General features: G+C 37.3%; 2 protein-coding genes, 2 long non-coding RNA genes and 1 pseudogene across 9 annotated transcripts; 2 read left to right on the top strand and 3 right to left on the bottom strand.

The window, feature by feature from the left end:
- Positions 1-40,908: 40,908 nt before the first annotated feature.
- On the bottom strand, positions 40,909-45,022 carry LOC109501099 (annotated as a pseudogene).
- Positions 45,023-104,366: 59,344 nt separating this feature from the next.
- TEX9 (testis expressed 9) lies at positions 104,367-185,294 on the top strand. Of its 5 annotated transcripts, none has more exons than XM_045059270.1 (13): positions 104,375-104,708; positions 116,089-116,175; positions 123,640-123,731; positions 133,494-133,557; positions 135,216-135,295; positions 140,710-140,755; positions 141,529-141,611; positions 143,434-143,612; positions 146,332-146,414; positions 146,831-147,004; positions 165,905-166,039; positions 184,143-184,277; positions 184,902-185,294. In XM_045059270.1, exons 1-13 carry the CDS (start codon positions 104,694-104,696, stop codon positions 184,974-184,976), a joined length of 1,248 nt encoding a protein of 415 aa, XP_044915205.1. In that variant the 5' UTR covers positions 104,375-104,693; the 3' UTR covers positions 184,977-185,294. The 5 variants fall into 5 exon arrangements, with proteins under 5 accessions (XP_044915207.1, XP_044915205.1, XP_044915206.1 ...); XM_019832374.3 differs by lacking the exons at positions 104,375-104,708; positions 116,089-116,175 and adding exons at positions 123,509-123,535; positions 133,173-133,333; XM_045059272.1 differs by lacking the exon at positions 165,905-166,039 and having other exon boundaries at positions 104,367-104,708.
- MNS1 (meiosis specific nuclear structural 1) lies at positions 184,742-238,831 on the bottom strand. Of its 2 annotated transcripts, none has more exons than XM_023255319.2 (10): positions 238,676-238,831; positions 237,464-237,685; positions 220,350-220,477; positions 212,172-212,274; positions 203,320-203,549; positions 202,514-202,730; positions 202,308-202,415; positions 193,949-194,206; positions 187,439-187,564; positions 184,742-185,810 (listed from the first exon to the last, which is right to left on the bottom strand). In XM_023255319.2, exons 1-10 carry the CDS (start codon positions 238,676-238,678, stop codon positions 185,718-185,720), a joined length of 1,488 nt encoding a protein of 495 aa, XP_023111087.1. In that variant the 5' UTR covers positions 238,679-238,831; the 3' UTR covers positions 184,742-185,717. The 2 variants fall into 2 exon arrangements, with proteins under 2 accessions (XP_023111087.1, XP_023111088.1); XM_023255320.2 differs by lacking the exon at positions 238,676-238,831 and adding an exon at positions 238,455-238,618.
- A 53-nt stretch (positions 238,832-238,884) lies between these two features.
- Positions 238,885-245,426, top strand: LOC123385922. Its single transcript, XR_006599207.1, has 2 exons — positions 238,885-239,000; positions 245,191-245,426. It is a non-coding gene; the product is annotated as an uncharacterized LOC123385922 (long non-coding RNA).
- Positions 245,427-261,408: 15,982 nt separating this feature from the next.
- On the bottom strand, positions 261,409-287,874 carry LOC109500662. Its single transcript, XR_002742921.2, has 6 exons — positions 285,362-287,874; positions 277,907-278,042; positions 273,411-273,470; positions 270,888-271,007; positions 262,614-262,737; positions 261,409-261,595 (listed from the first exon to the last, which is right to left on the bottom strand). It is a non-coding gene; the product is annotated as an uncharacterized LOC109500662 (long non-coding RNA).
- Between the last annotated feature and the right edge of the window lie 484 nt (positions 287,875-288,358).

Below are 288,358 nucleotides of genomic sequence, written 5' to 3'. Positions count from 1 at the left end.
CTGACAGCTCAGAGCCTGGAGACTGCTTTGTATTCTGTGTCTCCCTCTCTCTCTGCTTCTCCCCTACTCACTCTCTGTCTCTTAAAAATAAATAAACACTGCAAAAAATTAAAAAAAAGAAATTTCATTAGAATTTCCAAAAAGAATAGAATTAATGTGATTTTATTGAAGACTAAGTACAGGAAAAAAATGCAAGTAAGGTTTTTCAGGAGAAAATATCACAAGCTAATGCCTAAAAGGTAGCTGAGAATTACCAAGATAAAGGAGAGGCATAAAGGGCTTGAAGCACATGAGGGTATTCTTTCTATCTAAGAGAAATTCCTCAGTAAGACCAAGAAACAGGAGGAAGCACTTGATGGCTGAGGAAGTAAAGGAAATTCAGTATGCCTGTTAGTGTGTGTAGGATTTGATGCAATTCCAGACAAAACATCAATGGAATATTTTGGAACTTTACAAGTTATTTTATAGTTCTTTCTGGATATGGAGTGTACTACTATTATGAAAAGGGAAGGGGAAAAACAAGTTTGAGAACTGAATGTGTAGTATGAACCAATTTATGTAAAAATTGGGGGTGAGGTAATAGACATTATGTAGGTTCTCATAAATATATACATGGACAATTTCCAGAAGAATACAAACAAAAAGTGTTAATAGTGGCACTTGTTGAAGGGGACATAGGGCATGGGGGTAGAGGAGTTCTGTTTGCTTTATACCCTTCAATACCGTTTGCATTATTTCTATGACCATGTTGTGCTGTTATAATTTTTAAAAGTTCTTTATATCAGTGTTTTAAACATAATTAGCAAATAATCCTCACCAAAAATATTTCTAGAAGAAAAACAATTATATCTTTGAAAATCATCTGGTGAGTATTAAAGCGTATTATAACACACAATTATAAACACCTTTAAATAGTATGGAAAGAAACTGTTAGTGGCACAAAATATTCCAGAAATAAATTTAAATACAATATGAAATCAATACAAAGGATACATCACTAATCAATGGAAAAATAAGTAGTTATTCAATTAACTATGTTGGAGCAATTGTTTAACAGTTTGGAAAAAGTTATGTAGATTCTCACCTCACATCAAACATCAAGATAAATTCCTGATGGCTTGAGTTAAACATATAAAAACAAATCAAAACATAGAAAAACATAGAAGGGAATATTTATCAAACTCTTGGAAGGTAACAACTGAAAAGCAATGGAAAAAACTAGGGAGACATTTAACTATGTCAACAGTTAAAATTTCTATTCATTCCCACAGAAAAACCACAACTACAATTAAGAGACAAACATAGGGGTGCCTGGATGTCTCAATGGGTTAAGTGTCTGACTTCAGCTCAGGTCGATTTTGCAGTTCATGAGTTTGAGCTCCATGTCGGGCTCTGTGACAGAGCCTGGAACCTGCTTTGGATTCTGTGTCTCCCTCTCTCTCTGGCCCTCCCCCGCTCATTCTTCCTTCCTCTCTCTCTCAAAAATAAACATTAAAAAAAAGAGACAATCATAAACCTAGAAGGAAAAAAATCACAATTTTATAGCACTGTTACAAATTTGGTAAAATACCAAGGCCTCAATTGATACTTACCTGAAACCACAGATAGTACTGAACTCTATATATACTATGTTTTTACCTATGTATACATATGATAAAATTTAATTTACAAATTAGGCACAACAAGAGATTAACAATAACTAGGGACACCTGGGTGGCTCGGTCAGTTAAGCATTCGACTCTTGATCTCAGCTCATGTCTTGATCTCAGAGTCATGAATTTAAGCCCTGTGTTGGGCTGTCCACTAGGTGTGGAGCTTACTTAAAACAAAACAAAACAAAACAAAACAATAATAACAAAATAGAACACTTACTGCAATATACTATAATAAAAGTTATGGGAATGTAGTCTCTTTCTCTCAATATATCTTATTGTACTGTACTTAACCTTCTTGCAATGATATGAGGTGATAAATACCTACATGGTAAGATGAAGTGAGGTGAATGACATAGGCATTGTGATGTAACTGTAGGCTATGACTGACCTTCTGATACTTCAGGAGGCAGATCATCTGCTTCCAGACCACATTTGACTGCGGGTACCTGAAACCTTGGAAAGTGAGACTGTGGATAAAGTGGGGGCTGCTGTATAAAGGATCATAAGAAACGACAACAGACAAGTAAAAGCCAGCAAACTGGACAACGAAGAAAAAAATGAATAAACTAGAAATATAGAAGACTGAATCATGAAGAAATAGGAAATCTGAACAGGTCAATAACTAGTAAAGAGACTGAATCAGTAATCAAAAGTCTCTCAGCAAAGAAAGGCCCAGGACCAGACTGCTTCAGTGATGAGTTCTACCAAACATTTACCAAAGAATTTACGCCAATCCTTCTCACTCTTCTAAAATGTTGAAGAGGAATGAACATTCTCAAACTCATTTTACAAGGCCAGCATTACACTGACACCAAAGCTAGGTAAGGATACTACAAGAATAGAACATTATAGGCTAATATCTCTGATTAATATAGATACATAAATTCTCAATAAAATACTAGCAAACTGAATTCAGTAACAAATCGTATATGGAAGGAATACCTCAACATAATAAAGGCCATATTTGACAAGTGCACAGCTAACATCATGCTCAATGGTGAGAATTTAAAAGCTTTTCCTCAAAGATCAGGAATAAGACAAGAATACTCAATTTCATCACTCCCATTCCACATAGTATGGAAAGTCCAGCCAGAGAAATTAAGCAAGAAAAAGAAATAAAAAGCATCCAAGTCAAAAGGAATAAGTAAAATTGTCTCTGTCTTTACATGACATGACCTTACATATAGAAAACCCTAAAGATGCTATCAAAAAACTGTTAGATCTAATCACCAAATTCAGGGAAGTTCCATTATACAAAATCAATATACAAATATCAGTTATGTTTCTATACCCTAACAATGAACTGCAAAAGAAATAAAGACAACAATCTCATTTATAATAGCATCAAAACAATAAAATACTTAGTAATAAATTTAATAAAGAAGAGTTAAACAAATTTAACCAAGAGTCTGTACACTGAAAGTTATGAGACATAGATGAAAAAAATTGAAGGAGACATATGTAAACGGGAAGATATTCAGTGTTCATAGAGCAGAAGAATTCTGTTAAAATGCCTGTACTACCCAGAGAAATCTACAGATTCAGTTCAATCCCTATCAACAATCTCTGTCAAAATTCCAATGGCATTTTTTTCACAAAACAGAAAAAAATTACAAAATTCATATGGAATCATAATAGACTCTGAATAACCAAAGTAATCATGAGAAGGAAGAACAAAGTTGGAGGCATCAACTACCTGATTTCAAACCATATTATAAAACTATAATAATGAAAATGGTGTACCACTGGCATAAAAATAGACATGTAGACCAATGGATCAGACCCAAGAACCCAGAAATAAACCATGCATACATAATCAACTATTAATTTCACAAAGGAGTCAAGAATGTTCCATGGGGAATGGATAATCTTTTCAAAAAATAATGTTGGAAAACTGGATATTCACATGCAAACAAATGAAATTGGACCCCAATCTTAAACCACTTACAAAAAGTTACTCAAAATGGATTAAATACCTAAATGTAAGACCAGAAACCATAAATCTTTTAGAAGAAAATATAGGAAATTTGAGGGGCTAAGATGACAGAGTAGTAGAAGGATCTTAGTCTTCCCTCATCCCTTGACCACAGCTAGATAAATACTGAATCATTCTGAATACCCAAGAAATTGATCTGAGTTTGAGGCCACATTGCAGAAAGTGGGAGCAGCAGAGACGTAGTTTGGGGGAGAAACAGATCAAGTGTGCTGCAGAGGGAAGAGAGCCTGGGTTGTGGAGAGGCGAGAGAGAGAGAGAGCCAGAGGGAGAGAGAGAGAGCCAGAGACAGAGAGACACAGAGAGAGAGGAGCTCACAGGGGATCACACAAGGAAAACACTTTCCCAAAGCCATTGACAGGGAAAACAAGAGGGGCTGATTTTCATGAGCTTTTTCAACCAGCAGGGCTCGAAGACTGGAGATTTAGAGGTTTGTGCTGAGGCTGGTATAGACCCCTGTGGACACTGCAGTGCTCCTGTAGAGAAGGCAGGCCGGTGACCCGGGGTGCAGCACTATCTGATAATCTCCTGAGACACACTGGAGAGATGGTTTCCCTTTCTTGGAGTGCATCTGACAGAGGTGGCATTGCCTCCCCTGGGGACAAAGGAGCCTGCAGGTGATGTTTCCCTCCTCTGACCCTCAGCATAGGCACAGAGACACTTACTAAGGCTAACCTAGACACTGGCTGCTTAGTGTGCTTTACTCCAAATTCCATGCTCATGAGCTCTGGTGCAACTGCCCTTCTGGGCCAAACCTGCATTAATCCCGGTGCAGCAAGACCCTCCTCTAGAAGACCACTGCAGGTGCCTGCCACACCAGGTCCCTAAAGTTTGAAGTTTTAAAACTCAGCCTCACTGGAATAGAGCCCAAGGTGCACTGTGCTTCACCAGGTGGGCAAGCAACCCAGACAGTGTGTAAACAGTGATCTGAGGAACACCTGGGATGCACGAGGGGAATCTATTCACTCTTCTGGAAGGGCTTCCCTGATAGCAGCAAGCATGAACTCTCCTCTCCGGGGACAAAGAAGCTGGCTGGTGCCATTTCTCTCCCTTGCCCCTCAGCATAAACTAACTTCAGTAAACAGCTCAGCACCAACACTGGCTGCCCAAATAGTTTACAACAAGCCCTACCCCACTGTGGTCTGCTGGTAATGCTTTCCTTGGACAAGTTTCCCTGAGAACCAGTGCTGTGGGCCTCTCCCTCAGGAGACCAGAAGATCAGCACAAACCCCCACATACACCACGTCTACTGATCATAAAGTTCTGCAAAGCTTTAGCTCTAGTGGAAATAGCATCAAGTCTCTTTTAACAAGCAGACTAGAGCATACCTAGTTAAAACTTGCTGCACTCCACACATGCCAAAGGTCCAAATATTCCCCACTCCTGGCAATGAGAAGTTCTGTAGAGGACTGACCTGGGAGATAGAGCAGCCATAACACAGCAGCAGAGTGCACACAGCATACACCAGCGACAATTCCTGAAGTTCCAGGCCCTGGACATGATACGACCTCTTCTTGATAAAGCCATTACTCTCAGGAAACATAACATGTTTTCCTAACACACATAGGAAGACAGACCTAGACAAAGTGCCAAACTGGAGGAATTCACCCCCAAAGAAAGAACAAGAAAAGGTCACAGCCAGAGATATAATCAAAACACATACAAGAAATATGCCTGATCCAGAATTTAAAGCAACAATCATAAGGATCCTAGCTGGGCTTGAGAAAAGCATAGAAGACACCAGGGATTCCCTTACCACAGAAATAAAGAGCTTAAAACCAATCAGGTTAAAATGAAAAATGCAATAACTGAGATTCAAAACTGATGGATATAATGACCACAAGGATGGAGGAAACAGAGGAGTGAATAAGTGTTACAGAAGAGAGATTTATGGAAAATAAGGAAGCTGATAAAAAGAGGGAAAGAAAAATCTTGGATCATGAAAGTAGACTTAGGGAACTCAGTGCTTCTATGAAATGTGATAGCATTTGTGTCATAGGAGTCCCAGAAGAAGAAGAAGAGAAAAGAGGACAGAAGGTTTACTTGAGGAAATTATAGCTTAAACTTACCTGATCTGGAGAAGGAAACAGACATCCGAATCCAGGAGGCACAGGGAATTCCCATCAAAATCAGCAAAAGCAGGCCAACACCAAGACCTATTGTAGTTAAATTCACAAAATATAAATATAAAGAAAAAAATCCTAAAAGCAGCAAGACAAAAGAAGTCCCTAACTTACAAAGGAAGGCAAATAAGGCTGGCAGCAGATCTTTCCACAGAAGTTTGGCAGGCCAGAAGGGTGTGGCATTATATATTCAATGTGCTGAATGGGAACAATCTGCGGTCAAGAATATTCTATCCACCAAGGCTATCATTCAAAATAGAAGGAGAGATAAAGAGTTTCCCAGACAAACAAAAACTAAAGGAGTTTGCGACCACTAAACCAGCCCTGTAGGAAATATTGAAGGGAGCTCTTTAAGTAGGAAAGAAAGACCAAAAGTGACAAAGAGTAGACAGGAACTGAGAAAATCTCCAGAAACAATGACAAAACAAGAAATAAAATGGCAATAAATTCATATATATCAATAATTACTCTGAATGTAAATGAACTAAATGCTCCAATCAAAAGAGTTCAGAATGGTTTAAAAACAAGGTCCATCTGTATACTGCTTACAAGAGACTGATTTTAGACCTAAAGACACCTGCAGATTGAAAATGAGGGGCTTGAGAAACATTTATCATGCAAATGAAAGTAAAAAGAAAGCCAGAGTATCAACACTTACAATCAGGCAAATTAGATTTTAAACCAAAGATGTAACAAGAAATGAAGAAGGGCACTATATCATAATAAAAGGGTTCATCCAACAAAAAGATCTAACATTTGTAAATATTTATGCCCCCAACTTGAAACACCCAAATATACAAAACAATAACAAACACAAAGGAACTCATTGATAATAATACAATAATAGTAGGGACTTTAAGACCCCACAGACATCAATGAACAGATCATCTAAGCAGAAAGTCAACAAAGAAGTAATGGCTTTGAATGACACACTGGACCATGTGGACTTAACAGGTATATTCAGAACATTTCATCCTAAAGTAGCAGAATACACATTCTTTTCAAGTGCACATGGGACATTCTCCAGAATAGATCACATATTGGTCACAAATCAGGCCTCAACAAATACAAAAAGACTGAGATCATACTATGCATATTTTCTGACCACAGCACTATGAAACTTGAAGTTAACCACAAGAAAAAATTTGGAAAGACCACAAATACATGGAGGTTAAAGAACATCCTACTAAAGATTGAATGGGTTAACCAGGAAATTAAAGAAGAAATTAAAAAATACACAGAAACAAGTGAAAATGAAAACACAATGGTCCAAAACCTCTGGGATCCAGCAAAAGTGGTCATAAGAGGTAAGTGTATATCTATACAGGCCTACCTCAAGCAAGAAAAATCTCGAATACAAAACCTAACCTTATACCCAAAGGATCTAGAACAACAACAAATGAAGCCTACAGCTAGCAGAAGGGTAATAACACAGATTAGAGCAGAAATAAATGATATAGAAACAAACAAACAAAAAACCAGTAGAACAGATCAATGAAGCCAGGAGCTGGCTTTTTGAAAAATATTAATAAAATTGATAAGCTTCTACCCAGACTTATCAAAAAGAAACAAGAGAGGACCTAAATAAATAAAATCATGAATGAAAGAGGAGAGATCACAACCAACACCACAGAAATACAATTATAAGAGAATATTATGAAAAATTATATGCCAAAAAATTGGGTAATCTGGAAGAAATGGATAAATTCCTAGAAACATGTAAACTACCAAACTGAAACAGGAAGAAATAAAAAACTTGAATAGATTAATAACCAACAAAGAAATTGAATCAGTAATCAAATTCTCCCAGAAAGCAAAAGTCCAGGGACAGATGGCTTCCCAGGGGAATTCTACCAGACATCTAAAGAGAAGTTTATATGTATTCTTCTCAAACTACTCCAAAAAATAGAAATAGAAATAGAAGGAAAACTTGCAAACTCATTCTACAAGGACAGCATTACCTCGATTCCAAATCCAGACAAAGACCCCACTGAAAAAGAGAACTATAAACCAATATCCTTGTTGAATAATTGAATCCAACAGTACATTAAAAAGAGTCATTTACCATGATCAAGTGGGATTTATTTCTGGGTTGCAAGGGTGGTTCAATACTCACAAACCAATCAATGTGATACATTAATAAAAGAAAGGATAATAACCTCTTAATAGATGCAGAAAAAGCATTCAACAAAGTACATCATCCATTTGTGATTAAAAAACCCTCAACAAAGTAGGGACAAAGGGAGCATACCTCAATATCATTAAGGCTATATACAAAAAACCCACAGCTAATATTATCCTCAATGGGAAAAAACTGAGAGCTTTTCCTCTATGCTCAGGAACAAGACAGAGGTGTCCACTCTCACCACTGTTTTTTAACATAGTACTGGAAGTCCTAGCCTCAGCAATCAGACAACAAAATAAATACAAGGCATCAAAATTGGCAAGGAAGAAGTCACAGTTTCACTATTTGGAGACAACATGCTATTCTATGTAGAAAACCTGAAAGTCTTCACCAAGAAATTGCTAGAACTGATACACGAATTCAGTAAAGTCACAGGATACAAAATCAATGTACAGAAATCTGTTGGATTTCCAACAGATTTCTGTACATCAATGATGAAGCAGCACAAAGAGAAATCAAGGAGTCAATCCCATTTACAACTACAACAAAAACCAGAAGATACCTAGGAATAAACCTGACCAAAGAGGTAAGATCTGTACTCTGAAAACTGTAAACACTATGAAAGAAATTGATGAGGACACAAAGAAATGGAAAAACATTCCATGCTCATGGATTGGAAGAACAAATATTTTAAAATGTCTATGCTACCCAAAGCAATTGACACATTCAATGCAATCCCATCAAAATAACACCAGCATTCTTTATAGAACTAGAACAAATAATCTTAAAATTTGTATGGAACCACAAAAGACCCTGAATAACCAAAGCAATCTTGAAAAAGAAAAGCAAAGCTTTTCTGGACTTCATGTTATATTACAAAGCTGTAGTGATCAAGATAGTGTGGTACTGGCAAAAACAAAAAACAAAAAACAAAAAACAAAAACAAACAAACAAACAAAAAAAACAGACACAGACATCAATAGAATAGAATAGAACACCCAGAAATGAACCCACAACTATATGGTCAATTAATCTTCAACAAAACAGGAAAGAATATCCAGTGGAATAAAGACAGTCTCTTCAACAAACGGTGTTGAGAAAATGGATAGCAACATGCATAAGAATGAAACTGGGCCCTTTGCTTATACTACACACAAAAATAAGTTCAAAATGGATGAAAAACCTAAGTGTGAGACAGGAAACCATCAAAATCCTAGAAGAGAACACAGGCAGTAACCTCTTTGACACTGGCCATAGCAATTTCTTTCTAGATATGTCTCCTTAGGCAAGTGAAACAAAAGCAAAAATGAACTATTGGAACATCATCAAGATAAAAAGCTTCTGCACAGTGAAGGAACAATCAATAAAACTAAAAGGCAACCTTCAGGATGGGAGATATTTGCAAATGACATATCTGATGAAGGGTTATTATCCAAAATATAAAAAGAACTTGTAAAACTCAACACCAAAAAAACATAATCCAGTTGAAAAATGGACAAAAGATATGAATTGACATTTTCCCAAAGAAAACATGCAGATAGATGGCTAACAGACACACGAAAAGATGCTCAATATCACTCATCATCAGGGAAATGCAAATCAAATCTATAATGAGGTATCACTGCACACCTGTCAGAATGACTAAAATTAACAACACAGGAAATGAGATGTTGGCAAAGATGTGGAGAAAGGGGAACCCTCTTACATTGTTGGGGGGAGTGCAAAATGATACAGTCACTCTGGAAGAGTATGGAGTTTGCTTAAAAAGATAAAAATAGCACTACCCTATGATCTAGCAATTGCACTACTTGGTATTTTCCCAAAGGATACAAAAATACTGATTCAAAAGATACATGCACCCCAATGTTTGTAGCAACATTATCAGTAATAGCCAAATTATAGAAAACACTCAAATGTCCATTGACTGATGAATGGATAAAGAATATGTGGTGTGTGTGTGTGTGTGTGTGTGTGTGTGTGTGTTGTGTAGAATACAATATTCCTCAGCCATAAAAAAGAATGAAATCTTGCTATTTACAATGATGTGGATGGAGCTAGAGAGTATTATGCTAAGCAAAATAAGTCAGTCAGAGAAAGACAAATAGCATATGACTTTACTCATATGTGGAATTCACGAAATGTGACAGATAAACATAGGGAGAAAAAAGAGAGAACCCATAAAACAGCTTCTTAACTATAGAGAACACACTGAGGATTGCTGGAGAGGAGGTGGGCAGCGGGATGGATTAAATGGATGGGTATTAAGAAGGACACATGTTGGGATGAGCAATGGGTATTGTACGTAAGTGATGAATCACTAAATCATATACCTGAAACTAACATTACACTGTATATTAACTGACTGGAATTTAAATTAAAACATGGAAGAAACGTTTTTTAATTTTTTTTTCAACGTTTATTTATTTTTGGGACAGAGAGAGACAGAGCATGAACGGGGGAGGGGCAGAGAGAGAGGGAGACACAGAATCGGAAACAGGCTCCAGGCTCTGAGCCATCAGCCCAGAGCCCGACGCGGGGCTCGAACTCACGGACCGCGAGATCGTGACCTGGCTGAAGTCGGACGCTTAACCGACTGCGCCACCCAGGCGCCCCAGAAGAAACGTTTTTTAAAAATTTTTAATTAAAAATAAACAAAATATAGGGAAAAATTCTTGACCTTGGTCTTGGTAATGGTTTTTTGGATATGACACCATAAGCTGAGGCAACAAAATAAAAAAGAAACAAGTAGGATTACATCAAACTAAAAATCATCTGCACAGCAGAATAAACAATCAATGAAATGGAAAGGCAACCTACAGAAAGGGAGAAAATATGTGCAAGCATACATATATCCAAAATACATAAGGAACCCATAAAACTCAATAACAAAAGAAAAATAATGCAATTTAAAAATGGCCAAAGTAGGGGCGCCTGGGTGGCGCAGTCGGTTGAGCGTCCGACTTCAGCCAGGTCACGATCTCGCGGTCCGTGAGTTCGAGCCCCGCGTCGGGCTCTGGGCTGATGGCTCAGAGCCTGGAGCCTGTTTCCGATTCTGTGTCTCCCTCTCTCTCTGCCCCTCCCCCGTTCATGCTCTGTCTCTCTCTGTCCCAAAAATAAAATAAAAAACGTTGAAAAAAAAATAAAAAAAATAAAAATGGCCAAAGTACCTGAATAGATATACAAATGACCAATAGGTACATCAAAAGGTTCTTGACATCAGTAGTCAATAGGGAAATGTAAATCAAAACTACAATAAGATATCCCTTCATACCTGTTAGGATGGCTACTATCAAAAAGACAGGAAATAAGAAGTGTGGGCAAGGGTGTGGAAAAAAGGGAAGCTTTGTGCTGTTGGTGGGAACATAAATTGGTATAGCCATTATGGAAAATAGTGTGGAGGTTCCTCAAAAAATTAAAAATAGAACTGCCATATAATTTAGCAATCTGACTTCTGGATATATATCCAAAGGAAATGAAATCACTGTCTCAGAGATATCTCACTGTTTCAGAGATGTCTTCACTCCCACGTTCACTGAGACATTATTCACAATAGCCAAGACATGGAAACAACCTAAGTGTCTGTCAATGGACAAATGGATAAAGAATATGAGATAGATAGATAGATAGATAGATAGATAGATAGATAGATAGATAGATAGATAGACAGACATGAGTGGGTATTATATATTATTATGATTATGATTATTATAATTATTCAGCCATTAAAAATAGGAATTCCTGCCATTTGCAACAACATGGATGAATTCCTGCCTTTTTGCAGCAACATGGACATTATGTCAAGTGAAATAAGTCAGAGAATGACAAATGCTGTATGCTGTTACTTAGATGTGGAATCTAAAAATATTGAACTCATAGAAACAGAGTAGAGTGGTGGTTACCAGGGGCTGATGGATGGGGAGAGAGGGGAAATGTTAGTTTAAGGGTACAGACTTTAAGTCATAAGATGAATAAGTTTGGGGGATCTAATATACAGCATGGTGACTACAGTTCAAAATGCTGTTATATTTTTTGGATGTTGCTAAAAGAGTAGATCTTTTTTTTAAATTTATTTTTTTTTCATTTTTTAAATATGAAATTTATTGTCAAATTGGTTTCCATAAAACACCCAGTGCTCATCCCAAAAGGTGCCCTCCTTAATACCCATCACCCACCCTCATCTCCCTCCCTCCCCCCATCAACCTTCAGCTTGTTCTCAGTTTTTAAGAGTCTCTTATGCTTTGGCTCCCTCCCTCTCTAACCTCTTTTTTTTTTCTTCCCCTCCCCCATGGACTTCTGTTAAGTTTCTCAGGATCCACATAGGAGTGAAAACATATGGTATCTGTCTTTCTCTGTATGACTTATTTCACTTAGCATAACACTCTCCAGTTCCATCCACGTTGCTACAAAAGGCCATATTCCATTCTTTCTCATTGCCACGTAGTATTCCATTGTGTGGATCTTAAATGTTCTCACCATGCGTGTGCGCGCACACACACACAGACAATTGTGTGAAGTGATGAATATTTTGATTAAAAAAATTTTTTAATGTTAATAATAGCAGAAACCAGGTGGGGAGAGAGAAGATTAAGGGGGTATATGGGAAGTCTCTGTACTTTCCACTTCAGTTTTCTGTAAACCGAAAACTACTAAAAACAAAATCTATTAACAAAATTCTCTATATAATTTTAATCATGTTAGAGTCATTGAGACTTGCTTTATAGCCCAATTTTTTAATAATATTTCATGTGTGCTTGAAAAATATGTGTGTATTTTATAGTAATTATTTAGATCAATTTAATTTTATTCAAATCTTACATGTATTTATTTTTTGTCTGCCTATTATATAAATTATTGACAGGTGCATTAAGAAATGTCTCATTATGTTTGTGATTTTTGAAAAAATTTTGGTTTAAACATTTTGAGGCCATATTATTATGATTATACAAATTTAAAATGCTTATGTCTTCCTGGCCAACTACACCTTTTCATTACGAAATGATCTTAATTTCTAGTAATGCTTTCTGTATTTGCATTTATTTGTTTGATATTAATACAGCAATAGCTACACTAACTTTTTTATTTGAATCTTAATGTTTTAAATGTGTTTCTTGTAAATATCATATATTATATTGTGTTATTTTACCCAGGTTGAATCTATATGTCTTTTTCCTAGAGCATTAAATCTATGTCAATTCCTGACATTTAGTTTTAAATTTATCATCTCATTCTGTGATTTCCACTTGTCTCACATTTTCCGTTTATTTTTCTCTCCTTTCTTGACTTATTTGGACTGCTTAATCTTTTTATATTTATGCCTTTTCTAGAGTGGAAGTTACACATTAGGTTTCTCTTTTTTTAGTGGTGACACTAGAAACAAAATTTTATACCTGTTTATCAAAATGTAATCAATACCTTTACTCTCCTCCAACATAATACCAATTTCTTAGAACACATTAACTTCATTTTCCCATCTCCACTTGTATGCTTTGAATTTTAAAATTCTATGTTGTAATTTTCTTTTCTGTCACAAGATGTTATTGTCTCTTTTTTATTAAGTCATTGTTCATTTAGATTTACCCAAGTGTGTTCTTTATTCCTTCTTGTGTCTCAGACCTTCCATTTGAGATTACTTTCCTCTTGTCTGAAGTATATGACCTGAAGTATGTCAGTCTCAAAAATGTTTTTTCTTGAGGCGCCTGGGTGGTGCAGTCGGTTAAGCGTCCGACTTCAGCCAGGTCACGATCTCGCGGTCCGTGAGTTCGAGCCCCGCGTTGGGCTCTGGGCTGATGGCTCAGAGCCTGGAGCCTGTTTCCGATTCTGTGTCTCCCTCTCTCTCTGCCCCTCCCCCGTTCATGCTCTGTCTCTCTCTGTCCCAAAAATAAATAAACGTTGAAAAAAAAATGTTTTTTCTTGGTACATGGAATTCTAGTTTAGCAATTCTTTCTTCAATTATTAATTATTTAACTAAGAAATTCAAGATATTCTACTGTTTTCTGGCTTCCATTAAACTATTTAAAAATAAGTCATAAGTATAAAAGTTCTTTTGAAGGTAAACTTTTACATCTGGTTTCCTTAAAGACGGTCTTTGGTGTTCTGCATTTCACCATGAAGTACATAATTGTGATTTCTTTTTATTTATCTTATTTTATTTGAATCTGTGGATTGCTGTATTTCATCAGTTCTGGAAAATTCTGAGCCATGGTCTTTTAAAATATTGGCTGTGTTTGTTCTTTTTTTTCCTTCTGGAATTCAGGTAAACAAATATTAGACCTTGTCACTCTATCCTCATGTTTTTAATGTTGCTTTCATGTTTTTAAGTCTTTTTGTGTTATATACTGTATTTCTTCTAATTTATTTTTTGATTCATTTATTCTTTCTAAAGCTGGCTATAATCTGCTGATAAACACATCCATTGCATTTTTAATTATGATATTTTACTTTTTCTTTCTAGAGGTTTCCAATTGGTCATCTGGGGTCTGTTTTATAATCTCTACAGAAATATTCAAATTAGCTTTCATTTCTTCAAACACACTATGTAGAGAGGGTTTTTATATTTATGTCTGATAATTCTTGTATCTGAATACTTTCTGCATGTATTTGTTGTTTTGTTTCTGCTAGTTTTTATTTATTGTATCTTGCATTTTTCTATGCTAGGTATTTTGAATGTGTGGAGCTCATTGTTCTTGAAAATTATTGGTGAGAATTCTTTAAGACTTATAATGAAGGTACCTGTATAAATTACCTATTGCTGCTGTAACAACCACAAACTTAATGGCCTAAAATGGCACCTTTATTCTCTTACACTTCTGCAGTCTAAAATCAAGGTGTCAGCAGGGCTGCATTCCTTCCATAGACTCTAGGGAAGAACCTTTCCTTGCCTTTTTTTTTTTTTTTTTTTTTTTTTTTAGCTACTACGGGCTGCCTGCATTCTTTGGTTCATAGCCCTTTGCATTACTTCAATTTCTGCTTCTGTCATCACATCTCTTCTGACTCTGACCCTTCTGACTCCTTATAAGAACCCTTGTGATTACATTGGGCTCGCCTGGATAATCCAGGCGAATCTCCTATTTCAAGATTCTTAATTTAATCACATATGCACTGTCCCTTTTGCCAAGTAGGGTAACATATTCACAGGTGCTAGGGATTAGAACGTGAACCCCTTTTGTTTTGAAAGGAGGGGGCATTATTCAGTCCACTAGAGTACTTTCCTCAGGGAGTATTTATGTTTCTTTTTCCAGGCTCTAATCCAGGACCATCTTAGAACAAGTTCATAGTTTGAGGTTTTCTGGACCGCCGGGTGATATAAATCCAGGCAACATATCTATGGGAGAATACACTGTATAGTCACAAATTCTCATGAAAGGTTTGGGATATTTAGATGGCTCAGTCGGTTAAGCATCTGACATTGGCTCTGGTCATGACTGTGTGGTTCATGGGTTCAACCCCCACATCAGGCTCTGTGCTATGTGGCCTGGAGCCTGCTTCAGATTCTGTGCCTCTTTGTGCCTCTTCCCCACTCATGCTCTATCTCTCAAAAATAAAAAATAAAACATTAAAGAAAATTCTCATGGAAGGTTTAATCTCTTTCTTTTTCTTTTCCTTGTTAGTCCCAAAGTAATGTTCTTTGCCATCTGTTGGAAGTGGGACTTAGCACAGATTTGCTTGTTTTTTTTTTCTTTTTTAAAGTTTTTAGTTTAAATTTCAGTTAGTTAACACACAATGTAATATTAGTTTCAGGTGTACAACATAGTGATTAAACACTTCCATACATCACCCAGCACTCATCACAACAAGTGCATTCCTTAATCCCCATCACCTATTTAACCCATCCTCCCACCCACCTCCCTTCTGGTAAGCATCAATTTGTTCTCTATAGTTAAGGGTCTATTTCTTGGTTTGCCTCTCTATTTTTCTCCCCTATAATTGTTTGTTTTATTTCTTAAATTCCACATATGAGTGAACTCATATAGTATTTGTTTTTCTCTGACTTATTTCGCTTAGCATAATACTTTCTATCTCCATCCACATTGTTGCTAATGGCAAAATTTCATTCTTTTCATTCTTTTTATGGCTGAGTCCACATCTTTATCCATTCATCAGTCAATAGATATTTGGACTGTTTCCATAATTTGACTATTGTAGATAATGCTGCTGTAAACATGTGGTACATGTATCCCTTCAAATTAGTATTTTTGTATTCTTAGGGAAAACACCTAGTAGTGCAGTTGCTGGATCATGGGGTAGTTCTATTTTTAACTTTTTGCGTAACCTCCATACTGTTTTCTAGAGTTTTCCAGACTGCACCAGTTTGCATTGCCATCAACAGTACAAGAGGGTTCCTCTTTCTCTACATCCTCACCAACACCAAACCTGTTGTTCCTTGTTTTATTGATTTTAGCCATTTTGACATGTGTCCCCACCTCCCACCTGGGGTTCAATATCTGTTACCCACCATACTGTAAGCTCGCCAAATCCAAATTCAAGTTTTTCAGTTAGGACAAAAGCCCTCATGCCAAAAGTGGTTTTGGTGTTGTGACTTCTCTCTCTGGGTTTCAGCTTTCCTTTGGGTTTTGGCCTGGCAGTTCCTTTTGACCATGTCAGTTCTTCACTGCTCTTAACTTAAAAAATATGTGTTTTATGCAGTATTTTTGGTGTTTTTACTAAAAGCATTAACTCAAATACTTACCTGCCATGACACCAAATGAAGTCCCCAAACAAATTCTTTTTTTTTTTAATTTTTTTTTCAGCATTTATTTATTTTTGGGACAGAGAGAGACAGAGCATGAACGGGGGAGGGGCAGAAAGAGAGGAAGACACAGAATCGGAAACAAGCTCCAGGCTCTGAGCCATCAGCCCAGAGCCCGAGGCGGGGCTCGAACTCACGGACCGTGAGATCGTGACCTGGCTGAAGTTGGACGCTTAACCGACTGCGCCACCCAGGCGCCCCACAAATTCTTTATAATGAACGCATATTAGTTTTGTAATTAAAAAAGATATGGATGTGGTGCCTGAGTGACTTAGTCGGTTAAGCTTCTGACTCTTGATTTTGGCTTCGGTCAAGATTTAAGGGTCATGAGATCAAGCCCCACCTCTGCTGGACTCCCCACTGGGCATGGAGGCTGCTTAGGATTCTCTCTCTCTCCCTCTCCCTCTGCCCCTCCCCCCATGCGTGCCCTCCTGCATGCACTCACTCCTGCGCGCACTCTCTCAAAAACAATAACATGGGCAAAGACTTCAGGATATTTGAAGAGCAAGATGAGTCACAAGATAATACATAATTATTAGCCCCCCCAAATGAAAATAGTGATTCTCATTTTCTGTGACTTCAGAAGAAAGTTAATTCACCATAGTTCGAAACAGGTTGACAGTTTAACAAAATAGTTTAATGGCAGAAGTGTGATTTAAAGTGCAAGATAAGGGGCGCCTGCATGGCTCAGTCGGTTGAGCAACCGACTTCGGCTCAGGTCATGATCTCACAGTTTGAGTTCAAGCCCTGCGTCAGGCTCTATGCTGACAGCTCTGAGCCTGGAGCCTGCTTTGGATTCTGTGTCTCCTCTCTCTGCCCCTCCCCCACTCATGCTGTGTCTCTGTCTCAGAAATAAACATTAAAAAAAATTTAAAAATATTCTATATATATAGAATATATATTATATTCTATACATATATAGAATATATATTATATTCTATACATATATAGAATATATATTATATTCTATACATATATAGAATATATATTATATTCTATAATATAGAACATTATATAAATATGCATACATGTGTGTGTATATATATACATATATATACATATATACATATATATGTACATACATGCATATATGTATATATATGTGCATACATACATATATATGTGTGTGTGTGTGTGTGTGTGTGTGTGTGTGTATATATATATATATAACCTTCTTTATCCATTCATCTATTGATGGAAACTTTGGAAACAGTTTGCTTTCATATCTCGGTTATTGAAAATTATGCTGCAATCAACATAGGGATGCATATATCTTTTTGAATTAGTGTTTTCTTTTTCTTTGGTTAAATAACCAGTAGTGGAATTATGGAATTGTATGGTATTTCATTTTTAATTTTTTGAGGAACCTCCATACTGTTTTCCATAGTGGCTGTACCAATTACTTAGCCATTAAAAAACAGAAGAGATCAGGGTGCCTGGGTGGTTCAGTTGGTTAAGCGTCTGACTTCGGCTCAGGTCATGATCTCACAGTTTGTGAGTTCGAGCCCGGTATAGGGCTCTGTGCTGACAGCTTAGAGCCTGGAGCCTGCTTCGAATTCTGTGTCTCCCTCGCTCTCTGCTCCTCCCCCGCTCATGCTATCTCTCTCTCCTTCAAAAATAAATAAAAACATTTTAAAAAAAAGAAGAGATCTTGCCATTTGCAACAATATGGATGGACCTACAGGGTATTATGCTAAGAGAAATAAGTCAAAGACAAATACCATACAATACAAATACCATATGATTTCACTTATATGTGGAATCTGCAAAACAAAATAAATGAATAAATAAACACAAAGCAGAATCAGACCTATAAATATAGAGAATAAACTTATGGTTGCCAGAGAGGAGGAAGGCAGGGTGATGGGCAAAATGGGTGAAGAGGAGTGAGAGACACAGGCTTCCAGTTATGGAATGAATAAAAGGAATATAGGGAATTTTCAGCATAGAGAATACAGTCAATGGTATTGTAATAACATTATGTGGTGACAGATGGTAGTTATACTTGTGGTGAACACTGCATAGTATATAAGGTTGTTGAATCATTATATTGTATACATGTAACTAATGTAACATGTGTCAACTATTCAAATAAATAAAGAAACCATGCAATTTTATTGGCTACTTAAAAACTAAAAGAAAAATTACAGCTGAATATTCATATGGTATTTGGTTCAATTCTATGTAACCTGCCACCCCCCCCCAAAAAAAATCCAGCACTAAACATCTGTCACTCTTGAATTAACTGAATAGATTCTTAAGATTGTGGTGGTGTGTGTGTGTGTGTGTGTGTGTGTGTATGCAAGATAGACCAAAGGATTTTGATGCAACAGAATAAAAAATATCTCATTAATTTTTATGGATTCATTTTAACTCATCCCATGATCAAATCTGTGTGGCTGGAAGCTATTTTGAGATATGAATCTACAGAGTGTTTCATCCCTGTATTTCCCGTGTCCTTACCTCCCATTCAAGCATGTAGCTCTGTGATTATTGCCTCCAAGGGGGTATGCAGCAGAATGGAAAACAGAAATAACCCACAAGTCTCCTTGGCTTTTGCATTCCAAAAATGTAAGACCTTAGAGAAACTTAAAGGGGGAGTTAGAAGAAAGGGAGAATTAAATTCCCAGGTATAAATGGCATGTCTCAGAAGAAACATGAAAGAACAAAGATCTACCTCAGACTAAAATGACATTCTCTTAGACTGAGGGTAGGAGATAAGGAGATCTGCAGGGTCCAGAGCTTAGACACGGGGATACTGCTTTCAGCTAGTGCTATCAGGGAGATAGTAGAGAGAAAGAAAGTAGTTACAGAGAAATAGCTCTTGAAGCATCCAGAAAGACAGAACATAGGCAGTCTAAAAATGATTCCCAGGCGCTAAATTGACACAAAAGCAACAGAGAGCTAAAATGGAGGGACCATGAAGACAGGACAGCGAACTCCCAGTGGTAACAATACTGGTTCTCCTTGCACTGGCACTGTATTAAACCCTAAAATTACAGTACTATCCAAGGAGAAAAGCATCCCCCAGAATGGCTGAGCATGATTTTCCTGTCAGTCCCGTGGAACAGAGTCAGAGGATAAGTCAGGATCAGAAAGTAACCTGAGTGGTAGAAAAAAAAAATAACTGGTATATCTTAGCCAAGTTTGTGACTGACATTCAAATTACTTCATCTTTATCTAGCTCTGACATTTTCTCAAGCTCCATGAAAGTGCTTAATGAAAATTTTGAGATGGGTGTTCCACTATCACCTCAAATTTGGTATATTCGTAACCATATTACTAATATTGCCACTGAAGCAGAGCTAGCTGAGACAATTACCCCTATACTATCCTTCTCGTAATCGGGAGAAACCAAAGAATAGGGAAAAGCAATTTGAGCACTGTCCTTTATTGTGTCTTCATGTTAGAATGCTTTGTATGTAGCCCAATTCAAGGACGATGTTATGTTCTTTGAACACGAAGCCTAAGTTTGTAATAAATAAAATCAAAGTTTTACCCCAGAAGATATATGAATCTTTTGTGTAGAGAAATGTGTTAAAGAAAACTAAATTTCAAGGTGGATGGGTGTTTGATTATGACTACTTAGAAGAATCCCAGCCACAGCGAGAGTGGAAACTTCCTAGTCCTGTTCTTTCTCCACTTTTCATGGGACAAATGTGTTAAGGGCAGTGAAGGATCTGAGATTGAACCCTACTTGCATGCCACAAGTTAGGCTGACACAGTTTCAGGGATGTTGGCAGAAGACACAAGACGCCTGGGTCAGAGACATGGTACAGGAGATAGCCTGTCGTCCCCTTTGTCGTCCAAGTCCCACGAGGGTGATGCACAGGTGGAATCAGATAGATTTTGCACATGCAGTAAACATGTGTCAGGACCCAAGAAGGGGTTAGGAGTTGGTGAGTGCTGTAGGGACGGGTGACAGATCCCAAGGAAGTGGGGAGGCATACACTACAAAATGTGCAGATGGAAATAGAGTAGGTTAAAGGAAGAGAACTTTTCAGAGTGAAGGAGAGAAAGAGAACTTTAAAGAAAAAAATTTTAAGTTTATTTATTTTAAGAGAGAGAGAGAGATTGTGAGCAGGGGTGCGGTGGAGAGATGGGGAGAGAGAGAAAGAATCCCAATCTGAGCTGACAGCTCAGAGCCCAACATGGGGCTAAAACTCACAAACCGTGAGATCATGACCTGAGCTGAAATGAAGAGTCAGATGCTTAATTGACTGAGCCGCCCACGGTGCCCCAAGAAAGAGAACTTTGAACTAACCCCTGAAGATCTAGAGAGTAAAACCTCATGTAAAAAAGAGAGCACATTTCAAAGACCAAAGATTTAATGCCTCACTTTTTACCAATGCCAAACGCTTCACCAGAATTTCAGTAAAATAGCTACAGTCTTTATTTGTTTTGGGGAAGGTGGGTGCTGCAGACTGGGTCCTCTAGGAAGCAGACTTCCAGAGTGCAAGATGTTGAGTACAGAATGTCCTCGGGGTTAGTGGGGGAAAGAAACGCAGATTGGGGCAGAGAGAAAAGACAGGTTGCAATGCAGGCCTGATGACATTTCGCCAATGCCAGCACCAGCTATGGAGCTAAATTAGCCTGTCAGGGTTGGTTTTTTGGGGTGGAAATGGTGAAACCTTTATGTTAGTGTCAATGAGTCACTGCATGTGTGCCATTTGGAAGGGGTGTGTCCTTGGGCGAAGGACTTTTCTGCAGGCAATCCTGGAGGGAGCTGAGAGCTGGCTCTAGAAAACCCAGTGACTGGACAGCAAGTCCTTCTTTGGATGAGGGTCTGGATATCACAGTTTCATGTCTACCACTATCTTATCCACTCTGTGTCGCTTAAAATCTACTTCTTAAAATACGTTCAGAGAGTTCAGCTAGGATTCTGGTTGGCCTCCCCTACTGGGGAAAACTTCGAAGAGGAGTGTTAATGAAGTGGACTATAGCTTCCATAATTGCAACTCGTTTAGATGTCTCTCATCCTTAGCTGGCACCTCTGCTGGTTTTGGACATAACTCCTGTATGAGAAAGGGACACTGCTCTTCAGGATACTGCATTCATCTTAAAGTGATATCCAATAGTCCTCTGAAATGTTTGGATAGTCCCCTTTGTCCAGTATGTATGTATCTGCATAAATGGCCGTAGGTCCCACTGGGGAATGATTTTACCATGTACATTTGTTCTGCTGTTTTACAGCTATCTCTTCTTTCTGAAAAACAGCATCCTCTGGGTCCAAAAACGGGGGTGGGGGAGGTTAAATTCTGAAAACAGCAAAAGATCATGAAGTTTTACTGGAACAACTACCCTCAGCCTCCTATTTAGCCATCCTTAATTTCTTCTAAGGGTACAAGTTAAATAATACAAATTCATATTTTCCTAACTATCTCCATAACTCTCTGTGGGTCAGTCCCCTTGGCCACCAGTCTGAACTTGCCACTCATTACAATAATTGCATCTACCTAGTGTCTAAGTGCTACCATGTGGTCTCCATCTTTTGAGGATCTTATTATCCCTGCTACCATAAGTGAGCCCGGTACTGTAACCGACTCTTTTGCTGTCAACCCTGGCAAACAAAAGAGAACTAACACTGAATTTTTAGTGATGCTTGTCTTCCTTCTCCCAGCACATCCCTATGGTCTTGCTAAATTGTGTATCCTTCAGGTCTTCCCGTGGAACATAATCATTTAGAGGGTATTTTTGTCTGATATAGTATATCTACTCCAGCATGCTCATTTTTGTGTATCTTTCAATTTCCTTTTCCATCTGTCACAGGAATTCTGGCATTTTGACCTCTCTTATTATGGGCCATTATTTTTTTTTTCCCAGCTGCTAGGTGTTACCCAGTTAGTGAGTTAACAGAGATCACAGAGAGTTCACAGAGATCCCTTCTCTTGGGATCCTTGTTATAGGTGTTAAATCCTGTATCTCAGGGCTTAATAAAAAACACTTTTTCCAATCTCTTGTTCTAATCTCCTTGATCAAGCGCTCAAAGAACACAGCCCCAGGCATACTTCCAGCTCTTTCCAGCACATGCCGTCAGTGTCCTGCATCTCCTTTCTGTCCTCTTTCATGTCCCAACATGTCCCCAGCTTGGTTATATGCTATGACCCCTTCAAAATCTTCCCCAACTACCTACTTCACAGATGCTGAGAGGAGCACATATTGTCTTACAGGAGGTAGAAATCTGTATTTTCTTAAAGCAAGAGGAAGTGGTAGCTCTGAATAGGGAGAGTTGGGCTACTTTGGTAGGTTCATAACTCAGGGAAATCTGAGAATCCAATATTTTCAGGGGTATCAATCCGAATGTCCCCACTCCAAGTGTTAAGGTCCAATTCTTTCTCAGAATCTAGACCTTAGTATAGCAGACTTATGTTGTTTGAAAGTTGAACTTTTTTGGAAAGTACCTACTCTGACAATTAAGTGCTGGGTCTGATCCTAAGTTTTCTCTGCCTCCCTGCTACAGATAGCCACTTTACATGTTGCTAAAGGGCCCCCAGGTTTTCCACCTGACTATTTCCAATTACCTATTAATTGCTCTTAACCTTTTATCTTTTTCTAGAGCATCAATCCAATTTGGCATTATCTATGGAATTCCATTGTTCTTGTAGTTACTACTGTATCTGTATTTTTCAAATGTCTGATACATCAAATCAGCTAAGGTATTTCTTTTCACTACTATGCCATTCCAGCTCACTACTAGCGGAAATTTGAACAATTGGATGGCTCCCTGCAGCCAGAGGCTGTTGTTACTGCATTTACTATCAGTGATGACATCTTCTTCACCAAGCTGGTAGTGAATGAACTAGCTCTAAATCCCCTTCTTAACTGTTTTCTGAGACTTCTCCTGGCACCAATTATTGCAGATTGGATTTTCTGGGAAGCACAGTGGATTGGAGTTTAGGGTGCAACATGATATTAGGGAGTACCATTGTGATCAAAGAGACAGGATTAGGCAGATGGAGAAGTTGAGCTGTGATGCAGGCTCTAATGACAGCCTTGATTGAACCCATAGAAAAGCTTGGCTCATCATAGTTTTCCTATGTTGGACACAAATGGCAGGAACTTTATACTCCCTTGTTAATGAGTCATTCTAATCTAATGTTAGAAACAAAAATTGTTGGTGAGGATGTGGAGAAAAAGGAACACTTGTGCACTGTTGGTAGGAATGTTAACTAGTATATCCACTGTGGAAAACAGTATGGAGGTTCCTCAAAAAATAAAAATAGAAATACCATATGATCCAGTAATTCTACTATTGGGTACTTAACTTACCCAGAGAAATTGAAAACACTAACTTGAAAAGATAAATGCACTCCTATGTTTATTGCAGCATTATTTACAATAGCCAAGACATGGAAGCAACCTAAGTGTCCATCAAGAGACAAATAGATAAGGAAAATGTGGTATATATATACAATGGAATATTACACACCCAAAAAAAGGATGAGATCATGCCATTTGAGACAACATGGATGGACTTAGAGAATACTATGCTAAGGGAAATAAATTAGACTGAAAAAGACAAATACCATATGATTCTGCTCATAAATGGAATCTAAAAAGTTAATAAACAAACAAAAAGCAGATTCAAACCTGTAAATACAGAGAACAAACTGATGGTTGCTAGAGGAGACAGGGGTGAAGGATGAACAAAATGGGTGAAGAGGGGTAGGAGATACAAATCTCCAGTTATAGAATAGATATGTCATAGGAATAAAAAGCAGAACATAAGGAGTACAGTCAATGATATTATAATAATAACATAATGGGACAGTTGGTAGGTATACTTGTGGTGAACATAGAGTAATGTCTAAACTTGTCAAATCACTAAGTTGTACACCTAAAACTAATGTAACATTATGTGTCAATGATACCTTAAAAAACAGAAAGAAAACCTAATGTTGAACCCATAACCTCCCTGCCATATAAGGGGTGATTGCCACATAGTTTCCTCCTAAATAAGCTCCCTAATTAATTTTCATCTTTCAATTAATGGTGGCATAAATACCCAACCAAACATACTTTATCTATCTATCTATCTATCTATCTATCTATCTATCTATCTATCATCTATCTTAAGCAGGCTTTATGCTCAGCACAGAGCCTGAGGCAAATCTCAATCCCATGACCCTAGGATCGTGACCTAAGCTGAAATCAAGAGTCAGAAGCTCAACTGACTGAGTCACCCAGATGCCCCCACCAATAAACCATACTATAAATGACAGTATCATGGCTTACCCTTTCTCCCTAACACTTCTAGTCAATTAGCAAGCCCTGTGATTTTTGTTTTGTGTGTGTGTGTGTGTGTGTGTGTGTGTGTGTGCTGTGTGGTAAAATACATATATTATAAAATTTTCCATTTTGACCATTTGAAAATATACAGTTCAGTGGCATTTATAGTAGTATATCGTCATTATCACTATCTAGTTCCAGAACATTTCCAAAATCATGAAAAGAAACCCTGTACTCATTAAATAGTCAGTCCCCATCATCCCCTTTCCCCAGTCCTTGGCAACCATTAATTTGCTTTTTGTCTCTATAGATTTGCCTATTCTGGATATTTCAAATAAATGGAATCATACAATATTGGTACTTTTTTTGTATAGCTATTTTTTTTTTAAGTTTATTTACTTATTTCAAGAGGGAGTGTGTGTGTACGAGTAGGAGAGGGTGAGAAAAAGAGGGAGAGAGAGACTCCCAAGCAGGTTCCACACTAGAAACAGAGCTGGGCTCCATCTAAAGACAGTGAGGTCATGACCTGAGCTGAAATCAAGAGTTGGATGCTTAACTGACAGAGCCACCCAGGCCCCCATATATGGCTTACTTCATAATGCCTACAAGATTCATCTATGTTGTAGCATGTATCATTACTTCATTCCTTTTATTTGACAAATAAGATTTCATCATACGAATATACCGCATTTTATTTATTCTTTCATTATTTGAACACTTGAGTTGGCTACATGTTTTTGGTTATCAGAGTAGTGCTACTATGAACACATGTGTACAGGTTTTTGTTTGAATACCTGTTTTCAATTTTTTTGAGAATATACCTAGGGGTGGAATTGCTGGATCATATGATAAATCTATATTTAATGTTTCAGGAACAGCCAAACAAGCCCTGTGTTTTTAAATGGGTTTCCTGTGTATCCATTATTTCCATTTTTGCTACCATCAATATGAGTGTTTATTCTTTCATGATTGAATTACTTCAAAATTCCTTACTGGTATTAGTTCTCCTAATAGTTCTGCTTAATGCCTTCACACATATTCCCAAAATAAAGTTTTGATAACATCAGTTCACTTCCTAAACACCATCTAGAACTTCTGTTTAGAATAATATCCTAATTCTTAGGACACTAATTCTTAGCTTGGCATGTAAATCCTCCACATTTCCATTCCAGATATAAGTCTTATGTCTCAGTCTCCAAACCCTCCAAATAAACAGTTCACTCATCCTCTGAATACATCTTGAGTTTTTCCAGTTCTTCTTGTTTTCTTGAAACACATTTCCTCATTCCATCTCATGCATGAATAGGTTACAACCTATCCATGATTTAATTACAAAGCCATTTCTCTTTCCAGTTTGTCCCACCTCTGAACTTCCAGAGCTTGTACATCAGGTTGAAATTTTATTTTGTCTTTTTGATTAGAGAGTGTTTCAAACTCTTGGAACAAAGAATCCATTTTTCAGAAAATATTATGCAATTTTAAAGAGGACAGGATTTCTGGAGGGAAATGATGTTATGTGAAAAGTGTGAAGAAAACAACAAAATCAAATTAATGATAGTGGCAAAAATAACTTGAGTTTGGACTTTTTTATAGACTCTAATGAAGAGAGAGATTTCTAAAGATACATGCCAGCCCTGAGGAAAAATTCTTCTCTCAAAAGGTAGATAATGCAGTAATGGGAAATACAACTATGAATTTAAATCTCACTAACAAAGAGCTGAAGATAATGTGTGATTGGAATCTCTGAAGAGGAGGCCATGTTCTTTCTGGTTCCACTGGCTTTGGACCTGAAAATGGGGTTGTCCCAGTCAGAAATTTATTTTACTTTAAATACAGAAAAATGAGTTATGGTACTCGGTCTAGGATATCTGTAAAGGAATATGGTTTAAAAAATATGAGATTCTTATGTATATGAAATTATCACTATTCATTGGGAAAGTGAGGTAACCTGCACATAAGGAAACGAAATTAACTATAGAAGGAACTTTGTGATAAACTCAGTTTTTGAAGTGATCTTTAAATTGTTTTTAATGGGGGCGCCTGGGTGGCTCAGTCGGTTGAGCGTCCGACTTCGGCCCAGGTCATGATCTCATGTCCGTGAGTTCAAGCCCCGCGTCGGGCTCTGTGCTGACAGCTCGGAGCCTGGAGCCTGTTTCAGATTCTGTGTCTCCCTCTCTCTCTGACCCTCCCGCATTCATGCTCTGTCTCTTGCTGTCTCAAAAATAAATAAATGTTAAAAAAAAATAAAAAAAAATAAATTGTTTTTAATGTTTATTTGTTTTTGAGAGACAGAGAGACCGTGAGCAGGGGAGGGGCAGAGGGAGACAGACAGACAGACAGAATATGAAGCGAGCTCCAGGCTCTGAGCTGTTGGCACAGAGCCTGACGTGGGGCTCGAACTCATTAGCCATGAGATCATGACCCTAGCCGACATCAGATGCTTACCCAACTGAGCCACCCAGGCGCCGCTTGAGATGATCTTTAAAAAATGGAGGGGATGGCACATAAACAGCAAAATGTGGCATGAATCTTTAAAACTGGAAAGCTGGAATGCCAATGGATAAGAAATGCAAAAATTAAGAAAAGTGCCCCCTCTACTTCTTTTTTTAAATTGGAGTATAGTTGACACATAATGTTACATTATTTTCAGGTGTATTCTACTTTCCTTTAAGATATTTAAATTATTGGATTAAAATAATTGAAAAGGCACATTTAGCTGTTTTCGGCAAGACAAGCGATATTTACTAAAGAAGACAGGACTGTAACTCTTATTTTCCTTCCATTTTATACAACAAATAGCATTCAAAGGTAAAACTAACTTTAGGGAGCCTGGGTGGTTTCGTTGGTTAAGCGTCTGACTCTTGGTTTTGGCTCAGGTCATGATCTCAGGATTCGTGAGTTTGAGCCCCGTGTTAGGTTCTGTGCTGTCAATGAGGGACCGGCTTGGGATTTTCTCTCCCCCTCTCTGCCCCTCTCCCACTCTCTCTCAAAAAATAAACTTTAAAAATATATTTTAAAAATTAAAAAAGATAAGCTAACTTTAAAGTGGAAATAGAAGCCTCTGGTAAGTGAGGAACTGGTCTTAATGCACCTCGATGCTTTGGATAAATTTAGAATTCTTCATTTATACAGATTGTACTATAGATAAGGACGCTTTTCTAAACACATTTGTGAAGGATCTCCTGGTCAGAAATGTTGCAACCTGAGCAGGGGAAGAGGGGTACTATTGACCTTGACAATGACCATGGAGTTTGGTTCTGAACTAAAGGGCCAAAATGTTTGTTTTTTGCTTGGGAGAGTTGAAAGGAGCATTTGCCCTCCATTGAGAAGACCATTTGGTTTCCTTGCCATCATTTGGTGGCAAGTTGCTTACACGAGATAATGTCCATCTTTGAAAGAACAAACATTCATTTTTACTGTTGTGGTTCTGGGTATGGGTGTGTTTTTCTTATCCACAGAGTCTAACTCTACTTACTCTTTGATGGTTCACAGACTGATTTACTAGGAGCTATCAACCTGATAATATGGTAGAATGGCTGGGGGGTTTGTTTAATTTTTTTTAATGTTTATTTTTTAGAGAGAGACAGTGAATCAGGGAAGGGCCAGAAAGACAGAGAGACACAGAATCTGAAGCAGGCTCCAGGCGCTGAGCTGTCAGCACAGAGCCCGACGCGGGGCTCAAACCCATGAACCACAAGATCATGACATGAGCTGAAGTTGGATGCTTACCCGACTAAGGCACCCAGGGGCCCTTCTTTGTTTTTTAATTAGAGTATAGTTAACACACGTTGTTGCATTAGTTTCAGGTATACAGCATAGTTATTTGACAAATTTATACATTATGCTATGCTCACCACAAATGTGGCTACCATCTGTTGCCATGCAATGCTATCACGATACCACTGACCATAAATATTATGTTATGCTATATCTTCTATCCCTGTGACTTACTTATTCATTCCATAACTGGAAGCCTGTTATCTCCCACTCCTTTTCACCTATTTTGTCCATCACCCCACCTCCCTCCCCTCTGGCAACCATCATTTTGTTCTCTGTATTTATAGGTCTGATTCTGCTTTTTGTTTATTAATTTTTTTTAGATGTCACATATGAGTGAAATCATATAGTATTTACATTTCTCAGTCTGATTTTTTCACTTAGCGTGATACCCTCTAAGTCCATCCGTATTGTCTCAAATGGCATGATCTCATCCTTTTTATAGCTGTGTAATACTCCATGTGCCATATATATACGTATGTATATATATATACACATATGTATATGTATATATATACACATATATATACATATACATATATATACGTATATACATATACATACGTATATATATATGTATTGCACATTTTCATTATCTATTCTTCTGTCATTGGATACTTAGGCTGCTTCCATATCTTGGCTATTGTAAATAATGCTGCAGTCAACATAGGGGTGTGTATATCTTTTCAAATTGGTGTTTTTGTTTTCTTTGGCAATTCCCTGAAGTGGAATTACTGGATCATATAGTATTTGTAGTTTTAATTTTTGAGTTATTTTCATACTTTCTATACAGAACTTTCATACTTTTTATACAGTTTTATACAGTGGATATTGCAATTTACATTCCCACTTACAGTGTATGAAGTTTCCTTTTTTCTCAACATTCTCATCAACACTTGTTGTTTCTTTTTTTTTTTTTTATCTTAGCCATTCTTACAGGGGTAAAGGGATATCTCATTGGGGTATTGATTTGCATTTCCCTGATGATTAGTAATGTTGAGGATTTTTCATGCATCTATTGACCATCTGCATGTCTTCTTTGGAAAATGTCCAGTCAGGACCTCTGCCCATTTTTTAATTGGATTGTTTGGGGTTTTTTGGTTTGAGTTGTATAAGTTCTTATATATTTTAGTTTAGTTTAGTTCTTATATATTTCAGATATTAACCCCTTATTGGTTAATATTTCTTTTGCAAATATCTTCTACCATTCAATAGATTGCCTTTTTGCTTTATTGATGTATTTATTGATGTATTTTTACTGTGCAAAAGCTTTTTATTTTGATGAAGTGTTCTAATAGTTAATTTTTGCTTTTGTTTCCCTTGCCTTAGGGGACATATCTAGAAAAATGTCACTACAGCCATGTCAGAGAAATTACCACCTGTGTTCTCTTCTAGGATTTTTATGGTTTGGGGTCTCACATTGAGGTCCTTAATCAGTTTTGAGTTTATTTTTACATATGGGGTTAGGAAGTTGTCCAATTTCATTCTGTTGCATGTAATTGTCCAATTTTCCCATTGAAGAGACTGTCTTTTCCCCGTTGTATTTTCTTGTCTCCTTTGTTATAGATTAATTGATTATGTAATCGTGGGTTTATTTCTGGGCTTTCTATTCTGTCCCATGGGTTTATGTGTCTGTTTTTGTGCTAATATAATATTATTTTGATTTCTACAGCTTTGTATTATATCTTGAAATCTGAAATTGTGATAACTTTTATCTTTTTTCTTCTTTCTCAAGATGTCTTGGGCTATTGGGCGCATTTGTGGTTCCATACAAATTTTAGGATTGTTTGTTCTAGTTCTGTGGAGAATGCTATTGGTATTTTGATAGGGATTTCATTGAATCTATAGATTGCTTTGGGTAATATGGACATTTTAACAATATTAATCTTTCCATTCCATGAGCATGGAACATCTTTCCATTTGTGTCGTTATCAATTGGAATGGTTTTTTCAAAGTTTCTGCTGAGGTGCTAGAATTAGAGATGATTCTCATGTGAGAAAGGGGCACTATTCTTCAGAATGGTGTATACATCTCAAAGGAATGAATATTATATGGTGCTATATCCCCAGAAGTTAGAGTACATCAGTTCAGTATCCCCAGTCAACATCACTCCCAATGACCCACTCGGAGAATTTGTTTTCTTGTCCTTGCAGCTTTAGGATCTGTGGATTGAAAGGTCTGAATTTCTATTGCAGTGGGGGTCTTTGCCCCAAGAAACATAGAGTACCTCTAAACTTAAAGCTATAGCTACTTTCTGGTCACTTTGCATTTCTTGTCCCTTTAATAGCAGCTGATAAGCAAAGAAAGTAATTACCACACTGGCAGGGGTAACTGAACTTCATCATTTAAATAGGTATATTGATACATAAAAGAGAAGAAATTCAGATGCTTTGTGGCATCTCTTGGTACTCCCTGCCTGATTCTAACTATAAATTGACAAACAGCAACCAGAGCTTCAGAAGGGTCTTGCTGCTGTTTCCACTGAGGGTCTGGGCTATTCCACCACACAAACCTAGACCAGTGGAAATGCTTGTCAATGGGTAGAATATTTAAGAATAAAAAGTAGAGGAGGGACATGATGAGTATCTGGCCTTGTGATCAAATAAAGCAGCAAGGGGCAGAAGTCCATCCCATTGACCCTCCTTTTGTAACTTTCCCCCCAAATTGTGATCAACCAGAATCCTGGAGAAGCTGTGACTGGGTATAGTGAACTGTGACAGGCAAGCTGATCTGAGCAAGTGCAAGCGTGGAGTATAATAAATGTTATTGGTGGCCCACCCATCCTCCCCCTTTTCCATGTCAGTGCATCTATCTTTGAGCTGTTGCCAGTGTGGCTGATTGATACTGGCTTACAGCTGCACCAAACTTTGGAGAACTGCCTTGGGCCACTAGTTGCAGCTTCATCCAGAAATGCCTGAGAAATAATGCCCCACCCCCACTGGTGGCCGACAGCCAATGGCTGACATGATATGAGGGTACAAAACGCCTTCTCAAGGTAGGTCAGTTCTGAGGTGCAATCATTCATGCCCAAGAGCTTTTGGTGGAATTAGGTTATGACTAGACTTCAGCTGAAACTATTTCTTCTACTTAATATCTTCCCCTGTCCTGTAGTGCTTCACTCACATCCTGATAGCTTTCTCCTGGGAACACTCCTTCAGCAAATCGCATAAGAATCTTGTCTCAAGCTCTGCTTCTGGGGATCCTAAGACAGTTCCTTTTCCTCTATCTCCAAAAAGGAAATTCCTGACGAAGAATTTGATTGGCCCGGTATGTAGTAAAGAATTAACCTTACCCAAAGGGAGGTCTCCCTTTACCCCAAACTAAGAGGAGGTGATCTCTAGGCCCCTGGAATGTCTTGCTGATAGGAATATTTTTGCCTGGGGGATTTGACCCATGCAGTATCAGTCTAAAAATGTGATTTATGATGGGGGCTTTGGGTCACTCAGTGTCAGTTTTGCCTCCAGAAGGGCTTGGAGACTAAAGATATCAGCCCAACCTCTAAGCCGGTCTGGAGACTACAGTTCAGCCACATAGGTGGTATGTAATGGAGTTCCAATAAAACTCTAAATATCAAAGATGGGGTGAGCTTCCTCTGCTGGCTGTGCATATCTTCACACATTGTGGCTAGAAGGAGTTAACTCTGTCCATGACTCCATGTTGAGAGAACACGAAGCTCCTCATTTGGCCCCCTCCTGGACTCAGCTCTATGTATCTTTTCTCTTGGCCAATTTTAATCCCTGTAATAGCCCACAACTGTGGCTATAGCAGTTTTTAGTTTTAGTTCTGAGTCCTTCTAGCAAATGATCAAAACTGAGGGTGGTTTGGGGAACTGCCCAGATATGTAGTTGGCGTCATAAGTGAGGGTGGTCTTGTGTGGACACTGCTCCTCTAGCTATATGGTTGGCTAAACCATCACAACTGGCTTGCATCTCTTCTCCTTGTTTGGAGCCATCATTAAGGTCACATAAGTGGAGCACAGTCTGGTAGTAAATTTGGAGATAGGAGATGGGAGCTGGTGGGATGGACTGACAAAAAGATGTTTAATTGCCACCAGCATTTTCTAGGACCTCGAATCTGCCCTACCTTGATGAAAGTCTGCTTCTTTACTCCAATTACTGTGAATGCCACTACTTTTTTTTTCTTCCCTTCCCTGCATCAGGGAACATTCCCCTCCCATCCCTAACCCTGGCCTTCATTTTCCCCTCAGATGCTCAATTTACACTTCTGATTTGACACATCTGACATTATTTTGCTTGGAAATCAGTGAAATGTTAGTATTGCCTCCTTCTTTATGTGATGCAAATATTTAGATATTATAACTATACTATTTTTATCTCTGGAAACTGATCTCTACTTAATATTATGTGTTAATTATAAATGTTCCTTTATAATGAAACTTCTTGGTGAATAGATGTAGCTTGGCCTCCATAGCATCTACTTTATAATTTTAAAGAGTCTGTGGCCATTTTCTTTAAAATGTTTATTATCCATAAAAGATACAAATGAAATAAATTTTTATTATCCTTGCTAACAATATTAACCTCATTCCTTAGCTTGTCCTGTCATCAGGTGTTAGTTGATGTCAATTGCTTGAGAGTGGCTGGGAGGAGGCTCCATAGTAATGTTTGGGTGTTATCTGAAGTCATGTAGGAAACTTAAGTTGGAATTTAAATACCAGCAGATTTTAAACAAAAGTTCCATTTCACTTAGGATTAGCATAGAAACTGGGGTAATGTATCTGTAGACCAACTGGTGGAGTAAAAAGGCAGGCACTAAGAAAACCCAGGCAGAGCCTGAGAACAGTAGACATGTAAACATTTCACTAATATCTGAATGAGAAAGGACCAGTAAGCATTAGAACATCAGAGTAGTAAAGCTTGTATTTCATTATCACTTTTTTGTATGTGTATAAATACATTAAAGTAAGCTTGACTATATGTCTAATCTGGTTTTTGTTTTTTGGGTTTTTGTGGTTGTTGTTTGTTTTTGCTTAAGTTAACTGATTCTATAATATAAGCCTATTTCTTCTCAACTGTTTTGCTGGAACTAGACTCAGTTGTAAGCTGAGTAGCTGGGGATCATTTGCTGTATCTCTCTTAGTTTCCCTGTCTATAAAATAGTGATAATAGTCTAACTGCCTTTGTTAGTGATCAAAGTAGTGATAATAGTCTAACAACCTTCTAGAATGCTTGGCCCAATAGAGGTGCTCAGTAAATGTATCTATTATTATTGGCTCTGTTAACATTTTGGGTTGAAAAAATTAGTTCATTAAGTATCCTTCAGGAGGTACCACTTTTGTGTCCTCACTGGGTGTATCAGTTAAGTAGCACCTTCTTTTGAATGTTTCCAAGTACAAACCATTCCTTTTTAGGATTCTTTTGCTTCTGTATCATGAATAACTTTTTTGAGGATGAGGCCCTTACTGGTTTTTGCCTTCACTGGTCATGCTCTTTTTAAGGCACAGATATCCTCAGTCTGACATTTAGCCTCACCACCTTCCTGACTCCATGCAGCCATTGCTTTGATCATAGTACGTAAGAGGCAATATTTTATCAGACTCAAACCAGAGCCATTGGAGTGTGGGATTAATCTCACTGCTTTAAGTCTGGGTTTTGTGTGCCTAGGGAGAACCTTGGCTTCTTACATGCCCCCAAACTACAGCCTCTGTTCATCGCTCTGTGTTATTCCAGGCCATTTGACTGGATTTCTGCCTCAGTTAACTCTTCAGAATTCAAGCTCCCCCTTGGATCAGGAACACTGAACCAAATCCATGTGAAAGGGATCCTAACAGCCTGCTCTTGAGCAGCTGAATTCTGTGCTCCATAAATCCAAGGCTTCGTTAGACTTCTGCTCCTGAAATCCAAAACCACTGCCTCCCCTGACTTCATTATTTTCTACTTTCTGTACCCTTTCCAACTGGAATGGACCAAATTTCGATGCCAGTCTGAGTCCGTGGTGAATTTGTCATTTGAACACTAGCTTGCTGCCCCATGACCCAACTCTATGACTGGCTCTGTTTTTCCTCCTGTCCCATCCTCGATTCAGGGCCTCAGTTATACCTGAGGGTCAAGCTTATACAAGTGTCAGCACTGCCAAATGCATTCAGGTATTATCTTTTTAAAAGAATCACATAAATTGCATTCACATAATTGCATAGGTAGAACTACCTATTCTCTACTGCATTACATGTGTGATACTTTTAAAATCTTTTAATTAGCTAATTTTCTGACAGTCATTCTAGTTTGTTACTGAGTTTCAAATTCTATTTTGTTTTAGAGCCCTAGGAAAATTGCACACATTGCTTTAATTAGTACCATTTTGGTTGTCAAATTTTCAAGATGAAGCCATTGTGTTTCAGCATTATTTAAAGCTAGGGCATTAAAATTAGCTGGGAATTTTTCAAGAATCCCTCATTATAACCCAATTTTAAAGTTATTTTAAATATAACATTTAAAAGAGTTACTCTCTTTGGGATACAATATTGCAAAAGTTATATAAAAAGCTAATTGCTAGCCAAAGGTATCACTTTTCACTGAGTAAAAAATAATGTCAACTAAATTGTCTGTATCAGGAGAAGCAGAAATTGAGTAATCCAAAAGTAATTTATATTTGTCTTTGGGATGCTTTTGCCCTTAAACTTGAATATGGGTGAGTCTGATGTCTAGGGAATTCATGTCAAAGTAATGAAGCTATATAATGAAGATCTCAAATGAGGAAGCTGATGAGTTCAGTTATTCTGCCTTTTTTTTTTTTCTTGCTCTCCCAGGTTGAAAGAAGCAAGTTAAGCTGAGCCCCAGTCTTCTTTGGTAGATTAAAATATTGAATACAGATGTTAAATCATGGGTCTGGGAAGAATTCAGTAGCGATTAGAAGACGCTGAAATAAGGAGTTTCAGATCTCTATTGCTTTATGTGATTAGAGATAAAAAAAAAAAAAAGAAAGAAAGAAATGGAGAGAGCAACAAAAAAAAAAAAGAAGATAATGTCATAGGAAAAAAAATTTAGAGAAAACACTGCAGAATTTCTGTAAAGAGAACAGGGAATGACATGTAGCCAAGTGTTAGCCTGCCCTGAAATATAACCGATCAAGTTCTGCATATTGCATGCCATGGGGGTTGAAGTAAATTAGAGAAGGAAATGAAACAATAGGCTAAATAAGTAAAAACTAGTATCTTTGAAAATTAGGGCATTTCTTATATCATGGTATGTAAGAAATGCATATAAACATGATATTTTAAAACCAACACTCTTTTGTATCATTTGAATCATTCTTTTTTACTATATGCATCTTTTATCTACTACTCAACAGCTACAAACTTGAAAACAAGCACCTAGAATTTGAAAATACATAGAATTTGATGGTAACAGCAAATGTTTCTTCTAATGATAAATACCTAACACTCTACCTAGCTAGTTTAGTTTTACACAAAATTTCTAAGTTGAAAGACAGCATGCTTTGTTTATCTTTTGCAACTAGACCGTACATGCCTTAAGGCCAATTACTGTGTCATAGTTGTTTATATCGATCACAGGCTCTAAGGAGAACACCTCATACGTAGTAGGTGCATATTTTTTGAATGAAGGCATGGATACTGAGTGCATGAATATCTCTGGCTAGGTCTGGATGCCCCATATAATAAGAACATGGCAATCTGATCACTTCAGACATTTTTATCCCCCACCAATTGCTTCTGCCATGTTCATTATGTGATCTGCAAGGAAAAATTAGAGCTATTATAATTTATTTCATTTATATTCCACCTTGTTTATAAAAAAATATTTAGATGGCACCAAAATTGCTCTATTAACTGTACCATCCTGCTTTTTTTTTTTAATTTCTTTTAAGTCCTAACCATTTTCTTTTTTTTTTTTTTTCAACGTTTATTTATTTTTGGGACAGAGAGAGACAGAGCATGAACGGGGAGGGGCAGAGAGAGAGGGAGACACAGAATCGGAAACAGGCTCCAGGCTCTGAGCCATCAGCCCAGAGCCTGACGCGGGGCTCGAACTCACGGTCCGCGAGATCGTGACCTGGCTGAAGTCGGACGCCTAACCGACTGCGCCACCCAGGCGCCCCAGTCCTAACCATTTTCAACATGCTGTGCCACGTATGTCTAGTTTTTCTTTCTTAGTGGTTCATGTTTTGGTAAAAACCTTCTTTGCCTCTGCAGATGGATTGATCTCTCTTAACATGTTACACCATCTTTTTTGTAAAAATATAAGTCAGAAGGCATAGTCCTTAATATTTTTAATTTTATTTTAATAAAGGGAATTGGTTTCCTGGCGTGTAGCTAGCCAGGTCTTCTATAGATGACTCTTTTATTCTCCATTTCTTAACAATCATATAAATGACCTTTCAGAAAAACTAATATTTAGCAATAATAGCTAACCTTCATTCATGCTTACTGTCTTCCTGGCACTGTGCCTGACTCTTTCTTATGACCTTGTCGTATTTATTTTTCATTTAAAAATGTAAATATATGCACATATAATTTTATATAAATTTATAAGTATGATGATACCATACATGGTGGGAAGAGTGTGAAGGTACAGGTGCTTCCCCTTCAGCTGAAGGCAAGAGAGAGGAACTTAGGGAAACCACCTAAAGAGCTTAATATGTGTCTCGCACAGTTTGGGAGACACAAGACTGGTGTCAGAATTATTCCTGAAAAATTTAAATAAAGGACTGAGAGCTTAGAGGAAGCGGTCAATGGCTATAGTTTGGGAAGTAGCTGCCATTTTAGAGTCTGTCACGGTGCAAGAGTTTTCATGGTTCCCAAGGATCAGGTCTAGGTGGATAACGTGACAAAAGTCAACCTGAGTGGTCTTAGTTCCTGTCCAAGTGGAAACCTCAGGAACAGAAGGCCCAAAGTGGATACCTCAGGGTATGGAAGAAGTCACAAATGACTAGCTGGAATAGAAATGGATTTGAGATCCCCGCAGTGGTGGTGACAGGGTTTGCAAGAAACCCAGACACCTTCCAGGAGAGAAAAAAACCAGACTGACAAGTCTTCCAAGTCTAAAAGGAGCCAGCGGCAGCCAGCATCAGCATCAGTTAAGTGAGAATTTTTCTGCCCTGCTTTCCTCTCCTTGCTCTCTGCATGCCAGCCTTGGAGAGCTATAACGCTGTGGGAGGAGCAGTAGAAGGGTAACGGAAGGGAGAGAAGAAGTAATTCATACTCCCTTTCCTGACTTGTGGCTTCTCTGCCTGCAGGCTGCCATGGGTGCAGCAGATCTGAGCCAAACGTGGGGAGGAGAACCTAAAATGCAAATGAAGTCCATAATTTTGATTATTATATGGGAATGGAATGGATTGTTATATGGGAATGGAATGCAATTTTTTTTGTTTGCTCCTTTACATTTTTAAATTTTTATTCTTAAAATTGAGATATAATTGGCATATAACATTGTTAGTTTCAGGTGTACAACATAATGATTCAATATATGTATACACTGCAAAAAAAATCACCACAGTAAGTCTAGTTAACATCTACCACCACACATAGTTAGGAACTTTTTTTCTTGTGATTAGATCTACTTCTTTTTTTTTTTTTTTTTCAACGTTTATTTATTTTGGGGACAGAGAGAGACGGAGCATGAACGGGGGAGGGGCAGAGAGAGAGGGAGACACAGAATCGGAAACAGGCTCCAGGCTCTGAGCCATCAGCCCAGAGCCTGACGCGGGGCTCGAACTCACGGACCGCGACCTGGCTCACTTCGTGACCTGGCTGAAGTCGAATGCTTAACCGACTGCGCCACCCAGGCGCCCCAGATCTACTTCTGTCAACAAAAGTTTATTGTTGTCAACAAGCAAAATAGTGTCTAAGTAGTACCAAATGGCTTCAGTTACTTCCATACGTTTCCTTCAAATTAAACATCTGCCATAAAAGAAAAGTCACTTTTTGTCCTTTCCTTCTTTGTCTTTATTTTTTTAATGTTTATTCATTTTTGTATTAAAAAATTTTTAATATTTATTTATTTTTGAGAGAGAGACAGACAGACACAGAAAGACAGAGACAGAGTGCAAGCCGGGGAGGGGCAGAGAGAGAGGGAGACACAGAATCCGAAGCAGGCTCCAGGCTCCGAGCTGTCAGCACAGAGCCTGACATGGGGCTTGAACCCATGGACCACAAGATCATGACTGAGCTGAAGTTAAGTTAGACACTCAACCAACCGAGCCACCCAGGTGTCCCTAATATTTATTCATTTTTGATGAAGAGCACACAAGCGGGGGGAAAGGCAGAGAAAGGGAGACAGAAGATCCGAAGTGGGCTCTGCGCTGACAGCAGTTAAGGGCTCCAACTCAGAAACCTGTGAGATCATGACCTGAGCCAAGGTTGGATACTCAAATGACTGAGCCACCCAAGTGCCCCTTTCTTTAACTTTAATAGAAATATACTTTGATTAGTTAGAAATCTAAATTGTATACCAGCTTTTAAATAATTCATTATTCAAGTTTCTTTGATAGGAATTGACACAGAAAATGTAGCTTTGTAGTTTGTTTATTTTTATGTAAAGATCATAAATCATTTTATTTTATTTTCCTGTTATACTTCTCTGTATACTTCTCTGTATACTCCTGTATACTTCTCTGTAGTTCTTCCAAACTATCTACGTTGGGCACGTATTAAATAATCAGAGAGGGGCGCCTGGGTGGCGCAGTCGGTTAAGCGTCCGACTTCAGCCAGGTCACGATCTCGCGGTCCGTGAGTTCGAGCCCCGCGTCAGGCTCTGGGCTGATGGCTCAGAGCCTGGAGCCTGTTTCCGATTCTGTGTCTCCCTCTCTCTCTGCCCCTCCCCTGTTCATGCTCTGTCTCTCTCTGTCCCAAAAATAAATAAATGTCAAAAAAAAAAAATTTAAATAATCAGAGAAATGAGTTACTATAATTTTTTTTGCCTTGCCTCTTCCTCAAGCTATCTCATCTGTTCTTCCTTTTACTGCTAGACTTGGAAAAGGAGTCCACACCTTTACTTTTACTTTTTCACTACATACTCACTGTAATCCTTCCAATTCTGGTTCACCTCTCTAATGAAACTGCTTTTCAAAGGCCACTGTTATCCAGTTGTAAGATTCAAAGGCTCTCTCTTAGGCTTTATTTCTGGATCACATTTGTGACAGTGCTTAATTCACAGTGCCCAGTAAACAATCGGTTCTGAATATGTTTTAGTTCTATTCCCACAAGGATTTGTTTAATGGTATTAATTAAATTAATAAATATATAATATTCTTTATCTGCATAAAAGATTGCATTGAATGAAGACTTAAGCAGTCCAATTATATCTGTTTACCTATAAACAGATTGTGTTACCTGTATTGCGAATATAGCACAATAAATTGCCACTGTGTTTTTCACTTATACTCGGGATAGGGGGCTCGATATTGTAGAAATTCAACTGTCATTTGTTGTTCTTTATTTCCATGCCTAGTAATATAATTATTTATTTAAAACATAAGATAAATAAGTTCTGGGGATGTAATATACATCTTTGAGACTATAGTTAACACATTATACTTTTGGAAGTTGCCAAGAGAGCAGACCTTGAAAGTTCTCATCACAAGAAAAAAAAAATTCTAACTATATGAAGTCATAGTTGTTAACTAAACTTATTGCGGTGATCATTTCACAATATATACATGTATCAAACCATCATGTCATACACCTAAAAGGAATAGTTATATGTCAACTACATCTCAATGAAACAGGAAAAGATCCTGGCAGTAAAATGACTGAATCAACTTGAGTATAAGCAGTGGGATCCCTGTCCTTGTTCTATGAGAAATCAAGCGGGCAGACAAATGAAACTCAGGGAGGGGGATAGAAGAAGCTGTTTGCTGAATTAAGTTGCCTTCAGATCCCAAACCTCTGGTCTCTTGTCTCAAGTTCTATTTTCCACCTTTCCCCTTAGTTTATTGACTAGAATGGCCTCTGTTGAGAGAATCTGCATCTGTTTCCTAATTTTGGATTCCCTTTTCTTTACCAGCTCCTCCTCCCAGTCCAACAACCTGGACAGCTATTTCCAATTTCCTTCACTGGAAGCCCTCAGGCACTCCCACCTGATGCTGCAGAAGGGGACAAAAGTTGTTAAACCCTGGGCAGGAAATAGCCTCAGCTCTGTTATCTGAATTTAGGCTGATGGGAATGAAATCAACAATATTTATTAAATACCTACTGTGTACCGGACATTTGAAAAATAACAGCTTGATTGAGATATAATTCAGATGCCATAAAATTCACACTTATCTTATTTTGATTTGTGCTACTTATTTATTTATTTGCTTGCAATTTGTTTATGATAGATATTCCACATCTGTGATCCTCTCCAGTTAGAAGTTCTTTGAAACGATGCTGTGGGCCTTGCCTGGTAGGAGGATAGAGTCATCTGACTCCCCCATCCTGCCAATGGCCCCACAGATAGCATAGGTTTTAAACTGGCTGTTGAACCTGTCACCCTGTCAACTTCTGCCACCATCTGAGTGGCTGTGTGGTCCTTGGCACCAATGATGAGGTTTTTGGCAGAGCATTTTCAACCCCATGTACAGGCCCATCAACTCAACAGCGTTGTTCTATAAAGTCAAGGATGTGCCTGCTCTCACAGCAAATTCACCCTTTTAAAGTGTCTAATTCTCTAGGGTTTATATTCCTAGAATTGTGCAGTCATCACCATGATCCAATTTTAGAACATTTCATCCCCCCAAAAAGAAACCTCATACTCACTGGCATATACTTACCATTCTTCTCTCTCTGTAAACCAACTACCCCAATTTCTGTTTCTATGAATTTGCCTATTCTGGACATTTCATGTAAAGGGAGTGATACACAGCTTTTGGGTCTGGCTTCTTTAACTTAGCCTAGTATTTCTAATGTTCATCTGTTGTGTGTATCAGTAATTCATTTATTTTTATAGCCTAGTAATATTCTATTGTGTAGATATATCACATTTGTGTATCTGTTCATCAGTTGATGAGGAATTGGGTTGTTTCCACTTTTTAGCTATTATGATTACTGCTACTCTGAACATTTGTATACAAATTCTTCTGTGGACATGAGTTTTCAATTCTCTTCAGTATACATCTAGGAATGAAAATACTGGGTCATATGGTAACTCTATGTTTAGCCAAACTGTTTTCTAAGGTGGCTACACCATTTTACATTCTACCAACAGGGTATGAGGGTTCCAATTTTTCATATCCTTGCCAATACTTATTATGGTCCATCTTTTTTATTATAGCCATCCTAGTGAGTGGTTTTGATTTGCATTTGCTGATGACTAATGATACTGAACGTCTCTTTTTGTCCTGGTTTACCATTTGTCTTCTTTGAAGAAACGTCCATTCAAGTCCTTGGCCCATTCCTTAATTGGGTTGTCTATCTTTTTGTTGTTGAGTGGTAAATGTTCTTTACATACTTTGGATACTAGGCCTTTGTTAGATACATGATTTGTAAATATTTTCTCCCATTCTTTGGGTTGTGTTTTCATTTTCATTAAAAAAATTTTTTTCAATTTATACTCTAGTTAGTTAATATACAGTGCAATATTGTTTTCAGAAGTACAGTTCAGTGATTCATCACTTACATACAACACCCAGTGCTCATCACAACAAGCACCATTCTTTTTTTTTAAGTTTATTTATTTCTTTTGAGAGACAGAGATAGTGTGAGTGGCAGAGGGGCAGAGAGAGAGGGAGGGAGAGAATCCCAAGCAGGCTCCATGCTCTTAGCACAGAGCCTGATATGGGGCTTGAACTCATGAAACCGTGGGATCATGACCTCTTGAAACCAAGAGTCAGATGCTTAACCAACTGAGGCACCCAGGTGCCTCACAACAAGTGTTCTTCTTTAAAGAAATTTTTTTTCTAATTTTTATTTATTTTTGACAGAATGCAAGTGAGCATGCAAATAGGGAAGGAGCTGAGAGAGAGGGAGAGAGAGGATCTGAAGCAGGCTCCATGCTGACAGCAGAGAGCCGGGTGCAGGACTCCAACCAATGAACTGCGAGGTCATGACCTGCCTGAGCTGAAGTTGGACGCTCAACCAACTGAGCCAGGCAGGCACCCAAGTGCCCTCCTTAGTACCCATCACCCATCTAGCCCATCTCCCACCCACCTGTGTCCATCAACCATCAGTTTGTTCTCTATCATTAAGAATCTCTTGTAGTTTGTTTCCCTCTCTTCTCTCCCCCTCTTCCCATATGTTCATCTTTTTGTTTCTTAAATTCCACATATGAGTCAAATGCACAAGATTTTCTATTTCTAGAGTGAAGTATACTGGATTTTGAACCTCCAGGGACATCACCTAAGATGATATTATAGGTGTGAGTACAGGGGGTAATATTCTTCAGGTCCATCATAACTGTCAGAATGAAAACAACTTGCATATGATTAAATAATAATGCTTACTTATGGCCATTGCTTAGCTAAGGCTGGGGTTATGAAAGCCTCATAATTTTGTCTGGTCGGGGGACCCATTTTCAATTCTGACTGTGACCAGGAAGTGATACTTTCAACTCGGGGGAATGTTGTCTCTAACATGTTGTCTATAACTAGTGTAGGGTTACCCGATATGTAACGCTTCAACCTCAAACGCTCTTCTCCCTCCCACCTGCCATGTTCTGGTACTCTCAGTAGGGGCACGTGACCTATTTCTGAATACCACGACCTTCTCATATTTCAGAAATCAGACCAGAAGGACTGAGGTTCTGCAAGAAAAACCTCTGTGCCCAGGACAGGGAAGAAGGTAAAGGCCAGGACTCCTGTCACTGAGAAGCAGCAATTGGCTTAGTTGTTCATTTCTTTCTGCATGGTGGGAAAGATGATACAAAAGAGCCAGCTAGGATAAGCCTTGTAGGGATAAAAAAGGAGAGAGAATTCATGTTGCACGTGTGTGCATTCATGTGTACATGCATGTGTGTGTGTGTGTGTGTGTGTGTGTGTGTGTCTAACCCTTAATGAATGATATGATGGTTCTGTGCACTGTGGCAGGACTCCTAGAATTTAGCCAATCAGTCTTTTCATGGAGTAGGGAGACTAAAGAAGCATGGCTCTCCTGAGAGGCCTTCTCCCAAGCTGTTCAATCAATGTTTTATCTTTTATTTACTTTTTGTGTTAGATATCCTGAGTGAACATAAAGTGCTTCTCCTCCTCAGGAGTTTGTTGCATAAACTTGAGAATGATAAACACAGATGCCTTCCTAGAAATACAAAGCCATAAAATTACACCGTTGGAGGAAACCTCTGATAACTTCTAATGAAAGCCAACGCTCTCATTCATGTCTGGAGATAAGGAACCTCAGGCCCAGAGAAGTTACATTTTTTTCACAAGGGCATCCAGATACTTAATGTTCGGAACAAGTGTGGGTTTGCTGTAACAGAAGTAGAGATGCCTACCACTCAGTATTTTATTACAAATAAGAACTATATAAGCCAATCACACCCTAGCTCACCTGGCACATAAATGCAGTATCAAGAGGGAATAAACTAAACCAAAAGTCAACCGAAACAAAAACATTCTCAAATGGCACTGCAGAACCAGTCTATTTTCTTATACATGACATAGCTCTCCCATCTTTATCTGAAATGATATTTAACTTGCAAAACTGCCTCTATGTTATCCTCAGAAGTATAGAATTACCAAGGGCTTCTATAATGTGCAACATGCCTAGGGAGAAATAAGCTATGTTAAGAGAGCATTTTGTTAACGATTTATCTGTTTATCTGTTTTTTTTTTCTACCCCAGATATTGGAATCGTTATTGTAAAACTCAGGTTTTATTTACCTGTGAAGGTTTATTTAACACAGGTGTTTTTTTAATGTTTATTTACTTTTGAGAGAGAGAGAGCACAAATTGGGGAGGGGCTGAGAGGGACACCCAGAATCTGAAGCAGGCTCCAGGCTCTGAGCTGTCAGCATAGAGCCCAATGCGGGGCTTGAACTCATGAACTGTGAGATCACGACCTGAGCCAAAGTTGGATGCTTAACCAATTGAGACACCCAGGGGGCCCTGACTGAGGATTTTGTGAAACTAGTGGTAGATGTGTTGAAAATGACTAAATAGAATGATGCTGGAATAACAACCTTTTAACATATTTTAAAACATTTAAAACTGGAAACACCTAAAGCAATGGTTCTTAACTTTTTGGACCTTTTTGAGAATCTGATGAAAACTATGGATAGGTCTTCCAGAAAATTTTATATGTACAAGAAGTTTCAGTTATACTTCCCAGAAGTGACATAGACCCCACCGTCTCTCAATGAACGGACCTCTGCTGTATACTTACTCCTGTTAGAATCTTTCAGTGCGTCCTTCAGCTACTTTGGTTAAGGAATCGGTCTCTGTTCTGGTCTGATCTGCATGGCTTCCTGCATCTCCTTCTTGCATGACCACATTCTTTTGTGACAACGCTCCCTAGTTTCAGGGGCCTTAAAATTTCTGATTAGTCTCTATATCTGTGAAAACTCAAACTCCCTCCTAAGAACTGCCATTATGGGTGTGTTGCTTCCACTCCAAGAGGTATTACAAAATTCTGTCTGCCAATTTTATTTGGCAATACTAAGAATAATTTTAATTTCTTTCTTTGACCCTATGCCCTTCTCTTGTTCTGTCTGATTTCTAATGGCTCCATATTCCCTCCCAATGGGGAGGGGGGAAATTATATGTTGTGCATATATGCTATATATAACTAAGGTAGTCATATAATTTGTAATCAAAATTGTTACACTTTGAGAGTAAAAAAAGTGCTATCAGTAACTATACCGGGACACACAGCATTGTCCTGCCAAACGAGGCCATATGGCACTACTAGTCTGAAACTAAAGTGCTGCTTGGTTTTCCATTGCCCTTATTATTTGGGTGTGTATCTCCCTCAAGAGTCTTGTGAGGAGTGGCCAGGAGTAGGAAATGAAGAGGTGTCCAAGGTGAATTTAGAGCTAGAACCCAGTGTAGCCCTTCTAAAATGCACAGGACAAAGCCTAAGCATATTTGTGACTCATGAATAGTTATTGAAGCTACTTTGCAATCAGCCTGCCTGATGTTAACCCCTAGGGTTGATGCTGCAGGTGCAGCAGGCACAGGAACCAACCTGTGAACTTTTTTGTTGTCCCTACTTCTTATTTCCTACTCCTGGGAAATTCAATTTCACTATGTAATTCATAGGCCAGGGTTCTCCATGGGTGCAAATGATTAGTGGATATGAAATGGTCAAACAGGAATACCCCACGGCTGCAGTAACCAGGCTGTATGTTGGACGTTAGCACTTAAACCCTCAGTACCAGGGCACAACCAAAACACACATGTGGCAAACCAGAGAGCTAACTGCAGAGTACAAAGCACTTAGGTTAAGAAGGAACTACTGCCTGAGCCAGGGAGCACAGACGCAGTGGAGGACTCAGATGGAAAGAGACAGGGGGATGAAGAAAATTTTTGTGGACATCATTAGCAATTCAGTGACAATGATGCTGTGCTTAAAAGACACTTTGGGCATTTGTAAATTCAAGAGAAAAACCATAACCTATATTATGAATATTACATGAAGAAGTAACTGTATGAGGGGCAAAAACAGATCTGATGAAGGAAATTAGCAGAATCCTGACAAAATAGGAGAGGAAGAATCTGGGCTAAGCCAGACCAGGACAGAAATTATTCTCCTAACCACTCCAGCTAAGGTATTGCCCGGAGATTCTATATCACATTTCCACAAAAGCTCATGTATAATTTATTAACTATGTCCATAGTTAACACACTTTCAGTCATGCTCTACCAATTATTTTGCTATCAAGTACAGATTTGAATAATGCCTGCAGATATCAGGACTAGCTGGACCTTGAATAATGGTTACACTCAAAATAACTAGAGCTAGAGCTGGAGATCAAGGGCTAGAGACAGAGATCAAGATAGAGATAAAGAGCAGCTAAGTGATTACAGGAATTGAGGGAGGGTGGGAGAAGAGGTTGACTATGAAGCAGCTGAATAAGGGAATTTGGGGAGTGCTTTATATCTTTATTATTGGGGTGAATATGTAACTTTATGCATATATATCAAAATTCATAGAAGACTACATCACAAAGAATGAATTTTACTGTACATAACTTTTAAAATAAATAAGAGATTTAAAAGTAAAAGAATCCAGGACTTTATAGGTGAAACCAAATAAACAATCTCTCCTCTGACATCCTCCTTGTCATTCTAAATTGTTGCTTTAACAAGTTTATATCTTTCTGTTAGGTACAAAGATATATTTGTCTTTCCATATGCAGACCTGTTGTTGGCCCAAAGACACAGTCGGGATAGAACAGGGAATAGTTACATGGAATAACTTGAAGCATTAAAAATTCCATTACACAGTAATAAATAGAACCTCAAGTACTGACATTTCTTGACATTTGGACTAATGGTATATGAGGACAGGCATGGTGGTAGAGGAAGGTGGACATGTGAACACAGTCTTGAAACAAGTGAGAAAGGAAACCATGTCAAACTCATAGGAAGGGTGTTCCAGTCAGAGGGAATAGCAAGTTGAGAAGTGGTGGGCACATTCTATAGGTTTGATAACTGGCAGTAACACCAGTGTGGATAGAGAGGAGTAGCCAGAGGTGGGGAGCAGCCAGATTGTATGGAGTCTGGTAGGCCTTAATAAGAAGTGGTTTTAGTTTAAGTATGGCTGGAAGCCATTGAGGGTAAACAGGGGAATTATCTAGTCTGATTGCTCCCACTGCTGGTGGGAAAACAGTATGAAAGTGCCTTAAAAAATTAAAAATACAACTACCCTATGACACAGCCATTGCACTACTAGATATTTATCCAAAGGATACAAAAATGCTGAGTTGAAGGAGCACATGCACCCCAATTTTTATAGCAGCAATATCAACAGCCAAAGTATGGAAAGAGCCCAAATGACCATCGACTGATGAATGGATGAAGAGGATATGGTATATAACTCTCTTATACCTACACAAAAATAAACTCAAAATGGATGAAAGACCCAAATGTGAGGCAGGAAACCATCAAAACCCTAGAGGAGAAAGCTGGAAAAAACCTCTTTGACCTCAGCTGCAGCAATTTCTTGCTCAACACATATCCAAAGGCAAGGGAAATAAAAGCAACAATGAACTATTGGTAGCTCATCAAGATAAAAAGCTTCTGCACTGCAAAGGAAACAATCAACAAAACTAAAAGGCATCCAGCAGAATGGGAAAAGATATTTGCAAATGACATATCAGATAAAGGGTTAGTATCCAAAAAGAATAAAGATCTTCTCAAACTCAGCACCCAAAAAACAAATAATCCAGTGAGGAAATGGGCAGAAGACATGAGTAGACACTTTTCCAAAGAAGACATCCAGAAGACACATGAAGAGATGCTCAAAGATCACTCCTCATCAGGGAAATACAAACTAAAACCACATTGAGATACCATCTCATACCGGTCAGAGTGGCTAAAATTAACAACTCAGGAAACAACAGATGCTGTCAAGGATGTGGAGAAACAGGGACCCTCTTGCACTCTTGGTGGGAATGCAAACTGATGCAGTCACTGTAGAAAACAGTGTGGAGGTTCCTCAAAAAATTAAAAATAGAACTACCCTATGACCCAGAAATAGCACTACTAGGAATTTATCCAAAGGATACAGGAGTGCTGATTCATAGGGGCACATGTATCCCAATGTTTATAGCAGCACTTTCAACAATAACCAAATTATGGAAAGAGCCTAAATTTCCACCAACTGATGAAGATGGGGATAAAGAAGATGTGGGGTTTTTTTATGTATATACAATGCAATACTACTTGGCAATGAGAAAGAATGAAATCCTGCCATTTGCAGCAACGTGGATGAAACTGGAGGGTATTACGCTAAGTCAAATAAGTCAGTCAGAGAAAGACAGATAACATGTTTTCATTCATGTGTGGAACTTGAGAAACTTAACAGGAGACCATGGGGGAAAGGAAGGGGAAAAAATAGTTACAAACAGAGAGGAAGGGAGGCAAACCATAAAAGACTCTTAAATACAGAGAACAAACTGAGGGTTGATGGGGGGGGGCAGGGGAGAAGGAAAAATGGGTGATGGATATTGAGGAGGGCACTTGTTGGGATGAGCACTGGGTGTTATATGTAAGCGATGAATCACAGGAATTTATCCCCAAAACCAAGGGCACACTGTACACACTGTATGTTAACCAACTTGACAATAAATTATATTAAAAAATAAAAATAAAGATAATACCAAAAAAAGATGTTGTATATATATACAACGGATATTACTCAGCAATCAAAAAGAATGAAATCTTGCCATTTGCAAATACGTGGTTGGAACTAGAGTGTAGTATGCTGAGTGAAATAAGTCAGTCAGAGAAAGACAATTATCATATGATTTCACTCATATGTGGAATTTAAGAAACAAAACAGATGAACGGAGGGGAAGGGAAGGAAAAATAAGATAAAAACAGAGAGGGAGACAAACCACAAGAGACTCTTAAATACAGAGAACAAATTGAGGGTTGCTGGGTGGGGGGATGGGCTAAATGGGTGATGGACATTAAGGAGGGCACTTGTTGGGATGAGCACTGGGTGTTATATGTAAGTGATGAATCACTGAATTCTATTCGTGAAATCATTATTAACATTATATGTTAACTAACTTGGATTTAAATTAAAAAAAATAAAAATAAATATTGCTCTGATTGCCGTATGGAGAGTGGACATTTAGGGGTAAGAGTGGAAGCAAAAAGCCATTGGAGCTACATAGAAATGGTGGTATCTTAGAAAGACTTTAGTGTGCACGGAGTGGGTAAAAGGAAAAGCTTTGGTCTTTTGCCTAGCCAGAACCCCATCTCCGGCTCATCATTGCAATGATATACTTAATACTATCTTAGGATTTCTTATTCTCCTGGGCCTTAAACATTGTAGTACATACAGAAATGCTTCTAGACAACTTAAAAGTAGTTGAAGTTGGAGATTAGGATTTTTTTGTGGCTTGAAAACACATGACTATGTCATTTTCTCTAGCAATGTTCAGAAGCCCAGGTGTATATAAATGAAGAAGGAAGATGACTTAATTAACCAAGTGTCAAGGTTTTGCCAGAGATGTGTAAGCGGTGAACAAAGGGGCCAAAATAATTTTACCATAATTCCTCCTAAACTATTAATATCTTAGTCCAGTACATAATCCTGTTATAAAAGACTATCACATGTTATCATATGATATATTACTGATGGTAAGAGGACAGTATGAAGAATGGTAAAGAAAAATGGGATGACGGACGATAAACAGAGGATGGAGACAAGATGGAGAGAAAGAAGGAATACATGAAGAATGTTACAGAGTACTATCTAACAAAAATAAATCATGACTGGTGTAACTTCAGGTCTTTTTGGAGAGGAGTCCTTCCTGGAAATCCTCACGTTATACTGTTACACATCTATAATTTACCTTAGAATAGTTCATTATGGACAGTACGATTTTTAATTAATTAATTATTAAATGTTTATTTTTGGGAGAGAGAGAGAGTGTGTGTGTGTGTGTGTGTGAGCAGGGGAAAGGCAGAGAGAGAGGAAGACACAGAATCTGAATCAGGCTCCAGGCTCTGAGCTGTCAGCACAGAGCCTGACACAGGGCTCCAACTCATGAACCATGAGATCATGACCTGAGCCGAAGTCAAACACTTAACCCACTCAGCCACCCAAGTCCCCCTGATTTTTAATTTTAATCTACACCCCAGGCAGGCTAATTAACATTGAGTTGGTTGCACACACATCAACAGTGTGCCCCAAAGCAAATACCAAACAAAGCAAAGTCACATTTCACAGATGGCATTCCTTTTTTTTTTTTTTAAGTGTATTTATTTATTTTGAGACAAAGAGAGCGAGGGAGCATGAGAGCAGGGGAGGAGCAGAGAGAGAGGGAGAGAGGGGATCCCAAGCAGGCTCCTCACAGTGCAGAGGCTGATGTGGGGCTCAAACCCACTAACCGAACTGAACTGTGAGATCCTGATTTGAGCTGAAATCAAGAGTCCAATACCTAAGTGACTGAGCCACCCAGGCACCCCTCACAGGTGGCATTCCTAATATCTTTAATCAACATAGAGGGCTTGTTAGCATATGCATGTTAGAGATTATTTTTCATTATTAAAAAAGTATTCAAGACATGTGGATTGGCTAGGGATATTGTACTAGTCCTCCCACAGTTACGAGGACAAGATATAAAAATCTGGTGAACCCATTAGTCTCCACCCTTTGAAATGGTACTCTATGCTTAGAATTCCAATTCAGTCTGTATACAAACCACTTAATAAGGCTTTTGTGGCTTGGCTTTGACTAGATTAGCTCAATCATGTTGCATTTGCCTTCAGTGAGTCTTTCCTGTAAGTTACGTGCTGGAGTGGTAAAAGGACAGAAGCTTTAGAAAGATTACACTGCAGGTTGGGTGAATATTTTTATTCCTGCTTACTAATAAAAATGTTTTAGTGTGGCAGAATTTGACCTAGAACTTGATTGCATTATAAAAACCATGTAATAAATTGTAGAGGGAGAGACTGACAGCTCCTACTTGTCTTTAACCATCATGAAGCTTCCAGTAGAGCCTAAAATCAGGAATAACCACATGGCTTAAGTCACTTTGGAAATACGCCAGGTAAGACAGTCTGTTTTTTTTTGTTTGTTTGTTTGTTTGTTTGTTTTGTTTTTTGTTTGTTTTTTTCTACAGAGAGAGACAGAGCATGAACGGGGGAGGGTCAGAGAGAGGGAGACACAGAATCTGAAACAGGCTCCAGGCTCTGAGCTGTCAGCACAGAGCCCGACGCGGGGCTCGAACTCACGGACCGCGAGATCGTGACCTGGCTGAAGTCGGACGCTTAACCGACTGAGCCACCCAGGCGCCCCAAGACAGTCTGTTTTATAACGTCTTTGGGTTTTTGGTAGATGAGTATGTGCTCTTTCCTTCAACATATTGAATACTTCCTTGTAGAAATACAAAATGTTAATCCTGAAAGGACACTTAAAATCATGTAGTCTGCTTCTTCATGTTGCACATGGAGAAAAGAAGGCTTGGAAAGATTGTTACATTCTCAAGGTTAATAATAAGTTAGTGGTGAAGACAGAAGTATGTTGTGGATCTTATGACCCAGAAGTCTCATTGCCACATTAGTAAAGCCATCTATTCCCAACCAAAACACATGAAGTATGTGATCTAGAAAGTTTGGGGATGATGGGACAGAAGACATGGGATTTCAAAGGTTTTAGCAAAACACCCTCATTACTTATAGCTATCTTACTGCTCCCTTCTTACGTATTTTCCCACTTCAATGATACTGTATTTTCTAATCTTCTTTAACCACATTAGGAAGTTGTTAGCAAAACTGAGGGATCCAACAGTATTACACATTGGCTCTTTCTTTCCATGTCTGTACTCTCCCATAATATAGCCCACGGAAGAAGCGTGTTTCCTCTTGTTTTAAGGATGCATAATGATTTTTTGCATTTGTCCAAACTGGCCACTTACTGATGATCTCTGGCTTACATGTAAGATATTTCAACTGCTGGAAAAATATATAAAATAAGACCATTTCATGGTCTGGCTACAGCCAGTGTGAATAATGACAGTTTTTAAATCATCATTTATCTAGAGTCCTAATCTTTCTCCACCTCTGTTTTGTGAATATGCACTTACCCTTAATACAAGGTGCCACAGTGATCTCTTCACTCATATCTGAAGGTCTAGGAATGAACATAGGGTCCCAAGTAATCCAACACTACAGGTATCATGAGTAAGAAATTATAAATGGTTCCATGATAGCCATATAACTTGATGAATAAGACTTAAAAAAATACTCTCCAAGTTGAAAGGGGTGTAAAATATTCTTGAAGCCAACTGTCCCTGTCAAGGGACATCCAACCTCTGCTTATGCAATGTCACTTGTCACTGACTAAAATGCTCTTTTCCCAGAGACCATTTATTCCAATTTGGGGTAATTTTAACTGCTAGAAAGTTCTTATTTGAAAGAAATCCTTTTCCTTGTCACTTCTACCTACTATCCTCTTTTTCTATGGTCACTTTGGTATCATGATGAATAGATCCAATTTTTATTTTACTTATTAGCCATTATTTTACTTATTAGCCATTATTTTACTTATTAGCCATTTAGTTATATAATTGGAATAGATCCAATTTTTATTTTACTTATTAGCCATTTTGATATTTCTTTAAAAAAATTTTTTTAACATTTATTCATTTTTGAGAGACAGAGAGAGACAGAGTGTGAGTGGAGGAGTGACAGAGAGAGAGGGAGACACAGAATCTCAAACAGGCTCTGGGCTCTGAGCTGCCAGCACAGAGACCAACATGGGGCTTGAACTCACTGAGGTCACGACCTGGGCTGAAGTCTGACGCTTAATCCACGGAGCCACCCAGGCGCCCCCTAGCCCTTTTGATATTTCAAAGTAGTTTCCATGCTTCCCAATCACAGCATTAAAACAAAAACTTAACGACAGATATCTTTATTGAAGAACACAGAATGAACTCTTAACTTTTCTTCTGATTATGTTATTATACATCTGCTTTTAAATGTTTTTAAAGCTTTTTTTAACTTTTTACATAAATAATCTGTTTTAAATAAACTGTTTGAAAATTACAGATAAATATCATAGTTTTGATGTGCCCAGAAAGAGAAGGGACAAGGATTTGAATGTAAGCAGATTATTTGGGAAATGCAGAATATTTTAGAATAATGGGGAAGTAATACAAGGAAGAGAATCCAGCCAATGAAGGGTGTGTTAGTAGGAAACTCTAGAGAAATCTCCTGAAATCCCTGGAAAATGCTGCAAAATAAGTGCCTCAGAATTATGCTACCTCAGCATTTTCTGCCTGCTTACAGAACTGTTTTCCACATTTCTGGAGTAAAAAGCTTTCAGGGGCGGAAGAAGCCCTTAGAAATTAGGCTAGAGTGCTGCATGGGAAACTGACAGTATCCAGGATAATAAGCAAAATAATGAAAATTGTAATTATTAATGATTAACATTTTGATGTACTTCCATTTAGAATATTTTCTATACCTATATTTACCTGAATATAAAGTATCATAAAAATGTCACTCCATGATACTAGTTTGCAGACTTAGTAATGACTTTGTAATAGACTTCTTAGTGATAGACTTTGATGCTTAGTAATACCATATATCACATCTTTCTATGTCAATAAGTATATATCTCCTGATGTCACTAATGATGATATACTATAACATAATTTATTTAATTAATTCCCTGGTTGGACATCTACATTTGTTCCAGGTTTTTGCTGTTCTTAGAAATACTTTATTTCAGTTTCATTGAACAATGAATTTATACCTGGTCCAGTTGTCACTCGACTATGTTTATTATGTTAATGCTTACAAGATGTAAACAGTGTGGGATAGAGTGCTGTGTATTCAAATGCCAATGATTCATGCTTTGTTTGCAGTTCAGAAATACTGCTTAATACAGGTAAGTTTGAATTCAAAGTACTGTAATATATCTTGTGATTATCACAAGATACAGCCACTTAGGTTACAGAGATTCAACTTCATGTGTGTCATTAAACACCACTACCGCTTAGGATCCATTGTTTTGTGTTTATGAATGTTGATTTAGATTTTAGCTGAGTACTTCCAGCCCAGAGCCATCATGCCTTCCCACATGCAGTTATATAATTGGAGCACTTTCTTTTCTCCTTAGAGTACTTGTCACTTGTTAGTTTATAGCAGTACCAAATTACACATAGTATCCATCCCCATGATCCCAACTTGTTCAGTGGGTGTGATATTGTCTAAAGTTTCCTGGGAAATAGACCGAGATGGAGATTTGCATACAGGAGGTTTAATAGGGAGTAGTCTCAGAAACATTCTAAGAAACAAAACCTCACCTCATTTGGAGACAGTTTATCCTGGATTTTGGTTACTTTTTTTTTTTTTCCTGGAGAAATTTATAAGGTTGGTGGGAAAAATTCCAAAGCCTGACATTGCATTTGAACCAGACGCTGATCATCTCTCTCCTCTTCCACACATTCTGTATCCCCTTAACATTCAGCTAGCCCTTTCTGGGGTGCCTGGGGGGGGGCTCATTTGGTTAAGTGTCTGACTTTGGCTCAGGTCACGATATTGCGGTTCGTGGGTCCGAGCCCCATGTCAGGCTCTGTGCTGACAGCTCACAAACACAGATTCTGTGTCTCCCTCTCTGACTCTCCTCTGCTCACGCTCTCTCTCTATCTCTCTCTCTCTCTCTTGAAAATAAATAAACATTAAAAAAAATTTAAACCCAGAACATTCAACTAGCCCTTCTGTTGGGCTAGGTGGCTTGTGTGGATGGGGCTTGAGGGATCTGAGCCTCTAGTTGCCATATGGATGTTGCACTTATCCTTTTGCCATCAAAATTGCTTAGGCAAGTTATCAAGAGACATTCCAGTGGATCAGTTCAGTACTAAAGACTTTTCCTTTCCTGCATTGTCTAACAGTTAGCTCTACCTCATCTGAGCCAATTACCCAGCTGGCATGGGGACTCTTTTTCTTGTCTGCTAGCCTCTTGGCAAAAGGAATTCGAAATGACTAGGGGGTAGCTTAAAGTTTAATGAGATTCTTATTACTCTGTCCCCTTTCAGAAGCATTTCCTTTATGCAAACTGGAAACTCAAGGCCTGCAGAGCATGTAGTTGTGGTGACGGGAAGCACTTGGAATACTAATAAGAAAAGGCACTCGTACGTGCACAACCCTGGGTTCCCCTGTTTGAAAATATCACCATACAATGGTCACTGATTTCAGGTGTCATGCCCATCCTGAAGGATAGTCTTTCATCCTCACATGATGCAGTGCTTTCAAAAATCTGTTCCACCTATCAAGCCTGCAGGTTTTGGGTGGTGCAGTATGTGTTAAAACCAGTGAATCCCGTGTCATGAGTCTGTTGCCACACCTCATTTGTAAAATAGCTCACTTGAGCTGAGATAGTGACCTCTTATATAATGGTATTGACTGAGGCACCTTGGGCAGGGCAATCAAACCCATACCTTAAATAGATGTCAATATTTAATTTGGATGGAATGTTTCAGCAAGCACCAGGCCACTGGACCCCTAAAAACTTTATTGCCATGGATAGGTCTGAATTTTCATAGGATTTGTCTCCTATACTCTGCAGCTATGTGTCTTACCAAGGGATATGAATTGACCATTTTTTAGTCATTAGGTCTGTCTAACATGATATCGCTAATGTCATAGAACAGTGTAATCTGTGGGATATCTAGATGGTTCAGGTATTTTCCACTATGTAATAACAGAGTTTAGGACAGTTAATTCAACTCTGCGGCAAGACTTTAAATGTACTGTTGTTTTTCCAATGCAAAGGCATACTGCTTATGCTTTTGCTGCCTGTGAGATATTGAAAACAACACATTTGTGACATTAATAGCTTCATACCTCTTATCAGGGGCTGTGTTAATCTGCTATAACAAAGATATCACATCCATCACAGTAGCTACAATGTAAGGTTACTATTTAGTTAAGTTTGAGATATTATCTACCTTGTGTTTTAGAGGCTAGACTGGACAATTACGTAGGGTTATGATGGATACCACCAAGCTTATATAGGTCAAGTCTTTGAAGATGGTAATAATCTCTGCCATTCTCCCTTGAAACAGTATTGTTTTTGATTTTACAGTCTTCCAAGTGTAGGAAGAACAATTCCCAAGGTTTCCATTTGGCCTCTTCTATTATAACAGGTCTTCTTTCATAGGTCAGGAAGCCAATATGAGGGTATGTCCATTCCAATTAGGTGTTTAGTTACCAGAGAAAGGACCATTAAGTCATTCTATACTTCTTTCTGTTTTGGGAACTAATGGACTCACAGTGTCATGGATTTGGTCCAAGACTCCACTTATTACCTGACCTCTTTCCTTATTTAACAGATGTGTCATAATAACATTTTGGGTCATTGGGTATTCAGCTCCATATTCATTCAGACCTTGTATCCAATATGCCTCAAAATCTCCTATGTATTCCCTTCAGTTTATAATGACCTGAGGAAAGTCTTTTGGGAGAAGGACTGGGGACATCACTATAGTATACATTTGCTATCATTTTGCAATGTTCGGTGTTCTTCCTCAAGGGACCTGGCCTCTTCTTTAACTGATGGATTCTAAGTTTGACAACTGTCTCAGGTCTGGAAACTACACAAAGGATTATATCTTCCCACTGGGGTAGGTTACCTTACTCTTTTGCTCATCAAGTGATGGATATCATTGATTATTGTATATATTAAGCAACACCCTTGTTGGATCCCTATCAGCCTTGCTTCTAGATACATGAGCTGTTAATCATCTCCATAGTTCACCATGGGTCAGGCTTCTCTGGCTGCCTTTCTATCCTCACTGCTCAAGAGAATAATTATACCTCTCTTGCTTCTGACAATTAGATGCTTCCACCTGCCCTCTACTATTACAAGATCGTACCATTGTTATATATTTTTTTAATGTTTACTTATTTTTGAGAGAGAGAGAGAGAGAAAGAGTGCAAGCTGGGGAGGGGCAGAGAGAGAGAGAGAGAGAGAGGGAGATACAGAATCTGAAACAGGCTCCACCCTCTAAGCTGTCAGCACAGAACCCAATGCGGGGCTCAAACTTGGAAACAGCAAGATATGACATGAGCCTATTGTGCCACAGTCTCTTGTTGTCAGCCCCTTCTTACTGAGTACAGGCACTAGTGAGCTTCTCCCTACTGCTGCTGGCCACCTCACCAATGCATTTATTATCTTGGTAAATTGAATGTCCTCAGGGCCATATGAGGAACATAATTAGCTGTTGAATTTTCCACTTCATTTAGCACAGGCCATTGCTTTTTCCAAGATTCTAAGGGCCATGCCAGCAACTTATTAGAACTGCATGTCAAGATCCTTGCCAGAGGGGTGTCTGGGTGGCTCAGTCAGTAAGTTTCTGTCTCTAGATTACAGCTAAGGTCATGATCTTGCAGTTGATGAGTTCGAACCCCTCATAGGGCTCCATGCTGGCAGTGCAGAGTCTGCTTAGGATTCTCTTTCTCTCCCTCTCCCTGCCCCTTTCCAGCTTGCTCCTCCCCCCCCCCCCACCATCTCAAAGTAAATAAATAAACTTAAAATTAGATCATTGCCAGAGTGTTAAACCAAATGTCATGGGAGAGTGCTTCTATATCAGTAAACTCTCCCTTATTCTGCTTTATATTTTGCTGTCCTTGATTCAGCATCGTCAGGACTAACTTCCTTGCAAACAATCCTGATTCTTGCGGCTGCATGTTATTGAGGTGCTCATTATAGCTCACCTGTCTCTTACATTAGCCGACCTGATGCTACCCAGTTATGCTGAGATTTGACTCTAGTTATTGGTGTGGTTGCCAGGTCAAGGGTTGGTGGCAGATCCTGAGAATGGCAGGCATTGTCTCATAAGCCACCTGCCTATTGGAAACATCTGCATGTTATTCAAGCAAAGTAGTGCCTATCTTCCAAGAAGAATGAGTGGGACATTTCTGCAGGCTCACAGGGTTTAAACATACCAGGGGTTCAAAGTTCTGACTGGATCCACCCAGAATCCTTAACCTAGGACATTAAGGTTAAGAAGAGTAACCCCCCATCTCAGGACCACTCCTTCCATCTCAGGACCATGGCTTTGGCATAGGAAATTTTCCAGGGTTGATAATGCAGTATTTTCTAAAATCCTGTTACTCTTAAGATTAGGTCATAACTAATGAGCACTTCTTTAAATGATATTTATTACGGTCTTTAGTACAAAGAAAAGCACACTTTGCTTTGAACTGATGAGTGATCATCCTTAGCCTATCATTTTTTTTTCATTTAAAGCACTGATGTTCAGCAACAGCTATGCAATTCCACAATCTTTATAATTTCCACTTTCCTCATACATCTCAAATGCCAGAGATGGTACAAGTCAATGCATCCCCTTCTAGATCCCATCCCAATTAGCCACAATTGGAAAGCCTTGATAATTTTACTGCTTCAGCATAACAGGATCTACCATATGCCACTTACCAAGAACATTGAGGTCCTCACTGTCAGTAGGTGATTCAACTGCTGAACACCATCCTTATAGTCTGCATCCCATTTCTAATATCAATGTGTCATGGGTGGTGTTTTTTAGGAGCAGAATCTGAGACAGGAATTCAGGTGCAGGTGATTTATTAAAAGAATGTGCTTCCCAAATAAAACCCCAAACCAGCAGAAGCCAGGAAATAATAAAGATTCGAGCAGATATCAATGTTATGGAAATAAAAAAAAAACAGTAGAACAGATCAATGAAACCAGGAGCTGGTTCTTTGAAAGGAGTAACAAAATTGATAAACCCCTAGCCAGTTTGATAAAAAAGAAAAAGGAAAGGACCCAAATAAATAAAATCAAGAATGAAACAGGAGAGATCATAACCAACACTACAGAAATACAAACAATAATAAGAGAATATTATGAGCAATTATATGTCCACAAATTGGACAATCTGGAAGAAATGGACAAACTCCTAGAAACATATAAACTACCAAAACTGAAACAGGAAGAAATAGAAAATTTGAACACACCCGTAACCAGAAAGAAGTTGAGTTAGTGATCAAAAATCTTCTAAAAAACAAGAATCCAGGGCCAGATGGCTTCCAGGGGAATTCTACCAAACATTTAAAGAAGAGTTAACACCTATTCTTTTGAAGCTGTTCCAAAAAATAGAAATGGAGGGAAAGCTTCCAAACTCAGTCTACGAGGCCAGCATTACCTTCATTCCATAACAAGACAAAGACCCCACTAAAAAGGAGAACTACAGACCAATCTCTCTGATGAACATGGATGCAAAAATTCTCAACAAGATACTAGTCAACCATCCAAGAATACATTAAAAGAATTATTCACTATGATCAAAGGGGATTTGTATCTGGGATGCAGGGCTGGTTCAATATTCACAAATCAATCAATGTGATACATCACATTAATAAAAGAAAGAATAAGAACCACATGATCCTTTCAATAGATGCAGAGAAAACATTTGACAGAATACAACATCCTTTCTTGATAAAAACCCTTAAGAAAGTAGGGATAGAAGCATCATACATCAAGACCATAAAAGCCTTATATGAAAGACCCACTGCTAATATCATCCTCAATGAGGAAAAACTGAGAGCTTTCCCCCTAAGGTCAGGAACAAGACAAAGATGTCCACTCTCACCACTGTTATTCAACATAGTGTTGGAAGTCATAGCCTCAGCAATCAGACAATACAAAGAAATAAAAGCCATCCAATTTGACAAGGAGGAAGTCAAACTTTCACTTTTCACAGGTGGCATGATACTCTATGTGGAAGTCCCAAAAGAGTCCACCAAAAATCTGTTAGAACTGATCCATGAATTCAGCAAAGTTTCAGGATATAAAATAAATGTACAAAAATCGGTTACATTTCTATACAACAATAATAAAGCAGCAGAAAGAGAAGTCAAGGAATTGATCCCATTTACAATTACACCAAAAACCATAAAATACCTAGGAGTAAGCCTAACCAAAGAGATGAAAAACCTATACACTGAAAACCATAGAAAGTTTATGAAAGAAATTGAAGAAGACACACAAAAAAAGGAAAAATAGTCCATGCTCATGGATTGGAAGATCAATTTCTGTTAAAAATGTCAATACTACCCAAAGTAATCTACATATTCAATACATTACCTATCAAAATAACACCAGCATTCTTCATAGAGCTAGAACAAACAGTTCTAAAATATGTATGGAACCAGAAAAGACCCTGAATATCCAAAACAATCCTGAAAAAGAAAACCAAGGCTGGAGGCATCACAATTTCGGACTTCAAGATGTATTACAAAGCTGTAATCATCAAGAAAGTATGGTATTGGCACAAAAACAGACATATAGATCAGTGGAACAGAATAGAGAACCCAGAAATGGACCCACAAACATACAGCCAGCTCATCTTTGGCAAAGCATGAAAGAATATCCAATGGAATAAAAGTAGTCTCTTTAACAAATGGTGTTGGGAAAGCTGGACAGCAACATGCAGAAGAATGAACTGGACCAATTTCTTACACCAACCCACATGCACACAAAAAAAAAACCAATATGGGTGGAAGACCTAAATGTAAGACAGGAAACCATCAAAATCCTAGAGGAGAAAGTAGTCAAAACCTCTTTGACCTTGGTCGCAGCAACTTCCCACTCAACATGTCTCTGGAGGCAAGGGAAACAAAAGCAAAAATGAACTATTGGGACCTCATCAAGATAAAAAGCTTCTGCACTGCAAACGAATCGATCAACAAAACTAAAAGGCAACCAACGGAATGGGAAAAGATATTTACAAATGACATGTCAGATAAAGGGTTAGTATCTAAAATGTATAAAGAACTTCTCAAACTCAGCACCCAAAATACAAATAATCCAGTGAGGAAATGGGCAGAAGACATGAACAGACACTTTTCCAAAGAAGACATCCAAATGGCTGATAGACACATGAAAAAATGTTAAACATCACACATCATCAGGAAAATACAAATCAAAACCACAATGAAATATCACCTCATACCTGTCAGAATGGCTAACATCAACAACTCAGGCAAGAACAGATGTTGGCGAGGATGCGGAGAAAGAGGATCTCTTTCGCACTGCTGGTGGGAATGCAGACTGGTGCAACAGCTCTGGAAAACAGTATGGAGGTTCCTCAAAAAATTAAAAATAGGACTACCCTATGACCTAGCAATTGCACTACAAGATATTTATCCGAAGGATACAGGTGTGCTGATTCGAAGGGGCACATGTACCCCAATATTTATAGCAGTGCTATTGACAATAGCCCAAGTATGGAGAGAGCCCAAATGTCCATCAACTGATGAATGGATACAGAAGATGTGATACACACACACACACACACATGCATACACACATATATACAATGGAATATTGCTTGGCAATCAAAAAGAACGAAATCTTGCCATTTACAGCAACATGGATGGAACTAGAGTATATTATGCTAAGTGAAATAAGTCAGAGAAAGACAGATGTCATATGACTTCACTCATATGTGGAATTTAAGATACAAAACAGATGAACATAAGGGAAGCAAAAATAATATAAAAATAGGAAGGAGGACAAAACATAAGAGACTCTTAAATACATAATACAAACTGAGGGTTGCTGGGCAGGTTTTGGGGGGGCATGGGCTAAATTAACAAGGGGGATTAAGGAGGACATTTGTTGGGATGAGCACTGGGTGTTATATGTACAGGATGAATCACTGGATTCTACTCCTGAAATCATTTTTACACTATATGCTAACTAACTTGGATGTAAATTTTAAGAAATTAATTAATTAATTTTTTAAACATGGAAAAAAAAAAGAAAGAGAGGCAAACCAAGAAACAGACTCTTAACTACAGAAAACAAACTGATGGTTACTGGAAAGGATGTGGGTGGGTGAGGCATGAGTTAAATATGTGATGAGGATTAAAGAGTGCACTTGCGGGGCACCTGAGTGGCTCAGTTGGTTAAGCGGCCACTTCGGCTCAGGTCATGATCTTGTGGTCCATGAGTTCGAGCCCCGCGTCAGGCTCTGTGCTGACAGCTCAGAGCCTGGAGCCTGTTTCAGATTCTGTGTCTCCCTCTCTGTGATCCTCCCCCGTTCATGCTCTGTCTCTCTCTGTCTCAAAAATAAATAAACCTTAAAAAAATAATAAAACAATAAAAAAATAAAAAATAAAAAAGTGCGCTTATGATGAGCACTCACTCTTGTATGTAAGTAATGAATCACTAAATTCTACATAATAGTATTATGTAATTATGAAACTAATATTACATTGTATATTAACTAACTGGAATTGAAGTAAAAACTTGGGAAAAAATAAAAGAATGTACTTCAGGAAAAAACTAAAAGAGACAGAAGGAAGAAGGATAGAGAAGAGGACAGACTGTTCAATGATGTGGTCTCAGGTTAAATCTGACTTTTACTTGAATAATGGAAGTGGGCCCTTTAGAGTACAAATTATACTAAGAGTTTTCTCAACTTGAGGCTCAAGGGACCAGACTTTTAACTCCTCTATCAGTCATTTATTAGCATCCCCACCACTCCCACAGAGACCTGGAACATCTCTTTTGTACTTTAAGCAATGATTAGACATTTCTTTTTAATAAGTGGTCTCAGACTCTTCCTGATGATTCCTTTTCTCCAATATTTCCTGATTGATTTTATTGGAGAACAGTACTAAAAACAAAAATCTGGAGTCTCTTAAATATTCCTATTGGCCAAATTCTGATAATATGAGGAGCAAAAACAACCCCAATATTAATAATTATTATTTTGGGGGTGCCTGGGTGGTCAGTCAGTTAAGCATCCAACCTGGGCTCAGGTGATGATCTCACCATTCATGAGTTTGAGATCCGTGTCAGGCTCAGTGCTGACAGCTCAGAGCCTGAAGCCTGCTTCGGATTCTGTGTCTCCCTCTTTCTCTGCCCCTTCCCCACTCACACTCTGTCTGTCTCTCAAAAATAAACATTAAAAAATAATTATTATTTTTAAAGGATTGATGAAAAAGGTGAGTCTGTGAAAGGTCATGAGTGGATAATATGCAAAAGAGGAAAACAAATATAAAGCCTATAAAAAGGTAATCCTAAGAACAAAAACTTTGACCTTAAAAGGAGATCTTTAATGTTAATTCCAGGTGCACAGGAGAGTTGGTGGTAGGCAAAAATGCTGAAAATGTTAGAGATAGAGGTGTAAAAGATAGTGCTTTTTAAAAAAGTTATGAGTTTATATTGATCTTCATATGTGCCTGTATCCAACCTTTCTTATCAACTATGTTTTTTTGTTTTTGACATGTGGGATTTTCTATTACATTGACATAGATTCAGTGTTATGTCAATCCCTATTATGAAGTCTAAAGTCTGGAATTTTCAAAGTTCAAACGTGAACTGTTAACTCAGTACTAAAATAGCTTGCTTTCTTTTTACTTGACATTGTTATCTATGGTCACTTCTCTTGTGGTCCCATAAAATTACTATATGCAAGGAACTCTCCTAATACTTAATATTAATTGTTCTCATATTAAACAATAATCTTGAGTTGGAGGTATTGTTATCCTTATTTTTCAGATTATAAAACTAAAGTTCAGGCAGGGTAAGTGGAAAATTCACACAACCAGTAAACAAATGAGCCACAGGGCTCCCTCTGCTCATTTAAAAGAAATCCCAAGATAGCTGGTTTTTAAAAGCCCAGATGTCCATCAACTAATGAATGGATAAAGATGTGGTATATAATGGAATATCACTCAGCCACAAAAAAAGAATGAAATCTTGCCATTTGCAACTATGTGCATGGAGCTAAACAGTATTATGCTAAGCAAAATACATTAGTCAGAGAAAGACAAATACCATATGATTTCACTCATATGTGGAATTTAAGAAACAAAACAAGTGAGCATAAGGGAAAAGAGAGAGAGACAGAGAGAGATAGAGGCAATCCAAGGAGCAGACTCTTAACTATAGAGAACAAATTGATGGTTAACAGAGGGGAGGTGGGTGGTGGATGGGTTAAACAGGTGATGAGGATTAAGGAGTGCACTTGTGATTAGCACTGGGTGTTGTATGTAAGTGTTGAATCATTAAATTGTACACCTGAAACTAATATTATACTGCATGTTAACTAACTGGAATTAAAAACACTTAAAACTAAAAAGTAAAAACTTAAGAATAATTTTTCTTTCTATGGTCATATGTTCTACTTGCAACAACAGCTTTCTATCTACTCTTCTAAGGTCAAGAAAAGAATAAAAAGTGAATATTATGGTTTAGAGCATTTAGTATTAAAAACAAAGAAAGGAATTTCTTGTATATAGCAGAAAAGTTGGTGTTATGGTTAGTGATGGCAGAAATAAATACACCTAAACACTGATCCAGTGCAATGATTTCCTAAACAGACAGTAAATTACTTTTTAAAAAGCATCTATACAAGAAAATAAGTAAGAGGTTACATTGCACTGAAATATAATACCTAAGAACCAATGCGGCTTTCTTAAGGATAGTATTCGAGAAACTTCCTGCAGCTGCACCCAAAATGGTAGCTCCTAGAAAGAGGGAAATAATGGAATCTTTCAATTATTGTTTCCCAACAATTAGTAGGGTATATAATTCCACTGGGGATTCCTTCTAGGGAAGACTTTCAAGTGACCTAACTCCAACCAGATGAGAGTATGAAAAATTAGCATAGTATCCCAGAGAGAAGATTTTAACTTTCTCCTAAAAGTAAAAATTTATCTTGCAATATGCCAAATGCCATATAATGCTATTGGAAGGGGGAAAAAAGAATGATAATATAGCAGGAGAAAAGAGAGAAAAGAAGTTAGGCAGTGAAAGGGAAACGTGTGATTAAGAGGAAAAAAAACAAAGAGATTTATAAAATGTTCATAGATGAACTAAGAAATTAACACAGAAATTACAAAATATTTGAGCTGATAGTGAGCACATGATTTACTCAAATTGTTGAGTTCAGCAAAAGCAGTGCCTAGAGGAAATTCAGAACCTTAAATGCATACCAGAAAAGAAGAAAGGTTAAATATCATTTTTCTAAACTTCCAAGGAACTATAAAAAAGAACAGCAAGGCAAACCTAAAGAAAGTAGAAGGAAGGAAATAATAAAGCTACAGCAGAAATCAATAGAAAACAAATTTAATATAGAGAAAAATTGACATCACTAAAAGTTAATTTTTTGAAAATATTAATAAAATTGATAAACACTTGGGACTAATTAAAAAAAGAGAGAGATGGCAAAAATTACCAATATGAGACAGAAAGAGAAGTCTTCATTACAGATCCTATATTAATTAATAATATCCTCATAAGAGGGTTATACCAATATTTATTTGGATATATTTGATTAATAATTAATCTATATTTAATTAATATAGCTTATGCCAATAACTTTAAATTTATCAAATAATAAATAGCAATTTGGTTTAAATGGATAATTACCTTAGAAACACATCTTACCGGGGCGCCTGGGTGGCGCAGTCGGTTAAGCGTCTGACTTCAGCCAGGTCACGATCTCGCGGTCCGGGAGTTCGAGCCCCGCGTTGGGCTCTGGGCTGATGGCTCAGAGCCTGGAGCCTGTTTCCGATTCTGTGTCTCCCTCTCTCTCTGCCCCTCCCCCGTTCATGCTCTGTCTCTCTCTGTCCCAAAAATAAATAAACGTTGAAAAAAAAAAAAAGAAACACATCTTACCATCAAGAAAGTGAAAAGACACAGAATGGGGGAATATTATAAATCGTATATGATATGGAACTTGTATCTAGAATATAGAAACAACACCTAAAATTCAATAATAAAAAGATAAATGACCCAATTTTAAAAGTGGGTGAAGGATCTGAATACTTAATTCTCCAAAGAAAATATACAGATGACCTGTAAAGCACATGGAAAGATGTTCAACATGATTAGCCATCAGGCAAATGCAAATTAAAACCACAATGAGGGGCGTCTGGGTGGCTCAGTTGGTTGGGCTTCTGACTTCAGCTCAGGTCATGATCTGGAAGTTTTGTGGGTTCGAGACCCAAATCAGACTCTGTGCACTGACTGCGTGGAGTCTGCTTGGGATCCTCTCTCTATCTCTCTCTCTGCCCCTTCCCCACTTGCGCTCTGTCTCTCTCAAAATAAATAAATAATTTTTAAAAATTAAAAAAAATTCCACAATGAGATACCACCTCAAACCTATTAGGATAGCCACTATAAAAAAAAAAAAAAAAAAAACAGGAAATAATAAGTGTTGACAAGGACGTGGATAACCTTCTGCGCTGCTGGTGGGGATATAAGATGGTGCAGCCACTTTGGAAAACAGGTTAGCAGTTCTTCAAATGGTTAAAGAGTTATCTTATGATGCCTCAATTCCATTTCTAAATATATACCCAAGAGAATTGAAAATATATGTTAGCGCAAATATGTGTACATGAATGTTCATAGGAACATTGTTGATAATAGCCCCAAAGTGGAAACAACTTAAGTGTCCACTGACTGATGAATGGATAAACAAATAGTAGCGTGTCCATACAGTGTAATATTATTCAGCCTGAACTAAGACAATATGTAAACGTTTGTTTCTATTATAGAGTGTATACAAAGTCATTAAAGGAAATCTTTGTATGTTTCTTTCTTTTTTTTTAATTAAGAATACAGAGGAGCCTGGATGGCTCAGTTCGTTAACCATTCAACTTCAGCTCAGGTCACGATCTCATGGTCTGTGAGTTCAAGTCCTGTGTTGGGCTCTGTGCTGACAGCTTGGAGCCTGGACTCTGCTTTGGATTCTGTGTCTCCCTCTCTGCCCCTACCAGGCTCACTCTCTCTCTCTCTCTCTCTCTCTCTCTCTCAAAATTAAATAAACATCAAAAAATAAATTAATTAATTAAGAATACACTTGGTAAATGCAAGGAAGAATTACAGGAGTCAGATCCTTCTTCATTAGTAGAATATTTGCCCTGTCCAAAATAGCACCTTGACTCCATCCATAATACCTGCTATTATCTGTGATCCCAACCCAGTCTAATCAGTAAGCAAGGTAGATAAGCAAATTAGTATGGTTTAAAATTTTTTTTAATGTTTTTATTTATTTTTGAGACAGAGGGAGACAGAGCATGAGCAGGGGAGGGGCAGAGAGAGAAGGAGACACAGAAATCGAGGCAGGCTCCAGGCCCCGAGCTGTCAGCACAGAGCCCGACGCGGGGCTCGAACTCACAGACTGCAAGATCATGACTGGAGCTGAAGTCGAACACTTAACCAACTGAGCCACCCAGGCGCTCCGCAAACTGGTATGGTTTAGAAGAAATAAATCCATCTTATTTATTTGTTTTCTTACTGATTAACTTATCTATTTGAATTCTTTACTTTTTCTACACATCAGTGGTAATTTTGCTCCTAGGAGAGCTTTTTGGATATCTTCCCATATGAAGAGATCTCCACTGATAAATACAGTTTGGTTGTGGCAAACGGAGTGAATGGTAAAAAGATTAGATATTTTGGAAGCGTAGACATCAATGGATAGGACACTTTCCTAGAACATAGTTAGAGGCAAAAGGCCGTAGCTCTCAAAGGGCAGGAATTGCAATGCAGATTAACTTGCAAAGTATATTTCGAGAATTGTGCTGAGAAGGATTCCATGCTTGCATCCCAGGTTCAGAGGGAAAGTGTTTCCTGGCTTATTAAGGGAGGATTGGCATCATATGCATTAACCAAATCCCATCCCTTTAGCAGAGGTTTCCAGAACAAGAGCTGCCTTGGTTACAGGTACTAAGAAAATTTGGATGAAGAAACTTCCAGAATAAGGCAAATTTTGAGATAGCATAAACCAAGTTACGGTGATATTATGAAGTAATCAGACCTAGAGAAGACAGTGGAAACACCATTAATAGCTTTGGAGCAAGGAAAAACATGGAATGAGAAGTAATGCTCTAAAGACCTGTTGTTGTAGGCACCATCAGATGTCTGGCTGGCTTCTGGGCCTCATCTTTCCATTCCATAATGTGAAAGGGCCACAGGGTTAACCTGAGAAGGGAAACTGGTCAATTAAGCTGAGTGGAGTGCCCATGATAAGTGTGAATCAGGTTGCACGGCAGTCCCAAATATAAATTTAACAGTGCCTAACAAGAACATTGCTTGTTTGCCATCTCATAGTTTTCTGTATCTAGAGATCTAATAGATCACTATAAATACTCACAGTTTCTTCAGAAAAACAGATGCAGTGAAAGATCTCAATCCAAAAGAAGGGATTCAAGTAGAAGTCAATTTTTGAACTGAAGTTTGGATGAAGATGCCAGGGAGAGATAGGAGAAGACCAGGGAGGTACAGCCCAAGTGTGCTTTGGGGTTTCTGATTTCATTCTTTGGGGGATGTAGGTTATATGAATTTGCTAGAATTGAACAATGACTAGGCTAAGGTGTGTGTCTGGCTCTTGCCAAGGATGAGTCAAGGCAGCATTATGGATGGTGCTTCCTGGAGCCTGGGCTAGTATTTATTGCTGTCCAAATCTTTAAAAACAAACAACAAAAACACACAAAAAAACACACAAAAAACCCCACCTTGCTTATTCATGAAAGGAGAACTTGAAGCCCCTAAAAGCTCCTCTTCCATTTTCCAAATTAAGCCATCCCACTCCCTATTTACTATTCTGACTTGCTTTCTAGGCTCTCAAATTCACCACCCCATTTCTCTCCTACCTTAATTTCAGTATTCCTCATGTTGGCCATATTGATTGGTAACTCATTTGGGATATTTTATGACCCAACCACACATTTTTCTCTAGGATATTAGCAATGCATGTAGAGGTAGGAGAGACTACTCCTGTGAACCTCAGCTCTTAGAAGTGACCTTCAAGATTTATTTTTATTTTTATTTTTTTATTAAAAAGAAAGAGATATATATTTCCACTTGCAGGAAGATACAGCAGATGTACTTTCCCCTGTTCTTCCCACTAAACTCAACTAAAAACTCTGGAAATTAAATATGAAACAAACATAAGAAAACTTTGAAAGGTAGATAGAAGAAGGAAAACCAGCTAGGTATGTTGAGACCCAAGGAACAACATGATGGTGAATTTCCAGTGTTTTCTTTTTGGCCTCATAAATCCCAGACTTGGAGCTGAAGAATCCAGAAATCTGAAATTCCAGCAAGTACAGACAAAGGAAACCCCAACCAAAAGTCTGCTCTCTTAGCCAGAGGATCAGGAAAAGGGCAGATGATCAAGATAGAACAAATGCAAATAAAGCTACTCAAAAATACTTATAATTAGATTTCTGAAAACTAAAACTAAACAAAAATTTTTTGAAAGCAGCAGAGAAAAACAGTATCCTACCTATAGGGGAAAAACAATTAGAACAACAGTAGATTTTTCATCGGAAACCATGGAGACCAGAAGGACGTGACACAGTATTTTCAAGTGCTGAAAAAAAAAATCCTATATTCAGCAAAAATATCCTTCAAAAATTAAGGAGAAGTCAAGATATTCTCCAATGAAGGAAAACTAAGAGAATTTGTTGCCAAGAAGCTCATCCTAAAAGAATGGCTAAAGGAAGTTCTTTAACCAGTAAAGAAACAAATTAAGAAGTTACCTTGGAACACCAGGAAAAAAGGAAATACATGGTAAGTAAAACTGTGGGTAAATACAATAGGCTTTCCTTGTTCTCTGGAATTTTCTTAATTATGTTTGGCACTTGAAGCAAAAATTATAATAATGTTTGATGTTCTCAAAGCAAGGTATTCACACAATTGTATTCTAAACAGGGGAAGGGAGAAGAATGTAAAGATAGCTAAAGTGTCTAGCCTTTACTTAAACTGGTAAATGATGATACTACTAAAGTTCAATTGTGTATATTTAATACCTACAGCAACCACTATAAAATGCTAAGGAGATACACTCAAAATCACTATAGAAACATCAAAATGGAATTCTAAAAAACATCTATGTAACCCACGGAAAGGCAGGAAAAACAAAATAGAGAAAAAATTTTTAAAGAACCAACAGAGAACAAAAAAATAAATGGCAGAGTTAATCCCTAATGTATTTTTTATGAAAGTAATCTAAATATGTCATTTAAAAGATATTAGTAGATTGCATTAAAAAGATGTCTATTTCACTCATCTGCAATTTAAGAAACAAAACAGATGAACATAGAAGAAGAGAAGGAAAAAGAAGAAAAACAGAGAAGGAGGAAAACCGTAAGAGACTCATAAATACAGAGATCAGAATGAGGGTTGCTGGCGGGGGAATGGGCTAAATGGGTGATGGGCATTAAGGAGGGCACTTGTTGAGATGAGCACCGGGTGTCATATGTAAGTAATGAATCACTAAATTCTACTTCTGAAACCATTAAAAAAAGATGTCTACAGAAAACTCACTTCAAATACAATGATATAGGCAGGTTGGTAAAAGGAAGACATACCAATCCCAAATGTGTATGTACAAAGCAACAGAGCTGCAAATCAGTGAAGCAAAACCTGATAGAAAAGAGAACTAGACAATCCACGATTATAGTTGGATTTATTAAATTATAAACACCGTTTCTCAACAATTGATCAAAAAAAACTAGACAAAATCAGCAAGAATATGGAAGAACTTAAGAATACTATCAACAAATAGCGTCTAACAGACATTTTTAGAACACTCCATCCAACAATGGAATACACATTCTTCTCACGTGTGCATGGATTATTCACTAAGATAGATCATATCTTGAACCATAAAATGAACCTGAAAAAGTTTTAATAGAATTGAAATTATACAGGGTGTGTCCTCTGACCACAGTGAAGTCAAACAGAAATCAGTAATAGAAAGATTACAGAAAAATATCCAAACACTTGGAAATTAAATATAATCCATGGATAAAAGAGGAAAATTAAAAAACATTCACTAAACTGAATAAAAATGAAAATACAACATGCCAAAATTACATAGGATGCAACTAAAGCAGTTGGGAAGTTTATAGCAACGGAATGCATATTATAAAGAGGAAAATTGTCAAATAATTATTTAATCTCCCACCTTGAGGACCTAGAAAAGGAGGAGCAAAATAAAACCAAAGCAAGCATAGGGAGAAATAAGAACAATAAAAGCACAAGTCAGTGAAACTGAACACAGAAAAACCAGAGGAAAAAAATCAAGCAAAAAGCTAATTCTTAAAAACATAAATAAAATTGAGAACCTTTAGGAAGACTTAAAAAAGAAAGGAGGGAAAGACCCAAGTTATCATTATCAGAAATGAAACAGGGGAGATTACTACAGATCCTGCAGATATCAAGATATTAAGGGAATAATATGAACAAGTCTGTATAGGTAAATTTGACAACCTTGATGAAATGGACTGCTTCCCCCCAAAACCAAAGTAAATAATGTTTTGACTACTCCTATAACTATTAAAGAAACTGAATTTATAATTTTAAAACTTCCAAAAAATTCCTAGGGAAAGATGGTTTTATTAGAGAAATATAATAAAGGAGAATTAACATCAATTCTACAGGATGCCTTCCAGAAAATAGAAGAGGAGGCAGTGCTTTCCAGTTCATTTTTTGAAGCCAGTATTACCCTGACACCAAAAGCAAACAAAGAAATACAAAAAAAAGAAAGAAAGAAAAGAAAATTACAGACCAATACCCCTCATGAATATAGATGCAAAATCTTAACAAAATATTAGCAAATAGAATTCAGCAATATATTAAAAGAATGATACAATGTGAACAAGTGGAATTATTCCAGAGATGCAAAGCTGGCTCAATATTTGAAAATCAATCAATGTAATCTACCATATTAATCGGCTAAAGAAGAAAAAAATCACATGATCATATCTATTGATACAGAAAAAGCATTTGACATAATTTAACACACATTAATGATGAAACTCTTAGAAAAATAAGACAAGAGTAGAACTTCCTCAACTTGACGAAAAGTATCTACAAATATTCTACAGCCTAATGGTAGAAGACTGAATGTTTCACCCCTAAGATCAGGAACAAGGTGAGAAAGTCCACTCTCACAGCTCTTATTCAGCACAGTACTGGAGTTTCTAGACTTCCAGTTCAATAAGGCAAGAAAAGGAAACACAAAGGATGGAAATCTTAAAAGAAGAAAGAAAACTGTCCCTATTTGCAGATAATATATTTATCTAGATAGAAAATCCTAAGGATTCCACACAAAAATTTTTCTAGAATAAGTGAAATTATCAAGGTCTTATCATATAAGGTAAAAATACAAAGAAAATTGTATTTCTATACACTGGCAATGTACATGTGAGCTCCAAAATAAAAAGACAATATTATGTACAATCATTTACTAGTAAAAAAAGGTATTTAGATGTAAATTTAACCAAATATGTATAGAATTTGTATGCTGAAAACTGAGGAAAGACATCAAAGAAGATATATAAAGGCATAATATATTTATGGTTTGGAAGTGTCAACATAGTAAAAATAATCCATTCTTCCTACATTGAATACAGGTTAAACACAATTCCTATCACAATCCCAGCAACAATTTTTGTAGACATAGGTAATATTATTCTAAAATTTTTAATGGAAAAGCAAAAGAACTAAATAGCTAAAAACTTTTTTTAAAAAAAGAACAGAATGGGAGGAATCAGTCTACTTGGTTTCAAGATTTACTATAGCTACAACAATCAACTGTGTGGTCTAGTGGGACAGACATATCAATCATTGAAACACAACAGAGGACCCAGAAAAAAACTTACAAAATATGCCCAACTGATTTTTGACAAAGATGTTAAAACAATTTAATAGGGGAAAGATACCCTTTTTAACAAATGATGATGGAGCAATTGGACATTCATAGGTTTAAAACAATGAACCTTAGGAGAGAAGCGGCAAGATGGCGGCTTAGGAGGATGCTGGGCTCACCACGCGTCCTGCTGATCACTTAGATTCCACCTACACCTGCCTAAATAACCCAGAAAACCGCCAGAGGATTAGCAGAACGGAGTCGCTGGAGCCAAACGCAGACGAGAGGCCCACGGAAGAGGGTAGGAAGGGCGGCGAGGCGGTGCGCGCTCCACGGACTGGCGGGAGGGAGCCGGGGCGGAGGGGCGGCTCGCCGGCCAAGCAGAGCCCCCGAGTCTGGCTTGCAAAAGCGGAGGGGCCTGACGGACTGTGTTCCCACAACAAGCGCTACTTAGCGTCTGGGAGGTCATAAGTTAACAGCTCTGCTCGGAAAGCAGGAAGGCTGGAGGACAAAGGGAGGGAGAGCTGCTGAGCCCCCGGACAACAGAGCTCAGTTTGGTGGGGAACAAAGGCGCTCGCCAGCGCCATCTCCCCCGCCCATCCCCCAGCCAAAATCCCAAAGAGAACCAGTTCCTGCCAGGGAACTTGCTCGCTCCGCGCAAACACCCAACTCTGTGCTTCTGCGGAGCCAAACCTCCGGCAGCGGATCTGACTCCCTGCCGCTGCCACAGGGCCCCTCCTGAAGTGGATCACCTAAGGAGAAGCGATCTAAGCCTGCCCCTCCTGCCCCTGTGCACCTTGTCTACCCACCCCAGCTAATACGCCAGATCCCCAGCATCACAAGCCTGGCAGTGTGCAAGTAGCCCAGACGGGCCACACCACCCCACAGTGAATCCCACCCCTAGGAGAGGGGAAGAGAAGGCACACACCAGTCTGACTGTGGCCCCAGCGGTGGACTGGGGGCAGACATCAGGTCTGACTGCGGCCCCGCCCACCGACTCCAGTTATACACCACAGCACAGGGGAAGTGCCCTGCAGGTCCTCACCACGCCAGGGACTATCCAAAATGACCAAGCGGAAGAATTCCCCTCAGAAGAATCTCCAGGAAATAACAACAGCTAATGAGCTGATCAAAAAGGATTTAAATAATATAACAGAAAGTGAATTTAGAATAATAGTCATCAAATTAATCGCTGGGCTTGAAAACAGTATAGAGGACAGCAGAGAATCTCTTGCTACAGAGATCAAGGGACTAAGGAACAGTCATGAGGAGCTGAAAAACGCTTTAAACGAAATGCATAACAAAATGGAAACCACCACAGCTCGGCTTGAAGAGGCAGAGGAGAGAATAGGTGAACTAGAAGATAAAGTTATGGAAAAAGAGGAAGCTGAGAAAAAGAGAGATAAAAAAATCCAGGAGTATGAGGGGAAAATTAGAGAACTAAGTGATACACTAAAAAGAAATAATATACGCATAATTGGTATCCCAGAGGAGGAAGAGAGAGGGAAAGGTGCTGAAGGGGTACTTGAAGAAATAATAGCTGAGAACTTCCCTGAACTGGGGAAGGAAAAAGGCATTGAAATCCAAGAGGCACAGAGAACTCCCTTCAGACGTAACTTGAATCAATCTTCTGCACGACATATCATAGTGAAATTGGCAAAATACAAGGATAAAGAGAAAATTCTGAAAACAGCAAGGGGTAAACGTGCCCTCACATATAAAGGGAGACCTATAAGACTCGTGACTGATCTCTCTTTTGAAACTTGGCAGGCCAGAAAGAATTGGCACGAGATTTTCAGGGTGCTAGACAGAAAAAATATGCAGCCGAGAATCCTTTATCCAGCAAGTCTGTCATTTAGAATAGAAGGAGAGATAAAGGTCTTCCCAAACAAACAAAAACTGAAGGAATTTGTCACCACTAAACCAGCCCTACAAGAGATGCTAAGGGGGACCCTGTGAGACAAAGTCCCAGAGACATCACTACAAGCATAAAACATACAGACATCACAATGACTCTAAACCCGTATCTTTCTATAATAACACTGAATGTAAATGGATTAAATGCGCCAACCAAAAGACATAGGGTATCAGAATGGATAAAAAAAACAAGACCCATCTATTTGCTGTCTACAAGAGACTCATTTTAGACCTGAGGACACCTTTAGATTGAGAGTGAGGGGATGGAGAACTATTTATCATGCGACTGGAAGCCAAAAGAAAGCTGGAGTAGCCATACTTATATCAGACAAACTAGACTTTAAAGTAAAGGCTGTAACAAGAGATGAAGAAGGACATTATATAATAGTTACAGGGTCTATCCATCAGGAAGAGCTAACAATTATAAATGTCTATGCGCCGAATACCGGAGCCCCCAAATATATAAAACAATTACTCATAAACATAAGCAACCTTATTGATAAGAATGTGGTAATTGCAGGGGACTTTAACACCCCACTTACAGAAATGGACAGATCATCTAGACACACGGTCAATAAAGAAACAAGGGCCCTGAATGAGACATTGGATCAGATGGACTTGACAGATATATTTAGAACTCTGCATCCCAAAGCAACAGAATATACTTTCTTCTCGAGTGCACATGGAACATTCTCCAAGATAGATCATATACTGGGTCACAAAACAGCCCTTCATAAGTTTACAAGAATTGAAATTATACCATGCATACTTTCAGACCACAATGCTATGAAGCTTGAAATCAACCACAGAAAAAAGTCTGGAAAACCTCCAAAGGCATGGAGGTTAAAGAACACCCTACTAACGAATGAGTGGGTCAACCAGGCAATTAGAGAAGAAATTAAAAAATATATGGAAACAAACGAAAATGAAAATACAACAATCCAAATGCTTTGGGACGCAGCGAAGGCAGTCCTGAGAGGAAAATACATTGCAATCCAGGCCTATCTCAAGAAACAAGAAAAATCCCAAATACAAAATCTAACAGCACACCTAAAGGAACTAGAAGCAGAACAGCAAAGGCAGCCTAAACCCAGCAGAAGAAGAGAAATAATAAAGATCAGAGCAGAAATAAACAATATAGAATCTAAAAAAACTGTAGAGCAGATCAACGAAACCAAGAGTTGGTTTTTTGAAAAAATAAACAAAATTGACAAACCTCTAGCCAGGCTTCTCAAAAAGAAAAGGGAGATGACCCAAATAGATAAAATCATGAATGAAAATGGAATGATTACAACCAATCCCTCAGAAATACAAGCAATTATCAGGGAATACTATGAAAAATTATATGCCAACAAATTGGACAACCTGGAAGAAATGGACAAATTCCTGAACACCCACACTCTTCCAAAACTCAATCAGGAGGAAATAGAAAGCTTGAACAGACCCATAACCAGCGAAGAAATTGAATCGGTTATCAAAAATCTCCCAACAAATAAGAGTCCAGGACCAGATGGCTTCCCAGGGGAGTTCTACCAGACGTTTAAAGCAGAGATAATACCTATCCTTCTCAAGCTATTCCAAGAAATAGAAAGGGAAGGAAAACTTCCAGACTCATTCTATGAAGCCAGTATTACTTTGATTCCTAAACCAGACAGAGACCCAGTAAAAAAAGAGAACTACAGGCCAATATCCCTGATGAATATGGATGCAAAAATTCTCAAGTTACTAGCAAATCGAATTCAACGGCATATAAAAAGAATTATTCACCATGATCAAGTGGGATTCATTCCTGGGATGCAGGGCTGGTTCAACATTTGCAAATCAATCAACGTGATACATCACATTAACAAAAAAAAAGATAAGAACCCTATGATCCTGTCAATCGATGCAGAAAAGGCCTTTGACAAAATCCAGCACCCTTTCTTAATAAAAACCCTTGAGAAAGTCGGGATAGAAGGAACATACTTAAAGATCATAAAAGCCATTTATGAAAAGCCCACAGCTAACATCATCCTCAACGGGGAAAAACTGAGAGCTCTTTCCCTGAGATCAGGAACACGATAAGGATGCCCACTCTCACCGCTGCTGTTTAACATAGTGCTGGAAGTTCTAGCATCAGCAATCAGACAACAAAAGGAAATCAAAGGCATCAAAATTGGCAAAGATGAAGTCAAGCTTTCGCTTTTGGCAGATGACATGATATTATACATGGAAAATCCGATAGACTCCACCAAAAGTCTGCTAGAACTGATACAGGAATTCAGCAAAGTTGCAGGATACAAAATCAATGTACAGAAATCAGTTGCATTCTTATACACTAACAATGAAGCAACAGAAAGACAAATAAAGAAACTGATCCCATTCACAATTGCACCAAGAAACATAAAATACCTAGGAATAAATCTAACCAAAGATGTAAAGGATCTGTATGCTGAAAACTATAGAAAGCTTACGAAGGTAATTGAAGAAGATTTAAAGAAATGGAAAGACATTCCCTGCTCATGGATTGGAAAAATAAATATTGTCAAAATGTCAATACTACCCAAAGCTATCTACACATTCAATGCAATCCCAATCAAAATTGCACCAACATTCTTCTCAAAACTAGAACAAGCAATCCTAAAATTCATATGGAACCACAAAAGTCCCCAAATAGCCAAAGGAATTTTGAAGAAGAAGACCAAAGCAGGAGGCATCACAATCCCAGACTTTAGCCTCTACTACAAAGCTGTCATCATCAAGACAGCATGGTATTGGCACAAAAACAGACACATAGACCAATGGAATAGAATAGAAACCCCAGAACTAGACCCACAAACGTATGGCCAACTCATCTTTGACAAAGCAGGAAAGAACATCCAATGGAAAAAAGACAGCCTCTTTAACAAATGGTGCTGGGAGAACTGGACAGCAACATGCAGAAGGTTGAAACTAGACCACTTTCTCACACCATTCACAAAAATAAACTCAAAATGGATAAAGGACCTAAATGTGAGACAGGAAACCATCAAAACCTTAGAGGAGAAAGCAGGAAAAGACCTCTCTGACCTCAGCCGTAGCAATCTCTTACTCGACACATCCCCAAAGGCAAGGCAATTAAAAGCAAAAGAGAATTACTGGGACCTTATGAAGATAAAAAGCTTCTGCACAGCAAAGGAAACAACCAACAAAACTAAAAGGCAACCAACGGAATGGGAAAAGATATTCGCAAATGACATATCGGACAAAGGGCTAGTATCCAAAATCTACAAAGAGCTCACCAAACTCCACACCCGAAAAACAACCCAGTGAAGAAATGGGCAGAAAACATGAATAGACACTTCTCTAAAGAAGACATCCGGATGGCCAACAGGCACATGAAAAGATGTTCAGCGTCGCTCCTTATCAGGGAAATACAAATCAAAACCACACTCAGGTATCACCTCACGCCAGTCAGAGTGGCCAAAATGAACAAATCAGGAGACTCTAGATGCTGGAGAGGATGTGGAGAAACGGGAACCTCTTGCACTGTTGGTGGGAATGCAAATTGGTGCAGCCGCTCTGGAAAGCAGTGTGGAGGTTCCTCAGAAAATTAAAAATAGACCTACCCTATGACCCAGCAATAGCACTGCTAGGAATTTATCCAAGGGATACAGGAGTACTGATGCATAGGGCTACTTGTACCCCAATGTTCATAGCAGCACTCTCAACAATAGCCAAATTATGGAAAGAGCCTAAATGTCCATCAACTGATGAATGGATAAAGAAATTGTGGTTTATATACACAATGGAATATTACGTGGCAATGAGAAAAAATGAAATATGGCCTTTTGTAGCAACGTGGATGGATCTGGAGAGTGTGATGCTAAGTGAAATAAGCCATACAGAGAAAGACAGATACCATATGGTTTCACTCTTATGTGGATCCTGAGAAACTTAACAGGAACCCATGGGGGAGGGGAAGGAAAAAAAAAAAAAAAGGTTAGAATGGGAGAGAGCCAAAGCATAAGAGACTCTTAAAAACTGAGAACAAACTGAGGGTTGATGGGGGGTGGGAGGGAGGAGAGGGTGGGTGATGGGTAATGAAGAGGGCACCTTTTGGGACGAGCACTGGGTGTTGTATGGAAACCAATTTGTCAATAAATTTCATAAAAAAATAAAAATAAATAAATAAATAAAAATAAAACAATGAACCTTAATCTAAGCTTCACATTATACACAAATTAATTCAAAGTGGATCATGAACTTAAATGTAAAAGTATAAAGCTTTTAGAAAAAAAAAACCCATAGAAAATCTTCAGGATATAGGACTTTTAGACTTGACAGCAAAAACATGATCTATAAAAGAAAAATTAACTGGACTTTATCAAAATTAAAAACTGTTGTTCCAGGAAAGTCCCTGTTAACCTAAGCTACAGAGAGGTAGAAAATATTTGCAAACCACATATTTGCTATATCTAGTGTCTGCGCTATGTAATGAATTCCTAAAACTCAACAGAAAAAAGAAATCAAACAGCCAATTAGAAAATAGGCAAAAGGCTTGAAGAGACATTTTACCAAAGATCATACACAGATGGCAAATAAGCACATGAAAAGATGTTCAACGTCATTAGCCATTAGGGAAATGTAAATTAATGCTATAATGAGATATCACTATAGAGCTGCTAGAATGGCTAAAATTAAAATAGTGACAACATCAAATGTTGATGACAGTGCTGAAGAAACTGGATCAATCATACATTGCTGGTGGCAATGTAAGTAATACAGTCAATGAAAAACAGTTTGGCACTTTCTTAATAAACCGAATGTGTAACTGTTACTCGACACAGCATTTATCCTAGTGAAATGAGTTTATGTTCACATAAAAACCTAATATGAATATTTATAGCAGCTTTTTGGTAATAGCCCCCAAGTGAAAATAACCTTGATATCCTTCTATCAGTGAATGTGATACATCCATACCAGAAATACTACTCAGTAGTAAAGAGGAACAAACTGTTGATACATGCAGCAACCTGGATGAATCTCCAGAGAATTATAAGGGAGGGGAAGCCAATCTCCAAAGGTCACATATACTATGATTCCATTTATATAACATTATTAGAATGACAAAATTATATAAATGGAGAATAGATTAGTTGTTGCCAGGGGTTTTGGAGGGATTAAGGGTACTAGGAAAGTACATGCGTCAGTAAAGGGTAGCATGAAGGATCCTCGTGGTAGTGGAAATATTTTGTATCTTGACTGAATCAATGTCAATATCTTGGTTGTGATTTTGTCTTGTAGTTTTGCAAGTTTTGCCTTTGGGTAAACTGGGCAAACTATACATGATCCCATATAATCTGCATATGATCTACTTATCTCAAAATAAAAGAGTTTACTTTAAAAAAGGGTGGAGGGATTAAGATAGTTTGGGCTGCCACCTGTTATGTTATGGAGAGTTTGTGAGGTACTCCTACTCTTGCAAATAGTTTGTTAGAGACCAAAAGTACTGGGCAGTAGGAGGTAGGGACACTGGGATTACAGTTGTTAGGGACCCAGGAGAAAAACAGTTGATTTTATTTACCATTGAGGATTGGTCTTTTGGGTCTTCTTTTCCAGGCTAGTGGCTTGGGAACAGCTGATACACAAAGTTTGTAAAAGCATGTAAATAGAATTTAGTAGAACTTCTTTTTTTAATTTAAAAAATTTTTATCTGAGTATAGTTGACATATATGTTACATTAGTTTCCAGTGTGCAACATACACTTTCAGTATCTCTATCTGCTATGTTCACTACAAGTGTAGCTACCATCTTTGACCATACATCACTATTATAGTATCATTGACCGTATTCCCTCTTCTGTACCTTTTACTCCCATCACTCATTCATTTCATAACTGGAAGCCTGTATCTCCCGCTTCCTTTCACCCATTTTGCACATCCCCCTCCTCTCTGGCAACCATTGATCTGTTCTGTATTTATAGGTCTAAATCTGCTTTTTGTTTGTATATTCATTTGTTTTGTTCTTTAGATTCTCCATATGAATAAAATCATTTGGTATTTGTTTTTCTTAGTATGACTTATTTCACTTAGCATAATACTCTCTAGATCCATCCATGTTGTTGCAAATGGCATGACCTCATCCTTGTTTATGGCTGAATAATATTCCTATATATATGTATATGTGAGATATAGATAGATAGATAGATAGATAGATAGATAGATAGATAGATAGATATGCCATTTATATATATCTTCCATATTTTGATTATTATAAATAATGCTGCAGGAAACATAGAGACGAATATATCTTTTTGTGGCTTTGTTTTTAGAGATTTAACACTTTAATAATGACTTCTCCACAGCCCAATGGGGCAGCTAGTGCACCAGGTCTTGTCAGTAGGGCCCAATGTGCACCCCACATTCACCACAGGGACAGCCAAACAGGATGCCCTGAGGACACAGAGTGCCCGCCCTGCCCGCTGGCCTGGCCAAGTAGCAGAGTAGCAGTCAGGTCTGAGAATGTCCCTTATCTTTTTGAAGTAGTATTTTCATTTACTTGGGTAAATATCCACTGGTAGAATTATGGATCATATGGTATTTCTATTTTTAATTTTTTGAGAAAACTGCATACTGTTTTCCACAGTGGCTACACCAGTTTGCATTCCCACCAACAGTGAACAAGGGTACCTTTTTCTCCACATCCTCACCAAAACTTGTTATTTCTTGTGTTTTTAATTTTAGCCATTCTGACAGTTGTGAGGTGGTATCTCATCATGGCTTTGATTTGCATCTCCTTTATGATTAGTGATGTTGAGCCTCTTTTTTCATGTGACTGTTGGCCTTCTGTTGGTCTCCTTTGGGGAAAATGTACATTCAGATCCTCTGCCCATTTTTTAATTGGACTGTTTGGTTTATTGATGCTGGGTTGTAGAAGTTCTTTATATATTTTGGATATTAATCCCATATTGGATGTATCATTTACAAATATCTTCCACCAGTCAATAGGTTGCATTTTCATCTTGTTGATGATTTCCTTCTTTATGCAAACCCTTTTTATTTTGGTGCAATCCCAATAGTTTATTTTTGCTTTTTTTCCCTTGCCTATCTAGATAAATATCTAGATAAATGTTGCAACAGTTGAAGTCAAAGAAATTAATTACTGCCTATGTTCTCTTAGTAGGATTTTTATAGTTTCGGGTCATACATTTAGGCTTTTAATCCATTTTGAGTTTATTTTTGTGTATGGTGTGAGAAAGGGTCCAGTTTTATTCTTTTGTATGGAACTGTCCAGTTTTCCCAGCACCATTTATTGAAGAGACTGTTTTCCCCCCTTGTATATTTTTGCCTTCTTTGTTGTAGATTTACTGACCACATAATCATTGGTTTATTTCTGGGCTCTCTGTTCTTTTCCATTGATCTATGTGTCTATTTTTGTGCCATCATCATACAGCTTTGATTACTACAGCGTTGTAGTATAGCTTGAAATCTGGAATTGAGATACCTCCAGATTTGCTTTTCTTTCTCAAGATGCTTTGGCTATTCAAGATCTTTTGTGGTTCTGTAAAAGTTTTAGGATTATTTGTTCTAGTTCTGTTAAAAATGCTGTTATCATTTTGATAGAGATTTCTCTGAACCTTTAGATTGCTTTGGGCAGTATGGACACTTAATGTTAATTCTTCCAATCCATGATCATGGATTGCCAATTCAATATAGTTACTCTTAAATGGTCTTTTCAGATTTTCTATTTATTTCTTATTCAATTTTGGAAGATTGTATATTTCTAGGAATGTATTTATTCCATCCATAAATAAGAAAATACACATTATTTTCAAGTGCATATAGAACATTCTCCAGAATAGATCGCATGTTAGACCACCAAACAATTATCAATAAATTTAAGAAAACTAAAATCATACCATACATCTTTTCTGACCACAAAGAAGTGAGAGTATGAAACTAGAAATCAATCACAAGAAAAAAATGGGAAAAAACCCAAACACGTGGAGGCTAAATAACATGTTACTAAACAATCAATGGGTCCATGAAAAAATGAAAGAAGAAATTTAAAAATGTGTGAAGACAAATGAAAATGAAAACACAATGGTCCCAAATCTTTGGGACACAGTGGAAGAAGTTCTAAGAGGAAATATATAGTGATATAGACCTACCCCCTGCAAAAAAGCTCAAATAAGCAATCTAACCTTAAATATAAAGAGACTAGAAAAAGAACTAACAAATACCAAGGTGAGTAGGAGGAAGGAAATAATAAAGATCAGAGCAGAAATATATGACATAGAGGATTTTTAAAAAATAGAAAAAAGCAATGAAACCAAGAGCTGGTTCTTTGGAAAGATAAACAAAATTGATAAACCCTTAGCCAGACTTACCAAGAAAAGAGAAAGGACTCAAATAAAATCATAAGCAAAAAAGAAGTAACAACTGACACCAAAGAAATACAAAGGATTATAAATTAATACTATGAAAAAATGATATGTTAACAGATTAGAAAACCTAGAATTTAGTAGAATTTCCTTAGATGAATACTTTGTGACTATATTTACTTCCATTCTCATGCTCTTAAGCAAATGCTAATTATGTAGTTTGTTTAGGGTATGTTCAACATAGCTAGGCATGTGGTAAGGGAGATGATGCTTATTGAAGAGGGATATGAATTCAGATGCTGTCCTTTGGATAAAATTGAAAGGAAGGAAGAAAAATTCAGAAACAAAGGACTTGACCTTATGTCAGAGCTAGATAATTCAGAGACAATTAGCTTGTAATTATTTCATTAGTTATTTAAGGAACTGACAAATTCATTTTATGTTCTTCCATCCTTTAATATTTTTTTCCAGTGACAGACTAATCACCTCTGTTCTCTTCTTCATCTATATAATTTCCTCCCCCATGCAGAATGTGTAGCATTATGCAATTCTAAGCAGCAGAAATGAGAAAACATCTCCCTTGTTTTTAAAAGTTTTTTAAAGAAAACCTTTTTTTTTATTCCTCCATTCAACCTCAGTAGTGCAAAAGGGGAATACTTTTTCTATTGTGGTTTGAGGTCTCTGCTAGCGGTCCCTGCTGCTGATTCAGACACTCTGCTGTGTTATTCTAAAATAAGTGCGGCAAAATTTCATATCTGGCGTTCAGGAATGCTTTCTGCAAGGATGATCAGGTACTGTCATCATTTCTTACTCCACCTGGGCTGTGATCCAAACAGAACACCTGGTCTAGGAAAGGAATGAAGAAAGTAGCAGCCCAGAGGGCTACCAAAAGAAGACTTCAAAGACTTGATATCTACAAACACAGATGTTTTTCAGCAGGAAAAGAGTGATTCCAGAAGCGGTGTAGCCTACAAAATTTAAGTAATCAAACCTACATAGTCCTTAAGGTATAATGGCATGAGTATGTATACAGGCTGTTTGATTTCCAGCGTCCAAGAATGTGTCCATCACTGATAAGGGTACATACTGAGAATTTCTGACTGGAGACTAGAGATGTCGAAAAAAATTGCAACGAAATTGGTGGTCATTTCTGCTAAACTTTTTAGTCTGAAAAGAAAGCAGATGGTCACAGGACTCTATAAAATGTGACACAGTGGAATTGAGTATAATAAAGGAATAGAAATGGGAAAATAGGGAAGCTAGGGATAGAGATTTCTGAGGAACTAGAAAATAAGGCTGCAAGAAACTCTTTACAGAAACTGGCACTGGAAAATCAGCGACATTCATTTGTTAATTTATTCATTTATTTATTCTTCCAGCTAACAACAATAACAAAAATGTTTTTTGAATCCCTATTTTATGCCAGGCACAGAAGCCAAGGCATCTCTAGCATGTCAGCTTATTCTTTTTGTCTCTTTCTGGAACTAGTGTCACTTTCTCATGGAGGATGTATGTGTGTGCTTCTTTCCGTATTTCTTGAGCTTGCCTTTCTCTGTTTGACATGAAGTTTTAGCGATGGTTTCCCCTGTTAAATGACCCAGCCTTTTGGGCTTTCTTTATTCTCTTTCTCTGACAGAGAAAATCTGATTGACTCACTTCATCTTTTGGTGTGGCTACATTATTGGATTTTGGTAGGTCTATTCATTGACTATTCATTCCCTCTTTCTACCAGGTAACCTCATCAAAATAGCTGTTGCCAAGGGGATGAGGGATTTAATTCAACTGGTATTAAATAGGAGATTTGATATCTCATTGTGGTTTTGATTTACATTACCAGAGAGGAGGCGGGGGCAGGTTGGGAGAAATAGGTGAAGGGGATTAAGAGTATACTTATCTTGGGATTAAGAGGATACTTATCTTGATGAACACTGAGTAATATATGGAATTGTTGAATCACTATACTGTACCCCTGAAACTAATATAACACACTGTATGTTAACTATACTGGAATTAAAATAAAACCTAAAGATAACAAATAAGAGGTTTGAGCCTTAAGTGCTATGAATGAGACAGATGAGACAGGAAACATGGATTAGTGTCCAGTACATTGAAACCAGAAAACCAGGTAGTAAATTTGCATATATTAAGGGAAAACTCCCTCAAACTTTTTTAATGCTTCAAGTAAAATTTTTCTACTTTATTCACAATCTCCAATTCATATAAGATTTTACTTCTGAAATATTTTTGAGCTATGTTCATTAAACCTCTATACAGTTATTTCTGTAGGGCAGGTTCTCTTAATGCACTTTCTTCAATATGTCTCTTAGATCACTAAAATGGCTGGAGTTTTTTCTGCCTTGTTTTGTCCCTTTAAATTTGTTCTTCCCTTTGTAGCCTGAGTGATCTATATAAACACAGATCCTACTATATCATTTTCTGGCTTGAAAATCTTGCCACAAAAAATTAGGAAAAGGATCCTTAGTATGATAGTCGTGCCCTCCAATCTTCCTATCATACTTAAGATTGCAAGTAGTAAGGGGTGCCTGGGTGGCTCAGTCGGTTAAGCATCTGACTTTAGCTTAGGTCATTATCTCAGGGTTTGTGAGTTCAAGTCCCATGTTGGGCTCTGTGCTGACAGAGGATGTTTCAGATTCTGTGTCTCCCTCTCTCTTTGCCCCTCCCTTGCTTGTGCTGTCTTTCTCTCTCTCTCTCTCTCTCTCAAAAAAAAAAAAATGCCATGTAGTATTCCATTGTGTATATAAACCACAATTTCTTTATCCATTCATCAGTTGATGGACATTTAGGCTCTTTCCATAATTTGGCTATTGTTGAAAGTGCTGCTATAAACATTTTTGTAGCAACGTGGATGGAACTGGAGAGTGTTATGCTAAGTGAAATAAGTCATACAGAGAAAGATACCATATGTTTTCACTCTTATGTGGATCCTGCGAAACTGAACAGAAGACCATGGCAGAGGGGAAAGAAAAAAAAAAGGTTAGAGACGGAGGGAGCCAAAACATAAGAGACTCTTAAAAACTGAGAACAAACTGAGGGTTGATAGGGGGTAGGAGGGAGGGGAGAGTGCGTGATGGGTATTGAGGAGGGCACCTTTTGGGATGAGCACTGGGTGTTGTATGGAAACCAATTTGACAATAAATTTCATATTTAAAATAAATAAGTAAATAAATAAATAAATATAAAAAAAGAAAAATTTAAGATTGCAAGTAATAAACTGCTTGTAATTCCTTAAAACATCATGTTGTTTTCCATTTTCATGCCTCTATTTATGCTGTTTCCTTTGCTTGAAATGCACCTTACCTTATTTTAAAAAGTTGTTAGTGGGGCATCTGGGTGGCTCAGTTGGTTAAGTGTCTGATTTTGGCTCAGGTCATGATATCACGGTTCATGGGTTTGAGCCCTGCATCAGGCTCTGTCCTGACAGCTCAGAGCCTGGAGCCCACTTTGTATGTATGTCTCCATCTCTCTCTGCCCCTTCTCTGCTTACACTCTGTCTCTTTCTGTCTCTCAAATATGAATAAATGTTAAAAAAATAAAAATAAATAAAAAGCTCTTATAGAAAAAATATTTTACATTTAGTTACCACTCCATATTTACTACTTCTGATGCTCTTTATTCCTTACTGGAGATCCATCTGGTGTCATTTCACTTCTGTGTGAAGAACTTCTATAGCATTTTTTGTAGTTCAGGCCTCCTGATGATAAAATTGCACATGTCTCTTGGTGACATTTGCTTAGTTTTCTTTTATGTGAAAATGTCTTTGTTTCACCTCATTATTGACATATATTTTTGCTGAATAAAGAATTCTGACTTAATGATTTTTCCTTTCAGCACTTTAAAATTGTTCCAGGGACTTCCAGAGAAGATGGCAGAATAGGAAGATCCTAAGAGCACCTTGTCCCATGGATACCACTAGATGACACCCACATTATGGAAATAACTCAGAAAATGGATAGAGTACAGGCAGAACAGGCCCTTCACAGCTGAATGTAGAGAAGAGGCGATATTGAAGTGGGTAGGAAGAGCTGAGATGTGATGGGGAGATAAACAGACCCACGGAACTGTTCATGGAAAGGAGGGATGCTGTGGACACAGACAGGAGAGGACCAGACCCTGATACTACTAAGCACCCTAGACACAGAGGACCCCCTTGAAAACTAGAGGGGCATAACTTTGTGAGTTCTTACAATCAACAAGGCTTAAAACCTAGAACTTTAAAAATCAGCAGACTGTGCTCTGGGGGAGCCTTGTGAGTGTCTGCCCTTAAAGAGACAGCACAAAAAAACAGCCCAAGGATATAAAGTATAAAAGTAGCAGTTTGAAAAACACTGGAGGTATACAGGAGAAAAGTTTGTTTACTAATCTCAGAGCATGTGCTGAAGGGGCAGGGACCTCTGGGATGCTTCAAAAGAGCTGGAGAGCTGGTGTCCACCATTTCCTTCTCTCATCCCCAGCCTAGATAGATGGACACTTACAGGAACCAGCATAGCACAACACTCTCAACCTAGCTTGCTAACAGTGTGCCACACCCCAACATGCTACTGTGGATCTGCCTTCTCCCTGGTCTGAGCCCATTGCTTGCCACAAGCCTGGCATTGTGCAAGCAGCCACAACAGGGGCCAGCAACACTCTAACGTGACTCCTGCCCCAGGGAGAGAAGATAACCACATACACTGGTCTGCAGCACCAGCAGTGAGCTGGGGGCCAACATCTGGTCTGCTTCCAGGCCCTGCCCACCAACAAAAACTTCCCAGAGGACAACACAGGGAAAGAGCTCTGCAGTTTAGAGCTATTGTGTCTCTTGTAAATGCTTGACATGACTCACCTCAAGCCCAAAGCTGCCCTGGACTGGCCTACTAACAACACAGACACCGAACACTGTCCACAATAGACAAAGAGAGCCATTGCAGATGACTGGACTGAAGGCAAAAGCAGCTGAGTGACAACAGAAAGGTGCACACAACACACATAGGAGACACACCTGAAGCATCAGGGTTTGATGAACAGGGGACCTTGCACTGCAGGCAGTATATAACCTCTTCTTCATACTACTACTTCATACTACCACATACCACTACTTTCAAGAGCAACAGACATAGCTGACTGTCCTAACACATAGAAACAGACACAGAGAGTTAGACAAAATGAGGAGACAGGAATGTATTCCAAGTGAAAAAACAGGCCAAAATTACTGCAAGAGAGATAAATGAAATGGAGATAAACAATAGCTCTGATAAAGAATTTAAAGTAATGATCATAAAGATACTCACTGGACTTGAGAAGACCAGTGGGACCCTTAACAAAGAGATAAAAAAAACATAAAAATGAAGCAATCAGAGATGAAAAACTCAATGACTGAAATTAACAATACACTAGAGGGAATAAATAGTACACTAAAGGAAACAGAAGAATGGATCAGTGACCTGGAGGACACAGTAATGGAAAACAATCATGCTGAGCAGGAGAGAGAAGAAAAATAGTAAAAAATGGAAATAGTGAACTCAGTGACACCATCAAGCATAATAACATCCACATTATAGTGATCCCAGAAGGAGAGGGGAGAGAAAGGGTGAAATAAAATGTATTTGAAGAAATGACAGTTGAAAACTCCCAAATCTGGGGACAGAAATAGAAACCAAGATCCAGGAGGTCCACAGAGCCCCCAACAAAATCAGCCCAGAAACTCTACACCAGTACACATAGTAATTAAAATGGCTAAAAGTAGTGATAAAGAGAGAATTTGAAGATCAGCAAGAGAACACAGTTACTTAGGGAAACCCTATAAGGCTATCACCTGATTTTTCAGCAGAAACTTTGCAGGCCAGAAGGGAGTGGCATGATATGTTCAAAGTGGTGAAAGGAAAAAATCTACAGCCAAGGACACTCTATCCAGCAAAGCTGTTCATTCAGAACAGAAGGAGAGATAGAATTTCCCAGAAAAACAAAAATTAAGGTTAAAGGAATTCATGACCACTAAACCAGGCCTACAAGAAATGTTAAAAGTGATTATTTCAGTTGCAAGATAAGACCATAAGGAGGAGTAAGAAGAGTAGAAAGACGGGCACCTGGGTGGCTCAGTTGGTTGAGCATCCAGCTTTTGATTTTGGTTCAGGTCATGATCTCATGGTTGGTGGGATCGAGCCCCTGTCAGGCTCTGCACGGACAGCATGGAGCCTTCTTGGGATTCTCTCTCTCTCTCTCTCTCTCTCTCTCTCTCTCTCTCTCTGTCCTTGCCCCTCCCCTACTCATTCTCTATCTCTCTCTCAAAATTAATTTAAAAAATTAAAAGAGAAAAGTAGGAAGCACAAAAGCAGAAAAAGTAATTATACTTATAAAAAATCCATCAAGGGATTCACAACATAAAAGGATGTAAAGTCTGACACCATATACCTAAACATGGAGGGAAAAAGAGTAAAGTAAGAGTTCAAACTTAAGCAACCACCAACTAAATATAGTCTGTTATATGCAGAAGATGTTATGTACAAACATAATGGTAAAACAAATAAAAACCAATGATATATATGCAAAAAATAAAGAGAAAGGAGTCCAAGTATATCATTAAAGAAAGCAAGCAAACCGTGAGAGAAGAGAGCAAGAAAAGAAAGGAACAGAGAATAACTACAAAAGCAAACATGACAAAACAAGTAACAAAATGGCAATAATTAATGATCAATAATTACTTTTAATGTAAATGGAGTAAACACTCCAATCCAAAGACATAGGGTGACAGAATGGATAAGAAAGCAGTTCCATCTATGCTGCCTAGAAACTCATTTCAGAATGAAAGACAACGGCAGATTGAAAGTGAAGGAATGGAAAAGTATTTATCATGCAAATGGAAGTGAAAAGAAAGCCAGGGTAGGAACACTTATATTGAACAAAAGAGACTTTAAAACAAAGACTACAACAAGAGACAAAGGAGGGCAGTATATAACCATAAAGGGAATAATCCAATAAGAAGATATAGCAATTGTAAATACTTATGCACCTAACAGAGAAGCCTCTTTATACAAAAAGCAGCTTTTAATAAACATAAAGGAAGTAATTGATAGTAATACAATAATAGTAGGGGACTTTACCACCCCACTTACATCAGTGGATAGGTCATCCAAACAGAAAATTGACAAGGAAATAGTGGTGTTGAATGACACACTGGACTGCTACATGGATCTAACAGATATATTCAGAACATTCCATCCTAAATCACTAGATTACACGTTTTTTTCGAGAACACATGGAACACGTTAGTCTACAGTCAAGTCTCAATAAATTAAAAAAGATTGAAGTCATGCATGCATCTTTTCCAAATATAGTGCTAAGAAAATAGAAATCAACCACAAGAAAAAATTTGGAAAGAACACAAATACGTGGAGGTTAAATAACATGCTATTAAACAATGAATGGATCAACCAAAAAATCAAAGAGGAAATTTAAAAAATATACAGAGACAAATGAAAATGAAAATACAATGGTCCAAAATCTTTGGATGCAGCAAAAGTAGTTCAAAAAATGAAGTTTATAGCAAGAAGCAAGAAAAATCTCCAATGAACAAGCTAATCTTATACCTAAAGGAGCTAGAAAAAACAGAACAAACAAAACCCAAAATCAATTGTAAGAAGGAAATAATAAGGATTAGAGCAGAAATAACAAAACAGATACGAAAAAAACAGTGAGCAGTTCAATAAAACTAGGAAGTGGTTTTTTGAAACAAATCAACAAATCATAAACCTTTAGCCAGAATCTTCAAAAAAGAGAGAGAGAGATTACTCAAATAAACAAAATCAGAAAAGAAAGGCAAAATAACAACTGACACTACTGAAATACAAAGGATTATTACAGACTATTATGGGGGCTCCTGGGTGGCTCAGTCAGTTAAGTGTCTGGCTCTTGATTTTGGCTCAGATCATGATCTCATCGTTCGTGGGATTGAACCCTGCATTGAGCTCCACGTGGAGCCTGATTGGGATTCTCTCTCCCCACCTTCTCTCTCTACCCCTTCCTACTTGCACCTTTTCTTTCTCTCAAAAATAAATAATTTTTTTAAAGAGACTATTATGAAAAATTATATGCCAACAAACTGGACAACATAGAAGAAATGTATAAATCTCTAGAAACCTATAACCTCCCAAAACTGAATCAGGAAGAAACAAAAAATTTGAACAGACTGATTTCCAGCAATGAAATTTAATCAGTAGCAATAAGAAAATAAACTTGCAACAAACAAAAGTCCAGGACCAGAGGGCCTCACGTGTGAATTCTACCAAACATTTAAAGAAGAGTTAATACCTATTCTTTCCAACCTATTCCAAAAAACAGAAAAGGAAGGAAAACATCCAATTTCATTCTATGAGGCTAGCATTAATCTGATGCCAAAACCAGATAAAGACATTACAAAACAGGGAATTATAGGCCAGTATCTCTGATGAACATACATAGAACATTTTTCAACAAAACGCTAAGAAACTAAATCCAACAATACATTTAAAAAAAATCATTCGTTAGGGCACCTGGATGGCTCAATCAGTTAAGTGTCCGACTTCAGCTCAGGTCATTGTCTTATGGTTCATGAGTTCAAGCCTCTCATCAGGCCCTTTTTTGTCAGCAGAGAGCCCACTTCAGATCCTCTGTCCCCCTTTCTCTGCCCTTGCCCCGTTCACTCTCGCTCTCTCAAAAATAAACAAATATTGGGGCGCCTGGGTGGCGCAGTCGGTTAAGCGTCCGACTTCAGCCAGGTCACGATCTCGCGGTCCGTGAGTTCCAGCCCCGCGTCAGACTCTGGGCTGATGGCTCAGAGCCTGGAGCCTGTTTCCGATTCTGTGTCTCCCTCTCTCTCTGCCCCTCGCCCGTTCATGCTCTGTCTCTCTCTGTCCCAAAAATAAATAAACGTTGAAAAAAAAATTAAAAAAAAAATAAACAAATATTAAAAAATATTATAAAACATCATTCATTTATTCTGGGAATACAAGTGTGGTTCAATATTTGCAATTCAATCAATGTGATATATCACATCAATAAGAGAAAGGATAAAAACCATATGATCCTTTCAATAAATGCATAAATATCATTTGACAACTACAACATCCATTCATGTTAAAGACTCTCAAAAAAACAGGTTTAGAGGGAACATGCCTCAACATAATATAGGCCTTAAATGAAAAACACACAACAAACATCACACTCAGGGGTAAAAAAAACAAACAAACTGAGAGCTTTTCCCCTAAGGTCAGGAACAAGACAAGGATGTCCACTCTCATCACTTTTATTCAATATTAGTACTAAAAGTCCTAGCCTCAGCTGTCAGAAAACAAAAAAAAAGAAATAAAAGGCATCCAAATTGATAAGGAAGAAGTAAAACTTTCAGTATTTGCAGATGACACGACACTATATATAGAAAACCCTAAAACTCCACCAAAACACTACTGGAACTGATAAATGAATTCAGTAATGTTGCAGGATACAATATGAATATACAAAAATTTGTTTCATTTCTACACAATAATAATGAGGTAGCAGAAAGAGAAAATAAGAAAACAGTCCCATTTATATTTGTGCCAAAGATAATAAGGTACCTAGGAGTAAACTAAACCAAAGAGGTGAAAGAACTGTACTCTGAAAACTATAAAACATAGATGAAAGAAGTTGAAGATGACATGAGCAAATGGAAAATATTCCATGCTCATCCGTTGGAAGCACAATAGGTTACTAAAACGTCCATACTACTCAAAGCAATCAACAGATTTAGTGTAATCTCCATCATTATTGCAACAGCATTTTTCTGGAACTAAAACAAACAATCCTAACATTTATGTGGGACCACAAAGACCGTAAACAGCCAAAGCAATCTTGAAAAAGAACAGAACTGGAGGTATCAAATCCCAGATTTCAAGATATACTACAAAGCTGTAGTAATCAAAACAGTACAGTACTGGTGTAAACATAGACATACAGATCAATGGAACAGAATAGAGAGCCCAGAAAACAACCACAATTACATGGTCAATTAATCTTCAACAAAGGAAGCAAGGAATGGAATGGGAAAAAGACAGTCTCTTCAACAAATGGTGCTGGGAAAACTGGACAGAATGAAACTGAACCACTTTCTCACACAATACACAAAAATTAACTCAGAATGGATTAATGCCCTAAATGTGAGACCTGAAAGCATGAAAATCCTAGAAAAGAGCACAGACAATAATTTCTTTTACATCACCCATAGCAAAATATTTCTAGATATGTCTCCTAAGGTAAGGGAAATAATAGCAAAAATAAACTATTGGAACTTCATTTAAAAAAAAAAAAAGCTTTTTCACAACAAACAATCAACAAAACTAAAAGAGAACTTACTGAATGGGAGAAAATACTGGCAAATGAAATATCTGATAAAGGGGGGTGCCTGGGTGGCTCAGTTGGTTAAGTGTCTGACTGACTCAGGTCATGATCTCACGGTTGTTGTTGAGAGTTTGAGCTCCGCATTGGGCTCTATGCTGACAGCTCGGAGCCTGGAGCCTGCCTCTGATTCTGTGTCTCTGCCCTCCCTCACTTGTGCTCTGTCTCTCTCTCTCTCTCTCTTTCAAAAATAAATAAACATTAAAAAATTTAAAAAAAGAAATATCTGATAAAGGGTTAAGGTCCAAAATAAAGAACTTACAAAACTCAACACGCAAACAATAAATCATCCAATTTAAAAATGGGTAGAAGACATGAACAAGACATTTTTCCAAAGAAGACATACAGATGGCCAAAAGACATATGCAAAGATGCTCAACATCATTCATCATCAGGGAAATACAAAACAAAACTACAATGAGATATCACTGCACACCTGTCAGAATGGCTAAAATCAACAACATAAAAAACAACAGGTATTGGAGAGGATGTGGAGAAAGGGGAACCCTCTTGCACTGCTGGTGGGAATGCAAACTGTTACAGCCACTATGGAAAAGGGTATGGAAGATTCTCAAAAAATTAAAAATAGATCTACCATATGATCCCGTAACTCCACTACTCAGTTTTTGCCTAAAGAGAACAAAAACACTAATTCAAAAATATATATGCATCTCTCTGTTTATTGTAGCATTATTTAAAATAACCAAATATGGAAGCAGTTCAAGTGTCCATCAATAGATGAATGGATGAAGAAGTGGTATATATCACAATGGAATGTTATTCAGCCATAAAAAAGAAAGAAATATTGCTATTTGCAACAACATGGGTGGATCTAGAGAGTATAATGCTAAGTGAAATAAGTCAGTCAGAGAAAACCAAATATCCTATGATTTCACTCATATGTGAAATTTAAGAAACAAACTAAAGAAAAAAAGAGGCAAACCCCAGAATACAAAAACCAGAAAACCACAATCCCATACTCTTAACTATGGAGAACATACTGATGGTTACTAGAAAGGAGGAAGGAGGTGGGTGAGGGATGGGTGAAATAGATGAAGAGGATTAAGATTACACTTATGTTGAGCATTGAGTAACACGTAGAATCGTTGAGTCACTATATTATATACCTGAAACTGTATGTTAACTATACTGAAATTAAATTTTTAAAAATAAAATAAATTAATAAAAATAAAAATTCCAGTGGAAAAAGAGAGAACATTCAATGAAGAAAACAAACAAACAAATAAAGTTGTTGTTCCATTGCCTGTTCTTCTCCATTATTTCTGAAGAAAAGGCAGTAAAATTTGAATCATTGACTTTCTTGTATCAATTACTTTAATGCAATGCTTTTATTATTTTTTTCCAGAAATAATTGGCATACATCACTGTATAAGTTAAATGCATATAGCATGATGTATTGATTTACATATATTGTCAAATGGTTACCACAACAGCTACAGCTAACATCCATCTTCTTATGTAGATACAGGGAAAAGAAAGAAGAAAAGAAGAAATGAAAAAAAATTTTTCTCCTTGTGATGAGGACTGTTAGGATTAACTCTCTTAACTTTTCTATGTATCATATAGCACTGTTAGCTATAGTAATCATGTTGTACGTTATATCCTAATAGTTATTTATCTTGTAAATGGAATTTTTGCCTTTGACCACCGTTCTTCAGTTCCCCTTTCCTCCACCTTCTGCCTCCAGTAACCACAAGTTTGATCTCTTTAACTATGAATTTGGCTCTTATTTTTCTTTTAGATTCCACATTTAAGTGAGTATTTGCCTTTTTCTGTCTGACTTACTTCACTTAGCATAATGCCTTCAAGGTTCAACCACATTGTTACAAACGGTAGGATTTCTGTGTTTTTAAATACTTTCAATTGTATTTTTATATACTACAATTTCTTTTTTAGTGTTCATTTATTTATTTTGAGAGAGAGAGAGAGAGAGAGAGAGAGAGAGAGAGAGAGAGAGAGAACACATGCATGGGTGCATGAGACAAAGAGCAGGGGAGGGGCAGACAGAGGGGGAGAGAGAGAATCCCAGGCAGGCTCTGTGCTGTGAGTGCAGAGCTTGTTGCAGGGCTGGATCTAACAAACTGGGAGATGATGTCCTGTGATGAAATCAAGGATTGGACATAACTGACTGAACCACTGAGGCGCCCTATGCTACAATTTCTTTATCCATTCATGTATCAGTGGGTCTCATAGATAGCTTCCATGGCTTGGCTATTATAAATAATGTTGCAGTGAACAAAGGGCTGCAGATTTCTTTTTGAGTTAGTGTTTTCATTACTTTGGGATATATTCCCAGAAGGGTAATTGTTGTATCATATGGTAATTTTTTTTTTATTTTCAAGTAGCATCTTCTTGCTTTTTTTAAAAGTTTTTATTTATATTCCAGTGTAATATTACTTTCAGGTGTACAATGTAGTGAATCAACACTTTCATAAAACACCCAGTGCTTATCACAGTGCATTCCTTAATCCCATCACCTATTAACCCATGTCCCCTACTACCTCCCTTCTAGCACCCATCAGTTTGTTCTCTATAGTTTAGAGTCTGTTTTTTTGGTTTGCCTCTCTCTCCCCACTACGCTTGCTCACTTGTTTTGTTTCTTAAATTCCACATATGAGTGAAATCATATATACAGTATTTGTCTTTCTCTGACTGACTTATGCTTGGTATAATACTATCTAGCTCCATGCACATCACTGCAAATGACAAGATTTCATTCATATTCCATTGTGTATATAAACCACATCTTCTTTATCCATTCATCAGTCGATGGACACTGGACTATTTCCATAATTTGGCTATTATAGATAATGCTGCTATAAACATCAGGATGCATGTATCCCTTTGAATATGTATTTTTGCATTCTTTGGGTAAATACCTGGTAATGCAATTGCTGGATCATAGGATAGTTCTATTTTTTATCTTTTTGGGGAAATATATACTGTTTTCCAGAGAGGCTGCACCAGTTTGCATTCCCACCAACAGTGCAAGAGGGTTCCCTTTCTCCACATCCTCTCCAATACCTGTTGTTTCTTGGTGTTGTTGATTTTAGCCATCCTGGCATTTTCTGGGTAATGTCTCATATGCAGGCCTTGATCCCACAATCCTGGGATCATGACCTGAACCAAAATCAAGAGTTGGACGCTCAACTGACTGAGCCACCCAGGCGCTCCAAATCTTGGTTTTTTAATCCATTCAGCTGTTCTGTGTCTTTTCACTGGAGCATTCAATCTGTTTATGTTTAAAGTAATTGTTGACATGTAACCATTTACTAATGGCATTTAGTTAATTGTTTTCTGATTATTTGATATATTCATTGGTCCTTTTTTCTTTTCCTGCTTTTTTATGTGTTTTGATGTCATTTGGTATGGGTATGCTTTGACTTCTTTTTCATGTTCTTTTATATAATTACTATAGGATTTTCATTGTAGTTACTATAAGGCTTTCATAAAGTGTCTTAAACTTCTAACACCCTATTTTCAACTAATAAAAACTTCACTTCAATAGTATTTGTAAACTTTACACTTTTACTTCTCCCCCTCACATTTTAAGTTATTGGTGTTAGGATTTGCATGTTTTTTGTACTGTGTAACAATAGATTATTGTATTTGTGGGTGTTTTTACTACATTAATTTAGAAAAATTTTAAGCTAGAGTTGTAAGTAAATTATGCACCACCATTGCAGAATCTAATTATGACTATATATTTATCATTACCAGTGAGAGTTTTGTTACCTTATTGTGTTTTTATAATATTAATTAGCATTCTTTTACTTCCACTCAAAGAACTCCCTTTAGTATTTCTTGTAAGGCAGGTCTGGTGGTAATGTACTCCCCCAACTTTTCTTTGTTTAGAAAAGTGTAATCACTCCTGTGTTTCTGAAGGAAAACTTATCTGGGTATAGAATTCTTGGTTGACAGTTATTTTCTTTTAATATTTTAAATATGTCATCTGATTCTCTCCTGGCCTGGAAAGTTTCTATTGAGAAATGTGCCAGTAATCTTATAGGGGTTCTCTTGCATGTAGCTTGTCTTTCTTCTCTTGATGCTCTTAAAATTCTTTCTTTGTCTTTGACTTTTGATATACTAATTTTAAAGTGTCTTTGCAGTCCTATTTGAGTTCAACCTACTTGGGTTTCATGGATCTGGATGTCCATTTCCCTAGATTTGGTAAGTTTTCAGCCATTATTGCTTTAAATATACCTTCTGTCCCTTTCCTTTTCTCTTTGCTTTCTGGAATTCCCATAATGTGAATATTGTTCCTTTTCATTATGTCTTATAAATTCCTATAAGCTTTCTTCATTTTTTCTTTTTTTCCTTGATTTCTTCCTTTTTTTCTTTCTTTCATTCTTTCTCTCTGTATTTCTTTCTATTTTGCTCTGGGTAGTTTCCAATGTCCTATCTTCTATGTTGCTGATTCTTTTTTTGCATGGTCCAGTCTACATTTTTTGCATGGCCCAGTCTAGAATTTCTATTTGTGTTGTTGTTATGTTTGATAGTTGCTATTTCTTTGTCAAACTGCTTATTTTGTTCATGCATTGTTTTTTTTAACTTTTTAGTTGTCTGTGTTTTCTTGTATTTCACTAAATGTCCTTTAGAAGATTATTCTAAATTATTTGTCTGATAGTATATTTTCATTTCTTTGGTCAGTTATTAGTGCTTTATTAGTTTCCTTTGGTGTATTCATATTTACCTGATTTACCTATTTACATGATTCTTGATTCCTTATTTTGGCATCTGTACATTTAAATAATGAGGCTCCTCTTCCAGACTTTACAGGTTTGCTTTAACAGAAATAGTTCTTCACCAGTCAGCTTAGTTTGGGTTTCTGAGTATGTCTGATGATAATGTGTTTGGGTAGGTTGTCTAATATTATGGTCTAATTTTTATGGTCTAATTTTGGGTGAGGCAACTGAGCTCTGAAGACAGGGATGGGGGGCCGTGCCATTGGTGAGAACTGTTGGATAAAACTACTGTCTTGGTTTTTTGCCCAAGTGAGTCTGTAGTATGGGTTCTGTAATTGAATAATCTGGTCAGGCTTGGTAGATGGCTGCAGATGAGTAATATGTTCGGTAATAGGTGGGGATATAAGTTAGTTTCCGTACCATGGCAGGGTGGCAGGCCAGGGCCCAGGGCCTATACAGCTCATTGTTTGGGGCCTACATCAGGCCAAAGTGTGTGCTTTATTCCCTGGTCTGGTGAGACCACTGATTTTGCTCTGCAGATAGGGGAAACTGTGAGCTATGCTCTCTGCTCAAGTGCCACTGTATGAAGGACTATTAAATGGACTATGTAGCTTCTTATGCATTTTGGTTAGGTTCCCTGATCTGAAAGTCTGAAGGGTGTATTCAGTGATGGGAAGAGCTACAAATTAGATTCCCTGACTGTTCAAACCAGGAGAAGCAGCTCTAAAACTGGTAAATCTCCTTGTTGTCTAAACTTAAGTTGATTTATACCCTATGTTCACTAGCTCTACGTGGCCACTGACTTTGTTCTGCAAACCATCAACTCTGTCTTTCCTTCTTTGGCTTGAGTGCCACTGTGATGTACAGCTTCCAGGTGTTTTTGGCAGTCCTTCTGGTTGAATGGGGCTGGAAGACACTCTCCACAGTGAGTGAAACTAGGTCTCAGCCCCTTTGTCTGGGTGGAAGTGGTAGAAGATGGTCCTGGCTACTCTCAATTTCCCAAACATACTCTCTGGTTGGGAGGGACCACTATCTACCCTGAGCCTTGTTTACGAATTAATGCTCCTGCCTGTGCATAGCGTGTGAACTTTCCATGCCTGGTACTGGCTTTTTTTTCTGGGGGAATCAGCTTTTAATACCTAATTCTTGGCTCAAGTACTACTGGGCCAGACAGTTTCCATGAGTTGTCACTAGCTCTTCTGGTAAGATGGAGCTAGAAAATACTCTATAGTGTATGGGTTTTTAACTCAGCACATCAGCAAAGTGGACTCTAAAGCCAGAGAAATAACTTCTCTGAGAATTCAATCAGAAAATTCTGCACCCCACTGAGTTCCCTGATCAGAGTACAACCCTGAGTTGGTTTTGCAGATTAACATAGGTACTGGCTGGGGTTACTACTTGGTCACTGCCAATATGAACTCAATCTGGCAGGATATGTGTGCTGGTTGTTGCAAACCCTCCTCTCTTCTCTGTCACAGTCAGATTCCCTTTGGCTACACCCCACAAATTCTCTTGCAATCCCTGTGGAGTGAGGTCAGAGTAGGGACTCCTGCAAAGTGATTCAGAATGTTGGGAACACTGTTTGTCTTCCCTGGGTTCTCTTTTCTCACTGGAGGAACCAGAGGCTCAGGGGAGACCTTTCTGTATGGTGCTGCACTGGTCTGGTGGAGGGACATATGGTCAGTGTGTAGGCACTTCTCTTACCCTTCTAATGCAGTCTGTCTTGGTCTCTGAGGTACAGTGGGGTGCTTCAGCTTCACTCTGTGTTCTAGGATTCTCTCAGTGTTGTCTTGAGTTGCTCGTTTTGTGAGTTGGGGATGAAGTCAGGAATAACCTGTGTCTCTATCTTGGTGATGTCCATTGCATTAATTTTCTTTGACTATGTTAAAATTTTTTCTTTCTCTTTTGTTTTCAGAAATTTGGTTATGATGTTTAAGCATTATTTTCTTTATATTTATACTGTGTGGAGTTCACTGAGTTTCTTGAAGCTGTAAATTTACTTCTTTAATCAAATTTGGGGAATTTTTAGCCATTATTTCTTTATATATTCTGTCCCATTCTAAATCTCTTCTTCTGTGACTTCAATAACTCATATATCACATATATTAGAATGACTGATATTATCCTATAGGCTCTTGAATCTCTTATCATATTTTTAATATTTTTCTCTCCGTTGTTCAGATTGAATAATTTCTAATGATTAATTTTCAAGTTCACTGAAGTTCCTTTATCGTTATTTTTCCATTCAGCCTGTCTAATGAAGTTTTCAAATTTTCACTGACAATAGTTGGGATAGCAGTTTTAAATTCCCTGTTTGCTAATTCCAAAATTTGGGTCATCTCAAGGTCAGTTACCACTGATGGCTTTTATTTTGAGAATAGGTCACATTTTCCTGTTTCTTCATATGTCAAGTAATTTGGGGTTGTATCTTGAACAACGTTAATACTAATGTTGTAGAGATTCTGGATCCTATTTTATTCCCCCAAAGAGTTGTTTTAGAATGAAATAAAGTTGGTCACACTCACCCCGAAAACTTTGTCTCTTAGGAAACACTTCAAATCTCACATCCTTTATTAGATGAGCTGGTTGAAATCTTCCCAACCACGTGTAATTCACTGGTCAGCTAGAGCTTTGGGTACAGTTTATACACAGAATTTTGGGCTCTTCTTGGTTGGTGCTCTTTTCAAGTTGTTCCAAACTCTGTTCTCTGGTTCTTCAAACCATAAAGACTGGGTTTTCTGTCAGAGTTTTAGACATTTTTTGTTGTGCCAACTGCAGCTGTTTTTACATCTAAAGCTATAATAATGGGAAACTCACTCTATGCCATGCCCTACACTCAAGTATAATTTTTCTTCCATAAATCGTCTGTTTTGGTCACCTTCCAGTTCCTACAGGTGATTGCATTCAGAGTTTATAGTTGTTATCTGCAACAGTGTTGGTCCAGTAGGTTACTCAGCCATACCAGAATTTGAAGTCCTTCCTTCTCTTTTTTACCAAAAGAACATCTGCTCATCTGTCAAGAATAGTTAAGACATTACCTCCCCACATAAACCCTCTCCTTCTTTCATTTCTTTCAGGTTGAAAGTTAGTTAGCTACATAAGAGCTGATTAGGTGTCTCTCCTCTGGGCTTTCATAGGAACTTGTGTCAACATTGCTTAGAGAACTTTTAATGAAGTTATTCATGTGTATATTTCTTTTTCAACTGACTATAAGAATTTGAGCTCAGAAATCCTAGTTTATTTATCTTTATATTCCTTGTGTGTTGTACAAGATCTGTTGCATAGACTATTTTGTCAAACAGTCTGTGTTGATATATATACATCTTGTAGCACTGTGTGACACTACAGAGATAGAGAGATAGAGATAGAGATAGAGATACACATTGACTCTTGAACAACATGGGGATTAGGGGTGTCAATTGCCCACAGTCTAAAATCTGCATAACTTTAACTCCCCCAAAACTTAACTACTAATAGCCTACTATTAACTGGAAGCCTTACTAATATAAACAGTCATTAAAACATATTTTGTATGTTATATGCATTATATACTATATTTTTACAATAAAGTAAGCTAGAGAAAAGAAAATGTTATTAAGAAAATCATAACGGGGCGCCTGGGTGGCGCAGTCGGTTAAGCGTCCGACTTCAGCCAGGTCACGATCTCGCAGTCCGTGAGTTCGAGCCCTGCGTCAGGCTCTGGGCTGATGGCTCAGAGCCTGGAGCCTGTTTCCGATTCTGTGTCTCCCTCTCTCTCTGCCCCTCCCCCATTCATGCTCTGTCTCTCTCTGTCCCAAAAATAAATAAACGTTGAAAAAAAAATTAAAAAAAAAATAAAGAAAATCATAAGGAAGTGAAAATACATTTACATCTACTGTGTGTATATGCATATACAGTTGACCCTTTAACTGCATGGGTCTAGTTAGTTATACATGGATTATTTTCAATCAATATACTGGAAAATTGTTTAGATATTTGTGACAATTTGAAAAAACTTGCAGACAAACCACATAACCTTAAAAATATTGAAAAAATTAATAAAAAGATAGGCATGTCATAGATACATCAAATATATATAGATGCTAGTCCATTTTATTTATCATTTACTACCATAAAATATACACAAATCTATTATAAACAGTTAAAGCTTATCAGAATTTATGCACAGAGTGTACATGGTGCCATTCACAGTTGACAAGCTTAAGATTCATATTAAATCATAACTGCATAAAATTAAGTGTACTACATACTGTATTGCTGTAATAATTTCATAGCCACCTCCCGTTGCTACTGCGGTGAGCTCAGGTGTTGACAGTATTTGCTTAAAATGCCATGTGATGCTAATCATCTCTGCATGAGCTGTTTGTCTTTCCAGTAAATTGCATATCACAGTAAAAAGTGGTCTCTTGTGGTTCTCATGTATTTTTCGTTGTGTTTAGTGCAATACCATAAACCTTAAATAATACCAGGGGACCCATACAAAGTGCCACTGGTGATGCTGGAAGTCGTCCCAAGAAGCAGAGTCATGACATTGCGAGAAAAAGTTGAGCTTCTTGGTATGCACTATAGATTGAGATCTACAGCTGCGGTTGCTTACCATTTTAAGATAAATTAATCCAGCGTTAAGGACCATTGAAAAAAAGAAAAGGAAATCCATGAAATCATCACTGAAGCTACACCAGCAGGTGGAAAAACCTTGCAATTTCTGCAAAATACTTTTTAATCTCATACTGAAAATGCAGCTTTCAGGTAGGTGCGGCATTGCCATAAGAAAGGCACACCTATAGACTAATATGATTCAAGATAAAACATTATATGACAACTTAAAACAAAAGGAAAGCGAAGGATTTAAAGCTAGAGAATTTAATTCCAGCAAAGGATTATTTGATAATTTTAGAAAGAGGTTTAATTTAAAAAATGTCAAGATAACAGGAATAGCGTCTGCCAACTAAGAGGTCGAAGACAAGTTCACAGATACCACTAAGAAAATCATTGAGAAGAAATGATATCTGCCTGGACAGACTTTTAGTGCAGACAAAAGTGCCCTATCCTGGAAAAGAAAATGCCACAAAAGGCATTTATTAGTAAGGCAGAGAAGTGAGCACTGAGGTTTATGGCAGGAAGGGATAGGCTAACTCTACTGTAATTTTGTGCAGATGCAGTCAGGTTTATGATCAGGACTGCCCTCATCTATAAAACTGCTAACCTCAAACTTTGAAGGGAAAAGAGAAACACCAACTGCCAGTCTTTTGGTTGTATAACAAGAGGGCCTGGACAATGAGAACACTTTTTTTTTTTTAAGTTTATTTATTTGTTTATTTATTTTTACACGTTGAAATGTCATTCATTTCCCCTTGTTTCCAAATGTGGTTACTAGTGTCAAATTCTAGATATTTTTCCCCTTTTTGGGAAAAAGAAATTCTGACATGACATTTTTTCAAAGAAATGTCAGTCCAGTAAATGAATTGGGGCAGATGGACTAAGGAGAAATGGGTGTGTAATTCTCAAAAGGCTGAGACACAAAGGAGTAACTTCATAAAGAGGGACCCATATTCTTTGAACTTTTTCAGTTCTCTGAGGCAGGGGCTGCTTGGTAGCATTGGGTTTGAGGGCTGAGAGTGTAGCTCAGGTGTCAATAAGGACAGAGACAGATTTTTTTTTTTCCCCAATGTGGAGAGTAGTTTCTTCAAGCCAATTGAGAGGGAGGATTGGGAAGATCCCTGTGGTTCCTCAGAGCCCTGTCATTGGGAATTAGGAAGACACTGAAAAGGTTGACTGAAGAGCTGAAGGTGCGTTAGGCTCTTTAATTTGTAACACTCTTTTTTCCAATGTCCAGAAACTCTGATAAGTGAAGAAGAAATGGATTTAAGTCTGGATAATAACCATAGCCTTCCTTACTTCCCCCAAATGATTCCAAATAGGATCCCCTGTGGAGTTTCAAAACCCATCCTTGCTATTACCCCCCTCCTCAGATTTTGTCGATTGGTGTGGTTGGAAACACCATCCACAGTGTTTGATTTAATTAAGTGCTCCAGGTGAGGCCAGTATTAGTTGGCAAAGCTTCCCATTAATTTATAGGAGTTGAGTGCAGGCTTTTGCTCAAGGAGAGGTAACAGGGTCTCCTCTACATGAGTGTGGGAGGATTAAGTCAATGCAGCACACTTTTCCTATGCTGCAGTAGAATTTGTGGGTGTCTGTGGGAGAGGAAGCCCCTGAAAGTATAGAAGGAAAACTCAGAGATTGGTCCAAGTAGGAAGTCTTTGTTTCTGAAAAGCTCCTGCTACAAAAAACTAGGAAGTTGGGCATTTCAAAGTCCTGCCTGCCAGTGAGCAGTTTTCTGGTGAAGATGTTCTGTTGGTGCCTTTAAGGGCATTTTCTCCTGATGCAGCTGTGATTTCTCCACAAATATCTTCCGAGAAAGAGATCTAAAGGATGAGGTGAAGGAAGAAGAAATGGCCAGCTCTCAGGTAAGCCTGGTGTCCCAGGTCGGAGGCTGAGTCATCTTTTTCACCTAAAATTCCATGCATTGAGAAATCGCAAATGTTGATTTCTCTATTTCTCTATTTCTGATGTTTCTGCCTCATGTTTTCACCTAAATGTTTAAGCCTTCTCAGTAATGGTACTCAAGGTTAGGTCACTAGAACTCTTCTCCCATTTAACCTGGAGTCTTCTCTACATTCTTCAACCTGGCTTCCAGTAGGGCGTTAACAATTGTACTTTGAAATAAAGTCCTGCAAGTATTGAAAACATTCCCTTTATGACAGATCCAAAGGGGGAAGGCATTGGGTCTGGATTTCTTCTTGCTGATGGGGTCTGGTCCTGGGAGATCGCTCAAGGAGAATAGTTTCCCCTTTAGTTTCAATATGGATGCTTTATCATCTCACTGTAGACCAGGATTAAGAAAACGCAATAATACAAGTCTTAAAATATCTCATGAGTCCTCCTAACATATGAAAGTCCTTCTGGAGGCCCCAGAAGGGGGCCTTTACTTCCCCCAACTCCATAATATATAACCAGTCACTCTTCACAACGCCAGTGTGGCTCTTGCTGCCCACAGGTCCCAGGCCTTTGGTATAATAAAACCACCTTTTTGCAACAAAAAATAAATGAGAAGGTAAACAAGATGGATATGAGGTCCAGAATAACTTGAAAGTTCTCAAAAACAGGGGGGAGGGAAATCTTTCTCTTTAAAATGTGAAAAAGAGGGGCGCCTGGGTGGCTTGGTCGGTTAAGCGTCCGACTTTGGCTCAGGTCATGATCTCACGGTCCATGAGTTCGAGCCCCGCGTCGGGCTCTTTGCTGACAGCTCGGAGCCTGGAGCCTGTTTCAGATTCTGTGTCTCCCTCTCTCTCTGCTCCTCCCCTGTTCATGCTCTGTCTCTCTCTGTCTCAAAAATAAATAAACGTTAAAATGTGAAAAAGATACTCTGTTTAAAATATACTAGATATTGCAAGACATGCAAACAGGAGTCTAAATGAGAGAGAGCATGAGTAGGGAGAAGGGGCAGAGAGAGACAGACAGACCAGACCGGTCAGCCCAAGTGGGGCTCAATATCACAAACAGTGAGATCATAACCTGAGCCAAAATCAAGAGTTGAATGCTTAACTGACTGAATCACCCAGGTGCCCCTAAATTTAGTAAATATAGCATATGTGAGTGTATAATTTTTATTCTCTTCATGTTGGTAGGTATGTAGTGTCCAGGTATTAAAACCACAGTGTTAAAGGGGATAAGTCCAATATAACTGTTGGCCTAGTAAGTATAGGATGGTTGTGAAGATAGCCAAGTAGACTGGGGTCCTTGGAAAGATTCCAGATTTAGCAGTGGGAATGACAATTAAAACTAGGAATGGAAGCAGAATCTATACTGTTGAGCAGGCACTGATGACAGGGGTTAGAGAAGAAGGCAGCCACATACTGAGTCTACAGGTGCCTGGAGGGTTCTCATTCCATTCGCACCAACCAATTTAAACATCTACGCATTTAATCTGGAATGGCCTTAAAACTGGATTAGTCTGACCTTTAATGTAGTGATTTTCAATGATGAAAGTTATTTCTGCTAGGGGACACATCAATCCTGGTCCCAGAAAAGTCGTAGTTTTATATTCATTTCATTAAATTCATTCAAATTCAAATTCATTTAAATTCAATAAAAATATCTGTGGGAAGGGTAATAGTTTAGAAGACAGTCAATTAACTGATAGCTAGCTGAGGCCAAGACCAGGCAAGAATAGGACATAGGAGAAATGTATGGAATTGTTGAATCTATACATAGTACACTTGAAACTCCTATAACACTGTATGTTAATTATTCTTGAATAATTTTATAGTATAGCATATATGGCAGTGGAGTGTGTATGATGGAAGAACACAAACTGTAAAACATTTCCATAGCTTTATGGAGGGTCACTGTTTGGGAAGATTATTAGTCAGTTTTCCCTTCATAGGCTTCCAAACCTCAGGCACTTAGTGTACAATGAATATTTTCCTCTCTTTGATAAAAATATGAAAATAATTTGTGGCTATTAACCATGATTCATGAGTAAGTCTTACTGAGATTTTATGCACCTTTCTAAGAGATAAATTCACATTATAGCAATAAACAGGATATCATGGATGCAAAGTAACTTTGTTTGAAATTTATGCCAGCTCGCTGTTTGTTGCCTCCAGTAAAGGATAAAGACTCATTGCTCCCAGTTCCAGTGCTCCACCACTCATTTACTGTCTTTATTGCTACTGCTCCTGTCAATAACAATGAAATAACTCTTTCACAGCGGGAGTCTCTTTCAAACTCTCTAAGGGAAATCTCTGCTGGTATTGGCCAGTTATTGGGCACAAGGGCACCATGCTTAAGCTGAAGCTCTCATGATAGGGCTATACCTGCTTGCCAGGTCACTTACTACCTCTGGCTCTAATAACTGTGGTTATGAAAAGTGATGAAGAATTCACTACCTGCAAGATAGTCCATTTCAACAACTATGGCTACAAAGCCTCCTAAAGGCAGAATCTAATTACAGCAAAGCTTTGTCTAAATGTCCAAAACTGTGAATCATAGAGTATTTAAAAATAATTGTATCTACCACCCACTGATTGTCATAACAACGCTAATGGTTTTCTTCATTTTACAAGTAAAGAAATTGAGGCTCTGGGTAGGTAAGTTAATTACCCAAAGTTGCACAGCTCTTAGGTGACAGATCCAGGAAACCTTAGATCTGTCTGAGTCTAAAGTGGGTGTTCTTTGTACAATACTATATTGTCTTTCAAAATACAATTTTGTTTCTTTCAAATACTTTAAATGTCTGTATTACTAAAATAGTTTCTCAGCTAACACCCCTGCACATAGTTTCTCTCCTCCTATTCTTAATTATCATACACTCCCCGGTTCCAGAGCCTTCAGTGTTTTCTGATTATCATTTGCACCTTATTACTCACTGCCCTCCATCCATAGACCTCCATTGAATTTCTAGAAGACACCCCCATTTCTTCTTTCCTTCACTCCACATCCACATAATTCTTTTGTTTCTCAGTAATTGCCAAATGTTAAGGTTCTTTATGGTGCAAACCAAATCCTTTCTTTCCCAGGAAGCATGTCTTATTTCTCAAGAACTCCAGAAGTGTTCCCTTCTTGAATCCCCATAATGTCTATTACACATTGTAGCTCTTCCTTAATCACAAATTTGATCATATTGTTGCCTTAACTTTTGCAATTTTTCAATCTCCTTTCCTCTAAAATGATTTTAAAGCTAACATACAGCTTTATATGTAATGGATTTTTCTATCCAGCTCGGTTTTCACCCCTGAAATAACAAGTATTTTATTTTTATGCTTTTTATATTTGCTATCCATATAACATCAGGATAGGCTTTTTTCCATAACCTTGTACTTTTCACATTTTGAAGTGTCAAATTTTTATTTTGAAACACATTAGAGAAAATAAACTATTATACTGGTTATATACTGGTTATAATGAAAATATGACTAAAAATTTTTTTGATGTTTATTTATTTTTAAGAGAGAGAGAGAGAGGGAGGGAGGGAGGGAGACATAGGATAGAAGCAGGCTCCAAGCTCCAAGCTGTCAGCACAGAGGCCGACGTGGGGCTCGAACTCACGAACCATGAGATCATGACCTGAGAGGCAGTAAGACACCCAACCAACTGAGCCACTCAGGCGCCCCTAAAAAATTTTTTATAGTAAAAAAAAAAGCAATGGGGATGGGTCATAAAACCTAGCTTTAATCCTAAATCTATTGTTAATGAACCATGTAACCTTGAATGAATTTTTAAATCTCTCTAGAAATTGGCTTCCTTGTTAGTGTAAAATGAGGGGCTTATGCCAGATTATGTACTACTCTAAAATTATGATTCTGTGGTACGATCTCATCTGAACTTTATTTTATTTTATTTTAAACATTTATTTTTGAGACAGAGAGAGAGAGAGACAGAGCATGAATGGGGGAGGAGCAGAGAGAGAGCGAGACACAGAATCAGAAGCAGGCTCCAGGCTCTGAGCCATCAGCCCAGAGCCCGACGCGGGGCTTGAACTCATGGACTGCAAGATCGCGAGATAGTGACCTGAGCTGAAGTCAGACGCCTAACCGACTGAGCCACCCAGGCGCCCCTCATCTGAACTTTAAAAATACTTTTTAAATAATTTTTTAAAAATGTGTAATGTTAATTTTGAGAGAGAGCAAGAGCGAGCAAGAGATAGAGAGAGAGACAGACAGACAGAGACAGAGACAGAGCGCAATCAGGGGAGGGGCAGAGAGAGAGAGAGAGGGAGACACAGAATCCAAAGCAGGCTCCAGGCTCCAAGCTGTCAGAATAGAGCCTGACATGGGGCTCAAGCCCATGAAACATGAGATCATGACCTGAGCTGAAGTTGGAAGCTTAACTGACTGAGCTACACAGGCACCCCTAAAAATACTTAATCTTAAATAGATGGGGATTCCGTTCTAGCTAATGTTAAGGGTATCTTAGACACAATTTCCAAGTTGTGTTTGTTTTTTCACACATTTAACTGAATTCCCATGAGCTTCATCCTACCCATTCGCTTAAGACTTTTATCTATCCTGTTACAAGATCTATACTGTTGAATCAGCTGCAAATATTTATTCAGGTCACACTCATAGTGATGAACTTTATTGTACAAAGATCCAGAATTCACAACATCCTTTAAATTCATGTTTGCTTTCACAATGTTTCCATAGCAGAATGCTACGTTTCATACATTTTCATTACTGTGAAACATATTTCAAAACTACATAACATATAAACATTCCTAATTTTTTTTGAAGATTTGTGGAATTGAATTACGGATGACTAGTTGTGAATTTTCAAGCTCCAGAAGCACTGTCTGAAACTGTATCACAAAGTACCTCCGATTTAAAAGTGGCACTGTGAGAGATGATATGTGTCGTCCATGACTTGCCTTCTAGATGACACTTACAGTCACTTAGTGTTATTGAAAACATTAGCAGATTGGTTTATCAGGGCAGGACTAGAGGAGATCTCTGCCATTTGAGGGATGACAGATCAAAGTATGGAGCAACTCTGCAACAAGATCTAATAATTATTGTACATAAACATTGACATAGAGAAGATTTTGAGTAATTACAGCTAATGTTCTGCTTTTGCTCTAGAAGAGCTATGGATTTAACACACTCTTGTCTGACCTCATCTGACATTAATTATACAATGTTTGAAGGTAGGGAACAGCTGCTGAAAAATACATAACAAAGAATAAGGGGGGGGGTGTGAATGCATCTTGTTTGCGGCCCATTGTCAATCTGCTGAGGAAGAACACCCAAAAATCATATCTCCCTCCCAACATAGATTATATAAACAAGTTTGGAGACAATGGTGAGATAGAAAGAAATTTTTTTTGACTATTCGTTTTGTGTATTGAAGATGATTCTTACAAGAAGTTGACCATTCTATAGTATATTATTGTATAGCATTAGATTAGTGTTTCTTAAAGCTTAAATTAAATTTTTTTTCTGGTAATTTTAAAGCAAATCATTTCAACAAACAGATAGGTTTTACTTAGGCATCGATATTTATCATCAAGTATTGGAGAGATGATACAGATTTTAATAACAGTAGCTTTTTCTATAGGTGAAGAAAAGGTGAGAACTTCTCCTATATGAATTTGTGTTATAAAGTTCTTTAATAACTGAAGCTGGAAAACACATTTAAGGTTTTTCTAATGAACTTATAACCAAGAAGAGATAAATTAAGACTAAGTTGTTTCTGTAATTCTTCTCTTATTACCCTGACTAGACTGGTTTTATTTTCTTCTTACCCACTTATAACTACTTTATACATTTTAATGTAAACTTGATTTATTTTACTGTTTGCAGTAAAATTTTATTGTGTGTTGAGAAGTACTCAGAACATATAAGCTTGTTTTAATTAAATTAATGTATATGCTGTTGTTTTTGTCTCTGGTTATTTCCCTTAAGGAAAACCGTGACTAGCCTATTGAAAAATGAATAGTCAACTCCTAAGGATGCCACAAAGAAATGTTCAGCTTTGGATATTTTTAATGAAAAAATTAAACTAACAATTATTGCCCAATTTCTGATATCTCTATAGTACACTGGGGAAAAATATAAATCACATTAGCACTCTAAATTAATAGAAGGCACTTTTGAAAAATATAACCTATGCTTTATAAGTTGTACATAACTAATTCTTTAAAATTCATATTAATTTGAAAGGAATAAAAAATTATTAAAAGAAATTTTTGAGCATGATTAAAATTGTGACTAAAATTACTTATTTAAGGGGCACCTGGGTGGCTCAGTTGGTTGAGCTCAGCTCAGGTCATGATCTCACAGTTTATAAGTTCAAGCCCCACATTGGGCTTCCTGCTGTCAGGGCAGAATCCAGTTTGGATGCTCTGTCCCCCTCTCTGTCCTTCCCCCACTTGCATTCTCTCAAAATTTAATAAAACTTTTTTCTAAAAAATTACTTACTTAAAATAAAATCTAATAAAAAGTGGAAAGAAATCTAACAAAAAGAGATGATGTGATAAACATTTAAAATGGTACATGTAAAGAAAGCAGCATGAATCAATTCAGTTGGTCAGCCCTAAGCTTCAGGTTTTAGGATATGGACTGATTTAAGAGAAGAATATGACCATCCTTTGGCACCAAATTCCTCAAACATATTGTTGACAGTAATTGCCTTCTACTCATTCCCTTCTAGCATGGCTTCTAATTCTTCCACTTTACTATAAATACCCTTCTTGAGGCCAGTAGCTTCTTTCTTGCCAAATCCAGAGGGCTTTTCTCAGTCTGCCTATTGCTCAGTTTTTCCATGGTATTTTAGTTGGGTAACCTCATATTTGTTTCATTTTACTTTTAGCATTCTAAATATTACAAAAGTAATATGTGTCCTTTGTAGTGATTAGAAAATCCAGATTATTTTTAAAAAAGGTTTTCAATTTCCATGAACATTTTAGTGGAATCTTTCCTGGCTTTAATTACATTTATATACTTGGCACATTTGTATCCTGAGTTATGTTTGTTGGGGTCAGAGATAGGAGTCATTCCTTTTTAATATTCAGATGTCACTGGCTTTTGCTCTACCTGCTTACAGAAGTCACTATCCACTTTTGTGTCCTTCAAGTATTTCTGGGGGCTCCTAGAGGTATCTTGCTTGTATTTACAAACAGGTCTTATCTTAAAGGTACTATTACTCCTCTGCAAGGTATCTACCCCTCTTCCAGCAGGTATCCTGGACTCTGCTGAACACCAAGTTTGGCTCCCTAGAGCCCTTGCATTGTCAAAGTTGGGCTGAGTTCCAGAAATAAGAAAGGGGAGGAACAGATAGACTGATGAAAGTGACTAATCAAAAGATAGCCAAGTTAGTTACACTAATATGAGATAAAATTGACCAAAACGCATTATTGGGGATAGATTATTACATAATAATAAAACCTTATTTGCCTCTACCACATTTTAATTCCGAAATGTTCTCCTTTTTTCACATTTTAATATATCTGAAGTCAGAAGGCATCTCGCAGTTAAAGTCAGATAAGCAGCCAAACATAAAAGGTTTGCTTATAATTATCAATGGTTCAGTATTTACATCAGTACCTGCAGAATGGGTGTTAGAGACATGGAAGAGAATTCTGGAGAAAATAGTGGAGCACTCTTAATAAGTGCTTCATAACCCACACTTGATGATACAGAAAATAATACTGTATGGAGAAGGGTGGACATTGATGACTCTTCGTTGAAACGTGATTCAAGCAAGTCAAACTGAATTGGAGGAATATTTAGGAATATCTTAACCAATCATTTTTCCCACAGTTTTATTGAGAAATAAAGTATACACAATAAAATTCACTGATTTTAATTGGGTAGTTTAATGAGGTTGGGTATTTATGAATAGTGATGTATCTACCACAACAGTTAAGATTATAGAACATTTCCAACAATTAAAATTTCTCTGCGGCCCTTTCCAGTCAATGCCTTCATCTCACCTCCAATTCCAGACAGCTATCAATTTGCTTTCAGTCACTATGATTTGCCCTTTCCAGAATTTAATATGATGGAATCATATAGCATACAGTCTTTTGTGTTTGACATGCTTTCATGTGTTGGGTAATTACCTAAATTGTTGTGTTATATGGTAACTATATGTTGAACTTTATAAGTCACATCCAAATTGTTTTTTATATGGTGGGAAGTAGGAATCATAGTTAACTTTTAAAATAAGGATTTATAATTATTCCACTAATATTTATTAAACAGACTATCCTTTCCCCATTGAATACCTTTGTACTTTTATTGAAATGTGTGGGTTTACTTTTGGGCTCTCTTTTCTGTTCCATTGATCTATACGTATTTTTTTTTTTTCAGTACTATATTGTCGGGATCACTGTGGTCTTAATATCAGGTATTGTGAGTCCTCCAACATTGCTGTTCTTTCTCAAAATTGTTTTGGCTACTGTAGTTTCCTTGTCATTTCATACAAGTTTTATAATCAGTTTGTCAATTTCTACAAAAATCCAGCTGGAATGTTGATGAGAGAGAATTGGTATTTTTCACAATATTGAGTCTCCTACTTAATAAACTTGGAATCTCTTTACATATATTGGGTCTTTGGTATCTTTCATCAGCGTTTTTCAGTTTTCAGCTTATAGATTTTGCATGTATTTTGGTATATTTATTCTTAAGCATTTCACATTCCTTTGGTGCTATTGTAAATAGTACTGCGTTTCAGAATTCAATTTCCAATTGTTCATTGCTAGTATTTAGAACTGCATCTAGTTTTTGTATATTGGACTTGTATCTTGCAACTTTGCTAATATCTCTAAATATTTCCGTGGACTTTTGGGGGTAGATTCTTTGGAGTTTTTCAAATAGACAATCATGTGATCTGTGAATATAGACATTTTATTTCCTCCCTTCCCAGATTGATAAATTAATTTACCTTATTGCATAGGAGGGAGCTTCAGTTCTCCAGTATGATTATGAATAAGAGTGGTAAAAATGGAAGTTCTTGTCTTGTTCCTCATATTATGGGGAAAGCATTTATTTTTTATCATTAAATATGAGGTTAGATGCAGATTTTTTTTGAGATGCTCTTTATCAGGTTGAAGACGTTCCTTTCTCCTCCCAGTGTGGTGAGAATCCAATGTTTAATCTCTACATATTAGGCATTATTATTAGTAGGCATTTTAGAGACATTATTTATTTAGACTGACATGCCTGTTTACCATTTTATATGCTTACTATTTCTTCTGGCATCTCAAAGTGTTCTTATGGTATGATTTTCTTTCTTCCTGAGTACATCTTGTAGAAGTTCCCTTAGTATGTGTATGTGGGTGGTGAGTCTCTTAAGTGTTATTTATCTGAAGATATCTTTATTATACTCTCACTCTTGCAATATAGTAGTAGTGAGTGCATGGTTCTAGACTGAAATTTTCTTTGATCCCTTTGAGGATACAATAAAATCCCCTCAGAATATGGAAACAATATGGCAATATTAGGGAAGATGAAAATGTGTAACTATATACAAAGAAGAGTGGGATTATTGTGTAAATTAAAGAAATGAGTCACCTGAGTCTGTCTAGCTGGCTGGCTAGAAGTTTTAGTGGTCTGGCTCTATAATTAAACTCTTTGCTCATCCTGATTGTGGTTTTGCACCACTTGGTGGTGGCGGTCTGAATCAAAATAAACACCAGTGATGCCAATTCTGGATCCTGTCTCACTGACTAGAGTTTCCAGGACAGTGACAGCATTTATAGTAATTTATAGTAATCTTCTATATAGCTGGGGCCAATTTAATCATTCTAATCAAAGGAGGGTAGATTGGAAGAATACTGGCAATAAAGGACTCAGCCTCTGCTTCTCTGTGTCCTGAGATTGGGTGCTTAGTTTTTCTCACACAGCTTTTATGTCCCCTTTCTTCATCACTCCACATCCTCTATCTCTTCCACTCAGAAAATAAAAGTTTCTCCCACCCAGTTTGAAAATGGGGGCTAGAGAGAAGGTAGCCAATCATTAATGATTAACTGGTGATTAGCCATCCATCATGCTTGATCCAAATTCTCATTATAGTGGAGCTTATTATCCTGGGATTTCACTCATCATTTTACTGTCTTCTGGCTTCCATTGTTGCTATTAAACATCTGCTTTCAGTCTAATTCCTCCTTTGTAGGTTGTCTTTTTTCTCTCTGGCTATTTTAAAGATGCTTGAAAAAAAAAAAACCTTTTGGGTTATATAACAGGTCTAAGAATAGATTTTTAACTTTATCCTCCTGTGTTTCTTGAATCTATACATTCATGTCTTTCCTAAATTCTCAAAAATTCTAAGCAATTAACTTTTGTAATGTTCCTTCTCGATATTTAAAATCTGTCCTTGGAATCTGATTATTTACATGTCAGATCTTCTCAGCCTGACTCCTATGATTAACATTTCTTTTATATTTACCATGTCCTTGTCATTCTCTGTTCATTCTGGATAGTTCTCTTAGATATTTTATGGTTAACAAATTATTTGTGTATAATATGGCATTCGACCTATCCACTGAGTGTTTTCATTTCAACAAATAGGCGTTTAATGTCTAAAAGTGTCATACAATTATTTGTCACATCTGCTTGATCATTCCTGAGAGTCCTTTGTTGCTTGATCATCACTATAATTTTATCCCTTATTTCTTTAAAAATATTCTAAATAAATATTCTACATTTCACAGATGATAAAAATTTTTATATCTGAGTTTATTGGGGATTATAAATATTTATTATTTCTTTTGATTTCTCCCTCATGGTGACTTGCTTGCTTCCTTTATGCCTGGTGATTTTTGATGGTGCACTCACATTTTGTTGATCTTAATCCAGGAATCTGGTGGGCTTAATTAGGGATATTTTTCCTCTGAAAAGGCTTTGTATTTGATACTGTTGGGAGCCTAGGTACATTATCAATTTGGAGCTATTTTAGTCTTTATCAGTTCAGTAGCTTAGAAGAAGGGTCTCAGGTTCAGCTCCTCCATATTACTGATGATCTCAACCTTGCTTTCTGAGCACAGTCCTTTTATGGGCATTTCCTCAGGTTAACCCATTTTATTTTTTAAAAACTTTTTCTAAAAAGTTTATTTCTTTGTTTGCTTTGAGAGGTGGGGCAGAGAGAGAGAGAGAGAGAGAGAGAGAGAGAGAGAGAGAGAGATTGAGAGAGAATCCCAAGCAGGCTCTGCAGTGTCAGCACAGAGCCCAATGCAAGACTTGGACCCATGAACCATGAAATCATGACCTGAGCCAAAGTCAGACATTTAACCAACTGAGCCACCCAGGCGCCCCAGCTCATTTTATTTTTTTAATTGCCTATTCACAGAATCCGTTTTGTTCATTTGGGAGGGCAGAGAGCTGGAGTGGCAGATGTCAGCAGGACACAGAAGTTTTCCTTACCTCTGGAATTAAGGTATGCATTAAGCAATGCATATATGCTTGTTTAACAGAATCTGGTTGTTGTACAAGAAGAGAATCTAGCTCACAATTCTGTTAAAGAAGTCTCTTTTAGCTTATTTTTAAAAAAATAGACTTTATTTTTTAGAACAGATTTAGGCTTGCAGAAAAATTGAGAATATAGTACAGAGAGTTTCCATATACCCTGCACCCAGTTTATTCTATCATTAACATCTTCTACCAGTATAGTACATTTATTAAAGCTAATGAACCATTCTTAATACATTGTTATTAACTAAGGTCTATAGTTTATTCAGATTTCTTTGTTTTTTAACATAATAGATTTTTCTGTCCCAATATTCTATACAGAATACCACATTATGTTTCACTGTCATGTCTCCATAGGCTTTTTGTGGTTGTGACAGTTTCTCAAACTTACCTTGTTTTGGAAGATTTTGACAGTTTTGATAAGTACTGATCAGGTATTTTGTAGGATGCTCCTCAACTGTAATATTTTTTATTGTGGTAAAATATATATAACATAAAATTTACCATTTTAACTATTTTTAAGTATAAAATTTGGTGGCATTATGTATATTAACAATGTTGTGCAATGATCGATATTAGCTATGTCCAGAATTTTTTCATCATCCCAAACAGAAACTCTCTAATTAAAAAAGTAGCTACCCAGTCCCTCTCTCCCTCTCCAGTCTATATTCTGTCTCTGAATTTGCCTATTCTAGGTACCTTGTATAAATAGAGTCATGTAATATTTGTCCTTCTGTGTCCAGTTTTTATCACTTAACATGTTTTCAAAATTCATCCATGTTATAGCATGGATCCAAATTTCATTATGTATAAATATATATACACATATATACACATATATATGTGTGTGTATACCATCTTTTGTTTATCAATTTTGTTTATTAGCTGCAAGAGTTTTTTCGGTAATTCTTTGAAATTTTCTTCATAGACACTTATATCATGTCTGAACAAAGACATTGTATTTATTCCTTCCCAACGTATACCTTTTAGTTCCTTTTCTTGTCTTATTATCAGCTAGGACTTCAGGTATGATATTAAATAAGAATGGTGAGAGAGGACATTCTTGTCTTGTTCCAGACCCTAGGGGGAAGTATTCATTTTTTTCTTTTTTTCTTTTTTATTTATTTTTTAATGTTTATTTATTTTGAGAAAGAGACAGAGAGACAGAGTGCAAGTCGGGGAGGGGCAGAAAGAGAGGGAGACACAGAATCTGAAGCAGGCTCCAGACTCTGAGCTGTCAGCACAGAGCCCTATGCGGGGCTCGAACTCATAAACAGTGAGATCATGACCTGAGCCAAAGTCAGACGCTCAACCGACTGAGTCACCCAGCTGCCCCTCTAGGGGGAACTATTCAGCTTCTCACTATTAAGTATGATGTTAGCTGTGGGTTTTTTGTAGATGTTCTTTATCAAGTTGCAGATGTTCTCCTCTGAGAATTTTAGCCAATAAATTTTCTACCATAAAAGTTGTTGGATTTTCTAAAAGCTTTTGCCGCATCAATATTTATGATCATGTGTTTTTTCTTCTTTATATGCTAAATTACATTGATTTTAGAATGTTTAACTATTTTTGTATACCTGGAATAAATCTCCCATTTGGTTGTGTGTATAATTCTTTTTGTACATTGTTGGATTCTATTTGCTAATATTTGTTGAAGATTTTTGTGTTTATGTTCGTGAGAGATATCAGTCCATTGTTTTCTCTTCTTACAATGTGTTTAACTGCTTTTCAGTATTAGGGACTAATAGAATGATTAGAAGTGTTCGCTCTGTTTCTACTTTCTAGAAGACATTGTGGAGAATTGGTACCATTTCTTCTTTAAATATTTGGTAGAATTCATCAATGAAACTATCTCGGCCTAGTGCTTTCTTTCTCAGAGGGTTAGTGACTCAGTCCTTGACTATGCAAATTATACGTTTCTCCTTGTCTGAGTTTTGGTCATTTGCATCTTTCAAGGAATTGGTCCATTTCATCTAATTTATCAAATGTGTGAATATAGAGTTGTTTATAGTATTCTCTTATTATTCTTTTAATGTTTATGAGATAACTAATGATGATCCCTTTTCCATTTCTGACCCTGGTATTATATCATTTATATTTTTAATTTTTCTGTGGATTATGGTGTTTTGACATCTTAAAAAACCTTTCTGCCTGGGGTAAGTCTGTCTCTCCGGGGGTTAAGCCAATTCTCAGAGATAGCAAAGGACTCAGCCAGGAGCATGCCTTTGGTATGCAAATTAACCAATCCAGGGTCATATCTCTTCTACCTGTCCTGTACACCCCAGGAGGCAATATTCCTCTGCCTTAATTGTCCCAGGACCAGATACCAGGCAACTAGGGACAGCTCCTATGCCCCAAGGCCTGCTGAAATTATTCAAACTAGTCAACCCTAAACTGCCTTGCCTTTCCTGCAGAAACCCCAATAAAAGCTCTAGCCTAGGTTTCCCTCTTGCTTGTGTTTTCTGTCTCCTTACCACCAGAGGCTTTCCCATGTAGTTTTGTGTGGCATTCTTTGCCACCTGTTTTTCTCCTGTGACTCCTCTCATGGTCCTATCTGACTAACCATCACATAAAATAACACAGAATAGGTAATTTATTTTGTGTCTTCTTTCCTTTTCCTAGGTTAGCATGACTAGAGGTTTATTGATTTTATTAATCTTTCCAAAGAACCAGATTTTTAGTTTCTGTGATTTTCTCTATTGTTTTCCTGTTTTCAATTCCAATGACTGCTGTTCTTTTACTTCTTTTTTTTCCCTTTTCTTTTGTTTTTTTTTTCTCTCTTTAAGCTTAAGTTGCTCTTCTTTCTTTCATTGCCTAAGTTGGAACCTAAGACTGTCAATTTTAAGTTTTTCATCTTTTCTAATATATGCATTTAATGCTAAGTACTCTAAGTACTGGTTTGCTGCTTCCAGTAAGTTTTGATAAGTTGTATTTTCATTTTCATTTAGTTCAAAATGTTTTTAAAATTTCTCTTGCTACTTGTTCTTTGGCTCATATATAATTTAGAAGTCTGTGTTTTATCTCTAAGTATTTTGAGATTTTCCAGCTATTTTTATGTTACTGACTTCTAGTTTAATTCTATCATGGGCTGAGAATATAGTTCATATGATCCTGTTATAGGTTGAATTTTGTCCCCTCAAAAGATATGTTCAAGTCCTAAGCCATGCTCCCCAACCTGTGGATTGAGCTTATTTGGAAATAGGGTCTTTGTAGAGGTAATCAAGTTAAGATAAGGTCATTTAAGGTGGGTCTGTAGTAAGTGGCTGACCTTAAGCTTTTGATTGCCAAGGCATCCCTTTGAAAGACATCCATCTCGAATAAACATGTTGCCAGCTGGATGACACAGCTACTAACTAAATAACTAGATAAGGAGCGAGGCCTCCCCTATCCATGGACTTCTCCTTTTATAAAGGAAACCTAGATAACTGACTGCTTGAGTGTCCACACCCCTTTCCCCTTTCCATGCCCCAATTCTCACTCTTACGTTTGAAAATTCACCAATAGAAGTGAATCAAGGAAACCTTAGGCAACCCATCTTCAACCCTGATAAAGGCAGAATCCCAGGTCTGTACTCCCTTTCTACCTGCAGCCTCCCTTGTATGGCCCTTAGGCATGCTGTATGCCCTCCAGGATTCGTGAGTAATAAACCTCATTTTTCCCCTCATTGTTGCTGGGGTGTATCTTACATTCATAATAAGAACCATAAAGGTCAGTCCAGCCACAACACTGGCTCTGGTTGGGGAAATATCCGTGGGGGCTTGCCACAAGTGGTATGGGTCCAGGTGAGTCCCCCAGGCATTTCTGACTGATAGCATCACTACTGGTAGACTGAGATTGACACTAAAACAGTGTGTTTAGCCAATACACTGGCAGTCTTTATGAGAAGAAATGCCATGTGAAGACAGAGACACTTGGGGAGAACACAGTATGATTACAGAGGCAGAGATTCAAGTGATGCACCTGCAAGTCAAGGAATGCCAAAGAGTGACAGCTACCGCCAGAAACTAGGAAGAGGCAAGGAAAGATTCTCCCCTATATGTTTCAAAAGGAGCATGGCCCTGCCAACACTTTTTTACACCTCTGTCCTCTAGAACTGTGAGACAATAAATTTCTGCTGTGTTTTTTTAATTTTTAAAATGAATTTATTTAAAATTTTTTTATGTTTATTCATTTCCTGAAAGAGAGAGAGAGAGAGAGAGAGAGAGAGTATGAGCAGGGCAGGGGCTGGGGGGTGGGCAGAGAGAAAGGGAGACACAAAATCCAAAGCAGGCTCCAGGCTCTGAGCTGTCAGCACAGATCCTGACATGGGGCTCAAACTCATGAACTGTGAGATCATGGCCCATGCTGAAATTGGATGCTCAACCACTTGAGTCAACCAGGTGTCCCTCTTCTGTGTTAAGCCACCTAGTTTGTGATACTTTGTTACAGCAGCTCTAGGAAACTAATATAAATTATATTCTTTTAAATGTTTTTATTTTGCATTTTTTGGTACAGGATGTGGTCTATTTGGGTGAATTTTTAATGTGACATTGAGAAGAATGTGTATTCTGCTCTTGCTGGAGGGAGTATTCTCCAAATGTCAATTAGATCAAGATGATTAATAGCAATTATATCCTTAATGTTTTTCTGCCTGTTTAAACTATCAATTACTGAAAGAGGGGTGTCAAAATCTCCAAATATATTAGTGGACTTATCCGTATCTCTACAGTCCCTTTAGTTTTTGCCTCATGCATTTTAACACTAAAATGTTTGTCGCATACACATTAAGGATTGCTGCCTCTCCATGGAGTGTTAACCTCTTTAGCATTATGTAATGCTTTTCCTTGTTGCTGATAATTTTCCTTGTTCTGAAGTCAGCTTTGCTTGAAATAAATACAGCCACTTCAACTCTCTTTTGATTGGCATTAGTGTGGTGTACTTTTCTCCATCCCTTGATCTTTTCATTTTAATAAGTTATTTTTTTAATGTTTTAACAACTTAATCGATGTATTTCACATACCTATGATTCACCCATGTAAATTGCACTATTCATTGGCTTTTAGTGTAGTCAGAAGGTTGTGCAACCATCATCACAATTTTAGTATATTTACAATACCCCCACAAAAACCTTTGCAACTTAGCCAATCCTCCATCATCTGTAAAACTGGGCAACCACTAATCTAGTTTCTGTCAATATATATTTTCCTATTTTGGACATTTCACATAATATGTGGTCATATTGGAATGGAGTCAGTTAATACGTGGCCTTTTATGAAATGCTTCTTTCACACTTCATCTTTTCAAGGCTGATCCATATACTACAGTATGTGTCAGTACTTCATTCTTCTTGGGTGCAGAATAATATTCTATTTTATTATTATACCATTTTTATTTGCTCATTAATCAGTATATGATCATTTAGGTTATGTTCACTTTTTGGCTATTCTGAATAATGCTGTTATATAAATATTTGTGTACAACTTTATGTGAGGGCATATGTTTTCATTTTTCTTGGGCATATACCTAAGAGTTGGTTCCTAGATCATCTGGTAACTCTATGTGTAACTGCCAGACTGTTTTCTGAAGTGGCTGCACAATTTTATATTCCCACCAATACTGTATGAGGGTTTGAATTTCTCCACATTTTCCCCAACACTTGTTATTGTTCGTCTTTCACTTTATTTATGGTATACTTTGAAACAAAATGTTTTTTTTTTTAATGTTTACTTTTGAGAGAGAGAAAGAGACAGAGCATGAGTGGGGAAGGGGCAGAGAGAGAGGGAGACATAGAAGCTGAAGCAGTCTCCAGGCTCTGAGCTGTCAGCACAGATCCCAACGTGAGGCACAAACTCGCAAAGCGTGAGATCGTGACCTGAGCTGAAGTGGACACTTAACCAACTAAGCCACCTAGATGCCCCAAAACAAAATGTTTTTGATTTTCATGATGTTCAGTTTATCGATTATTCTCTTGTGGTTTGTTTTTGGTGTTATATTTAAGAGATGATTACTTGATTCAAGGTGATGAAGATTTTCACTTACAGTTTCTTTGAAGAGCTTTATAATTTTATCTCTTAAGGTTAGGTGTTTGATCCAGTTTGAGTTAATTGTTATACCTGGTGTGAGATAAGGGTCCTATTTAACTCTTCTGCATCCCAGTACCATTTGTTGAAAAGACTATTCTTTCCCCCATTGAATGGTCTTGGCATCCTTGCCAAATGTTGACACTTGTAAAAATTAATAAAAGGAAACCTTATTTAGAATGGAGTCAGGAGACCAGGAGGGGGAAGCTCTTAAACTCTACCACTTAACAATTGCAAATCTAACAGGAAGAGATAGACCTTGCACATGGATACACTTCCTTAGGAGGAAGGGTGTTTCCCATAGCCTGACAACAGCCCAGCCAATAACAGACTGTCACAGCTCAGCCAATGAATAGCAATTATACTTCAAACTCCCAGTTTTTATTCCAATAGGCTTTTTGTTTATAACAGCTTTCCCAGCATCCCCCTTTCCTGTGTAAGAGCAGTCCTCTCCTTTGTTCTGTGGATTTGCCTATGGTTCTGCTGCAGCTTGCTTGTTCCAGATTCCAGTTCTCTGCTATTCCCAAACCCATTTTTGCTGGTAAAATAACTGGCAGTTTTATTTTTTAACATGAGAAGGTTTATTTCTGAACTCTCAATTTTATTCCAAAAGAGCTGGAAAATTTAACTGCTTGCTGTGTTTCAGCCAAAATCCTAATCACAAATTCATTTACTCCTCATTGTAACTCTATGAGATGGGAACTATTTTTATTCTCCTTTAAGTAGCCAAGATACAGAGTGATTTACCCAAGACCGTACAACTAGTAAGCGGCAGAGCCAGGACATGAACTTAGGCTGGCTGATGCTCTGAGAAATTAGAACCTAAAATTCCAATAACGAGTTCATTTTTTAAAAACCAGGTGGAGGTCGTATTGGCTAGTAAGTTTGGAAAAGCACAACAGAGAAGGAGCTTTACTAGCTTGCTTCTTACTGAGTTTTAGAAACGGACCTGCCTTCCTTGATTGAAACGTTTCCAACCCCAACTTCACAATTTGTATGTCGACCCAGTAGGCTGGCTTCTCGGGCTACTGGGGCAGTGCAGATCAGGGTTCCCCCTTTCAGTCCACAGCTAGAGCTTGCTCTGTGCTTACTCCCTAGCCCTCATGCCCCACCCCAGTCTCAGACAGCTCTAGAGTCCAGGACTAGACGGAGTCTGCGCCCAGGGCGGTAGGCTGTCTGGGATGCGGGAACTCTCGCGGGAAGATGAGTTCGTTGCCTCGGTAACAGCGTCGGTCGTGAAAGATGGCGGGGCGTAGTGTCGGTCCCCGGGTCAGTTCAAACACAGACACTCGAGTAGCGACTAGATTTCCAGCGGGCTGAGAACGCGGAACCTCATTTAACTTCGGGTCTGAAAATCCCTTTCTCTTTTACAGAGACGGAGCGTTCCAAGCACTCCGCTCCCACAGCGTATTCAGCAACCTGCTGCTCCTCGACGTGACCTACTTGCCCGGGAGGAAGAATATAAGTAAGAAGCCGTTCAGCTTTTCCTACTTTCCTTTACCCAAATGAGGCTGCTTGCAAGTACTTTCCTGGTGACTGACGGGGTCTTCGGGGTTACTCGCTGTTTACCACTCTCCTTTCATCATCCTATTCGCTAGTCTTTCTTCATCTTTTCTCCGCTTGCATCGTCAGTGTTTGAAGGGGATGGAAATTTACCCCAAGAAAACATGTTCATCAGGAAAATGATAATGCTCTTTGTGATAGGAAAGCAGGAATTGCCAATATTTCAGTTTCTAGTTTAAGAAAATCCACTTAATTTGGAGTCTCTAGAGTTTAATTATGTAAATTTCTCTTGGTTTCTAAATTGAAAGCGTGTTTCTCATTGCAGTTGGAATTCCCATTCTCATCCACATTTGGTGGAGTTGGGAGGAGCATTTCCTTTACTTATCTGCGCTCAGTGTAATTATACCTATTCTGACAACACGTGCTTTCATTTTTAGACAATTTCTGCCTTCATGCCCCAGTTTTCACACAGACCCGGAGTAATCATTCAATTTGATCATGTCACTCCCTTGCCTGAAACTTTGCAGTGGTTCCCTGTTGCACTTTAGAAATTGTCTGAAGTTAGGGAGGGACCAAACCCTAAAAGACTTTTAAAAACTGAGAATAAACTGAAGGTTGATGGGGGGGTGGGAAGGAGGGGAAAGTGGATGATGGGCATTGAGGAGGGCACCTGTTGGGATGAGCACTGTGTTGTATGGAAACCAATTTGACAATAAATTTCATATTAAAAAAATAAAAATCAAAAAATCAAAAAAGAAGCTGTCTGATCTGGATCCTGTCTCTAGTTAGATCTGGTGCCCTCTCTTTTTTGCGTACCAATTTCCAGCCTCACTGGTCTTTAAGCGTCTCAGACTTTTCCCTTGAGGACAATCACACACATGCCTTCCACCTGTAATGCTCCGCGTGGTCTTCCTGAACTATGTTAGAGTAAGCTCCCCAGTTACTCTTTTTATAGGGACTTACTAATTTTTCTTTGCAGTTAGCATAATTGTTACAAATTCATTTGTTAGTGTACTTTTTGTCTGTTTCTTCCACTGGGCTGTAAGTTCTATAAAGTAAGAGACCACATCTTTTATTTGTCATTGCATATACCCTTACAAAAAATTATATTTTACCAACTCATTTTCTTTTTAATTTATCTAATTTAATTTAAAATTGGGAAACATTATAGTACTGCTTCATATAGTTAAACATAGAGTTACCATATGATCTGTACTTAAAATTAAAGCATATTTAAAGTTAAAACTGAAGTGAACTCTTGATGAACTAGACATGTACTCGTTAATTTGCCATAACATGTAGGAAGATAATCATTCTCCTCCATTTAATGAAATGGGCCTATTAATTCACTTCAGGAGTTTACCTAAGTAACTCATCTGTTGTCTGTGTACAGGTCTGAATCAGCTGTGCTCAACCCCAAATGGTTATTTTCCTTATATTCTAGATAGCACTAAATACCTGCATTGATTAGGTTAATTCATTTACTTATTTAGGGGTATAATTTGCAACTAGCTCTGGTATGTTGTTATGGTCCTGCTTAAAGTCTTCTTAAAGACGTTTATAGGAGCTATTCCATTTTAACAAAAGTCATTTTGTGGTAAAGGTGGCCAGTTGTTGCTTGTTCTGTTACCTGTACTCAGGTGTGCAAATCTGAGGCATATATGAACAGAGTAGCTTCCTGGCTCTGCCTGAAGCTATAGATCACGTCTGTGCCATGCAGAAGAGTAAAATATCTGGCCATTCTTATGGGCAAGAATAAGAGGTAATAACAGAGTATTTTGCCACATGCGGTCTTGATATTAAGCATATTTGGGATGTCTCCAATCAGCAGAACACAGAACTTGCCGGGATCCCAATCCAGAATGGTCTATAATCAACTGCTGTTAGATATTTTCAGGAAATAATCACCATCTGAGAGAATATACTAAAGAATGTGCTGATTACTCAAGTCAGTAGGTTTTCCAAGTTTCTTGCCTATATTATAAAACTAGAAATCTAAACAGTAAGATTCTGTGACCTCTGTTATAATGGTCTTGATAACCGGTAGGGCAAGCCCCACTCCTCCCCACATCCCATACCCATAAATACCACTTACATTGGATTTATAGATTAATTGGCAGAGAACTGGCATCTTTATGGTATTGAATCTTTCTTTCTATGAATATTGATACATCTCCATTTATACAGGGGTTGGGGTTTTTTGGTGTCCTTTAATATTTTATATTACTACATTAAACCCTCACATATGTAATCTATTTCTAGGTGCCTTATAGTTTTTGTGGCTGTAATGAATGGCTTTTTAAAATATTTCTAATTGATTAGATGTGTAGGAACATTGCTGATTTTGTATGTTGATCCTAGGCCTGTATTTATATATAGTCAGTCCTGCTGAACTCTCTTCGTCGTTGTGTAGATAGAGTCCCTTGGATTTTTTATAATCATTGTTATATCAAATGCAGATAAGGATAGTTTTGTGTCTTCACAGTTTCTTATGCATTTTTTAAAATCAATCTGGTTAGCATCTCCACTGCAGTATGGAATAGAAAAAGTGATGATGAGCATCCTTATCTTGGTTATGATTTTAAGGAGCCCACTTAATTTATCACTGTGTATGAAATTTGATAATAGAGTTTTACTAGATTGTTTTATTAGGTTTAAGGACATTGTTTCCTTTAATTCCTGTTTTGAATGAATGTTAAATCCTATCAAAACTTTTTTCCCTAATTAATTTAGGTGACTAAATGTCCTCCCCCTCCATATTTAATGTTTTAACACTTTGAACTACTAAGCAGATTTTTTATTTTCCTTTAAAGACTGCTGGATTTGACTGCTCTAATTTTATGTAGGTTTTTTGCATCTTCAAACAAATGAAATTGGTCTTATACTTTTTTCTAGTTCTTTTCCTTTCTGATTTTGATACCCATATTATCCTAGCCACATGAAACAACAGAATAGTTTTCCTTTTTGTTTTTTTCTGTTCTTGGAAGCTTTTTGTAACTAGGGATCATCTATCCTTTGATTAAAACTGTGAAATTGAGTCTGATGTATTTTTTGTTGATGGAATTTTTTTGCCTATCATTTCAGTTTCATAAATGAATAATCATTAATTTAGATGTACTAGTGCTTCCAGAATAAATTTTGGTAATTTGTAGTTTTCTAGAAAAGTGTCCACTTCATATATGTTTTAAAAAGGTAAATTTATAATATAAAAACATAAATGTTTATTTTTTATTTTAAGAAATAGTTATATGTTTGTTTATTTTTTATTTTAAGAAATATGTTTATTTTTTATTTTAAGAAATAGTTAATTTATTACTATTTTAATTCCAGTATAGTTATTTTTTATTATTTAGTTTTTTTTTTATTTTAAGAAATAGTTAATTTATTACTATTTTTTTTAATTCCAGTATAGTTAGCATATAGTGTCATATTTGTTTCAGGTGTACAGTGTGGTGATTCAACACTTCCATACACCACTCTGTGCTGATCATGACAAGTGTGCTTTTTAATGCCCATCCCGAAGTTCACCTATCTCCTCACCCACCTCCCCTCTGGTAACCATCAGTTTGTTCTCTGTGGTTAAATATTTCTTGGTTCTCTTTCTCTCTCTTTTTTTCCTCCTTTGCTCATTTGTTTTGTTTCTTAAGTTCCACATCAGTGAAATCATATGTTATTTGTCTTTCTCTGATTTAATTTCACTTAATACTCTTTACCATCATCCATGTTGTTGCAGGTAGCAAGATTTCATTCTTTTTTATGGCTGAATAATGTTCCATTATGTGTATATGTGTCTGATATATGTGTGTGTGTGTGTGTGTGTATTTTAAGTCTTGTGCGTGTTTGTTACCTTATACACACACATCTTATGGAAGCTTTCTAGTGTCATTTATTTTTGCCTTTTCTTTTTTGCAGTCTTGCTGGAAGGTCTATTTTATTGGTCTTTTCAGAGAACTAGCTTTTTTTTTTTCTTTAAGTAGGCTCCATGCCCAGCCCAACACAGAACTTGAACTTATGACCCTGAGATCAAGACCTGAGCAGAGATCGAGAGTCAGATGCTTAACTGACTGAGCCATCCAGATGCCCCCAGAGAACTAGCTTTTGATTTTGCTGCTAATCTATGTTTTCTTATTTGGTCTTTATCCTAGCTCTTCTAATTGTGGTGGATTTTTTTTTTTTTACTCTTTAGTTTAGTAATTTAGTTCATATTTAGTTTACTAGGGCACCTGGGTGGCTCACTCAGTTGAGCAACTGGCTCCTGACTTCTGCTTAGATCATGATTACAGGGTTGTGAGATGCAGCCCTGTGTTGGGCTCCACACTGAGCATAGAGCCTGCTAAGACTCTCTCTCGCCCTCACCCCTCTCCCCTGCTCATGCTCTCTGTCTCAAATTTAAAAAAAAAAAGTTATTTTTAATTTACTTTAGTTTCGTTTTTAGTTTTGTTTTTAATTTTTTAATAAATACATTTAATTTTTGTAAATTTTTCTCCACCTACAGCTTATTTGTATTTCAGGGCCTAGTTTGATATTTATTTCTTTTGTGGTTATTTGGTTTAAAATATTTTATGATTTTCATAAGTGATTATTTAGGAGTTTTTTAGTTCCCAGGCATATAGATTGTTTGATTGCTTTATTTTTATAATTTTAAAATTTATGTTTAATTGCACTATGGTCAGAGAATTACATACTAATGATATTTGAAAATGTATTGAAACTTACTTCTGAATAGATGCATGTTCAGTTTTTGTAAATGTTCATGTATTCTCTGATAGAAAGTATATTTGCTATTTGTGAATTAATCTCTTAGCTCAAGCTAATTAATTTGGCTTTCCATAATATCAGTATCCTCACCACTTTTTTTTTTTCTTGCTAGCTCTGTTGATTCCTGTTAGAGGTGTATTGAAATAAGCTATAACTATAATTTAAAAACTTCTTCATAGAATTGTGTTCATTTTTTTTGCTTGGACACTGTATTGTTTGATTTCCTTAAATCTTCCAGATGAAATGAATTATTCCTTTCATTATTAGTTCCATTTTTTTATTCTTTTATTTATAAGCTTTTTATATCATTTAGTTTTAAAAACATTGTTTTTATATCCTGTCTGATCATTTCTGCCTCTGATAAGTGAATTTATGTACATTATTGTGTCATTAATTTGAAATTCTTTGGGTCATTTTATTTTTTGTATTTCCTCTTTACTATCCCTTTGTTCTTTTCTGTCTTCTATTGGATTGAAGTTTTTGTGTTATCTCTATTTTTCTTTTTCTGGTTTGGAAAGACCTTAAAATGCTTTAACTTGGTTTTCTTCTATCTGTCAAGTTAGATAATACTTGACTTGCTCTTAGTTTTGAACATTGCTGCTCTCCAGGTTATCATTAATGTTATTTTTATGTTCTGAACTAATTTAGATTTATCATCATGTTTTCTAATTTTTGTCCCTGTTGTGACCTTTTTTCTAGGTCCAGCTTCCTCCTTCCTGAAGTGTAGACCCTTCATTACTTTTTCTGAGTCTGCAGTCTTTTTTGAAAATTTTCTTAACACTTACTCTTCTATGGTAGTTTAGCTGGACATAGAATTCTAAATGGTCAGTTTTTTTCCTCTGCAATCCATTGAAGTTAACACTTCATAGTCCATTGGAATCTAGAGATGTTGATAAACTGTCTACTGTCAGCTTTTTAGAACATCATGCTGGTAGACTATTTTTTTTTTAAATAACTGCTTTGATAATTTAAAGATTATTTTTGTCTTTGAAGTTCTGTAATTTCACTATGACGTATATAGGTGTGGGCTAATTTTCTCTCTTTCTTTCTTTCTTTCTTTGTCTCTCTCTCTCTCTCTCTCTCTCTCTCTCTCTCTCTCTCTCTCTCTCTCTCTCTCTCTCTCTCTCTCCTTCTTTCTTTCAAGATTTTAAGTAATTTCTAATCCCAGCATGGAGCTCAACCCCACAACCCTGAGATCACGAGTCATATACTCTACTGACTGAGTCGTCCAGGTGCCCCTGTTTTCTTTTTTGATATATGTTTGTTATATGATTATATATATATGTTTTGATATATGTTTGTTATATAATAATTTTAATTCTTTTATCCCCAGTGACTTTGAGAATGGGAAAAGGAGATATGAATGTAACATAAAAGAGGCCAAGTAAAAACTCTGTAGTCTTGAATTTGAATTGGAAGAATGTTTGAACTTATGATTTATTTTATCTTTAAAACAAAATAGGAGTGCCTGGGTGGCTCAGTCGGTTGAGCGACTTCGGCTCAGGTCATGATCTCAAGGTTTGTGAGTTTGGGCCCCATGTCGTGCTCTGTGCTGACAGCTCAGAACCTGGAACCTGCTTCATATTCTGTGTCTCCCTCTCTCTCTGCCCCTCCCCCACTCATGCTCTGTCTCTCAGAAATAAATAAACATTAAAAATAAATAAATAAATATATAATAAATAAACAAAACATCTCCTCCCCTTCCCCCCACCCACTATTTCCTAGCTTTGTCCATGAAAAGACCTAGAAACAGTAACCATTCTAATAACAACACCAACCTGAGTGCCCAGATTACAGTCTTTTTTTTTTTAACTTGTTTTATTTTTTATTTTTTTAAATTTACATCCAAATTAGTTAGCATATAGTGCAAAAATGATTTCAGGAGTAGATTCCTTAATGCCCCTTACCCATTTAGCTCATCCCTCCTCCCCACAACCCCTCCCATAACCCTCAGTTTGTTCTCCATATTTATGAGTCTCTTCTGTTTTGTGTCCCTGCCTGGTTTTATAACATTTTTGTTTCCCTTCCCTTATGTTCATCTGTTTTGTCTCTTAAAGTCCTCATATTAGTGAAGTCATATGATTTTTGTCTTTCTCTGACTAATTTCACTATTTTAATTCCACTTGAGATCCATGTCTTTCTTCAGTACTAGAAAATTCTCAGTATTTGAATATTGATGTTCCTGCTTCTGGGATTTCCTTCTGCAGCTTCTATTAGGTAGATGTACATATGCCTTTGTCAGTCTCTCTTCAATGCATGTTAACCTTTCTTTTGTATTTTTATCTTTTTGCTTCTCTTTATCTCCTTTTAGGTGCATTGTCTCTTATCTCTCTTCTAATTCATTTCCTCTTCAGTTCATTTGATCAGTGTAACCATTGAGTTTGAGTTTTTAAGTGCAATGACTGTGTTTTTGTTAATGTAATTTCTACTTGGTTCTTTCCTAAATTCAGTGTTCTTTTGGTAAAAAAAAAAAATATTAGCTCTTGCCTAATAGTTTCTATTCCTGCTTTTTGGGGAGTGGGCAAATGAAAAATCCTGATTTAAAATATTTAAAAATAGGGGCGCCTGGGTGGCGCAGTCGGTTAAGCGTCCGACTTCAGCCAGGTCACGATCTCGCAGTCCATGAGTTCGAGCCCCGCTTGGGGCTCTGGGCTGATGGCTCAGAGCCTGGAGCCTGTTTCCGATTCTGTGTCTCCCTCTCTCTCTGCCCCTCCCCCGTTCATGCTCTGTCTCTCTCTGTCCCAAAAAAAAAAAAAAAAAAGTTGAAAGAAAATAAAATATTTAAAAATAGATTTTAGATTTAGATTTTTACTTATAGATTTAGAAAATCTAGTTATTATGGTATAAGTTTTTTCGTGTCTGCCGTTTCTCAGTCTTGGTAACTTCTTTATGCAGTTTGTTATGTTTGTGAGGTTATTTTTAGCAGGGTTTGCTTTCTGAGAGGCTCCATATATTCTACATGAATAAATGTCATTATAGGTTGATTTCACATTTACCTTTCCTAGCTTATCAGAGTTTTCACTGCTTTCGGTGTACCTTTCTACACTAAAATTTGGCACAGTGTCCCCACACCATCTGGGAAAGATGAATTTGCTCTGACCACTGACAAGAGAATCTTTTCCACCCATGACTCCAGTTTCATTTCCATTTGCCTAATGTTATGGGTAGTGTTTTATAGTCTGTGTTTCACAGGTGTAGTGCTTCATGACTCCCACACATGCATCAGTTTTTAGCTGTTAGACTCTTTTGGCTTCTGTTCCTGTTTACTGCTCTCACTTTGAGTTACTGCTTTATTTTTAGTGTCAGGGTATTTTCCTTGCCTGAGTTGGAGTTTAGCAATATTTCCTTCATTACATTTTATCCAACATGTCCATTTGGACATCCATGGTTTGGAGCAGAATAGTGTTCTGAGTCATACTCAGAAAACTATATTGACCAGAAGCTTCTATTTAAGTTCTCATGATTCTTAAGAAAATGTGAAAAATCAAGTAATGGCATCTTAAATGCAACTTTAAGTCTTTATTAGTTATTTTTCTTTTGAGTAACTGATCTTAAGATGTAAAAATATTTCTTACAACATTAGACTGTTTTAGGAAGGCATAAGGAATGTAGTATTGCTTCTCTTCTTCTTCCTTTTTTTTTTTTTTTTTTTACTGGGGGTGGGGATTGTCTGAATTTTGTTTCTTCCGAATCACATATGGAAGAAAAACAAACAATATCATATCTCATTTTAAAAATTGCTCAACAGGGGCGCCTGGGTGGTGCAGTCGGTTAAGCGTCCGACTTCAGCCAGGTCACGATCTCGCGGTCCGTGAGTTTGAGCCCCGCGTCGGGCTCTGGGCTGATGGCTCGGAGCCTGGAGCCTGTTTCTGATTCTGTGTCTCCCTCTCTCTCTGCCCCTCCCCCATTCATGCTCTGTCTCTCTCTGTCCCAAAAATAAATAAACGTTGAAAAAAAAAATTTAAAAAAAAAATTGCTCAACATATTCCCTTCATGTAATTTCAAAAGAGACTAGATGGTCTAGAAATGTGACCTATGAATAAAATTAAAAAGTTACATGCTTTTGAAGATATTTATTATAGTGTTAACCTTTAAAAGTGAAAAAGAATATTTAACAGTAGGAACAGTTTAGTACATTCTGTTAAGTCCAACTCATTAGAATTGTGTAGCCATTTAAGGCATGAATTAGAAAGATTATGTGGAGATACATATTCCTTCTGTTTTTTGTAGGAAAGCATAGTATGAAATTGTGTGTATAGATGAAAATTAGAAGGGAATATGAAAAATAAAAACAATTGGATGATGGTGGAAGGATTATGAGCACTTTTTTCTTTAAAAAGAGTTTTCCTCAGTGATATTGCCATTCTTGCCATTCTTCCCATCTAAATGGAGCCAAATAGTATTCCTGTTCTTGGTTAGATTCCAAGTAGATGTGGTGGGGTGAGGCAGGGATGGGGGTGGAGGAAGGAGTGGCAAGTGGAGGCCAAAACAGTCACCTTTGTTTCTGAAGCTGATACTGAAGTATGTAGCTGAGGTGTGAGCCACATTAGGTCTGCTCACTAAACCCAGAGTTATCTCCCCAGTTGCAGCAACACCCCAGACCAAAGCAGGCCTCTCCCCCACCCTGCCCTATTCCTGTCCCCAGTTGGAGTTGATCCCACGAAGATGGAGAGTGAAACTGAGTTGAACCCATCCAGTTTGTTCTACCCAAATAAATCATTCCACCTGAAGTGAGGGCCAGAGAGAGGCCACGAGTTACTGTATGAATTTCTACCACAAAAGATAAGGAATCATGAGTGGTTGGAGGTAAGAGTTCTAAAGTAATGGTAATTTTAGAATAAAAATGTCATGTGTATATTTTGGCATTTTTTTGATTAGCTAAAGTGTAGTTACTGAAATTTAATTACTTTTATTTTTTGTTAGAATTTTGAGTATATCCCAAATAATAATTATTTTCTGCCTTTAGGCGTTTAAATGCAGAATTGGAGGCAAAAACAGCTGATCTGGTTCGACAAGCTGAGGAAGTAATAGTAAGTAAATATGCAATTATTACTAATTTCATGTGAGTGCTAGTTTTTTTTAACTTTTTAAAAGTGCCCAAAACATAAATTTTTAGTTCAATGAATTAACACAGAATGAACATGAATATACGAATAGGTGTATGTATATATATGCAAGTATATGTTTTTGATATGCATGCATTTTTGAAAAGCCACTGAAAAAGTGTTTTCTATTTGATGTTCCAGTCATCTAATTAGTAAGAACATTCATACTTAGTAATCTTTCCCACTACTTTAAAATTAATGTTTGAGAGTAGATGTAAATAATTAATTCTGGTAATTCAGTAAGGATAGAAATAACATGGGCTCTGCAAAAAAGTTGAATAAAGGATAACAGTCATCACTGATACTCAGATGGTAATTTGTTTCTTCAATTCTGCAGTTGGATGTAACTCAGATTCTTAGGGCTAGACTGTAGTCAGTTTTATAGTTAGAGAAAATGTAGTGAAGTTTTATCACTAGACAATATAAGCATATTTTGCCCCATTCTGGCTACCAAATTGTTTATTCCTAATGTAAGCAGCTCCGTATGCATCAACATTCCCATTATTTATTCCTTAGAGGAATAAAGTGGCTGCTTTCAAACTTTTTTCAGTTTTTACTCTACTTAATACATCTTCTTTTAAATTCTCACCCATCCCCCTTAGGAGGGTAGTGAAGAATAGGGAATAATTTGTTTGAACTGCCTTATACAGTCCTTCATTATTCGTTAGTTTTGAAATAAGAAATATATGTTATATATATTATGTATACACATATATATAATATGTATATATATAATGTATAATGTATACACATATATAATATATAATATAATATATATAATATACATGTACACACATATATACACACATACATACACACACATCACATTCTTTTCAGGTAATGTATTCAGATAACGGTTATAGACTTGCTAGTTTCTTTTGTAATTAAATATTTTACTGAAAGTAAATTTTTATGATATCTTTTAGTTTTTGCCAGTGTCTAAAGACTAGGAAAATAACAAACCATATTATAGGAAAATGAGGGATTTATTGCTCCAAGAATCCTCTAATAAGGATAATCTACCTCTACCCTGAAAAAGAGTAAAGTAGAAGCCCAGGAAGGGCTAGGAAAGGGGAGAAGACATTGCTGCCCCACAGAAGCTAATGGATATAACTTTTGCTGCCTTGAATTTTTGTTTACTCCCTTTCATGTCTTGATATATCATTACAAAAAACTTAGTACTTTAGTGCTTCATGATCTTCTTAACATTGAAGTCTTGCCTATTTTGAGATAAGTATTTCTACCCATTAAACAGATTTATGTTCTCATTTCCCGTGAGCCTAATTTCCTTTGTATGTTACAAGTTGGAAGACTAATGTAGTGGGGAAACAGGAGTTAGATAAGATCACATAAGGCATTGATACATTTTTCCTTTAAAATTGACTTTCTTAATCCAAAAAGAATGAAAGGTGAAATTACATTGTTCCAAACCTTATATTCATACCATAACATTTTGAATTCTGTGCCTGGATTTCATGGAAACTATGAACAACTCTGAAATGATTAATGATCAGAAAGGCACTTAACCATATCCTGGTTTTGTGATTTTTGTTTATATGACTTACCTTTACTCATTTAACTAGAGAGATCAGCAAGAAGACCAATCGAGGCCTGTTTCAACACAAATTAAATCATATGAAAAGCAAGAGGATTGCAATTTAAAGTAAGTTAAATCTCAAATACCATTTTTTTGATGATGCATTTGGATCTTTTTTTATGTAAGATCTTTTTGCATGTAAGTATTGGAAATTTATAATTTGAAGAATAATGTAATGTATAATTTAGTAATAAAATGGGAGCTTATATCAGCCAGACACAATGTAAACCCTTTACCTACTTTATCTCATTTAATTCTCAGAGTACTATTTTGAAATAAATGTTATTGTCCTCATTTTAAAAATGAGGAAACTAGAACTTAGCGAAGTTCAGGAGCTTGCCCAAGGATATATAGATAATATGTGATTTCACTGAGATGCAAACCACAGTTGGTTAAGATTTCCGAACCTGTTCTTACATCCTATACTTTCTTTTAAAATTGCATATGAAAATTAGGTAAAAATAAATAAATTAGTAAAAATAGAATGTATTAGATCTTTTTTCCCTTGAATTTCATGTGAACTTCAGGTATGTTAGAAGAAAAAAATAGGGACCCAAAAAGTATTTAGGAATAAATTTAACAGGAAACATAAAAGATCTATGCGAATAAAACTATAAAATCTTAAAGCTGAGGCAATAATGATCACCCAACATTCTAAGTTTCTTGCTATGAGCAAAAGTCAGACTATTCTCTTCAAAGCCAACAGATAGGAGTTGGGTTTTGAACCTCAAGCTGAGTCTTTCTATGCCATGATCAGTGAAAATCCAGTTGATGAAATCTCCCAGCCTCGTCTCTGGGTGACCATATGGAACTTATGGTAGAAAAAAGTGTGGCTTTAGCTTTGTAGTTAGGTGTTAGCCAGTGAGGAAACTGATCCTGGAAAGATAGAGAAGTTGTATTAAATGTACCAGCAGTGGATTTAGTAAAACTGCCACCTTTGCTAAATGGGAAGGCAGAACAGGTGTCAAATGAACTTGTGCGTTAGGGAGAGAGGTTGGAAAACAGAATATTAGTAGTATGTGCTGTTAGTTACTATTAGCTGTATTATTCTTTGCCCACTGAATGGTCTTGGCACTTTTGTCAAAACTCACCTGACCAGAGACACATGGTTTTATTGGTGGACTCTCAATTCTACCCAATTGATCTATATATCTTTTTTTTTTAATTTTTTAATGTTTATTTATTTTTGAGAGAGAGAAAGACAGAGTGTGAGGAGGGGAGGCGCAGAGAGATAAGGAGACACAGAATCCAAAGCAGGCTCTAGGCTCTGAGCTGTCAGCACAGAGCCTGATGCGAGGCTCGAACTCATGGACCATGAGATCATGACCTGAGCTGAAGTTGGACACTCAACCAACTGAGCCACCCAGGCATCCCAATCTATATATCTTTTCTTATGCCCTCTCTCACTGTCTTGATGACCCTTGCTTTGTAGAATTAGCTGCTTTTTGACAAGAAAAATTATGATATAGAGAAATTCTTTGAGGAACAAAAGCCTATTAAAGCTCAGCCTTGAAGTAAAAGTCAAACTAAAGATGTGCGCTTCATGCTATTGATAAAACTTTACAGTGGATTAAGATTCTTCAGGGCAAGGATCATTTTGAATGGCACCTAGTGAAACTTTCCAATTGGGTAAAATGGCTCAGTGCAAAGACCTAACTAAAGCTGTAGTTTCCCGATAGAAGCCTGACAATTTCAAAGTAAGCCGTTTTTAAAGTCAGGAAGGAGAAGGGGAGGAGGGTGAGGTGTTCAGTTTAAAGAAATACAGTCTCGGAGAGAACTGTAGGTGTGGTAATGGCACACAGAACTAACTGGAATCAAATAGGTGTGAAATTCACTAGTTTTTGAGGGAGTTTTATTGGCAAAGAAACTTTGAGTGATAGACTAAAACTGTGACTGTTTAAATCTTAAAACAGCTGTGCGTTCTCCCATTCTTCTGAGATGAAGAAGCAGGCTGTGAAAGCAGCACAGCCCCAAGAGGGTCTAATGTTTAAACACCTTAGAAGGCTTAGAAACAGAAAAGAAATATGTTATTTAAGCAGTAGTATAGTTGGCTCATACTTGAAATATTGGGACATCATTCATTTACTCAAAAATACTGCGTATGATACAGCAATTCTCCTTTCGCTGGTTACCCAAGAGAAATGAAGACACATGTCCAAACAAAAACCTTTATGTGAATGTTTATAGCACTTTTATTTATAATTGCAAAACTGGAACAACTCAAATATCTATCAAGTAGTAAACCGGTAGGATAAGCAAAATTATGTTATATCCATGCAATGGAATACTACTTGGCAGTAACAAGCAATGAACTATTGATGCAGCAGCAACATAGAAGCTAAGTGAAAGAAGCTAGACTAAAATATATGTATGCTGTATGATTCCATTTTTTTAAAGTTTTTATTTAAATTCCAGTTAGTTACCATACAGTGTAATATTAGTTTCAGGTGTACAATATAGTGATTCAACACTGCCATACATCACCCTGTGCTCATCATGACAAGTGCACTGCTTAATCCCCATCACCTATTTCACCCATCCCCCCACCATTCACCTCGCCTCTAGTAACCATCAGTTTGTTCTCTGTAGTTAAGAGTCTATTTTCTAGTTTGCCTCTCTCTCTCTTTTTTTTCCTTATCCCTATGTTCCTTTATTTGACATTCTGGAAATGGTAAAACTATAGAGACAGAATCTGATTCGTGGTTTTATGTTGTGGAGGGGAGATAATTAACTGCAAAGCTCAAGGGAACTTTTGGGGGTGATGGAAACATTCTCCGTCTTGGTTGTTATGGTTATATGATCATAAAGTTTGTTAAAATTTATAGAGCTGTGTAGCTAAAAAGAGTATATTTTACTGTAAATCAGTAAATCTTTCTGGAAAAAAAATGAAACAATTGTTGAATACCATCCATGCCAGGTCTAGCTACTGGTGATACAGTGATAACAGACCAGGTCCTGCTTCCAAGGAGTTAATGCCTGGTGCATTTTAATTTTTTTTAATAAAATTTTTTCCCATAAAAATTTTTTTATATCATCATTTGACATACACACGTGAAACAACTTATCCTTATTATATATAACACTTTCTGATACTTTATGGGAAATGATGCTATCAAAATTCCAAAATTTGGATTACAGAGAAGATGAGGCATGGCTTTTATCAAGTAAATGAATAGATTGAAATGATGGTAATGACTGCTAATGCCTAGTTTGTGTTGAAGCAAGTGAGAGACTGATTTCACAAGCCTAAAGATAAATCTGTTGGTTTTCTTTCACAAAGTTTTCCTTAAGTGCAAAGTGGTGATGACACCTCTGTTTACCTTGGTCAGGTGACTTTTTAAAAAAATACTACTGTTTGAACAATTGGCTTTTAAACATGCTACTTGACTATTCGTTGGGAATTGCTGAATATGGAATGTAATTCTGTAGAGAGATAATCCATTTTAGCTTGGAGAATAATACACCTAAATGATTATGGTCAGGCAGTATACATTATAATAGGTCTTCAACATCCACGGTTACTCTGCCAAACAATACAGTTGGAAAACCAGAATCTAGCTTCTTAACAGTATGGGATACATATCCTTCGGTCTGTTGGAAGCAAGGTTTACCACACAAATCATTTCAGGCATGTTACGTACAAACCTTTCATGGAGAAATGTAATGAAAGTAACTAGAATACTGTATTTTAGTTCATTTTTCACAGAAATACACTAGCAAAGTAATGTCACTCAGCTAAACCTGAGGGAGACAGATAACCGTTAAATGTCTTTTGGCTGATACGTTTGTGTATCTGGGAAGGAACAATGGAAGCTACAGAAAATGTAAGGAAACGGCAAATACTTTTGATATGAAGGCCATGGAAGAGGACAGTTAAAATTTTGTATAAAATTTGGTAACATTTTAATGTCATATGTGAGAATGATTCTTAGTCTGTAATTTTAAGCTGTTTTGAAAGCCTTCTTTTTATTCTTTGCAAAGCTATTTCTGGTTCTTTGAGAGGTTGTATATAATATCTATCTAAGTATATTTTTGTATTTAATATTGAAATAACCTATGTGTAACTAGTTCAATAGGTGACATCTGATAGAAAATAATTTTGTTTTTATATCCTTATTCTGGTAATGAGTTCTCAGGGGGATATGATGGAGTGTTTTGTTTTTAAATATTTTATTTATTTATTTATTTATTTATTTATTTATTTATTTATTTAGGGAGAAAGACAGTGAGAATGTGAGTGGGGGAAAGGCAGAGAGGGAGGGAGAGAATCCCCATCAGGCTCCACACAGTCAATGAAGAGCTGCACGCAGAGCTCCATCCCACAAACCATGAGATCATGACCTGAGCCGAAATCAAGAATAGGACACTTCACCAACTGAGACATCCAGTGCCTGTTTTGTTTTTTAATAGCAACAAGATATAGAAATAATAATATATGTAATGGGGATGATTTAGACAATGGATCAGGGGGTAGGCAGAATCTTCCTGTGAAGAGCCAGATAGTAAATATTTTTGTATTTGTCAGCTTTACAGTTTTTGTCACTACTCAATTTCGCTGCTGGTAGTGTGAAAACAGCCATAGATAATGTGAAAATGAGTTGATGTGGATGGATTCAGCCCATGGGCCAGAGAGTGCAGACCCCATAAACACTCTTTGTATTAAATAAAAACATATTTTGAAAACTGCGCAGAAAAATGAGTTGTATTTTAGAGGTACAAATTTCTAGTAATAAATTAAGTCAGTCACAGGGATGTAATGTACACCACAGGGAATATAGTCAGCAATATTATAACAACTTTGTACGGTGACAGATGGCAACTAGACCTATTGTGGAGATCATTTTGTATTGTATAAAAATACTGAATCACTATGATGTACACCTGAAACTAATAGACTATTGTATGTCAATTAAAAAAATGTGAAGTTAAAATGTTTAAAAAATGTATTTTAGATTCATGCATTTAGCAAATATTTGCTCAGTGACAATTTAAGAACCTATATGCCATGTACTACACCATGTACTAGGCATAGAGCAGTGAACAAGGCAGACATGATTCCTACCTTCATGGATTTCACAGTGTAATGGGAGAAACAAATACAGACCACGTATTTAAATGCATTAAACAAAGGATAACACTGGGCGGGCTCACACTAAAAAGCCTTGTGGTGAATTATTTTGTAAAATAGATAATCCCTGTGTGTAGCCAATAATCACTTCTTATGATTTTAATTTGTTAAAGTTTGTGCTTCATTTTCCTACAAAAATATTGGTATTACATTATAACTTCTTAAAGGTTAATTATTTAACCAAAGCAATTTTCTTGTGTTAATAAATTAACATGTGCATAACTAGAATTATAGCAAAGTCTACTTGGTAGTTGTCTATTTTCCCTTTCAGATGTAATTACTGTTGACTTTTATTGTGTCTCAGCTTAGTATCGTCTATTATTAATATATAATGTTTATTTTTGGTCTGTAGAGGTCTGTTGTCTGAAGGGATAGTTCATCTTCATTCAGAAACTAAGGTATGAAATTGAACTTGCTGTAAATGTAATTACGTTGTATAGAATTTAGGTTATTTTTTAGGCTTTTCTTAGAACAAAACAGAGGAGTATGACTCTACAGAAATAGAATATAAGCCTTGATACTTAGAAGAGATGCCTTCATGATGTGTTACTTATAAAATAAGCTGAATCCTTTTTTGTCTCATAATTTCACTGAACAATTTGGTTATATACTGGAAGAAATTCTGAGTAAAATGAATCTGTAACCTAAGGAGTTTGTTTTCCCTCTGAAGCTGAAATTCACCAGGTATTCGACCCAAAAAAGAAAATTATTTATATACTAAGAAGGTAATTTGAAAGGTTTATTCATTCATTTAAATATTTGCAGTGTATAGATCACTATTACAGGTGCTGGGCTTATTGAGATCTACGGGTTCCCCACCCACAGATATCTAGGCCAAGAAAACAGCGTATGTGAAGGCCTGCCTGGGGAATAATCAGTGAGGAGAATTCAGTTCTGTGAATCATAACATCCGGTTTAATATTCCACTAGCCAGCTGAATATCCTTGACTTTATGGGACTCATTTTCCTTATCTTTGAACCTGTTGGTGCTAGTGATATCTAGGTCTTTTCCAGCTATACAGTTTCTGGGATTCTTTAAAATACAATTCAATAATTCCATGAAAATAGGAGTTCTTCTGTGTAGTAAACTAGCAGTTCTGTGTATTACAAAACATTTCCAGGGCAAATGATTAGAATCTAATTAATCAATAATTTAAATTCTTTGATGTAGCCAAAGACCAAAAATGTTGACGCAGTGAACAAGATTCAAAACAAACTACACTCTACAAATAAAGGAAGGAAAACAAATTCAAGGTATAGTACAGTTTTAAAAGTATTACTTTTTCTATTTTTTTAGTTTTATGATTCATACTATCATGATTTTAGTTATTAAGCTCTTTCTCTTTCTCCAGATCTTTTTACACCTGGCATTGTATATATCTTATCTACATTCAGTAATTTAAAACATTCTCAACTCAGAAATGTCTTACAGCAGTTAGTAAACATTGTACACAGTTCTTTTAAGCAAAATCGCCACATTTCAAATTTTTAAATGTTATTTTTAGTGAGATATTTTCTTAGAACTGAGTCTAGAACATAGGTGTCTTTGCCTAGTTCTCTCAGACTAGTCTACTTTTTCGAACATTTAATAGAACACCATACATTATTGTGTGTATTGACATACAGAGTGATTTGGTAGGCTCTAAATAAGACTATAGTATCATTATAATTTACATTCTATTGTTTTTGGTGATAAAGAATTCAAGACTGTTCTTAGTAGTTTAAGCTTGAAAAGGGGATCCAAGAGGCAATCTAGGATAGGAGACCTTCTGGAAAAGGAAGGCCATACCTACAATGGGTTGTACCAACACGCTTCTTATTCACAGTAAATTATTAAGTGTCTATTACTTATCCAAACTGATACTGCATTATAATCCTGGAAAAATCTTTGTTAATGTTGGTGTCTTTTAATAGGCTAAATAACTTTTTTTGTTTTTTGAATAAAAGAAAAAATACAGTGAAGGGATAAGGAAAATAAAATAAATCTAAAATAGATTGATAGGGGAGCCTGGTGGCTCAGTTGGTTGAGGGTCCAAATTGGTTTTGGCTCAGGTCATAATCTCATGGTTCATAGGATAGAGCCCCACATTGAGCTCTGCACTGATAGCGTGGAGCCTGCTTGGGATTCTCTCTCTCTCTCTCTCTCTCTCTCTCTCTCTCTCTCTCTCTCTCTCTCTCTTTCTCTCTCTCTGTCCCTCCCTCTGTCCCTCCCCTGGTTACACTCATGCTCTCTTTCTCTCAAAATACATAAACATTAAAATAAATAAAATTGATAGAAGAAAAGAGAACATATACTGCGTACATCAGTACATGCATGCATACATAACTGGTTATCTTATTTTCAGACTTCAAAACTACTTTTTAAGGAAAAGGTTGTTTTTATAAATAGAATTCTGAAGTTTGTGCTTATGTATTAAAAGAAAGTTAGGCTTTAAATTAAGTCAAAAGTTAAAAACAAGGCTTTTGGAATCATAAACTTGATGGGTTAGGCTTGGCCCATTCCTTAATGCCTTTACTAGTGACTTTTATTTCATATTTCCTCTCTTGTTAAGAAAAGCAAATCCAATTTTTGGTTGATTTTGATTCTGGTTAGAATGTGTTTTTTAGTTGGAAAAAAAAGTTGATTTTGATTGAGCTAATAAGTGTTCACTCTAATTCTTAAGAGGTATTATTCTCAGTGTTTGCAGAATTATGGCTAAACGCAATATCACTTTATATAGTTCTTCAGCAGCATATAAGTTAAAATCCACAGTCTGGATCTAACTTGGGAGGCCAAGTTCAGCACTCTTAGTTTTGATGTTTACTTGTTTGGAAGCAATGTGTAGACAAACTGGTTTCATAAGCCTTCTCTAGCTCTGTGGCCGTGTGATTCATAAAGATTGAAAGTCAGCCAAGTCTTTTATAATATAATCCTTGGAAGTATCAATTATAGGTTTCATCATAAATTAAAAATTAATAATTTTTAATTAATAATTTTGATCTTTTTTATTTGGATAAAAGTCATATTTCCTTTGTATGTTGACATTGTATATAATATATAATGAGTATGTATATGTGTGTGTATGTTTATTTATAGTATAAAATTGAAATACTTTGATGTACAGACTGCCAATGATGTTGCCATTCCAGAGGATTTCTCAGACTTTTCTCTTGCTAAAACAATTAGTAAAATTGAAGGGCAACTGGAGGAAGAAGGCTTATCTGATTGTATCGATGATGATATTTTTTGTGGTGTTAGTAATGACATTGGAATAGGTAAGTTTTCTTCTGTTTATTTTTATCTGTATATCACAATTACTTAGAAACAGATATTTGGGAAATATTTTTTTGCATTTAAAAAAAGTATTGTGATATCTTGCACTTGTTTCAAAATCATCTAGTGGGACATGATGGTAGGAGGAATGAGTGGAATTATAGATGACATAAAATTGGTTATGAGTCAGTTGAAAATGGATGATAGGAAAGTGGTTTTTCATTGACAGTGTCTTTCTACTTTTATATGTTTGACATTTTCCATTATAAAAAGTAAAAATGAAAAAGACTATATGGTATTGGTTTCATTGACCACTGTTCAACTAAGGTTAAAATGCCCCATAGCTTATCATTAAACATTAAAATACTTTTTAAAACCCAATGTCTTTGTATTTCTTTCATTGATTGTTACCGTATTCTACTTATGGCATGTTAAAAGGATAAATGAATCACTCATGTGGCATCAGTTAAAATAATCAAATTAGTTTTCTAATGAATGTGATTTTCTTTCTTATAAACTCATTCTCTGCATATCACTTTGAAAAATAATAAGTTTAGATACTCTAAAAACATTATCAGTAGTGCCTCTAGAACTGTTGAATTTATGAGGTGCCACCTATGCTATTGTAAACATAAGACAGTTGAGTGTAGATGAAGAGTTAATACTGAACTATAATTGTAAGTTCAGGCAAGCCACTTGGCCTCTCTGTAATTGCAATTTCTTAATTTCAAAATTTAGCAGTTTATATTAGATGGTCATAAGGTTATCTTTAAAATTCTGATTCTGTGAAAACAATAACAATTTATATATATAATGATTATTGTGCTACATGCTAGTCATTCATAAATGAGCAATTCATTTATGAATTTATCACATTTACTGGCTAGTAAATCTAAGCTTTCTGGGGTACTTGTCAGAAGAGAAGATAAAGGAAGCAGGAAGCTGCCTTTAGGTCTTTGTCAAGATGCCTTCAAGGACACACTGGTCACATGTTGGCTGTTTCTCAGTACATAGTCACCCGTGGTCCCATTACAATATTGCCGCTCCCAGATACATAGAACCAATACAACAGACTACCTTAAATTGCCACTTGGTTTTTATTGCTGAATCACCTCTCTGCCACTTTGTCTCCCTGCATTCCCTTTCCAGAGTCTTTGGCCTAGGTGTCTGTCCTTTTGGGGGAGTTTTTCTCTTATTCCAGATATGAATGGGTATCTTACAGGCAAGAGGAAAAGATAAGAAAAGTAGTTTACTAGCACATACTGCTTTCTAAGACTAAAGTCAGAGGGAGATGGGGATGGGAGGTTAATGCTGTGGCCTACAGAGATGAGAGCACTCAACTCCTTGATGACACCAAGGTTAGTTGGGGAGAGAAAGAGATGGACAAACTCAGGCTCTCGCATTCTTCCACCTTTCCCCTTAGAGAACAGCTACTGCAAACTTCACATTTTTAAATTTATCATTTCCCTTCTATCCTGTGCTAACCTGGAGTGACACGAGAGGCTTGAAGGAGAGTTGAGGCTGGAGAGATCTAGGTGGGTTAGAGCCAGTCATCATTAATCATCTCCATGATAACACTGGAAGCATTTAATAGAGCTTTGGGGGCACCTGGGTGGCTCAGTCAAACGTCAGACTCTTCATCTTGGCTCAGGTCATGATCTCACGGTTTGGGAGATCTAGCCTTGCGTCAGGCTCTGTGCTGATAGCACGGAGCCTACTTGGGATTCTCTCTTTCTCTCTTCCTGTCTCCCTGCACCTCCCCAGCCCACATGTGCACTCTCTCTCTCTCTCTCTCTCTCTCTCTCTCAAATAAACTTAAAAATAAAAATAAAAAGAAGAGCTTTGGAAGGAGTATGCATGAAGAGATTTTGTGCATTCTCTGGGGTATATTCTAATGACTTCTCAGAGACCACTCAGGGTGTTTACTCAACATAAGATCCATGAAGGCAAAGCTTGTTTTATCCCTATTAGGTCTGGAACATTGTAGAGACTTAATGTATATTTTTTCAATGAATGATTGAATGAATTATGGAGTGAGTGCTAATTTCAGTTTTCACTTTATTTACTTGTATACACCTAGAAACATCAAAGATTTACTGCTGATATCATTGAATAAAGAACTTTAGGTAGCAATGAAATACTTTGCAAAGGCAGATCTTAGAGTTTGTGCAAGAAAGCTTCAGCAGTAAGGTATTAGTGTATTTCTTTGCTTCTAAGGCACATAGACTACATTATAACTTCCGTGAAATTGGCATGTGTGTTACAGTCAATGGTATTTTATAATCACAATGGCTGAGACTGAAGTTGAGTTTTGCTCGAGTGGTTTTGTGTTTGTTTCTGCCAAACACCTGGGGATGTTACCAACCTGAAACACTTTAAATTTTGACTGAGGTATTTTGTACCACCTTGGTAAAGACAAATTCAGTTTGCAAGAGTGAATACTGGCTTGTGGTTCAGACTCTAAGGAGAGGTTTTTGGGGTTTTTTCCCCTCTTTACTCAGTTCCACTGTTGAAATGTGAACAGTTCCTTTCTGTTGGGTGGATTTGTTTTTCCTTTACCTTGATAGTATGAGTATTCAGTGTCTTTAGTGTTCTCAAACAGGGGTCTCCTGATAAACTTGCCATCTTGAGCATTCTTTTTCCTCATAAAATGGTCTATCTGCAGTTAATGGCATCTTAGATTCAGTGAAGGACAGTAAATGTAATCATTTAAATCCACAGAAGCACAGAACAGATTTCTAAAGGCCAAACTCCGTGTTATGCAGGAGGAATTGGATAATGTTGTATATGAATGCAATAAGAAGGTATGTTTTTTAAAATAAATGCTCTATATTTAAAGATATGTTAGGAGCAGTTTCATTATTTTTACAATATATGTTTATTGACATAATTTACAGTTAACTTTTGAATTAAAAATTGTATGTAAATACTGACATATTCTATTCTGAGATGTTGAATTTTCACTAAGTGAAAAAATTTTAAATACTTGTTAGCAGTTAGAATTTTTTGTATAAGATTTACAAATGGAAGCTATTAAACACAAATGAAACTTCTAACTTCTATTTTTGAAGATGAGAATGGAACACAATTTGTTATTCTCCTTGAAATGGATATAAGTATCTCATTAAAAATCATATGAAACTCCTTTTTGTTATCTGCTTTATGTTTTGATACCAAATCTTGTGTATTTTTCACATAATCTGTAATTTTATAACTATAGGAAAATGAAATTCAGGATTTAAAGTCTCAAATAAAAAACTTGGAAGAAGATTGTATGAGACAGCAGCGAACAATTAATTTGCAACAGTCTCAAACAGAAAAATATAAAACTCTTTTTGAGGAGCTAAATAAAAAATGTGATGGATTACAGCAACAGCTGTCTTCAGTAGAAAAGGTAATAATTTTGTGATTTTTCCTGCCCTAATGTTAAAAACACTATAAAACATTAAAGTTACATGTTTGTGTAGACATCACTTTTGTTCACTTATTCTGTTAGTGTTTACTAAAAAGTCTTCCACCATATATAGGAGAATATTAATAGATTTATTGAGATAAAATTCACATATAGTACAAACCACACTTTAAAATTTTTTTAAATTTTTTTAATGTTTATTTATTTTTGAGAGAGAGACAGAGCACAAGCAGGAGAGGGGGAGAAAGAGAGAGGGAGACACAGATTCCAAAGCAGGCTCCAGGCTCTGAGCTGTCAGCAAGAGTCAATGCGGGGCTTAAACTCATGAGCTGTGAGATCACAGCTTGAGGCGAAGTTGGATGCTTAACAGACTGAGCCACCCAGGCACCCTGAAATCACCCTTTTAAAGTATACAATTTGGGGACTTTTTCTTAAAGTTTACTTATTTTGAGAAAGAGAGAGAAAGAGAGGCATCCAGCATGAGTGGGAGAGGGAAAGAGAGAAAGGGGGAGAGAGAGATTCCCAAGCAGGCTCTGCACTGTCAGTGCAGATCCCAATGCACGGCTCGAACTCATGAACCATGTGATCATGAACCAAGCTGAAATCAAGAGTGAGATGCTTAACTGACTGAGCCACTGGGTGTCCCCCAATTTAGTGGCTTTTAATATATTCACAGAGTTGTGCAACTATCACCATGATCAATTTTAGAACATTTTAATTCAAATGAACATTTAAATTTAAATACAGGTTAACATGTAGTATATAGTTTAATAATGATTTCAGGAGTAGACCTGAATGATTCATCACTTAACCTGTAACACCCAATTCTCATCCCAACAAGTATCCTCCTTAATGCCCATCACTCATTTAACCCATCCCCCTCCTTCCTCCCCTCCAGTGACCCTCAGTTTGTTCCCTGTATTTCAGAGTCTCTTATGGTTTGTGTCCCTTCTCTGTGTTTATCTTATTTATCCTTCCCTTCCCCTATGTTTGTTTGGTTTTTTTTTTCTTAAATTACACATATGAGTGAAATCATGATATTTGTCTTTTTGTGACTTATTTTGCTTAGGATAATAAACTAGTTCCTTCCACATTGTTGCAAATAGCAAGATTTTATTCTTTTTGAGCACTGAGTAATATTCCATTGTGTATATATATGCCACATCTTTATCCATTCATCAGTTGATGGACATTTGGGCTCTTTCCATTCTTTGGCTATTGTTGATAGTAGAGCTATAAACATTGGGATGCATGTGCCCCTTCGAAACAGCACACCTGTATCCCTTGGGTAAATAACTAGTAGTGCAGTTGCTGGGTCATAGAGTAGTTGTATTTTTAATTTTTTGAGGAACCTCCATACTGTTTTCCAGAGTGGCTGTACCAGTTTGTGTTCCCACCAGCAGTGCAAAAGAGATTCTCTTTCTCCACAGCCTTGCCAACATCTGTTGGTGCCTGTGTTGTTGATGTTAGCCATTCTGACTGGTGTGGGGTGGTGTCTCATTGTGTATTTCCTGATGATGAGTGATGTTTGTATTTCCCTGATGATGAGTGATGTTGAGCATCTTTTCATGTGTTTGTTAGTCATCTGAATGTCTTCTTTGGAAAAGTGTCTATTTATGTCTTTTTCTCATTTCTTCACTGGATTATTTGTTTTTTGAGTGTTGAGTTGGGTAAGTTCTTTACTGATTTTGGATACTAACCCTTTATCCAATATGTCCTTTGCAAATACCTTCTCCCATTCTGTCGGTTGCCTTTTAGTTTTGCTGATTGTTTCCTTTGCTGGGCAGAAGCTTTTTATCTTCATGAGGTCCCAATAGTTCATTTTTGCTTTTGTTTGCCTTGCCTCCAGAGACATGTCAAGTAAGAAGTTTCTGCAGCCAAGGTCAAAGAGGTTGCTGCCTGCTTTCTCTAGGATTTTGATGGCTTCCTGTCTTACATTTAGGTCTTTCATCCACTTTGAGTTTATTTTTGTTTATGGTGCAAGAAAGTAGTCCAGATGCATTTTTCTGCATGTTGCTGTCCATTTTTCCCAGCATCATTTGCTGAAGAGACTGTCTTTATTCCATTAGATATTCTTCCCTGCTTTGTCAAAGATTAGTTGGCCATATGTTTGTGGGTCCATTTTTGGGTTGTCTATTCTGTTCCATTGATCTGAGTGTTTGTTTTTGTGCAAGTACCACACTCTCTTGATGATTCTGGCCTTTTAATACATCTTGAAGTGTGGGATTGTGATGCCTCCAGCTTTAGTTTTCTTTTTCAGGATTGCTTTGGCTAGTCAGGGTCTTATCTGGTTCCATACAAATTTTAGGATCGTTTGTTCTAGCTTTGTGAAGAATGCTGGGATTATTTTGATAGGGATTGCATTGAATATGTAGATTGCTTTGGGTAATATCAACATTTTAACAATATTCTTCCAATCCATGAGCATGGAATATTTTTCCATTTTTTTTAATGTCTTCTTCAATTTCTTTCATAAGCTTTCTACAGTTTTCAGTGTATAGATTTTTCACATCTTTGGTTAGGTTTATTCCTAGGTATTTTATGGGTTTTGGTGCAATCGTAAATGGGGTCGATTCCTGGATTTCTCTTTCTGTGGCTTCATTATTGGTGTATAGGAATGCAACTGATTTCTGCGCATTGATCTTACATCCTGCGACTTTGCTGAATTCATGGATCAATTCTAGCAGTTTTTTGGTGAAATCTTTTGGGTTTCTGTATAGAGTATCATGTCGTCTGCGAAGAGTGAAAGTTTGACTTCCTCCTTGCCGATTGGGATGCCTTTTATTCCTTTGTGTTTGCTGAGGCGAGGACTTCCCATACTGTGTTGAATAACAGTGGTGAGAGTGGACATTCCTGTTGTGTTCCGGACCTTAGGGGTAAAGCTCTCACTTTTCCGCCATTGGGGATGATATTACCAGTGGGTCTTTCATATATGGCTTTTATGATCTTGAGGTATGATTTTCTATCCCTATTTTATGATCTTGAAGTATGATCCTTTATCCCTACTTTCTTGAGGGTTTTTATCAAGAAAGGATACTGTATTTTGTGAGATGCTTTCTCTGCATCTATTAAGAGGAGCATGTGGTTCTTGTCCTTTCTTTTATTGGTGTGATATATCACATTGATTATTTAGCAGATATTGAACCAGCCCTGCATCCCAGGTATAAATCCCACTTGGTCATGGCGAATAATTCTTTTAATGTATTGTTGAATCTGGTTGGCTAGATCTTGTTGAGGATTTTGCATCCATGTTCATCAGGGAAATTGGTCTGTAGTTGTCCTTTTTAGTGGGATCTTTGTCTAGTTTTGGAATCAAGGTAATGCTGACTTCATAGAATGAGTTTCAAAGTTTTCCTTCCATTTCTGTTTTTTGAAACAGCTTCAAAAGAATGGGTGCTAACTTTTCTTCAAATGTTTGGTAGAATTCCCCTGGAAAGCCATCCGGCCCTGGACTCATGTTTTTTGTTTTGTTGTTTTTTTTTTTGAGAGAGAGATTTTTGATTACTAATTTGATTTCTTTACTGGTTATGGGTCTGTTAAATTTTCTGTTTCTTCCTGTTTCAGTTTTGGTAGTTTATATGTTTCTAGGAATTTGTCCATTTCTTCCAGATTGCTTAATTTATTGGTGTATAATTGCTCATAATACTCTCCTATTGTTTTTATTTCTGCTGTGTTAGTTGTGATTTCTCCTGTTTCATCTTGATTTTGTTTAGTTGGATTCTTTCCTTTTTCTTTTTGATCAAATTGGCTAGGGGTTTATCAACTTTGTTACTTCTTTCAAAGAACAAGCTCCTGGTTTCATTAATCTGTTCTACTACTTTTGTTGGTTTCAGTAGCATTCATCTCTGCTCTAATCTTTATTATTTGCTGTTTTCTGCTGTTTTGGGGTTTTATTTGCTGTTCTTTTTCCAGCTCTTTAAGGTATAAGGTTAGATTGTGTTTCTGAGACCTTTTTTCCTTCTTAAGAAAGGCCTGGATTGCTATGTACTTCCCTCTTATGACCACTTTTACTGTGTCCCAGAGGTTTTGGGCTGTGGTGTTATCATTTTCATTGGCTTCCATGTAGTTGTTAATTTTCTCTTTCACTTCTTGGTTAGCCTATTCATTCTTTAGTAGGATGTTCTTTAGTCTCCAAGTATTATCTTTCCAAGTTTTTTCTTGTGATTGATTTCAAGTTTCATAGCACTGTGGTCTGAAAATATGCATGGTATGATCTCTATCTCTTTGTACATGTGGAGGGCTGATTTGTGTCCCAGTATGTGATCTCTTCTGGCGAATGTTCCATGTGCACTCAAGAAGAATGTGTATTTGCTGCTTTAGGGTGAAATGTTCTGAATATATCTGTTAAGTCCATCCGGTTCAGTGTGTCATTCAAAGCCATTGTTTCCTTGTTGATTTTCTGTTTAGATGATCTGTCCATTGTTGTAAGTGGGGTGTTGAAGTCCCCTGCTAGTATGATATTATTATCAATGAGTTTATGTTTGTGATTAATTGATTTATATATTTGGGTATTTCCACACTTGGAGCATAAATCTTTACTATGTTAGATCTTCTTGGTGGATAAACCCCTTAATTATGATATAATGCCCTTCTTCATTTCTTGTTACAGTCTTTATTTTAAAATCTAGATTGTCTGATATAAGTATGGCTACTAGGGCTTTCTTTTGGTGACCATTAGCTGATAGATGGCTCTCCATCTCCTTACTTTCAATCTGAAGGTGCCTTTAGGTCTAAAATGGGTCTCTTGCCAAAGAGACTTTTAAAAACTGAGAACAAACTGAGGGTTGATGGGGGGTGGGAGGGAAGGGAGGATGGGTGATGGGTTTTGAGGAGGGCACCTTTTGGGATGAGCACTGGGTGTTGTATGGAAACCAATTTGACAATAAATTTCGTATTAAAAAATAAAAAAAATTTAAAAAAATTAAAAAAAAATAAAATGGGTCTCTTGTAAACAGCATATAGATGGATCTTGTTTCCTTATCCATTCTGTTACCCTGTGTCTTTTGATTGGAGCGTTTAGCCCTTTATATTTAGAGTGAGTACTGAAAGATACTAATTTATTGTCATTATGTTGCCTGTAGAGTTGTTGTTCCTGGTGGTGTTCTCTGGTCCTTTCTAGTCTTTGTTGCTTTGGGTCTTTTTTCCCCCATCTTTTCTCTCCTCAGAGAGTCCCTCTTAAATTTTCTTTCAGGACTGGTTTAATGGTCATGAATTGCTTTAATGTTTGTTTGGGTAACTTTTTTTCTCTCCTATTTTGAATGACAGACTTGCTGGATAAAGAATTCTTGGCTGCATATTTTTCTGATTCAGCACATTGAATATATCCTGCCTCTCCTTTCTGGCCTGCCAAGTTTCTGTGAATTGGTCTGCTGTGAACCTGATCTGTCTTCCCTTGTAGGTTAAGGACTTTTTTCCCTTGCTGCTTTCATGATTCTTTCCTTGTCTGAGTATTTTGTGAATTTGACTATGATATGTCTTGTCAATGGTTGGTTTTTGTTGAATCTAATGAGAGTTCTCTGTGTCCTGGATTTTAATGTCTGTGTCTTTCCCCAGGTTAGGAAAGTTTTCCTCTATGATTTGCTCACATAAAAGTTCTACCCCTTTTTCTCTCTCTTCATCTTCTGGAGCTCCTATGATTCAAATGTTATTCCTTTTTAATGAGTCCCTGAGTTCTCTAATTCTTATATTGTGCTCTTTTGCCTTAGTTTCCCTCTTTTTTCCTGCTTCATTATTCTCCATAAGTGTGTCCTCTGTATCGTTGATTCACTGCTCTGCTTCATCCATCATTGCCACTGGGGCATCCATGTAAGAGTGCATCTAAGTTACAACATTTTTAATGTCATCCTGACTAGATTTTACTTTTTTTTTTTATCTCTGCAGAAAGGGATTCTATGCTTTTTTAAACCCCAGGTAGTATTCTTATTATTGTGATTCTGAATTCTAGTTCATACATCTTACTTTTATTAAGTCCCTGGCTGTCATTTCGTCCTGTTTTCTTTTGGGGTGAGTCCTTCATTTTGTCATTTTGCAGGAAGAAAAAGAATTAATACAATACAATACAATACAATACAATAAATAAATAAATAAATAAATAAATAAATAAATAAATAAAAGCAACACAGAAAAAAACAAAGGATGCTAGATTCTAGATGTGTTTTGGTCTGGTTGTTGAAAGAGGTTTGATAGAGTAGAGAAAAAAGGGAAAGAAAAGAAAAAAAAAGTTTGAAAATTTTAAAAGATGAATACACTAAAATAGAATAAATTGAAATGGTGAGAGTAAAATAGAACTAAAAAATTTACCAAAAAGTAAAAAAATATAGTAGAAAAAATTAAAAATCTTCTTTATAAAAATAATTGTTTTCTCTTCCTATATTCAAGAATAAAAGGAAAAAAATTGATAGATGGACCAGTGAACAGAATGAAATATGATTAAAGTTATATTCAGTTTACCCTAGAAGTCCAACTATGAAGCACTTTATAGTCCGTGAACTAGGCAGACAGAGAGACTTGTGGTCCTCTAGAGAACAGTTGGCCCAGTTGGACAGGGCTTGGAGTAATGACACTATTCTCCATTAGATGGCACTGCCTAATTTATTGGTAGATGGCACTGCTTAATTTACTGGTGTGGATTATTGTGACACATGTAGCAACAGAGGGGTGAAAATGGTATCACCCAGCTACCCTGTCTCTAGTATCAGAACTCTGTGCTCTTGAGCATTGGCAATCAAGCACCCCTCCTTTGTCTCCAGCTTCTGTTAACTCCCCACTTCTATACTGTGACCAAGCCATCAGCCTACCAGGCAGCACCTGGCCTAAGTTTTATCTCAGATGGGGCTGTGTTTCTAAACCCCTCACTTCTGAGGGTCCTGCAGCTTTGACCCACTCAGACCCTCTGGGGAATCGCTAGGTGCTGGCCTGCCCTCAGGAACTTTCACATGACTGCTTTGCTACAGATTCCCAGAGGCTACAGCCAGGTGCCTACCTGCCCCAGAAAAAGTTTGCACAATCATGTAGCAGCAGTGTTTCAAGGATTATGGGAAGTTACAACACACATCTGGCGCCAGGTTTCACCCTCAACGTCCTTGTTCCAACAGCAGCGAACATGGCTGTTCTCCAGAACCCCCTGGGACCTTTGCCTTTGGGGAGGCCGCACAGCCTCTATCAAATGTCCTCCCAGCAGGGGAACCGCCACTCTCCATGTGGCCTGAGGACCCCTTGGTCCTCACTGTCTTCTCCTGGGGATTCGCTCTTCCTACTAGAGCTCCACCAGGTATCAAGCTGCAGAGTTTCAGACTCTGTACTCCCCTGTTCATACAGTCTGAAAGGTATCCAAGCCCTCTCCTTTCTCCCTTTCTTGTTCAGTCCCTTGCAGGTTTTCTACTCTTTCTCTTTCCCTCCAGCAGCTTTAGGGGGGGAGTGCTTTTTCTGTACTCTCCATCCTCTCTCTGCAAGCAAAACCAGCTCCCTACCCTCTCTGGCTTCTCTCTCCCCTTTTCATGTCTCTGTGCCATGTACCTGCTGAATTCTGTGGTTCAGGTTGTATTGTTATGTTAATCCTCAAATCAGTTTTCTAGGTGTGCAAGATGGTTTGGTGTTGATCTGGCTGCATTTCAGGGATAAGAGAGGCAAAAAAAAAAAAAAAAACTTCCTTGCTGCTCCTCCATGTTAGCTGGCAACTCTCAAATTTCTATCCGTCTCTTCTTTGCTTACATAAGCACTTAAAACTATCAATTTTCGGGGCGCCTGGGTGGCGCAGTCGGTTAAGCGTCCGACTTCAGCCAGGTCACGATCTCGCGGTCCGTGAGTTCGAGCCCCGCGTCGGGCTCTGGGCTGATGGCTCAGAGCCTGGAGCCTGTTTCCGATTCTGTGTCTCCCTCTCTCTCTGCCCCTCCCCCGTTCATGCTCTGTCTCTCTCTGTCCCAAAAATAAATAAACGTTGAAAAAAAAAATTAAAAAAAAACTATCAATTTTCCTCTAAGTGCTGCCTTATCTGCATTCCACAAATTTTGATGTTGTCTTTTTATTTTCATTAAGTTCAATGTATATTCCCGTTTCCTTTATAATTTTTCTTGATCATTGGATTATATATAAGTATATTGTTTAATTTCTAAATAATTGGGCATTTTTCATGCCTTTCTGTTGATTTCTATTTTAATTCTGTGGTGTGAGAACCTACCCTGTATGATTTCATTCTTTTAAAATTTATCTCAACTAGTTTTATGGACCAGCATTTAGCATCTTTTGATGAATACTTCATGTAATTTGAAAAAAATATATAGTATGCTGTGTTGAATGGAGTGTTCTGCAAATATTAGGGTGAGTTTGTTGATGGTGTTGTTAAAGTGCTTAATCATTTATTAGGTGCTGATGCTGAAATCTCTGACTAGAGTTGTGGATTTGTCTTTTTCTCCTTTCAGTTATATCAGTTTTGGATTCATGTATTTTCAGTCTCTATTTTGGATGCCTGCACAATTAGGACTGTAGTGGTTTTGATTAATGCTTCTTTGTAAATACTTTTTTAAAATCTCTGATGATATTTCTTGTTCCAAAGTCGACTTACTTTTTCTGATATTAGTGTAGTAGTTCCAGCTTCATGATGCATAGTGTTTGTGTGATACATCTTTTTTCATCGTTTTACTTGTCATCTGCCTTTTATACTGAGAATGAGTTTGTTATAGCCAGTATAAAATTGGGTTTTGCTTTTTTATCTACTTCGATGGTCTCTGTCTCTCATTGGCATGTTCATACCAATTATATTAATTCAGGTTTTGATATTTGGATTTAAATCTATCATTTTGCTTTTCTAACTGTTCTGTTACTTCTTTTCTCTTCTGAATTGAATATTTTTTAGTATTTTGTGGTTTTTCCCCTATTGGCTATATCTTTGTTTTATATTTTTATGTTAGATTTAACACAAAAAACATCAAAAATGTTTGCATGCATAAATTACATCAAATGCAAAAAACATATTTACCATATCACAATCTACCTTCAAATCATGTTATACTATTTCAAATATAAGACGCTCACAACCATATACTCCATTTCTACCTCCTTTCCTTTATGCTTTTGTTGTTATACATTTACTTTTAAATGTCATAAATCTCACAATATTTCTTTAAACAGTTATAGTTTAAAAAGATTAACGTATGAAAATGCCTTTTATACTTGCCATTTCTGGTATTCTTCATTCTTTAGATCTGTTTTTGTATATGTCTGCTTGAAATAACTACTCTTTCCATTTTTGTGGTATCAGTTTGCTAATTACTGATTCTTTGTTTTTGTTTCTTTGAAAAAAGACTGTTTTCTTTAAATTTTATTTTGAAAATTATAGATTCACAGAAAGCTGGAAAAATAATAAGTCCTGTGTACCCTTCACTCAGTTCCCTCATTGATAACATTGAACATAATTACAGTACAATATCAAAACCAGGAAACCAACATTGGTACACACCACAGGTATTATTCATATTTCATCAATTTTGTATGCACTTGTGTTTGGACCCTTACGTTTTTGAAGGGTATTTTCCTCTAGAGATAGAACTATCAGTTGAAAATTTTTGTCTTCTTTTAGTACTTTAAAGATACCATCCCACTGTCTCCTAGGTTATGTCATTTCTGACAAAAATTTCACAGTAATTCTTTGCTCTGTCTACCTTTTTATTTTTATATCTTTTATCTCTTCTTTTAAGACATTACCTGGTACTGGTTTTCAGCAATTTGATAATGATGTGTTTTCTTAGTTTTGTGTGGAGAATGTGTTTATTCTGCTTGAAGTTTGTAGAACTTTTTGGATCTGTGGGTTTATAATGTTCCTGAAATTTGGAAAATGTTGGCAATTATTTCTTTCAGTATTTTTTCTTTCTCCTCTCTTTCTCTCCCCTGACCTGAGACTTCAATTATACTTTTGTTACACCACTTGATATTATCACACTGATAATATATCAATGATATTAGGTCACTGATGTTTTTAAGCCTTTTTCCTTTATATTTTTTGTTTGGATAGATTCTGTTGCTATGTCTCAGTAGTTCACTCATCTTTTCTTTTCAATGTCTGATGTGTTCTTATTCTTAAAAAAATTTTTTTTCAACGTTTATTTATTTTTGGGACAGAGAGAGACAGAGCATGAACGGGGGAGGGGCAGAGAGAGAGGGAGACACAGAATCGGAAACAGGCTCCAGGCTCTGAGCCATCAGCCCAGAGCCTGACACGGGGCTCGAACTCACGGACTGCGAGATCGTGACCTGGCTGAAGTCGGACGCTTAACTGACTGCACCACCCAGGCGCCCCTGATGTGTTCTTATTCTTAACCCAGTGAAAAGTTCATTTGGATATATTATTTATCTGTAGAAGTTCCATTTGATTCTGTTTTATATTTTCAATTTATGTTCTCATTATAATAATGTATATAATTAAAATAGCTGTTGGGAAAGCCTTGTCTGCTGGATCCATTATTTTTCTCAGATAAGGATTTGTTTCTCTTGACTATTTTTTCTCCTGGAGATCAATCACATTTTCCTGCTTCTTGAATTGGTTAGTGATTTTATATTGGATGATAGACATTGTGAATGTTATATTATTGAGTGTCTGTGTTTAGTGTGCTCTTTGAAGATAGTATTGGGTTTTAACAGATATTTTTTCAATATAGTCCCTTTGAGTCCTGTTTTTAAGTTTGGCTGGGTGTGTCTAGAGTAGCCTCCAAGAATAATTCAACTCTACTACCAAGGCTTCCCTTAAAGATATCTTCCAAAATCTCGACTGAATGCCTTAGATTATCACTATGGACTCTCACTTCTGTCTGTTTAGAGCTCAAATGTCTATGTTCCTTGTCTGAATGACGTGAATTGTTCTATATACACTTCCTGCTTGTTCTTTGCTGGCCTTGTTGAGTTTCTCTGTATGCAGGTGTGGCCTAGTCCTCAGTATGTGGATTCCTGAAGCTCCTTCCTAATGGAGTTCCTCCTTACTTGAACCCTTCTTAGAAATTCTAGCTGCCTCAGTCTCCTCCAACTCCCATCTCTGTCTCCTTACTCAGCTCAACAGACTTTCAGCTCTATTTGTGTTTTATCCTCCTTGTACCCAAAGTGTGGGTGTTGCCTTGAGGCCGAATGCTGGGGTGATTATAGGACTACTTCATTTATTTCCCTTCTGTCAGGAATCACCATCCTACTGTTTTCCATGATCTCTAAATAGTTATTTAACAAGTTTTGATTATTTCTTTTAGTTGTTTATGATGTGTTTTTATGTTAGATCCTTATTGTTTATCATGTGTGGAAGACTTAATCTGTTTTATGTTGGTTTTGGTCAAATTAAAGTCAGCAGGTACATCCACAGGTTTCTCTGACCATGAATTATGTCACACAAACATGCTTATCATTAGTAACTCACTTTTTAAAAAGTCTGCTCTCTTTTTATCTTTTTCCCCAGCTAAAATTGATGTTTGTATAATTTCTTAAAGATACTTTATTCTTTTTTGCTTTTATAGCAAAACTACTCAAAATCATTTTCTTAATTTCTTCAGGTTCTTAGCTTGCAAAGAAAGCTTTTTAAATTTTTGCCTAGATGTGTCCTATAGAGCTGTTATATTAATGGTCCTTTTGTTTAATATTGTGTAGTTTACAAATTGCTATCACATACATAAGATAGTTGTGTATAGTTAAATATATTTTTATTATACAGATCTGCATCTCCCCCCAGTTCTTTATTCCCTTCCTCCCAGCTTAGTTTTCATGTTCATTACTTAATTATCCATTGTATATTCTTAATTTCCCTGCAAATCTAGTGTGTGGGCAAAACCCAAGCCTAGTTAAACCTAATGTCCTTGCTACTGCATGCTTCCTCAAGTGCAGTGAATTTGGGCTGTCAAAACAAAACAAAACAAAAAAACACCAGCCAAATGGATTGGTCCTATTTTAATTTATTTTACAAATCTCAGGTGTAATGCCATTTTCCTCTCCAACTTTCTGAGAAGTCATTTCCCTCTCCCAAGATGATTATTAAACAGGTGAACTTTTCTCCTCAACTTTTCAGTACTTCTTCTAACTTTCCCATTTTAAGTTCATGACTTTGCTCCCTGTTTTACTAAGAAAATAAAATCAAAAGATAACTCTTTCTCATCCTGTCACTAAATATGTGAATGTCTCTGCCTCTGTACCCATCTACTCTGCTTCCCCCTAATGTATGACAATAGATTCCTACCTCTTCTGTGTAAATGCCTCTCTTTACCGTGCACTGGATCACATACCCTCTCTCCTACTCAAGGACTTTGCTTCTACAATTATCCTGTCTTTGTCTTTCAAAAATCACATTCATCTATTGGATTATTCATATTATCATAGAAACATGTTATAGAATATGCAATATATTTTTTAAAACCTCCATAGATCTTATATGTACCTCCAGCTCTATAACATTGCTCCCCATTATAGTGCAGCTTGTTAAAATGGTTGTTTATACTCAATGTCTCTATTCCTCATTTGTCATTCTCTCCTGAAACTAGTCTAGTTAGGTTTCCATCTCTGCTCTGCCTCAGAACCATTCTTTACAACATCATCAGTAATCCACACTGCCAGTTGTAGTCAGTTACTATTCCTTTCAGTAATTTGTCTCTCAGTAACATTTGCCATGGTTGATTACTCACTCCTTGAAATACTTTTCATTTGACTTCTATAGCACACTTAATGATTTTCTTCCTTATTTTCTTGATCTTTACATGTTGAAGTGCCCAAGGCTGAGTCCTTGGCTCTCTTCACTATTCTGTCTACATCCAGTTGTTAGATGCTCTCATTCACTTCCATGGCTTTATATACCATCCATATGTTGATCACCACCACATTTCTTTTTCTTGCTCTAACCTCTTCTTTGGTGCCCACTTGATACTTCTGCTTGATATGTTAAACTTCTTACGTCTTAAAAGGAGCTCCTGCTTCCCTGCACTCTGCAAACAAGCTTCTCCTCTCCTTCTGAGTAAAAGACATCAAGTTGTTCAGGCCAAAATCCAAAAGTCCTGTTGCTCCTTCTCTCTTCCCATATCTACATCCAACCCATCAACAAGTTCTGTCAATTCTATCTTCAAAATACATAGAATTAACTACTTATCAAAAACTCACTACTTCTATCCAAGCCCCAGCTACTGTTGTTCACTTACTCTATTCCAGTAACCTCCTAGATTGATAGTCCTACCTCAATAGCAATACCACCTCGGTGATCTTTGAATATGCTGAGTGGATTCCTACCTCAGGATCTTTGTTTTCATTGTTCCTTCAGTCTATAAGTCTTCCCTCCAGATCTTTACAAGAATCATCCCCACATTTGGAAGCCTTACAAATGTAAATTTCGGGAGTAAATATGACTCTCTTAAGGTAGCCAAATGCCTCATCACCTAATTTGTGACATGCATGAATGGATGAACAAGATTCCCACTGTCCCTACCTAGTATCCAGTGAAACCACAGCCAGGGGAACAGGCTTGGTGGAATCAGGGGGGAAAGAAGACCCTGTTGACCTTGACTCTAGTCTGGCATGGTGAAGAGACATGAGAGGTGTAGAATAAGTGGGAGGCCCCCGGTGGCCCATCCCCCCATCCCTGTGAGGGGTTAACCAGGTAATGGGTCAACCAGGCAATTAGAGAAGAAATTTAAAAATAGATGGAAACAAATGAAAATGAAAATACAACAATCCAAATGCTTTGGGATGCAGCAAAGGCAGTCCTGAGAGGAATATACATTGCAATCCTGGCCTATCTCAAGAAACAAGAAAAATCCCAAATATAAAATCTAACAGCACACGTAAAGGAAATAGAAGCAGAACAGCAAAGACACCCCAAACCCAGCAGAAGAGAAATAATAATGATCAGAGCAGAAATAATATAGGATCTAAAAAAAAAACCTGTAGAACAGATCAATGAAACCAAGAGTTGGTTTTTTTTAAAAAAATAAACAAAATTGATAAACCTCCAGCCAGTCTTCTCAAAAAGAAAAAGGAGAGGACCTAAATGATAAAATAATGAATGAAAATGGAATTATTACAACCAATCCCTCAGAAATACAACCAATTATCAGGGAATACTATGAAAAATTATATGCCAACAAACTGGACAACCTGGAAGAAATGGAGAAATTCCATTGGAATTCCAACTTTTGTTGGAAGGTCTAGCATCAGCAATCAGACAACAAAAGGAAATCAAAGGCTTCAAAATTGGCAAAGATGAAGTCAAGCTTTCACTTTTTGCAGATGACATGATATTATACATGGAAAACCTGACAGACTCTACCAAAAGTCTGCTAGAACTGATACATGAATTCTGCAAAGTCGCAGGATACAAAATTAATGTACAGAAATCAGTTGCATTCTTATACACTAATAATGAAGCAACAGAAAGACAAATAAACTGATCCCATTTAAAATTGCACCAAGAATCATAAAATACCTAGGAATAAACCTAACTAAAGATTTAAAAGATCTATATGCTGAAAACTATAGAAAGCTTATGAAGGAAATTGAAGAAGATATAAAGAAATGGAAAAACATTCCATGCTCATGCATGGGAAGAATAAATATTGTTAAAATGTCAATACTACCCAAAGCAATCTACACATTCAATGCAATCCCAATCAAAATGGCACCAGCATTCTTCTCAAAGCTAGAACAAGCAATCCTAAAATTTGTATGGAACCACAAAAGACCCCGAATACCCAAAGAATATTGAAGAAGAAGACCAAAGCGGGAGGCATCACAATCCCAGACTTTAGCCTCTACTACAAAGCTGTAATCATCAAGACAGCATGGTATTGGCACAAAAACAGACACATAGACCGATAGAATAGAATAGAGACTCCAGAATTGGACCCACAAAAGTATGACCAACTAGTCTTTGACAAAGCAGGAAAGAATATCCAATGAAAAAAAGACAGTCTCTTTAACAAATGGTGCTGGGAGAACTGGACAGCAACATGCAGAAGAATGAAACTAGACCACTTTTTTTACACCTTTCACAAAAATAAACTCAAAATGGATGAAGGACCTGAATGTGAGACATGAAACCAACCAAACCCTAGAGAAGAAAGCAGGAAAAAACCTCTCTGACCTCAGCCACAGCAATGTCTTACTTGATACATCTCCAAAGGCAAGGGAATTAAAAGCAAAAATGAACTATTGGGACCTTATGAAGATAAAAAGGTTCTGCACAGCAAAGGAAACAACCAACAAAACTAAAAGGCAACCAACGGAATGGGAAAGATATTTGCAAATGACTTGTCAGACAAAGGGCTAATACCCAAAATCTATAAAGAACTCACCAAACTCCACACCCAGAAAACAAATAACCCAGTGAAGAAATGGGCAGAAAACATGAATAGACACTTCTCTAAAGAAGACATCCAGATGGCCAGCAGGCACATGAAGAGATGTTCAACGTCACTCCTCATCAGGGAAATACAAATCAAAACCACACTGAGATAACACCTCACACCAGTTAAAGTGGTTAAAATGAACAAATCAGGAGACTATAGATGCTGGAAAGGATGTAGAGAAATGGGAACCCTCTTGCACTGTTGGTGGGAATGCAAACTAGTGCAGCCGCTCTGGAAAACTGTGGAGGTTCCTCAAAAAATTAAAAATAGATCTACTCTATGACCCAGCGATAGTACTGTTAGGAATTTACCCAAGGGATACAGGAGTGCTGATGCATAGGGGCACTTGTACCCCAATGTTTATAGCAGCACTTTGAACAATAGCCAAATTATGGAAAGAGCCTACATGTCCATCAACTGATGAATGGATAAAGAAATTGTGGTTTATATACACAATGGAATACTACTTGGCAATGAGAAAGAATGAAATATGGCCTTTTGTAGCAATGTGGATGGAACTGGAGAGTGTGATGCTAAGTGAAATAAGTCATACAGAGAAAGACAGATACCATATGTTTTCACTCTTATGTGGATCCTGAGAAACTTGACAGAAGACCATGGGGGAGGGGAAGGAAAAAAAAAGTTAGGGAGGGAGCCAAATCATAAGAGACTTTTAAAAACTGAGAATAAACTGAGGATTGATGGGGGTGGGAGGGAGGGGAAAGTGGGTGATGGGCACTGAGGAGGGCACCTTTTGGGATGAGCACTGGGTGTTGTATGGAAAGCAAGCTGACAATAAATTTCACTAAAAAAAAATAAGTGGGAGGCCCCTGGCGTCCCCGCCCTCCCCCCCCCCCCCATGAGGGGGCAGGGCAGGGTCCTCCGGCCTTGCCGGCCAGCGGTGAAATACCACTCCTCTTACCGTTTTTTCACTGACCCAATGAAGCGGGGCAGGGTGAGCCCCAAGGGGCTCTCGCTTCTGGCGCCAAGCCTTCTTTATTTTTCTTCATAGACCTTATCACTACCAGATATTATGTATGAGTATGTATATATGTATGTGCTTATCATCTGTCTTTTCGTCTAGAAGGTAAGCTTTATGAAGGGAGGAACTTTGGTTAATTATCATGTGCCCATCATTCATATAGAATAGTACCTGGCACATAGTAAGTGCTTGATAAATGTGTTGCATAAGTAATTAGATATGCATCTCATCACTTCCAATTTCAGATGTGGCAACTGAGTCTATCACAGTTCATAGGTTTCTGACTTCACGTTTAATGCTCTTTGTACCTTAGCCACCTGTTTCTAGAACCTTATCTGATCATTTACTTGTTGTCCTCATGTGATTATTTCTCTTCTAAATTACTGTGGCAACTTGTTCCTCTTAAAGCATTTGCTACATTTCATCCTGTGCTGTGGCTACTGATACATACCTCTCTGTATTCTTGCCCTCTTGTAGTGCCTTATGAATGCTTTAAAAGTTATCAGAGGATGGCAAATTATTTCTTGGATCTCATACTCTTTGAGTTTTAAAGTCAGATTTTCTTTAAGCTATCTAGATTTTTCTTTTAAAGCTGATGTAAAAGTAAGGGCTTGAGATCTTTCATAAAATTTTTCTCTAACAACATGTAAACTGCTTAACTTTGGTAACAATAGGTTTACTATATTGAGTATTTTCAGCATATATAAAAAATATTGGTACTTTGTATGCATTTTGTAAAGAGTTCTTGAGTGTGACTGAAAACAGCAATGTTTTCAAGTTTTTGGTAAGGTTTTCCCTTAGTAGATTTACTCGTATAGGAATATTTTATTTCGTATTTTAGTATTCTAATGGCTACCGTTTTTCTTTTTCACTTCTCCCAAGCAGGAGGTCAATATTGATTCACAAAAAGGGGAACATAATGTGGTGTAGGATGGTTTCCATTTTTCTATGAAGCAGGTTACAAAGTCACCAGGAGGAAAGAGAAGGGCAAAGATTTATTTCATATTCTTATGAGAGGAGGCTGAAATGAGGCAGCTAGAATTGTGGACTTTCTAGCTAATGAGAATCTCTGCCTTTTCCATGTGAACAGTGAGATAAATCAAGCTTGCTCTTACTGTAGCTACCACCCACAAAGCTGTGAAGAAGGCTGGTGATAGCAGATGGTATCCATACACAGTTTGATTTGTTTAGAAACCTACATAAAGAGCAGCATGTGTTTTGTTGTATTTTGTTTTGTTTTGCCCTTAATTACTCAGAGCCAGGGAGATCAGTTTTCAAATAAAACCTAGTGATGCAGCCAGGAGAAAAAAAAACTTAATAAAAGAAGAAAACAGACAACTGTAGCTTTAACTGCATCATTTCAATTCCCTGATATTTATTGAGTATCTGTTGTATATAAAGCTGTGTACTAGGCACTATAGGAAATGCAAAGAAGAGTGAGTTAAGTATTACAAAATAAATTTAATTGAATAAACATGTCATTAAACTTCTGGGAACACAGAAATTAAGACCATTTCTATCCTTAATGAGTTTATATTATAGTGGGGGAAATGAAGTAAATGGATAGTTTCAGTTCTCCACAGCAGGTACCATGATAAATGTGCATCACGGTGTTGTAGAAGCTCTAAAGAAAGGGTACCTAATCCAGCCTAGGAGGAGAATGAGGAAGATAATGAGGGAAGGCTTCTTGGAGGAGGTAAAGCCCTCGTGTACACCCTTCACTGAGTTTTAAAGGATAAGCATGTAAAAATGAGGAGTAGGCAGGAGGGATCAGGGCAGAAGCAAGAGCATGAGCAAAGGCTTAGAGGCAAGAAACATCATAGCTTTAGAAGAGATCCACATACTGCTGAAACATCTGAAGGTAACATTTCTGGCAGGAGATGAAACTGTAGTGCCAGATGATGGTAGACTTTGGAGTTTATCCTACATGTTCATGTTTCTTCATGTGTGGCCTGTAGACTCTGTGCAGCAGCATCTCTTAGAATATCTGCAGAAATGCAAGTCTAAACCTACCCCAAGATGGGGAAAATTAATCCACAAGATCTGTTGTTTTTGCTCAGAGTTGGGATTTTCCCTATAAGGCTAACATAGAATGCTCTGTTTTTAACAAATATTTCTTCTATACTTCGTTAGGTTTACATAAACACAGTGTTTATGAGAGAGTTTGTGCCTTACATGGGTGTTTTGGGGAGGTTCCCAAAGGAAGAATTGTAGTTACAAGGAGTTGCTTATAAAATAAATACAGAGAATCTCTATACTACATAAAAAGAAGTAGAAAATTCCAAACAAATAGTAATTTGAAAGTTGAATTCATAACTACATTTTTAAGGATATATTTTCCTACTACTAATTTGGAAGTAAGAATTCCCTGAGACTTCTGTCAGTCAGTCTTCAGCCCTCCGCCCCCAGCTGTGTGTGTGTGTGTGTGTGTGTGTGTGTGTGTGTGTGTGTGTGTGTGTAAAATTTGGGAGAAATGGAAAATGTTATATAATAATAGAGGGAACTTGTGATATATTTATAAATGTCCCATATATTTCTTTTACTGTACAGGAATTAGAAAATAAAAGAAGACTACAAAAACAGGCTGCTACTAATCAAAGTGCTACAGAAGTTCGGTTGAATAGAGCTCTAGAAGAGGCAGAAAAGTATAAATTGGAGTTAAGTAAATCAAGGCAAAATAACAAGGTATGGAAAAATTGAACAGTTTGGGTAGTGGTCACCTTTGGTAACTTCTTTTATGCAAGAGTCAAAAATAATAGTTTTTAAATTATAATTCTTGATGTCATGGCAAACATTTCTCTTCAAAGAAGAAATACTTTCCTCATCAATATGTACATCTTCAATAAGTTAGGATTATATTTCTTGGGCTATTGCCATAATTGGATGATAGCACACCTCTTTAGAGGATTCAGTCATTTTCCCATCCAAAAATCTTTATTGTGTGCACATATTATGTGCCAGACATTTTTCTAATCTCTGGGGATAGATGAAAGGAAAATGTCCCTTTTGCACCTCAAGTCTGCTTCCTTCTCTGAGCCTCAATTTTTCAGTATATCAATGCAATTATGTGGTTCTCAAACTTGAGCGTGTATCAGAATTACCTGGAAGGCTTATTAAAACACACATTGCTGGGCCCCAACCCCAGAGTTTCAGATTTAGTAGGTCTGGGGTGAGGCCTGTTTTAACTACTTTAAGGAAGCAGTTTTAACAAGTTCCCAGGTTGATGCTGATGCCACTGGTTCTGAGACAACATTTTGATAGTCACTATTATGGGGTTGTTGTAAGGATGACTGTTGTATCCTGGTATCTAGCCAGTGATGGGCATAGAATTAGCACTCAGTCCCTGACATGTCTGTTGAATAAATAAAGGCTCACATATCCATGTTGTGTAAAAACCTTTTGTATACTCTATTTTGTATATCAAAATCTTGTATAAATTTTGGCTATTAGTTTTTGGTTCTGTGTCAGCCTAAAAGTGATGCTCCATTGGAATCTCTCCCTTAGGACAATAATGAATACTTTAACAATGACTTGGGTGATGAAATTAGGAGCCACTGTCATTATAGACACAGATGATACATTTTGGACTAAATTAATAACACTTAATAAGTGTTAGAACTAACACTAACACTATGTTAGAACATAGAACTAAACTGAACTTGATGAATCCTCTAACATGTTTAACAGAGGCAAATATGTTACAGTGACTAAAGAGTTTTAAGATATCTTCTGTGAGATAGTTTATGCTGTGTGATCAGACTATGTTCATGTTCAAGAGCCATCAATGATAGTATGATGACAGGGATTTATTAATAGAAGTTAGTAAGCAAGTTAGGAAGTCATCTTTATAACTTGCCAATAATTAGCATGCTCTTGGAGTATTATTTTCACTTTGGTGCACTCTGAAGGGATTTTGAAGAAAATAAAATAACCGTGTATATGCCAGGATTTGCTAATTCTTGGTTGTAGATGTGATGTCTGTTTTAGCACACACATTAGAGAAGCAGAAGGAAAAACTTGTTTCCATGACAACAATAATCCCAATCAGCCATTTTACAAATTCAAGTAATGAGGATTTGGTATGCGAACTCAGTTTAAAACCATCAACACTGTAAAAACAAATGTGTCCAAGATAAATTTCTGATCCCAAGTCAGCATTATGGGTGATGAGTTTAAAGACAGTTGGGATAACATTTTGTGTAACTATTTGCTATGAAGTAGGCATTTCAAGATCAGAGTTCTTAGATGTAACTTATTTCAGATTTCTGAAAAAATATGTGTATGTCTTTAAGTTTTTCATTTTTTAATTATTTTGCTTTATTTGTAACTTCTGTCTTTGAAGGACTCTTTGGGCATATGCTGTTAGGTTTTTCTTGTCGTCTAGTCTGTATATAAGTTTTGTGAGGAGGTATATTTTATTTTCCATTTTAATTCTTTGTACTTTGCTTCTCATTCTCATTAGACATATAAATAGGTAGGTAATTAAAATTATTCAGGTCTGTATGTTTAAGAAATAGTAAATTTTCCATAAAATAGAACAAGATTTCCTCAGAGTCATAAGAAAGCTAAAGATTTATTTTAAAAATAATGATATATTTATTCTCCACAGAGGTTAGGAAACAAGTAATCTGGCCTTAGAATAAGAGTAACTTTCAAATGAAAAGTCAGTCAGCTTAAACCAGATGCTGCATGAGTGGAGGGACCCTGACTGTCTCATCCATTGTTGGGTCTCAGTGCCTGAAACATAATAATTGCCCCTGAAACACACTGAGGAAGGAATGAGGAAAAACAACTTTGTGATGGTTTAATTGGACTTCTTAAAAACAGGGCATTTGATGATTTGCTTGTAATCCATTTAAAACATGTCACCAAGTCCATGTCATTTTAGGAACAAATAATTTCTAATTCTTCCTTAATTCATTCAGAAATATTTATGAGGGCCTTCTAGGTACCTGCCAGATTTTTACTAGAGGCTAGAGATATAAATATGATAAAAATAAATGTGGTGCTTATAATCACGCACTTCATAGTGAAGAAGCTGTGTGTTAGTTCATCAAGCAAAACTAGGTGCAACTGTGCTTTCAGCAGGTAACCAGGTCAAGGAATGCTTTTTTTTTTTAATCTTTTTTTTTTAATGTTATTTATTTTGAGAGAGACAGAGCACGAGAAGGGGCAGAGAGGGAGGGAGACACAGAACTTGAAGCAGGCTCCAGGCTCTGCGCTGTCAGCACAGAGCCCGACGCGGGGCTCAAACCCACAAACCACGAGATCATGACCTGAGCTGAAGTTGGACACTTAACTGACTGAGCCAACCCTGCACCTCAAGGAATGCTTTTTTAAAAAGTAATTCTAAGCTAAGTTCTAAATAATATTAATGAGTTAGATGCTAGATTATGGACAAAAGGAATCCTATGTAAAAAATGGCACTGTGGCAGGAAGAAAGACAAGGTATGAAAGTCAGGGATGGATGTCAAGGGAGTGTTGCAAAGTGAGGCCTCCAACATTAGGTAGAGGCCAAACCATCTAGATTCTTTAGGCCATGCTAAGTATTACAGGTTTTACCCAAAGAGTAGTATAAAGTCACTGTATGGTTATTTGAAAAAGGTGAAAGGAGACTATGCTATGATCAGATGTGTACCTGGAAAGTATTTCTGTGTGCTGTGTGGATAATTGATTGGAAGGATGGATGCTGGTTAAGAGGTGCAGTGTGAAAGATGAGGTAGCTTGGACTAAACTGATAGTGGTAGAATCAAGTTGCATTCTTTTATATGAGAATATCTAATTTTCCCAGCACCATTTATTGAAAACACTATCATTTTCCCATTATTAGTTGACTGTATATGCATGGATTAATTTCTGGGCTCTTGATTCTGTTCCAGTGGTCTATGTGTCTGCTTTTATGCCAATACCATACTATTTTAATTACTAGTCTTACAATATAGCTTGAAATCAGGAAGTGTGATGCCTCCATGAGCAGGGAATGTTCTTCCATTTCTTTATATCTTCTCCAATTTCCTTTATAAGCTTTCTATAGTTTTCAGCATACCGATCTTTTACATCTTTGGTTAGATTTATCCCTAGGTATTTTATGCTTCTTGGTGCAATTGTGAATGGGATCAGTTTCTTTATTTGTCTTTCTGTTGCTTCATTATTAGTGTATAAGAATGCAACTGATTTCTGTACATTGATTTTATATCCTGCAACTTTGGTGAATTCATCTATCAGTTCTAGCAGACTTTTGGTGGAGTCTATCGGATTTTCCATGTATAGTATCATGTCATCTGCAAAGAAAGCTTGACTTCATCTTTGCCAGTTTTGATGCCTTTGATTTCCTTTTGTTGTCTGATTGCTGATGCTAGAACTTCCAACACTATGTTAAACAACAGCGGTGTCTGGACATCCCTGTCGTGTTCCTGATCTCAGGGAAAAAGCTCTCAGTTTTTCCCCATTGAGGATGATGTTAGCTGTGGGCTTTTCATAAATGGCTTTTATGATGTTTAAGTATGTTCCTTCTATCCCAGCTTTCTGAAGGGTTTTTATTAAGAAAGGGTGCTGAATTTTGTCAAATGCCTTTTCTGCATCGATTGACAGGATCATAGGGTTCTTCTCTTTTCTTGTATTAATGTGATGTATCACGTTGATTGATTTGCGAATGTTGAACCAGCCCTGCAGCCCAGGAATGAATCCCACTTGATCATGGTGAATAATTCTTTTTATATGCTGTTGAATTTGATTTGCTAGTATCTTACTGAGAATTTTTGCATCCATATTCATCAGGGATATTGGCCTGTGGTTCTCTTATTTTACTGGGTCTCTGTCTGGTTTAGGAATGAAAGTAATACTGGCTTCATAGAATGAGTCTGGAAGTTTTCCTTCCCTTTCTATTTTTTGGAATAGCTTGAGAAGGATTGGTATTATCTCTGCTTTAAACGTCTGGTAGAACTCCCCTAGGAAGCCATCTGGTCCTGGACTCTTATTTGTTGGGAGATTTTTGATGACTGATTCAATTTCTTCGCTGGTTATGGGTCTGTTCAAGCTTTCTATTTCCTCCTGATTGAGTTTTGGAAGCGTGTGGATGTTTAGGAATTTGTCCATTTCTTCCAGGTTGTCCAATTTGTTGGCATATAATTTTTCATAGTATTCCCTGATAATTGCTTGTATCTCTGAGGGATTGGTTGTAATAATTCCATTTCCATTCATGATTTTATCTATTTGGGTCATCTCCCTTTTCTTTTTGAAAAGCATGGCTAGAGGTTTATCAATTTTGTTTATTTTTTCAAAAATCCAACTCTTGGTTTCGTTGATCTGCTCTACAGTTTTTTGAGATTCTATATTGTTTATTTCTGCTCTGATCTTTATTTTTCTCTTCTTCTGCTGGGTTTAGGCTGTCTTTGCTGTTCTGCTTCTATTTCCTTAAGGTGTGCTGTTAGATTTTGTATTTGGGATTTTTCTTGTTTCTTGAGATAGGCCTGGATTGCAATGTATTTTCCTCTCAGGACTGCCTTTGCTGCATCCCAAAGCGTTTGGATTGTTGTATTTTCATTTTCGTTTGTTTCCATATATTTTTTAATTTCTTCTCTAATTGCCTGGTTGACCCACTCATTCGTTAGTAGGGTGTTCTTTAACCTCCATGCTTTTGGAGGTTTTCCAGACTTTTTCCTGTGGTTGATTTCAAGCTTCATAGCGTTGTGGTCTGAAAGTATGCATGGTATGATTTCAATTCTTGTATACTTATGAAGGGCTGTTTTGTGACCCAGTATGTGATCTATTTTGGAGAATGTTCCATGTGCACTCGAGAAGAAAGTATATTCTGTTGCTTTGGGATGCAGAGTTCTAAATATATCTGTCAAGTCCATCTGATCCAATATATCATTCAGGGCCCTTGTTTCTTTATTGACCGTGTGTCTAGATGATCTATCCATTGCTGTAAGTGGAGTGTTAAAGTCCCCTGCAATTACCACATTCTTATCAATAAGGTTGCTTATGTTTATGAGTAATTGTTTTATATATTTGGGGGCTCCTGTATTCGGCGCATAGATATTTATAATTGTTAGCTCTTCCTGATGGATAGACCCTGTAACTATTATATAATGCCCTTCTTCATCTCTTGTTACAGCCTTTAATTTAAAGTCTAGTTTGTCTGCTATAAGTATGGCTACTCCAGCTTTCTTTTGGCTTCCAGTCGCATGATAAATAGTTCTCCATCCCCTCACTCTCAATCTGAAGGTGTCCTCAGGTCTAAAATGAGTCTCTTGTAGACAGCAAATAGATGGGTCTTGTTTTTTTATCCATTCTGATACCCTATGTCTTTTGGTTGGCGCATTTAGTCCATTTACATTCAGTGTTATTATAGAAAGATATTGGTTTAGAGTCATTGTGATGTCTGTATGTTTTATGCTTGTAGCGATGTCTCTGGTACTTTGTCTCACAGGAGCCCCCTTAGGATCTCTTGTAGGGCTGGTTTAGTGGTGACAAATTCCTTCAGTTTTTGTTTGTTTGGGAAGACCTTTATCTCTCCTTCTATTCTAAATGACAGACTTGCTGGATAAAGGATTCTCAGATACATATTTTTTCCTGTTCATCACATTGAAGATCTCCTGCCATTCCTTTCTGGTCTGCCAAGTTTCAGAAGAGAGATGAGTCACGAGTCTTATAGGTCTCCCTTTATATATTAGGGCATGTTTATCCCTCGCTGCTTTCAGAATTTTCTCTTTACCCTTGTATTTTGCCAGTTTCACTATGATATGTCGTGCAGATTGATTCAAGTTACGTCTGAAGGGAGTTTTCTGTGCCTCTTGGATTTCAATGCCTTTTTCCTTCCCCAGTTCAGGGAAGTTCTCAGCTATTATTTCTTCAAGAACACCTTCAGCACCTTTCCCTCTCTCTTCCTCCTCTGGAATACCAATTATGCGTATATTATTTCTCTTTAGTGCATTACTTAGTTCTCTAATTTTCCCCTCATACTCCTGGATTTTTTTATCTCTCTCTCAGCTTCCTCTTTTTCCATAACTTTATCTTCTAGTTCACCTATTCTCTCCTCTGCCTCTTCAAGCCGAGCCGTTGTCATTTCCATTTTATTTTGCAGCTTGTTTATAGCGTTTTTTAGTTCCTCCTGACTCTTCCATAGTCCCTTGATCTCTATAGCAATAGATTCTCTGCTGTCCTCTATACTGTTTTCAAGCCCAGCGATTAATTTTATGACTATTATTCTAAATTCACTTTCTGTTATATTATTTAAATCCTTTTTGATCAGCTCATTAGCTGTTGTTATTTCCTGGAGATTCTTCTGAGGGGAATTCTTCCGCTTGGTCATTTTGGATAGTCCCTGGCGTGGTGAGGACCTGCAGGGCACTTCCCCTGTTCTGTGGTGTATAACTGGAGTTGGTGGGCGGGGCCGCAGTCAGACCTGATGTCTGCCCCCAGCCCACCGCTGGGCCACAGTCAGACTGGTGTGTGCCTTCTCTTCCCCTCTCCTAGGAACGGGATTCACTGTGAGGTGGCGTGGCCCGTCTGGGCTACTTGTACACTGCCAGGCTTGTGGTGCTGGGGATCTGGCGTATTAGCTGGGGTGGATCAGCAAGGTGCACGGGGGCGGGAGGGGCAGGCTTAGCTCAATTCTCCTTCAGTGATCCGCTTTAGGAGGGGCCCTGTGGCAGCAGGAGGGAGTCACTCGCCGCTGGAGGGGTGGCTCCACAGAAGCACAGCGTTGGGTGTTTGTGCGATGCAAGCAAGTTCCCTGGCAGGAACCAGTTCCCTTTGGGATTTTGGCTGGGGGATGGGCGAGGGAGATGGCGCTGGTGAGCGCCTTTGTTCCCCGCCAAACTGAGCTCTGTCGTCAGGGGCTCAGCAACTCTCCCTCCCGTTGTCCTCCAGCCTTCCCGCTCTCTGAGCAGAGCTGTTAACTTATAACCTCCCAGATGTTAAGTCCCACTTGCTGTCGGAACACACTCCCTCCGGCCCCTCCGCTTTTGCAAGCCAGACTCAGGGGCTCTGCTTGGCCAGCGGCGCGCCTCTGCCCCGGCTCCCTCCCGCCAGTCCGAGTAGCCCGCACCGCCTCGCCACCCGTCCTACTCTCTTCTGTGGGCCTCTCGTCTGCGCTTGGCTCCGGAGACTACATTCTGCTAATCCTCTGGCGGTTTTCTGGGTTATTTAGGCAGGTGTAGGTGGAATCTAAGTGGTCAGCAGGACGTGGTGAGCCCAGCATCCTCCTACACCACCATCTTCCCCGAAATCCAGAATCTTTACATTTTACCTATGGTGTCAAATTTATCGGCATATAATTTTTTTTGTTATTCCTTTATTGTCCTTTGAATAACTAGAGAATTTATATTGGTGTTCTTCCCACATTCTCATAGATTTCTTTTTCTCCTTATTCTTGATATTGGTAATTTGAATCATCTTTTCTTGATCAGCCTTACTAGAACCTTACTAAATTGGTTTTTATTTATTTTTCCTCAGTTTTCTCTTTTATTGATTTCTATTTATTATTTCCTTCTCTCTCTTTAATTGGGTTCAATTTGTTCTTTTTCTAGTTACTTAAAATGGGAACAGAATCGGTTGATTTGAACCCTTTCTTTTCTAATATAAGCATTTAACATTGTAAATTTTCTTCTATGCATTCTTTTAGCTACAAATTTTGATTTGTCATTTTTTCATTTTCATTCTACTCACATACTGTCTAATTTTCCTTTTGATTTCTTTTTTACTTATGAGTTATTTAGAAGCTTGTTGTTTCATTTACAAATATTTGGTAATTTTTCCAGGTACTTTTTTTACTGATTTCTAATTTAATTCATGGTGGACATATAATGAATTTGTTTTTGTTTTTGTTTTTTTAAGTTTTTTATTTTAATTCAGTTATAGTTAACATACAAGGTTATATTAGTTAAAGGTAAACAATATACTGATTGAACAATTTAAACATTTTCTGTACTCACATATCTGATAAACGTATTCTTAATCCCCATCACCTATTTCACCCATTGCCCTACTCACCTCTCTGTTAACCATCAGTTCTCTATAGTTCACTCTTAGTTTGTCTCTCTCTTTCATTCTCTCTTTCTCTCTTACGCTTATTTATTTTGTTTTTTAAATTCCACATATGAGTGAGATCATAAGGTATTTGTCTTTCTCTGACTTATTTCACTTAGCATTATATTCTCTAGCTCCATCCATGGTGTTGCAAATGGCAAGAGTTCATTCTTTTTGTGGCTTAATAATACTCCATTGTGTATATGCACTGCTTCTTTATCCTTTCTTCTGTTGATGGACACTTGAGCTGCTTACCTATTTGATTATTTTAAATAACCAGAGGGATGCATATATATCTTTTTGAATTATTCTTTTCATGTTCTTTGGGTAAATATTGAGTAGTGGAGCTACTGGATCATATGGTATTTCTATCTTGAAATTGTTGAGGAACCTCCATACTGCTTTCCAGAGAGGCTGCACCTGCTTGCATTCCCACCAACAGTGCATTGAGGGTTCCTTTTTCTCCACATCCTCACCAACACTTGTTGTTTCTTGTGTTTTTGATTTTAGCCATTCTGGCATGTATGAGGTGATACCTCTTGTGGTTTGATTTGCATTTTCCTGATGATGAGTGATGTTGAGCATCTTTTCATGTCTTTTGGCCATCTGTATGTCTTTGAAGAAATGTCTATTCATGTCTTTGGCCCATTTTTGGATTATTTGGGTTTGGGTGTTGAGTTGTAGAAGTTCTTTATATATTTTGGATATTAACCCTTTATAGGATAGGCCATTTGCAAATACTTTCTCCCATTCAGTAGGTTGCATTTTAGTTTTGTTCATTGTTTACTTCACTGTGCAGAAGCTTTATATTTTGATGTGATCCTAATAGTTATTTTTTTAGGCTTTATTTCCCTTTCCTCAGGAGACATCTCTAGAAAAAATATTGCTATAGCTGATGTCACAGGAATTACTGCTGCTCTTCTAGGGTTTTTTTTTTTTATCGTTTCAGGTCTCATGTTTAATCCATTTTGAATTTATTTTTGTGTATGGTGTAAGAAAGTGGTCCAGTTTTGTTGTTTCACATGTAGCTGTCCAGTTTTTCCAACTCCATTTGTTAAAGACACTTTTTCCCATTGCATATTCTTTCCTCCTTAGTTGAGGATTAATTGACCATATAATTGTGGGTTTATTGGGGGCTCTATATTCTGTTCTATTAATCTGTTTTGTGCCAGTACCATACTGTTTTGATTACTTGAGCTTTGTAATATGACTTGAAGACTGGAATTGTAATACTTCCCTCTAGTTTTGTTTCTCTTTTTCAGGATTGTTTTGGCTACTTGGGGTCTTTTATGGTTCCTTACAAATTTTAGGATTGTTTATTCTAGTTCTGTGAAAAGTGCTGTTGGTATTTTGATAGGGATTGAATTTAATCTGTAGATTGCTTGGTAGTATGGACATTTTAACAGTATTCGTTCTCCCATTTCATGAGCATGTTTATTATATCTTTCCATTTCTTTGTGTCATGTTCAATTTTTTCATCAGTGTTTCATAGTTTTCAGAGTACAAGTTTTTTACCTCTTTGGTTAGGTTTATTCCTAGGTATTTTATTATTTTTGGTGCAACTGTAATGGGATTCCTTGCTTAATTTCTCTTTGTGCTGCTTCATTATTAGTGTATAAAAATGCAAGAGATTTCTATACGTTGGTTTTGTATCCCTCAACTTAACTCATTTATCAGTGCTAGTAATTTTCTGGCGAACTTTTTAGGGTTTCCTATATAGAGTATCATGTCATCTGCACATAGTGAAAGTTTTACTTCTTCCTTACCAATTTGGATGCCTTTTATTTCTTTTTGTTGTCTGATTGCTGTGGCTAGGACTTCTAGTTCTATGGTGAATAAAAGTGATGAGAGTGGACATCCTTGTGTTACTTAGGGGAAAAGCTCACAGTTTTTCACCACTGAGTAGGATATATGCTGTGGGATTTCAATATAAGGTCTTTATTATGTTTAGTTATGTTCCCTCTAAACCTAATTCGTTGAGTTTTTTGTTTTTATCATGAAGCATGTTGTACTTTGTCAAATGCTTTTTGGAAACGATCATATGGTTTGTATCCTGTTAGTGATGTGCTCTATCTATCATGTTGATAGATTTATGAATATTAAACCACCCTTGAATCCCAGGAATAAATCCCACTTGATCATGATGAATGATTTTTTTAAATGTATTACTGGATTCAGTTTGCTAACGTTGTGATGAGGAGTTTTGCATCTGTGTTCATCAGAGATATTGGCCTGTAGTTCTTTGTGTTTGTGGGTTTGTGTGTGTGTGTGTGTGTGTGTGTGTGTGTGTGTGTCTGTGGTGGTTTTATCTAGTGTTGGTATCAGAGTAATACTAATCCCATAGAATGAATTTGGAAGTTTTTCTTCCTATTATGTTTATTGGAATAGTTTGAGGAGACTAGATATTAACTCTTCTTTATATGTTTGATAGAATTTGGGGCACCTGGGTGGCTCAGTCAGTTAAGCATCTGGCTCTCAATTTCAGCTTAGGTCATGATCTCATGATTTGTGGGATCAAGCCCTGCATCAGGCTTCATGCTGACCATGGAGCCTTCTTGGGATTCTATCTCAACATAAATTAATAAAGATTAAAAAATAAAATATGTTCGATAGAATTTGCCTGAGAAGCTGTCTGGTTCTGGACTTTTGTTTGTTGGAAGTTTTTTGACTAGTTCAATTTCATTGCTGGTAATCATTCTGTTCAAATTTTCTATTTCTTTCAGTTTTGGTAGGTTATTTGTTTCTAGGAATTTATCCATTTCTTCTAGGTTGTCCAATTTGTTAGCATATAGTTTCTCATAATACTCTCTTAAAATTCTTTATATGGTGTTGGTTGTCATTTTTCCTTTCATTTATGATTTTGTTTGAGTCCTCTTTTTTTTTTTTTTTTTTTTTTTTTTTTTTGATGGGTCTCCCTGGAGGTTTATCAATTTTGTTGATCTTTTCAAAGAACCAGCTCCTGGTGTCATTGATCTGTTCTATAATTTTTATAGTCTCTATATCATTTATTTCTGCTATAACATTTGTTATTTTCTTCTTTTGGTTTTGGGTTTTGTTTGGTCTTTTTTTTTCTAGTTCCTTTAGGTGTAAGGTTAGGTTGTTTATTTAAGACTTTTTATGTTTGTTGAGATAGGCCTGTATTTATGTAAACTTCCCTTTTAGAAACACTTCTGCTATATCCCAAAGAGTTTGTACTGTTGTGTTTTCATTTGTTTACATGTAATTTTTTATTTCTTCTTTGATACCTTGGTTGACCCATTCATTTTTTAGTAGCCTATTATTTAACCTCTAGATATTTGTGTTCTTTCCAGATTTGCTCTTGTGATTGATTTCTAGTTTCATAGCACTGTGGTCAGAAAAGATGTATGGTGTGACTTTGATCTTTTAAATTCTGTTGAGACTTGTTTTGTGCCCTAATATGTGGTCTGTTCTGGAGAATGTTCCAAGTGTGCTTGAAAAGAAAGTGTATTCTGCTATTTTAGGATGTTTTGAATGTATCTGTTAAGTCCACTTAGTCTCCTGTGTCATTCAAAGCCACTATTTCCTTGTTGATTTTTTGTTTAGATGACCTGTCCATTGATGTAAGTGGGATGTTAAAGTCCCCTACTATTAATGTGTTAGTATTGATTAGTTCCCTTATGTTTGTCTTTAACTGTTTTATGGATCTGGGTTCTTCCATGCTAGGTGTACAAATATTTTCAATTATTGTATCTTCTTCTTGGATTGTCCCCTTTATTATATATAGTGTTCTTTGCTTTATGTTACAGTGTTTTAAGTCTATTTTGTCTAAGTACTGCTATCCCAGCTTTCTTTTGACATCCATTTACAAAATAAGTATTTCTCTATCCCCTTACTTTCAATCTGCAGGTATTTTTAGGTCTAAAATGAGTCTCTTATAGGCAGCATATAGATGGATTTTGTTTTTATCCACTTTGTCATCGTGTGTTTCCATTGGAGTATTTAGTCCATTTACATTCAAAGTAATTATTGATAGGTATGTATTTATTGACATTTTGTTACTTGTTTTGTAGGATTTTTTTTGTAGTTTTTCTCTGACTTTTGTCTTGCTCTCTTTCATGGTTTGCTAATTTTCTTTAGTGATATACTTGGATTCCTTTCTCTTTATTCTTTGCATATTTTTTTACTGTTTTTTGATTTATGGTTATCATTAGGTGTATATATAACATCTTCTACCTTTATCATAGTCTTATGAAGCTGATGGTTGCTTAAGAAAGAGAGGGAGAGAGAGAGAGAATCCCAAGCAGGCTCTGCAATGTCAGCACAGAGCCTGACCTAGGGCTCAAACCCTTGAACCATGAGATCATGACCTGAGCCGAAATCGAGTTGGCTGCTTAACTGACTGCTATGAACATGAGTGTACAATTACTCTTTTTAAGACCCTGGTTTCAGTTTTCTTGGGTATATATCCAGATGTGGAATTGCTGGATTATATGGCAAATACTTGTTAATTTTTCAGGAAACAACCATACTGCTTTTCCACAGGAGCTGTCTCATTTTACATGCTCACCAATGGTGCATGAGGGTTCTAGTTTCTCTGTATTTTCACCAGCAGTTATTTTTTTGTGGTTTTGGTTTTATTTTTTTTATAGTAGTCATCCTAATATTTATTAGGGGGTTATTTCTCATTGTGGCTTTGATTTACATTTCCCTAATGATTAGTAATATTGACCACCTTTTTTGTGCTTGCTAGACATATGTATATCTTTTTTTGGAGAAATGTCTACAAAATAGGCAAGGACTTGAATTGGTTGACTGTGCTCTGTTACTGACTTATAGGAATTCTTTACATATTCTGGATATTGATTCCTTGTCAGATATATGATTTGCAGAGATTTGCCATTCACTCTGTTGATTTTGTCCTTTAATGTAGTATTTTTTAAATTTTTTTTGTGGTTGCTTGTACTTTTGGCATCCTAAGAAATCACAACTGAATCCAATATCATGTACCATGTCCCCTGTGTTTTCTTCTAATAGTTTAATAATTTTAGGGTTTACATTTAGGTCTTTAACCAAACTTGAGTTAATTTTTGTAGATAGTATGATATAGAGGTACAGGCTCATTATTTTGCTTGGAGATACCAAGTTTCCAAGTACAGTGTGTTAAAGAGGATGTCCGTTCCCAGGGAATGGTCTTGGCACTCTTGTCAATATAATTATTTGTCCTTATGTGTTTATTTCTGGGCATTCTGTTCCATTGGTCTATGTCTTTTATGAAGGTATCACATTGCTTTGATCACTGTAGCTTTGTAATAAGTTTTGAAATCCAGAAGTATGAGACCTCCAACTTTGTTATTCATTTCAGGATTGTTTGACTATTTATATCCTTTTGAGATTCCATATGAATATTAGGATGGATATTTCCATTTCTGTAAAAAAACACAGTTGGGATTTTGATAGAGATGGCATTGAATCTATAAATATCTTTTGGGTAGTATTGGCATCATAAAAATATTAAGTCTTTCCAATCCACAAACACAGAATATCTGTCCATTTATTTGGATTTAAATACTTTCAGCAGTTTTCAAGTTTTCAGTGTAAAAGTCTTTCATCTTGGTTATGTTTATTCCTAAGTATTGTATTCTTTTGAATACAATGGTTATTGTATGGTTACAATACAATGGTTATTGTACAATGGTTATTTCTTTTTAGGAATATTCATTGTTAGTATATAAAACATAACTGATTGTGTGTATTGATTCTGTAACTTACAGCTTTACCAAATGAATTTATTCTTAATAGTTTTCTTGTAGAATCTTTAGGATTTTCCATATACATGTGTTATCTGTGAACAGGAATAATGTTTCTTCTTCTTCTTTTTTTTAATTTGGATGCCTTTTATTATTTTTCTTCCCTGGATGCTCTGACCAAGACTTCCAGTACTATGTTGGATAAAATGGCAAAAGCAGGTATCCTTGTCTTGTTCTTGATAATGGAGTAAAAGCTTCTGGTCTTTTACCACTGAGTATATTAGCTGTGGGCTTTTCATGTGGGGCTTTTATTATGTTGAAGTAGGATCATTTTTCCTTGTCTGTTACATGTTTTTTAACATGAAAGCGTGTTTAATCTTCTCAAATCCTTTTTTGACATCATTCAAGAGGATTGTGTGTTTCATTGTGTTAATGTGAAGTGTTACATTGATTGATTTTCATTATGTTGAACCATCCTTGCTTCCAGGAATATATCCCCCTTGGTCATTCTGTACAGTCCTTTTCATGTACCGTGGAATTGTGTGCTATTATTTTGTTGAGGATTTTCACGTAAGTATTTGTGAGGGATATAGGTCTGTAGTTTTTTTGTTGTATTTTTGTCTGGCTTTGGTATTAGGCTGATGCTGTCTTCATAGAATGAGTTTGGAAGTGTTTTGTTCTCTTCAGTTTGGGTAAAGAATTTAAAGATGGTTCATGTTCTTTTTTTTTTTAATATTTGGTAGAATTCACCAGTGAAGCCATCTAGTTCAGGGATTTCCTTGTTAAAAGGTTTTTGAATAGGAATTTCCTTATTAAAAGGTTTTTGAATACTCCTTCAATCTCCTAACTAGGTACAGATTTATTTGGATTTCCTGAACTGATTTCGTATTTATCATTCAGTTTTAGTAGATTGGGAATGTCTAGGAATTTGTTTCATCTAGGTTATCCAATTTATTGGTGTACCACTGTTCACTCTTATCTTCTGTATTTCTGGGATATTAGTTGTAATGTCTACTCTCCCATTAATTTAAAATCTTCCAAAAATAATAAATAAATAAATAATAAAATCTCCCAAAATGGGGGCACCTGGGTGGCTCAGTTGGTTAAACGTCTTCACCTAGGTCATGATCTCACGGTTTGTGAGTTTGAGCTCACGTTGGGCTCTGTGCTGACAGCTCAGAACCTGAAGCTTGCTTCTGATTCTGTTTCCCTTGCTTTCTGCCCCTCCCCCACTTGCACTCTCTTGTAAACGTTAAAAAAAAATTAAAAAATAAAATCTTCCAAAATGGCTTTGTTTCTGTAAAATCAGTTGCAATATCCCCTTTTTCATTTTTGTTATTTTTTTGAGAGTGAGCAAACATGAGCAGGGGAGGGGCAGAGGGAGAGAGAGAAGTTTAAGTAGACTCCATGCCCATTGCAGGGCCCAATGGGGGACTTGATCTCCCAAGCATGAGATCATGACCTGAGCCGAAATCATGAGTCAGACACTTAATAGACTGAGCCACCCAGGTGACTCCTGCTTTCATTTCTGATGTTAGTTGAGTCATCGTGTTTTTGTTTTTTTTTTTTTTTTTTTTTTAGTCTAAGTAAAGGTTTGTCAATTTTATTGATCTTAAAGAATGAACTCTTGGTTTCATGGATTTTTCTCTACTGTTTTTTTATTCTCTATTTCATTTATCTCTGCTCTAAGCTTTATTTTCTATTTTCAACTAGCTTTGGGTTTAGTTCTCTAGTTATAGTGAGATTGTTGATTTGAGATATCTTCTTTTTTAATGTAAGCATTTATAGCTATACATTTCATTTTCCCCTTAGCACTGCTCTCACTGCATCCTATAACTTTTGTTATATTGGGTTTTCATCGTCATTTATCTGAAGATATTTTTCTAATTTCTCTTGTGATTTCTTCTTTGACCCATTGGTTGTTTAAAAGTATGTTAATTCCCACGTATTTATGGATTTTTCCATTTTCCTTCTGCTATTGATTTCTAGTTTCATTTCACTGTGAACAGGAAAGACACTTTGGTTTCAATCTTTTAAAATTTCCTAAGACTTGTTTGTGGCCTAAAATGGTCTATTTTGGAGAATGTTTCATGTGCACTTAAGAAAAATATATATTCTGCTTTTCTTGGGTGTAATGTTCTAATATGTCTTTTGGGTCCAGTTGGTCTTTAGGGTTGTTCAAGTACTGTTCTTATTGCTCTTCTTTCTGGTTCTATCCATTATTGTAAGTGGGGTATTGAAGTCTACTGTAACTGTAGAGCGGTTCTTTTTCTCCCACCAATTCTGTCCATGTTTGCTTCATATATTTAGGAACTCATGTTGGGTGCATATATAATTGTTATAGCTCCTTGGTGAATTGAGCCTTTTATTATTATATAATGGCCTTTTTTTGGTCTCTCGTACCTGTTTTGACTAAAAGTCTATTTTGTCTGGTATTATTGTAGCTACCTCCATCCTCTTGTGGTTACCATTTGCATGGATTATCTTTTTCCATCCTTTCATTTTCAATCTGTGTATGTCCTTAGATCTAAAGTGAGTCTTTTGTAGACAGTATATACTTGATCTTGTTTTTTAAATCCAATCTATGGGGACTTTAATTCACTTACATTTCAAGTTATTAGTGATGGGGAAGAAATTCCTGCTACCATTTTGTATTATTTTCTATATGTCTTAAAGCTCTTTTTGTCATTTAAACGTCTTAATTTCCTAGGAGTCTCAGCCCTGCTGCTTCTCAGGGCCTTAGATGTTGTATTTTATTCCTCTGCCCATAATCTCTTGCCCTTAGGCATTCATGGTTCTGCAGACCCCCAGTAGCCCTCAGGTGTAGCACTTCCCATCAATGCTCTGAGTCAGGCAAGACAGTCCCTCAAGCAATCCTCAGACAAGTCAGAACATCACAAGTAAGTTCCACTCTTTTTTCCATGAATTTATAGGCTTCTTTTTTCCACTAGGCCAGGAGAGTAAGGGGAAAGGGTGAGCATAAAGGCCATAAAGTTTCCTATCATTTTGAATGTGACTTTTTGTTGGTTAGGTGTTTGGTTGTTACTGCTGCTTAATTGGCTTCTAGAGTTCTCATGTTACATTGGGGAGTATATTGTATCTTCAGTGTTTCTCTGTGTATTTGTTGGGGGGAGAAGGGTCTGGAGTTTCCTAATCTTGGTGATATCACTGTCAATTATCTTTTACAGAGATTTATTTTGAAAGAAAAAGTCTAATATTCTATTATTTCTGGTACTTTTTTATGTGTATGTAGATTCAGATTTCCTTCTGGTATCATTGTCCTTTTGCATGAAAGACTTCCTTTAATATTTCCTTAAGATCTTCCTATACTTAAATAAATTCTACTGACCTGTCTTAAAGCTCACAGATATTTTTTCTGCACTGTCCAAATTGCCGCAGAGCTCATTCAGGTAATTTTTGCCAAGACTACAAACTCTGCCTTGTCAGACCACTGGCTGAATTCTCTGCCCAGCTCTCTAGACCACAGCTCTTGCCTTTCATGTTGCCTTTCCTAGGGGTCTCACTCTGCACGTGGGCTATCTAGGTATCGGCCAAGGATTTGAGGGAATTTTGAGGGCTCTTTTCTTTCCAGGATTTGCCACCTGGAAATTTCTACCACCCTGGCAACCCTGCTCTTTCATTCCTCAGCCCAGTAAAACTACTTTTTCCTTGAGGTCTATCTCCTGTGAACCCATTAAGTGGAAAGTGCTCTCAGAAGCCAGTTGAATATGGACCTCAGTCAGTTTATTTCCCTTTTTTCAAGGATCATATCATCTCCACTTTCTGCTTACTATTGATTACTCATCTGTGCCTTCAAATATGTTATTTTTACCCTCAGAAGAGTTTGGTCCATTATAAGTTACTTTGCCACTACTGGAATTAGAACTGAATTATATTTAAAATGCTTAAAATGTATGAGTTATCAAAGTCAGTTTTTCAGTAATGCAAAGAAGATTTACAAAAATTTTATATTTTAAAGGTAGTTACTACAAAGTGACTATAGTTTTTATAATTTGAAGACTATATGGGATTTGTTTTTCCTTGTGCAGGATATAGCCAATGAAGACCACAAAAAAATTGAAGCATTAAAGTCTGAAAACAAGAAGCTAGAAAAACAAAAAGGAGAATTAATGATAGGGTTCAAGAAGCAGTTAAAATTAATTGATGTTTTAAAAAGGCAGAAGGTAAGTCTATTCTAAAAAAAAACAGTTAAATTGTAGATATTTTTAGATGTATTTGATATGCTTAGGTACAAAATTTTACCTATAGAACATACATAATAAGATTTCTACATAACATGTCATCCAAGCAAATGGATATTTTCAGGCAGATAAATTAGTAATGTGGAAAATGGGACTGGTAAATACAGTATGGGTACTCCCTAATGACAGAAAGTATATACAAGAGTATAATATACTATTATCTTATTGGATTGGTTTGCCTCTTTAAACACGGAAGAGTGAAAATGGATTCCAAATCACTCTTCCCTTCTCTACACATGAATTACCTGGTGGTGAGAAGATTCGAAGCCATGGCTCTGCCACTTTTCCTTTTTGCAAAGGTTACGTATTAAAATACTACTGAAGTGTTCTCTCAACAGGTTGATTCAGTAACCACCATGGACAAATAGGCTTTTACAGGCTGACCCTTGAATGTAATTATTTCAAATATGTTTATTGGAATTAGAGTACACATTCCAACAGAGCTTATCATTTGATAGCATATTTATATACACATTTTTATCAACTGCGTGTTATCCTGTGGTCTACTCTTAATGCTAAAACAATATTGATTTGTTACAAACACAGATGCATATTGAAGCTGCCAAGATGCTGTCTTTCACTGAAGAGGAATTTATGAAGGCACTTGAATGGGGAAATTGATAAGTGACCTACTTTAATTAGTCTGTATAACTGACTGTGTGCCCCATATACATTTTATTTAAAGTTTTAATGATTTATTTTTACTCTTTATAAATAATTAAGATATTTGATAATGAAATCAAAGCAATTGCAACAAATTCCCTGTTTAGATTTGGGGTGGATACAAAATTGATAGGTGATTATTAGAAAATTGTGAGCCACTTGCCCTTTTATATAAAGTATTTTATGCTCTGATGATTTAGCTCTAGTTAATAAAAACAGTACTAGCACATAAACTGTCATTTAAGTTCTTATTGACAATAAAGCACTTTGAAATTCCTCACTCTTTATTCTTTTCCCTTATATAGTAGAAAGAAAAAGATACTTTCCCTAAACACAAATACCAAGCTCGGAGCAGGAGGAGTAGTATGGAAAAGTTAGTCTCCTGGGTGTGGCTGTATTGTATTTATATAAAGGAAATGTTGTAATGTGGTGTGTAACTCAGCTCTTCAAATTATCAGTACAAGAACAAGAATTTGACTAATAGCAATTAATTTTATAGATAAAAAATATTCTGCAATTTAATTTTATCAGACAACAAATATTTTCTTATAGATAATTGTTTACAAATGATGAAATACAGAGTTGCTTTAGAAAATCCAAATAGATTATGGAATCTGTCACTGACCTGTGAAACAAAAGTCACACTGACATCTAGTGGTGAAAACAAAACAATCCAGGTTTTACCAAATCTTGATGGTATCACTTCTCTTCACAAATTTCGCTCCTTTTCTGATATACTTTTCTAAACTCTTCACCAAGCATATCGATATCATCCTCCTTTTTAAATACTCCCTACAGGAAAAATATTTTGTGAGTTACTTCAAATGCCAGAATATTTAACTAAATGCTTCTAAGACTAACATATAGACTACAAAAATTTGTAAAGTTATCTCCAAGATAATGAAATCTATTTCATAGGTTTACAAATAATATCACTAGTCTCTGAAAATTATGACTCTATGTATAATGAAATCTTTGACCTGATTTCCTGATTTATTTATCAGCTCCAGTATAGGAATTTGTAATAGGAATCTGGAATTCTATTTTACTACCTCAAGTACCACTGCTTGGATTGGCTGAATGAGAATTTCATAAGGTATGAGAGCAGTCAGAGTTAAGAGACTGAGCTTTGCCAGATTCATGCATGGGATTGGCTCTCACCTCCATTCTATGGTTGATCAGCAAACATTGTCTTGCAGGAAAGACTCCAGATTTGGAGTTACATGCCCTTTAAGCAAGCCCTTTGAAATTCTTGATGCTTTTATTTACTTTTCTTTTCCTTATAGTACACAATAAAAGGCTCTTAAATATTTACTTATGTAATTTAAAGGAGCTAAAGAATAATTTAGGTCATTTAGGGCCATTAGGACCTAAAAGATTAAAATCATTTTGGCAGAACAGGTTTGTTAGACTCTCCCTATCTCCACATTTATTTCCTTTTAAAAGTATCTAAACTGAGATTCTCCAGAATTTATAGTCTAATTTTTTTGAAATGAATTTCTTATAGCTTTTGTCAGTATATCATTTCATATTCACTAATCCAATCAGCCAATTAGACTATAACATCCTGTGGACAAGCAATAATTACTCATATATTTCCCTTTCTCTTTCCTTAGCACTGGACTGAACCCAAAATAAGCACTTTATTCTTCCAGTGGAATAAAATATCAAATGACATTTCTATTTGAAGGTTGTAAATTTTATTTACATGAGTCCAGATATTTATGGGGCTTAGGAAAATCCATTGTTACTTCATTTATAGTCAGAATGTATCCCACTTATACATGAAAATCTGTTACCTTCTGGAAGTACTTTTAAAAATAGATTACTTAGTACCTACTTATAACCTCCCATTATACAGCAGCTCTGTCTCGGACTCGGTTCAAGCATGTGTCTGTTATCAGTGTTACCAATTACAAGAGTTTCCTGTACAAAAAGTATCACGGTTGCTTTAGGGTAGTTTAGTTTTAGACTTCCTACACCCAAAGGGAAAAAAAACTTCTAAAATTTAAATTCAGTAAATCTGGCTCCTACTTTAAGAATGTGCCAAGATTTGGGGCACCTGGGTGGCTCAGTCAGTTAAGCTTCTGACTTTAGCTCAAGTCATGCTCTCACAGTCCATGAGTTTAAGCACCAAGTCAGGCTCTGTGCAGACAGCTCAGAGCCTGGAGCCTGCTTCAGATTCTTTGTCTCCTTTCTCTCTCTTTGCTGCTTGTACTCTCTCTCTCAAAAATAAATAAACATTAAGAAAAAAAGAATGTGCCAAGACCAACTCTAATTTTAGAGACAGATGTTCAATGACTGCCTCTGATCCCACTGCTGCTTTGTAACAGCCACAAGTAAGTGAAACCCAGGCCCTCTGTTTTTTTCCCCATTATTAGAGTTTAGGAAGATTATACCTTGAATTAAATCTCACTTACTTTAGGAAGATATCCTAGTAATTTTGTAGCATGTTCTTTGAGAAGTTTTAGTCTTTCTTCTTCAATAATTGCATTAATACATCCTTGTCGTCTTTGCTGCAACTGCCATTCTTCCAGTTCACGTTGCTGGAAATGTAAATGAAATTTTATTGTCACAGAATACATTAATCTTTTAAGAAGTCATCAAATAATGCCATCTTGCAGTGGATTAGATAAAATTGAACTATTTTTTACACTACAGAAAATATTATGTAGTTTATATATCTTTTATGTTTATTATATATACACAAATCTCTATTTTTTACAGTCACTATTCCCTTAAGGATACAAAAAAAAAGGCATGGCTGGGATTTTAGGGAGGCAAGTATATATCTTCAGGACAGTATCTTCATCACCAAGGAAAAAATGTACAAAGAAGGGACTTCCTAATTAATTCAAATATTTATGTAATGTTTACCGTATGCCAATTGCTGAAGGCAGCTTTCAGTGTAAAACAAAACCAAAAACTGGATGAAACAGAATAGGAATATCTAAAAGATAAATATTTCCCTGTATGTTAAAAATTTTAAGAGCCCATATGAAGCACAGGAGTAGCAGCAAGAGTTCTAACAGGAGAACCAGTGTTTCTCAGGCAACAGTTCTGAATGCTCTCATGTAACCGCACCAAAATTCTGTGCCACATGCTATGGAAGAGATGGCCAGCTTTAAAAGTTTTAGGGCTTAAAAGAACTCTTACAGCGTTGGATCCAAATAATCTATTGGAAAGGGAAGGGTGCTAAAGGCAGGCCACTGAAGTAGTGATGAATTCCTACATAGAACTAAAGTAGTATTAATGTTGAGCTAGTCTGTGCAATAAGTAGTTTCCTAGGGTCGCAATTTCTTCAAAACTCTTCATAGTTACTTGGGGCGCCTGGGTGTCACAGTCGGTTAAGCGTCCGACTTCAGCCAGGTCACGATCTCGCGGTCCGTGAGTTCGAGCCCCGCGTCGGGCTCTGGGCTGATGGCCCGGAGCCTGGAGCCTGTTTCCGATTCTGTGTCTCCCTCTCTCTCTGCCCCTCCCCCGTTCACGCTCTCTCTCTGTCCCAAAAATAAATAAACGTTGAAAAAAAAAATTTTTTTTTTAAAAAAACTCTTCATAGTTACCAAATAAAGAAGGATGCTAGGACACAGCCATATCCAATGCCACTTAAGCCTTTAATGGCTTCTAATGAGACTATTTTGTCTACTATGATATTACCTTATTTGCATTACAGAATCAGAAGAAGCATTGGTAGCTGAGAAAAGACTTACACTCTCTACCCATCTTGTTATTGAATCAGAGTTGAGTGGCTCTTATTTTCTAAGATGATATAAAGTTATAGAATCTGCCATGGAATTGTTATACCTGAATTTGTTTTGAGACTATATTTCTAAGGCTCCCTTATAATCATGTGTGGTCACAACAAGACTTGGTTTCTGCCAATGGACTATAAGCAAAAGTGTCATATGGCAGATTCCAGGAATCAATCGTATACACCCACTTTGTCTCTCTTCAACTCTTCCATCTGCTACTTGAAACATGAAGGGTGAAGATCCAATTTAGACCATGAAGATAAAGGCTATAGGCTACAGAAGCCACAGCGAAATGCTAGGATGACCCTGGTTCCTGAAGGCTGAATACAGCCTCCATTCCAGCCCTGAATTCCCTTAGACTTTTATGTGAGAATAGTAAACTATCTACTATGCCACTATTAATTTGATACTCTGTACCTGCAGCCAAACCTAATCCTAACTGATCTGTTCTTTATAAAAAGGAGATGCAAAAAAAATTCTGAAACGTTGTGAGAAAAGGTCAGTTGTTAGATTTTTGTCCAATGATGTACGGTCTCTAGTTGGGGTAGAATACAAGATTTCTCTACTTGGGATGTGGTAAACACATTAAATATTTATCCTAATAAACACTTTCATAGTAAATTAGGGTAAATAGAAAGTATGAAACCAATTTGTCCATTTAGACAAACTCAATAGAGCTGGTATTAGGTAACTCTTTCCTGGGTAGTTTTATATTTTGTCTTACTAACCATATGATTTTTTTAGAGGTAGACAGAATTGTAGTTACCTATTTAGGAAGATATCTGAAATCTAAAAAAACAGAGTTAGAGCCTTATAGGATTAATGTGTTCCATGATCATGAAAATCCACCCTTGCTCTTGGGCAAGAAAAATGTGACCCAATCTCACAGACACTTTTAGCACACAGCTTTATATTATGAATATTTACATTAGAAAAAATTAAGAAAATTAAGACATAAATTGTAGAAACATCTATGCTTTAGGTGGTTTTATGTGATTTCCATTTATAGTTGCCTTGCTAACTTTTCTAGGAGCTTTCTAATTATCTCTGTAAGCCATGAGATGGGACGGTCTATCACTGTTTCTACCTCTTTCTACGCAAGGAGTATTCAAAACCTTCTGATCATTTCAAAAGTCTTCTAATTTTCATCCTCCTTGACTGCTCTGCTTGTCTGACACTGTTGATCACCCTCCTTGATTCAACAAACATTTATTATTCACCACTTGTCAAGCAAAATGCTAGGTGCTTAAAGGTTAACCCTTAAAGGTTAGAGTAGATCATGACTGATTTATATCAAAGATAAGGAATTGGGATTTTATGCTGTAGGAATCCGCTTAGGTTTAAGTACGAGGAGGACATAATGAATTTTTTAAGCCCATTATAACTAGTAGCAGATGGACTAGTCATATGGAGACCAGTAGATAACAATTTCAGTAGTCCACAGGAATGGTATTAAATGTCTGGACTAAGTTATTAAGAAACTGGATTTAAGACTTATTACTGAAATGAAGTCAATGGAATTTGGTGGCTGACTAAAAATTATTAGGAATGGGGAAAAGTCCAGGATGATTTCAAAGTCATAGACTTGGGTAACTGACTGAATATGCTGTCTTTAACCAAGATTCAGGCTACAGAAACTGTAAAAAGTTTGTGTGGAATGTTCACTTTTGGAAACTAAATTCTAAGGCACCTACAAGATTTCCAACTACATCATTTAGACAGCTAGAAATATGGCATCAGAACAAAAGCATGAAATGAATAAGAATAGAAGAGACCTAAAAATTGAACTCCAAGTATCCCCCCCCCACCTCCCCACTTCATGGAGCAGACAAAAAAAAGAGCTGACCTTGCTTGGTTTTCTGTGACTACAACCATCCAGATTCTCTTGCCTTTCTGACCATCTCTTGGTCTTGTCATTGTTTTTTTCCTCCTCCTTCTACTCCTAAATAAGAATGTTCACTGAGACTCCATCATTGGCCCTCTGATTGTTTCTCATTATAATATATTCTTGGAATCTCTGTGTGCTAATTAATGCCAGATATGTATGTTTAGAAAAACTTGACCTAAGCTTTGCTCCTCTGAGTCAAGTGCCTTCAAGATATTTTCAATTTGTATTTCTATTTCAAGCCCAACATGATATAAACTGAAGTAATTCCCTTTTTTCTCTGACTCAAAACATAACAGCACTTGGTATTCTTTGAGTTTCTCCTAGTTGAAACCTTGGAGTTATTTTGACTCCTTCCTCCAGTCTACCCTATATGATCCACCAACAAAACAAAACAAGACAAAACAAAACATACCAGTCTCATATTCCTTTAAAAATATTTAAACTCTTCCTTTCTTGCTTCTTCCATGCTTTGTTAACCTATTCTAGGTCCTCATCACCTCACTCTTGAATCACTACATTCTCTTCTTCCTAAGACCATGTTGTGATCACCAATTTCCTATTGTATCATGTCTAAACTCCTCTGCCTATCACTCAAGTTTCTCATTGTGGGTAATTCCATATGCTGCCAACTTAGAATAGCCTTCTTCTGCTTTTATTCATCTTTTATATATTTCCAGGAAAACCCACATAGTTCTGCCATAAATGCACAGTTGACCCATGAACAACACAGGTTTGAACTGCGTGGGTCCACTTACCTGCAGATTTTTTTCAGTAATATATGGTACCATAAAGATATTTTCTCTTATGATTTTCTTAATAAGATTGTTTTCTCTAGCTACTTTATTATATGAATATAGTTTATAATATGTATATAAAATGTGTGCTAATTGACTTTTTTAAAATAAGATAATCTTTTTTATTTTTTTATTGTACAGAGAGAACACAAGCTGGGGAGAGGGACAGAGTGGGGGAGAGGGAGAGGGAGAGGGAGTGAGAGAGAGAGAGAGAGAGAGAGAGAGAGAGAATATCTTAAGCAAGGCTCCATGCACAGCACAGAGCCCAATGTGAGACTCAGTGCCACAACCCTAGGATCATGATGTGAGCTGAAATCAAGAGTCAGATGCTCAATTGACTGAGCCACCCAGGCACCCCATGTGCCAGTTGACTCTTCATGTTATCAGGAAGGCTTCTGGTCATCAGGAGGCCATTAGTTAAGTTTTGGAGGAGTCAAAAATTTTATGTGGATTTTTGACTGGGGTGGGGGTTGGGGGAGGTGTCAGCACCCTTACTTATCCCCTGTGTTGTTCATGGGTCAACTGTATTGCACAATTGGTAAATTATAACTACCAAATTCTATAAATGTACACTGTACATTTAAGAAATGTATTCTCGGGGCGCCTGGGTGGCGCAGTCGGATAAGCGTCCGACTTCAGCCAGGTCACGATCTCGCGGTCCGGGAGTTCGAGCCCCGCGTCGGGCTCTGGGCTGATGGCTCAGAGCCTGGAGCCTGTTTCCGATTCTGTGTCTCCCTCTCTCTCTGCCCCTCCCCCGTTCATGCTCTGTCTCTCTCTGTCCCAAAAATAAATAAACGTTGAAAAAAAAATTTAAAAAAAAAAAAAAAAAAAAGAAATGTATTCTCAGTATAATTTTATATATAATTGAGTGGGGAATCTATACCCCATTTTTTGTACTACACTAGAAAGTACAAAAATTAACTTGTATTTATTTTGGTTTTCTCACCAATACTCAGCAGAATGCCTAGCAGATCAGTATCTATTGATTACAAGAATATCCTGAGATTTCTTTCTGCCTACCCATACTGGAAAAGATCATCATTAGGATATCAATTAACTTAATTCCAGCTCTGCCACTTACTTGCTATAAAACCCCGACCTACCTAACTCATAGAGTTGAAAGGTTAAAGTTATTTGCTTGAAATGAGCTTAGAATAGTTGAATGACATATGTAAAAGCTCAGTAAATGTTGTTACACTACAACTTATATTAATTATTTTAAAATATTTACCCTATGCCTAATCTGTACTCTTCATATTTAGAGCGTTTATCTTTACAAAGCACTTATACATTATCTTATTTGGTTCTTTTTTTAAAAAATTTTTTTAATATTTATTTTTGAAGGAAAGAGAGACACAGTGTGAGTGGGGGAGGGGCAGAGAGAGAGGGAGACACAGAATCTGAAGCAGGCTCCAGGCTCTGAGCTGTCAGCAGAGCCTGACGCGGGGCTCGAAATCACGAACCATGAGATCATGACCTGAGCCCAAGTCGGACGCTTAACCGACTGAGCCACCCAGGCGCCCCTCTTATTTGGTTCTTAAAGCACAACAATCTAGTGTGGTAGATTAAGTATTATTTCAGTTTTATAAATCAAACATAAAATAGATAAATCAATGTGTCCAAAGGCACAAACCTAGTTCCATCTCCAACTCTTAAATCCATATTTCCAACTAAGAAATCAACCCCTGGGGCCTCAATCAATGTGGACAAAATGGAATTATATACCCCCTTGAAATCTATTTTTCTTTGTTTTCTTTAGGACATCACCCACTCACTCACTGAAGATGGAAGCAATAGTATTATTTAGTGGTAGTAGCAAGCATAATCCTGCTCTCACCTCTCCAGACCCAGCTAACTGGTCAGCAAGTCCCATCAAGTCTATCTCCCTAACATCTCTCACATGGCCCCCTTCTCTATTTGCACAGGCTTTCCCCACCTATCATGGACTGATGGTAGTAATGTCCTAACTGATCTCCCTGTCTCTGGTCTCACTCCAGGCAGTACCCCCAGTACCACTACTCAAGTCATCTTCCCAAGTGCAGATCTTATCAGATAGCTTTCTTAATTCTTCAGTGGGTTCCCCTGGATAAAGACCACCTTCCTTAAAATAGCATCCAGGGCACTCATGATCTGTGCCCTGTCTACCACACCAAGATGCCCATACCTGTATAATTATTGTCACGTGTACCTGACATATCTTTACAATGATTGTTTTTATATATTTTCTTTAACCAAGACGATAAAATAAGATCATAGATGTCATAGACTTAGCTGTACATATGTTCTCAACACCAAACGATGTCTAGCACATAGAAAGCATCAATAAATACATTCTAGATGCGTAAATAAATGGTCAGAAAATGTCTATGCCATGTGACTAGTTAGCAGATATCTAACATCACCTGGCACATAAAAGGGTCTCAGTTAAATGGTGAGTGGATGAATAGATGAGCTGACTACTGTTCAGTGATAACAAAAATGAACACTTTTTCTTACTTTGTCTGCAAGGAACTGGTTGCGACGCTCTTCGATAAGCTTTTCCACAGCCCTCCTGTGTTCTAGCTGCTTCATTCTTTGCTTCTGAGCATTCATCAGTTCTATTCGATCATCCTCAGCAAGCTTAGCTAGCGTAGCTTTTCTAAAGGTCTCCTCTTCCTCTTTTGCAGCCTGGAGTACTAGTTCCTTCAGGGCCATTTGTTCTAGAAAATCTTGTTTCAACTCCTTTTGCTTTCTTAATTTCTCTTCTGCTTCCTCCTAAACAACAATCCGTATAAACATTGATTCAGTAACTGTTTCTTTACAACAGATTTATAAAGAAATGATGGATAGAGTTTGGTTAAGTGCAGTGTTACAATATGAAATAAAGCCTGAAAAATTAAGCCTTTTCAAGATAACACTTTCCCTCACCCTGTTAACACTAGTTGGATAAAGGACATGTTACTTTGGATTGCCTTCTTTTATTTTTAAATTTTAATTTGTATCTATTTTGAAAGGAGCTGACATAAAAACTTTTTTGCATAACTGAGATCATTAAATCTGTGGTCTGTGAAATTTGTACCCACAAAGAATCATTCTAAAATCTTGCCTGAAATTATGATTCAAATTACTGGGAAATATTTTTCAGAATAATAATCTACAAGTGACAATCACAAGTTTTTCAGGAAAATTCAAATTTACTTGGAGCAGTTCAAATATTTTCCTACAAGCTTTAATTTTCCTAACATTATGAAAAATTTCAAACATAACTGGAAAATAGAAGTTTACAGTGATCACTCATCTACCTAACACCTAGGTACTATCAGTAACATTTTACTATTTTTGCTTTATCATCTATCCAATTAGGAATGATACAATTCCTTCTCAACTGTAACCAGCCTTGCCTAATTCAAACACAATTTCCAGGAGGTAAGCCATATCCTCAAGGCAATCAAAATATTGCCTTAATAACAGCCGTTTGGTCAGGTTTCTTACAGGTAACAGAAGCTATAAGGGATTTACTATAGGCCAGCAGGTGGTATGAGAGAACTTCCAGGATGGCCAAGGACCCAGCCACTGTCTTGGTTACCATCTGTCTTCGGTAGAGTTAACCATCATGGCTCAAAGTTACCATGATGGTAACTCTACCAAAACTACTCCCAAAGACCCAGTCTTCTACATGTGACTATGACCTCATTTTGCCCACTTCTATCTTCACACCTTGAGGTTGAGAGTAACTTGGAAGATAACCTAGGTCCTATGAAGAATTCTAGCTAAAAGAAATGTGGTTTTAACTTTATAGCTTTTATAACAAAGTAAGACAAAAAAGTATAGGAGTGGATTTTAAGCCACCCAATCTGGAATATCAGCTGTTTGTTCCACCTATTTGTTAATTATCTTGAATGTTCCACTTCTTTTTCTTCACTTACCTCTATCTAATCTGTTCAAAACCTACCTCCTCCAGAAAGTCACTCTAATTCATACATCTCTCTCTTTTGGGCCTCTGATACCATTTATTTTTCCCATCATTAATTTTACTTCAGATACATGCATTATCTCCTCACTAAAAATAAATTCCTAGAGGGCATATTATTTCTTATTATTTTATTTATCTTATATATTATTTTTCTTTGGGATGCTGGGCACAGTGTTTTTATGATATTATAGTTTGTGTTCATCTCTATGTATTATATATAGAAGTCAGAAGGCTCACTGAAGGCAGATATTGTCTCAGCTTTGAATTCCTCCAGAGTTTATCCTAATACCTTGCACACAAAAAATACACATAGAACCAAATGAACTGTTGACATTTCCTGGCATCCATCTCCCATACAAATTTTAGTTTAATCCAATCAACGGTAAAGACATCTGGCTAAAAATCAGGGAAATATTAGCAAAACAAAACAAAACAAAACAAAACACCATTCACTGTATTTTTTTTCAACTAGAAAAATGTCCCTATACTCTTTGATATGCCTGGATCAGGAATATATATTAATGTAATATGAACTGCATAATTTTCCAAACTTTTCTACATTCTAAAGCCCATAATGTGGGTTTGAGAAATAGCTATTCACGCAGGTTTGAAATAATTTGCTGAAAAAACTACTTTGAGCCTGGAAACTTTTAGAGGTATCTTGGTCTGGGTTCTCCTCTGAAAGCATAATCTTACACAAATATTTGCGTATACATATTTTATGAGAGAGAGAGAGAGATCTCAGGAAGCAGCAGTGAGGGAAAAGCAGAGAGAAATAGGGAAGGGAGAAAAGCCAACACGTGGGTGCATCACTGAACTGGTTACTATGTGGTCAAGTGTGGCTTAATCCTGCCAGAATCTTGTGAGGAATGCATGAAGCACCTTTCAGGTCTGTCCTCAAGGCTGACAGGAAGAAGCATTTATCCCTTAATTCCTGTCCACTGTTGGCTGAGGGATGCCTCAGAGGGTGTTCATTCCCTGCCCCCACCAACAGCACCACACATTAGGACACTGTCAAGCACAGTCAGTGTAAACCCTCACAAGTGTTGTCCACAGCTGTCACTGAAATTAGAGGTGAGGCTAAGAGGGTATGAGGCAGGGCACAGCAAGCTTTTCACATGGGATACATCCTTAGTAATCTTATTTTGGCTTTTTCTACATTTTTTGAAATCACTATACTTTTAATGCAGAAAATAGTACCATTAAGATTGTCCCATTTGATAAGTATACAATTGAATGACCGTTCATTATTTTCTAATCTTTTTTCTTTACAGACCTTTTAGTCTTTCTAGTTTTGTTTTTGCTTTCCTTTTTAGTATGTTTTTCCAGAGTAAAAGCTTTACCACCCAATACTAAATAATTGGATTAATTAATTCTAATATGTTTTCTTGATTTTGGTAAATTTCCACTTGTATCTTTATGATTTCCTTCCATATTCTTGCCCCATACTTGAATTTGTATTGTTTTTCTAAGTTACTGAGTTGGCTGCCTGGATAATTTTTTCTAATATTTCTTGTTAAAAATTAATTGCCTCAACTTTAAGATACACAACAGACGAACATAAGGGAAGGGAAGCAAAAATAATATAAAAACAGAGAGGGGGACAAAACATAAGAGACTCTTAAATATGGAAAACAGAGGGTTACTAGAGGGGTTGTGGGAGTGAGGATGGGCTAAATGGGTAAGGGGAATTAAGGAATCTACTCCTGAAATCATTGTTGCACAAATGCTAATTTGGAGATACATTAAAAAAATAAAATATAAAAAAAAATTTTTAAAGATTAATTGCCTCAGAGATCAGTTTTATAAATCTGATAAGATTTTGATGTGTACTAATCTCATCCTCTAAATTACCTACAAATTTCCTCTTTAACCAATAATAACTGAAAATAATATTTTTAGACTGTCAGATAGAAGATGAAAATATTTGTCATTAATTTCTAGTGATGATAAATACCATTTCCCCTTGTATTATTCTGGTAAATTTTCTTTGGAAGTTTAATAGCTTTTAAAGTTATGTACTTCAGGGGCGCCTGGGTGGCTCAGTCAGTTAAGCATCGACTTTTGACTCAGGTCATGATCTCACAGTTTGTGAGTTTGAGTCCCACGTTGGGCTCTGTGCTGTCAGCTCAGAGACCGGAGCCTGCTTCAGATTCTGCGTCTCCCTCTCTCTCTCTCTCTGCCCTTCCCCTGCTTGCACTCTGTCTCTCTGTCTCTCAAAAATAAATAAAACATTAAAAAAATTTTAAAGTTATGTACTTCAATGCAATGTTACATAGAAGATTAAATGTTTATCCTGTAATACCCTCATTGTCAACTGTACCTTTCATCTGTGGTATCTGGGATTCATTTGATGTTCTATCTATCTGATGCTAATCTTGCCTATTTGCTTCCCCTTGGTCCATGTATACCTGTTACATGTTCATCCATCATTTCATTCTTAACTTTTTTGGGTAATTTGATATTAGGTATATATAAATGGATTACATTAAGTTGTTTTTAAAAAGAAATGTACATATTTTACATTTAAAAAAATTTTAATTTATTATTTTTGAGAGAGGGAGAGAGAGAGAGAGAGAGAGAGAGAGAGAGAGAGAGAGAGAGAATGAACGGGGGAGGGGCAGAGAGAGAGGGAGACACAGAATCCGAAGTAGGCTCCAGGCTCTAAGCTGTCAGCACAGAGCCCAACGTGAAGCTTGAACCCACGAACCACAAGATCATGACCTGAGCCGAAGTCGGACACTTAACCAACTGAGCCACCCAGGTGCCCCTATATGTACATTCTTACATGCAGTAATCATTAAGAATATACACCCAACAGGGTTTTGATATCAATACATGGTAACTATTTCCTCCTCACTGATGAAAAAGTTTATCTAAAAAAATATTTTGTTATAGGTGAAAAATATTAAAAATAATGCTAATAACCAACAATCTATTGCATACTTGGCTATTCATGTATTTGTTATATGATGTCTTTGTTCAAACTTCTTGCTCATTAAAAAAATAGTTCTTTATTATTCTATTATTGAGTTATAAGTGTTCTTTTTATATTCTGAATAAAAGGTTTTTGTAAGATACACATACAGAATACTATTTCCCAGATTGTGGCTTGCATTTACATTTTCCTAACGGTGTTAGGAAATTGTTAGTTTTGATGAAACCCAATTTGCAACTTTTTCCTTTATGGATCATGTCTTTTTTACTGTACCAAAAAAATCTTCACCCTTCTCAAGGTCGTAAAGACTTCCTCCTCTGTTTTCTTCTAGAAATTTTGTAGTTTCATCCTTTTTGTTTGTCACACTTATTTTGAGTTAATCTTTGTATATAATGAGACAGAAAATAATAAACTGGAGGGTAGGGGAAATAGGAAGAGGTTGGTAATGGGTACAAAGTTCAGCCATAGGGCCTGAAGATCGAATGTAAAATGTGGTGATTAAAGTGAATAACACTGTATTATATAAGTGAAATTTGCTAAAAGTCCAACTTAAGTGCTCTCTTCAGAAAGAAATTAAAAAAATAATTATGTGAGGTGACAGATGTATTAACTAGATGGGAGAATCATTCCCCAAAATAAACATATATCAAATCACCATAATACTTTAAATATCTTACAAGTTTATATGTCAATTATACTTTAAGAAAACTGATAATAAAAGCCAGTTAACTTGAAAAACCTGAGGCAAGAGTGACCAAAAAAACAAATTACCAATATCAGGAATGAAACATGGGATAGCACTGGAGACCCTGCAGACATCAAAAGGATAATAAGGGAACAGTATGAATAATTCTACATACACGTTTGACAACTTAGACAAAATGGATCACTTTCTCAAACACAAGTCACTAATAGTAACCAAATATGAAATAAGATCATTTGAATTAACCTATAACTATTAAGGACACTGAATTAATAATTTAAAGCTCTCTATGGGGCGCCTGGGTGGCGCAGTCGGTTGAGCGTCCGACTTCAGCCAGGTCACGATCTCGCGGTCCGTGAGTTCCAGCCCCGCGTCGGGCTCTGGGCTGATGGCTCAGAGCCTGGAGCCTGTTTCCGATTCTGTGTCTCCCTCTCTCTCTGCCCCTCCCCCGTTCATGCTCTGTCTCTCTCTGTCCCAAAAATAAATAAACGTTGAAAAAAAAATTAAAAAATAATTTAAAGCTCTCAAAAATAAAACTCCAGGGCCAGATGGTTTCATTGGAAAAGACTACCAAACATTTTAACAAAGCATTAAAACCAATTTTACATAATCTTCCAGAAAACATAAGAGGAGGGAACACTTCTGCATTTATTTTATGAAGATCATAATACCCTGATACCAATATGAAAACAGAAAACTAAAAAGCAATATTCCTCATGAATATGGATGAAAACATCCTTAGCATAATATTAGAAAATAGAATCCAGCCATATATTAAAAGACTTATACACCAATGCAAAGTGGGATTTATTCCAGTGATCAGACTGGTTCAATATTCAAAAAAAAAATAAATGTAACCTGCCAAAGTAAAGAAAAAACACACAACCTTATCTATAGATATAAATAGATATCTATATAGATAGATATAGATATCTATATCTATAGATATAAAAAAGCATTTGACAAACTTCATATCTCTTCATGATAAAAATCTTCAGAAAATAGGGTTAGAAGAGAACTTCCTCAACTTAATAAAGAGCATCTATCTACAGAACTACAATTAACAAAATGCTTTCCCTGAAGATAGACAACAAAGAAAGCCGATATCTATCTCATCACTCTTACTCATCACAGTGGTAGACAATGCTAGAAGTTTTAGCCAGAACAGTAAGGCAAGAAAAAGAAATAAAAAGGATACAGGGGCGCCTGGGTGGCTCAGTCGGTTAAGCGTCCGACTTCAGCCAGGTCACGATCTCGCGGTCCGTGAGTTCGAGCCCCGCGTCGGGCTCTGGGCTGATGGCTCAGAGCCTGGAGCCTGTTTCCGATTCTGTGTCTCCCTCTCTCTCTGCCCCTCCCCCGTTCATGCTCTGTCTCTCTCTGTCCCAAAAATAAAGAAACGTTGAAAAAAAAAAAAAAGGATACAGATGAAAAAGAATTAAAACTGTCCCTATTCTCAGAAAACATAACTGGGTAGGTAAAAAAAAAAAAAAAAAAAAAAAGAAAGAAAGAAAAACAACTCCTACAGTACTAAATGAATACAGTAAAGTTGTGAGATACAAGATAAATATAAAAAAAGTGAATTCACTGGTAATGAGTCCGTGGACACTGAAATTAAAACTAAAATTCCATTTACAATTATGCAAAAAAAAGAAATACTTAAATATAAAAACAAAGCACATACAGGATTTGTACGATGAAAACTATGAAACACAAGAAAAAATACAAAGATGATCTAAATAAATGGAGAATTATACTATGTTCATGGACTGGTAGACTCAACAGTGAACACGTCAGTTCTCCCCAAACTGATACTTAGATTTAATGCAATTCCTCTCAAAATCCCGGAAGACTTACTTGTACTTAGAGACAAGATTATTCAAAAATATGTATGGAAAGGCTGGGGTGCCTGGGTGGCTCAGTCAGTTAAGTGTCCGACTTCGGCTCAGGTCATGATCTCGTGGTCTGAGTTCAAGCCCCGCGTTGGGCTCTGTGCTGACAGCTCAGAGCCTGGAGCCTGTTTCAGATTCCGTGTCTCCCTTTCTCTCTGACCCTCCCCCGTCCATGTTCTGTCTCTCTCTGTCTCAAAAATAAATAAACATTAAAAAAAATTTTTTTTAAATATGTATGGAAAGGCTAAAGCAAATTTGAAGCATTATATAGCTACAGTAACCAAAACTGTCTGGTATTGGTGGAGGGACAGATACATAGATCAACAGAACAAAATAGAGATCCCAGGAACAGATCCATACAAATATACTTAACTGTGTTTTAATAAAGTTGCAAAAGCAATTCAATGTAGGATAGAAAATCTTTTCAACAAATGATGTAGAGCAACTGAATATCTAAAAGCAAAAAACTTTGACCTAAGTTTCACATCCCACACAAAATATTAACTGAAAATAGATCACAGACTTAAATGGAAAAGGAAAAAAGTTTTAGGAAAAAAAGGAGAAATTCTTCAGGATCTAAGCAAAGACTTCCTAGAATTGATACCAAAGTATGATCTAAAAAAAATGAAATTAGCAAATTGGACCTCAGAGAAACTGAAAACATTTGCTTGGAAGACGACCCTGTTAAAAAGATAAAAAAAACAAGCTATAGACTAAGAGAAAATATATGAAACCCACATACCTGACAAATGACTAATATCTATAATACATAAAGAACTCTCAAAACTCTACGATAAATTAACAACACAATTAGAAAACTGGCCAATCATCTTGATTTGTGGTCAAGGTTTTTGATGTTGTTGAACACCATATCCTGTGGTTTTCTGACTACTTACTCTATATATTAATGAGAAGGGATACTGAAATCTTCAACTATAATTATGGATTTGTCTCTCTCTCCTTTCAGTTTTACTTCATGCATTTTAAAGCTTTATTTACGTTCATCCACCCTTTAGGACTATTATATCCTCTAGATGAATTTACCATGATTTCCAACACCACTTGCTTTTGATTAGTGTTTAGTATATCTCTCTCCATCCTTTTGTTTTTAAACTATATGTCTTCATATTTAAATTGTGTGTCTTATAGATAACACAGTTGAATCATACTTTCTATGCAGTTTGTGAACTGTTACCTAGGTATGACTTTTTTTATCCAGCCTGAAAATTTCTCTTTTAATTGCAGTGATTATGCTATTTACACATAATGTAATTATCAATATGGCTGGGTTTAAATCTACTGTTTTTCTACTGCTTCATCTCAAAATGATATTCTTCTCTATGTTAATCATTCTTTCCATTTCCAAAACTTACTTTTAGTTTCATCTTATGTATTTCAGCTTGTTCTTCCTGGTATAATTCTTGTCTCACTTGTTCCAAATCTTCACGTTGCCGCAGCATTTCTTCCAATTTCTGAGTCAGCTATTAAATTTTTAAAGAAACAAACATTAATAAGAAACAAATTCTATATCAAGTATTTCTGAATTTCTCCAATGTTAAAGAAGTGGCTATTTTAATACCATATTCTGAAGCTGCAGCCTTTTTTCCTCATTTTCTTGAACTTTTGCCATTCGATCTTCTTCTCTTTGTTGCTGCATGTTGGCAAACTCTATGATTTTTCTGTTTTCTTCTTCCATCTCCTCACGTTTCTTTTTTCTCCAGAGAGCCTGCTCTTTCTGAAACTCTTCTATGTACCTTCGAGTTACATTCATTTTTTCTAACTTTTGTTGTCTTTCCCTAAAAAAGCAATAGTTGAGTACAGTTTTATAGTACAAGAAATAATATAAATATAAAAATGTGTCATTTCCTTCAGTTGATAATGTGGGAAAAAACAGCCTTTCTATTTATAGTTTATTCATTCATTCATACCACAAACATTTTGAGTGTCCACTATGTACTGCTAAATATAATGACAGGTATGAATTTTCCAAGTAAAATACTACTTATACCTTTCCTCTAACCTATTAATGAAGTTTTATGCCTCTCACTTCAGAAAGGCACCAACCTGTTTACATAAGCCTAGCAGTACACTACACTTCAGTCGTCTAGCAAAGAAATGATCAGAAGACAAGTCCTCTGACACGATATGGGCACATTTAAGGAAAACAAAGGTTTAATCATTCTGTTACTTAATAAGCATTTGTTACCAGATAATTATCATGCTCACAAAGATAAACAGGAGTTGGACTCCGTTTATGTGATCGTAATACTTCCTGAGGACTTAGTATGTATTCAGCACTGTTCAGGTGCTTCTCCTCTTCACAACAAGCCTGACATAAATCTCATCTCAATTTTTAGGCATGTAAAGAAACTGGGATAAACTTACAATTGATCTTCTTCATAGATTTTCCTAACAATTTCATCAATCATGAGTTTCTCTTTCAGTAACTGCTCATAAGCTTCCTGCTTTTTCCTTTCTTGTTCCTCAAGTTGTTTCTCCAAGTCAAGATAATACTGTGCTTTTACTTTATTCCGTTTGTTCTCTGCAGCATTCTCTTCCTTTATTGCTCTCTCGTGTTCTTCCATCATGATTTTGGCTATTTCAGCATCACGTTTCTGTTATGAAAACAAAATTCATCTTTCTAATTTCAAATGTGAGTGCAGTATGATAGAATATTTCAAAACTGGTGAAATTGAATATTATAAAGTATACTGCATAAAATATTTTCATCTGTCCAGGTAAATGCAAAGGTAAGTCACCGTTACTTGAAGGGTTTGAATGATGAGTCAAACCCTAAAGATGCTTTCCCATTCCTTCAAGTAGATTTCAAGGAAATACAAGATAAGTGTAACTAATAACTCCACGTGTGAGAAAATTAGAAAACTCCGCATTTGAAAAACAGCAAAACTTTGAAAAAATTATAAGTACTTTATTAATAACCGTTTTTTTTAAAAAAAAAAAGCAGTAGTAATCTTTTCCTTTTATTTAAAAGTCACGTAGGCAATTTTTAGCTCCATTATGTATCAGCTGCCCTTTACAGTAAGGATTGTACTCTTTTTCAGACAAGTCTCCTATTAACCAGCTCTGAGCAACTCTGAAGTTTCTCTCAGCCTAAACTTTCTTTCTTGCCACCAGCCTTTGAAGTCTCTGTCTCATTTATTAAATGCCCTTTATAATCACTTTAACTTAAAAGAGTCACATATATCATTGTGCCTGTTTTCTGTAGCTTTTAATTCACTCATTCAAGACCATACCCTGAGTTAGAGACAATCTTACTTCTTAACTAGGTTAAACCTCTTATTTGTTTTCAGCATTTTGAAATCACTTAACAAAATAAGTTGTAAATTAAATATATTGAGGCAATTTTTATTACCCTTGACCATTATGATCACATACCAAATAGCATCAAATAGACAAGAAAAGATTAAAATGCGAATGTGAATGCCATTCCTAATCTAATTGAGGCTTTTAACATATACACTATGAATATGACTTGACCAAAATTCTTTCTCTTCTACTTTCTTAGCACGTGTTGTATTGGGTTCTTTAAAAAAATGTGAAATGACAAAAACATTTCTGTACACACTGCCACACACTTAATAGACATACAATGTTCTCATTTCACAGATTTAAGAAGACTAAAGCTCAGACAGACAGAGCCCATATTGGCACCTAGGTATCTCGACACCTAGTCAAGTTTTAGGACTATTTGGCTTTAATTTTTGTGGACTCACTTTATTTAGAAAATAGTGTCAATTCTTTCAGGAGTCAGACTTAAATGTACAACTACCTGGAAAAACTTCAATGATCAGAATAAAACTGCAAACTACTGGTCAAAGAGTACACTGTTTATGTTCTACTTTATTTTTGTTTTTAATTTTATTTATTTTGAGAGAGAAAGAAAGAGAGAACACGAGGGGAGGAGGAGAGAGGGAGAGAGAAAATCTCACAAAGATGTGGGGTTGATCTCACGAAGCATGAGATCATGACCTAAGCCAAAATCAAGAGTTGGACCAACTCTTAGCTCAGCTTAACCAACTGAGCCACCCAGTTGCCCCAGTTCCACTTTATTTTTGAAAGGGTAGAAAAGAACTACATGGCTTAGGAAATGAGGTCTCCTCATGATCTCCAACCACCTGCCACGCGAAAGGCAATCCCAGTTAACAGCATGCTGTGCAACCCTTCAGACTTTTCCTATACTAACACACAGGCATGCACATCACTGTGGCCAGCATCTATTCTTATGAGATGCCTATGTTGCATTGTGCTGGTTAAGTATTTTGATATTATTCCTCTAATTGTATGTGTGCATCAACATATATGTGTTGATATATATACACATATGTTAATATACAGTTTTTAAAAAATAAAGACGGTCTGTGATGTGTATTTCTCTCCAACTTGATTTTTCTGCAACTTGTTTTTTTTCTTTTTACCCTAAAATATAACTTTAAAAGCCACAACATGAGAGATGTGGATAGAGTTCCTTCGGGCAAGATGGCGGCTTAGGAGGACGCTGGGCTCACCGCACGTCCTGCTGATCACTTAGATTCCACCTACACCTGCCTAAATAACGCAGAAAACCGCCAGACGATTAGCAGAACGGAGTCGCTGGAGCCAAACGCAGACGAGAGGCCCACGGAAGAGGGTAGGAAGGGCGGCGAGGCGGTGCGCGCTCCACGGACTGGCGGGAGGGAGCCGGGGCGGAGGGGCGGCTTGCCGGCCAAGCAGAGCCCCCGAGTCTGGCTGGCAAAAGTGGAGGGACCTGACGGACTGTGTTCCCACAACAAGCGCGACTTAGTGTCTGGGAGGTCATAAGTTAACAGCTCTGCTCGGAAAGCGGGAAGGCTGGAGGACAAAGGGAGGGAGAGCTGCTGAGCCCCCGGAGGACAGAGCTCAGTTTGGTGGGGAACAAAGGCGCTCGCCAGCGCCATCTCCCCCGCCCATCCCCCAGCCAAAATCCCAAAGAGAACCAGTTCCTGCCGGGGAACTTGCTCGCTCCACGCAAACACCCAACTCTGTGCTTCTGCGGAGCCAAACCTCCGGCAGCGGATCTGACTCCCTGCCGCTGGCACAGGGCCCCTCCTGAAGTGGATCACCTAAGGAGAAGCGAGCTAAGCCTGCCCCTCCTGCCCCCGTGCACCTTGCCTACCCACCCCAGCTAATACGCCAGATCCCCAGCATCACAAGCCTGGCAGTGTACAAGTAGCCCAGACGGGCCATGCCACCCCACAGTGAATCCCGCCCCTAGGAGAGGGGAAGAGAAGGCACACACCAGTCTGACTGTGGCCCCAGCGGTGGACTGGGGGCAGACATCAGGTCTGACTGCGGCCCCACCCACCGACTCCAGTTATACATCACAGCACAGGGGAAGTGCCCTGCAGGTCCTCACCACGCCAGGGACTATCCAAAATGACCAGCGGAAGAATTCCCCTCAGAAGAATCTCCAGGAAATAACAACAGCTAATGAGCTGATCAAAAAGGATTTAAATAATATAACAGAAAGTGAATTTAGAATAATAGTCATCAAATTAATCGCTGGGCTTGAAAACAGTATAGAGGACAGCAGAGAATCTCTTGCTACAGAGATCAAGGGACTAAGGAACAGTCACGAGGAGCTGAAAAACGCTTTAAACGAAATGCATAACAAAATGGAAACCACCACAGCTCGGCTTGAAGAGGCAGAGGAGAGAATAGGTGAACTAGAAGATAAAGTTATGGAAAAAGAGGAAGCTGAGAAAAAGAGAGATAAAAAAATCCAGGAGTATGAGGGGAAAATTAGAGAACTAAGTGATACACTAAAAAGAAATAATATACGCATAATTGGTATCCCAGAGGAGGAAGAGAGAGGGAAAGGTGCTGAAGGGGTACTTGAAGAAATAATAGCTGAGAACTTCCCTGAACTGGGGAAGGAAAAAGGCATTGAAATCCAAGAGGCACAGAGAACTCCCTTCAGACGTAACTTGAATCGATCTTCTGCACGACATATCATAGTGAAACTGGCAAAATACAAGGATAAAGAGAAAATTCTGAAAGCAGCAAGGGGTAAACGTGCCCTCACATATAAAGGGAGACCTATAAGACTCGTGACTGATCTCTCTTTTGAAACTTGGCAGGCCAGAAAGAATTGGCACGAGATTTTCAGGGTGCTAGACAGAAAAAATATGCAGCCGAGAATCCTTTATCCAGCAAGTCTGTCATTTAGAATAGAAGGAGAGATAAAGGTCTTCCCAAACAAACAAAAACTGAAGGAATTCGTCACCACTAAACCAGCCCTACAAGAGATCCTAAGGGGGACCCTGTGAGACAAAGTCCCAGAGACATCACTACAAGCATAAGACATACAGACATCACAATGACTCTCAACCCGTATCTTTCTATAATAACACTGAATGTAAATGGATTAAATGCGCCAACCAAAAGACATAGGGTATCAGAATGGATAAAAAAACAAGACCCATCTATTTGCTGTCTACAAGAGACTCATTTTAGACCTGAGGACACCTTTAGATTGAGAGTGAGGGGATGGAGAACTATTTATCATGCGACTGGAAGCCAAAAGAAAGCTGGAGTAGCCATACTTATATCAGACAAACTAGACTTTAAATTAAAGGCTGTAACAAGAGATGAAGAAGGACATTATATAATAGTTACAGGGTCTATCCATCAGGAAGAGCTAACAATTATAAATGTCTATGCGCCGAATACCGGAGCCCCCAAATATATAAAACAATTACTCATAAACATAAGCAACCTTATTGATAAGAATGTGGTCATTGCAGGGGACTTTAACACCCACTTACAGAAATGGATAGATCATCTAGACACACGGTCAATAAAGAAACAAGGGCCCTCAATGATATATTGGATCAGATGGACTTGACAGATATATTTAGAACTCTGCATCCCAAAGCAACAGAATATACTTTCTTCTCGAGTGCACATGGAACATTCTCCAAAATAGATCATATACTGGGTCACAAAACAGCCCTTCATAAGTTTACAAGAATTGAAATTATACCATGCATACTTTCAGACCACAAGGCTATGAAGCTTGAAATCAACCACAGAAAAAAGTCTGGAAAACCTCCAAAAGCATGGAGGTTAAAGAACACCCTACTAACGAATGAGTGGGTCAACCAGGCAATTAGAGAAGAAATTAAAAAATATATGGAAACAAACGAAAATGAAAATACAACAATCCAAACGCTTTGGGACGCAGCGAAGGCAGTCCTGAGAGGAAAATACATTGCAATCCAGGCCTATCTCAAGAAACAAGAAAAATCCCAAATACAAAATCTAACAGCACACCTAAAGGAACTAGAAGCAGAACAGCAAAGACAGCCTAAACCCAGCAGAAGAAGAGAAATAATAAAGATCAGAGCAGAAATAAACAATATAGAATCTAAAAAAACTGTAGAGCAGATCAACGAAACCAAGAGTTGGTTTTTTGAAAAAATAAACAAAATTGACAAACCTCTAGCCAGGCTTCTCAAAAAGAAAAGGGAGATGACCCAAATAGATAAAATCATGAATGAAAATGGAATTATGACAACCAATCCCTCAGAGATACGAACAATTATCAGGGAATACTATGAAAAATTATATGCCAACAAATTGGACGACCTGGAAGAAATGGACAAATTCCTGAACACCCACACTCTTCCAAAACTCAATCAGGAGGAAATAGAAAGCTTGAACAGACCCATAACCAGCGAAGAAATTGAATCGGTTATCAAAAATCTCCCAACAAATAAGAGTCCAGGACCAGATGGCTTCCCAGGGGAGTTCTACCAGACGTTTAAAGCAGAGATAATACCTATCCTTCTCAAGCTATTCCAAGAAATAGAAAGGGAAGGAAAACTTCCAGACTCATTCTATAAAGCCAGTATTACTTTCATTCCTAAACCAGACAGAGACCCAGTAAAAAAAGAGAACTACAGGCCAATATCCCTGATGAATATGGATGCAAAAATTCTCAATAAGATACTAGCAAATCGAATTCAACGGCATATAAAAACAATTATTCACCATGATCAAGTGGGATTCATTCCTGGGATGCAGGGCTGGTTCAACATTCGCAAATCAATCAACGTGATACATCACATTAACAAAAAAAAGAGAAGAACCATATGATCCTGTCAATCGATGCAGAAAAGGCCTTTGACAAAATCCAGCACCCTTTCTTAATAAAAACCCTTGAGAAAGTCGGGATAGAAGGAACATACTTAAAGATCATAAAAGCCATTTATGAAAAGCCCACAGCTAACATCATCCTCAACAGGGAAAAACTGAGAGCTTTTTCCCTGAGATCAGGAACACGACAAGGATGCCCACTCTCACCGCTGCTGTTTAACATACTGCTGGAAGTTCTAGCATCAGCAATCAGACAACAAAAGGAAATCAAAGGCATCAAAATTGGCAAAGATGAAGTCAAGCTTTCGCTTTTTGTAGATGACATGATATTATACATGGAAAATCCGATAGACTCCACCAAAAGTCTGCTAGAACTGATACAGGAATTCAGCAAAGTTGCAGGATACAAAATCAATGTACAGAAATCAGTTGCATTCTTATACACTAAAAATGAAGCAACAGAAAGACAAATAAAGAAACTGATCCCATTCACAATTGCACCAAGAAGCATAAAATACCTAGGAATAAATCTAACCAAAGATGTAAAGGATCTGTATGCTGAAAACTATAGAAAGCTTATGAAGGAAATTGAAGAAGATTTAAAGAACTGGAAAGACATTCCCTGCTCATGGATTGGAAAAATAAATATTGTCAAAATGTCAATACTACCCAAAGCTATCTACACATTCAATGCAATCCCAATCAAAATTGCACCAGCATTCTTCTCGAAACTAGAACAAGCAATCCTAAAATTCATATGGAACCACAAAAGGCCCTGAATAGCCAAAGGAATTTTGAAGAAGAAGACCAAAGCAGGAGGCATCACAATCCCAGACTTTAGCCTCTACTACAAAGCTGTCATCATCAAGACAGCATGGTATTGGCACAAAAACAGACACATAGACCAGTGGAACAGAATAGAAACCCCAGAACTAGACCCACAAACGTATGGCCAACTCATCTTTGCCAAAGCAGGAAAGAACATCCAATGGAAAAAAGACAGCCTCTTTAACAAATGGTGCTGGGAGAACTGGACAGCAACATGCAGAAGGTTGAAACTAGACCACTTTCTCACACCATTCACAAAAATAAACTCAAAATGGATAAAGGACCTAAATGTGAGACAGGAAACCATCAAAACCTTAGAGGAGAAAGCAGGAAAAGACCTCTCTGACCTCAGCCGTAGCAATCTCTTACTCGACACATCCCCAAAGGCAAGGGAATTAAAAGCAAAAGTGAATTACTGGGACCTTATGAAGATAAAAAGCTTCTGCACAGCAAAGGAAACAACCAACAAAACGAAAAGGCAACCAACGGAATGGGAAAAGATATTCGCAAATGACATATCGGACAAAGGGCTAGTATCCAAAATCTATCAAGAGCTCACCAAACTCCACACCCGAAAAACAAATAACCCAGTGAAGAAATGGGCAGAAAACATGAATAGACACTTCTCTAAAGAAGACATCTGGATGGCCAACAGGCACATGAAAAGATGTTCAGCGTCGCTCCTTATCAGGGAAATACAAATCAAAACCACACTCAGGTATCACCTCACGCCAGTCAGAGTGGCCAAAATGAACAAATCAGAAGACTATAGATGCTGGAGAGGATGTGGAGAAACGGGAACCCTCTTGCACTGTTGGTGGGAATGCAAATTGGTGCAGCCGCTCTGGAAAGCAGTGTGGAGGTTCCTCAGAAAATTAAAAATAGACCTACCCTATGACCCAGCAATAGCACTGCTAGGAATTTATCCAAGGGATACAGGAGTACTGATGCATAGGGCCACTTGTACCCCAATGTTCATAGCAGCACTCTCAACAACAGCCAAATTATGGAAAGAGCCTAAATGTCCATCAACTGATGAATGGATAAAGAAATTGTGGTTCATATACACAATGGAATATTACATGGCAATGAGAAAAAATGAAATATGGCCTTTTGTAGCAACGTGGATGGAACTGGAGAGTGTGATGCTAAGTGAAATAAGCCATACAGAGAAAGACAGATACCATATGGTCTCACTCTTATGTGGATCCTGAGAAACTTAACAGGAACCCATGGGGGAGGGGAAGAAAAAAAAAAAAAAGAGGTTAGATTGGGAGAGAGCCAGAGCATAACAGACTGTTAAAAACTGAGAACAAACTGAGGGTTGATGGGGGGTGGGAGGGAGGAGAGAGTGGGTGATGGGTATTGAGGAGGGCACCTTTTGGGACGAGCACTGGGTGTTGTATGGAAACCAATTTGTCAATAAATTTCATATAAAAATAAATAAATAAATAAAAGCCACAACATTTACCTCTACCTCTTCTCTTTAATAACTTATAATCCTTGAAAGGGATCCAAGAGAGAGGAAACTCTACAACCAAAATGCTCTATGCATTAATAGAGAAACGAGAGAAAAGAACTTACAAGATTGTGTACTATTGCAATCAGACCTTTTCATCTATGTCTAGCCTTTCCAGGGGACCATGAGGGCTCAAGTGATGGTGTGCACGCTGCTTTTCAGAATTAACTCAATAAACCCTATTTTACATTTACTGTAGCACCACTAGTGAGTGTGTCTAAAACTCCTTTGCCCAAGAGTAACTCTTGCCCTGAATCTGGCAGTATGTCAGGAGTTAGAAAAGGGAATAAACATAGAGGAAAAAGATAAAGAGATAGCTACTTACAAAACACGAAAGTTTCCTGCTTAAAATTATAAAATACTTCACTTTTTAAAACATTTAACAAATGCAAAACCTAGTAACATTCTAAAATGAATTGATCATACTAACAACTTGTACTGTATTGGTTTGTCAAAGAATTATCAGTCAGAGACCACAAAGAATGCTCAGACTTACTGAGTATAGCTATTCATTCTACACAGCAACCACATTCTTTGTGTCTCTGAAAGGCTCTAATATTAAATTAAACAAGGCTCACTATTGAATTATTTCTGAGTTTCTATACCTAAGGATCTGAAAAGCATAAAAGTATTTAAGAAATCTAGCAGTGTAAATTCTTCATAGTATGTAGCAATTTTCAAAAAATTGGTCTATTGTTGATTTTCTAAATGAAGCTAAAAATATAGAAAACATAATGACCAGAAACATGATTACCATTTGCTCATGTTTAATGGCATCCTTCTCTGCAATCTGAGCTGCCCTTTCTTTATTCATGTAAGCTGCTTTTAATTTCTTCTCCAATTCTCTGAGCTCAATACTGTTTAAAAAAAAAAAGACAGAAATTTAAAATTGAGGACCACATTTTCATCTTAAAAATCTGTACCTGAAATTTAAAATAATTTTTTTCTAAATGTATATTTATATTAAATATCTTGAAAGTAATACTCTTTTCTCTCTTCATCCAAAGAAAAATCAGAATGAAAATGAGGCATTATAATTAATTTTCCAGACAAAACAACTGTTTTATTTCCAATAATCATCACTAAAAATCTTTTTGCCAGTGCCTGACTCAGAGAAGATGCTTTAGCAATATTGGTTAAAATTTCTGTCCAGCTACTGACACTATTGAGCTACAAGAACTATAGTGGACGGGTTGTAAACACTCTGAAAGCCATGACTATTTTTTGATGATTAATGATGGAGAGGAATGACCATGGGCAAGTTTGCTTCACTTCTCTGGGCTTGTTTACTTACCTGTTAAAAATGATGATCACCCTCAGAAAACCTCTGAACTGCTTTTCAATCTATCCCTTCCCTAACTATAGTGGAAAATAATATGCCATACACAACTTTTCATTTTAATGTGCCAGTCATATTTCTGAATATGAGAATTCTGAGTCGGAAGGGTACTTAGATGTCACTTAGAAGCACATCTTGGGGCACTGGGGTGGCTCTATAAGTTGAGCATCTGATTCTTAATTTCAGCTCAGATCATGATCCCAAGGTCATGGGAGCCCCCATGTGGATCATGGAGCCTGCTTAAGATTCTCTGTCACCCTCTCCCTCTCCCCTTCCTTGACTTGTGCATGCTGTTTCAAAAAATTAAGTTAAATTTAAAAAAAATTTTTAAAGCACATCTTAATTCTTACTAGAACAGAGACACTCGCCTAATTATAAACAATTTAGAAGTACCCTAAACCTCCAAAGAGACAATCATGGGTAGGGAAGAGAGCTATTCTTGGTGTTGTGATGTGTCCTTCTTGCCCTCACTGTTATAGTTGTAAATGTATGGGACACAAGATTGCCTTCTTTCATAAAAGTAATAATATAAATGAGGATTAAGTTTCTAGGTTAGTCCACATATTTTACTCTAAGGAGCTGACATATTTACAAGAGTTTTTGTTGGATTAGAGTTAGGTACTAATATTAGTAAGCCAATGTACATACCCAATCCCAATTTATAATATTACCTCTCCAAAACAAAGTGCATCAAATTCCAAACAACTAACATGCAAATAAATGACTTTCATTTGAAGGACAAATGCACAGATTTCTATTGGATATATACCTAGGAATGAGATTTCTGAGTCACAGGGTAGGCTGTATTCAAATTTCATAGAAAATGCCAACTTTCCATGCTCTGTACAGAGATTTACACTCATAGTGCTTCAGTACTCCCACTGCTACACATCCCAGCAACACTTTTTAGTCGTGTCATTCTTTTTCATTTTAACCACTCTTGTGGGTAAAATATCACTGTGGTTTTAATTTGTTTCCCTAATAAAATGAAACTCAGACCTTTTCATATGTTTGAATCATTTCTGTGAAGTCATTCATCTTCTGTGAAGTTTTTGTTCAAGAATTTTTTGCCCACTTTTAGACTAAATTGTCTACATCTTGTTACAGAAGAGTTCTTTGTATGTTCTTAATATAAGTCTCTTGTTAGTTACAATCATTGCAAATATTTTATTCCAGTCTGTACTTACTCTTATAGCTGTTTCTTTAGATGAAGAGAAGTTTTCTAATTCACCCATCTGTTTCTTCATTGTCAATGACTTATGTGTCATGTTTTAAGAAATGTTGCCTACTGCACAGACATAAAGTTATTTTCTTTTGTTAGTCTCTCAAAATTTTGTTTCACCATTGACTTTTAGACTATAATCATTCAAGAATTGAATTCTGTGTGTAGAGTGAGGTAAAAAATCAAGTTCATTTTTGTATATATGGCTATTTAATTGATGCAGTACCATTTTATAAAAATGTCCATTTCTGAATGTTCTGCACTACCATTGTAGTGCCAGGGATTTGCAGTGTCATAAAGTTTAAGTGTGTATATATGCATGGATCCATTTTTGAATATCCCATCCCATCATTCCTCAACTGGGGTTCCATAAGAGAACTAAGCCTCACAGAAAACGGAGTCTATATTTTAATTCTCTCATAGACAGTACATAGCAGGCATTGTTTTAGATCCACAGGAAGTAAGTTAATTCATTACAGATGCCGTAGGCCATTAGGGTTTAAATTTTCTGGTTGAAAAGATCTGTTCCATCCTATTTCATCAATCCATTTGTTTATTCTGTGCTAAAACCACAACATCTTAATTATTATAGCTTTATAATAAGTATTCATATCCTAAAGAATAAGTCTCCAATTTTGGTCTTCTTAAAGGTTGTCTTAGCCATTCTAGGTACTTTGCATTTCCATATACATTTTAGAATAAGCTTGTCAAATGTCATAATAAACACTACTGGCTGAGATTCTGATTAGGATTATACTGAACTTATAAATCAGTTTGACATGTTTACAATACTGAGTCTTCAATTTTATAAACATGGCACATCCTTCCAATTATTTAGGTTTTTAAAAACTCTATTGATAATAGTTTTTTTTCAGTGTTGAGGTTTTACACCTCTTTCATTAGTTACTTACTTTTCTATGCTCTTGTACAAATTATTTTAAAACTTTCAGTAATTGTTGCTAATTTACAGAAATACAATTAATGTTGTATATTGACTCACATCCAACAACACTGCTGAACTTATTCTTATAATTTATACATAGATTCTTTTGGATTCTCTAGATACACAATCATATCATCTGGTAATAATAAAAGTTCTATTTCTTTACTGCCAATCCTAACAACTTTCATTTACTTTTCTTGCCTTATTGCACTGGCTAGTGTCCCCAATACAATTATTAAGAGAAGTTGTTATAGCAAGCATTCCTGTCTTAATATAAGTAAAGTGTTTAATGTTTGCCATTAAGTATGATGTTACTGTAAACTCCTTTTATTCCTAATTTGCTAATCCTCTTTTAATCTTAGAGTGATGTTGATTTCCACCAATTGGTTTTTTCTGCTCATACAGTTTTTCTATTATATTCTGTTCATTGGATGAATTACACTTACTGATTTTCTAATGTTAAAACAACTTTGTATTCTTAGAATAAGTTAAATTTCGTCAGATTTTTATCTTTCTCACACACTGTTGGATTTGATATTAACTAATTTCAGATTACAGTAGCTAAACTCAAGAGAAAAATTAGTCTATAAGGTTCTTACCCTACTCAGATACTGATCTGATTACAATCAATTGGAAAGTGTTTCTTCTTTTCCCACTCTGCAAAACTATGTGAGATCGGGATTATTATTTGAATGTTTGGTAAAATTCACCAACCACCTAGCTATGTAGATTTCTTTGTGAAAAAGATTAATTATAGGTGTAATATCTTTAAAAGTTATAGAAACATTTATGTTTCTGTTTCTACATATGCCAGTTTGGTAAATAGTTCTATTTAAGAATTTATCTAATTTTCTAATTTATTTTTATCAAATTATTCACAATATCTTGCTATGATCTAGTAAACATTTGTATGATCTACAGTGATATCTTATCATCCATTCCTAAAATTGGTTATTTATGCATTCATTCTCTTTTACACTATACCATTCTAACCAGAGGTAATCAATTTTATTAGCCTTTTTAAAGGCACAATTCTTGGCTTTGATTCTACTTTATGTTTACATTCTAATTCATTTGTTTCTGCTCTTATTATTCTCTTCCTACATTCTTTTTATAATCATTCCAGATGGAAATTTGCTGTACATCCTCTAATATCCAGATGGAGCCTTCATTTCTAATAGTCATTTTGGATTATAAATTACTCTTGAACAACAGCTTTAGCTAAACGCCATAAGTTTGAGGGTTTTCATATTATAATTTTTTATTGTGGTACAATACAAAAAAGAAAAATTTGCCATTTTTAACTATTTTAAGTGTACAATTAAGTGGTGTTAGTTGCATTCACAATGTTCTACAACCATCATCACTATTTCTAAAACTTTTTCATCATTCGAAATAGAAATGCTGTACTCATTTAAGCAGTAACTTCCCATTCCTCTCTTTTCCTAGCCTCTGGTAATCTCTAACTACTTTTTGTCTCTATAAATTTACCTGTTCTAGTTATTTCACATAAGTGGATTTACACAGTATTTATCCTGTTGTGTCTGGCTAACTGCACTTAACATATTGCTTTCAAGGTTCAGCCATATTGTAGCATGTATCAGAACTTCATTCCTTTTCATAACTGAATGATATTCCACTGTATATACATACCAAAGTTGTTGATGGACAACGGGGTTGTTCCTACCTTTTGCTATTGTGAATAATGCTGCATTAAACATTAATGTACAAATATCTGATTAAGCCTCAATTTTCAATCCTTGTGGGTATCTACCTAGATAGATCATATGGCAGTTCTATATTTAACTTCTTGAGAATCATCAAACTATTTTCCACAGTGCTTGCACCATTTTATGTTCCTACCAGCAATGTCCAAGGGTTCCAATTTATCCACATCTTCACCAGCATTTACTTTCCATTTTTTTAATTAAAGCTATCCTATCAATTTCCCTAATGACTTAATGATGTTAAGTGTTTTTTTCATGCACTTATTGCCCCTTGTCTGTCTTCTTTGGAGAAATCTCTTAAGTACTTTGCCTATGTCCAAACTGTTGAATTGTAGGAATCATTTATATATTCTGGATATTAAATTCTTTTTTTTTAAGTTTTTTAATGTTTATTTTGAGAGAGAGAGAGAGAGAATGGACAGGGAGGGGCAGAAACAGAGAGGGAGACACAGAATCTGAAGCAGGCTCCAGACTCCGAGCTATCAGCACAGAGCCTGATGCAGCCATGAGATTATGACCTGAGCAGAAGTCAGACACTTAACTGACTGAGCCACCCAGGTGCCCCAAGGATATTAAAATCTTATCAGAGATGTAATTTGCTTTTCTAGTCTGAGTTGGTTAGGAGTTATATGTAACAGAGATGAGCATCTTGTGTCAATCCTACAGGTAGCTACCAGGTAGGTTCAAACATTCATACATAATAATTTTCTAATAAGATCTGATCTGCTCTCCTCTCTCCAGAATGAGGGACAGATACTCACAATATGGGCTACTACTTTCAAGCCTGCCTTGGAGCTGGGAGGGGATGGAGCAAGGACAAATGAAAAAACTACAAAGCTTTGCTGCCATTTATAAGTTGCCTTTTTCTTGATTCAGCATTCACTTGGTTGCTATGAACCTTTGACTGTTCGAACTGTACTGCCATCAGGAACAAAGTGGCTATGTGTTTAATAAAGGAAGCCTATCTCTGTCTCCTCTTTGAGCCAGTGTTTGCTAAACTTAACTATCAATTATATATGAGATACTTGTTTTTGCTTTTATAAAACTATATATTAGCTATATAGTACATGTATAGCTGCTAATTATGTAATTATAAATTGTATAATTAATCATATAATTAAGCATAATAATTTTAAATCACTGAAATTATTAATCACACATATAATTACTGATCTGTGGTATAATTTTAAAAAAGACTTCTAAAAATAGGAAGTGACTAAAAAAATAAAAAAATAAAAATAGGAAGTGATTGTCCCATCTCAAGGTAAAAGCAGTGATAAAATTAAACTGTCTTTTACATATTTTCTTGGATTAAAAAATCATGTGTTCAAAGATCAAATAACAAAGAATCTCATGACTTTCAAAGTCAATTATTTTCAAAATAAATGTCAATGAGCCTTAAAAGTTTACCTTGGGTTTTAAAAATTCATTTCTTTTAGATTTAAAGAGGCTAATCTTACTATACATGGTTTTTAATCACTTAGGATGTATTCTGAGTACCACTGAAAACATTTCCTTGATTTGAGAACTGCCAATTTGCAGATGAAAACACTGATCAGAAAACTGGTCCCTTACTGCACGTCAGTCACAATTCCATCACGGCTTATGCACAAAATTAAAAACTCTTAGCAGTTTTGACACTGCTAAGAAGTAGCATACGCTATTTGAAAAAGCACTCAGCTGAATGACTTCTGCCTTAAATTTGAAGAAAATTTTCAAAAATATAGCATTCTAGACGGGCCATTATTTTCTTTCAGCCCTTTCAATACATGGACTTCTCGTTTTCACTGTTACTGTCAAAATCGAGTTGTACTTCTGATTGTTGCTCCTTTGAACGTAATAGTCTTTTGAGGGGCTGCTTTTGTGATTTTCATAGCTTTATTTATTGTTGGATTTCAAAAGTTTGACTAGGATAAGTACAGGTATAGTTTTCAACATTTGTTGTGTTTTAACCTGTGGCTTTATGTCTTTTATCATTTTTGGACATTCTTGGCCAATATCTCTTCAAATACTGTTTTTGCATCATCCTCTTCTATTTCTACTACCAGAACTAAAATCATACATCTGTTAGAATTTCCATCATAGCCCTTATCTCTTTCAAGCTTTCTTTTGTATTTTTCTATCTTTTTGTCCCTCTGTGCTTCATTCTGGATATTTTCCACTGGCCTGCTTGCACATGACTCTCTTCATCTGTTTCTTTCTAATAAAATCAAATTGAATTCTGTATTAGTGAAGTAAAACATACACGAAGGTGCAAAAATCTTAAACATAAAGTTCATCAAAATGTTGAACACCTTGCCATATGCTTATTGGCTAAGCTCTGCTTCAGTTTTCTTAACTCTCAGCCATACTTTTGGAATCAGCAAAGCTTCCAAAAGAAATGCAGCTTCAAATGCCAAGCTTACCATTCAGGTTTTCTTCTTTCCCAGATCTGGCTTTTATACTTTCTCCAGATAACCTGTTCTCAGAGGGAGCAATTATTGGAATCACTTTGTCTAAAAATTGCTAGAAGTAGAAAGTTCCTCCATTTCATTTTTAGATCAGTGAATTAGACAAAAATATGATGAAATATTTGTTTCATCTTCAGATAACATAAAACCACAAGGGATAGCTCATATGATTGGGGAATTAATGTCCAAAAAGACGGTTTGCGACTAGAACAATACGAAGACATTAGTGGCAATCTTAAATCTTTAAGAATTAGTAAAAGAATTTGATAAAAGTTGTAGACCCAGAAAAACACACATGGGTACATCTGTCAAACATATAAATATAAATTAATGAAGTTTAGAATCCCTGAGGGTCACCCATGGGTCATATAATATCCTACAGGAAGTTTGGCTCAGTTAAGATAAAATGTAACAATTATCAAAGTAAATAAATTTCTATTATACTCAACTATGTAAGTATAGGCGTGACATGGCTGCTCCTAATAAGTAATTCTGTCTTAGGCAACATTAAGAAACATATTTTAGAACAATGTGGTTAACAGTCCCTCTACTAGGGGTATTAAGCAATACCCTGGAGCATTACACATAATTATGGGGGTAATATTTTGTTAAGGACCAATAATCATGTAAAGTGTATCTACAGAAGAGAACCAGGATGGTGAAGCTTGAAATTATACTATATGTGAAACAAATGAAGGAATGAAGGATGTTTAACTTATAGAATAAAACATTTATGGGATTCATAAATATGAAAGGATATCCTAAATAAGCACTAAATTTGTTTGTTTTTTATAAATTCATGAAAGTTACAAGGAAATTAATTTTGAAACAATATGGGGGAAAGATATTCAGAGTTACAGCTGAATGAAAATAGAAGTTCTATGGCAATCACTAGAGGTGCTGACCCATAGCTGACCAGCCACTTTCCAGTAATACTGGGCTGGAAAATTAAATTATGTAAGGTTTCACTTAAGAGTAGGATTCATGAGTCTATTTTTTAGGTCATTTAAAAAATTACATTTAGAGGAAAGATAAGAAACTGATATTTATTTTCACCTTAAACACTACTTTGAATACAACTTCTTTTCTCAAATGAATATATACAGGACTTAAAGCAATAAGCATTTCCAGACAAAATATTAACTAAGTGCAATGATACAAAGAAAGAAATTTCACTTTCAGGTGCCAAGCACAACATAAATAGTTTAAAGGCAAAAACAAAATAACTGAAATTTATAAAAGCCAAGATACCTGTTTTCTCTTACTTGTTGCCTCATCTTTTCATCCTTTAGACTTTCATGTTTTAGTTTGGCCAATTCCATAGCCAATTTTTCTTCTTGTTCAATCTGAAGTTCCCTCAATCTTTTGTTTTCTTCTGCCTGAATTTTTTTAAAAAAGAAACTTCAATTATTTGTCCTTCAGAATCAGATATATTTTTTCCTCAAGGAAGACTCTGTTTTGTAACAGAAAACTTCAAGTGCCTTTGGAGCAACAACCATTTGTGTTTTATTTTAAAATACAAAACGCTATTTCAATCAACACTTTCCCAAATGTTTTACCATAGAAAATGTCAGACATCTTAAGTAGTAAGAATATTAAAATACACCCTCAGGTAGCATCACTCATTTTCAATAACTACCAATATTTTGTCAACCTTTTTTCTTTGCTCTTCTACTCCAATTTCATTTTTTTTCTTTGTTCTTTTTTGCGAGACTATTTAAAACATATTCTAGATATGTCATTACCATATAAGTAATTCAGTATTGATCTCTACCTGATAAGAATTTCATCTCATATAACAACCATACCATTAACATGTCTAAATAACAGTTATTCCTTAGTAAGCTGTAGTCCATTTTCAGGTTTTCCCAATTGTCTCAAAGATGCTTTTAGTTTGCTTTTTCAAATCAAAATCCAAACAAGGTCCACATGTGGCATCTAGTTATTAGTTCTCTTAAGTCTCTTTCATTCTGTAATAGTCATCCCATACACACATTTTCCCCCCAAGCCATTGATTTGTTGTAGAAATTAGTACATGTAGCCCATAGAATGTCCTACATTCTGAATTTGACTGATTGCTTCTCCAGGATACCATTGAACTTGTTTCTCTTTTGTATCATGGGTAAAATGGTAGAAGAATCTAGAGGCTTAACTAGATTCTGTATTTAGAAGGAATAAGCACATGAAAAGATGTTCACAATCATTAGCATTCAGGAAATGCAGATTAAAATTACAACGACAGATCACTACAAACCTATTACAATGGCTAAAATGAAAAATAATGGCAAAACCAAATGTTGGTGAGAAATTGTTTGCTGGGTGGGAATGTAAAATGATAGAGCAACTCTGGAAAACAGTTTGGTAGTTTGTTATAAAGCTAACATACAATTACCATATAACTCAGTAACTTTACTCTTAAGCATTTATCCCAGAGAAATGAAAACTTATGTTTATTTAAAAACCTGTATCCAGAATTGGACCCAAAAATGTATGGCTAACTCATCTTTGACAAAGCAGGAAAGAATATCCAATGGAAAAAAGTCTCTTTAACATATGGTGCTGGGAGAACTGGACAGCAACATGCGGAAGAATGAAACTAGACCACTTTCTCTCACCATTCACAAAAATAAATTCAAAATGGATGAAGGACCTAAACGTGAGACAGGAAACCATCAAAACCCTAGAGGAGAAAGCAGGGAAAAACCTCTGTGACTTCAGCTGCAGCAATTTCTTACTTGACACATCTACAAAGGTAAATTAAAAGCAAAAATAAACTACTGGGACCTCATCAAGATAAAAAGTTTCTGCACTGCAAAGGAAGCAATCAACAAAACTAAAAGGCAACCAAAATAATGGGAAAAGATATTTGCAAAAGACATACCGGATAAAGGGCTAGTATCCAAAATCTATAAAGAACTCACCAAACTCCACATCTGAAAAACAAATAATCCAGTGAAATAGTGGGCAGAAGACATGAACAGACACTTCTCTAAAGACATCCAGATGGCCAACAGGCACATGAAAAGATGCTCAACATCACTCCTCATCAGGGAAATATAAATCAAAACCACACTGAGATACCACCTCATGCCAGTCAGAGTGGCTAAAATGAACAAATCAGACTACAGATGCTGGAGAGGATGTGGAGAAACAGGGACCCTCTTGCACTGTTGGTGGGAATGCAAACTGGTGCAGCTGCTCTGGAAAACAGTGTGGAGGTTCCTCAAAAAACTAAAAATAGATCTACCCTATGACCCAGCAATAGCACTGCTAGGAATTTACCCAAGGGATACAGGAGTGCTGATACACAGGGGCACTTGTACCCCAATGTTTATAGCAGCACTTTCAACAATAGCCAAATTATGGAAAGGGCCTAAATGTCCATCAACTGACGAATGGATAAAGAAGATGTGGTTTATATATACAATAGAATACTACTTGGCAATGAGAAAGAATGAAATCCGGCCATTTGTAGCAACCGTGGATGGAACTGGAGAGTATTATGCTATGGGAAATAAGTCAGGCACAGAAAGACAGATACCATATATTTTCGCTCAGATGTGGATCCTGAGAAACTTAACAGAAGACCAGGGGGGAGGAGAAGGAAAAAAAAAGTTAGAGAGGGAGGGAGCCAAACCATAAGAGACTCTTAAATACTGACAACAAACTGAGGGTTGATGGGGGTGGGGGAGAGGGGAAAGTGACAGATGCGCATTGAGGAGGGCACCTGTTGGGATGAACACTGGGTGTTGTATGGAAACAAATTTGACAATAAATTATATATTAAAAAATAATAAAAAAATAAAAATAAATAAAAACCTGTATCTAAATGTTTACAGATTTATTCAAAATAGCTAATAATGGAAATAAACAGACAAATGCTACCAGGTGAATAGTGAGATAAACTGTGGTACATCCTACCATGGAGGACTGCTCGACAACAAAAGGGAACGAAATAGTGACACTGGCAACAACTTGGATGAATTTCTAGCAATTAAGCTGAGTGAAAAAATCCAATCCCAATATACTGTTTGGGCCCATTTATATAATGTTCTTGAAACACGTTCCTTGTTTTACAATTGTGCTTTAATTCACATATTATAAAATTCACCTTTCACAATTCCCAATTCAGTGTTTTTTTAGTATATTCACAGTGTTGTGCAACAATCATCATTATCTAGTTTCAGAACTTTTAAGTGGATATTTTTTTTGAAGCAGCTTTGTGTTCACAACAAAACTAAGCAGAAATAAGAGAGTTCCCATATACCCAAAGCCCACACATATGCACCGCCCACTTCACTATCAACACCCCACCAGCGTGGTACATTTGTTACAATCAATTAATCTGCAATGACACAATCACCCAAAGTCCACAGTTTATATTAGGGTTAACTCTTGGTGTTGTACATTCTGTGGTTTTGAGAAATATGTAATGATATTTATCTACCATTACAGTTATCATACAGAACTGGTAGATAGTTGGAATCATGCAGTATGAAGCCTTTACAGGTTGGATTCTTTCACTTAGTAATACACATTTAAAGTTTCTCCATGTCTTTTCATGGCTTGATAGTTCATTTCTTTTAGCACTAATATTCTATTGTCTGGATCAACGATCCATTCATCTACTGAAGGACATCTTAGTAGCTTACAAGTTTTGGCAATTAAAACTGCTATAAACATCCACATGCAGGTTTTCGTGTAGATGTGAGTTTTAACATTACAGAACAGTTTCATCGCCTCCAAAAAAAAAAAAAAAAACAAAACAAAAACAAAAAACAAAAAACACCCATACCTGTTAGCAGTCACTCACCATTCCACACACCCACTAGTTTCTGAGAACCACTAATCTGCTTTCTATCTCTATGGACTTGCCTATTCTAGATACTTCATTTAAATGGAATCACAGAATAAGTGGCCTTTTTGTGCTCAGCTTCTTTCATTTGGTGTAATGCTTTCAAGGTTCATCCATGTTGCAGCATGTATCAGTACTTCATTCCCTTTTATGTCTGTATAATATCCCACTGTATAGATAGAACACATTTTATCTAGTCATCAGTGGATGGGCACTTGGGTTGTTTCCAACAACCACCTTTTGGCTATCATGAATAATGTTGCTTTCAATATTCATGTACAAGTTTTTGTGTGAACATGTTTTCAATTGTCTTGGGTTTAGTAGAAGAATTGCTAAGTGATACAGCATTTGCATTTAACTTTTTGAGGAACTGTCCAACTGTCTCCCACAGCCACTACAACATTTTACATTTCCAAAAGCAATGTACAAGGGTTTGAAGTTCTCTACATCGTTTCCGATACTTACTATCCTTTTTAAAAAGAATTAGAGCAATTTTCATGGCTCTGAAGGGATACCTAACTGCGATTTTGATTTGCATCTCCCTAATGACATTATGTTGAACATCTTTTATGTGCTTATTATTCATTTGTATATCTTCTTTAGAGAAATGGCTATTGATGTCCTTTGTCCATTAAAGAGTTTGTCTTTTTATTGTTGAGTTGTATAGGTAACATTCTTGAAATGACAAAATTTAGAAATGGAGAACATATTAGTGGTTGCCAGAGTCAGGCATGAGGTATGGTGTACAAGAAAGAGATGGTTATGTTTATGAAAGGACAAAATGAGGGACCCTTGTGGTCATGGAGCTCCCCTGCATCATGACTGTTGTGCTGGACATACAAACCTACACGTGTAATAAACTGTAGGGAACCAAACACACCACACACACACACACACACACACACACACACACACCAATGCACAGACAGGAGCACAAGTAAAAGTAGGGAAATCTGAATAAGATTGGTGGATTGTATCATTGCTGTTATTTTGCCTGTGATACTGTACTACAGTTTTGCAAGATGTACCATTAGGAGACATTAGGTGCAAGGTATATTGGGTCTCTCTGTATTATTTCTTACAACTGCATATGAATCCACAATTATCTAAATAATAATTTCAATTAACAAAAAGCAACTGCAAGTACTGGTGATGACACAAAACAACTGGAATTCTCATACACCACCCGAGGAAATGCAAAAAAATGCAGCAACTCTGCAAAATGGTTTGGCAATTTCTTATCAAGTGAAACATACACCCACTATATGACACAACCATTCTACTCTCAGATATCTGTCTAAGAGAAATGAAAATTTATGTTCATATAAAAGTTTGTAATCAAATGTTTATAGCAGTTTTATTCACAGTTGCCATAAACTGGAAACAATTCAGATTTTTTTCAACATGCAAATGAACAAACAACTGTGGTACATCCATATACTAGAATACAACAATACCATTCAGCAATAAAAGGAACAATTCACACAACGATATGGAATCTTACATTTGTTTTGCTAAGTGAAAGAAGTCAGACCCAAAAGGTAACATATTGCCTAATTCCAGTTATATGACATTGTGGAAAAGGTGAACCTAACAGGACACAAAAGAAATCAATGGTTTCCAGGGATTTGGGGAGAAGGGTGAGTGGCTGACTACAAAGGGGCAGCATGAGGGGACTTTTAGGATGATAGAAGTGTTTGAATGACACTGGGAGGGTAGAGATAGAAATCTATCCATTTGTCAAAATCCATAGAACTATATATACATCAGAGAGAATTAATTTTATAATATGCAAATTTAAAAAGAAATCAACCAGTAAATCCATGCCAGGCACTACTACTCAATAATAAAAAAGAATTAACTATTGACAAATTCAACAACTTGGATGACTCTCAAAAGCATTACACTGAGTGAAAAAAATCTACTCTAAAGGTCACATATGACTCCACATATGTATGGAATCACACACAATTACATTTATATAACATTCCTGAAAGAACAAAATTACAGAGATGGAGAACAAATCAATGGTTGCCAGGCATAGTCGGTGGCCGCAGCTGGGGGGGAAGGGGGGGGAGGGCAGTGGTGGTGAAGATAATATATGACTATAATGGGGTAGCATGAATAAGGTCTTGGTGGTGATACAACAGTTCTGTATCTTGAATTAGGTGGTGGCTGTGTAAATCTACTACACATTTGAAAAAAATGACATATGGGTATATATGCATATTGTACCAATATCATTTTCTAGAGTTTGATATTATATTACAGTTATGCAAGATGTAACCACCGGGGGAATCTTCTGTATGGTGCCCAGTGGACCTCTCCATATGATTTTTGCAATTTCCCAAGAATTTGTAACTATTTCAACATAAAAAAATTTTTAAAGAAATCGACCACATGTGGGGGGAATAATGGAATGCAGACTATGTCAAATTAACTGTATTAAAAATCAGGGGGTCCAAGATGGCAGCATAGGAAGATCCTGAACTCATCTCCTCCCATGGACACACAAAATCTACAGCTACCTGTAGATCATTTGTGTAGGAATGCTGACAATACCGACTCCATCTTTAGCCCTCCATCTTGTTCATGGTTGCTCAATGACCTTTCTTGGGGCTACAGGTTCCATGTAGCCATTCCATGGAAATGAATAATCATACCTTAGAAATGCCCACCAAGACCAAAATAGGGAGAAGGTTGTTTTGGTCTCCCATTAATCTTTTAGAAATAATAGTCTTTCCCCTTCCTGATGCACAGGTGAGGCTGCAAGATCTAATCAAAAGTTAGCGGTCAATTAGACACATTCAAGCTCTCTTCGGTGTGTGTGAACCCTTTGATCTCAGTATAGTGCCCTTCTGTGCGTCCCTTTGCTCTATAAGGTTTGTGGACTAAGGTCTGGATTTGGCGGAGAATAACTATGCAGTTGCTGTGAATAGTCAGTCTTCCACCCAATCCCCCTGTCAGTAAGTTACCTGAAGTAAAACACTGTGTAAACTGTATGGAGTGGCCTACTTCATTTTCCGGTCTCCAAGTGCCTTCTCAGTTTGGGGGACACTTCATGTCTCTCCTGCACCTTCTAACAATTTCTCTCTGAAAAGGATCTGAAAACTAGATGAACTGCTTCTCTACAACAAAGGATAAAAGGACCACATTGAGAGGGGTAGAGACACTGTCTTGCCAAAAAACCCTACACCCAATAGGCAGGGAGACACAACAGAGAGGGATCTCACCAGTCCAGCACCTCTGCCAGATGAGTGAGCGGTTGGTGCCCCACATTAGGCACTCCAACACTTCAGAGCTGCACCAAAAATGTCTGGCTTAGAAAACCAACAGGGCTGACATCCAAGGGACCCAAAGTACTATAGGAAACTGAGATTCTCATTTTAAAGGCTCACCTGCAGTCTCACTCATCCCAGGATCAAGCACAAAAGCACCAATTTGAAGGGAATTCATTTGCTGATCTGGGGGAATCTGCTGCAGAAGTAAGGGACAGTTGGGACTCTGCCAGAGACAGAGGCAAGGCTAACTCCTTTTGTGTGCTCTCTACCTAACCTGCCAGGGTAGCACACTGGATGCTGCACCCTCTCACTGCCTCACTGGGGCTGGTGGGACAGGTGGCCTCAGTGACGTCCTGCTGCTTTCCTGCAGCTGGGCAGTGGGGGCGGTCATAGCAATCCCCCATGCCCTGCTTGGACTGGCAAGTGGGAGCAGTCGTGACATTCTCCTGCCACCAACCTGGGACCATACAGGCACAGAGACAGGGCACTCTCCCACAGTATCATAGACGCCTTCAGGCACATGCAGTCAAGACATTTCCCCCCTGCCTTTCTGAACCTGATGAGCGCACCTTTCAGAGCAGGTGTGTGCAAACCACAGAGAGAATGCCCTTTGTTCACTTGGCCTTGGTGGCCAAGAGGGCTGAAGGTCCTGAGCTCCAAGGGACTCTTACCATCAGAAGACAGTTCTTGGCAGGCCAACCCCCCAGGGCACTGCACGCCCTGTCTTCCTTGAAAAAGGCCTATTTATCCTGGAGCTCCAGCCTAAGAAAGAGTCTTCAGGTTTCCCACACAAACAGTAGCTACAAAGGCACTCCCAGGGAACATAAGTAGGGAGACATTATTCTTGCCCATCCTGTTGGCCTCACTGCAGCTCAACAAGACCTCCCAGAAAGGAGCTTATATACTCATCTGCAGCCCTGTTTTTACAACTGTTGCCCAGGGAACACCTCCATCTCTAGATCTGGAGGCCAACAGAGTTTACAATTGTAGCCCCACAGGACTGCATATATTTGCATATATTAAAAGCTGCTGCCTGAGGGTCTGGCTTCCATTCAGCCTGAAACTAGGTGCTGAATAAGATTCCTCTCCTTGGAACACTGACAGGTCTTGGCATACCATCAACAACACAGACATATCAAGAATAAAAATCAGGCTGTTCAGACGATCACAAAGGTTCAAGAGACAACCAAGAACTAATCAATGGTGAATGAGAAGTTTCATCACCTACACAAAGCCACTTCTTCAAGACTGAAAGAAGTACTTGTTTTGCCTAACAGAGGGAAACAAACACAGCCAAACAAAATGAGGATACAGAGAAGTATGTTCCAAATGAGAGAATAAGACAAAACATCAGAAAAAGACCTTACTGATCCAGAGATAAGTAATTTACCAGATAAAGAATTCAAAGTAATAGGCATAAAGATGCTCACCAAGCTTAGGAGAAGACTGAATGAACACAGTGAGAACTTCAACAAAGAGATATAAGATATAAGAAAGTATGAAACCGAAATCAGAGCTGAAGAATATAATAACTGAACTGAAAAATACACGAAGAGGGTTATACAGCAGATTGGATAGAACAGAAGAATGGATCAGAGAACTGGAAAACAAAGCACGGGAAATCACCCAGACAGAGCAGCAAAAAGAAAAAGGAATTCTTAAAAAAAAAAGATGATAAATTAAGAGATCTATGGGACAAAATCAAGTGAAATAATATCTGCATTATAGGGGTACCAAAGGAGATGAGAAAGGAAAGAGGCAGAAAACTTATTTGAAGAAATAATGGCTGAAAACTTCCCTCACCTAAGGAAGGAAACAGACACCCAGATCCAGAAACCCAGAGAGTTCCAAGTAAAATAAACCCAAAGAGATCCACGCCAACACACATTATTATTAATATGTCAAAAATTAAAGAGAAAATCTTAGGGTGCCCTAGGTGGCTCAGTTGGTTAAGTGTCCAACTTTGGCTCAGGTCATGGATCTTGCAATTCATGAGTTTGAGCCCTGCATCGGGCTTTGTGCTGACAGCTCAGAGCCTGAAGCCTGCTTTGGATTCTGTGTCTCCCTCTCTCTCTGTCCCTCCCCTGCTTGCACTCTGTCTGTCTCTCTCTCTCTCAAAAATAAATTTTAAAAAATTTTTCAGATATTAAAAAAAAAAAAGAAAATCTAAAAGCAGTACAAACAACTTGTTGTAAAGAAAACCCCACAAGGCTATCAGCAGATTGCTCAGCCCAAGCTGTGCAGGCCAGAAGGGAGTGGCATGACATATTCAAAGTGCTAAAAGGAAAAAAATTCCAACCAAGAACACTCTACCCAGTAAGTTTATCACTCAGAATTGAAGGAGAGATAGTTTTTCAGATAAGCAAAAGCTAAAGGAGTTCATCACCACTAAAATGGTTTTTCAAGAAATGTTAAAGGGATCTTTTAAGTTGAAAAGAAATGGCACTAATTAACAACCAAAAAACATTTGAAAGTAAAAATCTCTCTGTAAAATTTAATAGGTAGTGAAGGTAGTATATAAGTTAACTCATAAAGTTAGTATGAAGGTTAAAAGACAAAAACAGTAAAATAAAACTACAATAATTAATTAAGTGATACACAAAATAGGAGATAAAATGTGACATCAAAAACATAAAATGGGGGGGATGGTAAAAGTGTACTATTTTGGAATAAGTTCAAGTTGATATCAACCTAAAAGGTTGATAGGATGTTATATATGTTGTATACATAAATTACCTCACAGTAACCACAAAGCAAAACCTTACAGTAAATAAGTAAATACAGTAAATAGTAAAAAACTAAACACAACACTAAAGAAAGACAATGAACCACAAGGAAAGACAGAAAGAAAATGGAACAGAGAGGAACTACAGAAACAGCCAGAAAACAATTAACCAAATGGCAATAAGTACAGATCTAACAGTAATATTTTAAATATAAATGGACTAAATGTTCTACTCAAAAGACAGCTGGCCAAATGGATTATAAACAAACAAACAAAAAACAAACAAGACTCATCTATATAGTTACTTCAGAAGTAACTATATAGAGTTACTTCAGAAGTAGGGATACACACAAGCTGCAAGTGAGGAATGGAAACAATATTCCATGGAAATGAAAAGAAAGCTGGTATAGCTATACTCATATCAGACAAAATAAGCTTTAAAACCAACACTGTAATAAAAGACAAGGAAGGGCATTACATGATAAAGAGGTCAATCAAGCAAGAAAATATAAAATTTACAAATATATATGTATCTAATATAGAAGCACCAAAATATATAAAGCAAATATTAACACACCAAAAAGGGGAAATCAACAATAATACAATAATGGTAGGGGATTTTAGCACCCTATTTATATCATCTGACAGAAATAAGAAAATCAATAAGGAAACATCAGCCTTAAACAACACCTTAAACCAGGTGGACTTAATAGATATATACAGAACATTCAGTACAACAATAGCAGAATACACATGCTTCTCAAGTGCATATAGAACATTCTCCAGACCAGATCAATGTTAGGCCACATAAAAAAGAAAATGTAAGTAAATTCAAAATTGATATTATATCAAGCACCTTTTCCAACCATAATGGTATGGAATTACCAATTATCAAGAAGAAAACAACAAAACTGTGAGAATTAACCAGCATGCTACAAAGCAACCACAAGGGCATTGAAGAAATAAATACCTAGAAGAAATTTTTAAAAAATCTACAGACAGGGGCACCTGGGTAGCTCAGTCAATTAAGAATCAGACTTTGGCTCAGGTCATGATCTCACCATTTCCAAGTTCAAGCTCTTTGTCAGACTCTGTGCTGACAGCTCAGAGCCTGGGCCTGTTTCGGATTCTGTGTCTCCCTCTCCCTCTCTATCCTTCCTCCCACTCATGCTCTGTCTGTCTCTCTCTCAAAAATAAAAATAAACATTGAGAAAAATTTTTAATTAAAGAATAAAATTTTAAAAATTTGGAGACAAATGAAAACAGGAAAATAACATCAAAATGCAGCAAAAGCAGTTCTAAGAGGGAGGTACACAGCAGTACAGATCTTTCTGAAGAAACAACAAAACCCTCAATTAAACAGTCTAACTTTACACCAAAAGGAACTATAGCAAGAATAAATGAAGCCTAAGGTTAGTAGGAGGAAAATTATAAAGATCAGAGTGGAAATAAATGAAATACGGACAAAAAAAGATAATAGGAAACATCAATGAAACTATGAACTAGTTCTTTGAGAATATAAATAAAAATGGGGTGCCTGGGTGGCTCAGTCAGTTAAGCATTCAACTACTGGTTTTAGCTCAGGTCATGATCTCACGGTTTGTGAGTTCAAGGCCCAGATTGGGCTCCATGCTGACAGTGCAGAGCCTGCTTGGGATTCTCTCTTTCCCTCTCTCTCTGCCCCCACCCCCACTCATTCTATCTCTCTCTCAAAAATAAACTTAAAAAAGAAAATATAAATAAAATTGACAAACTTTCAGCTAGACTTACCAAGGAAAAAAGAGAGAGGGCTCAAATACATAAAAATGAGAAGTGAAAAAGGAGTTACAACTAATACTAAAGAAATGCAAAGGATCATAAGAGAGTAATATGAACAATTATACGCCAAAAATTAGACAAACCAGAAGTGGATAAATTCCTAACACATGATCTTCCAAGACTGAATCAAGAAGAATTCTTGAATCAAGAATAAAATCAAGATACTAGTAGGGAGATTACTAGTAAGAAGACTGAATCAATAAAACCTCCCAAAAAACAGAAGTCCAGGACTATGTGGCTTTACTGGTTAACTCTATCAAACATTCAAAGAATTAATATTTCCCCTTCTCAAACTCTCAAAAAACTGAAGAGGAGGGAACACTCTCACTGTATGTCATGAGGCCATCATTATCCTAATACCAAAACCAGACAAGGATGCCATACAAAAATAAAATTACCAGCTAATATTCCTGATAAACATAAATGCAACATTCCTCAACAAAATATTAAGCAAACCAAATTCAACAACATATTAAAAGGACCATACACCATGATTAATGTGACTTATTCCAGGGATGCAAGGATGATTCAACATCCCAAATCATTCACTATTATATACATTAACAAAATGAAAGATAAAAATCATTGATCATTTTGATTCAGGAAAAGCAGATTATGGAGAGAATGTACCTCAACATAATTAATACTCTTATGACAAACCCACAGTTAGTTTCATACTCATTGGTGAGAAGCTCTAAGATCAAGAACAAGACAAGAATGCTCACTCCATCCCCACTTCTATAAAACATAGTACTGGAAGTCCTAGCCATAGTAATTAGGCAAGAAAAAGAAATAAAAGACATCCAAATTGGAAAGGAAGAGGCAAACTTGTCACTATTTGCAAATAACACAATACTAAAGACTGCACCAAAAAACTATTAAAATAAATCAATTCAGTAGTGATAAGACACAAAAAATACATAAAAACCTGTTGAATTTCTACACATCAATACCAAAAGATCAGAAAGAAAAATCAAGAAAACAATCCCATTTACAACTGCATCAAAAAGTACAAAATACCTAGGACTAAATTTAACCAAGGTGACTACATACTGAAAACTATAAGATACTCATGAAAGAAACTGAAGAAAACACAAATAAATGGAAAGATATTCTGTGCTCATGGAGTAGTAGTATAAAATGTCTGTACTTTTCAAAGCAATCTACAGAGTCAATGTAATTCCTACCGAAATATCAACAGCATTTTCACAGAATTTGAACAAAAAATTCTAAAATTCATATAAAAGCACAAAAGAATTAAGATAACCAAGGCAATCTTGAAAAAGAACAAAGTCAGAAGTGTAATGCTCCCAAATTTCAAACTATTATCACAAAGCTATAGTAACCAAATCAGTATAGTATTGGCATTAAAAACAGACACATAGGGGGACTCCTGGGTGACTCTGTCGGTTGGGTGTCTGACTTCGGGTCAGGTCATGATCTCACTGTTCATGAGTTTGAGCCCCGCATCCGGCTCTGTGCTGACAGCTCAGAGCCTGGAGCCTGCTTCAGATTCTGTGTCTCCCTCTGTCTCTGACCCTCCCCCATTCATGCTCTGTCTCTCTCTCAAAGATAAACAAACATTAAAAAAATTTTAAAATAAAAACAGACACATAGATCAATATAACAGGACAGACAGCCCAGGAAAACCCACACATATATGTCAATTAATTTAGAACAAAGGAGGCAAGAATATACAACGGGGAAAAGTGGTGTTAAAACTCTTCAAGTGCTGCTGGGAAAACTGGACAGCAACATGCAAAAAATGAAACTGGACCACTATCACACAATACATACAAAAATTAACTCAAAATGGATCAGAAATTTGAATGCTAAGACCTGAAACCATAAAAGTCTTAAAGGAAAACATAGGCAGTAAGCTCCTTGACATTAATCTTAACAATGTTTTTTTAAAAGCTGATTCCAGAGGTAATTGCAATAAAAAAGCAAAATCAAATGAGACTACCACAAACTAAAAAGCTTCTGCACAGCAAAGGAAACCATCAACAAAATTAAAAAGCAACCTACTGAATGACAGAAGTATTTGCAAATCATATATCCTATATGGGGTTAATATCCAAAATATATAAAGTCATAAAACCCCAAAACGAACAAAATATAAACAGTCTGATTAAAGAATAAGCAGAGGACCTAAATAGACTCTTTTTAAAAATGACATACAGATGCCCACCAGCACAGGAAAAGATATTTAACATCACCCATCATCAGAGAAATGCAAATCAAAACTATAATGTGATTATTACCTTACACCTGTCAGAATGGCTATTAGCAAAAAGAAATAAGTGTTGGTGTGTGGAGAAAAGGGAATCCTCATGCAGTGGTGGTGAGAATATAAATTGGTGCAGCCACAATGGAAAACAGTATGGAAGCTCTCAAAAATTTTTAAAAAATCATATGATCCAGCAGTTTCACTTCTGGGTATCTACCAAAGAAAACAAAAGCACTAATTTGAAAAGATATATAAATGTAGCATTATTTATAATAATCAAGATATGGAAATAACCTATGTCCATCAATGGACGAGTAGAGAAAATGTGGTATGTAAGTACAATAGAATGTTGCTCAGCCATAAAGATAATCTTGCCATTGGTGACAATTTGGATGGACCTTGAGGGTATTACACTAACTGAAATAAGTCAGAGAAAGACCATTATCTTTGATTTCACTTATATGTGGAATCTCAAAAACAAAACAAATAAACAAAACAAAACCCAAATTCATAGATATAGACAACCAAATGGTGGTTGCCAGACGAGAGGGGAGTAGGAGTGAAGGTGTGAAATGAGTGAAGAGGATCAAGAAGTACAAACTTCCAATTATAAAATAAGTAATGGGGATTTACATACAGGATGGGGAATATAGTCAATAATAGCGTATTAACTTTGTATGGTAAATAGACAGTAACTAGACTTATTGAGGTCATCATTTCACAATGTATACAAAGGTCAAATTGCTATGTTGTGCACCTGAAACTAATATCATAATGTATGTCAATTATACCTCAATAAAATTTTTAAAAAGACAATCACATAAATGCAGTAGAAATAGACATAAGCAATTTTAGGAAACAGTGTCTGACTAGATATTATAAGGCTAAGGACAAAAAATATTTATATCCAAATCTGTACTGTAGTAAGTAAATGTGTTGTTCACAGGGGTGCAGGTTAACAATTCTGAGACTACTTTATTTGTATACTAGGGTTGAAAGAATAAGTAAATATACTATAGATAATGAGAATCAACTTTCTTTTTGTTGGAGAAAGCAATTATGAATAAGGAAAGGAGAAAGGCTAGAATAACCACTGTGCTAATCAGAAGGGAGATTCTCTTGGGTAGGCCTGACCTAATCAGGTGAGCCCTAACATGACAAAGAGCAGCTGAAGCCACTGTTCTGTGGATATCAGGGGAACAGACTGCTATGTTGTGGAAAGGATCAAGTGGCAGGGAATGTCAGCAATCTCTGAGAGATATGAGCATTAGTCTTCGAACTATGAGAACACGCACTCTGCCAACTTAAATGAGCTTAGAAGAGGACCCCAAGATTCAGATCAGAATATATTCCAGACAACACCTGGATTTCAGCCTTGTGAGACCAAGCAGTCAATCCAGCTATAAACCACGTTTGGATTTCTGACCTACAGAAACCGTGAGGTAATCAATAGATGTTTTTAGCCACTAAATTTGTGGTAATTTGTTACATAGCAACAGAAAACTAATATAATAAATGAACAGTAGTCTTTAAAATTGTCAAGGTCATGAAAGACAGGAGAAGTGAAAAACTGTTACAGATTGGAGGAGATTAAGGAAACATAACAACTAAATGCAGTTTGTATTCCTGAAACAGAAAACATGTTAATGGAAAAAACTCGTATGATCTGAATAAATACTATAGTTAACATATTGTACCAAGGCTAATTTCTTCATTTTGATAATTGTTCCATGATTATTTAAGATGTTAACTTAAAGAGAAATCAGTAAACGGTATACAGGAATTCTCTTTACTATTTTTTGCAACTCTTATGTATCTAAACTTATCTCAAAAATTGTCTCTAAATATTATTTCCATTAGATGATAACAGTGCTCTTTGGTACAATGGCTGATTCCGGGTGTGAGGCCAGAAATTTACAAGATGAGTCTTGTATTCACCAGAGGAAAAGAACAAATAGGATAATGAATCAGCTCAAGTGATTCCTAAGATCTGAGAGTAGAAAGCCAGAGACCCAGAGAGGCCTGGGTGGCTCAGTCGGTTAAGCATCCAACTTTGGCTCAGGTCATGATCTCACAGTTCATGGGTTTGAGCCCCGCATCGGGCTCTGTGCTGACAGCTCAGAACCTGGAGCCTGCTTTGGATTCTGTGTCTCCCTCTCTCTCTGTCTCTCCTCCACTCATGTTCTGTCTCTCTCTGTCTCTCAAAAATAAATAAACGTTAAAGAAAAATTCCTTTTTAAATAAATAAAGGATGAGGGAGAGACTGTTTTAGATTAGAGGTACCTAACAGACATAACAACCAAATATACTATATGAACCTTGTTCGGATCCTGATTAAAACAAACCAACTGTAAAAGCAGACTTTGACATAATCCCCAAAACGTGATTATGGGATGGCATTAATAATACTGTTAATTCTATTACGTGAGATAATGGCATTGTTCTGCTACTATGTTAGAAAATATCTGTATTTTATAAGATGCATACTGAAGTATACAGGAGAGAGATGATCTGATATCTAGGGTTTTCTTTAAAATTAAAGAAAAAAATAAGAATAAAAATAGGAAAAAAATCTAATCCCTAGGATCTTATTGCTCAGAGTTGAAAATCATGTCTAAGCTTTATGAAATTGAAATTCAGAGGGAAGGATATCATTTTTAGAAGTTGCTTTTGCCATTCCCCACAATATCCTGCAAAATGTTGAACATAAAGCAGGAACTCAAAAAATAGTGAAATATCAGAACACCTTTTTCACATTTATGAGAACTTGTTTCTTATTGGTTTCCCTTTTTTACCACCTTCATCCTGTAAAATATTTAGAAGTTTCCATTAAAAAATTATCTCCATATTTTAGGAGTTATATATATGTACTGTACCTGAATTCAAGTCAGTATTTCAAAAATCAAAAATACAAGTAAATTCAAATCTAATACATACGTGTTCATTTTCTACCACTGAACAATGAACATGTTTAATATCAGGATATTCAAAAAAGGTAATCTGAAATTTTTGTTTTTTGAATTTTATGGAATGCAACTGAATTTTACTTATATGAGCAAAACTCAGTAATTATGGATTTCATGTTTATGAAAAAAACGAGAAAACCTGTGTCTTACTCTGTTCCAGGTACTTTTCCAAATGCTTTGCATGTATTAAATCATTAACTATTAAAACAATCCTACAAAGTGGGTACTATTATAATTCCTGTTTTATAGATGAGGCAGCAAGTAAAATCATGGTTCAACAGCTTATATACAGCAATACTAGGATTTAAAGACATAACAGTCTAACTCCAAAAACGCAGTTCTTTACCACTACATTGGACTGACATACAATGAGGCATACTTTATCTGATCCTGTTATCTATTCAATTCCAGTATCAGCAGTTGGTTTTTATCATTTCCAAGGAGAAAATGAAGGGAAAAAAATGATGTAAGAATGAATAGTAAAATGTACCTTTTGAATGGCCTCTTCCATATCCAACTCAAATTGTTCATTCTGTAATAATCTGAGGAATCTCCTGCGCTCCACGCGGTCATCATTTTCATTCTGCATCATTTGGTCCCTGACTTGATTCTGTATCTTTCTTAGTGATTGGACATGCAATTTCTTGCAGTAGTTTACATCTACTAATTTCTGATGTCTTTCACTGAAGTTCATAGCTCTCCTTTTAGAAGCCTATAATGAAAAAAAAAGAAAAGTATGCATACTTTGACATTCCAAAATCTAATGTTTAAAAGAATACTGCTGTGGAGTGCCTGGGTGGCTCAGAGGGTTATGCACCACTCTTGATTTGCGCTCAGGTCATTATCTCCCAGCCCTGGGATTGAGCCCCGCTAAGGAATTGAGCCCGGCTGAGCGTGGAGCCTGCTTGGGATTCTCTCTCCCTTTCTTTCTGCCCCTCCCCCACTTGTGCTCCCTCGCTCTCAAAATAAATAAATAAACTTTAAAAGTATACTGATGTAACTCCCATTACAAAAATAGGGAACACTAATAAAAACAAAGGACCTTTGGCCTCCTTCCTAAATTCAGAGAAATAAAAAAAAGTACGCGTGGTAGCTAAATATATTGATATATCAGTAAACTACTTTTATTACTCCCCATTTTATAGATGAAGAAAAAAAAGTAAAAGCAACTTTACCCAGGATTCCTCAGCTTAAATATGCCGCAGTACTAAGATTCAAAGACCTGTAGTCAAGCTCTGTAGAACTAGCTTTTAGCGCAATACAGGGAATTCCTCCTTCCCCATTCCACCCCCCTCTCCCTTACCCCTTGGCCATAAAGTTCCGTTGAGAAACTGGTCAGGTTTTCCTAATATATATTTAACAGGTCGGGCCGCTGCTACTTAATTCATTCACTCTCTCCTGGAGTTTTCTTCCCCCAGTTATTCGTTCAACATTCTTAATCTTTTCCCAAATTTCCAAAATATGAGAAAAAAGATATTTACCGGGCAGATCTAATAACAGCCAGAAATTTTGGAAAAGGCTGAAAGCCACCGTGTTCGTTGCTTAAACAATAGCACAGGAGGCCTCTGAAAGCAAATTGTACGAGTTTCCCACTTTAATTCTCAGATTAGGCACTTCAAATCCTTTTTAGGTGCAAGCTGGCTCTAAACTACAATTAAACCAATAGATAAACAAGTAGTTTCAAGGCCCCCAACCGGCTTACCATCTTGGCAGACGAAAATTCCCCTCTCGTGCTCCAGCGGCCACCACCTCCCGCTTCCAAAGCAGAGGCTCAGCTCTCTGATGTTGATGCGGTTTCCTGGCAACTGCCGCCAAAGAGGGTCCCACCTACCGGCGCAGGGTGCAGTCTCTCATTGGACGCAGGAAGAGCCAATGGGCATTGAGCTTCTTGGAAGGCTGGCAGAGGAGCTACTTCTCCAGATCTAATTAACAGGCGGGAAGTTCAGATTCTGTATCCAGGCGCGAGCTCTTTGTGGTCTTTTAGGGCGCTCACGATTTCCCTCAAGCGGCTAAATTCTGTGATTTGGGTAGGTTTGGGAGCCAAGGGGAAGCTGTGGAAACTTTACACAGAAATACGCAAACTCCTATTCCATGGGGCCAAAGTCACTTTCCACGCATAGAACATCCTCTGCCCTCAAAGCCCGTTCTGCATGAGTTGATGACTGCCTTCACCTTTAGCAGTGGGAGGCACGGCCACCGTCTCCCTAGCTGGGTAACTGTGAGCCACTGTGGGTGGCATGTCCTTCCAGCGCCCTTCACCTCACACCCCCGCAGACGCTGTTGGTAAACTGTGGTAATAAAATGCAGGGGCCACACAGAGCTTTCTCCGCTGTGGAATACCTGGTCCAGGTATCGATGAGCCAGCATACAGATGATGGCAGGATGTGATCAGGTTTATTTTACTGGCAGTTACACACTACAGTCCATTTTAAATGGAAGAATTTAAGAACAGGAATGGGTCAGAAAAATTAGTCAAAGATTATAGAGATGACAGAGAAGTCCCTAAAAAAATTGAGGCGCCTGGGTGACTCAGTGGGTTAGGCATCTGACTTAAGCTCAGGTCATGATCTTGGGGTTTGTGAGTTTGAGCTGATAGCTCAGAGCCTGGAGCCTGCTTCAGATTCCGTGTCTCCCTCTCACTCTGCCCCTCCCCTACTTGCCCTCTCCCTCTCCCTCTCTCCCTCTCTATCTCTCTCAAAAATAATATTAAAAAAAAAAATTAAACGTAGTGTGGGAACTTGACTTAGTTTGTGCTAGCTAATTTGAAGCCCATCATGTGCAGCAATATTGTGCTTAAATATTAATAACCAAAAGGACTTCCAGTTCCAGCTCCAAAATGTAAAAGCTTGGAAGTTATCGCTTGTCCTTACTATCAGAAAAATTTCAACAAACTAAAAACTAATGATTTTTCTTGGACTCATCAAAGAACTGAGGTCACAGGGCAACCTACAACCCTGAAATCTGGAGAGGTGAGTCCAGGGGGTAACAGCCAAGACCTACTTAATCTAGAGCAGGAGCCTCTGAAGCCATAAACAAGGAATACTTGAATAGTAATTTTGATTAATTGTTGGAAACTGAGCACAGGCTGGCGTGAGTTAAACTACCCGGGGTTTGCAGTCTTGGGAGGCCCAACACTTGCATGGGTTTTGCTTTGACGAACTCCAGCAAGTTCTCACCATGAAAAACCAAGAAAGATATCTTGTGGCTCTAGGAAGCAGATAAGACTAATAATTATTATCAAATATATCTAGAGCCTTCTCCTTAATAAAGGCCTACTTCCCAGAAGAAAAGATTGTACCAAAGCTATATCCCACCCAAGGCAAGGACAGTTCTCTGACTATAGCTTCCTCCAGCCTGCCAGTCTCTCCTAAGTAGAGAGGAGGAAGCTAAGAAACACTTGTGAAGGTCACAGCCCAAAGAGGTTTAAAGAGGCTTAAATATAAAATTATGGAATTCTTCCCACACTTAACATTGAGTACAGATGAAAGCACTGCAAAATCACATACTAACAAGGAATTCTTAGGGAAATCCAAAGACAACAGGAGACAGAAACAAAAATACTAGAGGTATTTGAAACCTCTAGAACAAACAGCTAGAGCAAACATGAAGCACAGCCCAACTCCTAGCCATGTAATAAAAAACTCATATTAAGCGCTATTTACCTCAATTCCTGTTACCCAATATAGCACAGCCAGTTTCAACAAAAAACAACAAGGCTAAAGGCAAGGAAACAGTCAGTTTGAAAGGCAAAGTAAGCATCAGAACTAGACTCAACCAGATTGGGAGAAACAGAACAGATTGGGAGATTATTAAACAATAATATAACTATGATTAATATGCTAAAGGATCTGATGGAAAATATTGACAACATACAAGAATAGATGGGTGATGTAATCAGATAAATGGAAACTCAAAGAATCCAAAGAAAATTTTAGAAATAAGAAACACTGTGACAAATGAGGAATGCCTTTGACAAGCTTATTGTAGACTGGACAACACTGTGGAGAGGATCAGTGAGGCTGAAGATATGTCAGTAGAAACTTCCCAAACTGAAATGCAAGGAATAGATAATTCTATTGGGCTTGTAGACCTCACCTTAGAATCAAATTGTTTTCTACAATAGAAAAGGACGTGTGTGTGTGTGTGTGTGTGTGTGTGTGTGTGTGTGTGTGTTGAGGGGATGGTAATTGTCAAGGTTTCTATTTTTTAGGAGATCATATAAACCCAGTTACCACAAAAGTCGAATTGGCCACGTGTGTACAGTGCAAAACATTTTGAAAACATTCAATTTTGTTTGTCTAGCAACTTCCACAAGAATTCTACAAAAAGCACAGCTTATGTATAGCTTCTCATAAAGTAGCCTCTAATTAAAATTTCGTTGGTTGGGCTGTCAGCAGGAATTTTTGTTTTGTTTTGAACAATGATTAGTGCCTGGCACATAATAGGTGATAAATAAATATTTGTTAAATTAACAAATGATTGAAATTATGGTACTGTTATACACATCGGGAAAAGGTCTACTCAGAAATAAATTTGAAGAAATATTGCTCTTCATCATTTAAAGTTTTATCAAATTTACTTATATTTTCAAAAGCAAACTTTTGGCTTTATTAATTTCTCTCTCTCTCTCTCTCTCTCTCTCTATATATATATATATATATATATATATACATAAATATATGTATTTTTTTTCCATTTTCATTGTTTGTTGTTCTTACCATCATTATTTTCTTCCCATCTTGCTTTGGGTTTAATTTGCTTTTCTCTTTATAGTTTCATAAGGTGGAAGTTTAAATCTTTAACACCATTCTTCTTTTCAAATGTAAATATATAATATAAATTTCTCTCTAAGCCTTGCTTTAGCTGCTTCCCACAGATTTTGATATATGGTGATTTCCCATTCATTCAGTTCAAAATATCAAAGACTTTTTCTTTGACTTATAAATTATTTAAACATGCTTTGTTAACCATTTCCAGGCATCTTTTTGTTATTGATTTCTAGTTGATTCCATTATGGTAAAAAAATGTACCTGTATGACTTCAAATCTTTTGAGTTGTAGAGATTTATTTTATTCAGCACAATATGGTCCATTTTGGTGACTGTTTCATGTGTCCTTGAAAAGAATATGTATTCAGGTACTTTGGGTGAGGTATTCTATAAACATCACAAAGGTCAAGTTGGTTGAGAATGGCTTTCATCCAATGCCAAGGAAATTCCATGTCCTTACAGTATTTCTATTTTATCAATTACTGTGAGAAGTGTTGAGGTCATCAAGTATAATTGTGGATTTGCTTATCCTTTTGCTGCATGTCTTTTAAAGTATTATTGTTAAGCGTGTATACCTTTAGGATTAAGGTATATACATTAACATTTTGACATTAACATTTCAAACACCCTTATTTTCCCCTGGTAATTATTCTTTGTTCTTTTTAAAAATTTTTTAACATTTATTTATTTTGAGAGAGAGAGAGAGAGAGAGAGAGAGAGAGAGAGAGAGAGAGAGAAAGAGAGAGAATATCCCAAGCAGGCTCCATGCTGCCAGCACAGGACCTGACGCAGGGCTCGAACTCATGAACTTTGAGATTGTGACCTGAGCCAAAATCATGAGTCAGACACTTACCTGACTGAGCCACCTAGGCACCCCAGTAATACTCTTTTTCTGAAGTCTTGTTGCCATTAATGTAGCCACCCTAGCTTTCTTATAACTAATGTTTACATGGCATGTATTTCTCTATGTTTTTACTTTTCTAATTTTCTATCTAATGTATCTGCATATTTATATTTAAAATGACTTTCCTACAGATAGCATATCATTGAGCATTATTTTCTTATTCAATCGAATAATCTCCATCTTTTTTAAAATTTAAGTATAATTAACATGTAATGTTATACTAGTTTCAGCTGTAGAATATAGTGAGCCAAAAATTCTAAACATTTCTCAATACTCATCAAGATAAGAGTACTCTTAATCTCCTTTATCTAGTTCACCCAACCCCCCACCCCTCTCTGGCTGGTTCCCCTCTGGCAACCACCAGTTTGTTCTCTGTATTTAAGAGTCTGATTTTTTTTCTTTTTTTTTTTCTTTGTTCATTTGTTTTGTTTTATCACTAATCATCAGGGAAATAAAAATCAAAACCACAATGAGATATCATTTTATACCTGTCAGAATGTCTAAAATCAAAAACACAAGAAATAACAAGTTTTGTTGAGGATGTGAAGGAAAAGGAATCTTTGTACACTATTGGTACAAATGCAAATTGGTACAGCCACTGTGGGAAACAGTATGGAGTTTCCTCAAAATTATTAAAGACAGAATTAGCATATGATCCACTAATTCTACTACTGGGTATTTACCTCCCCCCCCAAAACCCAAAAACACTAGTTTGAAAAGAAATATGCACCCCTATGCTTATTACACATTATTTACAATAGCCAAGATATAGAAGCAACACAAGTGCCCATCCATAGATGAATGAATAAAGAAGAGGTGGTAAATATGTACAATGGAGTTATTACTCGGCCATAAAAAAGAATGAAATCAGGGGCGCCTGGGTGGCTTGGTCGGTTAAGCGTCCGACTTCAGCTCAGGTCATGATCTCACAGTCCGTGAGTTTGAGCCCCACATCGGGCTCTGTGCTGACCGCTCAGAGCCTGGAGCCTGTTTCGGATTCTGTGTCTCCCTCTCTCTCTGCCCCTCCCCTATTCATTCTCTGTCTCTCTCTGTCTCAAAAATAAATAAACGTTAAAAAAAATTTAAAAAAAAGAATGAAATCTTGCCATTTGCCACAATATGGATGAACCTAGAGGGTATGTTTGAGTGAAGTCAATCAGAGAAAGACAAATAGCATATGATTTCACTCATATGTTTAAGAAAAATTTAAGAAAGTCTCCATCTTTTAATTGCTAGGTTTATGCCATTTACATATCAGTATTGATATGTATGGATTAAAATATACACTTATGCTAATTTTAAAATATTTGTTGCATACGTTTTTTATTTTCTTTTTCGGTTTTCTTTTTTTATTATTTGTGATTTCATTTTATTTTCACTATTGACTTGTTATTTATACCTCTTAAATGTTTGTGATTGCCCTAAGCTTTACTATTTATATATTATTCAAATACTGTAACTCTGCCTCAGTTGTTGTGTGTAAACCTTAGAACAGTATAATTTCAATTCTTCCATCCCATATCTTGTGCTGTTACCATACATTTTAAATTACATAAATCCACAATACATATGTTAGATTGTTGGATATTGTTTCAAAATTCTCAAGTGCTCTGTTTTTTGTTTTCTCCAATATTTTTCAGTCTTTCATTTTGGGTAATTCTTATTAATATATCCTCAAATTCGCTGACTCTTTTCCTCAGCTATGTTGTCTTTTGTTGAAACTGTCAAAGTTCATTTGTTTTATTTTTAGAATTTCCATTCAACTCTTATAGTTTCCATCTTCTCAGCTACAATTATCCAAGTTTTCATGTATATTGTCTACCTATTCTGTTAGGATCTTTTATATATTTATCATAGTATTTAAATTTTTCTGAGTTTCACCATTTGGGCCATGTATGAATTTTGTTCTGTTGATAGGTTCATCTCTATACACCTTTTACAATGTTGTTCCTTGAATTTTGGTGGATGTCATAGTTCTGGATTGAATACCAGACATCACATGTAAGGTAGTAGAGACTGAGGTAAATCATATTTAGGCCTGGAAATAAGCATACAACATCAGTGTAGGAGGTTGAGCCTAGGTAGTCAGGAGCTGAGCTGGATTTGAACTTTGTGTTGCTATGGTTATGTGGATTCAGTACACCATTATCTTCAAATTTCTCTAGCATTATCTTTTGCTTATGGTGGAAGCTAGTTTTCCAAAAGGCTTCTCTCAATGTTCCTGGTTCATCTTTAGCTTAAGGCCTTCCCTGTGATTCTGGCATGTCAAAGCTTGTCTCTCTCCACCTTCTGGTTCCTGCCCTCCCAGGAGACTGCTGTTTTTTGTTGCTAAGGCTAGCTTGCCAGGTAGTGGGAAGAGGGGCTTCCCTGTTACCCTGGTCCAGTCTCAGTGTTAGGTGGGTTGTGGCACACTAGTTGTGGGGGGGGGGTCTCATAAACTGATAAAACTTCTCTTAATGGTAAGTACTGGCTGTTTTCTTATTGCTTTTAAGGAAAATCTAGAACCCTTCACCTGGCTATAAAGGCTGTATGTTTATCTCTTCAGATTTCTTCAAACTTCAGCCAAAATTGATTTCTTTGAGCTCCTTCCTACAAGAAGGCCTTTACGTGTGTGGGTCTCTGCCCTTAATAAGAGGTTGTGATGACTGAAAGCCCACCAGCCATCTTGTCAATGAGATAATACATGCTCTGGATGGCAGAAGAGAAAAATGGAAGAGCTACAATATCAGATTGGGCTGCCTAATGCTATATGAAAGAAAAATAAATTCCTCATTTGTCTAAGCCTCTGTGTCCTCTTCTTCACTCCGGATTCTTATTATTATTAGTCAGATGCAATTCCTAAATGATACAAACCACCATCTCTATTTAATCTCATGGGTGAAAATGATTAAGAAAAACAAAACTTTTTATAGCATTCATTGCCTTTTAAAATCAATATTTTATTTTGAAGATTAACAGGCAGGGTAGAAAACCTCCTATTTCCTTTCTCCCATTTTCCTCTCTCCCTTATCTTATAGAAGCTACTAATTAGTTCCTTTCCCATAATTCCTGTGCTCAGAGTCTTTATCACAACTTTTGATTCTTGTGTTGTTGTTTTTTTAATTTAATTTACACCCAAGTTAGTTAGCTTACAGTGCAACAATGATTTCAGGGGTAGATTCCTTAGTGCCCCTTACCTATTTAGCCCATCCCCCTCCCACAACCCCTCCAGTAACCCTCTGTTTGTTCTCCATATTTAAGAGTCTCTTATGTTTTGTCCCCCTCCCTGTTTTATATTATTTTTGCTTCCCTTCCCTTGTGTTCATCTGTTCTATGCCTTAAAGTCCTCATATGAGTGAAGTCATATGATATTTGTCTTTCTCTGACTAATTTCACTTAGCCTAATACCCTCTAGTCCCATCCACATAGTTGCAAATGGCAAGGTTTCATTCTTTTTGATTGCCGAGTAATACTCCATTGTGTGTGTGTGTGTGTGTGTGTGTGTGTGTGTGTGTGTGTATACCACATCTTCTTTATCCATTCATCCATCAATGGACATTTGGGCTCTTTCCATACTTTGGCTATTGTTGATAATGCTGCTATAAACATTGGGGTGCATGTGCCTCTTCGAAACAGCATACCTGTATCCCTTGGATAAGTACCTAGTAGTGCAATTGCTGAGTCCTAGGGTAGTTCTATTTTCAGTTTTTTGAGGAACCTCCATACTATTTTCCAGAGTGGCTGCACCAGTTTGCATTCCCATCAGCAGTGCAAAAGAGATCCTCTTTCTCCACATCCTTGCCAACATCTGTTGTTGCCTGAGTTGTTAATGTTAGCCATTTTGACAGGTGTGAGGTGGTATCTCATTGTGGTTTTGATTTGTATTTCCCTGGTGATGAGTGATGTTGAGCATTTTTTCATGTGTCGGTTGGCCATCTGGATGTCTTCTTTGGAGAAGTGTCTATTCATATCTTTTGCCCATTTCTTCACTGGATTCTTTGTTTTTTGGGTGTTGAGTTTGATATATTCTTTATAGATTTTGGATACTAACCCTTTATCTGATATGTTGTTTGCAAATATCTTCCCCATTCCATCGGTTGCCTTTTAGTTTTGCTGATTGTTTCCTTCCCTGTGCAGAAGCTTTTTATTTTGATGAGGTCCCAGTAGTTCATTTTTGCTTTTGTTTCCCTTGCTTCTGGAGACGGGGTGAGTAAGAGTTGCTGCAGCCAAGATTACAGAGGTTTTTGCCTGCTTTCTCCTCAAGGATTTTGACGGCTTCCTGTCTTACATTTAGGTCTTTCATCCATTTTGAGTTTATTTTTGCATATGGTGTAAGAAAGTGGTCCAGGTTCATTTTTCTGCATGTCGCTGTCAGGTTTCTTAGCACCACTTGTTGAAGAGACTGTCTTTATTCCACTGAATATTCTTTCCTGCTTTGTCAAAGATTAGTTGGGCATACGTTTGTGGGTCCATTTCTGGGTTCTCAATTCTGTTCCATTGATCTGAGTGTCTGTTTTGGTGCCAGTACCATACTGTCTTGATGATTACAGGTGTGTAGTACAGCTTGAAGTCCAGGATTGTGATGGCTCTTGCTTTGGTTTTCTTTTTCAAGATTGATTTGACTATTTGGGGTCTTTTCTGGTTCCATATAAATTTTAGGATTGTTTGTTCTAGCTCTGTGAAGAATGCTGGTGTTATTTTGATAGGAATTGCATTGAATGTGTATGCTTTGGGTAGTGTTGACATTTTAACAATATTTGTTCTTCCTATTCATGAGCATGGAATCTTTTTCCATTTTTTGTGTGTGTCTTCTTCAATTTCTTTCATAAGCTTTCTATAGTTTTCAGTGTATAGATTTTTCACCTCTTTGGTTAGATTTATTCCTAAGTATTTGATGGTTTTTAGTGCAGTTGTAAATGGGATCAATTCCTTGATTTCTCTTTCTGTTGCTTCATTGTTGGTGTATAGGAATGCAACCGATTTCTGTGCATTGATTTTATACCCTGCAACTTTGCTGAATTCATGAATCAGCTCTATCAGTTTTTTGGTGGAATCTTTGGGTTTTCCATATAGAGTATCATGTAATCTGTGAAGAGTGAAAGTTTATCCTCCTCCTGGCCGATTTTGATGCCTGATTCTTGGTTTTGATTTCCAAAATATCCACGTAACATGTTTAATAACTCCCAGAGTCATGTCATTTACAAATTGAATAAACAAGCCTTTTGTATTTTCAAATACTTAAAGAATAAAAAAGTAGGCAAGGCTCCAAGAACAAAGAGCCCTGGCATATACTATTAGAGTATCTTTTTGAGGGGAACTAAATCAGCAAACTTTGAGTATGATCATCTAACTAGTTACCAATAAACCAATTTTACTAAAATGTTACCAATATTTATATACCTTTCCATAAGAATTTACTGGGAGAATTCTTCAAAAAGACTTCATTAAAGTCTAAATACATTATAATTTCTTCATTTCCCTTATCTGTCTAACACAATCCAATTGACCTCTTGGCAACCAAATGACAAATCTTTTTGGTTGCATAGATAGATTCAGGTCAATGTTATTTGCCTGAAATGCTCACAGATCAATAAATATAAATGTCTTAAAAACATTAAGAGGGTACAAATCTGATCATTAAACATTAGTTACTTGCTAACTAAATATAGGCTCTCATATACAATGAACTTCTAATACACACTAATACATTAGTTTTTGCAAGGAAACATTTGTAACGTAAAGACTACTTCATTAATCAAATACACAAAGTATTTCACTCATCAATACATAGATTATCTGTTTAGTTAGGCAGCTAAATATATCAATTCCATTTGCCTTTTAAAACATGCAATTAGCATTTCAGAACACCACACATGGTAAGCAATAGTCTAAATGCATTACTAATTGTCTAAATTTACCAGAATGTGGCTAGCACAGAGCTCTGAACATAGTATAGCTTAGTAAGTTTACACTGAAGGACTGACAGTATATTTAGAACGTGGTGATTTGAGTGTTAGGATGTTCAGAAGGATAATTCAGATGGAGAATCTACTGTGTAGGAGGAGGGAAAAGCTTTGCATTTAGTCAGTAGAAATAAACTAAGGTGAAACCATATAGGTGACCAGAAATTATGAGATGAGAGACAAAAGAAGAATGTCAAGGAATGGTTGGTGTACTTTTAATCACAAGAGTGGAGGGTACTGAAAAAGCAACAGGATTCTGAACAAGTAGAATTCAAGTCCTCAGTCTAAGAGGACCTACACTGCACTCCAGGTTGCCCTGGCAAAGGGACCCCTACCTTAAAGTAATGACATTATAATAAGAACAATGTTCACTAATAAAGAAAACAGTGATAAAATGTAGGGCCATACATAAACAAGCTAAAAACATGCAACGTTCATATTAAAGCAAATTCTGGGAAGGAGTTTGAGAAAGGTCTATACGTGGCAAAGATTGAGACCATAAGGAAAAGAATCTAAAGCATGAGTAAAAAGATTAACTGGAGCTGTGAAAAAAGTTCTGGGAACTGCAAATCTTTTGCTCCTCTCTCTGTCCTTGGGTTATTGATCGCATGGTTGCATATCAATATTCTCTCTCCTGCTCTACTCATCGGCAATATTGCCTGAGAGGAACAGAAGGCACAAGCTTTCTCTCTTGGTGTTCTGTGTAAATTGACCTGGAACAAAGCAAAGCAGACAGCCTGCTGCAAATTTCTTGATATAACCACTTCCCTAAAAGGTTAGGCTCCCTGTAGCGAGGGTAAATGAGGAGGACAGGTTCAGGGTATACCAGGTTTAAGAGAGTGGAATTTGCTAATTCCTAATAGCAAAATGTGATGTAGTATTACAAAGTATTTTAGCAATTATTTTTTGCTTCTCTAAGGATTGTTGGTTCTAAACGGAATTTTAGTTATAGCTTCTTGTTTCCAGGCAACACACGAGTATTGTAGAAAGATTCTACAATAATTTACGTAATTTAATAAGGGATCTGTCAGAGAAAAAGATTTTTGGCCCAAATTTTCATCTAAATTAAAGACAAATTTGGGGTGCTTGGGTGGCTCAGTCCATTAAGCGTCCAACTTCGGCTCAGGTCATGATCTCATGGCTTGTGGGTTCAAGCCCTGCATCAGGGTCTGTGCTGTCAGCTCAGAGCCTGAAACCTGCTTTGGATTCTTTGTCTCCCTCTCTCTCTGCCCCTCCCCTGCTCATGCCCTGTCTCTCTCAAAAATAAATAAACATTACAAATAATAATAAATTAAATATAAATTTAGTAAGTTGCAACAATTAGCTGATTTGACCTGAAAAAATAGCCTAATTTTTTTTAATTAATAGACTTTGCTTTTTAGAGCAGTTTTTGATTTATAGAAAAATTGATAGGCTACAGAGAGTTCCAATATGTCCTCTCCTCCCTCCATACTCACACAGTTTCTACTATCATTAGCATCAAACATTAGTGTGGTACATTTATTACAATTGATGAACCAACAGTGATACATTAACTAAAGTCCATAGTTGACATTAAGGTTCACTCTATTTTACAGGTCTATGGGTTTTGAGAAATGCATAATGTCATGTATTCACCATTACAGTACTATGCAGAATAGTTACATTGCTTAAAAAATCCCCTGTGGTCCACCTATACATCCCTCCCTCCTTCCCCCCAAGTCCTGGAAACCACTAATCTATCGCCTTTTTTTTTTCTTTTCCAGAATGTCATATAGTTGAAATCACACAGTGTGTAGCCTTTTCAGACCGATTTATTTCACTTAGTAATATGCATTTAAGATTCTTCCATGTCTTTTTGTGGCTTGATAGCTCATTTATTTTTATCACAAAATAATACTCCATTGTATGCCTTTTTAAAAAAACAATTACTACATTTAAAGATTATTTTTTATGATAAATTATCATAAATGCTACTTCATTGTTGAGGAAGGATTTATGCCCTCCCAGCATTAAGGAGAAATTTTCTGGTTCATTTCCCTTTGGAATATAGCTTTTCACCCACAGGTCTAGACTAAAGGTCTAGAGTATGTAAGGGAAAGAGCTTTTCCTAATAATAAATGATGGATTATATGATTCACAGTTCCCAACAGTTACAATATAGGGAAGTTGAACATAACATAGTTCCTGATATGAAATAAGTCATAGTAATAGGTATACACTGTAAGTTTAAACATATAGTAGAAATTATTTACAAAATTGTATTGCTTTATAAAATGAGGCAATTAAAAAAAAAGCAATTTTTCTTTCATTCAGAAAAATGCCCAAATCTAATCTAATTTGCTGCAGCTGGACACCACCTGCAGATGACTAAGTACTCTGAACGTTACACACTTATCTTTTAAATATTGATAATGCCATTTTTCATTTCCTTGACATGAAATCCCACAGGGAATAATTATGCTAATAAACCTTAATGATTCTCGCAAATAAATGATCAAACCAAATTGCTACTGTTGATTTATATTAATGGATGCCTTTAGGACGAGATTTGCCAGTACGGTGCTGCCTCTTGAATCTCAATTCATCTTATTTAGCTGAAGAGTGTACATAGTTTGTTAAATAGATGAAGTGTTTAAAATATAATGTGTTTGTGCAGTTTTCGCACTTCATAATGTTCAAGCATTACCATCTTGCCTTGTGGCAAATCTGCATTTAATGGTTTCATTGTATATAACTTCCTTTCTTACTTTGTCTCTCTGTGATATGCAGTTAGGAAGTGACTATTTCTGGTCGATTCAGAATAAGCCAGTTTCCATATGTTGAACCTGACTGTTTCATTAAGGCAATAAAATCTGTGTCTGGATGTTTTATCCACCATAATCTGGGAATCACATTGACTAGGTGCCGATGGGATCAAGAGCTAAATAATTGTTTGCGGGGGAGGGAGGAGACACAGTTATATAGGCTTATTTGTCGCCCATTTAAACCTAGATTAGTGGTTCCCTTCCTTCACTGCTCTCTTAGTTTCATCCTCGCTCTTGCATGCTCACCTATTAGGAAATTACTGACTTGGTAAATTCTAAAGGAATGCTAGAAAGTAACTATAGAAATGTTACACGTACATTTCTAAGGTTGGGGAACACCACACGGAAAGAATGCTTATTCTTTGTGGATATGAATAAAGTTTTATCTGGGTAATTTTTTAAAAAGCCACTTTTATTTAAAATGCCATGTAGTTTGGCATGACTGGCTAGCTCAGTTGGTAGAGCCTGTGACTCTTGATCTTGAGGTTGTGGGTTCAAGCCCTATGTTCAGTGTAGAGATTACTTAATAAAATAAAATAAAATAAAATAAAATAAAATAAAATAAAATAAAATACCATGTAGTTGAAAAAATTATTACCTTCGTCTAGATGATTGCCTCAGTTGTCTATTTTTGTGCATTCTGTCATTCTAAGCATAAGAGGAAAACCAAGTGCAGATACAACAGGTGTAAGAACAGAATTGAATGAAAAGTGACATTAATTAGTACTAAAATAGGTGGTTGGCATATACATAACAAGATATGAAACAGCAAGTAATAGTTGCTTAGAGATTTGTCATTTGGTGCATAGAGACTAATTGGTTAGTGGTGCAACAAAGACGACCACATCTAATTCATTGTAAAGAGCAGAGGAGTCCCTTTCTGAACTATAAAGCTCGTATTCATTTTTTTAAAAAGTGTGTACATATTAATATCCAAGTACATATATAGGTAAAACACCTTTAGAAAGGCGTTAATTGTTTTTCATTTCTTAACTTTGGAAAAAGTACCTAATTTGATCAAATTTGGCATATTTGTGGCATTTTTTTTAATGGAAAATTAACCAGACCAAACAAAAATTTGAAACCACTAAATGTATTATTTTATTCACTGTAGAATTTTCCAATTTAGCAGAAAAAGAGGAGCAGCCCAAATACACAATGGTAAGGAAATGATGAAATAAATAATAGCACATCAGCTACGTACCTAGAGAACATGTGAGTACGTCTGGAGGGTCAGAGGGGCAGGCCCAGAAGAGGTGATTTGCAGAGAGCCTGAGCAACATCATAGGAAAGAATGACTGGGCACTGAGAACCTGAGCACCAACTCTAAGGTCCTGAAGAGCAAGAGGGACACAATACTCCTTCAAGAGGAATGGCAGATGAAGAAGGCAGCTACCTGAGGAGGGAGAGCCTAAGAACCCAAGCTCACTGTGATCACCTGAAGCAAGGCAAAGGAGTATGGTGCAAGGCTGTTTACATTGTCCTAAGATCCAGCCCTGCTTGGCCCATTGCCAGAAAACAGAGAGGAACTGGGGGGCTGTGGGGAGGTGGAGACAGGGAAAAAGGGAGGAGAGGGGAAAGGCAAAGGGAGAGAGAGAGAGAGAGCAGCTGTATCAATTCACTGGTAGAGTTAACAGACCAGAATGGCCCAGAAATCCTGTAACAACCTTGCCTTGAGATAATAGATGACAAAGTGTATAAGGGAATGCAGTGCAAAATATTTTGAAAACATTTTCCTGCTACCTTATACCTAATTGAGCATCTACTATATACCAGCCGCTTCATTTATAATTGTCTGTAATTATCAGGACAATTCAGTTTGTTTTACATATGAAGAAAACAAGATTCAGTAGAAGCAATTTGCCAAATGCATGTAAGGGGTTAGTTGTGCGACAGAGTTTTATACCAAGTCTGTCTCCCCAGCTCATGCTTTTTTATAAAATTAAGTATTTTTCAAATTGTGGATCACGAATAAGGTAAGATAAGAAAGAAAGCTAAGAAAGCAAGAAAGAGAGTATACATTGGATCATGATATAAATCGTGTTTTGTACTACGGGTCAAGGTCAAAAGAATTTAAAAACTACTGAATCTCAGGGAAATGCTGTGAACTTCGGAATTACAGCAAATTTCTCATTTTATAGAATGTTTTCCACAATGTCTAGGGCATCATTCCACACAAAATCATTTTTTTTCAAACAATCTCTGAATCAAGTGTGAAGTATATTTTTCCCAAACTTTACCAATCCTTCCAGTGATTATGGAGTAGTATATCAAAATGATCCCCACTTATTCTTTCCTAGGATTTTTGAAACATGGGGAATTTAGGAAATAATTGGAATGCTGAGAGAAACTGATCCAAGTATAAAGGTTACATGGAGAGAGAAAGGAAACAATGGTTTCAATCCTAACTTTGGAAACAGTGCCAAGGAATCCAATTTTAGGTAAGACAGCTCTGGCTTATAAGAAAACATCAGTTGTAAAAGTAGCAAAAAAGAAAAAGGAGTAAAAGAGTGAATAGAGTCAGAAGTGACAAGAGTAAAGGTTCTTGCTTCCTATGACTTTTTTAAAATGTTTATTTATGTTTTAGAGAGACAGAGAGACAGAGTGCGTGCAGGGGAGGGGCAGAGAGAGAGGGAGACACAGAATCGACAGCGGGCTCCAGGCTCTGAGCTGTCAGCACAAAGCCCCATGAAGGACTCGAACCTATGAACGGCAAGATCATGGCCTGAGCTAAAGTCGGGCAGTTAACTGACTGGGCCACCCAGGTGCCCCTCCAAAAGTTTTTTTTATGCCTCTTTGGATCCCTAGTTATTTCTATAGTAATATGTCCATGACAATATTTATCCACAGTATACCTATCCATCATATAATTCTGTTCCTTGAGTTTTTCTTTCCTTTCCTAGTAGATACATCTAACAAATAGCCAAATAATAACCCACAAAGGTTAATTCAGCCCCTTAGCCCTTTAGAATCTATAATAGTACCTAGCATCTTGTGACCTGAATTGAGATGATATTTCTTACTGAATCAATCTATGACACCATCAATGGTAGGATGCCCAGGTATTTTATCCATCAGTAAAGGAAGAAACCCCTCTGATTTAACTGCAGCACATCATTTATTTTAAGGCCCATCCCAATTTCAGAAAGACTAAAATGAAAAAAGAAAGTATATCCTAGAATCTGTGAAACATGGATTTTCTCTCCCCCCCCCCCCACCACCAGAAGTAAATTTTACTACAATACATACGTATATCTAAGGCCATGCCATCATGAGGGAGCACAATTAAGGAATTGTGATAATGGTAACTACAACAACCAGACAGAACCTATTGCTTTCAAACCACTCCCTCCACAAAGCAGGATCCTAATTTTTTTCTCAGGTAATGTTTAAATCCCTCCTTGACATCAACCAAGGCAACTGCTATATTCTGCATCAGCTAGGGTCTTCTGTGATACAGATGCCGAGACCAAACTGGCTGGTCAAGAGGTTTATTTTGGAAAAGGTCTATAAAGAAGAAAGGAGGAGGGAGAAGTAGACATAGGCATGGAGAGCCTTCAGAACTGATTCTGACACCTGTAAAAGGAGAGAGGAAAAGAAGAAGAGCCTCAAACCGCTGTACAATTGATAAAGTCTCTACCAGGCCAGTAGGGAGTCTCCAAGCACAGCCTTTCCATGAGAGATGTCCCATGTTGGGCCAAAAAGTCCTGGCTCTAATCCCCCAGTCATGCTCAGGCATTGCCTGGGAGCAGCTTTGGCAGAGTGTGGCCTGAGTGTGAACGCTGCAGTGGATCCTGATGTGCAGCAACCAGAGGTTCTTGGGCAATTGCTTTCCTTGAAGCAAGTTCCTTTAAAGAGAGATTTGAGCAGAGCACCCCCACGGCTGCTACATTGACACATGGAGTGCTAGTATGCGTCTCACATTTATAGTGGCTATTCTCATTTCCTCTAATCTTCTCATATGTCATCTTTGTTATCATTGTTATTCTGCTGACATCTTCTCTAAGAGTACCCTGTGTGCCCAGTTTATCCACTTACATCTCGGAATCAGACATACAAATTCCTAAGAGAGGTCATGGCTGGCAAAGCACCACAGGATTAGGTGTCACTCACATCTGCCAAACTGGGACTCCTGGTTTTCCAAGAGTCCATTTAGGGCTGGTCCTCTGTCTCCAGAGTCCTCCTCTTGAGGGTGCAGACCAGGACCCTGCCCTCACTACCCACCCCCCCTTTGCTGCATAATCATTATGGAACAGGCTTCAATTTTTAAAAACTTAGAGGCAAATAAAAAAAAACTGTGTTCAAATAATATTTCATGATCCAATGCAAAGAAACTCATAAAAGTTTAAAGGATGCATTACTGAACCTATTTACAGGATGCACTGGCAAAGAAAGACTGTGTCTTTGACCTTGAACAAGTTATTTAACCTCCTTAACGTCTGTTTCCTCTTCTATAAAATGAAGAGGGTGGACTAGATAATCCTTAAGGCCTCTTCTAGCACTAACATTCTATGAAATAAAAGTCAACTTAGAGATTAATTGGGTTTCTGAGCCTCGAGCAATTAATTACACTGTCGCTGCCCTTTAACAGACCCATCACAGAAGAAAATTAGATTCAACTGACAGATTTTAATCTTCACCAACTCATGTTGAATTGAAGTCCAACATTATTTTTTAAGATTTGCAAATTAATGCTTTCACAAAAGGTTCAGTAGCTTTGTGGGCAAGGAATTTGACCTGATAGACATATTATAATACCGAGGCCATTCTTTTCTATTAAAAAAATAGCCATTGTGCTGACTTTTTTCCTATATTCAGAACTTCAGCAGGCACTCTACCGGAATTTTGAAAAATGATAGAGAGTGGTTTTGTGAAATTCCTTACCAGTTTCCAAAGTGCTCAAGGACATCTGTGGTCATGGACTCTAGTTGTGCCCACACCTACTTCATCTAATTCCATTTTGTTTTTCTTACTTTTGTTTCCTTTACATTGCCTTTACGTATTATGATGCATTGCCTTTATCTTGGGTCAACATTGAATTGCTAATAGAAAAACATCCTGGTTAATTTTCCATTAAACAAAAGTCTGTTTTGATCTCCAGTTAATAAGGAAGTATTTCACATTATCCTCTTTTTAATGCCTATTCATTTCAACAATGCTGATATTTTCCCATTTTTTCCTTAAATATCATAATTTATATACATAGTTTAGATTTTAAAAATTAAATCCCACAACTTTGGGTTTATTAAACTTTGTTTTCTGGTATCTAGTTTCTACTTTTGTGACATGTCTACTTGCATTGGTAATATCTCCAACATAAAAGCATAGGGAATAATATGAACGCCCATGTTTCTATTTTTAAAAAAATTGACCTAAGAAAAACTGTGGAAGCTATTTTTGTGCACCAGGGTACATATCCTGGTCTCGTCTCTCTGACTTGAGACAACACTATTCTGTATTTAATAGCATCATTCCCACACACGGCTTTATACTTTTAATACTTCTAAAGAGGTGATACTACTTTCCATGTTTAATAAGGCTGAGACACACTTCCTAAATCACTTTTAACTCCACGTGTGTGAGATTACTACATCCTATTGCGGGTACATCTACTTTGTTTTCTCTAAGCTGTGGCATATATATTTTACTTTGTCTAAAATGGCTTTTAATGCACAGAAATTTAAAATCCAGAATTGTCAAATTCATCAATTATTTCCTTTAGGTCTAATGTGGGTTTTTTTACCATATTTAAATACTCTCTTAGTAATGTGAGATCATAAAGCTTTTTATGATCCAACTATAATTCCCCTGAGATTTATATATTCTGTATAATGAGATAGGTGTATAATTTTATTATTCTTTTGTCCATATGAATACCATTGTTCCAGTACCATTATCTTTCCTTATTGATCTGCAATGCACCAATTTCAGTTTTAATTACTCCATGTGTATAGTAACACTACCTTGTAGAGCAAGGCTTTGCCTGATTTATTGTTCTTCAATAGAGGGCTATTATTTGCCCTCTGTTGTTCTATATAAGTTTAGATTTCCCTTGCCAAGTCCCATGAAAATAAGGTTGGAAATTGCAATGGAATTTATTTGAATCTACGGATCAATTTGGAGAAAAAAACAATGTCTGCATATTATGTCCTCCTAGCCATGTACATGGTATAGCTCAATAGCTGTTTTAAAATGTCCTTTAATTAAGCTTTAGAATTTTTCTATAAAGGTCTTTTGCCTCTTTGTTTATTTCTAGTTAAATTCTTTGTTGCTGTCATAAATACTATCTATATCCTTGAAGGCCCAAGTAGGAAACAGCACCCTCATATTAGGTCATTTACACATATGTAGGCAGGGTTTAAGCAAACTACCAGGGATTATACAGTACCTAAGGTGCAGTAATGTTGGGGGACCATTACTACTCCTAAACTTAAAGGGAAGGAAAGAAGAAATTTTCCAGAACGCAAAGACATAAACAGCTATGCAGAGAGAGCCCTCTGATTGGAGCTATGACTTTTGATGGGTGATACAACCAGCCAAGAGCATCTTCACAGGGAGAGAGATGAGGTTATACAACCCTCATACTCTTTTCCTCCTCCCTTGGATCTCCTGCTGCTGCTGCTGCTGCTACTACTTACTGAACCTAATGAGAAGCCAGAGAATAAGGGAACTTGTTACTGCAGGTCGGTATCCCAAGGCACTACCACTGTGGAGGAAGGTGAAGAGTGAATCTGGAGGGGCGAATTGATATTCAACAAATTATTTCTCTATATTGATTTTATATCCACTAGTCTTGCTAAATTCCATTTTAAAATTTGATCACGTATCTGTAGATTTTCTTGAGTCTGCTATGTTCATAAACATCTTTTGCTTTCCTCTCCTTACACCATATAAAATATTTTCTTCCTTTATTGAACTAACCATAACTTCTAATAAATAGAAGAACTAATTAATCAGGGTATCGTTGGGGCTCCTGGGTGGCTCAGTCGGTTGAGCGTCCAACTTCGGCTCAGGTCATGATCTCACAGTTTGAGCTGGAGCCCCACATCGGGCTCTATGCTGGCAGCTCAGAGCCTGGAAGCTGCTTCAGATTCTGTGACTCCCTCTCTCTCTGCCCCTTCCAGGTTGCACTCTGTCTCTCTCTTTCAAAAATAAATAAACGTTAAAAAAATTTAAAAAAAAATTTTTTTATCCTTGCCTTATGTGTTGACATCTGACCTCTAAGTAAGATGTTTGCAGTAAATTTTTTTCTTGTTTTTACTTTTATTATTGCGAAATCAGTATATGTACATTGTAGAAAGTGAGAATGTATAGATAACAATATAAGAACACTATATTTCTATTAGCAGAGTTTATGACTATTAACACCTTAGTGAACTACAAGAATATACATGGGCAGATTTTTAACTGAATGAGATTATACTGATTATGCATATTATAAAAGGTTACACACTATGAAGGGCATTTCATACTATAGGTGTTTTATTCCCTTGCTTGTGAATTTTCAGCCTGGATGGAAATTTAAATTTTATCAATTTATTTCTACATTCAGAAAAAAAGTTTTTTTGTTCTTATCAGTCAGTTAATTTCTACAATAGTTCTTTTATTCTATTTTTTTTTTTATTTTTTTTTTTTTGAGAGAGAGAAAGAGAGAGAGAGGGAGAGTCTGTGCACACACACAAGTGGGGGAGGGGCAGAGAGAGGGAGACATAGGATCTGAAGCAGGCCAAGTCCTGTGAGCACAGAGCCCAATGTGGGGCTCAAATCCATAAACCGTGAGATCATGGCCTGAGCTGAAATCCAGAGTTGGCTGCTTAACCAACTGAGCCACCCAGGGACCCTACAATGGTTCTAATATTCTTATTTGGTTGTTTTGTGAAAGTGGGTGTGAGTGGGCTTATAACCTGGACAGAAAACTTTCTGGCTCAATTAACTTGAGTACACTGATTTAAAACATACTGTGTTAAAGTAAAAAATACTTTCTTCTTATTTCTCTTATTAAACAAAGATGGAATTAAAATCGTAAGTTTAAACAAAATGTATTTGATAATTTTATTATATAAAGCATATTAGATTTTTCTGCCAACTCTCATGGTTGATGAGTATTCATCATTCTCCATGCTTCACCATGCTTCATTTGTGGGAAAACTGTGAGGCCTAGGCTGCAGATATGTCTCCCAAAAGGAGGATTAATTTTTGTTCCAGGGATGAAGCTATGTAACTAACTGAGAACCACTTTTAAATGCTTATTTCTAGGCTTTGAAATATCAGGAACAATAGATGTGAAAAAAGAAGAAAAAGTATGGAAATATCATCATTTTGGGTAGCAGTCATTTCACGTTTTAAATTACCCCCAAATAGTAAACATAATCTAGTTAGCATATGTGAATTTTTTATGAGTATTTATCTCTGTGCTTGGCCCTTTTAGGGTTGTTGTTATTGTTGTTGCTGTTGATAATGATATTTGGAGAAGGGGTGAACTAGCTGGATATCACTAGCCTAACAGTGGTTCACAAACACCAGAAACATCTATCGAACTTTAAGTACAGCTGCTACATGCCAAAGATTGAAGTTATACACTTACCTTGCATCATATATACCATATAAAAAGTTAATCCAAGATGAATCAAAGACCTAAACCTAAGAGCTAAACTATAAAATTCTTAGAGGAAAACATAGGGGAGAAAAGTTCAAGATTTGACAATGATGTCTTGGAAAGGACACCAAAAGCCCAGGTAACAAAAGAAAAAAAGATATAAACTGTACTACATCAAAATAAAAATGTTCTGTACAAAGGACAAAGTCAACAGAATGAAAAGGCAACTTACAGAATGTGAGAAAATATTTGCAGATCATATATCTGATAAGGAGTTAATATCTAGAATGTATAAAGAACTCATACAATTCAACAAAAGCCAAACATCCAATTTTAAAAATGGCAAAGTATTTGAATAGACATTTCTCCAAAGAAGAAATGCAAAAGGCCAAGAAACACGAAAAATGTTCAACATCTCTAATTATTATAGAAATGCAAATCAAAAACCACAATGAGATACCACCTCACATTCTTTGTAATATCTACTGTTAAAAGAAAAAAACCACAAAAATCCAAACCAGAAAACAAGTGTTGGCAAAGATACATAGAAATCAGAACGCTTTGTGCACTTTCAGTGGGAAAGTAAAATGGCACAGCTACTGTGGAAGAATTTGGTGCTTCCTTAAAAATTAAAAATAGAATTATCGGGGCGCCTGGGTGGCTCAGTCGGTTAAGCGTCCGACTTCAGCTCAGGTCACGATCTCCCAGTCCGCGAGTTCGAGCCCCGCGTCGGGCTCTGGGCTGATGGCTCAGAGCCTGGAGCCTGCTTCCGATTCTGTCTCCCTCTCTCTCTGCCCCTCCCCCGTTCATGCTGTGTCTCTCTCTGTCTCAAAAATAAATAAACGTTAAAAAAATTTTTTTTAAATAATAATAAAAATAAAATAAAATAAAAATAGAATTATCATATGACCGACCATTTCCACTTCTAAGTATATACCCCAAATAATTGAAAGTATATACCCCAAATAATTGAAAGAAAAGCCTTGAAGAGAGACCCGTACACTCAAGTTTATAGCCGCATTATTCACAATACCCAAAGGGTGGAAGAAGTGTCCACTGATGGATGAATGGATAAACAAAATGTGGTATATTCACACAATGGGTATTTTTCAGTCTCAAAAAAAGGAACCAAAGTGACAAATGCCACAAGTTGGATGAACCTGGAGGACATTATGCTAAGTGAAAGAAACCAGTCACGAAAGGACAAACGTTGTATTATTCCACTTACGGGAGGTACCTAGAGTAACCAAAATCATAAAGACAAAGTAGAATGGTGATTGCCAGGGGCTGGGGTGGGGAGGTGGGAGGAATGGATAGCTGTTTAATAGGCACAGACTTTCAGTTTTGTAGATGAAAAGAGTTCTGAAGATGGATGGTGGTGATAGTTGCCTAACAATGTGAATATAGTTAACGTCACTGAACTGTACACTTAAAAATGGTTAAGATGGTCAATTTTGTTATGTTTATTTTATACATTAAAAAAAAAAAAAACGTGTAGATGAATGAGCTCTGTTCGCCAGATGGTCTGACTCAGGAAGGCAGGGGTGGAACCCTGGCATTTCTCTCTCGCCTTCACAGTCAAAGCCAAAATAAAATTTTGAGATTCATTAAGTAAAAGGAAGTAGCCTGGAAGAAGCAATAGAGGAATGACATGTTAATGATACAATACCTAACTAAACCTTGATTGTTTTCAATTTTGGCTGGATGCTAATCTTTCTGGTAAGTAAAACTTTTATATTTTAGAAACTATTCTCACTTGTAGCAGACAAGCTAAAAGCTTTTACCAACATAGTTATAATTCCAGAGAGAGGCAATTTTCATTTTAACTTCTCTTTTCTGACTACTCCGTCTTTCCTTTTTCTATTTCATCTTGACTTTCTTGCATTTCATTTTAAAGAAATAAAACTTAACTCCTCAAACTTTCTTAGAGCTTGATGGCTGGGGAAAAAAAATTCCACAAATGGTATCATTTATTCAGGCCGAGTTTATACCTGTAACTTTCTTCACATAAGACAAGCTACATTACTGGTAATCACATTGCCCTTGAAGTCATAGTCTCCACTACTGACTATAACAGTCTTTTAGCATCAGTTGACAAATTTGTCAAGTAGATACATGATATCATGTGAGAGATAGTGGAAATTTTACCAACGCATTCTAGATATGTGGTCTCAACTCTAAGGAAACAGAGTTGAGATCATTTGGACTCATGAATGTAAAGTAAAAAAAAAAATACATATATTCGATAGATTTTTAGTTATTTGCCTATAAACCTTTTGAAAATAGTCACCTTTCTTTTACTTCCACTCGGAATATATACCTACTATATAGCTGGTTCATAGTGAGCATTCAATAAATATTTGTTGGATGAGTAAATATGGAGCATAGTCAACTAGGAAAAGCAATAGGATATAGAAGAAACTCTTCTCCAGTACATAAAAATCAACAGATATTCTAACATAGAAGTGTAAGGTTTCCAAATTTAATACCTACAGTATGAAAGAGGAGTGCTAGAAATAGTCCAGAGACACATTCCTTCTGAGCAATTATTTATACTTTAGTGGAGCAGAGTCTAAGTTGGCAACTAGATCAAAATTTGAAATTCTATTGAGGTTTTTTGACAAATAAGGAAATTATTACTTACGCAATTAATACTTTCTTGTGAGAAAAGCAGGTTGTTGAGTTTGGTGAGTCCACATCTTGTTCTGCTCAGCCAGCAATGGCTTTTTGGTATAGGGAAATCCAATTCCTTGACTGACGCATATCTTCTGTGATTGACAGAAATAGAGATTTCTGGACTTTCCCTGGCAATGACAGCCACTCCTAACTTAACATTTATTACCTTTGTCACACTAAGTTGTCTAATACAGCTCCCTCTTATATCTCACTTTAAAGAGGGAATCTATCTCATTGGTTTCAACTTTGCCAGGGGAACTATTCTTCTCTATTGCTATTTACTTAATGGTAGCTATTTAAAGAATTATCAGCTCAACCAGGGCTAGCTGTCCCTCTCTTTGTTGCAGAAATGTTCAAGTAATTCTTAATCTCATCTTATACCTGTGAACTTACTCCTAGCAAATAATAACACCTGGTATTGACTGTTTTCTACTGTGCACCATCAACACTTCACATGTAGTATCTAATGTAATGCTTTTTAACAACTCTAATAGTAGGCAGTAGGGTCACTGTTAATTTAGAAAGGAAGAACCTAAGGCCCAGAGTAGATAATTTGGGATGCCTAACATAATAAAACTTAAATGATAAAGTCAGGATTTGACAGTCACATGCCAAGCCATCGGACCATACTGCCCTTCAAATGAAACACTGAATACAGCCTTGTCAGCAATAAGCCGAAGCTGCAAGGAAACAGTGAACCTCCCTCATCATCCGCAGGTGCTGGAAGAAGTGCAGGGAGAGGGAGATGAGCCTCAGAACCAGCTGGTACCAACCCCTGGCCCTGACCACAGTGCTGGAACTCCAGAAAAGTATCTATTATTTGCTTAATTCTTGCTCAGACATATGCAGACTAAGTATAAATTCCTTGCTCTTTCATGTCCACATTTTTCCAGAGAGATGAATAACTTAAGGTGTTAGTCCTATTTCAGAGACTAATCTTGCCAGGGTGAAAAACCACCAGAGAAAAAGATCCTTTTGTTTCTATCTACTGGCCAGGCCTGAGCAATAAAACCTACAATCATGGATCCTATTGTCTCACTTACACGATAAAAATCTTTTTCCCCCCTCATGTGGGCCATTTCAGTTTTATTTCCCACCTCTGAGGCACAGAACACATTAATTCTCAATTATGCTTACTCAGGACCCCAATCTGCAGTCCTTACATAGACAAAACTGTAATGAGAAGCCTGAATAATTAGTTCCTTTGACATCACCCAGGCTGAGGGATTTATTTTGTTTGCTTGTTTGTTTATTTATTTTAAGGAAAACTCCTGGGATGCGGATTCAATGGGGTAGGCAGGATTAATGAGAGTGGAACTTTACCTTTCTAATCAGCCAGACTGGCCACTGCAGATGACTAAGAAAGAATCACAAGACCCTGGTACATCCAGTGAATGCTTCACAAAATGTTAAATAAGAATGACAACATCAACAAATAGCACTCTTATCTACATAGGATTATAACATGTTAGGAACAGAAAAGTTAATGTCTTACAAGAAAAGATTTCTCAGTAGTAAAGCCAATTCAGTGGAGACTCTTAGTACAAAGTTTATCTGTCTTTCAACAGATACTAAGAATAATGTTAGCAACCAAAAAGTGATATTAACATGAAAACATGAGATGTAATGGATGCTGTGTTGTGCTGCCCAGTTCTGTCTTCAGGTAGTGCTGTCAGCAGGCAGCTCTTGGCACTCAGCCCAGTCCAAAAATTGCCCTTAGCGACAGCGCACCCAGGACCAGCTTGCATCCACTGCCTGGTTGATATGAGAATATGAAAGCCTAGCCTCCTTACTGCAAGGGGAGTTGACTGGAAAGAGCCATTTCAGCTGCTCTGAAGAGCTCCTCAAAGGGCAAGCTGAGACCTTTGTTGAGACTGCACTGAGTTCAGCTTTTCCTGCTACCCAGTCCTGCCTCCTTGCCTTCCACAAATGTTGATTCTAAGGGTCCCTACTCTCTAATGCAAGCTCTGTATGCTCATCACTGCCTCTGAGTTTGCTTCTCAGGGAAGCCAAATTCTAACACTAAGGAAATCAAATTCTTTGTTTCTAACATGTTATTAAAATATAAGTATTTAGAGGCACCTGGGTGGTTCAGTCAGTTGAGCATCTAACTCTTGATGTCAGCTCAGGTCATGATCCCAGGGTCTTGGGATCAAGCCCTGCATCAGGCTCTGTTCTGAGTGTGGAGCCTGCTTAAGATTCTCTCTCTCTCTCTCTCTCTCTCTCTCTCTCTCTCCCCCTCTGCCCCTCTCCCCCACTTATGCTCTCTCTCTCACTCTCTAAAATAAAAAAAAAAAATACCCACAAAAAGAAAATGTAAGTATTTTAATAAGGAAATAGGTTTCTATCCATCATTTAATAACATATTGTTTAGGTATTTTTATTTTTTATTTTATTATTTTTTAATGTTTATTTCATTTTGAAAGAGAGAGAGACAGACAGAGTGTGAGCAAGGGAGGGGCAGAGAGAGAGGGAGACATAGGATCCAAAGCAGGCTCCAGGTTCTGAACTCTCAGCACAGAGCCCAAAGTGGGGCTCGAACTCATGAACTGAGATCATGACCTGAGCCGAAGTCAGAACTTAACCAACTGAGCCACCAGGCACCTTGTTCAGGTATTTTTTAAATCCCCTGGTACAGAATTACTTTCCTGTGGATAGAGGTCGAGCTAGTTGATTTACTGTGATAGAAAAACAATTAGGTGGGAGAAGCGCATTCTACATAGACTACCAAACTGTCAAGTCCCCACACTTAGGAAGTTACACTGGGGATTGGGGAATGGAACTGGAAACACATGGGAGAGAGAGAAATTAGGAGTTTGCCATTCCCAACAGAATTCACACAGAAAGTTTCTTGTTGATGCCTAAAGCCGTTCAGCTTTCTAGAGGACCAATTTCCTCAAATGGCTCTGTCAAAGACATGGCATGGTGAAGAAAATTTAGTAGGACAATCTGCCCCTCCCTTTGTCCTTAGTCCCTTCTGCTCTAGGTTTGGTCTCTCAGAATAATCTTTCCTCCCTAATCTTTTATTAGGCAATAGATACATGCTGAAGGTATTTGAATTTTAGTAGAGAATTCTACAGAAGGTGAAAACCTTTCAATTCAATGAATCTAAATCGCTGAGTTTCAGACACTGTGAGTAGAGGAAGAAAGGAAATTTGGGGGGTGGGGACAGCCTGGCCAGAGGCTAAGCCAGACACACTCCTAAAACACCTTTAATAGAGTCTTTAATTCATCATGTCTCATGCTGAGATTATTCATCTACCTCACTGTGACAACTCAGACTATAGTCTGCTTCACTATTAGTTTGGGTTTCAACAATTCATTCAACAATTATTGAGAAACTACCAAGTGCCAGAGAACCAGCAATAAATAAAACAGACAAGATCCCCACTTTCTATTGGGGGAGGACAGAGAAATGAACACAAATAAATATGATTTCAGATAAAAGAATAAAGCAAGGTTAAGATAGGGGACCACAGCGGTCATTTTTCCTTGAGGGGCTAGGTCAGTAAAAATGTTTCCAAAGAGGTAACACATGAGCAGAGGCCTGAATGGTCATCATCAAACCATGTGAAGATTTAGGTGAAGAGCATTCTAGGCAAAGGCTGTGTTCCACAAACAGCAAAAATAATGTGTAGCAGGGACAGAGCAGATGAAGGGAGAATTAAAGAGGATTAGAATGGCAGGAAGGGGGCAGATCATGAAGAACCCTGAAGGCTAAACTCAAGAGTTTGAACTTTTTTAATGTTTGTTTATTTTTGAGAGAGAGAGAGACAGAGAGACAGAGGATCCAAAGCAGGCTCTTTGCTGACAGCAGAGAACCGGACGTGGGGCTTGAACCCACAACACATGAGATCATGACCTGAGTCAGACACTTAAGCAACTGAGCCACCCATGAACCCCAAGAGTTTGAATTTTGTTTTAAATGTAATAGGAAACCACAAGACACCTTTTTGAGGAGGAAGAAATATGATATGGCATATGTTCCTGAGGATCTCTCCACAAGCTGTATGAAGAAAAGACTGTAAGGGAGCAAGAGTGAAGTCAGGGAACACACAGGAAGCCACAGCTGCAGAGCACATGAGGATTGAGAAAGGTAGTGACAAGTGGTTGGGTCTAAAATGTATTCTAGAAAGAAAACTAGCGGGGCTCAATGGTGGATTCGATGTGAGGAGTGACAGAAAGGAAGGAACCAAAGATAGCTGCTAAGCTGTCTTTGCCAGCACAACTGGACAAATGATACTATCAACTAAGAGGGGGATACTAAGAAGAGACAGATTTGGAAGCAAGGAAAGTCAAGATTTCCCGTTGGACCTGTTAAATTTGAGATGTCTGCATCTCAGTGGAGATCTCGAATAGGCAGTTACATATATGAGTTTATAGTTTAGAGGAGAAATTGGGGCTACAAGTCTAGATCAACATGATAGGGATACTTGAAACCCGTGGGCTAAGGGGTAGAGCCAAAGATGGGGAGAGATTTAGGACTAAGCTCTAAGGAACACTAATACTTGGAACTGTGGTTTACAACACTGGAATCAGCAGGAGAGCTTTAAATAAATATTGAACCTGGACCCACCCCTCAAAGATTCTTATTTAATTGGTCTGGGGTGCAGCTTGAATATCAAGAGATTTAAAAGCTTCCTGTGATTCTAACATGCAGCTAAGGCTGAGAACCATTGATTTAAAAATTGGGAATAGGAAGTTAAATAAATCAGAATTATTAGAATGAACTGAAGCCGTCAGCAAGATAGGAAGAAAATCAAGTCTTGGAAGTGAAGGGACTATTCCAAGAGTGAAATGGTCAACTGTGTCAAATCCTGATGAGAAGTAAAACAAGAAAATGGGAGATAAGGGCAAGAAGGGTGGAGAAGACCTAAACACGATAAGGTTGTGAGTATGAATGAGGGCCTACCAGGCAGAGATTAGAGAGACTGCAGAGTGAGGAAGTAGAGGCAGCTGCTGTCTCCTGAGTTCTCTTCACACCAGGGCCAGGACCACTCAAGTCCTGGGTTCATATCCCGAGACTCGAGTTGCCCCTTGTCCAGCAGTTCCTCTCAAGTTAACACCATCGCAACTACTTACTCATTAAGCCAGTCAACATTTACTCCAAAAACTCATTTAAAACATGTTGAGCACTTGTATGTGTTAGTCATTGTTAGGTAGTGGGGATATCAAGTCAAATGAGGTACACTTCTTGCTTTCACAAGATTTTCTGTCTATTGAGGAGGGTTACAGATAATTACAACAAAATAGTAACCTTGATTCAGCATCCACATTGTTAATCCACTTTCCATTCCCATTTCCACTAACCTAGTCTAGGCCTTGAAAATGATCATGGTGTTCCATCCAGGCTCCCTGGATGCAGTCTCTCTCTTCTTGCTATTCTAGTTTAAATCTCACCTCCAAATTCCTCTTCCTAAAGCACACTGATGTTCATGTCATTTATTGGTTAAGGTAGCACTAATTGAGCACCTATGAAGTACAAAAAGAAATACACACTTGTCTCCTGTAACATAGTGCCAGTTTCTGTTTGAAAAATCCTGACTGGGTAATCTCAATTAGAAGGGACCTTAGCAGTTACCCAGTCCATGCATGAGTCCTTTCTATGAATCTATCCATAAATCATAAATAGATGGCTAGGTAAGAGCACATCCAGGGCATACTTAAACACCCTCAAGGATGAAGAATTCACTTTTTAAAAAGGAATTCAATACACGTTCAAGAAGTTGGAACTTTTTACAAGTTATTCCTTCAGTAGTGCTTCCTGCTTACCAGTTGGGGTGTAAGCTTCCTGGCTGGTATTCAAGGCTTGCTGTAATAGGGTTCTAAGGCTTCCTAGTCTTAGCTTCTGAAGTTCTTCAAATTTCCTTCCCCGAATGTGAAATATACATTTCACTTATTCCCACACATCAAATCCTTCAAGATCAGGTTCAAGTGCTACCTTCTCCACAAAACTACTGAGTCCCTCAGCTGATAAACAATCTTCCTCACCTGAGATCTCTCAGACTTATCTTTACCCTCCTTATGGTTTCCACTTTTGGTGATGGGGACACATGTTGTTTTTCATGCCTCACTGACAGGTGCATGGGAGATAGGCCCATCTGTTAGCCATCTCCTTCTCCTTCACAGTGCCCAGCACAGTGACTTAAAAAGTTTGCTTAGGCACATGTAGAATGAATGATGCAGCTATTCTCTGGATGTGTTTCCCATTTTGTGAAAGGGGGAAACTGTAATAGCTGTCATACTGACTCTAATATTCTGATTCCCAAATTTAAGGTATTAGGCACCTATTGCATGTCTGATGTTATATGTTCCCCATTTCAAAGACACGACTGCAGTTGAAACAGCATGGAGGGATCGAGAAGGCATAATGCTAACTGAAATAAGGTAGTCAAACAAAGACAAATACTATATGATTTCTCTCATATGTGTAATTTAAGAAACAGAGCAAATGAACAAAGGAAAAAAAGAGACAAAAAAAAAACACGTAAATACAGAGAATTGATGGTTACCAGAGGGGAGGTGGGCAGGGGGATGGGTGAGAGAGGTGAAGGGGTTATGAGTATACTTATCATGATGAACACTGAGTAATGTATAATATTGTTCATTCATTATACTGTCCACCTGATACTAACACCATATGTTAACTATATTGGAATTTAAAATAAATAAATTTTTAAAAAGACAATTCTGATGGGGGGCAGGGAAAACAATACACATAAAACAACTATCTTATGAACTGAATATAATAAAATGTCAGTTTTAAGAGAACAATGAAGCTCATAGAGAAAGGAGAAGTATGTGATCAACAGTAACCATGGAGGGATAACAGGAAGACAATTAGTTGAACTGGGCTTTGAATCCCCATTTGATAGAGATGGTAGGTTCCAGGCATTTTAGGGCTGAAACAGAGGCAGAGTCAGGGACACTAGAGGGAGCCAAGGCTTAGATGTGGAGAGAAAGCGTCCTTGGCTCAGTCAGCCTTGGTTCACAGATTCTGAAGTATTTGCTTAGTAGGCTGAGAAAAATACTCTTTATCACACACTCAAATGCTTCCATTAAACAATATTCAAAATTAAAACTATTTTGTGTCTATTTTCAGTTTTTACTGGTGTTAAGCCTCTTTTGAGGAGAAAAATAATAAGTACTTATTCGCTGTGCATTTCATGTCATTTTTGCCAGTGAATATCTCCTGAATCTTAACTGTGAGCTTATCTAAGACATTTAACAACCCCTAATAGGGTCTTGAGAGTGGAAGTAGAGAAGGCTCAGGTGGGACCCTGGTCCAATGACCTTCCTTACCCCTCAGACTGGCCGGAGCGGGGCTGTTCTGTGACTACAGGTTCTCAGAGCTCTGGGCGGTCACATCAGGCCAGGGGTCTAGAATTTGCAGCCTCCACTCTCAAATATCAGGCCTCTGGCACCTATTGTGACACTAAGGTCTCCCCTTTAGCCTTTACACTCGGTCCAAATCTACAAAAAGTCCTAAGCAAAGATTGTTTTAAAGTACTTGGAAGTTCTGGGCCAACAGTGTGAGCTCAGTCTGGAAGCATCAGCACCGTCAGTGCTTGCTTGATGGATGGGTGGTTAAGACCAAGGCCCCATCATCCATGAGTAGATGGTAAGAGTGAGGAGTAGCTGGAAGGTAGGAGAAAGCAAATTGGGCACAGCCCTGATTTATTGCTCTACCTCAGATAGGGTGACATTAGACAATGTGAAACCGCACATCTACCAAAGGATTAGAACTGGACCATATATTTTGCTGCATATAAATGTTTACTTGTACTAAATTTTGGGACACAGGAACTTAAAAAATAAAAAGTGAAAAGGATAAGGGCACCTGGGTGGCTCAGTCGGTTAAGAGTCTGACTCTTGGTTGCGGCTCAGGTCATGGTCTTGAGGTTTTGTGAGTCCAAGCCCCGCATTGGGCTATGTGCTGGCAGGGTGGAGCCTGCTTGGGATTCTGTCTCCCCCTGTCTCCCTGCCCCTCATTCATTCCTCCTGTCTGTCTGCCTCTCTTTCAAAATAAGTAAATTAATTAAAAACCATTTTTTAAAAGGGAAAACGGTATCACAACTCTAAAGCAATAGTGAATTAGAATTGGTCATACCTAAGGGAGAGGAAGCCTCAAGTCCAGAAGGGAAGACACCCTGGGAACCCTGGCCTGGAGGGTCTTCTGACATACCCACTCTTTGTGCCACCAGACAGAAGCTTAAGGAATCAGAAGGCATGAGGTCCTCACCAGCCACCAGCATCTCCAAGAGGCTCCCTTTTCATCCACATGCCATTTTCAGAACTCCTCTTGATGTGGCTTTTACCCAGTTTCCAGTTAAGGTGAGGGCAGGAAGCTGAAGACCCAGGTCTAGAGGGAATAATGGAGAGGAAATTGTGGGGGCAGGCTTTCATGTTAAGAGGAGAGGTGCATTATCCAGCATCTCTGTGCTGCCCCCATCCCATGCTGCTGTCCTGGCATCCCGATGCTTCTTTCCTTTCCCCTAATTGCAATGGGAATGAGGAAACAGAGACAAAAGAAGCAAGCAGATGTGGAGGGTGAAGTACTTTCTTCTACCACAGGAGATGCCCGGTGAGGAGGATGCTGCATGAACAGAAGCAAGAAAGAGGCTGAAACTGCTACTCCTTGAGGCAGGATGCAGGGGAGTGGGGGGGAGGGGGGTGTGTGCAGAGCCAAGTTCCAGGGAGGGTCAGGAAAAATGAGCAATAAGGTCCTGGCTTGGGCAAAGGACATGTCTGTGCAGGGAGGAAGGCTGTGAAGGGCCACCGGACAGAAGAGTGAGGGGGGTGGGGGTGGGCAGGGGGCTGAGTAGCAGAGAGGGCTCAGAAAACTCTTTCCTATGCAGTCTGAATTTGCTTAACCTCCTCCAGCTTTTCCCAGAAATAGCCTGGCTTCCTTCCGTGGGAAATGCAAACCCTGGAGGCAGAGAGTTGGGCAGTACTCTGTTCTGTCTCCAGGGAAACCTTTTGAACCCCATGATAACCAGGGCCAGACCCAAGGTGGGATGCTCGGTGTGCTCCCCGTGTGGGTGGTGGGGAGCTGGGCCCACAGACGTGCCTTGGTCTAGCATTCTGGGGCTGGAACAGGATAGGGTCCAAGCCTAGCCAACTGCTAAAGGTTAAAGTGGGACTGCAATCTTCCCTGCACTTGGGAGAGCGGGGGAGTGAAACAGACATGAGAGAAAAAAGAGACAGCCGTCTTCATGGGCAAGGAGCTGAGACAGTCACATTCTGGTGGATGAAAGTGTGCCTTTCAGCAAACCGTCAGGGGGTCCAGCATGGATGGTAACCACCATCAGAGTTGTCTCAGCTGACTCCTATAGGCTGGTTTTGAGTGGGACGAAAAGCTTGGTGAAGGCCAAAATACATTCACACTTTATACCCTTCCCCATTCCCACATCAAATCCTTCATCAAGTTCAGGTGACCCATTACCTCCCTCACCTGGCATCCCTCAGACTCATTTTTACCTTCCCTATGGATTCCACTTGTGGTGATTAGGCCACACATCCTCTTTTTCATGCATCACTGACAGGTGCATGGGAACTGGACCCATCTCTGTCTCCTCCACAGAGCCCAGCACAGTGATTTGAAAGTTTCATGAGACACTTGTAGAATGAATAAAGCAGCAGTTCTCTAAATCTGCCTCCTATTCTGTTAAAGGAGGGAAGTTTCTACAAGCTCTTATTTTCTGATTCCCAGTTTAGATTAAGCATTAGACGCCAGCTACGTGTCTGCTGTGTATCTCTCTCTTCAAAGAAGACACAAATGTAATCTTGTTGTGGTCGCACAACATACAAGGAATAATTATATTATGAGGCTGAATATAAGAAAAAGCCAAACTGTAAATTACAAGAGGAGCTCAGAGGAGAGAGAGGCCTGTGTGGTCCAGCGAGAACTTAAGGGCTAACACAGAGTAGTTAGTTGAATTAATCTCGGATGATGGTGGCTTTGTATAGGTTGGCAGCCCATAGATGTTGCAGCCCTTGCCCTTGACACCCTCTCACATCCCACAGAGCTCTTCACCACTGCTTTTATCACTGAATAATCTAGACGCGAGGCAGGAGCTAGAAGCGGTCCCTCGCAGAACAGGACACCATCTGCGTGGCTGTCCAGGCTTCTTGCTGATCTGCAGTCATTATTGAGGAGGATCTTGGATTTCTGCTACCCAGACCTTGGAAAAACTGAGGTGTGGGGTGGGTGGGAAGCCTCCTTGACCTTCTTCTTCTCAGCTAAGAGGGAGTGAGCTTCACTGTAGCACTTTCCACATAGATCTTGCCCTGATCATCCAGGATGGAGGCTTCCAACTTCTTTTGAGCTGTCCATACCTTTACCCTTGCCACACATGTGGGGTACTGAACTGAGCACACAGGCTGGTGTTGTGATGGTGGCATCCTTTATGGCTTCCCACAGAGCCTCACTACATCTCCTACCACTGCTACCACTTTTCCTCCCTGTGTGTACATTTATGTCTCTAGTCCCTAGCAGAGAGCCTGGCATGCAGAAGACATCCTATAAATGATGCTAAATCCTGAGGGAGACACTTGGCAGATGAATGACAATAGCTAATGCAGCCTTAAAGCTATGGTATGACACAATGAAAAAAAATTTTTCTCTATCTCATTTTACAACAGTAAATCTGAAACCCCATCTTTCAGAAAACATTGTCTCCACTGTGATGCCCACGTCAATGATCCTGCTTATCAAATTCTGTTGAGCCGGTGTGGAAGGAGCAGCTCTCTGTAATCTATTTACCTTAAGGAGCTCAGTCACGTGCTCAGCTCACAGCCCGTTTATCAGGATGAAGGATGCTCTCTGGAGAGAGAAGACAGCAGGACAGGCTGAGCTCAGATGACAGTCTGCCCTGTGGAGATTGACTTTAATGAAGCACAGAATAAACAGGAAGATTAAGAGGGTGCAAAAATCAGTGACACGTTTTGAGTTCACCTCTACGTAGGAAATGAAAGGTTCTCTGTACAGCTGAGAACTGTCTCTGGGTTATAGATGGGGGCATCTGTTTGGTCACTAATGATCCCATGCTGCCTAAGTCAGCCTCTGTGTAAGGAAAGAAAAGTTTTCTCTTAACTTACAGACCCACCTTTGTGCGATTTTAAATTTACCCACAGTGTGATGGGATTTAGACTGAGTAGAAAGATGGAATTATTAAAGGGTTTAAGAAATTATTTAATAGACGACAATGTTAGCCCGATAAACAGGGACTAAGTATTTTTAATACTGCTTTTTTATACAGTCCTTCCATTTCGTGCTGAGAAATTGTGCCAACTCAGAGGTTTATGACTCAAGGATGTGATCATCCTGAAGGGATGGCTCGCCCTATGGAAGGGCTAAATTCTTGGAATAACACAAAAACAAAAACTTTGTCTTCCTCGTAAAACAGTGCCATTTCCATAGGCCTTAGTGGCATCCTGACATTGTATTGTATATCGTTTCAGTTCCTCAATTCATGTGATATTTTTTTCAATAAATAGTTTACAAAACAGCCAGAGGACATGGTCTAGAATTCACACCCATCTTTTTGAGATGATGGTTTTATTATTTAGTGGATCAAAATGAGAATCTTATTCCATTGCCATTTCTCTTTTGAAAACGTAGATGTTACTAAGGGTAGGAGCAAAGTATTGCTTTGATATTATTCTTTCTTTCTTTTTTTAATTAATTTATTTATTTTGAGAAGAGAGAAAGAACATGCAGTGTGATCAGGGGAAGGGCAGAGAGAGAGGTAGAGAATCCTAAGCAGACCCCGCGTTGTCAGCGCAGAGCCTGGCACAGGGCTGAATCTCATGAACCATGAGATATTGACCTGAGTAAAATCAAGAGTCACTCACGGAGTATCTGACTTTGGGCGTCTGACTTTGACTTGGGTCATGATCTCGCAGTTCGTGAGGTCGAGCCCCGTGTCAGGCTCTGTGCTGACAACTCAGAGCCTGGAGCCTGCTTTGGATTCTGTGTGTCCCCCTCTCTCTCTCTGTTCCTCCCCTGTTCGCGCTCTCTCTCTCTCTCTCTCTCAAAAATGAATAAACAGTAAAAATAAAAAAAAGAGTCATTAACCGAGTCACCCAGGCGCCCCAATATATCCCTTATTTTTTAATCAAACCATGAGAGCTGACGTGCATCATGCGTATTGAGTATGTTCACTGGGCTGAATGTAATCATGTTGATGGTATTGTTAACGCTTACACCAGTAGATGGCACTCTGGTTCAAACTGAAACTAAGCTTCCAGTTGTCCCGCAGTAACCTATATTGAGCTCTGTGAAGAAGACATTGTACTAGTCAGCCAGGGTGTACCCAAGTGAAAATGTGTGGCAACACAGAAGTACCTCAAAATCACATTTGCAAACTTCTTTAGGAAAGTGGATGTGTACCAGGATATAGAGTGATCAGAATGCTATAATTAGAGGGATTAGCTGAGAATTCTTTTGTGGAAGAGCTTCCTTACGTAGAGTGTTTTTGAATGGGTGGAAGGGACAGGAGGCAGCGAGCAGCAGACATGCCAGGTGGGAAGAGTGGCCTGTAGAGGTCAAAGAAGTGGTGTGAAAAATATGAGACATTTGGGGTCTACTGTGAGAAAGTTATCTGATGCAGACTTAAAGTCACTAGCTAATCTTCATATCATGGGAAGAAAGCCATGAGACAAGGCTTGGGGGTGGGGGGGGAGGTTGCCAAGAGCAAGAGAAACACTCAGCTTTGCAAAAATAAACAGGCAACTAAAACATTCCCAGCCAAAGTTATGCATTGTATTGGATTTTCACTTTTGATTGTTTATCACAGTAAATAAAATTCAAATCAGCTAGCTAAGCCAATATCTTCAACTTCTGGTTTTATATACATGTAATAACTTATGTTTATATTTTATATTAAGTAATCCTGGAATTGGGAGAACTTGTACTAGTAAACGTTGAGTTTTCCACCTACATATAGAACTCCGTGTGTCTCCAGCATGTCCAAAGAGCCATCCGTTAGACGGTAATTTTTTTTAATCTTCCTAATTTCCTAACTTTCGCCATCTCTTTCTGCAAATTTTTGTATCGTTTCTTTATTTTGCCTAAGCTTAGGATAACAAGAAGGTCAGAGTGTGAAGAGAGAAATGTATTTGTGATTGGGATTTAGCTTGTATTTATTTTTAGAGCATTTGAGGCAATGGAGGAATCTTAATTGGCATTGTACTTTCTAATGCAAATTCATGGTTAAAGCAGGAAGGAGGTGTTTTAAATAATTCAGCAGAAACTGCACCAAACCAACAGTTAGTTAAAATCTCTTTCAGTTCTCAAGTATAGAAAACCATTAATGGGAACTATGTTGTTTAATCTACAGAAAGTGTTTTCCATTCACCATATGTTACCAGGACTATAACTAAAACAGTAATTCATTATGAGGATGAGTCTTTAAAATGCTGTGCTGAGGCCCTGGGTTCTGGAACCACTGGCTGGGTCAGCACTTTGTGGTTTTAAACAGGGATATGCCTTGAGTAAGAGAAAGAGAATGAGGTTCATTAATTCTTGATGTGCTTTAAACACAGAAATACTGTACTTTTTTCTATTTCTTAGATGGGGAAAACCATCCCTAAACAAATAGGCTAAATACTCTGATTGGTTAGTTCTCCTCAAAACTAGTAATGTCTCCCTCTCAGTGTGAGTGAATGGATGCTCCCTACAAGCTGTCATTGGGACAGGGGCTTGTAGTTTGCTTAAGAGAGAGGTTTCCATGTGGTCCCTGCTATGGTCACCATTCTAATCGATAGAACCAGTTTGCAAGAGGACTAGGTGAAGTTAAGCGTGCAGTCTGGTGGCAAAGAGTAGAGGAAACATAGCTGTCATGCTGGAGGTCATGACCTAACCCTTGTTAGCCTGCTGCTCTCTCTGGCTCAGACAGTCTCGGTCTGAGTTTCTCAGTATTTTCGCCATTGCACTTCTGGTGTGCTGGCCTTGGGATCTGAAGATAGTCCTTGGGCCATATTCCTTGATGCGAAAATGCATGTCCTGTTCAAGAAAGTTGTGTGACTGGAGGGAGGTGTGGAGCTGAGTCAAGTGGGCTGAGCAGTAAAAAACTAACCTAGAAAAATAGGGAGAAAGAGTGTTTCATTGAGGAGGGCCTTGAACACCGAGGACTTGGGTCTTTTAGAAGAACGTTTGGGTTGGAGGCCACACACACACTCTTACATTTAGTCCCAGTCGTTTATGACATATTTTCCAAAGCAGTTGCAACTTAAATTTTTTATTTCCAACCATAAGCCATGAAAAGAATCTTATAGCCCCTAAAATATTCATGTTATTGCTGCTGCATGTTCATGCTGGAATTTGAGGGCTTGCCTTCAGCTATACCTTAGCATAAAAGAAGTCGTAGTAAAAATAATTGGCATAAAGCCATCAACTTGCTCATTTGCTCTCTTTCACTGTAAGACAATAAAGGAATTAAATGATGTCTCATTTGGCTTTACACATTTGCATACTTAAATGTTTGGATACTTCCCTGCTAAGTAAATTGAGTCTGATCAGACAAGCTAGGAGTGAGTGAATACTTAGAATTTTCAAACGGATTAATTCTTTCTGACTGCGGATTACTAGTAATATTTTTAACTATTATACTGTATCAATGACATATTGTTTAATGGATGAAGCAGGCTAACAAAGCTGTATGCTACTTGTGAGGAAAAAATTACATACTCACCACATATGGGTTTTTTTTCTAGATACATGTAATATGGTAATACACACACAAAGACACACACACATATAAAAACCAGTATATCAGTATCTGTGAATACAAATTAAGTCATTTTAACATTTAAATGGCCAAACTACAATGGCCCTGAGCCCTTTCCTGCTTGATTATCCAGTCTTTTTAAAGAGTCCCCTTCCCAAAATATTTCTAAGGGTCCCAGGGTAGTTCACATGCATTAAAAAATATTAGTCTCAGGCCCAATGACTCCATTAATGTGAAACCCCCATCTATAATTCTGGTAAACTTGAGGTTTACTCACACAAATTAAGAACTATGAAAAAAAAAAGTGATTCCAATATAATTACTTATTCCTGCCAAACACAGCAGTGAGCGTTCTTGTTTTGTTCAGAAAAATAGCGATTTGGGGGTGATAGTGTTTTCCACCATTCAAGATGTCCTAAAGCAAAGCAGTTTGGTGACCAAGTGTTACAGTTCATGAAAAGTATGCACACACACACACACACACACACACACACACACACTCCCACTCTCACGTACATACACACATTACCTTTCTGTGGGTTATCAGCCATCCACTGGGCCTAAACTGGAGCAACTTTCTTTAATTTTCCTTCCACTGGGAGGAAGCATTCAGCCAAACCTCAAGCATTTTCTTCCTTCATTCTCTGCTTCCACTCTTCTTACAACTGTAAATAAAATACATGTCTCTATAAGAATAAGTTATCAGCATAATATAACCATATTGGACACAGAGGGGAAAAAAAATTCCCTCCCCCACCACCCAGCTCATGCCCAATCTTTTATTGACACTCATTCTACTCTGGATTAGGAAATTTTAAGTCCATATAGCCGACTTTTGTTCAGATTTTTAAAAAATCAAATATGAAAAAGATTTAATAACAAAACTGAGAGTTTGGGTCTATCCACCTATCATGTACCTATGATCTTTAAGAGAGAATATACTACTTCTTTTTCAAGCACATATGAAACATTTCTACCAATAAGCAATGTAATAGGAAACAGAGAAAGCCACAAGAAATTCCAAAGAATCAAGTGATATATTACCTGACAGTATGCGATAAAATTAGTATAGAAAGAAATCAGTAACAAGAAAAAAAATTTTTTAATGTACATGCCTGGAAACTAAAAAATACACAAACCCTTTGGTTAAAAAGGAAACTTAGGAGCACCTGGCTGGCTCAGCCAGAAAAGCATGTGACTCTTGATCGCAGGGTGGTGAGTTCAAGCCCCCACTTTGGGTGTAGGGATTACTTAAATAAACTTTAAAAAAAAAGGAAATTTAAAAAAAAAAAAGAGAGAGAGGCAAACCATAAAACAGACTCTTAACTATAGAGAACAAACTGAGGGTTGCCAGAGGGGAGGTGGGTAAGGGGATGGACTAAATGAGTGATGGGTATTGAGGAGGGCCCTTGTGATAAGCACTGGGTGTTGCATGTAAGTGACGAATCACTAAATTATACTCCTGAAACTAATATTACACTACCTGTTAATTAAGTGGAATTAAATTTTTTTAACGTTTATTCATTTTTTGAGAAACAGATAGAAACAGAGCATGAGCGGGGAAGGGGTAGAGAGAGAGGGAGACACAGAATCCGAAGCAGGCTCCAGGCTCTGAGCTGACAGAGCCCTAACGCAGGGCTTGAACTCACAAACTGCGAGATCATGATATGAGCCGAAGTTGGACGCTCAACCGACTGAGCCACCCAGGTGCCCCAATTAAGTGGAATTTAAATAAAAACTTGAAACAACAACAAAAAATAAAACTTAAAATTAAATGGTATTAAAAATATACCAGTCAAAATCACTACTTAGGAGGAAATTTATAGATGTAAAAAACATACCAGAAAACAAGAAAGACTTAAAACTAATGAGCTAAATGCTCACCTCAGCAAGTTGAAAATGAACAACAGAGAAAGCCCAAAGAAATATGAAGGAAAGAAGTCATAAACATGATAAATCAATAAAATACTGAAAAATAACAACACTCCAAACTAGAGAAATTTAGCTAACGCAAGACCTGAAATTTTTTTCAGATCAATAAAATAGACAAGCTTCAGGCAAGAATGATAAGGAGGGAAAAGATGAGAGAGAGAAATTGCAAATAAGCAAAACACAGAAAGAAATTAGAAATTTGAAATTACACAGATGCATGTATACACACACCAATGTATCTGAACACTTAAGTGTCTACAAAAGTATACAAATGCCAGGGGTGCCTGGGTGGCTCAGTCAGTTAAGGGTCCCACTTTGGCTCAGGTCATGATCTTGTGGTTTGTGAGTTTGAGCCCCACACTGGGCTCTGTGCTGACAGCTCAGAGCCTGGAGCCTGCTTCAGATTGTGTCTCCCTCTCTCTCTGCCCCTCCCCTGCTCACACTCTGTCTCTCTCTGTCTTTCAATAATAAATAAAGGTTAAAAAAAAGTATACAAAAGGCAAAACGATGCAAGATGAAATCTAAAATGTAAACAGACTAGTCAAATCAGAAAAATAATAAAAGAATTCACCTTTGCATAAAAAGAATAAAAATTCTCCAACCCCAGACAATTATATAAGTAAATTCTACCAAATTCTTAGAAATATATATGATTCCTCCCATATGCAAGTTGTTACAGAAAGTAGAAAAAGTGAGAAAGTTACCCAACTCACTTTATGAAGTCTGTATAACTTGGATTCCCGTACAAAATATAGTAGTAGAAGAAAATTATACCCATTTCATATGTGGAAATGAATGTAAAATCTAAAAAAAAATCTAACTGAACCTACCAGTGTTTTTAAAAAATAATATAATAAAATAAAATTTATCCCAGGATGAAGAATGGTTTTATAACAGAAAATCTGTCCATGTAAATCATCATATTAATGAGCTAAAAAGGAAAAAATTACATAACCATCCCAGAGAAGCTTAAAAAGAATTTGAAAAAACTGAACAACTATTTGTAATATAAAAATATAAACTCTCAAATAACTAAAAACAGAAGGGAACTTCTGGAATGTATTAAAGGCTCTACATTGCCACCCACAGCAAACACCACACTTATAAGGGAAACTTTAAATGCAGCCATTTTGAAATAAAAAAACCAGGCAAGAAAACAGTCATCACCACTCTTTTGGAAGTCCTGGCCAATGTAATGACACAGAAAAAGAAACTGGAAGTGAAAGTATGGTAAAGGAAAAGACTTTATTTTATCACTATTTGCTGCAACATGATTACCTACATGGAAAACTTTCAGAATTAACAGCCTATCAGAATAAGAGAGCTAGTGTTTTCATTACACTAACAGTCTTTTCTTAATTTTTTAATATTTATTTATTTTTGAGAGAGAGAGAGAGAGAGAGAGAGTGCAAGTGGGGGAGGAGCAGAGAGAGAGGGAGACACAGAATCTGAAGCAGGCTCCAGGCTTTGAGCTGTCAGCACAGAGCCCTACATGGGACTCAAACTCACGAACCTGTGAGATCATGACCTGAGCTGAAGTTGGATGGTCAACCGACTGAGCTACCCAGGAGCCCCTCATTACACTAACAATTAAAGAGAAAATATAATTTGAAAACAACATCACTCACAGAAACAGCAATTATATAAAGTCTAAGAATGAAATAATAAAGTATGCATAAGACTTCTATGGAGAAAAATCTAAAGCTTTATATCTTTAAAAGGGTAAAAAAGAAAGAATCTGAATAAAGAACTGACTAAAGATTTTTTATGTTAATGGATGAAATGACTTACTTGTTTTAAAGTAACAGTTCTCCCCAAATGAATCCATAAACACTAAGGACACTTACCCTATTAGAAATAAGAGCTATCATAAAGCATTGTTCTAATGCTGTAGAAATAGTCAAACAGAACAATGGAACAAAATAGAGTCCTCCAAATATACCCACTGACATATGGGTACTTGATAAATGAAAAAGGTGATATCTCATGTCAGTGGGAAGAAGTAAATTCTTTAGTAGATGGAGTCAGGTAACTTTCTTGACATTTGGAGAAAAACAAATGTAGATCCTTTACACCATACACACCATACAAAAAAGTGAACTTCAGATCAACGAGTCCTAAATATAAAAGATTAAAATTATACAGCCAAGGGGCACGTGGGTTGGCTCAGTTAAGCGTCCATCTCATGATTTTGGCTCAGTTCATAATCTCATGGTTTATGAGTTCAAGCCCCATGTTCGGCTCTGTGCTAACAGTGCAGAGCCTGCTTGAGATTCTCTCTCTCTCCCACTCCCTGCCTCTCCCCCAGGAGCTCTCTTTCTCTCTCAAAAATAAATAAACAAACTAGAGTATTTTTCTATTCAATGAAGAATGCTATGGATACAATTAACAAGTGACATCTTGGGAAAAGATGTTTGCAATGATTAAACAAACCAAGAGATTAATATCCCTTGGAATTAATATCACAAGGAATACTTACAAATAAATAAGATAAGAAAGAAAGCCTAGCAGAACAAAAAAGAATACAAATGAGGAGTTCACATAAAGGGAAATCTGAACAGTTATAAGACCATTGAAGAGATATTCAACCACATTAGCAGTCAGAGAAATAGATATTAAAATGAGATGTCATTTGATGTACACAAATTTGGTAAAAATTATAAAGTCAGAAAATACCACGTTTGGTGAGGATGAAGGGACACGTACTTTCATGTACTATGAGTGGAAGCGTAAACTGTATAGCTATTTTTAAGAGCAATCTGCCAATAATTGGTAAGCCAAAGATTTGTAAACTCATATTCACAACCCTAGTCTTCATTACATATCCTAAAGAAATTCCTACCCAGATACATCCATAAGGGAACATATATGAGGATGTTTATTGCTGTGCTGTCTTTTCTAGAGAGCAGTCAACCTTGAATTGTTCAACTTCAGGGGAAAGGATCAGAAAATGTGACTAGATTCTGTGGGATATTACACACGAGTAGGAAGCAATAAATTAAATACACATAGAGCCACAATATAGATCATAAAACATGGTGTTGAATGAAAAAAAGTTACACCACAATACCCTTTGTGTGAATTAACACACACATGTACAAAAGAGCACAGCATATGTTATAGGCATACATAAATATCTGAGGACATCTGCCAAATCCATCAGAGTGGATGCCTCTGTGGGGAGGAAGGAATGAGTGCGCAGGGATCATGACTGAAGGGGAAAAATGAAATGAAATAAAAATAAAATATAATGAAATAAATGAGGGGCTATGTTGACCCATGTCAACAACAAGGGTGCCATGAAACAGAAATGTGATTAACCTGATGGTGCACGTCACAAGCAGATCCTAGAAAGGAAGAAAGGGAGAGTGCAAAGCACTGACCTTGCCTGAGACAAACCTCTACTGCCTCATAGTTGAAAGGTGTCAGGAATTCCTCAACCTCCCCATAACTTACAAAATAAAGGACCCAAGGTCCTCAGCAATACATTCAAATCTTCTCATCATCTGACCCTTGCCTCCTTTAACCTAGTTGAACTTTTCTATCCACTTGTCCCCTACAAAGGCACTAGACTGTTTCATTCTCCTGGGTCTTTGCACCTGCTACTGCCACTGCTTGGATGTTTTCCCCCCACCCCCCACACTTGTCTAGTTGCAAACTCATCCTCATTCAACATGGCCCCCTCTACAAACACCTTCCTTGGCCTTTCTCATCCTTCATCTGCTCTTCCCCTATACATACATCAATCAGGACACTCATCACATGGCATTGCAATTACTTGTCCACATATCTCTCTTCTAATTAGATCACAAGTCTCTTGAGGACATGCTTCTGTCTTGTTTTGGCACCCAGAACATGCCTAGAACACACAACCTTCCTATAACTATTAATTGAATAAATGAGAGCATGCTCAGTCATGAGAATTTATAGAGATTTTAAGTGAGTGTCCATCTTTGTGTCTAGGGAAGTTCTTAATGAAGTGCTGGGAAAACACCAATATGTAGTGTTGTAGAGACTGGAGCAGTGAGAGGGGAAGGATTGTGAAGCTAAAGATCTGAGGAATTCCAAGTTAAATCAATGATCCTGCTGCCCCCGCCCCTCCTTTTTGCAGAATTGATCCCTACCACTATAAATAGCAGCAGGCCCTGCATCAGGAGCTACACTTCCTTGCATCTCTGACCTGTTGACTCCCCCATAGTGGAGTGCTGCTGTGATTGCCATTAGCATTTTTCCCCTGATGAGACAAGACACAGGAACTTAAAACTGTAGGGAAAAACCAAGTACATGGTTAAGTAAGCCGTTTGAAGAATTGTGGGGTGGATGCAAGCTGGGCTTATGCACTGGGCATATGGAAGCTGTGGTTGCACTCACTCCTCATCTCAGAACTTATCCAAGACATGTGGATTCAGGGAAGTCACCATTTTGAAACATATTCACAAATTTGCTTAAGAACTAATCCTGACGTAAGTTCCTGCAGCTGCTTTTGGAATATACCCTCGTTGAGTTCCAGCTAGAATTTAGATCTGCTATCTATTTTGCAGATTTGTGAGAAGGATTAAATTGGACAATATTTATAAAGCTTCTTTCTGTTTCCTGGTGCACAGTGAGTACTTGGCAAGTTAGACTGCCCCTCAAACGCTGCCCATGAAAAACTAAATGTATTAATGGGAAAAAATGATTTGAAGCAACAAGTGCCTTATAGATTCTGATTATATTTCTTTACATGCTCTCCCTCTCCCTCCCATCCTGCCACCTTCCCTTAGTCTTGCAACTTTATTCTCATCAAACTTAAACTTGATATTCTGATATGCATGTTTTGAGCTGCCTCATTGTTTAGATTAGGCAGGTATGACTTCTGGGACTCTGGTCTTTCAGTGCAGCTTCCATTCCCAACTGCCCTTCTTTTGATATTATCTCCATTGGAATCAGTCAAGTCCCAGGCTACCCAAACCCTCACCTTAGACTTTAAAGATAGTGGCTTGCGGAGCCAACATATTTACACCCATTAGGTGAGCATCACATTAGCAGTACCATTGCCCAGGCCAGGGATCCAGAAGTACATCCTAATGAGGATTAAGGAAATAGCAGACAGGAAGGGGAGGTTAGGGAAGGTGTCCCTGGGCCAAGCACAGAGAACCAGAAGAGGGCATAGACCCGTAGAGGAAATGCCAAATGGGCATAGGATGGCACCAAAGATACACTATCCATTTCTTAGAGTTATTTCTTGTCTTCCACAGTATTCATTCTTAGTATGGAATTCTTACCTGGGCAATCTTTGTCTATAATTTTTTCTTCTCCTTGGTCTACTTCCTCATTTTCATAAATTGTCTCCCTAACACGTTTTCACCTCTATGTGTCAGTCTTTACCATGAAACTCACCCTTCTCCCCACCTCAACAATCTCTCCATGTAAAGTTAGACTTCTTGGGCCAAAGGTCAGTCACATTATATTTACATAAGCATAGGGGATATCAAGAACATCAGGAAACACAGTACAGATGTCTGAAACTACACTATGATAGGCCCGGCAGCTGTGGCCATTTGAACCCTCTCATGGGGAAGTAAGAAACTAAAATCCATAAACCAATCTTCAGGCAATAACATTGAGTTTGTCCACAAAGAATAGAGATCAGTGGAGTAAGACTCAGCATTAGTGAGCTTGGTACTGAATCTAATTATTTTCTGATATGAATTTGTTGTGGGAAATAGAACAACTGGTACTGACTTTTAAAGAGTTCTGAACCTATTTATTATTTGACCTCAGTAAGACCATGAAGCTTATTGTTCTATGGTAAGACTTAGAATATGGTAGAGAAAGAATAAAGGTCAGGGGGAAAAAAACTGATCCTTCTGACTCTAAGGGATAGTGAGAAGAAGAGGACAGGCACAGTAGCCTCCAGAGTTCTTAGTTTTTTTCTCTCTTCTCGGGGCAAAGTTTTAAGGCAGGGGAACACCAACTAAACTGAGGAACAGACACTTTGGGGAATCAAAGAAAGAGACTAGAGCCTTTGTTCCCCTGTGTCCTGGCTCTGAGAGGGGGTCTTGAGGCTTACCTTGGCATCAGTGAGGTGACTTCACAACAAGGCTTGTAGTGGACCCCTCAGACCTGGGTTCCAGATGGAGCCACTTGGAGCCTAAGGATACAAGGCACAGGGTCTACATGAGTGAGAGTGAGGGGAGGTCAAGTCAGCCAAGGAACCTCTAGACTAGGAGTCAGAAAATTATTGCCTCTGGGTCAAATCCAGCCCAGTCTCCCATTTTATAAATAAAATAAACACCCATTTGTTTACATGCTGTCTGTGGCTGCTTTTGAGCTGCAGAGTTGGACTGCAACAGAGACTATAGGGTCCACAAAGCCTAAAATATTTACTACCTGGCCTTTTATTGAACAAGTTTGTCAACCCCTGCCCTAAGCCTTATGAAAGGCTTTTCAGGACAAGCTATTCAGGACAAGCTGTAATAAAGCCAATAAGAGATGGTGCTTTGGAGCTCAGAGGAATCAGAGGCTACCAAGCAAATCCAAGGAGCTGGAGTCCCTTCTTTAGTCATGAGAACACACAGCATAAGCCCCTTCTTCTATTCACTCAGAAGCTATCCTGGAGAGAAGCTGAAAAAGGGACTGAAGACTGAACTGAGAAATTCAAGAGGCTGAGGTTTTTACCTAGAGAGACTGAATATTATCTAAATGGATAGCTCTATTATTTCAGTAGGTTGGCCTGAATATAGTTTCTCCAACATGAAAGGGCTGAAATTCATGAGGAAGTCTGAATCAAGAAATTACATTTCCTCTCAACATCTCAAAATGTGAGCTCTACAACCCACCTACTGATTTATAGATTATGAGCCCTAGTGAAAACCTTAAACCTCTTCTCTCATTGTGCAGAGAAGGAAAGGCTGTCCCTGAAAGACCATGTTCCTCATATAGAAGATGAACTGACACTGGAATCCAAGTTCCCTGATCCAATGGTTCCAAATACCAAATTTTCAGAGGGATTATTAGTGCTACATGTTCATGGTCTTGGTAGGAAAAAGCACAGTCAAACATCAAAAAATGAAGGCAGTTTGATAAAGAAACTGTTTAGAAAGGTGTGACAAGGGTTTAGGTATGCCACAAGGGAGAGTCTGTGTGCCAGGGCCAGCAGTAGTGGGGAGCTCTTCCCATCCAAGGGTAGGACAAGGGAGGGGGCTACTCTGAGAGGGAGTAGCTTAGGAGACAAACACCAACAAGAGTGGAGGGATGCAGCTAGCTCAAAGTAACCCGTTGGGGAAAAATCTAGAGAAGTAAGCTTCCTGATTTCACTTTCTTTCTACTCTTTCCTCGTCCTGTTTTTCCATTAGCTGAATCCAGAGTACATAGAAGTCCAAAAAATTAACCTCTCAAGATAAAAAGAAGGGTCGATATAGTATCTAGAAGAGAAAATGGAAAAATTGGGTACCATCAGATAAGATAGTCATATAAAACATCGTCTGGAAGCATTCATGGCTTGTGGTAGGTGCTCAAATATTTTTTGAATGAATGAATTGATGAATTAATTAATTTTACAGTTGATAAGGCCATCCTCATGAACTCGTAAGTGATTCTTACCAAGCACAACATCCAGTCAACAGACCATCCATCCAAGCAGGAAAGTTCTAAAGAGAGACATCTCTTCCCCACAACAGAATATGGAGCTCCCATAGATGAGAGCTGGGGTCTCATCCGGAGGTTGAAGGCCGCTTCCATGCTCATTCAGGTTATTGCCAGGATTCACTTTCATGCAGCTGTAGGACTGAGGCCTCTATTTCTTGCAGGCTGCTGGACAAGGGTTTCCCTAAGTTCCTAGAGGCTGCCTTCAGGCATAGGTACATGACTCCCTCTGTAAGCCCCTTCACACCTCCAATCTCTCAGGTCCACCTACATAATCCCTTTAGATTGAGTAAAGTCAATTCACTTATTAGTAACCTGATAACTGGTATCTCATCATATTGGTAAGTCCTGCCTATACTCAGGGGGAGAGGATACACAAAGTGTATGCTCCAGGGTGGGAATCTTGGGGGCCATTGTAGAATACTGCCTTCCATGGTGGTGCAAGTTCTAGTGCTCTTCAAAGTTCGTAGATTTTTTTTTCAAGTAAATAGTTTGTTTACATTTGTCATCCTGACTTGGAATCTTTAAACTCTAGAGTGTTTTTTGTTTTATGTTGTTTTAATTTGGGAATATTTCTAGGTCATTTATCTCTTCAGAGACACATGTTGAGGACACTGGGGTATTAGTAGCTATGCTTGCATTTTAGAGCCATTTCTGGTAAGGGAATTTGGTGGATCTGATATCATTCACAAAATAAGAAAGAGGAAAAAGTGGTTTATTTAAATTGTGTAAATATGATCATTTGAAGCAGCAAGTACCTTACAAATTCTATTTCTACAAAATTTCACAAGCATGGTAGCTAGTGTCTGCAATAATTTTTAGACAAAACCATACAAAGTTAAACAAACTACAGACCAGGGGCACCTGGGTGGCTCAGTCAGTTGAACGTCTGACTCCTGATTTTGGCTCATGTCATGATCTCATGGTTCGCGAGATCAAGCCCTGCATCGGGCTCTGTGCTGACAGCTCTTGAAATTCCCTCTCTCTCTCTCTCTCTCTCTCTCTCTCCGCCCCCCATCCTTCCCCTGCTTGGACCCCACCCCCAAATAAACATTAAAAAAAAAAACCCCAAGCTACAGACCATTTACAGCCAAATCAAAATAACATTAATAGATCAAATAATGTTTAATCTTAATGCCAAAAGTAAAAGTATTTTTTATGCTTTTATGCTTTCCAGAATGGTATCTGTGAGATAGAAGTAATACTTAAATACTTAATAGGAAAGTAAATACTTAATAGGAATTCAACTCCCACACTTGACCCTCTTTGCATCTTAACATGGGTCTTAACATGGGTCAACATGGGTCTTACACAAAGTAAGATCATATTTGGTTGTAGATTTTTTAGGACTGTAAGGAGGAAAATATCAGCTATATATTATCATCCATGAAATCTTTGGATTTTGTGAGAAAAGATCAGGAAT

Source organism: Felis catus, chromosome B3 (assembly GCF_018350175.1).
Source record: "Felis catus isolate Fca126 chromosome B3, F.catus_Fca126_mat1.0, whole genome shotgun sequence".
Lineage (NCBI taxonomy): Eukaryota > Metazoa > Chordata > Mammalia > Carnivora > Felidae > Felis > Felis catus.
Note: the sequence above shows the minus strand (reverse complement) of the source record. Positions and strands in the feature narration are given on the sequence as shown.

What these genes read in the sequence shown, in the direction of transcription:
- MNS1 (XM_023255319.2), bottom strand. An exon ending in CCATTAAACATGAGCAAATG is followed by an intron (nt 203,550 to 212,171) that starts GTAATCATGTTT and finishes TTTTCATAACAG; the next exon opens with AAACGTGATGCTGAAATAGC. An exon ending in ATCTATGAAGAAGATCAATT is followed by an intron (nt 202,731 to 203,319) that starts GTAAGTTTATCC and finishes TTGCTTTTTTAG; the next exon opens with GGAAAGACAACAAAAGTTAG.
- TEX9 (XM_045059270.1), top strand. An exon ending in ATCTTCATTCAGAAACTAAG is followed by an intron (nt 140,756 to 141,528) that starts GTATGAAATTGA and finishes TCTTTGATGTAG; the next exon opens with CCAAAGACCAAAAATGTTGA. An exon ending in TATATGAATGCAATAAGAAG is followed by an intron (nt 146,415 to 146,830) that starts GTATGTTTTTTA and finishes TTATAACTATAG; the next exon opens with GAAAATGAAATTCAGGATTT.